Raw genomic sequence first — 288,358 nt, forward strand, 5'->3', positions numbered from 1 at the left:
AAAGTCATTCGGTTAGCACAGATCATGGTCGGATAACACCTTATCAGAGCACATTCGCTCATCACTTTTTTATTCAATTGTAATTTTTATTGAATACTTTTTTTATTTTTTACATGGAAAATTATTCACAATAATTTATAGGTTGTCAACCGATATTGTTCTATAATAATACTTTAACATTCGGGTAAACATTTTCAAGTATATAAAGTGCAAAAGCTCACGAACGAACAAACATATAGACTCAGACAAAAGAGGCCTAGACTAGCTTACGACTTAGTTATATCCATCTCATAGAGGTCATATATGCAACATGGCCCAAAAGGAATCCCAAGGTGAAATGTCTCCACAGTATTGTCATTAAGGGCTGCCCGGTATTCAAAGTTCCTGATATCCTTGATGCGAGAATATAGATCTAGTTAGGAAGGTGGAGAGGTTTACTTCCAATGGTAGTCAATCAAACAGTGTGCTGCTGTTAACATACGTAAAAGCAGTCTAATGGATCTCTTGGATATGGACTCAAGGAAAATATTTCATAGAAAGAGTCGAGGATCTAGAAGGGCATCTACTGCAGAAACTTGCTTAGTGAGGAGCTGGGCTATCACCCAGAACGGTTTAATCAAAGGGAAATCCCAAAAAATGTGAAAAATAGAACCTCTAGACAGGACACAATGCCAGCAAAGGGAAGGAATAGATGGGCCCATTTTATGTAAAAATTCAGGCATATGGTACCAGAGATGAAGGATTTTGTACTTATTTTCTTTGTATGAAATACAAGATGCAGTCTTGGTGGCTCTGGTCCAAATGGATCGCCCGCCAGGGCAGTGGGGTTACTCGGTACCGGGCCAGTATCTCAGAGGGATGTCACAGTAGCGGTGACCCGATCCGTGGCCGTGGGCGTCCATGCAAAAGGGGGAAACATGGCTGAATAAAGTTTATACATGGATGATACATGATGCCACCTGTGGTGCTCGGCAATGAAGGGGTTAAGCCGATGCTGCAGGCGGATCGTCTGGGACAGATGGTATAAGGCAGCAAGATGTAATAGCTCCCCACAGGTAGAGTTGTAGTCCCAAGGCAGTGGGAATAGGTGTTGAGGAAGAGGGTGCAGTGTTAGGAACAGAGATGTAGCAGAGCAGAAGGGGTTGCAGGAAGAAGGCAATGACACAACAGGGTGCAGTTTCCTTTACCTTTACTTTGCTTTGTAAGTGCAGTCCAGGATCCAGATTATAGATGGAACAGGAGTTGGCCAGCCTGCAAGCAACTCAGGAATCTCTCTATGCAGATGAGTTGTGTAGTCTCCTTTCTAGCGCTTATCTGAGGTACTTGCAGTACTGAGTTACACTGAAGTTCCCCTTGCTTGCTCTCTTTTAGAACCCCCTCGTATGGCAGACAGCTGTAGCCACCTTCTTCTGGCTCACACGTTGCTGTTGTGCCTCCAAGTCTTATGTGGGAACAGAGCATTTACAGCCTCCTGCTCCTCCGGTTTCTGCTGCAGGAACATCAGCATCCGTACAACCTCGGAGACCGGACTCCGGACCATGCGCTATGCTAGAAGTGAGCCTGAACCCCGCTCAATCCTGCAGCTCTTCTTCTCCCATCCATACACTTCGCCCTCCTCACACAATCTAACTAACTTCCCCTTCCTGGCACCCAGAGAGCAGCTCCTCCCCCAGTTTTGGTTCAGAGCTCCCTCTGCTGGCCTGGAGTTGGAGCTGTGCTGTGTGTTGTATTTACCTGACAGACACCCATTATTCCTCCAAGCATGACATCACACTCCCTAGGAGGAAGGTAATGCCACTGTGGCGACCATACTCCCAGGGGCGCCACATTCCCCCCTAGTGCAATTCAGTACTCCCGGACTGAAGAAAACATGCAAACATATTAACAAATGAACAATTGTAACTGTTACAAGATTTCAAAAATGAAAAATTACAAAAACCAAAGCTCAAAAATAGTCCTGATGACGATTAGTCCATGCGTCAATGTCCATGGTCCATTTCCTGAGCAGTTGGTAACTATATACAAGGATTGTTTTGTCCACACATAGTCATGTGGCCGAATTGTCCATCAAAAACAAACCGAGATTGCTCAAAAGATTCTTACAGAGTCTCTGTAGGCACATAAGCTTGAAAAGTTGAATATTTACATTTTACCATTTACATTAACTTATATACGAAATCTTATGGGTGGTATACCTTGGGTACTACGGACAGACCTACGTAGCACTGGTGTTGTTGGGGACCTTACTGGATACCTTACGTTAACTACTACTGGTGTAGTGTGTGTTGTACTTGGTACACTACTGGTGGTTCTGCGTAGCACAGGGATACTAGATTTCCTAGGACCACTTATACTCACTGTGGGCATGACAGATTCACCACTGGCAGGGTGAGAATTCTCTTGTTCCACTGCTGGTGTGGCATCCGCTTCCAGTACTTGCTGATTTTCAGGGTGGTCTTGAGTCACTTCTTCTTGCACTACCAGTTGGGGAAAGGTCAAAACTGGCACCACTATGGCTTGATTCGCTCTAGTCCAATTTGCAGGGAATTCTCCATGTACAGTGCTGACCTTTTCTTCTTCTTCCTATATGGGCTGAAGGTTGTTTTGCTCTTCCATTCTGTCCTTTAGTTGGTCAGGGCACAGTTTCAGATGATCCCTCGATACTGCTGATGAGGTTTCTCCTCCATCCTTACTGATAAGGCACACTTTGGTGTTGTCATAGTTTGATGGTAGGACGGTGTAGGGTTCAGCTTCCCATTGGTCATCCAATTTATGCATTCTTCTTTTCCTCTTTAGGACTTGTTCTCCTGGTGACAAGGGAACTGCAGATGCATGTTGATTGTAGTTCTTCTCCTGTTTTTGTCTCGCCTGAGCTAGACTCTTTTCTACACACTCTTGTACTCTACGGTACTGCTGCCGCCACTCTGTATCCCAGTCAGCATCTGCTGATGTCACCTTAGGTGTAAGGACTCCCATATCCAAATCAATAGGCAGCTTGCCAGGCCTCGCTCTCATTAGGTAGGCTGGAGTGCAGTTGGTGGATTTCACAGGAATGTGATTGTAGAGGTATACCAAATCTGGCAACTTCTCTGGCCACAGATTCCTCTCTTCCAAAGGCAAGGTCTTCAGTAGATCCATCACCACCTGATTCATCTTTTCACTCCATTGGTCTGTGGATGGTACGGTGTTGTCCTGATCTTCTTGCAACCGTACAAGTTACAGAATCCCTGGAACACTTCTGCCTCAAAGGCTGGACCTTGATCTGTAAGCACTCGCTTGGGATATCCGTGTGGTCGACAAAAGTGCTGTTGGAATGCTCTGGCTGCTGTCCTGGCTGTTTGATCCTTGACAGGCACGACTACCAGGAATCTCTAGTAGTGGTCAACGACGGTAAGGGCATAAACGTAGCCTGAACGGCTTGGGACCAGCTTCACATGGTCCAGGGTGACCAACTCAAGTGGTTGTTTGGTTATTATTGGCTGCAAAGGAGATCGCTGGCTGTTACGGTCCTTCCTGCGCAGGTTGCATTGTCCATACTCCCGGCACCAATTTTCAATGGCCTTCCTCATACCAGCCCAGGAGAATCTCTCTTGGAGCAAGGCCTCCAACTTCTTCCATCCGAAGTGTCCAGCTCCATTGTGGTATGCTTCCAAGACCATTGATGTCTCCCCCTTTGAGACTACCACCTGCCAGACCAACTCATGAGTGCGGGCATTAATACTCCTCCGACACAGCTTTCCCTCATAGATGAACAGCCTGCCTTTTTCCTTCCACAACTGCTGGGCTTCTTCAGGAGCATCTGGAATTGGGCGTGAGTCATCTTGTGACAGTAGCTCCTTTATCAGGTGGACTGCAGGGTTGTTATCCTGCATTTCTGCCCAGTCATGATGAGGCAATGGATTTAGGGTGGCCTCTTTCACGATAGATCGTCTGTTTCTCACTCCTTGGGCACGTTGGGCCGCAATTGGCCGGTGGAAGGCAGGTAACTCTATTTCTTCGAGTGCCTCAGGGTCTTCTCCTGCATCTGGCAGATTGGGCATTCTGGAAAGCGCATAGGCATTGGCATTCTTGTGCCCCGCTCGGTACTTGATGGTGAATTCATAGTTAGACAGCCGGGCCATCCATCGCTGCTCTAGTGCGCCTAGTTTTGCAGTTTCCAAGTGAGTCAACGGGTTGTTGTCCATGAAAATGGTAAACTTGGCTGAAGCTAGGTAATGCTTGAATCGTTCAGTCACAGCCCAGACTATGGCGGGGAACTCCAGTTTGAAGGAACTGTAGTTGTCAGGGTTCCTTTCAGTGGGACGAAGCTTCCTGCTGGCGTAGGAAATCACTCTTTCTTTGCCATTCTGTACCTGTGACAGTACTGCTCCCAGTCCCACGTTGCTGGCATCAGTATACAGAACAAATGGTTGGTCATAATCTGGGTAGGCCAGAACTTCATCTCTTTTGAGAGCCATCTTCAGTCGAGTGAAGGACCTCTCCAGTTCCTCATTCCATTCAAATGTAGGACTCTTCTTCCTGGCTTTCTTGGGCTGGCCCACCAGAAGATTTTATATAGGTGTGACTATCTCAGTGAAGCCTTTGATTAACCTTCGGTAGTAGCCTACCAACCTGAGGAATTGACGTACCTCATGGAAGTTGCTGGGCTTCTGCCAGTCCCGGATGACAGTGACTTTGTCAGGATCCGGTGCCACACCTTCTGCACTCACTACATGACCGAGGTACTGTACCTTGGGCTTCAGGAGGTGGCATTTGGATGGCTTCACTTTCAGGCCAAAGTTGGACAAGGCTTCAAACACCTCAGCCAGGTGCTCCAGATGATCTTCATAAGTCTTGGAGAAAACAATGACATCATCAAGGTACAACAGAACTGTCTCTAAGTTCTTGTGTCCAAGACAGCACTCCATTAGCCGTTGAAATGTCCCTGGTGCGGTGCAGAGCCCAAACGGCATGTAGTTGAACTCGCAGAGACCCCTTGGTGTGGTAAACGCTGTTTTCTTCTTATTCTGCCTCTGCCACGAGAACCTGCCAATACCCACTAGTGAGATCTAAGGTGGAAAAATAGTTAGCAGTTTTAAGTGCAGCTAATAACTCTTCAATTCTGGGTAATGGGTAGGCATCATTATGTGTAATACTGTTAATTTTTATGCAATCAACACACATTCTCATGGTACCATCTTTCTTTTTCACAAAGACTATTGGAGCTGCCCAGGGGCTACAACTGTCTCTGATCACCCCAGCTTCCTTCATTTCCCGCAACATACTTTTGGCACATTGATATCGTGTTTGGGGTATAGGCCGGTACCTTTCTTTAATGGGTGGATGATCTCCAGTGGGGATATGGTGTTGAACCCCTTTCGCCTTCCCAAAGTCTAGAGGGTGTTTACTGAATACTCCTGAGCCACTCGGTAAATCCCATTCTTTTGGTATGAAGGGGTGGAGTCATTTCCCACATACAGCTGCTGACACCACTCCTCCAGCTGCTTTACAGAGCCATTGTCCTCCACCTGGTCGGATGAGACCAAGGGCTCTGCTGCCTGTATTGCATTGTTACTGACAGTAAACAGCTTAGCAACTGTGGCATACCGAGGTATTGTGGCCTCCTCTTCCCCACAATTCAAGAGGCGTACAGGTACTCTCCCTTTGCGAACATCAACTACCCCTCTGGCTGTCAGGACAGTGGGCCTGCTATCAGAGTACACTGGCTCTACCAAGGCTTGGTAATCTTTTCCTCTGAGTTCTATGGCTGCCCAACACCAAATTAACATTTCACATCTGGGGGGTATCGCAATGGGGAAAGAATCACTCACTCTGACGCTGCCAATTTCTCTGCCAGACAATTCTACCTGCTGTCTTTGCATCAGGGCCTTGATCTCTTTCTGCAGGACTCGTTGTTCACTGGAACCAGCAGTCTTGGCTACCTGTTGCAACAAAACAATAACCTCGGCAAGACAATTTTCAATCACATTAGTACCTAAGGTCATCATTGGGTTACATTCTCGTCGATCAATGTCTACAACTATCAGACCTTGAGATTTTAACTCTACTCGCCCCACTTTAATGGTAATCTCTTTACATCCTACTTGCGGCAAAGTCTGACCATTGCTGGGAACTATTGTCAGTTCATCACTTGGGCTGCGAGTAAGATCAGAGTCAGCCCAATACCGCTAGTAAAGGATATATGGCATAGTTGTCACCTGAGAGCCAGTGTCCAGCAAAGCGTTGATGGGGATACCGTCAATCACCACTGGGAGGACTGGTCGCCCTCCAACATACTTGGCTCGCCAGTTCTTTGGGCCTTGTGGTCCTACTCCTGGGGGTTGGCCCTCTGCCCCAGGGGTTGCTCATTTAAATAACAGAATCTTGCTATGTGGCCTGCCTTGTGGCAGTGACGACAGATGGGACGTCTGTCTTGGTCATAGCGATCGTTGTCTCTCCTTCGGAGTGGTGGGATCCTCTTCTTCCATAGCCACGGGACATCCTCTGGACTGGAGGCCAACTGGATCTTCTCCTTTAAGGACACCTGCATGGACTGCACAGTTTTGGCAAGTGCAGCCATATTTTTGGTCAGCTCTTGCACCTGAAGGCGCAGTTCTGTAGATGGATCATTATCCAGAGTCTGTGCGTCAGAATTCACAGGGCTTAGAGGGAAAGATGCTGCTCCTTGTTGGTATGTGATTGCTGGGCGCCTAGGGGGCGCTGGACGGCTGACATTTGGTTCATGCAGCACCCGGATAGCCCTGTCTTTAAAGTCTGCAAAGTCTAGATCAGGGTTCTGTAGGGCTATGATGCGCAGCTGTGCTCTGTGGGTACTGGATAGGAGTCCCTCAATAAATTGCTCCTTTAACAGCCTGTCTCCATCTTTCACACTGTCTGGGTCAATCTTCTTTATGGATCGCAGTGCCTCCTGCAGGTTAAGAGCATAGTCCCGTATACTGTCCTGCACTCTCTGCTTACACCCAAAGAATCTCATTTTTATGTCAGCTGCAGTGAAGGTGTCAAAGGTGCTTCTTAGCTTAGCCAGAATCTTTTTAACAGTCTCTTTATCAGTGTCCTGCCAGGCTTTTACTTCTCTTTGCGCTGCACCTGTTAGCAGCCCAATACGGATGTTCAATTTTTGGTTTTCAGACAGAGGATACACTTCAAACAAACTGCACAGTCTCTCTTTGAATTCACTCAGGGTATGTGACTCCCCTGAGTACTGCGGTAGCCAGGCTGTTCCCGGTATATAGTGCATGGACAGCGGCATTATGGGGACTGCTGCGGTGTGCGCTTGTTCCTGCTGCGCTCTGGAGGCGGCGCTGGCCGCTGGATTCTGCGGTGCCAGTGGAGCTGCAGCTGCGCTTGCCCCTGCATCTTGCGGTGCTGTGGGGGGTGCGGTGGCATTCACTGCTGCATATTCTCTTGCCTCAGACATTCTCTTCCCCCCCTAGTTAACGTTGACCAGGACCTGTGTTGCGCTGGCTTACCGGTCGCCGCTCCGCAGGCTGATCGGGGGACACCGGGACTGCAGGCCTCTGCTCCTCACTTCCCGCGCGCTGGTCTCTTCCCGCGCAGCACATCACTTTTCGCGCTCTCTGGCAGGCTCCGCCCACGACGGGCCGCCCCTTTGACTTCCCGCGCACCAAGCGGCGGGCAATGGCAAATGCCAATAAGTCCACGGCACAGAACACAGTCTCTGGCACACAGAACCCGGTGGCACCAGGCTTCGTAGATCCTGTTTGTGACTCCAAAATGGATCACCCGCCAGGCAAGTGGGGTTACTCGGTACCGGGCCGGTATCTCAGAGGGATATGTCACAGTAGCGGTGACCCGGTCCGTGGCCCTGGGCATCCATGCAAAAGGGGAAAACGTGGCTGATTAAAGCTTATGGATGCATGATACGTGACGCCACCTGTGGTGCTCGGCAATGAAGGGGTTAACCTGACGCTGCAGGCAGATCCTCTGGGACAGATGGTATAAGGCAGCAAGATGTAATAGCTCCCCACAGATGGAGCTGTAATCCCAGGGCATTGGGAATAGGTGTTGAGGAAGAGGGTACAGTGTTAGGCACAGAGATGTAGCAGTGCTGAAGGGGTTGCAGGAAGAAGGCAATGACACAACAGGGTGCAGTTTCCTTTACCTTTTACTTTGCTTTGTAAGTGCAGTCCAGGATCCAGATTATAGATGGAACAGGAGTTGGCCAGCCTGGAAGCAACTCAGGAATCTCTCTATGCAGATGGGTTGTGTAGTCTCCTTTCTAGCGCTTATCTGAGGTACTTGCAGTACTGAGTTACACTGAAGTTCCCCTTGCTTGCTCTCTTTTAGAACCCCCTCGTATGGCAGACAGCTGTAGCCACCTTCTTCTGGCTCACACATTGCTGTTGTGCCTCCGAGTCTTATGTGGGGACAGAGCATTTACAGCCTCCTGCTCCTCCGGTTTCTGCTGCAGGAACATAAGCATTCATACAACCTCGGAGACCGGACTCCGGACCATGCGCTACGCTAGAAGTGAGCCTGAACCCCGCTCAATCCTCCAGCTCTTCTTTTCCCGTCCACACACTTCGCCCTCCTCACACAAACTAACTAACTTCCCCTTCCTGGCTCCCAGAGAGCAGCTCCTCCCCCAGTTTTGGTTCAGAGCTGCCTCTGCTGGCCTGGAGTGGGAACTGTGCTGTGTGTTGTATTTACTTGACAGAGAGACCCTTGATTTGCGCTCTGTGGCAGGCTCTGCCCACGAAGGCGTGTTCCAGGAATTCTTTAACTTGTATGGTTGTAAGAAGATCCGGACAACGCCGTACCACCCACAGACCAATGGTATGTGTGAGATGATGAACCAGGTAGTGATTGACCTACTGAAGACTTTGCCCTTGGAGGAGAGAAATCTGTGGCCAGAGAAGGTGCCAGATCTGGTGGACCTCTACAACCATATTCCAGTGAATTCCACCAACTGTACCCCAGCCTACCTAATGAGAGCAAGACCTGGTAAACTGCCTATTGATTTGGACATGGGAGTCCTTACGCCTGAAGTAACGTCACCAGATGCTGACTGGGATACAGAAAGACAACAACAGTACAGAAGACTTCAAGAATGTGTGGAAAAGAGTCTAGCTCAGGCAAGACAAAAGCAGTAGAAGCTTTACAATCAAAATGCTCCTGCCGTTCCTTTGTCGCCTGGAGAACAAGTCTTAAAAAGGAAAAGAAGATTGCACAAATTGGATGATCAATGGGAAGGTGAACCTTACACCATTCTGCCCTCAAACTTTGATAATACCAAGGTATGTCATATTAGCAAAGATGGAGGAGAAACCTCAGCAGCAATATCAAGAGATCATCTGAAGCTGTGTCCTGACTTGTTAAAGGAAAGAGTGGAAGAACCAGATAACATCCTACCCATAGAGGGAGAAGAGAAGGTCAGCACAATACTTGGAGAATTCCCTGTGAATTGGACTAAAGTAAATGATGCTATAGTGGTGCCAGTGTTGACATTTCCCCAATTGGTAGCACAGGAAGAAGTGACTCAAGAAAATCCTGAAGATCAGGAAAATCTTGCAGCAGATGCCACTCCAGCAGTGGAGCCAGAGAACCCTCGCCCTGCCAGTGGTGAACCTGTTGTTCCCCTGGTGAGTCCAAGAGTTCCTAGACAATCTAGTATCCCTGTGCTACATAGAACCACCAGTAGTGTATCCAGTGCATTACACACTACACCAGTATTACGCAGGTCTACCCGTACCACGCAGGGTGTACCACCCCTTAGATTCCGCATATAAAGTAATATGACTGCTAAGATGTATGTATATTTGTAACTGTTCTCAAGTTTTGTGCCTACAGGTAACCTGTAAGAGTTTCCTTTGGAATTTGCCAGTTTTGTTTTATGGACATTTTACCACAGGACTTCTGTGGTCACCAACTTGTATATAGTTCACCATTTGCCCAGGAATGGACCATGGACATTGATGCTTGGACTTATCATCATAGGACCATTTTTGAAGCACTTGGTTTTTGTAACTTTTTCATTTTCAAATCTTGTACAATTATAATTGTTCACTTTTTTAACTATTTATATGTTTTTCATGTTTTGCTCAGCCCAGGAGTGCTGACTTGCACTAGGGGGGAATGTGGCGCCCCAGGAGTATGGTCGCCACAGTGGCTTTGCCTTCCTCCAGGGGAGGGTATTGCCAGGCTTGGAGACAATGACGGGTCTCTCTCGCAGTCAATCTATGCATGCAACGCAGTTCCACTCCAGGCCAGCAGGGGGAACTCTGAACTGGGATTAAGGGGAGGAGTGCTCTCTGAGGGTCAAGAGGAAGGAGTGGTTAGTTAGTCTGCAGAGGGTGAAGTGTGCAGACGTGTGGAAGGATCGCTGAGATAGAGCTGAGGGGAAGAGCTCATCTCCCGTAAGAGCGCATGAACTGGAGCCTGGTCTCCACAGCTGTATGGACACTAGGGTGACCGGATCTCATATGGGGGATAAAAAATGTCAGAATCTTGTTCGTCTGGACCCCACAAAACGATTCCCTTTTCCAGATATTGAGAGAGCCAAAATTTGAGCTCGATCAAACGATATTAACCCGTGCCACTCGTCTCTCAAAGTTTGAAAAAATCCAAATTGAGGTATTTTAAGATTTAGGTATTTTGCATAGTCTGTTAGACTATAAAGAATGTGACAACAACATTGCAGAAATAGCCCTGACCAAATTTTCGAACCATTTGTGGTATTTAAATGCAGAGTTGGTGGGATTATCGTTTTTTGATCCCACCATTACAATGAAAAGTTGTTAATGGCTAATAAATTGCTCAGTAGCACAGATGAACCATCAGAGCACGCTAACCTACATGAGTTGATAATTTTACATAGTTATCTAATCTATTCTAGAGCTTTTGTTAAAGTAGTTTTTGAAACGTCAGAATATAATGCTCAGCATTTGCTTACAACTTGCAGGACATATTGCTTTTGTTCTTCATCTTTTGTCAGAAGGTCGTTAAAGTCGGTTACTTCCTACCTCTTTTAATTTTTCTTTCCTAACTTTTGGATTTACAACCCTAGTGTGCTCTGATGGTTCATCTGTGCTACTGAGCAATTTATTAGCCATTAACAACTTTTCATTGTCTGTAATGGTGGGATCAAAAAACAATAATCCCACCAACTCTGCATTCAAATACCACAAATGGTTCGAAAATTTGGTCAGGGCTATTTCTGCAATGTTGTTGTCACATTCTTTATAGTCTAACAGACTATGCAAAATACCTAAATCTTAAAATACCTCAATTTGGATTTTTTCAAACTTTGAGCGACGAGCGGCACGGGTTAACGTCGTTTGATCGAGCTCAAATTTTGGCTATCTCAATATCTGGAAAGGGGAATCGTTTTGTGGGGTCCAGACGGACAAAATTCCGACATCGATTTTTTGCGGTCACCCTAATGGACACTGATGGTCCTACAGCAGACATCAGAGGAGTAGAAGGCTGTAAATGCAATACTCCCATCTAAGACTTTAGGGCACAACAGCAACACGGATAGTGACCCGGGACTTAGGAGTGAGGAGTCCCTGGAACGGGCTACAGTTGTCTGCCGTACAAGTAGAGTTCTTGGGAACATCTGACAGGAGGAACTTCAGAGTAACTCAGTACTGGAGATCCCTCAAGTAAGCACTAGGAAGGAGACTGCACAGCCCATCTGCTGAGAGAGAATTCCTGAGTTGCTTCTAGGCTAGCCTGCTCCGGTACCATCTGTAACCAGGACCCTGGACTGCATTTATCAAGTAAAGGTACAGAAATTGCACCCCGCTGTGCCTTTGTCTGCTTCCTACCTTTCCGGCACCGCTACATCCCCGTGCCAACCACATCTACACTGCCCTGGGACTACAGCTTCACCTGTGGGGAGCTTTTACATCTTTGCTGCACCATACCATCAGTCCCAGCGGATCTACATGCAGCGTCGGCTTAACACCTCCCTCGCCGAGCACCACAGGTGGCGTCACAAACTATTAATCTAACTACATTCCACCATTCACATTTTCCTATTACTTGGGTGCCCAGGGCCACGGTCCGGGTCACTGCTGCTGTGACACATTTCGCTGATACCGGCCCGGTACCGAGTACCCCACAGCCCTGGGAGGGCGACCCAAAAGAGTGTTCCTAGGAACTCTTGTTGTCTGGTAATCGGCCACTGTTAAAAGTCTGGCAACCACCCAATGAATAAACCAAATGTCCATTCGTCAGGTGGTATGACTTTTAAGCTTGCACATCGACATGTGCTGCCGAGAACAATGGCACACTATGTGCACAGAACAATCTGTTACTGATCATTCTGTGTGCATCGGAAATGTGATCGGCATATCTAAACAGGCTACCAAATGACGGCCGATAAGATCAGCAGATAAAGGCTGCCATCGACCTGTGTAAACAAGCCGTTATATAAAGAATCAAAGAAGTTATCCAATTTAGATAAAATTATGAACAAAATGGTGTTGAAAGGTGGATATTCACTTTAAGATCTATTTTTTTTTTTAATAAAAAGGTTAGGAGATCTGTAGCTTAATTACGTTTCTTTGTTTCCCCAACCACGGACTGATCTTGTTCATCCACTTTTCATTGGCAGGTGTCACTGGCAAGGGTGGGACCAGTTTCTCTATTTAATCTGTAGGTACTATACTTCTTCCTAAATTATAATGCTCCAACCACATAATGCCAACTAAACACCTACTCACCCTAAGCAAATTTCTAAAGGAAGAGTAACTAGAGGTAGATCCCTACAGATAGAGAACAGAACCATCTGGAGACACCGCAAATAAACTGCTTATCACAATTATAGTCCAAAGAACAAAGTCTTGATTCTGAGAATCTTGTAAAAAATGTTTCTAGGAGTACAAATAGTTTTCAAGATGTAAAGAAACCGCCAAGCAAAATAAGTCACTGTTGATAAGTCAATGTTGATGTAAGTGTTGGAGACAAGTGGTGGAATGTATATGGAGTGACATGTCACTGTGATTACAGTCTGGAACCATGTGGAGAGTGAAGAAAGCAATGTCAGCTTACTCCGGACAGGAAAGCAAAAAAGCCATCACAAATCCATCAGAAGACCACGGCACTTAAGGATTTCTGCACTTCACCTTCATTTTAACCATTTTTGGAGGGATGGCAACCTATTTTGCGGGGCTTAGAAATATGTGGGACCAGACATGTCCATCACCCTCCTCCAATTGAAAAACAGGTTTTCCATGTCCAGGGTTTTTCAACTGCTAGAAGCTGATGGACAGGACTGATCAAATCCTCCTTTGCCAATGCTCAATCTGAGATCAGGAAAATTCCCAAAAAATCATATAACCAATACAAGTGTTGAAATCTAGATAAGGTGGCCAACCACTTTAAATGATTAAAGATTTAAGGGCTTGTTCATCAAACAGTTTTTGGTGCAATTCTGGAGTAAAATAGTCACATTAAGGCTATGTGCACACGTAGTTTTTTGGTGTGCGGATTTTGTAGCGAAAACCGCAGGTGAATCCACAGGACAAAAGTCCTGCGGTTTATCTGCGGTTTTACACCTCATAACGGATGAGGTGTAAAACTGCAGCGTTTCTGCACCAAACAATTGACATGCTGCGGATTGTAAAACGCAGCAAAACCGCGCGGAAAAATCTGCAGCATGTGCACAGCTTTTTTTTTATTTCCATAGGAAATAAAGGTACTGTACAATGCAGCAGAATCTGCTGCAGACCCGCAGGTGCAGAAACGCTGCGGAACCGCAGCAGAATCCGCACCGTGTGCACATACCCTAAGGCTATGTGCACACGCTGCAGATTCACCTGCGTTTTTTTCCACGGGGAACCGCAGGTAAAACAGCAGGTAAAGTGACCTGCGGTTTTCCTGCGGTTTGGTCTGCGGTTTTGCCCTGCGGTTTCACACCTCTACTATGTTAAAGGTGTGAAACCGCTGCAGACACCGCCCAAACAATTGACATGCAAAACCGCGTTGAAAAAACCGCACCGTCAGCACAGCGTTTTTGAAAACCCATAGGATTTCACTGTACTGTACTTGGTCTGCAGAAATGCTGCGTTTCCGCAGAGCCGGAAATGCAGCAGAATCCGCACCGTGTGCACATAGCCTAATTTCTGCACATCTCGTAGTCATGCAAAATTGTAACGGGCTTTGGCATTTTTATGCCAGTCCCCGTCAGCCCCGACATTTTGTTGAAAAGTGGATGAAGTTTATCTGGAGGAGGCATGGTCAATTGCAAATAGTAAATTCAGCATAAGAATATTATGACAGAAATGTACTCGTCTGCTCAATCGGGAGAGCAGATGCCTCTGGAGTTGGTTTATGTCCTGGGAGAATCTTACTCCCCTCAATATGTATAATAGGAGGAAAGTTAGTACACCCCTCTGCTCATCAAATCAGGGGTGCACAACCTGTGGTTTCTGTGCAACCCTCGACCATATGGACAGAAAAATGCTTGTCTGATAGGTTACCTAAATGTGAGCAGCCACACACAGAAAAGAGTAGTGGCAGCCGCTGAGGAGCCAGGACTGGCAGGTACTAATGGTGCCCAATGTAAACATCTCTGGATGCCTCACACATCAGGAGAATGGGGTCTCTTAATCCGACTGACTCCAGAAAGCAGACAGGTGGCCTCCTTGTCTGTGACTCGCTCCTCGGTAGTTTAAGGGAGTTCTGAATCATTAGACAATAAGCTGTGACCTTAGCCTAATGGACATCAGTTGTCTCCGACGGACCCCACTGACTTTCATGGTGTCTGTTAACATAAAGTCATTTCAACATTGCTATTCTTTGGGCTTATTTTATGGAATTGGCAACAAAGGCTCCTAAGGAAAAGTGAACACAACCCTACCTGCCAGGTCATAGCGCTAGTGCTGAAACACATAATCAAGCAGTGGTAAAAAGCTGACGTTTGATTCCCGCTGTAAATAAAACCGTCTAAGGTTTCCATTGAATTGATTGTGAAATATTTCCAGTAACACCCACAAAGCAAATAAGGTACAACAGAAATAATATAACCGGTAAACGTTGTGTCACGAATTGGAGAAGTTGCATGCGGTCCCTGGGAGGCATCTAGTTTTGCAGCTCAGCCTCATCCTGTGTCAAATACACACGTGGTCAAAATTGTTGGTACCCCTCGTTTAATGACAGAAAACCCCACAATGGTCACAGAAATAACTTGAATCTGACAAAAGTAAAAATAAATAAAAAATTTATGAAAATGAACAAATGAAAGTCAGACATTGCTTTTCAACCATGCTTCCACAGAATTTAAAAAAAAAAATAAAACTCATGAAATAGGCCTGGACAGAAATGATGGTACCCCTGAAAATTATGTGACAAAAGGGACATGTTAAATCAAGATGTGTCCACTAATTGGCATCACAGGTGTCTACAATCATGGAATCAGTGAGTGGCCTGTATAGAGGGCTACAGATACTCACTGTGCTGTTTAGTGACATGGTGTGTATCACACTAATATGGACCAGAGGAAGCGAAGGAAAGAGTTGTCTCAGGAGATTAGAAAGAAAATTACAGACAAACATGTTAAAGGTAAAAGTTTTAAGACCATCTCCAAGCAGCTTGATTTTCCTGTGACTACAGTTGCACATATTATTCAGAAATTTAAGCTCCATGGGACTGTAGCCAATCTCCCTGGACATGGCCGCAGAAGGAAAATTGATGACAAATCAAAGAGACGGATAATACGAATGGTAACAAAAGAGCCCAGAAAAACTTCTAAACAGATTAAAGGTGAACTTCAAGCTCAAGGAACATCAGTGTCAGATCGCACCATCCGTCGTTGTATGAGCCAAAGTGGACTTCATGGGAGGCGACAAAGGAGGACACCATTGTTGGAAAAAATCATAGAAAAGTCATACTGGAATTTGCCAAACTGCATCTTGACAAGCCACAAAGCTTCTGGGAGAATGTCCTATGGACAGATGAGACAAAAATTGAACTGTTTGGCAAAGCACATCAGCTCTATGTTCACTGACAGAAAAATGAAGCATATCAAGAAAAGAACACTATCCCCACTGTGAAACATGAAGGAGGCGCTGTTATGTTCCGGGGCTGCTTTGCTGCATCTGGCACAGAGTGTCTAGAATCTGTGCAGGATAAAATGAAATCTCAAGACTATCAAGGGATTCTAGAAAGAAATGTGCTGCCCAGTGTCAGAAAGCTTGGTCTCAGTCGCAGTTCATGGGTCTTGCAACAGGATAATGACCCAAAACACACAGCTAAAAACACCCAAGAATGGCTAACAGGAAAACATTGGACTATTCTGAAGTGGCCTTCTATGAGCTCTGACCTAAATCCTGTTGAGCATCTTTGGAAAGAGCTGAAACATGCCGCCTGGAAAGGCAACCTTCAAACAACTGAAGCAGTTTGCTCTTGAGGAGTGGGCCAAAATACCTGTCGAGAGGATTGCAGTGATTGCCTCAAAAGGTTGTGCAACAAAATATTAAGTTAAGGATACCATCATTTCTGTCCAGGCCTATTTCATGAGTTTTATTATTTTTTTTTAATTCTGTGGAAGCATGGATGAAAAGCAATGTCTGACTTTCATTTGTTCATTTTCATAGATTTTGGATTTATTATTACTTTTGTCAGATTTAAAGTATTTCTGTCACCACTGTGTGTTTTTCTGTCATTAAACGAGAGGTACCAACAATTTTGACCACGTGTGTAAGAAAAAAAATCAGTTCAAATGTCCATGGATTCAGGAGGTATTCAATGCACGGATCCTTGGGGCCGGGAGCAGACAATTTGAGAAACGGCTGGTGAGATCCAGCACCGGACACATAAGAAAACAATTCATTATTGGATCAACAGTAAAAACCAGGAATGTGACGGCCGTCTGCGAATCTGGGCTGCAGTAGGAACAGCACCCCGAGTAACCCCGAGACCCTTAACCCTATACAAGGATCTGGAATTGTTGCAAGGCTCAGGGGGTAGCTGTCTAGAGGAGCAGTGGACCAGAGCAGGACGGCCGCCAAGGGGTCAAAACTAAAACCCGTAATCAAGGTCAGGAGGCAGGAGTCGGAGGCCGGAGGGCAGCAGAGGTACGAAAACAGCAGGCACAAGAAGAATCAAAAATCCAGGCCAAGGTCAGTAAAACCAGGAGGGCAGCTAGGTACAGAATCAGCAGGCAGCAGAAGGGTCAGGAATCCAAGCGAAGGTCAGCGTCAAAAAATCGGAAGAGAGGCAGAGGTACAAAAACGGCAGGCAATAGAATGATCAGAAATCCAGGCTGAGGTCAGAGTTTAACTATAGCAAATTACACAGTAGTACGCAGGGGAACCAAGAATATATCCGGCGGCTTGCAAGACCAGTCCCAAGGTATTTGAGGGATCAAGTCATCCCTCACAGGTTCCTGGACTGATGATGTAATTAGGACCACCCCCAGGAACAGGCCAGATGGAGATGCAGTAAGCCCTACATGACTGACAGAGGGGCAGAGCCTGCGCCCACCAGATGCCTGCGCAGGAGCCTCTTCTCTGTCACCACCCTCACCCTGGGGCGAACCACGGCGCCTCCCAGTGGCCAAGGCAGGAACAGCCATCCTCTAGTCCGACGGCGACGTGACGGTCCGGCACCTCCAGTGGCCGAGACCGGAACAGCAGGCCCCGAGTCTGGCGGCAACGTGTCAGTCTGGTGCCTCCTAGTGGACGAAGCCGGAACAGCGGGCCCTGAGTCTGGCGGCGACGTGCCAGTCCGGCGCCTCCTAGTGGCCGAAGCCGGAACAGCAGGCCCTGAGTCTGACAGCGACGTGACAAGGAATAAGGCTACTTTCAGACTTGCGTTAGGAGGCACAGTGCAGGGCCGCCACTAAGCTGCGCCCCCGGCTGTGCCTCCTCCTGTCAGCTCCTCCTCTGGGCGCATGACGCTGCATGCGACCAGCGTACCCTATATTTAGCGTTGGGTACGCTGGCCGTGCGCTGGTATGTTTTTGCCGGCGCATGCGCCATTTTTGCGCTGCGCCAAGCGCACAAAAATGCAACAGGGTGCGTTTGGCGCACGTCGGCGCAGCGCAAAAAGGGCGGCAAAAACACACCAACGTACCCAACCGGTCGCATGCAGCATCATGCGCCTAGAGGAGGAGCTGACTGAAGGAGGCGCGGCTGGGGGCGGAGCTTAGCGGCAGCCCTGCGCCTCCTGACGCAAGTCTGGAAGTAGCCTAAAACAAGCGAAATGCAACACGTAACACCTTATATGTTTTGGATGTGATGTCCTTTCTCATAGGTTATCTGTTTCAGAAGTATATATAATAATATTTAATAAATACTTGAATTGCACATAAAATAACAATTCTGGAGCATTTTTTCTTAAAACTCTACACTGTGCTGTTCCTCCGTTATTCCTCCTAGAAATGTATCGAAACATTGACAGTTTGGTGTTACCATCCCCCATGTAAAAGGTGCACGTTCCTGCACAGTGTAGGGCAGGGGTGGGGAACTGCTGGCTGCTTAGGGCCCTCTGTGACCTTTTATCTGGGCAGATTCTCGGGGACCGCAGTACTTGGGCAGGCAGCTGTATTTTGCCGCCGCCGGCCCATTAATTTCCTCTTGCTCTGTGAGCACACGCACGCAGTGTTCAGTACTGAGCATTGAGGAACACGCAGTGAAAGATTATGTCCTGACACCAGTGCCAGCGTAAGGACGTACTTTGTGGGTAGACTTAGCGCCCAATTTGTATGGCCCCCGAAGGATGGTATAAATCTCCGCATAGCACTTGGCAGAAAATGATTCCCCAAGATTCCGTGGTCTAGAGCCACGTTCCCACCCCTGGTCTAGCACCACGTCCGCACCCCTGGTCTAGGGCCACTTCCCACACCCCTGGTCTAGTAACATATCCCACACCTCTGGTCTAGGACCACGTCCCACACCCCTGGTCTAGGGCCACGTTCCCACCCCTGGTCTAGTAACATATCCCACACCTCTGGTCTAGGACCACGTCCCACACCCCTGGTCTAGGGCCACGTTCCCACCCCTGGTCTAGTAACATATCCCACACCTCTGGTCTAGGACCACGTCCCACACCCCTGGTCTAGAGCCACGTTCCCACCCCTGGTCTAGTAACATATCCCACACCTCTGGTCTAGGACCACGTCCCACACCCCTGGTCTAGAGCCACGTTCCCACCCCTGGTCTAGCACCACGTCCGCACCCCTGGTCTAGGGCCACGTCCCACACCCCTGGTCTAGTAACATATCCCACACCTCTGGTCTAGGACCACGTCCCACACCCCTGGTCTAGGGCCACGTTCCCACCCCTGGTCTAGTAACATATCCCACACCTCTGGTCTAGGACCACGTCCCACACCCCTGGTCTAGGGCCACGTTCCCACCCCTGGTCTAGTAACATATCCCACACCTCTGGTCTAGGACCACGTCCCACACCCCTGGTCTAGAGCCACGTTCCCACCCCTGGTCTAGTAACATATCCCACACCTCTGGTCTAGGACCACGTCCCACACCCCTGGTCTAGGGCCACGTTCCCACCCCTGGTCTAGTAACATATCCCACACCTCTGGTCTAGGACCACGTCCCACACCCCTGGTCTAGAGCCACGTTCCCACCCCTGGTCTAGTAACATATCCCACACCTCTGGTCTAGGACCATGTCCCAAACCTCTGGTCTTGGGCCACGTGCCACACCCTTGGTCTAGCACCATGTCCCACACCTCTGGTCTGGTAACACATCCCACACCTCTGGTCTAGGGCCACATCCCACACATGTCAAAACGATGCATCTTTCTGTAGGTGTTTGCATCAAAATTTGAATTAGCAATCTGCTCTGACTGTTGTGTTTTTGCTTCATTTTTGATGCATTTTCCACCCTTTTCATGTGTTTTTGGTGCAAATTTGATGTAATCTATTTTTTTTCTATTTAAATTCACAAATATTGGGATTCTGCAAAATGCAATTGCATTATTTTACATGTATCTTTTTAGGTTGATCGCGTACAGGCTGCGTGGTGATGTCATGACTACTGCACATGGAACCGCTGCAGCCCATCACTGGGATCAGCGTATGTAGACAGCACGAGCTGTGCAGGACATTAATTAACCAATCATTGTCGGTGGACGTGCAGCTTTCCCAGCCGCACGTCACACAGCGCTGTCCAGCATGCCCTGCTCATCAGATGACGCAGTGACATCACACAGTGGGGCGGTCACTAGATGTGACGTCACTCTTATGTCAGCGTACAAAGACCCCGTCAGAAGGACGTGCCCTGTCTCTCCCAGCACCTGTCACCTAGTGAGATCCATCACATACATGTCATAAGGGTCAGGGCCTCCTGACCTGTACACACGAGGCTCCAGGATGCGTTATATGTGCCCAATGTGTGCTTGGGATCGCAGCTGATACTAAGCCAGGTGAACATGGGAGAGTGTGTGCTTGGGTGAAAAGAAGCGGCTTCTTAATGTCCGTGATGTCAGCCTGTGAGTGGGTGTGGGCTCCGTCCTGAGTGACCGTGGATGTGCCAGGCCGGGATTACACGCGGACTGCTCGCTTCACATTCCTGCTCCATTTCTGACCTCTAATAACCTCGGCCCCGCCCCGCATGACGTCAGGCCCCCAAACGCGCCACTTTCCCGCAGCCAATCAGCACGTCGCGCTCTCTGTCCTCAATGGCAGAAGAAAAAGGCAGTAAGGGGCGGAGCAATGCCGCACCTCCGGCCGCTGATTGGCTGCAGGAGTCGTGGTCGCTGCGTCGCTGTCTGCTGTACGTGTACACGCGGCGGTGACACCGGCTGCGGCGAGCACCTTGTGCGTGCGTCTCCTACGTACAGCAGCGGCCGGAGGAGCCGGTGCTCCCATCCCCGGGGTGAGTGATCGGCGTTACCGCGGCGATCGTTACCAAGGGAACCATTACTCCTTGCGCCTCAGAGGTAACTGGCGGTCAGTGCGGTGCTCCCTCCCTCTCCTGTCTGAGCGCACATTGCGTTATTCATCATGTCGGCAGTGTCTGATACCGCGCTGTACAGGGGGAGACTGTGCGGAGGCGATCGGAGCCGTGTGTGTCACCCGTCTGTACGTGCAGGTGCCCTGAGCCTGACGGAGAGACCCGAGGAGGCCGGGAAGCTGCTATATACCGTCTATATACCGTCTGTCCAGTCCGTCAATAATCTGCGTCACTGAGGACTCATATTGTGATAGTGTGTGTGTATACACCTCCTGGTGTATTGTGTGCGTGCGCGCCACACACTAGCGGCTATCAATAACGTTCTTCCTGGGTGTCTGCTGCACTGATTGCACATGGGCACAAAAATCATCAAGATCTGCTGCTGGCAGCTCCTTTATAATTGCCGACCAATGCTGTCCTAGATGTGTGCGATGGGAGACAAGCGGAGGCCATGGTGACGGGCGGCAGGGAGTGGTTGTGTTGCCCTGGGACACTTTGGAAAGTGTTCAGGTCAACATGGCGCTCAGACTCAATACTGAATAAATGTAGATGTTTTAAAAACTCATTTCTGTTTTTTTTTCATCATGAGTATAACCTTACCACATCCGTCCATCTGGTGACTTCCATAATTCTACGACCTACATATAAACCTCCAGCTCAGGTCTGCAGGGTGACATCAATGGGAGAAATCCCAGAGCTGAAAGCTGTCAGTGCTCTGTAATATACCATATATAGCTATTAACCTGTGTTCACACCGCTGGGTTATCAATGCGTGACACTAATGCCAGACTGGTATTTGTAGTTCTGCTGCTGATTTTGGTTGATATGCCGCAGATCCGCACTTGGCTGACTCTCTGCTATTGTGCGGGTAACTCCACAGTAAGTGCCTTTTTCCTTTCTCTGTGAGATCTACGGCAGATGGATTTAAGTGGATTTTGGTGCAGCATGCAGTGAAGTTGTGTTGTCATCTATCCTTACTGATCTGCTCCTAGCTGCCATCTGAATAATGCACAGTATTCATCAAACCTAGTTTAATTGGAGAAGATCCAGTATAACCTGTGTTTTCATCACTTTAATCCTCTGCTCTTTCTGAAAAATATTTAGAATTGAGAGTCCTCAGTGGTTGATCCCATCTTTTCACTTAGCCATTAAAAGGTAACAAATTGCAAGCTTTCGAGACTACTCAGGTCTCTTCATCAGGCTAGACTAATACAAAATCTGAAGAGTCACATATTTATGCACAACACAGTACAGAAAAAATGCAATAGATAAGACAAGTGACGTGAAGCAGAACTATCACTGTGGGAGAGGGAGAAACATAAATATTGGACCAGTTCATAGATAAGGAGTCCGGATGTTTTATAGTCCTCTGATTGGGGTCTCCTAATGTGTTGTGTTGCCCCCACAAGGTCTTAGGAGCAAATTCCTTAATTGATGTAAAAAGACATAAATCCATGTGACACATTCATTCCAGCATTGAGCGTGTCTAATGTCGTCATGAGCTTGTACTCACAGACTCTTCTCTCTCTCTCTGAGATGTGAAGTTACTTTTCAATACCAGTAATTTCATATCCATGGTGCCATAATCAGGCATACAAAAATGTTTTGCCACAGGTAGATCCATTCTTTTTTTCCTCTTATTGTGTGACGATGAGAATTCATCCTTGTTCTAAGCTTTTGCCCGGTCTCCCCCACATACAGACCCCCAGTTGGACATTTAGTACAAATAATTAAGTACACCACATTAGATGTGATGCAGCTGAACGTACCTGGGATCTTGTAGTCCTGATGTGAGTTGGGGATCTTTATCTTGTCTGTGGTCATTATAGATGGACAGGTTTTACATTTCTGGTTGCAAGGAACGGTTCCTGCAGCTGTTGGAGAGGACAGGGAGCTTCTGGTCGCCTCAAAAAGACCTCTTTGAATCAGGGCTACCATCCAAGAACAATTGAAAACCAAATTACAAGAGCCACCAGAATATCAAGGAATCATCTCCTACATTACAAAGCTAAAGAAGAAAATAACTGGGTGCCTCTAGTAGTCACCTACAACCCAAATCTGGGAGTGCTAAGGGGAGCTGCACGGAAATTACAACCTTTACTACAAAAAGATGCCCGATTAAAATCCATTTTTCCAGACCCCCCACTGCTGTGCTTTCGGCAGCCCCCAAATCTAAGAAGCATCATTGTCAGAAGCTCCCTGTCCTCTCCAACAGCTGGAGGAACCTTTCCTTGCAGCCAGAAAAAATGTAAAACCTGTCCATTTATAATGACCACGGACAAGATAAAGATCCCCAACTCACATCAGGACTACAAGATCCCAGGTACTTTCAGCTGCATCACATCTAATGTGGTGTACTTAATTATTTGTACTAAACGTCCAACTGGGGGTCTATATGTCGGGGAGACAGGGCAAAAGCTTAGAACAAGGATGAATGCTCATCGTCACACAATAAGAGAAAAAAGAATGGATCTACCTGTGGCCATACATTTTTGTATGCCTGATCACAATACCATAGACATGAAATTACTGGTATTGAAATGTAACCACATCTCAGAGAGAGAGAGAGAACAGTGTGCGTACAAGCTCATGATGACCTTTGACACTCTCAATGCAGGAATGAATGTGTTGCATGGATTTTTGTCTTTTTACATCAATTAAAGGGGTTGTCCGGGATTTTCACATAATCTCAGTACATATCTGGGCTGCAGAATTATGACAATAAGTAATTTACTTTCTGTCACTAGTTTGCACTGTTTTCTAGATATTCTGAACAGAACGTCCAAGGGGGGTGTGTTATTGTGTTATGGCATTGAAATGAGAACTAGTCGTAACCTCCTACTCTACTCCAAACACGCCCTCTTTAGCAACAACCCCACCCTCCATAGCTACAGGCCCTCCCCATCCACATGAAGAAGCCATCATCACACAGTAACAAATTCTTCCCCTCCAGCAGCCTCAGTGCAGAGAGCTGCTCCTCCCCCAGACACACACTGAACAGTGATCTATGGAAAGTGAAACCAGTGAGGAGGAGGGAAAATCGTCCTGTATTCTGGGACATTCCATGATTACAACACACTCATTATCAGTAATTCCTTCCCTCACTGTCCCAGGCTGCTGGCAGCAGTGAGAACAGACTGTGTGATGGCCAGTGATGGGGGTCTGCAGCTTCTAATCTGCACAGGGGATGGCAGTCACTGATGTAATCTGTTGTGTGACAAAGCCTCTGCTGTGTGAATGAGACAGCTCTGTGTCACTGATGTCTTCACACAGCAGCAGATTTGGTGCAGTGTATGTGCGAAGCGCCACCAAACTCCCAGCAAGCTCCAGTGACTAGCATCACCCACTGCCCACTCATTGGCTGGCAGTAAACTGCACCAGCACTCATCTTTATCATCATTCCAGCATTGGAAAGAACACAGCAGTGATCCTGTATTTGTGAAAGCAGCACAATACATACATACACCCCCCAACACACTGTTACAGCTGCTGATTGGACAGGCTGCTCCCATCAGTATTTGTGTCATTAGAGACACAGTGCTCACACATACACTGCACCAAATCTGCTGCTGTGTGAAGACATCAGTGACACAGAGCTGTCTCATTCACACAGCAGAGGCTTTGTCACAGAACAGATTACATCAGTGACTGCCATCCCCTGTGCATATTAGAAGCTGCAGACCCCCATCACTGGCCATTACACAGTCTGTTCTCACTGCTGCCAGCAGCCTGGGACAGTGGGGGAAGGAATTACTGTTAATGAGTTATGTGTTGCAATCATGGAGTGGCCCATTTTCCCTCCTCACTAGTTTCACTTTCCATAGATCACTGTTCAGTGTGTGTCTGGGGGAGGAGCAGCTCTCTGCTCGCTGCACTGAGGCTGCTGGAGGGGGAGAATTTGTTACTGTGTGATGAGGGCTTCTTCATGTGGACGGGGAGGGCCTGTAGCTATGGAGGGTGGGGTTGTTGCTATAGAGGAGGGCATGTTTGGAGTAGAGTAGGAGGTTACGACTAGTTCTCATTTCAATGCCAGAACACCCCCCCCCCCCCCCCTTGGACGTTCTGTTCAGAAAATCTAGAAAACCGTGCAAACTAGTGACAGAAAGTAAATTACTTATTGTCAGAATTCTGCAGCCCAGATATGTACTGAGATTGTGAAAAGCCCGGACAACCCCTTTAAGGAATTTGCTCTTATGACCTTGTGGGGGCATCACAACACATTAGGAGACCCCAATCAGAGGACAATAAAACATCCAGATTCCTTATCTATGAACTGGTCCAATAGTTAGGCTATGTGCACAAGGTGCGGATCCTCCCGCGGATTTTGACCTGCATTTTTCTTGCGGATTTCTTCCTTTTTTTTGAGGTTTTACTGCTGTTTTTGTGCGGTTTCCCACTGTGGTTTTCCACCTGCAGATTTGTAGAATGGAGCAGGTGGAAAACTGCAGCAAAACCGCACAAAAAAAGTGACATGCTGCTTTTTTTTTCCCCGCGGAAAAATCCACAGCATGTGCACAGCGGTTTTTTTTTTACATAAGCTATAATGGTACTTGTGGTGTAGTGACCATTATTTCTGCTAGGGGGCGCTGTGTGGGTGTCCCAGGATGGGCCTACAGGCATATCCATTGTGGTAATGGGTATAGGATGCTGAATGACCGCTATGTATCCCAAGGTAGGTGGCCTTAAGATGCAGGCTCGAGTATTGATCAGCAGAGGTACTGCTGACGTTTCCGTTACAATGTGTCAGGGAAGCCTGTGTGTGGATGTGTGTAATAGGACCTTTAGTGAGGTCATAGCCATGTGATCACCTGTGGGTGTGGTTATGGACCATATAAGGTACCTGAGGTCTGGTCACATGAGCGCATGGATCTGACTGGGCCATGTGGAAGGTCCCGGCAGGCCTAGGTGGAGGAAGGTGGGCTACCTTGCTGAAGACCACGTGCTGATGCTGCTGACCCGGTGAGGCCTATGTATGCTGGCTGTATGTGAGGAGAGATAAGCCTCCTGCTTTTTGCTGAGGCTCCAGGACTGAGCCTGAAGTAATGGCCTTTTTTATGCTTGCTTTCGCCTGAGCTAAAGGCTATTCCTGTGTCTGGCTGCAGATAGAGCTCTGCTATGGACATTGCCCTGGCCTGTGTGTGAACAGGGCCTGAGGGAACACAGCCCAGCTAAGGACTGTTTTTGTTGCTTTTGACTGCTGTGAAGGCTGGAAACCGTGTTTTGTTACTGTGAAGTTTATGGAGCAAATAAACCGAAAGGACTCGTTTTAACTCTGAATGTGCCAGTGTTTACCTCCAAGACCTGCAAAGTGGGTAATCCCCGTCCACTCACATGGTGGAACGCTACATACTGTACATCACCTGCAGTTCTGCTGCGGATCCGCAGTAGAAACCGCACCGTGTGCACAGACCCTTATGTTTTTCCCTCTCCCATAATGATAGTTCTGCTTCACGTCACTTGTCTTATCTATTGCATTTTTTCTGTGCTGTGTATTATTCTATGCCTGATGAAGAGACCTGAGCAGTCTCGAAAGCTTGCAATGTGTTACCATCTTTTCAGTTAGCCATTAAAAGGTATCAACTACTGAGGACTCTCAATCCTGAATATTTTTCTATCTACTGGCTAACACGGTACAAAGATATACATCTTCCCTGCTCTTTCTGGGATTTTTGGTCCAGTGGGCGGTCCTGTCAGTGGCTGACTGCATTCTATGTATAATTCTGGGTACAGATAGCTGTCAGTCACTGATAGGACTGCCCACTAGACTAGAAAGAGCAGAGGATTAAATGATGAAAATACAGGTTATACTGATTCTTTTCTCACACCATAGATCAATCTGCTCCGCTCCTCGTGCTCTAACATGGTGCCCGCAGAGGGGATGGCATTTACATGGTGACAGGTCCCATTTAAGCTGCACATCCTCCTTATTTAGCTGTCCGCCAAGCACTGGTACCGCTATCTCTCAGACTCCCAATACACACAAACATCTGGCTCAGCCGAGCCTTCACAGGTTTTCTATGGCAGAGGAGATTGCCGTTATCGGACCCCTCTGGCAGCATCTTATCCCCCATGTAAACACAAGGATTTGGCTTTTCTGCTCAGCTGTCCATCTTCTTTCCTTGACATCCTCTATCAGTGAAAATACGACTCACCCTCAGAAATGGTGTCTAGTCGTACGATATTGATGTCCATGTACGGTTACGTCTTTGATCTTGTTCACGTTTTATACTTGGAAGCATTTACATGTCTTATCTGTTACAGTTTTGAGTCCAGTAGGAAAAATTGTGCCAGTGACACCATAACAGATCTGTGAAAGATCAGTCGTTGTCAGATGCAGCTTTGGGTGACACTTTGTGCCAAAGAACAGATTTACATCAGATCAATAAAAGCCTGGATCACAGCTGATCAATATGTCTCTCAATGATGGCGCTGTCATCCAGAGTGACAACCTTGCCTGACCAGCCATGACAGAAAAGTCATTTAGAAAGGGGTAATGGTTCATACATGGCTGGCGTCAAGGGGTTGTGCCTCAAATAAGAATTATGCAATGATGGGAAATGCTAGTAAATAATAAAAGCGTTCTCTGTTTAAGCCCCCGACAAACTGGCACCACCAGTTTTTGTGATGTCCCATACCCTGTGGCAGTCACCTTTTGGTCCTGCAGTGTCAGCACTGGCTCTCTCAGGGATTACATCACAGTATGTCACGCAAGCACTGCCACCCATCCACGGTGGCTTCACTGTCCCTGCCTTACGATGAAGCGGACATTAAGAGGAAGTCCGAGCTTCTGCTGGCCACTCGCTTCTTTCTAGTTGTCTGATACATCTGTGGGAGAGGAGCGTAAAACCAGCGCTGATTGGGCTCAGGGATCATGTGCCATAGCAATGTTGTGCGATCCCAATCCTCGGAGGGCCGGCACCAGCACCGGAGGTGAGTAGAGGTGGTGTTATTTGACTGGGGGCAAACATGCTGACTGAGACTTGGTTTTCAGAGTAGAGGACAACAACCCCTTTAATGTACGGTGTTGGCGCCAGCTGTTTAATTGCAGTGAACGGTTACGTCGCTGTAAGTCGTAGGAAGTTGGGATGGGAATGGAAGGTGGTCACGTCTGACATCATTGGGTTTCCCCCTATTAACCCCTTCACGACCTTTGACGCCACGTAGGCGTCATGAAAAGTCGTGCCAGAACGACCCATGACGCCTATGTAGCGTCATGACTTTAAAGCCCCCCTGCGGGTCGGGTGACCTAGGTCACTGAAAGGTCACCCGACCCGCAGATACAGGGGGCTTTGTTCTTCGCCACAGGGGGCGTGGCTTCGCCCCCACGTGGCTACGATCGCTCTGATTGGCTGTTAAAAGTGAAACAGCCAATCAGAGCGATAGTAATATTTCATCAATGAAAATTGATGAAATATTACAATCCAGCCATGGCCGATGCTGCTGTAGCATCGGACATGGCTGGAGACACCGATTCCACCACTGGCGATGGCCCCCCCCCCCCCCCGCAACTGAATGACAGCGGCGATCTGCCGCCGCTGTCATCATCTGCCCCCCTCCCATTCCCTCTGCTCCCCGCCAGCTTCCAATAACCCCCTCACCCCATCTCACCTCCCCCGGCACCTTCTAAGTCCCCCTGTCGCTCCCGGTGTCCGGCGGGTCCGGTTCATGGGCGCCGCCATCTTGAAAATGGCGGGCGCATGCGCAGTGCGCCCGCCCGAATCTGCCGGCTGCAGATTCCATTCTTTCAATTTGATCACTCTCACAGTGATCAAAATGAAAGAAAAAGTAAATAAACCCCCCGACTATCACCCCCATAGGTAGGCACAACTAATAAAGTAAAGAAAATATTTTTATTTTTATTTTTCCATGAGGGTTAGGGTTAGGGTTGGAATTAGGGTTAGGGTTGGAATTAGGGTTAGGGTTGGAATTAGGGTTAGGGTTGGAATTAGGGTTAGCGTTGGAATTAGGGTTAGGCTTGTGGTTAGGGATGTGTTAGGGTTAGGGCTGTGGTTATGGGTGTGTTGGGGTTAGGGTTGGAGTTAGAATTGAGGGGTTTCCACTGTTTAGGCACATCAGGGGGTCTCCAAACGCGACATGGTGCAACCATTGATTCCAGCCAATTTTGCGTTCAAAAAGTCAAACGGTGCACCCTCCCTTCCAAGCCCTGACATGTGCCCAAACAGTGGTTTACCCCAACATATGGGGTATCAGCGTACTCAGGAAAAATTGCACAACAACTTTTGGGGACTAATTTCCCGTGTTACCCTTGGGAAAATAAAAAATTGGGGGCTAAAAAATTATTTTTGTGGAAAAAAATGATTTTTTCATTTTCACGTCTCTGCATTATAAACTTCTGTGAAGCACTTGGGGGTTCAAAGTGCTCACAACACATCTTACATACGTTCCTTGGAAGGTCTAGTTTCCAAAATGGGGTCACTTGTGGGGGGTTTCCACTGTTTAGGCACATCAGGGGCTCTGCAAACGTAATTACGACCGCAGACTATTTCATCAACGTCTGCATTTCAAAACGTCACTACTTCCATTCCGAGCCCTGACGTGTGCCCAAACAATGGTTCCCCCCCACATATGGGGTACCAGCGTACTCAGGACAAACTGGACAACAACTTTTGGGGTCCAATTTCTCCTGTTACCCTTGTGAAAATAAAAAATTGAGAGCTAAAAAATAATTTTTTGAGGAAAAAAAAAATTATTTTTTATTTTCATGGCTCTGCGTTATAATCTTCTGTGACGCACTTGGGGGTTCAGTGTGCTCACCACACATTTAGGCAACTTCCTTATGTGGTCTAGTTTCCAAAATGGGGTCACTTGTGGGGGGTTTCCACAGTTTAGGTACATCAAGGGCTCTGCAAATGTAACATGATGCCCTCAGACCATGCCATCAAAGTCAGCATTTCAAAATGTCACTACTTCCCTTCCGAGCCCTGACGTGTGCCCAAACAGTGGTTCCCCCCCACATATGGGGTACCAGCGTACTCAGGACAAACTGCACAACAACTTTTGGGGTCCAATTCATCCTGTTACTGTTGTGAAAAAAAATTGCGGGCTAAAAATCTTTTTTTTTTTGAGGAAAAAAAATGATTTTTTATTTTCACGGCTCTGCGTTATAAACTTCTGTGAAGCACTTGGGGGTTCAAGGTGCTCACCACACATCTAGATAAGTTCCTTGGGGGGTCTAGTTTCCAAAATGAGGTCACATGCCAGGGGTCTCTACTGTTTAGGCACACAGGGGCTCTGCAAATGTAACATGACACCCTCAGATTATGCCATCAAAGTCAGCATTTCAAAATGTCACTACCTCCCTGCTGAGCCCCGACGTGTGCCCAAACAGTTGTCCCCCCCACATATGGGGTACCAGTGTACTCAGGACTAACTGTACAACAACTTTTGGGGTCCAATTTATCCTGGTACCCCTGTGAAAATAAAAAATTGCGGACTAAAAATATTTTTTTAAGAAAAAAAAATATATTTTTTATTTTCACGGCTCTGCTTATAAACTTCTGTGAAGCACCTGGGGGTTCAAAGTGCTCACTATGCATCTAGATAAGTTCCTTAGGGGGTCTAGTTTCCATACTGGGGTCATTTGTGGGGGAGCTCCAAAGTTTAGGCACACAGGGGCTCTCCAAACACGACATGGTGTCCGCTAACGATTGGAGCTAATTTTCATTTCAAAAAGTCAAATGGCACTCCTTCCCTTCTGAGCCCTGCCGTGCGCCCAAACAGTGGTTCCCCCCCACATATGGGGTACCAGCGTACTCAGGACAAACTGGACAACAACTTTTGTGGTCCAATTTCTCCTGTTACCCATGTGAAAATAAAAAAATAGCGTGCTAAAAAATCTTTTTTGAGGAAAAAAAATGATTTTTTATTTTCACTGCTCTACGTTATAAACTTTTGTGAAGCACTTGGGGGTTCAAAGTGCTCCCTACACATCTAGATAAGTTCCTTAAGGGGTCTAGTTTCCAAAATGGTGTCACTTGTGGGGGAGCTCCAATGTTTAGGTACACAGGGGCTCTCCAAACGCGACATGGTGTCCGATAACGATTGGAGCGAATTTTCCATTCAAAAAGTCAAATAGCGCTCCTTCACTTACGGACCCTGCCGTGCGCCCAAAGAGTGGTTTATGACCACATATAAGGTATCTGTGCACTCAGGAGAAATTGCCCAACACATTTTAGGATCCATTTTATCCTGTTGCCCATGTGAAAATGAAAAAACTGAGACCAAAAGAAAATTTTTGTGAAAAAAAAAGTACTTTTTTTTTTTACCGATCAATTTGTGAAGCACCTGGGGGGTTCAAAGTGATCACTATGCATGTAGATAAGTTCCTTGGGGGGTCTAGTTTCCAAAATGGGGTCACTTGTGGGGAAGCTCCAGTGCTTAGGCGCACAGCGACTCTCCAAACGTGACATGGCAAGCGCTAAATATTCCAGCATATTTTCCATTCAAAAAGTCAAATGTGCTCCTTCCCTTCCGAGCCCTGCCGTGCGCCCAAACAGTGGTTTATGACCACATATGAGGTATCAGTGTACTCAGGAGAAATTGCCCAACAAATTTTAGGATCCATTTTATCCTGTAGCCCATGTGAAAATGAAAAAAATTAATGATAAAATAAAATTTGTGGTGCAAAAAATAAAATGTCCATTTTTTCCTTCCACGTTGCTTTAGTTCCTGTGAAGCACCTGAAGGGTTAATAATCTCCTAGAATGTAGTTTTGAGTAGCTTGAGGGGTGCAGTTTTTAGAATGGTGTCACTTTTGGGTATTTTCTGCCATATAGACCCCTCAAAGTGACTTCAAATGTGAGGTGGTCCCTAAAAAAAATGGTTTTGTAAATATTGTTGTAAAAATGAGAAATCGCTGGTCAACTTTTAACCCTTATAACTTCCTAACAAAAAAAAAAATTGTTTCCAAAATTGTGCTGATGTAAAGTAGACATGTGGGAAATGTTATTTAGTAACTATTTTGTGTCACATCACTCTCTGGTTTAACAGAATAAAAATTCAAAATTTGAAATTTTCAAAATTTTCGCCAAATTTCTGTTTTTTTCACAAATAAAAGCAAAAATTATCGACCTAAGTTTACCACTAACATGAAGCCCAATATGTCACGAAAAAACAATCTCAGAATCGCTAAGATGCGTTGAAGTGTTCCAGAGTTATTACCTCATAAAGGGACACTGGTCAGAATTGCAAAAAATGGCCAGGTCATTAAGGTCAAAATAGGCTGGGTCATGAAGGGGTTAAGGGTACTAATTGTATGAAAAAATGTTACAATATATTTTAAAAATGTGAAAAAATATATACCGTAACAAGTTTTTTAAATCTCCCTTTTTCCATCTAGAAAATAGCAGAATATATAACATATAATTATTTTTCTAATTCAGACACTCCAGAAGAAAATGTCTTTATAATGGGGGGTAGGGTGTCCTGCCTGGGTTCCGACAGATCGCGGCCATCTATTCGATTATCATGGCGTCTTCAGTGGAGACGTTTCCCTGCTTCCTTCTCTTGTTCAGGCCGCTGCTAAGCTTCAGGGTCTATTATGAGAAAACACGATGGCCGAGGCCTATAAATAGTGGCGCTGTGCACGTGTGGCATGTGATGGAAACACTGCGCTGATCGCTGGATGCCTTCGTTGGTGGCAGCCGCATTGCTGACTGTCGACCTGTAGTGTCACACCTCGTGTATCTGCATTAACCTAGATATTACTCGCTGCTCAGGTGACCGTAAGAATTGTCCTCTGTCACCTTATAGTGTTGACGCGACTCTGCACCTAGAAATAAATGATCACATTTGCCAGTCATCTATTCCTCAGTGATTTAGTCTGTAGCTTACAGCGCACGATTATCAGGAACAAGCTTTCCAAGGATCCCTGGTTTGCTGATAATGTTGAAGTTTAACGTCATAGTGCGTACTGAGCGGTGACTGAAAGCCAGAGGCGGCCGGGAGGAATGAAACTCCTCTCACAGTAGCCGGGCTTTTAGTGCAGCAGCCGCTCGTCTTTATAACGCTATACCTCACAGATTATCCCCATATCTGGAGGTTAAGGCCGGGTGCCCACGATCCGGAACTAGCAGCGCTTTGGATGCAGTGTGAGAGAAATTGTCGCGCTGCATCTCAGTCTCTGCGGGTGATCCGCAGGCGACTATGTACGCATAGTGGACATGGGATTTCTAGATATCCCGTCCACTATGCTGTATCAGCTGGCAGCTGCGCGTTTGATGCTGCCTAAATACGCAGAGTCAAACCCGCAGCGGTTCCTGACTGTTTTTGATCAAAAATAGCCTTAAAACCCATCCCACCGTCGACAACGTGACTCTGATCGGGACGGTCCCACACCATCTAATATTAAAAAACCTTACCATGTGTCAAAGTTGACTTCTGTGTGTGAATAAGGGCAGACAAAAGGACTGGGCCCAGCCAGTAGACACCAGTCAGGGGAAGCTTTTAAATGTAATTTAAAGCTCAGGAGAGGGAGGCCACACCCTGACTTTCAAGGAATGCAAAAATACAAAGAAAAACACGAAAATTTGAGCTTGATTTGAGTTGGTATACATGCAGCACATAAATGCATGTTCACTTCAGCCATAAAAGATACAAGACCTACAAGAAACAAAATGGGTAAAAAGCAAAAATGCATTTAAATAACAGAGTTCTTAGTAATACTGATACTACTGAGATTTGAAATTGATCAAAAACAGTATTACTAAGAACTTGGTTATTTAAATGCACTTTTGCTTTTAACTTATTTAGTTACAGCAAGGTTTTTACTCCTTTTGTTTCTTGTAGATATAAGTCTCCTCTGTCTTCTTTTTTGCAAGCTAAACATTCCCAAATCCTGTAATCGGTCCTCATAGGACATGGTTTGCAGACCGGTCACCATTCTGTGTTGTTGTCTTTTTTTAAAATGTGGTGCCCAAAACTGGACACAGTATTCCAGATGAGGTCTGACCAAAGAGGAGTAGAGGGAAATAATGACTTCACGTGATCTAGACTGTATGCTTATGTTAATACATACCAGAATTGCATTTGCCTTTTTTGCTGCTGCATCACACTGTTGACTCATGTTCCGTCTGTGATCTATTAGTATACCCAAGTCTTTTTCACATGTGCTGTTGCTTAGCCCTATTCCTCCCATTCTGTATATGCTTTTTTCATTTTTATTGCCCAGATGTAGTACTTTGTGTTTTTTTTCCTGTTAAAAACCATTCTATTAGTTGCTGCCCACTGCTCCAGTTTATTTATATCTTTTTGAATCCTCTCTCTCTCTTCTCTAGTATTAGCTATCCCTCCTATCTTTGTGTCATCAGCAAATCTAATCAGTTTATCCTCAATTCCTTCATCTAAATCATTGATAAAGAATTTAAACAATACAGGGCCCAGGACAGAACCCTGTGGTACCCCACTTGAGACATTAATGGTGTGGGCTTCTCTGTACCGCATGTCACACTGGATCCCGGCCTTCTTTCTGCCATTGATTAACTCCTCTGTCCAGGCGACTTTGATCCATCTGTATTCTTGGCATCTCTTCTACAGTACAGACTGGCTATAGTCCAAAAAAGGAAGATGTCTGATGGGAACTGCTCCTTTTTTTAAATCTACTGTAGATATTAAGCATCCCGAAATATAACTGTATGAATCCCACTGGCCAGAAGAAAGGGCCTGTAAGTATACAGTAAATTGTAATTGTGTATGGTAAGACATGGGATTAATGAGTTAGGTGATTTTTAGATCCACACAAAGTCTCCATGGCTTCGCTGCTCCTGAAATCAGAGCCGTAATGTTATCTGATTTGGTATTGCAGCGTCAGGCATTGACTCTGTATATTCAAGAGATGACATGTTAGCATTAGGCTAGTTTCACATTAGCATTTGAGTTCGCAGCATATTATCCGCATGCAAAAACGCATGTTTACGCACATAATCTTACACATGATGGAGAAAAAAACGCTGCGTGTGCATGCATTTGTATGGGTTTTTGCGCATGCGTTAGATATGACACCAGACAAAAATGGGCGTGTCTCATGGGATTTCAATTTACATTTTGAATAACATATGCAAGTCCTTGTGTACCAATGCGTTCCCATAGACAGTAATGCGTTTTTGATGCACTCGTGCATGCCTGCGCATATTTGATGCCTCAAAAAATACAACATGTTGCGTTCGGCGGACACCGCCATACACCGCTAAGCGATGCATGCGTACGCAAAAGCATGCAAATGCATGTCACTGCATACACCATGTCAAATATATGTACGCATGCGGATCAGTCGCTGCTCACACAGACGCAAATCTGAAACCAGCCTCCTTAGAAGGGTGTCCAGCATCATCCGACCGAACTCATTTTCACAGTGGGAGTGAGCAGTGCCGATGACGTTCCGGCCCCACACAACAGCTCAGATGCATGGGGTGATCGGCGGGTATCGTGCCCGTCTCTTATTCTAATGAACAGGACACATGAATGGTGCTTGCATATGGTGCCTGCTTCTTGGTAGGTGTCTTGGGTCGTAATGTCACACCTTAGAAGCAAGCGCACTGGATAACTTCTTGGAAAATATAGTGTACGGCAAAAGGTCCTTGTGCCATTTTTTTTCCTGGTATGGATTTCTTTGGTCAACTACAGGTTTAATGCACCCAAAAAACGCTCAGAGAAAAGAAAAAAAATGTGCAACGTTATTCAAAGCAGCTTCTGGAAAAAAATGACCCCCAAAAAGCAGCATTTCCTTTTAGAAAACTCATTTTGACTCCAATAGTTCCATGTGAACTTAGGCTTACATAGACCTGTAATATGTCCTGGATGTTGTCAGATACATCAGAGCTGATCACATTCATTTACAGCATCCTGGGCCCGGTAAATGAGAATTTATACCCTTGTACCAAGATAAGTAAGTTGACACTGTCAGGTTTCCAGATCTCGCCTGTGTTGGTCGGTCGGGGTTATGTATCACCAGATTGAGTTAGTGTATGATTGTGTGCACTGTAAAAGTATGAATTTCCTAGATTTGTATCCACACCATATACATATAAACTTTAGAGAGTTTTTGCCACATATTACATTTGACATGGCATAAAAATGCTGATTGGTTGGGACCCCACAATGGTAATGTCATTTGTTCATACATTGCCCTTTTTGCAAAAATTGTGTGGTGAGGTTTTAGGGGTCTTGATATCTATTTTTTTTTTTTTTTTTTCCCTCAAAATGCTACATGCGATATTCTACTGCTGATTTTCCACACTGAGTGATACTGGAAAAAATTGCGGCCTGCAATACTTGGGTCCATTTTATGGACTAGAATAATGGATACAAGTCACAGAAACTCTTGCAATGCAGGCAAGCATACGGAGCCAGTGACATCCACAATTTGCCATCCTGATTGGCCCGATTTCCAATATGGTCGCGTGAGTCCAGCCTCAGGTCAGCTATACACAGCATACGGAGCCAGTGACATCCACAATTTGCCATCTTTTTGGCCCGATTTCCAATATGGTCGCGTGAGCCCAGCCTCAGGCCAGCTATACACAGAAGCGCTCCTTCGCTCATTAAAAGTGCCACTGCCAGACAGACATGACAGCTTATGTTTCAGCGACAATACAATTGGCAGTCTAAAATCAGACATACTGGGTCAATATTTTCCCTGATGTTAAATTACCCGGAGCTCCCATACCCATTAGACCAAGAGTGTCACACACATGGTCCGGGGGCCGCATGTGGCCTTTGAGGCAATCCTCTGCAGGGCACTTGAGTGCACTTGGGTAGAGATGGGCGAACCACCTACTGTTCGGGCACGTACACTAAGCACAGACTTCACCAGGAAGTCTGTTACTGTTCGGGTTCGTCTCACTGAATATTGGGTGTTTGTAGCGCTGATTTCTGATTGGCGATAAATACATCACCCCTGGTCAGGCAACCACTTCCCACGTTGTCAAAAGACAGCGTGAGCACGCAGATCTGATTGGAGGTATAAAGTTTACCTCTGGTCACTGGTGTCAGCTGATGGGACTACTGCTCCCATCAGCTGCCGCTTGCTGCTGCTAATAAATGAGAGCCGGAGCAGCTGATGGGAGTATTCATCAGCCTGTGCCTGGGCTGTAAATCTGGTGTTCGTTCCCCTGTATTGTTGATAACCAGCCAGGCAAAATTCACAGCTAGGCGCTGCAACCCTCAGCTGTCAGCAAGGCTGGTTATCAAGAATAGAGGGGTCCCCACGCCACATTTTTTAATTATTTAATTAAAAAAAAAAAGTAGTGGGATCCTCTACATATTTGACAACCAGCCAAGATAAAGCAGACAGCTGGGGGAGTTCACTGCAGCTCAAATTCACCACAGTGAAATTCTCCCGGTGAACTTGCCTCTGTACCGTGAGACTTTCTTGTCGGACAGGTGAGGGATATTGTTGTTTTTATTTTGTTTTATTTCAGAAAATGAGGGATTTGATTGGTGTATCTAATAGATGTGCCTTTTCTGGGTGGCTGCTATTTTTAGGCTGGTGGGGCTACATCCATGGCCCCAGCTGTCTGCTTTAGCTTGGCTGGTTGTTAAAAATGGGGGGGAACATCCATGCCATTTTTTAAATGATTTATTTAAATGATTCAAAAATACAGCGTGGAGACTCCTTTATTCTTGATAACCAGCCTTGCTGTCAGCTGAGGGTTGCAGCTTCCAGCTGTGAGTTTTGCCTGGCTGGTTATCAAAAATTACAGGGGAGCAGAAACTGTGTTTTGTAAATTATTTACAGCGCTGTCGCCGGCTGATGAATACTACCATCAGCCGCCACCTGCCCTTGCTCTTATTAGTGTCAGCAGGCGTAGGCTAATGGGAGCAGTAATCCCATCATCCAACACCAAGGACCGGAGGTAAACTTTATAGTTATAGGTCTGTCTGACCGACGGTGATGATTTTACCACCGATCAGAAGCGGTGTTTGCCGCTCTATCATGCACCTGACAGCAAGGCAAACACTGGATGTTCTGGCTCCCCATTCAAGTGAATGGGGTTCGGGTAGAGGAAAAGCCTCTAGTGAAGCAAGTCACCCGCTTTCATTTACCGTATAACAGTTACTGACTTCTCTAGCAAACCAGAAAATCTGCTTCTCACCAGAATTGTAGAGTCATGGTGGCCATACACTCTGGTTCATAAAAGGGTCAACTGCGGGAAATCCCCTGCTTAATATCCATATTCTCCAATTGTGGAGATATCTGATATCCGCTCTCCTTCCCAGCGCCATGGCTAGATAAGAGGTTGGATCTTTTTCCCAAATGTGAAGAAATTTCAAAAAATATGGAGATTGCAGTCTGCCGCCCTTATGGATTGGGGTTTCTGAATGCGAAGTCTCCTATTATCTCTCCCATAAAAAAGGCATTTTATGTACTTGTGTGCATAGATCTCATTAACTAATAACCTTTGTAATATTACATAGGTAAGCTGTGGCTTGGCCACTTGGCCACGATGATGAATCTTGTATGTGATGCCTTTGTTTCCTGTCTGGGTGAAGGGCTGTGCAGTGATTTCTGCTCTTGCAGACAACCGTCTGCTTTAGATGATGAAGTCTTGGCTGAGGCAGAGTATAAATTAGATTTTCCAGCTTCACATGGCTGTTACTTCATTGCTCCTCATTCTGTCTTCCAGATTCTTAAGGTATGTGCACACGTAGCGGATTCGGCTGCGGACCCGCAGCGGATTTGTTCCTGCGGATCCGCAGCTGTTTTCCATGCGGTGTACAGTACCTTAAGGGTGTGTGCACACGTTGTGGTTTCTGCTGTGGATCCGCAGCAGATTTGGCCCTGCAGATCCGCAGCAGTTTCTGCTGCCGTGCCATTATAACCTATGTACATCAAAAACCGCAGTGCACACGGTGTGGATTTTTCCGCGTGGATTTGCTGCGGTTTTAAATCCGCAGCATGTCACTTCTTTGTGCGGATTCCGCTGCAGTTTGGCACCTGCTCCATGACAGGTGTCAAACCGCAGGGGAAAACCGCAGATAAACCGCAGTTCTTCTGACCTGCGGATTTAGACAAATCCGCTCGGAAGATTCCGCAGCAGAATCCGCAACGTGTGCACACACCCTAATGTCTGGGTCTGTGGACAGCACACACGCGATCTGGGCTGCATCTGTGTGATGAGTGTATAATTTTTGCCCACCTCACCTGGTGGTTCTGTTCATGAGATCCACAGCTCTTTATTTTTTTAGCACCATCATTACTTCCTAGGATTTTATGGAAGAAAGTCTCGCTCAGTGTACAGAAATATATGCATCTCCATGCACAGTGGTTAGGTGGGAATGGGAAAAACTAAAGGACCCCCCCCAAGTGCTAAACCTTTATGGTGGCAACTTCAGTCTTAGGATGAGAGGGTTGTAGCAGAAAGCCATGGGAGTGAGGTGCAGGTCCTCATTGGGGGGGGGGGGGGATTGGCTTATTACTGGATTTTGGAACCTAAGGGTATGTGCACACGCTGCGAATTGGGGTGCGGATTTGGCCGCGCGGATTTTGTAAAATCCACAGATAAATCTGCAGGTCAAAAGACCTGTGGTTTTACCTGCGGATTAGCCTGCGGTTTTGCCCTGCGGTTTTTCATCTCCACAATGGAGGAGATGGCAAACTGCAGCGGAATCCGCAGAAAGAATTGACATGTCAATTCTTTCTGCGGTTTAGAAACCGTAGGAAAACCGCGCGGAAAAATCTGCACCGTCTGCACTGCGGTTTTTAATATCCATAGGATATTATGGTACTGTACACCGCAGCTAAAACTGCTGCGGATCCGCAGCGGCCAAATCCGCTGCGGAACTGCAGCAGAATCTGCAGCGTGTGCACACAGCCTAAGGCCACATTCACACGTTCAGTATTTGCGTTTTTTACCTCAGTATTTGTAAGCCAATACCAGGAGTGGGTGATGAATACAGGAGTGGTGACTTTTTTTTCTACTTTTCCTCTGATTGTTCCCCTCCTGGGTTTGGCTTACAAATACTGAGGTAAAATACTGACCAAATACTGAACGTGTGACCATGGCCTAAGAAGTTACCTACCACTACTGCCATTATGTATTGGATAAAGCCTGGATCTGGACTAGTGTAACGGCAGGAATCTAATCTCTGGCCGGGCCTCACTCTTTGATCTTATTACCAGATTGCTGTTCATGTCTCTATTACAGGAGTTTCCTGGAACTAATAGTATTTTTGTAATGTGCCTTATGAATTCTATATCATTCCTGAGCCACCATTCTTGTTATGAGTCTTGTGACGCTCAGTCCCCTCTTCTGACGACATGCATGTGCAGCACGTGATTGGGCATGGGATGGTTTTGGGGTTTTTTTTGCCCCTGTGCTAGGACAATGTGTGTCCTATATGGTTTTTGTCCTACCTGTACAATGTATATTCGTGAGACATTTCACTTTAAGGCCGGGGTCATACTAACCGACGCAAAATACGGTCAGTATTTTACAGGCGTAATACGGATGAATGACCCCTAAACAGTGCTCCGTATGTCATCCGTAATCAAGGTGTGGTCGCGTATTTTGCGCATGTAAGCATCCGTATGTAATCCGTAGGGCATCCGTATGGCGAGATTTTCTCGTCACCTTGCAAAATGGACATATAATGGAGCCCTATGACAGGTTTTATAACACAAACCAAAGAATAGATATAGACACATATATATATATATATATATATATATATATATGTGTCTATATCTATTCTTTGGTTTGTGTTATAAAACCTGTCATAGGGCTCCATTATATGTCCATTTTGCAAGGTGACGAGAAAATCTCGTCAAATGTATATATATATGTATTCTATGTGTCTATATCTATTCTTTCGTTTCTTTATTAAAACTGTCAGTGTGAGTTTACTGTATAGCGCACTGAATTGCCGGCTTTGCTAAAAGACACCGGGTGCGTATTTCTCGCAAGTCACATGTGTGGTCCGTGTGTAATCCGTATTTTTTGCGCACCCATAGACCTGCATTGGCGTATTACGGCCGTAGTACGCTCACAATTGCAGCATGCTGCGATTGGCACGGAGCGTAGAATACGGATGAGAAATATACGCCTGGTGCGAGTGACCCCATAGAGAATCATTGGTCCGTGTCTAATGCGTGCTTTTAGCGCCTCTCACTCGGCCGTATTCCTCACCAGTGTGACCCCGGCCTGACACATCAGCCAGTAATGGGCTCTTGCATTAGTCTCACTTGGCACCATGCAGTGCAGATATAAGGCCTCATTCAGACGTCTGTTTTTCACATGACGGTGATTTTCTTGGCTACGACACATGCCAATTAAAGTCTATGGTGCTTTTCACATGTCCTTGTTTTATTGCAGACAGTCGTACCATTTTTTGCATACGTCACAAACGACTGAACGTGACGCAACCATGATTATAAACCCGCAAGGGATTGTCCACATTTTGCGCTTGTTTTAGAATGGGTTAAATTTACGTTGCCATCTGTCCCAAGTGTGATCCTGCGTTTACATGAAGCATGGATTAAAGGAAGCTAAAATCGGTGTCTGCTTGTGTTCAGATCTCTTCTTTATCATTTCCCTCCCTATACATTGCAAGGGTATTGGAGGATGGAGGTGCAGGATCCTATATATGCAGACCATTGAGTCATCATTTACATGCAGGACACCCAAGGGCCAACGTAGGCGCTAATATCGAATGTCTGAAGATGTATATACGTGTAGAGAATGAGCCATTAGGATAGTACGAGTCTGACATGTGCTGCCGTATCCCGACTACTCGGATCAGCTGGATGTGATCCTGGAGCAGGTTACTAATAAAATCCCAGTGAATAATTCCTTCAAGCGACTCACGTGGGTCCTGCCTAAAAATATTTGGGGTGTTGTATAATCATTCAGTCTAGCGCTCCCTTTTCCTGTTCGGTGAATTGGAAGTAATCTTCTTAGCAGCTCTTCATTTACAGATATCGTTCACACATAAGAGGTGTAGAAGAATTTTGGAGTTGGTGATGGTGTGCTTGTCAGTGTACATTACATTAATAACCTGCTACTTCTCAGGCTGACATTTGATGACTGTAATAGTATAACTCGCTGGTTATGTCCAGGATGTGGGGTTACAGAACCAATGGAGTTGCTCACTGCTGCTCTACTCCACAACTTGAAAATGGGGCAAGTTGGATCAAGAGTCAGGATGTCCTGCCCTTAGATTCAGCACCATACTGAACCTGGACAGGGGTGCAATGCTACAGCTCATCTAATTTATGGAGCAGTGGCATTCCTTATGCCAGAAATCTTACTCCAGTCACTGAGTGGAGTAAGATTTTTGCCCAGATGTGCACCTATTAATGTTCGCCAGTTTTGATGAATTGAGCCTATCTCTTTATTAGGCCAGCTTCAGATTAGCGTATTGTTGATGCAAATCGTGGCCAGACCGTGAGTCTAATTATCCAAACTGACAGCTCTGTAGACCTCTGTGGAACTGTCTGTTCAGGCTGGTACTGAATTCTGTAGTATTCGTGCAGAAATGTACCCATAAGCCTGGGGGGCCACATGGCGACTTTGGCTGCGACACCTGTCATGAGACCCAAATTTGCTGGATGTCGCTGTTACATCGTGCCATAATACAAGTGATCGGGGTCACACTGCAACCCTGAGGGTATTGCAGTCATGACGAACAAGTCACAAAAAATCTGATGCAGTTGATATTCTTCCAGCTTGCTTGTTGCCCTCGGGGTCGCAATGAGACCCCCTTTCACTTGTACTGGACTGAGTAGCAGCTATGATGCCTTGTGAACTTTGGCCGCAACACCTGTCACATGATGAAAGTCGCTGTGTACCCCCAGCCTAAAGCCAAAATGATACACTGGCCGCAGCTGAGCAGTCCACGATATTGGCGACCATTCCTTTCTAATGTATCAGCATTGATGCTGTGCCAAGACACTTATCAAGTCCAGGCCAATTCTGCCAGTCTTCCCTGAAAGAGCCTGATTCCCAGAGTTGTGTTCTGTCCCGGGCCTATAAGCTCCGTGACCTGCCGCTTCTGACCTGTAAATTCTCCACTCTACAGGTACATGTGCCATATGGGCAGGGACGGGCGTTCACCTGCTGCAATGACTATGCAGAAAGAGTTTACAAAGCGGCAGAGAACGAGAGCCCGGGGATTATGTACAGTTACGACTTTACAGCTGGAGTATTGCCAGCGGGGTTTTTTTTTTCCCCTTCCATGAGATTATACAAAAATACATCAACAATCCCAGTAGTGAATCATTTAGTGTCTGCCGATCATATGATCTAGCTGGCTGTCCTCCCTGATGGCCCTGTCCATACATCTATAGTGAGTGTCGGACCTGACGGTGGAGAAGGGGCGTCAGCGGTGAGCGGCCTTCAGTCATTGCTTTGCCTTCACATTGAATAATCTTTCCTGACTGTACAGACTCATTTCTAGTCTAAAATACCAGTAAGTGATTTCCTGCTAATGTCTGCTTGGTTTACAAGAAGAGCAGGAGCAGAAAAATCAATATTCACAGCATCCGGGGGCCGGGTTATGAAAGGTTTCTACATGCAGAAGGTTTCTCAGTGATAAATATGGTACATTTTACATTTCAAGCTTTTTTTCTTAGCTCTTCTTGGAAACATTTCTAGCTGTTTTTTTTTGGTTTTGTTACTTTATTATATTTTGAAACTTCTGGGGAACATTTTTCAAGCCTAAGGTTCTGCGCGCACAGCACGGACGTCCCATACAATGACCCTAATGCACAGCAAAGACGAAGCAACACTGCTGTGCACGGTCCCCATCTTCTGTGACAGCCATTCACCGCTTCCGGGTTTGGAAATGGAGAAGTGATGATCATTGTGGGAAACTGTCCTCTCTCCGTACGTCATAGGATACGGTACAAAACTCTAGAATGATGGCAAAACCACCAGTGAAGCCACTTCAGGAAAATGACTGCTGGAATTTTCCTTAAAGGGAACCTGTCACCAGAAAAAAACACTATTAAGGCCTCTTTCACACATCAGTTTTTTGCCATCAGTCAAACTGTTAAACGGATCCTGTGCAGATTGCAAAAAACTCATGCATCGGATCTGTTTTTTTGACAGATTTGTCCCAGCAGCTTGTAATTAAAGGAATAGAATTCTAGAGAGAGAATTTTTTGTGCCAGAATGGAAAAAACAGCCGTAAGGGTTAAAATAAAGAGAAATTATTCCGGGCATGCTCAGTTTTAAAAGACGGAATCCGTCGCTGGATTCCGTTTTTTTGACGGACAGCGACGGATCCTGCGCCCATAGGCTTCCATTATAGCAAACGACGGATGGCGCTGGATCCGTCGCTGTCCGACTTTTCGATATACACAAAAAACTTTACTTTGTCCATCGTCTCCGGCCGACGGACAAAGATTTTCCGATGGATCTGTTGGATGACGGATGACACGTGTGGCCATCCGTCACAATCCGTCGCTAATACAAGTCTAAAGAAAGAGTCGAAAGAGGCCTACCTGCCTGGCGCATGCACGTAGTAAAACGCTGCAGGAAGAAGATGAACTTTATTCTCTCCGTCAGCATTTAGTTTCCGTCACAGGGGCGGTGCCGGTTCAGTCACCGCTCTGTGCATTGGCAGCGGCCCCCTAGCCCTGACTGACACTAGCATTGGGGCACAGCTGTCAGTCAGGGTCGGGGATACAGCACTGTATACATAGAGTGGTGACTGAAATGAAAACGCTACGGGTGTGTGTAAGTGCAGGCATCGGGCATAATAAAGCTATTAACCTGCAGATTAACCCCATACCTGCTACAGGGTAATAGCATTTATTTTTTTTGTTGACGAGTTCCCTTTAAGCAGCTTTGCCTGGGAAATCTCTTTGGATGTGCCGACATTTAAAGGACACTGTATGCCCTAGCCAAATAAGACTAATGAGAGCGTGCTAAAAAAGCCAATCCCGGAACCTTCTACTTTTTGATGAGGAGGAAAAAAAAACAAAACTTGCAGCCCATACATAAAATTCACGCTTAAGATGTCGATTTGTCTTTTTGGACATGAGAAGACGTGCATGAAAAAGCGGACCCTGAATGAGGACCTAAGAGGCACATAATAACCATCTTGGCACATTTTGGCTGGATTGGAAATGTGCCCTTGCTATGGATGGGTGTAGCTTTGATCTACAGTTCCTGGTGCCAGATCAATGGTGGCGCTGCCCCCTGTGTAACGATGCCCACTTTTCCAGTGGCAGGAGGAGCACAAACTCGTAACTTTGGCGCTTAAATTTCTAACTTTTTCTATGCCAGAAAAATGTCACAAAGCCAATAATCCGCCCCTGTGTATGTGAACTCTTCATTATATCCTACAGACTGTAAAGTAACATCTGGCCTCCAAAATTACTATGACACACTGCGGGCAGGGTGGGCGGTAATCATATGTGTCTATTATGCTACATGTGGTCCTTTTCATGGTCTCCCATTGAAAATGGATAGTAACGTTTTCAAGAACTGCTGCTTGCTGATTGTTTCTAAATACGGTAATTCACAAAGATATAGAGATGAGGTTTCCTGGTAATTTAATCTCCTGTTGGGGGTTGACCAATGGTTGCGGTATTTTATTTTTTTTGTTTCCTCCTCCCACCTTATAAAGCCTCATGTTAGTTCCAGGCAATGTTAACCATGTAGCTGATCTATATATTGTGCTGCAGTGAAAACGGATGAGCACATAAGACTGTAATCTGCTTGGGTCACCTAAGGTCACGACTTTGCACCTTCCTTATAGTTTTGAGGTCTGTGTGTGATCTCTAGGGGGGAAGGGGGAACAGATGGGCGTTTTTGGCTATTTGTGGTAGCTTTGCTCTGAATTCCTGTACACATATGTGAAGGTCTCCTTGTTCAGAAGAGTAGATATTGGGTTTGCGTTCTCTGTGCCGCTCCTACATATGTATATGGGGGTCGTTACTTTTCATATGTGGCTCTGTGTAATGAGCATATTTTTGCTGGTGTGGTCATTAGTGATTACTTTTTACAACTACACGTTCAGAATTCTTATATATACGGTAATTAATTTTCTTTTCATATTTTGATTATACAGTTGTGGCCAAAAGTATTGACACACCTGCAATTCTGTCAGATAATACTCATTTTCTTCCTGAAAATGATTGCAAACACAAATTCTTTGGTATTATTATCTTCATTTAATTTGTCTTAAATGAAAAAACACAAAAGAGAATGAAGCAAAAAGCAAAACATTGATCATTTCACACAAAACTCCAAAAATGGGCCAGACAAAAGTATTGGCACCCTTAAGCCAAAATAACTGCGACCAACTGCTTCCGGTAACCATCAATGAGTTTCTTACAATGCTCTGCTGGAATTTTAGACCATTCTTCTTTGGCAAACTGCTCCAGGTTCCTGATATTTGAAGGGTGCCTTCACCAAACTGCCATATTTAGATCTCTCAACAGGTGTTCTATGGGATTCAGGTCTGGACTCATTGCTGGCCACCTTACAAGTCTCCAGTGCTTTCTCTCAAACCATTTTCTAGTGCTTTTTGAAGTGTGTTTTGGGTCATTGTCCTGCTGGAAGACCCATGAGCTCTGAGAGAGACCCAGCTTTCTCACACTGGACCCTACATTATGCTGCAAAATTTGTTGGTAGTCTTCTGACTTCATAATGTCATGCACACGGTCAAGCAGTCCAGTGCCAGAGGCAGCAAAGCAACCCCAAAACATCAGGGAACCTCCGCCATGTTTGACTGTAGGGACCGTGTTCTTTTCTTTGAATGCCTCTTTTTTTCTCCTGTAAACTCTGTTGATGCCTTTGCCCAAAAAGCTCTACTTTTGTCTCATCTGACCAGAGAACATTCTTCCAAAGCGTTTTAGGCTTTTTCAGGTAAGTTTTGGCAAACTCCAGCCTGGCTTTTTTATGTCTCGGGGTAAGAAGTGGGTTCTTCCTGGGTCTCCTACCATACAGTCTCTTTTCATTCAGATGCCGACGGATAGTACGGGTTGACACTGTTGTACCCTCGGACTGCAGGGCAGCTTGAACTTGTTTGGATGTTAGTCGAGGTTCATTAACCAACATCCGCACAATCTTGCGTTGAAATCTCTTGTCAATTTTTCTTTTCCGTCCACATCTAGGGAGGTTAGCCACAGTGCTATGGGCTTTAAACTTCTTGATGACACTGCGCACGGTAGTCACTGGAACATTTAGGTCTTTGGAGATGGACTTGTAGCCTTGAGATTGCTCATGCTTCCTCACAGACAGTTCTTTGATCTTCTTTCTTTTCTCCATGCTCAATGTGGTACACACAAGGACACAGGACAGAGGTTGAGTCAACTTTAATCCATGTCAACTGGCTGCAAGTGTGATTTAGTTATTGCCAACACCTGTTAGGTGCCACAGGTAAGTTGCAGGTGCTGTTAATTACACAAATTAGAGAAGCACCACATGATTTTTCGAACAGTGCCAATACTTTTGTCCACCCTCTTTTTTTATGTTTGGTGTGGAATTATATCCAATTTGGTTTTAGAACAATTCTTTTTGTGTTTTTTCATTTAAGACAAATTAAATGAAGATAATACCAAAGAATTTGTGTTTGCAATCATTTTCAGGAAGAAACTGAGTATTGTCTGACAGAATTGCAGGGGTGTCAATACTTTTGGCCACAACTGTATATTTTATATTTTCCAAATCCTGAAGTGGAAGAAATGCTCAAAAAGATCCTCATATGAACAGCAAAGTGGTTTAACACTGAAATCAATAGGAAGAGTCTCACAAATGCTTCTTAGGTGATTTCTGTATTGTGGTTTGTTTTTTTTAAGGCTACTTTCACACATCAGTTTTTTGCCGTCAGGCATGATCCGGCTTTTTTTAGAAAAAACGGATCCGGCATAAATTTTGGAGAACTGTAGAAACGGATCCGTTTTTTTGCTGCATCCGTCTCTGTTCCTGGAGGCTGGCCAATTGGATCTGAGCATGCGCAGACTTAAAAAAACCGGATCCGGTTGCTGGATCCGTCTTTTTCTGGATCCGGCGCATTCCGGCGCCCATAGACTTTCATTGTAGCAAAAAGCTGGAAGCGCCGGATCCGGCGCTTCCGGCTTTTTCGCCGGAGACAAAAAACGTTACAGTAGACGTTTTTTCAAGACGCCGGAATGAGACAAGTTGCCGGATCCGGCAAAAAACGGATGAAACGCAATGCCATCCGGCACGATCCGGCGCTAATGCAAGTCAATGGGGAAAAAACGGATCCGGCATTGCATTTTGCCGGATCCGTTTTTTCCAAAAAAAAGCCGGATCGCGCCTGAAGGCAAAAAACTGATGTGTGAAAGAGGCCTAATAGAGCAAAACCACTCTTGGAAAAAAAAACCCTTCAGCAGGAGCCCTTGTGCAAGTATGTTAGCAGCACAGCTGAATAGAGAACCTATAAACCTGACCTTCCTTTTTGCTACTTGAGAATCTGGAGCATTACATTAAACTCTCAAAATGGCAAGGAAAAAAAAAAGAACTTTAATGTGAAACTCGACAGTATTCTTCTTAGAAATGAAGGCTATTCCATGTGAGAAATTGCCAAGAAACTGAAGATTTCCTACTGCAGTGTGTATACTACTCCCTTCAGAGGAGAGCACAAACAGGCTCTAACCAGAGTAGAAAGAGAAGTGGGCGGCCCCGCTGCACAACTGAGCAACAAGACAAGTACATTAGAGTCTGTAGATTGAGAATCGACGTCTCAAAGGTCCTCAACTGGCAGCTTCATTAAATATTACACGCAAAATGCCAGTGTTAACTTCTACAGTGAAGAGGCACCTCCGGGACACTGGCCTTCAGCCCAGAGTGGCAAAGAAAAAGCCATATCTGAGACTGGCTAATAAAAGGAAAAGATTAATATGGGCAAAAGAACACAGACATTGGACAGAGGAAGATTGGAAAAAAGTGTTATGGATAGACTTATCCAAGTTTGAGGTGTTTGGATCACACAGAAGAACATTTGTGAGACGCAGAACAACTGAAAAGATGCTGGAAGACTGCCCGTCTGTCAAGCATGGTGGAGGTAATGTGATGGTCTGGGGTTGCTTTGGTGCTGGTAAAGTGGGAGATTTGTACAAGGTAAAAGTGATTTTGAATAAGGAAGGCTATCACTCCATTTTTCAACGCCATGCCATACCCTGTGGACAGCGCTTGATTGGAGCCAATTTCATCCTACAACAGGACAATGACCCAAAGCACACCTCCAAATTATGCAAGAACTATTTAGGGAAGAAGCAGGCAGCTGGTATTCTATCTGTAATGGAGTGGCCAGCGCAGTCACCAGATCGCAAAAAGTGCCCATCAAGCCAAGCCAACTTGTGGAAGGGGCTTCTGGAAGCATGGGGTGAAATTTCTCCAGATTACCTCAGCAAATTAACTGCTAGAATGCCAAAGGTCTGCAATGCTGGAATTGCTGCAGAGAGAGCATTCTTTGATGAAAGCAAAGTTTGAAGGAGAAAATTATTTCAAATAAAAATCTTTTTTTCGAATCTTGTCAATGTCTGGACTAGATTCTCAATTCATTTGGCAGCTCACTTGATTAATAAAAGTATAAGTTTTCATGGAAAACACAAAATTGTCTGGATGACCCCAAACTTTTGAATGGTAGTGTACATAATTAGAACAGATTACAAAATATCACATTTTAACAGAAACCATACTGGTGTGCAGAGTCTTAATGCGATTGCGATGTGGGTACAGAGGACTTCTAGAGCTGAACTCTAAAATGTTAATGTCAGGATTATATAGCTATTCTGACATGGATTTTCAAAGTAAGTACACCATTCTAATTTGTTTTGAGAAATCTGTTGACAGGTTTTCCTACCATCGTTAGGATATGCTAGAACTTTATGTCCAGTGAGGATCCGAAGGCTGAACCTAGGAGATCATCAGTGCTTGTTTCCCTTTTCCTCGGTGCTACTTTCTGACCTACAGTGTCAGGCAATAGAGCCGAGCCCTGGTGCGTTACCACCGTCACACGTTTCCACTTTAGGCCTAGTTTTCTTATATGTCTTACTTGTAGTTGTATGTAATGCTTGTGAAATGTCCAAAGTTTCCTCATCCGCAGCCTTACCATTACTGCCTCCCTCCTTGGCCTTGGTCCAGGCTTCTGGGCCCTCGTGCTCACTGCTCTGTGCCCCCCATTGTAATGTGCAGGTTATAACATAATGCATGTAACTCAGGGCTGTACATCGCCGTCATTTCTTGCTCTGCCATGTATGCAGCCCTGCACAGCATCTCCCATACATCCTGCACTGCTTCCAGGCTGCGGTCTGTTACACAAGGAGCCGCCGGCCTCTACTCATTGCTTCTGCCACTGTACAGAAACGTATGGGAAGCAGAGTCCTACACAAGTGCTTCCTGTCTGATTGCTCATGTCGCCATACACCATGACATACTGCGTCCTCCTGCATGTGTACTGCTCTCTGGACCAGTGCCGTAGCGAGGGTTGCCCCAAGATCTAAATAAAACAGGGGCTACAGATTTTGCACTCCACCCTCAGCCCCATTTCAAATGTTGCTTTATCTTGCAGGGGCGCAGTGGGTGCCCGACCTGCAAGTTATAAGTAATGCTGCACTGTGTTTACCCACAGCTCGGATGAGGGCGATGGTAATAAAATGGTTACATTAAAAACAAACCCAAGGAAGAATGTGTAACCTTATTTTTTAAATTTTATGTCTTAGCGAGTTATGTGGGGTTGGGGTTGAGATATACTTGACTCTTTCTTGCTCGCCCTCTTTCTCTTTCTCTCTTGCTCGCTCGCCCTTTTTCTCTCTTGCTCGCTCGCCTGCCCTCTCTCGCTCGCCCTCTTTCTTTCTCTCTTGCTCACTCGCCCTCTTTCTTTCCCTCTCGCTCTCTTTCTTTTTCTCTCACTCACCCTCTTTCTTTCTGTCTTGGTCGCCCTCTTTTTCTCTCTTGCTCGCGCTCCCTCTTTCTCTCGCTTGTCCTCTTTTTCTGTCTTGTTCGCCATTTTTTTCTCGCTCGCTCGCCTGCTTTCTTGCTCGCTCTTTCTGATTCGCTCTTTTTCACTCTCGCTCGTCCTTTCTTTCTCTTCCTCTTGCATGACGTCTTTCTTTCTGTCCCTCTTTCTCTCTCTACCTCTTGCTCGCCCTCTCAGTCACTCTTTTCTCTCGCTCGCCCTTTTTCTTGCTCGCCCTCCCTTTTTCTTGCTCGCCCTCTTGCTCGCTCGCTTTCTTGCTCTCTTTCTTGCTCGCTCGCTTTCTTGCTCTTACTTGCTCGCTCACTCTCTTTCTTGCTCGCTCTTTATCTCTCACTTTTTGTCTCTACCTCTTGCTCGCCCTCTCATTCACCTTTTCTCTTGGCCTCCCTTTCTCTTGCTCGCCCTCTTTCTCTCTCTTGCTCACTCTTTCTTTCTCTATCGCTCGCCCTCTTGTATTCCCTCTTTCTCTTGCTCATGCTCTTTCTTTCTCTGTCCCTCTTGCTCGCTCTCTCGCTCACCCTCTTTCTCTCTCTACCTCTTGCTCGCCCTCTCATTCTCTCTTTTCTCTCGCTCATCCTTTCTTTCTCGCTCGCCCTCTTTCTCGCCCTCTTTCTCTTCCTCTTGCATGCCGTCTTTCTCTTTCTTTATCTGTCCCTCTTGCTTTAACTCTTGCTCTCATTCGCTCTCCTTTTCCTCCGCTCGCCCTCTTTCTTTCCCGCTCGCCCTCTTTCTTTCCCGCTCGCCCTCTTTCTTTCCCGCTCGCCCTCTTTCTTTCCCGCTCGCCCTCTTTCTTTCCCGCTCGCCCTCTTTCTTTCTCGCTCGCCCTCTTTCTTTCTCGCTCGCCCTCTTTCTTTCTCGCTCGCCCTCTTTCTTTCTCGCTCGCCCTCTTTCTTTCTCGCTCTCCCACTTTCTCGCTCGCCCTCTTTCTTTTTCTCGCTCGCCCTCTTTCTTTCTCGCTCACCCTCTTTCTTTCTCGCTCGCTTGCTTTCCTGCTTTCTCGCCCTCTTGCTTGCTCGCTCGCTCTTTCTTTCCTGCTAGCTCGCTCGTTCTCTTTCTTGCTCGCTCGCTTGCTCTCTTTCTTGCTCGCCCTCTTTCGCTCGCCCTCTTTCTCTCTCTACCTCTTGCTCTCTCTACCTCTTGCTCGCCCTCTCATTCACTCTCCTTTTCTCTCGGCCTCCCTTTCTCTTGCTCGCCCTCTTTCTCTCTCTTGCTCACTCTTTCATTCTCTGTCGCTCTCCCTTTCTTTCTCTATCGCTCGCACTCTTGTACTCCCTCTTTCTCTTGCTCACGCTCTTTCTTTCTCTGTCCCTCTTGCTCGCCCCCTCACGCTCGCCCTCTGTTTCTCGCTCTCTCGCTCACCCTCTTTCTTTTTTTCGCTCTACATCAAACATCTGGACTGTATGTTTGTTTTTTGTTTTTTTTTATCTATGTACAGTACAGATTGATCTCCATGCTCTATTATTTTTCTTCCTTTTTTTTTAAACATTTTGTATTCAGAAACATAGTAGTTTGTACAGCCCAAATGAGCACAGAAAGGAATTAATGCGCTTCTAAAATGTATTTGGTCCATAGGCGTCTATGTACTGTATATAGCTGGCGTGTGCATACAGTTGTGTGAATCCCACTAAATTTAGACTGAACTCTACCCTCATAACACCCCCACCCCCCCCCCCCCCGTTATCTGTCATGTTGCTGCCACCTAATGGTTGATCCCCGTAATGCATTTCAGACATTGAGTTTGCACATTGTGTCATAAAAGTTGCCTGTAAATATAGCTTCCCCAGATTTTGTTCACATCTGCATTAGTATCTCTATATTTCCAGAAATATTAGTAGAGCAGCAGTGTTGGAGCACGTGTGGGCAGGACACCATCACCACCCAACGGATCTCAATGTAATGGGGTCTGTTGGACTCCGCCATTGTGTGTGGAGTATTACCTGCGCTACTGACATGAGACGCTGCGCTATCTACTCCAGTATACATAATAATCCGTGATGCAGGCTTCAGTGGTGTACCTGTTGTATCAATGATATATAGCTCCTAATATATCACTTCTAGAGGGTTCTCTGGTGCAAAGCGAAGCTTTGCTACTTTGCCCTGGGGACTGGATATGTAAAACATGACAGACTTGGTCATATTTGCCTAATTGGATCCACCTGGATCCAGCGCAGGGAGTTCTGTGATCTGCACAGAAACAGGAAGCGGTGCCTTCACCAGCAACAGCTGTGGCCTCTGATTGGCTGCAGCGGTCAGGTGAGTTGAGTCGCATGTTATTGGATGTTTTTGATGACATGCTGGTCAGGCTTCTGACCTCTGCTGCCAATCACAGGCCGCAGCAGTCCGGCGGCTGATGAAATTGTGACAGCGCCTCCTGTTTCTGTGCAGATCAAGGAGCTGCTGACGGAGTTTGATATATTTTACATATCTAGTCTACTGGGCAAAGACGGTTTTGCCTGGACAACCCCTTATGTGTACATGGCATCTTTTAAATGTACTTAGTTTTTACAGGAGCGCCGTCTTTGATGCCTTTTGTGGCGTCCTTGATACCGTTTAGTTTGTAAATTTCATATTGGAGGCAGTGGAGACCACCAGAAGAAAGGTCTGGTCACTTATTTTAGCCGCTCCACGGCTTTCAGATATGTTAATCTGACAAGTAAGACCCTACAATTTAGGAATAGTTTGAAATAGGGGGTGGAGGCGCTCTTCTTCTTAGTGATCAGACCCGTGGTTTCTAAAATCAGTAGCCAGGATGCCATAGGTCTATTAATACATCAGAGGAATTTGAATGTTAATAGTTCGGCTCTAAGTGAGAATATTGCAAATTGCTCCAAACAACAAGTCCCTGTGATCAGCCCTGTGGGGCGGAAGTATAATTAGATGAGGAGACGGGTAATTCTGGTCCTTCGTCACACCGCCAAATCCTCCAGAAAATGTGCTGGAGACTATTGATGTCCTGTGTCCAAGCAGCTGCATTGTTCTAGTATTGCTACAACTTCCTAAAATATATATAAAAAAAAAGGCTAAAAATGGCTTTTTTTTTTTGGTCTTTCTGCCGTTTTGCCCCAATACAGCATGATCTCTCACCCTGAAGCTGTCGGCTGTGATGGTTCGTCTCTGGAGTTGCGCGTTTCTGTCTGATCAGCTGTTACTCGCTGGATTTTGCATACATTTGCCCTCGGGTAGCAGGCTTATGGCCTCAGGTCTATTATCTTACATCGTTTGCCATGTGTAATCTTCTTTACCACGGCTAATTTTATGTATTTGTTTTTTTTATTTGCAGGTAAATTTCTCTTCTTCCCCAGCAGCGCTCTTCCCTCCCTCGATTTCAAAATGCAGATAAAAGAGGACATAAATCCTGTGCTGCGGTACATCCTCCATTTTTTTATGTGGTTCTATGGAGTGATCACATTTGTGCCTTGGTTCTTACTTTCCGGTGCCAGGGAAAGGCAGAGGAGAGCGACGCGGGTAAAAGCCAAGCCCCTAAATGACTCTGACCCCAGCAGCCCATTCCGCTCGGTGGACAGCTTCAGCAGCCTGGCGTCCTCTCTGTACCCGGGCTGTGACACCCTGGACAAGGTCTTTAGGCACGCCACACAGCTGTTTGGAACCAAGGGTTGTCTGGGGACTAGAGAAGTGCTCAGTGAGGAGGACGAAATCCAGCCCAATGGAAAGGTCTTCAAAAAGGTGAGTCAAGATGGCTGGTTTTGGTATATTACGTATCTACAAATTTTTTTTTTATTTTGATAATACTTATTTTCTTTCAAAAACGGTCAATTCATTCCAAAAGTTCCATTTTAAAGAGGAACTAAACTTTTTTAAATGTAGTCAGGCTCTGTTCACATGTCGGCTTATCTTTTCCTTTTGTCTGTTCCGTTTAGAACAATCACCCTGTGTTTTTTATCCTTTTCTTTTTTTCCAGTTTTCTGGACTTCATGTTTTAGTGTCAGTTTTTCAATCTTTGTAGCATCCATATTTCTTGTATAAAGCTTAAAAATGTCTTAGCTTCTCCTACCCCAATAACTTCTTATCAACATGGTACACCGTATGTCTGCTCCCTCGCTTTAATGCAGGCTCAGGAGCTGTACCCGCATCTTTGCCAGCATAATATTCAGCCATCATCTACCTCTAACAGACGCACGTGAAGCAGAGACAGCGGTTGTTAACCTGTTAAATGTCACCGTCGCTACCTGACAGCAACATTTACAGCCTGCATCTTTATGTCACTCTGTCCTGACCACCAATTGGCGTGATCACGGGGCAACAATAGGTTGAGATGACAATTGGGGGTGACAAATGGCGACAGAAGCGGAAAAAAAATATTTTCAATTTTTTTTTCTACAATTTTAATTAAAGAAAAAAACGTTTTCATGTTTGGTATCTGTGTGATTGTACTGACTCGGAGAATCATAGTGACGGGTTATTTTACTGTATAATGAACACTGTAACTAAAACAATGAAAGCAATTGCAGAGTTCCACTTTATACGCTATTTTGTCACACTTGTAATTTTTTTTCCTGCTTTCCAGTAAATCAGCTGATACAATGGATGGTGGCATTCAGAAGTACAACTCATCTCGCGGGAAGAAAAAAAAAAATCTCGGCAGCAGCAATAAGCTGGTAGCAGAGCTGTGCAGGAGGGCGAACGCCGCCCACGCAGGTGACGTCATTGGTCTCTGCCGGGTATCACGACTTCTTTGCTGCCGGCTTGTCACTATTCAGCTCAGCAGAGAGCAGACCGGACGCTGCGCTCATCACAAAGGGCAGGGGCTGCGGCAGTGACATCAGCCTCTGACCCCCTGCTCTGGTGACCCTTTGTTTCAGTATCCCAGCATGCACTGGGAATACTCAAACAAGTCGCCATCAGACAGGAAGTAGAGAAAAAAAATGCAAAAGTAGTTGAATAATGTAATTGGGGAACGGTAGGGAATTTTTAAAGCAAGAATATTACAAAATAGCTTAGATTATGGAACTAAATAGCCAGGGAGGGATTTACGAAGAAAATGCTTTGCATTCGGACCACCCCTTTAAGCATTAACATATGGGCAGAACACTGCTGACCTCTGTGCTGTCAGTTCCTTTTCACCGGCCATTGCTTGCATTGGTCAGATCCACAACACGGATCACAAGTCTCTTTCTTTTATTTTTTTGCGTGCAATCAGTCTATTGAATAAAGGACATGTAAAAAAAAAAGCGCACTCATTGTAGTGGATCCGTCATCTATCTGCAAAACAGCTAGCACACATAGACCCTGACGTGTGAGAGCCCCCTTACTCTAAATGATTAATGGGGTCTTTGGCACAATATGCTGCCCACCTTTACCCATGCCGTAGCGGCTGGTGCTGGAAGGGTGCTGATGACCTGCTGTACCACCATCTGAAGCTGAGGGAGACGTTGCTGTATGGCGGGGGCCACACGAATATATAATCCTTCAGGGCTGCATCTAGAAAACGCGGGACGATTTTTTTCCTCACTTATCATCCGCGATCGATCTGTTTTACGGCAGCAGCTATTAATGATGTACAGGGCCATTTAGCGTGTCCTATCTTACAGAATGCAATGTATCCGTAATAATCGCATGCTGTACCGTCTCCGTATGGGATCTGATTTTTTTTTTTTTTCTTCCTCACACCCATGGACTTGAATTGTTGAGTCTCCTCTGATTTACAGAGAAAACTAGTTCATGCTCCGATTTTTTTTTTTTTTTTTTTTTTTTTTTTTACACTCAGACTTGCTCAGTGACAAAAATGTCTCCTCTGCACGACCCTATTGAATAACATTGGCCGGAGAGCGATCTGTTTTTTTAACTGATGGCACTGGGACAGAAAATAAGGTTGTGTGCACGAGCCCTATGTCTTTGTGCACACGTTTTACGTATTTGCTGGAGACATTTCTGTATAAAAAACACGTGTTTTTGCCATTCATTAGAGTGGGTGAACGATGCTGCAGTAATGCTGGAACACTGCAGGTAGGAAACTGCTTTCAAAATTAAATGAAAAAATAGCCGCATGTGCAGGAGATTTCAGAACTCTCATTGGTTTTGCTGGAACAGTAAAATGCTGCATTTTTTTTTTTTACAGAAAAGTGACGTTTGCACATACGGTACTTTAGGGGCATGTTCCCACAATCTCTTTAAAATTTTCCTTAGCAAGCCACATAAGGAGAATGCCGGTGGTCTTTTTCCTTCCCCCCGAACCTGTTTTCATCTTCATGACCGGGCAAAATTTTACAATTCTGACCAGTGTCACTTTATGTGGTAATAACTCTGGAGCACTTCAACGGATCTCACTGATTCTGAGGTTTGTTTTTTTTTTTTTTCATGATATGTATGAGAATATGGGTGGTGTCACAGAATTTTATACCATTGGGCAATGAAGAAAAAACATAATTATATTTTTTACCACAAAAATTTTGTTTTAGCCCCAGATTTTACATTTTCACATGGCGAAACAATCACTGACCTCAGGGAGACCAGTCAAAGAAAACACTGCGGCAGCCGGCAAAGGCGCTCAATCAGTGAAATCCTAGGTTCAATGCTCCCTGGGAAATACGAATATGCAAATAAAGTCCGTGGAGCTCGTAAAGAGCTGGATATTGACTTAAAGGGCCACTTATTATGGTGGTAATGGTGGTTTCCCTTGGCTGGGTCCTTCCCTGGAGGAAGATCTGGCTAGTCCCGTGTTTGAGACTCTTAAATGAGGCTCCACGGACTTTATTTGCATATTCACATTTTCACATGGGTAAAAATGGCACCAAAATTTGGCCCACAATTTCTGCTGTAGCGCAGATTTTCCTAGAATTGTATAAGGAGTCCGCAAACTATGTCCTGAAATGCTAGAAGAGCAGAATCCCCCCCTCAAGTGACCACATTTTGGAAATTTTGAGAATTTATCTACAGGTGTACAGTAGTGAGTATTTTGACTCCATGGCTGTTTTTCTGAAACAAGGAGCAGTGGATGTTGCAGAGTGAAAATTGCAATCTGCTATTGTAGTGCCCAGTACGTTGTGGTGCCCAGCTCATGCTTCTGGAGACAAGCACCTGTAAACATCGCTACAGAAGTTCCAAATGTGGATGCTAAATGTGGATTAGGCACACTGGCCTGAAAAGGGAGGGAGGCATTTGGATAAGGGAGCGCAGAATATGCTGAATTCCTTTTGGGGGGGGGGGTGATGAGCCATGTCACTTTTCCAGAGCCATGATTCAACCAGTAACATGGAAGTCTCCTTTATTACCGATAACAGATGTCGGACCAGAGCGGGTATTTGCTTTTTCGTGGATTGATTTGAAACTTTTGTTGGGAAGATTTTACACAACATTTTGGATCACATCTATCCTGCGCTCTATGCTGAGCACTCACTTTGGGGTTTTCATTTAAATCTCCGAATAACATGTTTCAGATGAAACCCCCACGAGATCCATTCACTATAATGAAGCAGCAGAGTTACTCTGGACTCAGTCTGGCCTCTGGTCAGCGGTGTCCTTTTCAGAGGTTCTGTGGCAGACCGCGCTTTTATGCAATCCTAAAAAGTCTGACACCGCTGGATCACAGGTGTCCACAGTGCCTCCATCTGCCTCATTATAGAGAATCTTCAGCAGGGGTTCTGTCTGAATTGCGTATTTCAGAGATTTACATGGAAACCCTGGTGTAAGCGCTCCGCGCAGAGCCCAGGATAAATGTGCGCTGAGGCTTACTGTGATCTTTGGGAGGCAAAATGAAAAAATCAACAGCAGGTGAAGAATTGGTTTTATTTTTTTTTTTTTTTTACGCCGTTCCTCGTGCAGTATAAGTGATTAGACGACTTTATGCTTTAGGTCGGTGCGATTATAGCAATACCAGATTTAGATTGGGTTTTTATGTTTCACAGCTGCCTGTCACACACTAAAAGACGCTTTTTATTGCAAAAAATAGGCTTTGCATCACCATATTTTAAGAGCTATAATTTTTCCATATTTCGGCCCACAGAGTCATGTTATGGCTTCTTTTTTGTGGACGAGTTAACGTTTTTATTGGAACCATTTTCAGGCAATTAGTGTGTGGATGAAGGACCACCACATCTGTGGAAACTGTTTGGGTAAGAATACAAGGACAGAACAATGGAAAGGACACCATTGTAGGCATTTACTACAGGCCACCTGTGCAAGCTGAAGATATGGATGAACTCTTTATGCATCAAATGGCCAAGTTCTCCCAAAAATATGACATAGTTGTCATGGGAGATTTCAACTATCCAGACATTTGTTGGGAATCTCTCTCAGGCAAAACTAACAGGTCAAGGAAATTCTTATCCTCTCTTGCTGACAACTTTATCTTCCAAAAGGTAGGGGAGAAAACAAGGGGAACTGCTACCTTGGATCTAATCCTTATAAACAGGGAGGAAATGGTTGAGGAGGTAAAAGTGGCTGGGACCCTAGGAGGTAGCGACCATGCTATTTTAGAATTTTGGATAACTAGAGGAGGAAGACCTGTGAAGACTCAGACGTCAAGGTTAGATTTCAGAAAGGCAGATTTTAAGGGATTCAGAAAGAGAATTGGAGGGATCCAATGGCTGGATATCCTTAAAGACAAAAATGTCCAGGAAGGATGGGAAATCTTGAAAAATGAAATTCTCAAAGCACAATTGTTAACAATTCCGAAAAGAGGGAAGAATAGGAAGCATTTAAGGAAGCCAGGATGGATGAACACAGAACTTAAGCACATGCTAAAAAGGAAGAAAGAAATGTTTATAAAATGGAAAGAGGGAGGCATATCTAAAGAAGAATATAATGCTGTCTGCAGAACCTGCAGGGCACAAATCAGATTTTCTAAAGCTGACAATGAATTGAGGCTTGCAAGAGATGTCAAAAGCAATAATAAAGGATTTTGGGGATATGTCAAAAGTAAAAGAAAAGTCAAAGATGCTATAGGATTTTTACAGGATGAAAATGATGAAATGGTAAGACAGGATGTTGAGAAGGCCGAACTTTTAAATTCCTATTTTGCATCTGTTTTCTCTCAGAAAGGAAATGTGACATCAACTGTTCTTCACTGTCCTATTAAGGGAATAGAAGAATCCAGGATATCTATAAACAGAAAGATAGTGAGGAAACACTTAGCTAACCTAAATGAATTCAAGTCTCCAGGTCCAGATGAATTACACCCCAGAGTACTGAAGGAGATAGCAGAAGAAATTTTTGAACCCCTCTCCATAATATTTGAAAATTCTTGGAGAACAGGAGAAGTCCCGGAAGACTGGAGAAGAGCAAATGTTGTTCCTATCTTCAAAAAGGGGAAGAAGGTGGACCCAAGCAACTATAGGCCGGTGAGTCTGACTTCTATACCAGGAAAGATCTTTGAACAAATTATTAAACAACATGTATGTCAGTACCTGGATAAGAATGAAGTGATTAAACAGAGTCAGCATGGGTTTGTAACTAATAAGTCATGTCAGACTAACTTAATTTCCTTCTATGACGGAATCACTGATTGGGTGGATCAAGGAAATGCTGTAGATATAGTATATCTTGACTTCAGCAAAGCATTTGACAAAGTATCTCATACAATCCTTATTGAAAAAATGACTAAGTATGGAATGGACAAGGCAACTGTTAGGTGGATTCATAACTGGCTTAGTGATCGGACCAAAAGAGTGGTCGTAAATGGCAGCACATCCAGTTGGAAGAATGTCTCAAGTGGGGTACCACAGGGCTCTGTCCTGGGCCCTTTATTGTTCAACATCTTTATCAACGATTTAGATGAAGGAATTGAGGGTAAACTGATTAAATTTGCTGATGACACAAAGCTAGGAGGGATAGCTAATACTAGAGAAGAGAGAGAGAGGATTCAAAAAGATATAAATAAACTGGAGAAGTGGGCAGCAACTAACAGAATGGTTTTTAACGGAAAAATGCAAAGTACTACATCTGGGCAATAAAAATGAAAAAAGCATATACAGAATGGGAGGAATAGGCCTAAGCAACAGCACATGTGAAAAAGACTTGGGTATACTAATAGATCACAAACTGAATATGAGTCAACAGTGTGATGCAGCAGCAAAAAAAGCAAATGCAATTCTAGGATGTATTAACAGAAGCATACAGTCTAGATCACGTGAAGTCATTATTTCCCTCTACTCTTTGGTCAGACCTCATCTGGAATATTGTGTCCAGTTTTGGGCACCACATTTTAAAAAAGACATCAACAAACTGGAGCAAGTTCAGAAAAGAGCAACCAGAATGGTGACCGGTCTGCAAACCCTGTCTTATGAGGAAAGGTTGCAGGATTTGGGATTGTTTAGTTTGCAAAAGAGAAGACTGAGAGGAGACTTAATAGCTGTCTACAAATATCTCAAGGGCTGTCACATTGTAGAAGGATCATCTTTATTCTCATTTGCACAAGGAAAGACTAGAAGCAATGGGATGAAACTGAATGGGAGGAGACACAGATTAGATATTAGAAAAAACTTTTTGACAGTTAGAGTGATCAATGAGTGGAACAAGCTGCCACGAGAAGTGGTGAGTTCTCCTTCAATGGATGTCTTCAAACAGAGGCTGGACAGACATCTGACTGGGATGATTTAGCGAATCCTGCTTTGAGCAGGGGGTTGGACCAGATGGCCCAGGAGGTCCCTTCCAACTCTACGATTCTATGATTCTATGATTCTATCCCTGTCATGGCCAGCCCAATCTCCAGACCTGAACCCCATTGAAAACCTCTGGAATGTAATCAAGAGGGAGATGGATAGTCACAAGCCATCAAACAAAGAACTGCTTAAACTTTTGTACCAGGAGTGTCATAAGGACACCAAAAGTGAAAGACTGGTGGAAAGCATGCCAAGACGCATGAAAGCTGTGATTAAAAATCATGGTTATACCACAAAATATTGATTTCTGAACTCTTCCTGAGTTAAAACATTAGTATTGTTATTTCTACATGATTATAAACTTGTTTTCTTAGCATTATTTGAGGTCTGCAAGCACTGCATTTTTTTGTTATTTCGACCATTTCTCATTTTCTGAAAATAAATACAAAATTTAGTGTCTGGAAATTCAAAGACATGTTTTCAGTAGTTTATATAATAAAAGAGCAATTTACATTTTACTCAAAAATATACCTATAAAGAGAAAAAAATCAGACAAACTGAAAATTTTGCAGTGGTCTCTTAATTTTTGCCAGAGCTGTATATTTTATTATTTTGTCCTTTATGGGACTTTTACTTTCAGCAGTCTGATTGCTGCTATAATGCATTGCAACTGTCAGTTCTGCTCTCACATAAGCCTCTTAGACCATGCTCTGCTAGAGCCTGGTGACCCGGATGTCGGCATGACATGAAAATGAAAAAATGTCTTTTAGTGTGTGACAGCAGCCAAACATAAAAACCAGGTATAAATCTGTAATCTCACCAACCCAAAGAATAAAGTCATCTAATCACTTATACCGCACGATGAACGGCGTAAAAAATAAATAAAACCTATTCTTCACGTGCTGTTGACTTTTTCACTCTGCCTCCCAAAGATCGCAGTAAGGCTTGGCGCACATTTATTCTGCGCTGAGCGCTTACACCGGGGTTTCCGCGTAAATCTCTGAAATACATTATTCAGACGGTACACCTGACGGAAAATCGAGGCAGATGGGGGCACTGTGGTCCCGTCTGACCTGTGATCCAGCGGTTCCCTCTTTTTAGGAGTGCTTAATAGTGCCGTTGAGCACAGTTTTCTGCAACTCTGGAAAAAAGACACTGCTAAACAGAGGCCAGAAGGAGTCCAGAGTAACTCTGCTGCCTCATTATAGTGAATGGATCTCTCGCTGGTTTCATCTGAATTACTTGCATTTTTAGATGGAAACCCCAAAGTAAGTGCACAGCGTAGAGTTCCAGATAAATGTGATCCCAAATGTTATGTAAAATCTTCCCAATAAAAGCAAAATGGCTCCTTGCCCCCCAAAAGAATTTCAGAAAATTCTTTGCTCCCAAATCTAAATGCCATCTCCCTTCTGAGCCCCACAGTGTACCTAAACCACATTTAGCGTCCCCATGTTTGGCATTTCTGTAGCGATGAGAGGCCGCCTAATTTACAGGTGCATGAGCTGGGCACAATGTATGGTCACTACAATGACAGTTTGCAATTTTCACTCTGCAACATCCACTGCTGCTAGTTCCTGGAAAACAACCATGAAGTCAAAATCATCACGACACCTGTAGAAAAATTCCCAAAGTGGTATAATTTTCAAAATATGGTCACTTGAAGGGGGATTCTGCTCTTCTACTACTGATCGACTCTGTGTATGGAGTCTGCTAACTATTACAGAAATTCTGCATTCCAGGATGCCTCCTGTACAACAGTCATGCTTAGCCATACGGCGAGACTTGGGAGGGCCAATTTGCCAATAGCGCTTCATCCCTTCAAAGTCTCGTTGTGTGGCTAAGCAGTACTGTGCAGCCACATATGGGGTATTGCCACATTCAGCAGAAATTTTGGAATACATTTTGGTGCAATTTTTACCCATTTCCCTGTGTGAAAATGTGAAATCTGGGGCCAAAACAAAATTTTGGTGGTTAAAAAGGTACAGTATATATTCGAGTATAGGCCGAGGCCCCCTAATTTTGCCATGGAAAACTGGGTAAGCTTATTGACTCGAGTATAACCCGGGTGTGCATTGTCCCCTCATCCCTGTCCTGCGCTGTGTGGCTCTACCCCCTACCAGTATGCATAGCTCGGCTCCCCTGTCCCATCCTTCTATGTATGGCTCAGCTCCTTGTCCTCCTCCGTCCTCCTCAGTGCTCCCTCATCCTCCTCCATCCTCTTCAGTGCTCCCCCGTCGTCCTCCGTGCTCCCCCCGTCGTCCTCCGTGCTCTCCCCGTCGTCCTCCGTGCTCCCCCCGTCGTCCTCCGTGCTTCCCCCCGTCGTCCTCCGTGCTTCCCCCCCGTCGTCCTCCGTGCTTCCCCCCCCGTCGTCCTCCGTGCTTCCCCCCCCGTCGTCCTCCGTGCTTCCCCCCCGTCGTCCTCCGTGCTTCCCCCCCGTCGTCCTCCGTGCTTCCCCCCGTCGTCCTCCGTGCTTCCCCCCGTCGTCCTCCGTGCTTCCCCCCCGTCGTCCTCCGTGCTTCCCCCCGTCGTCCTCCGTGCTTCCCCCCGTCGTCCTCCGTGCTTCCCCCCGTCGTCCTCCGTGCTTCCCCCCGTCGTCCTCCGTGCTTCCCCCCGTCGTCCTCCGTGCTTCCCCCCGTCGTCCTCCGTGCTTCCTCCCGTCCTCCTCCGTGCTTCCCCCCGTCCTCCTCCGTCCTTCCCCCGGCCTCCCTGCTCCCCCCGTCCTGCTCCGTGCTTCCCCGTCCTGCTCCGTGCTTCCCATGTCCTCTCCTGTCATTCTCACCCCTGTCGCTGCACGTCCCTGCGTCTCAGTTGTCCCGGCTTCCTGCAGCTCTCCTGTGCTGAGCGGTCATGTGGTACCACTCATTAAGGTCATGAATATGGATGTCATGCCTATGGGAGTGGAGTCGCGTCCATATTCATTAGCTTAATGAGCAGTACCATGTGACCGCTCCACACAGGAAGAAGGTGCCGGCCCTGGGACAACTGAGGTTGCAGAGACGTTCAGAGATGGCACAGGAGGGTGAGCATGATGTCCCAGCCACCGGCTCCTGCCACCGCTCCCCTCCCCCATTGGTTTCTGCTCAATGACTTGTGTATAAGCAGAGGGGGCATTTTCAGCTCCAAAAAATGTGCTGAAAAACTCGGCTTATACATGAGTATATACGGTAATTATGTTTTTCTTCACCGCCCAATGGTATAAAATTCTGTGACTCACCTGTGGTGTCAATATGATCCCTGCACCCCTAGCTGAATTCAATGAGAGCTGCAGTTTGTAAAATGGGGTCTCTTATGGAGGGATTCTGATGTTCTGGCACCTCAGGGGCTTTTTCCAATGTGACATGGCACCCTCAAACCAGACCAGCAAAATGTGAAGTCCAATATGGCGCTTCTTCCTTTCTGAACTTTACATTGTGCCTCAAAATTAGTTTTCGACCAAAATATCTGTGTACTCCGGAGTAATTGCACAACAAATTTTGGGGTCCTTTTTCTTCTGCTATCCTTGTGAAAATAAAAAATTGGCGCTAAAATAACATTTTTGTGGGAAAAACTACATACAATAACAAATTATATTGTGGGAAAAATGAGATTTTATTATTTTTTTGATTTTCACTTCTCTGCGTTATAAACTTCTGTGAAGCAGCTAGTGGTTCACGATGATCACCACACATCTAGATAAGTTCCTTGTGGGGTGTAGATTCCAAAATGATGTCTCTTGTGGGGCTTTTCCACTGTTTAGGCACATCAGGGGCTCTTGAAACGGGACATGACACCGGCAGACCATTGCATCAAAGTCCCGTGTTCCAAAATGTCACTCCTTTTCTGAGCCCTGCCGTGAGCCTAAACAGTATTTTACCCCCACACATGGGGTATCGGCGTACTCAGGAGAAATTGCACAACAAATTGTATGGAGCAATTTCTCCTGTTACCCTTGTGAAATTGCAAAATTTGGGGCTAAAATCACTTTTTTTAGTTTCATGGCTCAACATTCTAAACGTCTGTGAAGCACTTGGGGTTCAAAGTGTTCACCGCACATCTATATAAGTTGACTGAGGGGTCTAGTTTCTGATGTTGTCAATTTTGGGGGGTTCCAATGTTTAGGCACATCAGAGGCTCTCCAAACATGACATGGTGTCCTCTAATAATTCCAGCAAATTTTGCCTTCAGAAAGTCAAATGGGTTTCAGCGTACTCAGGAAAAAATGGACCCCAAAATTTGTTGTAGAATTTTTCCTGTTACCCTTGCAAAAATTACAAATGTTGGGTCTAAAGTTAAATTTTTGTGACAAAAAAAGTTAAATGTTCATTTTTTTTCATTCCAAAAATTCCTGTGAAGCACCTGAAGGGTTAATAAACTTCTTGAATGTGGTTTTGAGCACCTTGAGGGGTACAGTTTTTAGAATGGTGTCACTTTTGGGTATTTTCTGCCATATAGGCCCCTCAAAGTGACTTCAAATGTGAGGAGGTCCCTAAAAAAAAAAAATGGGTTTTGTAAATTTTGTTGGAAAAATGAGAAACCGCTGGTCAACTTTTGACCCTTATAACGTCATAAAACATTTTCTCTACAAAAATGATGCAAATGTAAAGTATACATGTGAGAAATGTTATTTCTTAACTATTTTATGTGACTTTTGAAAATTGCTAAATTTCCGATGTGTGACAGCTCACCAGCGATCACATAGCGACTTACTAGCGATCCTGACACCTTGATATCGGTGTCGGGATCGCTGGTAAGTCGCTTAGTGTGACGGGGCCTTAAATGCTAAAACTGACCCACCATTATGATTCTCCAGGTCATTACGAGTTCATAGACACCAAACATGTCTAGGTTCTTTTTTATCTAAGTGGTGAAAAAAAATTCCAAAGTTTGCTTAAAAAAAAAATAAATAAATTTTTTTTTTTCCATTTTCCAATACCCGTAGCGTCTCCATTTTTCGTGATCTGGGGTTGGATGAGGGCTTATTTTTTGCATGCCGAGCTGATGTTTTTGTCGATACCATTTATTTACAGATATGATCTTTTGATTGCCTGTTATTGCATTTTAATGCAATGTCACAGCTACCAAAAAAACGTAATTCTGGTGTTTTGATTTTTTTTTCCCCGCTACACCAATTAGCGATCAGGTTAATGCTTTTTTTTATTTATAGATCGGGCGATTCTGAATGTGGCGATACCAAATATGTGTGTGTTTTGATTTTTTTTTTTTTTTTTTATTTTGAAAGAGGCGAAAGGGGATGATTTAAACTTTTATATTTTTTAAAACATTTTTTTTTTTTAATTTTGGCATGCTTCAATAGCCTCCATGGGAGGTTAGAAGCTGCCATAGCGCGATCGGCTCTGCTACATATAGGCAATGAGCAGATCACCTGTATGTAGCAGAATTACTGCATTGCTATGAGCGCCATCCACCGGGTGGCGCTCATAGCAATCTGGCATCAATAACCATAGAGGTGTCCAGGAGGCCTCTGATTGTTATGCCAACGTATCCCTAACCCCCCAATCACGTGATGGGGGTCACTGATGTGCGTAGTTCTGGCCCGGCGGCCGGAAGCTCTAGTTAAATGCCGCGGTCAGCATTTGACAGGGGCATTTAACTAGTTAATAGGCGCGGGCGGATCGCGATTCCACCTGCGCCTATTGCGGGCACATGTCAGCTGTTCAAAACAGCTGACATGTCCCGGCTTTGATGCGGGCTCGCCGCTGGAGCCCTCATCAAAGCGGGGGATCTGACCTTGGACGTACTATCCCGTCCAAGGCCAGAAAGGGGTTAAAACCTTTTATGCATTTCTATAGGCCTCGTTGAGAGTTTGCAGGGCAAAAACGCACAGAGAATTGACATGCTGCAGATTATTTTCAGAAATCTCTTGCACACACCTTGTTTTTTGTCCTCCGTATTTTGTGCAATGCCTTCATTTTTGCCTACTGCAGCTTGTCCCTTTTTCTTTCAGCGTTTTTTCAGCATTTTTTCAGTTTGTTTAACCTATTGAAAGCAATGGGTGCTGCAAAAAACACTGAAAAAAATGCTGCAAAAACGCAGGTATTCGTTTTTTCTGCGTTTTTTGTGCCAAAACCTGATGAAGTAGAAGCAGATTTTTTTATGCACTAAACTTTATCAGCATGCAGAAGAGTCCAATGTCCCATGACAAAAACACAGCAAAAACTAAGCAAAACCTGCTTTTTTAGGCGAGTTTCTTACTGTCAAGAGAACAGTTTTTACCTTAAAAAAAAAAAACGCATCAAAAACAAGGTGTGAACATAGCCTAAGGGATTTCCACTATGTTGAACCCTTTTACATCCCTAGCTTTTCTTTGAAAGGATCCCTGTGAGGAACAGTTCCACCTCAACCTCCGATATTGTCCTCTAGAGATATCTGTCTGCAGGGAAGTCGGATGGTGGCTGCTCCAACACAACAGGCTCTATAGGGATGCATTCCGCGTTTTCAGGAGGAGGGTCCTTGTATCACCAGATGAGAAGGGTGGTCTGTAATCTAATGGGGATAATGAAGGACGCGGCTGGAAGTAAGACCACTCCGGGGTGAGCGCCTCATGTGGTCCACTAACACATGGCTTCATTACTCATCGTATTCCATGTGCTTCCCCGAGATAATGGATATAAATAGTGGTGGTCTAGCTAAAATACCTTCCCTGTGCCCATATTGTGGGCTATTGCCAAAGACGGGACAGAAGTCGCTTAATGAATCCTGTTAAGTCACGGGGGAAACTCGTCAAGATGATATGGGACCTCTTCTTTCCCCTTGAACCATGAAAGGGGATTTCAACACTGAGCCAAGTTTAGCTATCGCGTAACTAATTTTCATATATATGTTATTGTATATTAGTGCTATACTTAGGGGTGCCACATCGATACTTTTGGGTGCCAACTCTTGCAGGCAGGAGGCTGAGATGAGGGCTTTTACAGGGCCTGTATAGAAATAGTTTTTTTTCTCTCTCTCTGCAACCACATTCACCTGTGTGTCCTTATATACTAATTCTATACTAAAGAATTGGATCACATTTATCCTTAAGATTTTTTGGTCACAGCCATTACTTTATGTGATCATATATCACTTTAGTTATTACGGGGCTTTTAGTTTATTTGGTTTTAATGATAAAAACCATAAAGAGTTCTATTTTAATTTTGGGCACTTTTTCTGGCATCCTGTTTGAGTTTCGTTACCTATAGTATTTTGTTGTCTATTAGTCCAAAATACTAATAATACCACATAAAAGAGATACATACCTTCACACCATGACCAGACCATACATTACCACCACATAGTGACCAAATAATACTACATTCAGGGGACAAATATCTCCACACCATGACCAGACCACATATTACCACCACATAATGACCAAACAATAGCTCATACAGGGGACACATACCACCACAAAATGACCATACCACACATTACCACCACATATTGACCGAATAATACCTAATACAGGGGACAAACACCCACACAGTGTGACCAGACCACGTATTGCCACCACATAGTGACCAAATAATACCTCATACAAGGAACAAAAACCACCACACACTGACCAGACCACACATTGCCACCACATAGTGTCCAAATAATACCACCATACTGATCATTATTGCAAAAACCACAATACTCCCACAAATATTCTCACCAGTGACATTATACACAGTAACTATGCAGATAGTGTAAGTGTGCAGGTAATGCGAATGACCACAAATTAAGTTTTTCAGCTTCTCTTTTTTCCTTCGTCCAGCTCAGGTCGCTATTAATTATGTGTGCAAGTGCTCATTACTCAAGTCTGTCTAGCGTGCTGAGGTATGCGCCGAGTATTACGGGTGCTCGAGTGACATGTTCGAGTCCCCATGCCACATTCTCCACTTTCCCCCTCTTCTGCACTGCGCTAAATGAAGAAGTGCCAAAGTGCCACCCTTTTGCCCCGCACAGTAACTGTATCCTAAAAAATAATATATTGCAGCATTAATGTGACCCCCTCACAGTATGTGCCCTCCTGTGGCCCATATGGTATTAATATGGGTCGCCCTCCCAGGGCCGTGGGGTACTCGGTCCCGGTCCGGTGTCGGTGGGATGTGTCACAGCGGCGGTGACCCGGACCGTGGCCCTGGGCGCCCAAGTAATAGGAAGATGTGAATGGTGGAATGTAGTTAGATGAATAGTTCGTGACGCCACCTGTGGTGTTCGGCAAGGGAGGTGTTAAGCCGACGCTGCATGCAGATCCTCCGGGACAGATGGTGTGGTGCAGCAATGATGGTATAGCCCTCCACAGGCAGGGCTGTTGTCCCAGGACAGTGTAGATGTGGAGACACTTAGGTGATGTAGTGTACGGCGCAGGGGATGTAGCAGTGCCAAGCGGACGGACGCAGGAAGGAATGGAGGACACCAGGGCATGTAGTTCCAAATCTTTACTCAGTCTGTAGTGCCCGCTTCTGTGCCGTGTCCTTCGGGTCAGGGACTCAGTCAACCACCAGGGAAGATGGAATGCTCCCTTCCACACCCCGCCAACTTATGTGCCTTTCCTCAACGTCTCCTCTATAGCGCCTTTAAGTGTGAAGATCTCCAGTACCTTGTTACACTGGAGTTCCTCCTGACAGATGTACCCAAGAACTCTACTTGCACGGCAGACAGCTGTAGCCTGCTTCGGGGACTCTCTATTCCTAAGTCCCGGCTCTCTATCCGTGTTGCTGTTGTGCCTCAAGTCTTAGATGGGAGTAGTGCATTTACAGCCCACTACTCCACCGGTGTCTGCTGCAGAACCATTAGTGTTCATACAACCTCTGGGACCGGGCCCCGGCCTTGCGCTTAGAACTTCTAGGCAGGGTTCTTCCTCTAACCCACATCCTCTAACCCACATCCTCTGTGTTCCCTTTTACTCCTACGTTCCGTACTTGGCTTTCCCTCCTATGGAAGCTCAGGCTTCAGTTCAATGCCTTTCTCCTTCTTTCCTTTCCCGTGCCAGCTGGCTCAGGTCACTGAGGCAGCTGCAGCACTCCTTCCTCCATCCCTCTTCCAGGGATCCCCACTCCTCTCCGAGTGGCTTCCTCTCTCAGCCTCACTGACTGACCTGTAATCCTAAACCATCCCGCTCTTTTATGTATTCTAAACTCCACCCACCTCCCAGCACATCCATTGTTCCAAGCAGGGAACCACCAAAGGTGCTCTGCTTCTCTCTAAGCAAGGAGCCGCAATGTGGTTGTGCAGAACTACTCTGTTGTGTGGGGTGCGAGTGTTGGAGCGTGGAAAGGAGTTCCCACCTTACCTGGATGGTGGGGCACCACACTTTAGGAGAAGGTGCAGTACCTCTGTGGCGACTGAGCCTCAGGGGCGCCACAAATACATATGTCGCCTTTTAAACGGTAGTACATTCTTTTGTGCCCCCATACAGTAGTAATGTCCTCTCTCCATGACACCCTTATACATGTAACGTACACATTTTCTGCCCTCATACAGTAAAAGCATCCACTTGTTATGTGTCGTTACATTTGGAACGTTTCATATTATGGCCCCATAAATAAATCATTAATAATGTATAGATCCACAAGGAGGGACATTTGGCCCCATACAGTAATTGGCCCCATACAGTAATGTCCCCTCGCGCTCTTAACGTCCCCTCATAAAAATGTTATTTAAAAAAAAAAACAGAAAAAAACAAAAAGCATTCCTCTCACTTGTGTCCCCACTCCCAAGACAAGCAGCTTCTTCCCCCTTTTGGTGCGGATGATGCAATGATGTTGTTACACCCGCTGCGGCTGAGTCTGATACGCTGGTGGTGTGGGGCAGGGAGCTAGTGGCTTTCTGCTCCGCAGGACTTTTCAGCTAGATGTGTGTCCAAGTATGCATATCGAGCTGAAAATAGTCTTGGAACTGGCGGCCACCCTCTACTCCGAGTCCGGAGGCCTACTCTGCGACGCTTAGGGGCCCACCAGGTGATTTCCCCCATCCTCCAGTGGACCAGTTCTAGCCTGACATTAGTATGTGGGTATTATGAGCTTATTATAGATGATGAGACCCTCTGAGCTGTATTTTGCCAATTTAAATCACCATGAACACTTACCTGTCAAACTAAATGTAGAAGTAAGAGGTACACAAAACAAATGCTGGGCGAGCCATTTCACGTGTGGCCAGCAGATGGCAGTGTGTGTACAGGTTAGAATAAGTTACACAGCAGAATAAACTGATTTTAGACCTTTTTAATCCAAGCACCAGCAAACAGTAGTTAGTATTAGTGGCTCCCCCCCCCAGGATGGGGCAGTCAGCACTGTACAGTCATTACTAACTGCAGATTACAATGTCTCATGTTGTATCTACATTCATGAAGAATTAGCTGTGACCTGATGAGTGTTCTGCTAATGGCTGGCTGGGAAGTTTCGTAGCTGTGGATGATGCTGCCAGTAATATGTGTTTGTTGCTCACTTGGTTTTGTATGCAGTTTATGCTAAATGCTGGGAGTTGTAGTTCTTGGACTCCAGAGCCTGCAGAGCACTTTGGTATAGTTTGTATTCCAGCTTCTCTGCTGTCCGGCATGTGACTGGTGCTGACGTGCACTGGGACAACTCCTCAGGGAACAGAGCGCACGCTGGAGCCTGAGCTCATCCCCTGCTCCGGTCATTAGGGAACAGAGTGACAGCCGTGTTCACGAAATAATCACCGACGAGGAATTGTGCGCACGTGCCGGTTACTTCCACCACTAACGTCACAGATCGCCATCGTGCACATGGAAAGCATTATGGAAAGGTTAGATAGGGAGCAGTATCGCCCTAAATCAGAGCACTAACCCGGGCCTGCTGCAACTCGTTTTCCAGCATTGGATTCTTTCTGTAAAGAATCCTGCACATGTCCATATAGAACATCTACGCGAAAAACCGCTGCCAGTGTCATCCGTGTTGTGTATCAGTGTGTCATCCATGTGTCCGTTTTTACCATCAGTGTGTGATCCGTGTGTCACTTTTTACCATCAGTGTATGGTCCGTGTGTCCGTTTTTACACTCAGTGTGTCATCCATGTGTCCGTTTTTACCATCAGTGTTCAGTGTGTCATTCGTATGTCTGTTTTTACCATCAGTGTATGGTCCGTGTGTCCGTTTTTACACTGTGTGTCATCCATGTGTCCGTTTTTACCATCAGTGTTCAGTGTGTCATTCGTATGTCTGTTTTTACCATCAGTGTATGGTCCGTGTGTCCGTTTTTACACTCAGTGTGTCATCCATGTGTCCGTTTTTACACTCAGTGTGTCATCCATGTGTCCGTTTTTACACTCAGTGTCATCCATGTGTCCGTTTTTACCATCAGTGTGTGATCCGTGTGTCACTTTTTACCATCAGTGTATGGTCCGTGTATCCGTTTTTACACTCAGTGTGTCATCCATGTGTCCGTTTTTACACTCAGTGTGTCATCCATGTGTCCGTTTTTACCATCAGTGTTCAGTGTGTCATCCGTAGGTCTGTTTTTACCATCAGTGTATGGTCCGTGTGTCCGTTTTTACACTCAGTGTGTCATCCATGTGTCCGTTTTTACCATCAGTGTGTGATCCGTGTGTCACTTTTTACCATCAGTGTATGGTCCGTGTATCCGTTTTTACACTCAGTGTGTCATCCATGTGTCCGTTTTTACACTCAGTGTGTCATCCATGTGTCCGTTTTTACCATCAGTGTTCAGTGTGTCATCCGTAGGTCTGTTTTTACCATCAGTGTATGGTCCGTGTGTCCGTTTTTACACTCAGTGTGTCATCCATGTGTCCGTTTTTACACTCAGTGTGTCATCCGTGTGTCCGTTTTTACCATCAGTGTATGGTCCGTGTGTCCGTTTTTACCCTCAGTGTGTCATCCATGTGTCCGTTTTTACCCTCAGTGTTCAGTGTGTCATCCGTGTGTCCGTTTTTACACTCAGTGTGTCATCCATGTGTCCGTTTTTACACTCAGTGTGTCATCCGTGTGTCCGTTTTTACACTCAGTGTGTCATCCATGTGTCCGTTTTTACACTCAGTGTGTCATCCGTGTGTCCGTTTTTACCATCAGTGTATGGTCCGTGTGTCCGTTTTTACCCTCAGTGTGTCATCCATGTGTCCGTTTTTACCCTCAGTGTTCAGTGTGTCATCTGTGTGTCCATTTTTACCATCAGTGTATGGTCCGTGTGTCCGTTTTTACCCTCAGTGTGTCATCCATGTGTCCGTTTTTACCCTCAGTGTTCAGTGTGTCATCCGTGTGTCCGTTTTTACCATCAGTGTATGGTCCGTGTGTCCGTTTTTACACTCAGTGTGTCGTCCGTGTGTCCGTTTTTACCATCAGTGTGTCGTCCGTGTGTCCGTTTTTACCATCAGTGTGTCGTCCGTGTGTCCGTTTTTACCATCAGTGTGTGATCCGTGTGTCCGTTTTTACACTCAGTGTGTGATCCGTGTGTCCGTTTTTACCATCAGTGTATGATCCGTGTGGCCGTTTTTACCATCAGCGTGACATCCATGTGTCCGTTTTTACCCTCAGTGTATGATCCGTGTGTCCGTTTTTACCATCAGTGTGTCATCCATGTGTCCGTTTTTACCCTCAGTGTATGATCCATGTGTCCGTTTTTACCCTCAGTGTGTCATCCATGTGTCCGTTTTTACCCTCAGTGTATGGTCCGTGTGTCCGTTTTTACCCTCAGTGTTCGGTGTGTCATCCATGTGTCCGTTTTTACCATCAGTGTATGGTCCGTGTGTCCGTTTTTACACTCAGTGTGTCATCCGTGTGTCCGTTTTTACCATCAGTGTGTCATCCATGTGTCCGTTTTTACCCTTAGTGTTCAGTGTGTCATCCATTAGTCCGTTTTTACCATCCACGTAATCCATGTGTCCGTTTTTACCCTCAGTGTGTCATCCGTTTATAGGTCTGTATTTCTGGACGACCATGTGCGTAAGGCATGACGGCCCCATAGGAGTCTGTGTATGAGTCCGTCATATAACTGGCAGCTGTGTGACGTGTGCATGAAGGCCCCCCCCCCCCCCCGCCCGTACACACTAGATCAAAGTCGTCCGAACCGGACAATATGCGAGGCATTAACACACTAATCTGTATGGGGGTCTCCCAAATCTCCCGCGACCGATGATATCAGGGAAGAGAAGGATCCGGCATGTTGGATTTCCAAGGGCCGATCCTTTTGTTCTCCAGATGTGGCCACCATTGCGGAGATGGCGGCCGTCCTATCCGATGTGTTTGGGGTGTTTAGACTGTAAGCGATAGGTGCAGCCCCCTCACTCTGCATTAGTCCTATAGCAGGTGTGCAGTCAGCATGGCGTCCCCACTAATGCCCACGTGCTCTGTGCCTTCCTGTCATTCTCAGGTAATCCTCGGACAGTACACCTGGATCTCGTATGAAGAGACCTATTCGGCAGCATCTAACTTCGGCCGTGGACTTTCTACACTTGGCCAGAAACCCAGGTCGAATATCGCCATATTTTGCGAGACCCGAGCGGAGTGGATAATCTCAGCGCAGGCATGCTTCATGTCCAATTTCCCACGTGAGTAATACTCCGCAGTCAGGGGGGAATTGGCTGCTCGTCTGGTAATGTAATCCTCGTCTTGTAAGCCTGCGCAGACATTATGTTTAATGGCCTCTTCTGTGCTGGGCTTTGTTGTCCTCTGCCATTATTACATCTGGTTTATGTTATAATCTTGCATCATGTAACGTTCCAGTATTGTCCTCATACATCACAATGGAGGAATGTAATTTTTCTGTGCTGCTCCATTTACCCTTTTGCACCAATTTTGCTAAATTGCCGCAATTATTGTTTGATTGAAGTTCATGTTGTGATGCCAGGTGACAGCAGATTCCCAACTGGAGCCATCTTGTTCTACACATCCTGTGTACTGCGAGGCCGTCGGATCCGACATGGTTTTGCCGGGGAAATCCACATGTGGAATCCTTGTGGTTTTCAGATCTGAAACTGTTTTGGAAAAGTTTTTCTTAATGTTTTATTGAAGCAGATTTTGGGATTGTTCAGACAGTTTACGTGAAAAGCGGAGATTCTTCTCCAAAATCCACAGAAAAAATGCTTCACATACTGATTGAATAAGTTTCCTGTGGATTTCAAAGGGGGAAAAATGTCTCAAGTCTGCATGAAGCGCCATTCTTGAGGCATTTACAATAGTATTAAAAAAATGCTCCAAATTTTACAAATCAATATATTGAAGGAGAAAATATAACTCCTGCACTAAAATCACATCCAAAGACTTAACTTTTCTTTGTGGAGCACCTTTTATATGGATTTCTCAGAAAGAAGTGGCCTTGGGTATGTTGGCGCTGAGCTTTTTGTCATAGATTTTGAAGCAGATCTTCCCCCAAATCTAGATCAAAGAGTATTGACAGAGTATTTAAAGCTTTTTTATGTGGATTTTAAAGGGGATCCTTTGATCTTCTTGTTGATGAATATTGGCCCCCGATATATCATGAAGCTAGTCTTGATGGGAGGGCGGAGTGGAGTGCAAGGCTCCTGGTTCATTAATTGGCACACACCTCTTAATGAATCAGTCGTGGTATGAATTGTCCACAAACCTTACTCCAGTCAGGGATTGGAGTAAGCTTCATGGTGTTCAGTATCAATTTGACAAGCAGGGGTTGGCATGCACTTGTCACCCTCCAGCTCCACGCATTTTGTCAGTGTTGTGCAAAAATGGCATGAAAAAGCCAAACGTTGTGGTCCGGGACCCTCTATAATCATGTGGCGGGGTGCTCGGTACACACTGCAGATATCAGGGGTCTGTCCTTCATCTGACACAACACGTTCTTTTCACACCGCTAATCATTGATAATGTTGGGACCCTACAAGGATTAGAGATCCTCTTTTACAATGTCGCCTCACCCCTCTATGTGACGTCGCCATTGACAGAACGCCGCTGGCCTGGATCGTGGACTTTCCAAGCTTTTATGAGTTTCCACAAATCAACTTGATGACTTTAATCTCTGCAGTTGGGTAAGATGTTTTCCGAAACGTCTTCTGCTTATCACCATTGTACTCTCGTTCCCAATGATTTTTACCCGAATCCGTGCGGTCCGGTGCTTTCCCTCAGCGTGAGTCACATCCAGTAAGCAGACATTTGCACGCTGACACGTGGGTGCGATGATTTTCCGTCACTTTCCCCTTATCGTATATTGAACAGTTCCCCACCGTCTGCTTCCACTGTCCTAATAATGAGTATGGGACCCCGGAATATCCCATCCCCCCTCCGGCCTGTGACATGACAGCTCTACAGATAATGTAAATAACCGTAGTCCCCTCGTCACCCCGGCTGAAGCTTTCCCACCGTGTTGGACAATGACAAGGGTCGGCAGCAGGATGTGAGGGGGAGCGCGCAGAGCGGGGCACACGGCTCTTGAAACGTGCGCTCTCTCACTCCTGGCTTCTTCCCCTGACACAGCAACTGTCTGCATAGAACATGGTGCAAGCTGGGATTTTCTAACTTGTCATGTCCGCCGTCTGGCCGATCTTTGTACATTTAATAGCTTGCGTTTAAGGAAAAATGCATAAAATGCTCAATCTAAGCAGAATGTACAAAAAATAAAGTAGCATTATAAATCCTCTGCTGGTCTATTGGCTGCAGGTTGTGTGCCCCTATTTTTTGCTTAATTCGCTTTAAAGGGTTTGTCTTCTTTCATAGTAAAATCTCCAAAGGGTTAAAATAGCGATTAATGCTAATAAACGACTGCCACTTTAGCGCTGCCTCTCCGCCACTTTCTGTTAGCATTTGTTGACAGGCTGCAGCAGTGACGTCAATGTCACGCTGGAGCCAATCACTGGGCTCAACGTCTCATTCATCTACCACCGATTGACTGCTGAGCTCAGTCACTGGCTACAGTGGTCACATGCCGTAAACGTGACATCACCGCTGCAGTGGGCCAGACGGTCTCGCGCCATCAACCCCCTGTGGCATCGCCACTGGACCCAGTGATTGGCTCCAGTGGTCACATACGGTAAATGTGACATTACAGCTGCAGCTAATTGGTGGGCTCAGTAATCACAAACAGCTTCACCACCGAGCTTCGTGATTGGCTGCAGTGGTCACAGGATGTAGACGTGACGGCACTGCGGCACCCATGTCACCAAAAGACAACGAGGAGCAGCAAGGATCCGGCGCTGACGGGCATTTGGTGAATAATCTTGATTTTATTTTGACCTGGATCATGGGAGATCTGCTATGAATGAGCCATGTAAGGGTCTGTTCACACTGCATTAGTTCTTGATTAGTGGTGGGCGAACGCCTTATCCGAGCATGCTCGGGTGTTAGCCGAGTATTTGGGCGCTCTCGTATATTATGTTCGAGTCCCTTGGCTAGGGAGTTGCTCTATACTACAGAATAGAAGTCAAAGGGAAGGTTAAAACAGCACCCAAGCATGTTTTTAAGTGTTTCTTCAGTGTCAACGGAATAAAATGTTGGAAAAGTGTCCGGGAAAAAAACAAAAACTTGGGAAAAAAAAAATGAAAAATGCTTCAAGATTACAAAACTCCAGAGAAAAGAGCGATTCCCGAAGCATCTTCTGCTTGAGGAATGGACATTTTTGGCCTCTAGTAAGAGACAGTGTGAACAAGCACTAATACCTGGTGGATCAGACAAGCGTCATTCTGACTTGTGATTCACTTGCATTAACCCTATTTAGATTTGTATTGACTCCCTGCATGTAATGGAGCAGAGCGTTGTGTCCGACTGCACAGTAGTACCGGATTCTCACACACTATGTTGCAGTAAAATCTGATTTTGGCTTCTTTGGGAAAATAAGTCCAGGCTTTACGGGCAATTTCCAGTAGCGTAAACCCAATGCACAAATTGCTGATACTCCACTTTCACTTACATTATATGGCTTCTCCATGGCTGAGTTAGTTCTATTCCTGTAGTGCACTTTTCCCAAATGTGATATTCATCATAAGAATAATTACAATTCTAGAAACCCATGATAGCTACACATTGATGGTGCCACAAGACAGCAACCAATTATAATCACTGCTGCAAAACCATCCAGCAAATCAGGAGACTGCCTTTACATGTTGAAGAAAGGGTTCTTCACAGTAACAGTAGTCACATTTTGTACCCAAAGGGTTGTCATGTCTCGTTGAAAGAGTTGTAATTAATTATCTGATTGCCAAGTGGGTACCTGAAGGAAACGTTTGTCTTTGCCCCTTGCTTTTTTTTTTTTTTTTTGGGGGGGGGGGGGGGGGGGGGCTTTAGTGATAATTTGTGTAAGCTGAAAATGCAACTATTGCCTGGAGTGGAGACGACACTTTGATCTCTGCTGATCTGGGGGATTTTTTGCATGCATGCCATCCGTGTCATGCCCACCCTGCCCAAGAACCTGTGTAGGAAGTGACTAAGTGGTAAATCAGCATGTGCCTCTCCCTACAGAGGTTCCACTATAACCACTGCCCTGGCCTGAGGGTATAGGCTGGCCGCAGGATGGCCCACCAGAAAATGCCCAGCAGTGACCACCTAGGAAGACTTTAGGGCTTAAATGGGCACCTCCGCTCCCCAAGCATTGTAGCTTATGTAGTGTCACCTCCACCAGACCCATCGCAACACTGAGGCCTGGCCATGATTGTCAGTGTACAACGGCGGACAGTGGAGATTTTGGGAGATCTTATGATACATTTTATTTTCATTCATGATGTGTTGTTACTACGTATGAAGCTTTTTGGGGATTTGTCACCGGGCACCATATATTTTTGTACTTGGCGTCAGAGGCTTTTCGGATGAAGGGAAAATGCGACTGTTTGCTAACGTTTTATAGAAGAAGCCTTGTGGATAAAGCACACGGTCAGTACGTGTGGGGGGGTTTTATTACCTGGCGCATGTGAACAGGCAGCAGGACGTGGAGGCCCTGTTTTCTCCCCAGTAATCCTGACTTTTTCACATGGCTCTGAAGGCTCAGCGCTGTTGGTGTGTGTATCACTCGGTGTCCATGAACTCCAGCAGGACTGTCATCATCGAGTGCATGAAAGCTTCTCCGCACTCGTGCTGACAAGTGAGGGCTCTACAGAGCGCAGCTCTGGCTTCTTCCAGCTGCTTTCTCTTCTTTCCTCATGACGTTAGTCCGAGGTTTTGGCAACTCTACAAGATTCTCATATGATTTTTCTGGGCCTGGAAAAATTTCTATAATCAGTCAGAAGTAGGTCTCTCGACCATTGTTAGTCTTAAAAGCATTTATCTTATGTGTTCCAGTAGTGTTGGACTGGGATGAGAAAGGCCCACTAGTAACTTGGAGTTTGGGGGAGGCACTTTTCACCTGCATACAAATATTACACTACCTCCACAATCACAAATTTACCCTTATCTCTATAGAATAAAAAACTAGGTAGTTTGGCTAATGAGTGCTAAGATGCTGCTTTTTTCTGTGCTGAGTGAATTAAGTGAATTATTCCAAGGAGTGCCTATACAATGGGGTTGGGGGATCAGATCTGTACAGGGGCCCACTGAGGAATTCCCCTGTTCCCCTATAGGCTGCCAGTCCGAGCCTGTGTTCCAGCCATATTTCCAGTGCAGAAGTCATCAGCTTGTTGCAGAACTTCTACCATTTTTGTCATAGCAAAAAAAAAAATCAATTTCTCCTCTCAGTTGCTGACTGCTGCGGCTCTGACTGGTGGTACCACCAGTGATCCCTAAGTCAAGGCTCTGGAACCCCTGAGAAGACTCCTATACATGGAGAGAGGAAGTGCAGATGATTAGCCTCCGCTCCATTCATTATTAATAAGGCTGATGGAAAAAATGGAATACAGTTCTCATCTTGCTCCTGCAGTCCCATAGACAATGAATGGAGCAGAGGTTGAACATGTGCACCTCATTTTCATTCAAGAGTCCCAGTCTCCCAATTGCTTGAGGTCCCAGAGATAAAGGTAGGTTGGTAACTTGGTGATAACCTTTTAATTGAGTCTCTGACCTGAAAGCAGTGGTTTTGAAAGTTCTGCCAAGTGCCCCATATACTATACTATCAAAATAATTGTGCTTGAGGATATACAGCTGTGGTAAAAATTAAGAGAAAAACTCCACAGTTTTATAAAAATCAGCTTCTCTACATGTCTGACAGCCATTCCATTCCAGTGTCAGTTGAATTCCAACCAGAGTACACCTCATTTTACTTAATGTGCTTCTGATTAGGTGATCACCTGAACCAAATCTTCTTTAACGAAGGAAAGTATAAAAACCCTGCTGTGGTGTTCACGATCCTCTTGCAATAGGACAAGCTGGATGGCAAAACAAGTGCTAGTAATATCCCAAAAGTAATAGGAATGAAAAAATAACTTTTATCCATGCCAAAGGAGTTGAAAAAAAAAGTCTTGAGTGAGGAAAAGAAGGGCTCAATTCTGGCTTTACTAGCAGAGGGATACAGTGAGCGTCATGTTGTCTCCATCTTTAAAATTTCTAAGATGGTAGTCCATTACAACAAGATCAAGCAGCAGACATTGGGGACAACAAAGCTACAGACCGGCAGAGGGCGAAAACGATTCACCACCGACCAGGATGACCGTCATCTTATTTGAATTTCACTCAGCAACAGCAGGATGACATCAAGTGACCTAGAAAAGGAATGGCATATGGCAGCTGGGGTGAAGTGCATGGCAAGAACAGTTCGTAACAGGCTCCTAGAGGCAGGACTCAAGTCATGTAAAGCTAGAAAAAAAGCCTTTCATTAATGAGAAGCAAAGGAGAGCCAGGCTGAAGTTTGCCAAAGACCATAAGGATTGGACCATAGAGGACTGGAGTAAGGTCATCTTCTCTGATTAGTCTAATTTTCAGCTTTGCCCAACACCTGGTCGTCTAATGATTAGACGGAGACCTGGAGAGGAGTACAAGCCAGTGTCTTGCACCCACTGTGAAATTTGGTGGAGGATCGGTGATGATCTGAGGATGCTTCAGCAAGGCTGAAATTGGGCAGGTTAATCTTTGTGAAGGACGTATGAATCAAGCCGCATACAAGGTTATACTGGAAAAACAGTTGATTCCTTCTGCTCAGGCAATGTTCCCCAACTCTGAGGACTGTTTTTTCCAGCAGGATAATGTGCCATGCCACACAGGTAGGTCAATTATTGTGTGGATGAAGGACCACCACATCAAATCCTTGTCATGGACAGCCCAATCTCCAGACCTGAACCCCATTGAAAACCTCTGGAATGTAATCAAGAGGGAGATGGATAGTCACAAGCCATCAAACCAAGAAGAACTGCTTACATTTTTGTACCAGGAGTGGGATAAGGTCACCCAAAAGCAGTGTGAAAGACTGGTGGAAAGCATGCCAAGATGCATGAAAGCTGTGATTAAAAATCATGGTTATTTCACAAAATATTGATTTCTGAACTCTTCCTGAGTTTAAACATTAGTATTGTTGTTTCTAAATGATTATGAACTTGTTTTCTTAGCATTATTTGAGGTCTGCAAGTACTGCATTATTTTGTTATTTTGACCATTTCTCATTTTCTGAAAATAAAAAATTTAGTGCTTGGAAATTCGGAGACATGTTGTCAGTAGTTTATAGAATAAAAGAGCAATTTACATTTTACTTAAAAATATACCTATAAAGAGAAAAATCAGATAAGATTAACATTTTGCAGTGGCCTCTTAATTTTTGCCAGACCTGTACATAGAGGGCGTTACTACAAAATGATTGGGCCCATAGTAAGACCCCAAAATTAAGACCCAGACAAGACTCGAAAATAGTAGCAAACCCAGACCTTTAATTCAAACACCATACTAGACCCTTATTATTAATTTAGACCACAGACCAAACGTCTGTGGGTTTTTTTCACATCCAAAGTCAAACCCCCTAACTTTAGGCTGTATTTACACATGTATTTTTTTTTTTTTATTATTGGGCAGCGCCATAGAGTAGCATGTATGTGTTCACACATTTGTTAAAATCATGGATTCAGCAGTGAAATCCTTATGACTCTGAGCAGGTAGTATTCCCATCCAACTTTGCATATCAAACTCTGCCATTAAAGTCTATGGGAAGCCTTCGGTTTGCACCTGTATCTAACACATCTGTTGCTTAGTGATGACATGAATTAAAACGTGGCCTTCCAGGGGTCTTTTTATTGGCAACAAGCACTTCTCTTCAGTGGGGAAAAAAATAGAGCCAAAAAAACAGAAGCAGCTAAGGATGTAACTATGATGACACCTGAGAAAAAAATAAGTCTTTTTCCTCTAAAATGGTAACAATAACAAACATGTGTGAATGCAGCCTTAATCAGACCTCAGAAAAATAAAACATATTCGAACCATACATTGGACACCAGTTTTTATGCACGGTCTGTAGTTTACTGCGCAAAATCCTGGTGGCAGGTTCACTTTAAAGAACTATTCCCATTTTGTACATTGTACCAAAGCTAGGCAGGGCTTAATTAGATATATCTGACTCGTTTTGATTAAGAACCAGGAAATTGGTTCATCTTGTGTCAGTCTGCTGAATGAAGCAGAGAGGAGTGTGTTGAAGCTGGTGAGTGACCAGCCAAAATGTGAGCTGTAGCTGGGAGGGACAAACTAGGGTCTCTGTCTGAATGGAGACTGCATGGGTCAGCTGGGAAAGCTGAGCAGTCTGTGTACTGGAGCTGTAGAGTAATGTGTGAAAGCTGCTGGCGCTCGGGTTGAAGGGGATACCGAGACTGGTGTGATTGTACCTCCTCTGTGTATAAAGTTCGCTGTAATCTGTTCAGGTGAGCCCGCACTGACATATATGTACCTGCTAAATGAACTGTTTATTTGCTGTTATCCCTTTGTGACCAAGAGAGGCTGTTTTGGTTTTGAATCCTTTGGAGTCTTACGAAAGCAAAAAAACTACACGTTTGGACCAAAACCGCATTGTATTTGTGAACGCTGCCTAATGCCTTCTTGGGGGTGAATCCCTACAATATTTAGGGCACATCTGCACAATATGCTATAAATGTTTAGTAGATGTGGCTCCCAGATGTGGGACCTGCATTTGTCTCATGAACTGGGCCACATGCATGTAGCTGTCAATGGTCAGATGATTGCAAGTTTCATACAAATGACTGGACTGAGCTGTGCACATGTATGGGGATTCTGACCATGTGTCCACTGAGGGCGGTGCACATTTCAGGCCCCTGTTCTCTAAATAGATGTGCGATCTCCAGGTGCCATGCATTCACGGTATATATTATGGGTATGCCATGTATGTCCATGATCTCTACATCTAGACTTGCTGGAGTCTGGAGTGTGAAGGGTGCAGGACACATTCGCAGTCGCTCAGCCATAGATGCAGGCTTTCCCTGCCTTTCACTGTTTATGTAACACGGGTCACTGCAGTGAGTGAAGACATCTTGTGGGAACCGTCCCCGCCACTCGCTGGTCCCACTCACTAACAAGGAGGAGGCCGTGAAAGCTTCATACGTGTGTGTTCGCCTTGGCCCTTATGTTATAAGATGTCTTGTAATGGCAGTAGGAATGATTGATGCATTTGAATAGTACTGATACTTTTGCATCTGTAAACATGTACATAAAATGTTAGATGCACGCTAATACTTTAATATAGAAGACCTGTTCAGTATGTGCTCTTCTCCTACTATAGTAATATACTTCTTTCGCATTCACCATGTCACGTTTGCAAGTTCTCAGATCGGTGTACAGGCCGTCCTAGTCTTAACCACTTCAGTCATCTTGGGTCAAACAAAGTTCCTTAAAAAAACCAAAAAATTTGAATCGTCATCAACTCATACGTTTGAATTAATTTATGTTTTTCATGTCTTCTGATGAAATGATGGCACATCTCCCAATGTTGAAAGGTTTTTTTTTTTAATCAGAACTCATGGAACATTGTAAGAAGGAGGCCGTGGGGGTCATCATCATCCAATTTCCCGTGGCCGATCACTTCTTGCTCTGATTTACTTTTCAGCTTGGGGTATGCGCACACAACGTCTTTTTTGAGTGGGCACACTCCGTAATCCGCCTGAAAAAGCCCTAATGAAATGCTAAAAAGAAGAATGAACATAAGCACTGTAATGGAAAACAACTCGCCATTAGTGTTGAGCATTCCGATACTGCAATATCGGGTATCGGCCGATATTCGCGGTATCGGAATTCCGATACTGAGTTCCGATACTTTTAGTATATCGAATACCGGAATCGGAAGTTCCCATAATGCAATGGGCCAGTTAGATTTTATTCAGCCAATGAGGATCCTAAGAAGTGTGGCCACATCCTGTTAGAGCATGTTAGCATTGTAACTACTGACATGGCTGTGATTGGCTGCTGAAATGATGTCATGATGCGCATGTTAGGCATGTAACTACTGGCATGGCTGTGATTGGCTGCTGAAATGATGTCATGATGCACTATAAAAGCCGCCACCTCCATTTTGGGTTCACTCTGCTGTGAATTCAGTTAGGGATAGGACGCTGCTGTTCTGAGGGACAGTGTGACCTAGCGATTTTTCTATTTTTTGCTTTACCCAGGCTACTTTATCAACCGCTGTAGCTTTCTTTTGCCTTGCAGCGCTGTTCACGGTTGTCTGCGAGGTCTCTGTGTGTGAGTGCAGCTCACGCTGTAGTGGGTTCTGCAGCCACCTCCGGTTGTAGTCCGCTCAGTGTGCGTCACTGCCTCATACATTGTCCTTTTCTGCATTAGTGCTGCTCATTTTTCCAGATTTCTCCTATTAGTGTGGTTCCATCCGTATCCAGCTAGACTATTTGCAAACACTATATAGGAGTAGAAAGAGGAGCCTTTCTGCTGGATTGTGCCCTGCAGCCCCAGCCAGATTAGTATTAGCCTATTTTTTGGAGCCTCATCTATTGCATTGTAGGTTACCTTCCTGCATTGTAATAGCTACAAAAAGTTTGTGATACTATCGCTTTTACATCTTTGGGCACATCCAGTGTCTTTTTGTGAAAAAAAAAAAAAAAAAGTTAATAAAGTTCACCAAACACTACACTTTACAGTTGTGTAGGCCACATTAGCTCATATTAAAGTCTAGTCCACACTTTATAAAATTAGTGTTTCTTATATCTGTTAGCAGCTATTCAGGAATAAGCACACTAAGCCCTTAGTACTTTTCTGCCTATCTTTATCAGTCTACCAAGATAAAGAAGGCAGGGAGTAAGGCACGTGGTCGTGGGGATTCTGTGCCTGCTGCGGGCACCAGCGACTCAGCATCCCCCAGTTTTCCCAGGGAACAGTCCTTTATGCGCAGCTTTGTAGGAGCTCGCCGTACACCACTTCTGCGGGACGAACAAATTGAAGCCGTTGTCGGATGGATGGCAGCTAACGTATCGACTTCAATTAGTTCCAGATCCTCTCAGGTCCAGAGCACTGAAGAGCACCAACCTGTCTCTTCACCACCTGCCAAATTGCCCAGGCAGTCAGAGAGCCCTGGACAGGAGCCATCTCTACTTCTGTTCTCTGAATCTGTTGGCTTGGAAAGAGGGGGCCAGCCAAGCAGCATTCGAGAATTTGAAGAAGAGGTAGTATGCAGTAATGCGCAACAGCTTTGTCTCTCTGAATCTGAAGAGGCGGGTGGGCCAGTGCCTATGGTCAGCACCCCTCAGTACGCATCTGATGATGAGACTCAGGTGCCACTTTCTGGTGCGTACTGTGCTGTCGAGACTACCCAGGAGAAGCAGTCGTTTGAAGAGGGTAGTGTAGATGATGAGGTCCTTGACCCATCATGGCGTGAGGTACAGGAAGGTGGTGGGAGCAGCTCTGAGGAAGAGATTTCCCGAAAGGCCAAAAAAGGAGGGAGATGGAGGGGGCAGACACGGTTGCCTGTAGCCTCCACTTCGGCACCCATTAGGAGCATGCCTCTTCCAAAACCCAAAACGGGCGCTCCCAAAACTTGCAGTGCCTGGTCCTTTTTTGACACAGTTGCAGATGACATTTGCTTTGTCAAATGCAAGCTGTGTAATCAGAAAGTGAAAAGTGTCAGCAACATCAATACCACAAATATGTGGAAACATGTGCGGACCAAGCATGTGGTGGAGTTACAAAGACACACTGAAGACCTAGGCCAACCTACAGCGCCACCTACCACCTCTTCAGCTCGTGTTGTAGCCTCTTCCTCCATCTCACACACAGCTGATTCGGCTTCCTCACAGGATCGCCATGGAAGAACCTTTGGCACTGTTGTACAGAAACACATTGTCATTCCACCCACAACACCATGTTCCCTGTCATCCTCACACTCCCAGGCCAGTTTACAGCCATCGGTAGCACAAGCATGGGAGAAAAGGCGCCCATACTCGGCAAACGACCCCCGGCACAGGCTCTGAATGCTGGCATTGCAAAACTACTGTCCCTTGAAATGCTCTAATTTAGGCTGGTGTAGACTGACACCTTCCATAACTTCATGGCATTTGCAGTCCCACAATACAACGTGCCCAGCCGCTTTTATTTCAGCAGGCAAGCTGTTCCTGCCCTGCAAAAGCATGTGGAGGGAAAAATTAAACACGCGCTTCTAAACGCCGTCAGTAGCAAGGTCCACCTGACCACCGATGCGTGGACCAGTAACCATGGACAGGGACGATATCTTTCCCTCACTGCCCATTGGGTAAATGTTGTGGTGCCGGGTACGGATCTTGAGAGTAGCGCTGTACGTGTTCTGCCAACTCCAAGGATTGCAGGAATCCAGTCTGTACACATTGACTCCTCCTCATACTCCAGTTCCTCTGAATCAGCGCTGCAGGAGCCGTCACAGTCTACCTCCACATGGACCCGTGAACGCTTACCTGTTAAGACCGATATGAGCACAGCCGTGGCCAAACGTCAGCAGGCCGTATTGAAATTAATTTCTTTTGGGGAATCGAAGCCACACAGCGCAGCTCTGGAATGCCATCAAGCAGGAGAGCGACATGTGGTTTGTGCCAGCGAATCTCCAGCTGGCATGGTAGTGTGTGGCAATGGCCGAAATCTGGTGGCAGCTCTGGGCCTAGGCAACCTCACTCACATCTCATGTCTGACACATGTGCTCAACTTGGTCGTGCAGAGTTTTTTGATAGACTATCCGGATCTTGATGCACTGCTGCACAAGGTCCGCATAGAGTGCGCTCACTTGCGGCGTTCCAGCATGGCAAGATCGCGCATTGCAGCACTGCAGCGCCGATTCCGCCTTCCGGAACATTGCATCATATGTGACCTACCCACCAGGTGGAATTCAACGTTACATATGTTGGAGAGGTTGTGTGAGCAGCAGGCAGCAGTAATAAAGTACCAGCTGCATCAGGCGCAAACAAGTCGCACTGCGCGCCGTTCACACTTCACCACCACTGAGTGGGTCTCTATGAAGGACATCTGCCACGTTTTGCGAGCCTTCGATGATTCCACTCGGATGGCGAGTGCAGATGATGCACTAGTCAGCTGTTATGAATGGGTCACCGAGGAGGGAAAAACCTAAACATGCTAAGCCCAGAAAAACCAGAGAGGTTGGTAACTATGCAGATTGCAGATCCCTGATCCTAACCACACAACTAGCAGCAGCCGTGGACCGTACCTACAATGAACCTAGACGCCTCGTCACGGCCGGAGGACTAAATAAGCCTAAAGCAAGAAAAGGGGAAAACTAACTGCCCCAGAGCAGACCCCCAAAGGAATAGACAGCCCCCACACATGTATTGACGGTGAAACGAGGAAAACACAAACACAGGCAGGAAAATTGGCTGAGCAAACGATGGGGCCCAAACTAACTAGAAAGGAGAGGAAAGGAAAGACACTGTCTGCAATCTGCCCAAAACCCTGCACTTCTGATAACAAAATTAACCCTGAAGTCACTAGACTTCTCCCACTATATCAGCACTCTGAAATATTCTGAGACAGAGCAAAAAGAGGCCAATCTAATAAGGGACAAAAAGCAAATTGGCAAATACAGATAAATAAGAGTGGAAATTCAGCACAGTACCAGCCGGGGCTGGCTGACCACACAAAAAACTGAATAGAACAACAAAATCAAGTGTGAACATTAGCAGAGAAACTTAGCTTGAGCTGACTGGAACAGAGCTGAGAACCAAGACCTGACAAGCAGAAGGAATCACCAGCACCATAGTAGGGCGTCGGCTGTCTTAAATCCAATCTGAGATTCCTGAGGTCCAATCGTCATCCTCATTATCAGGTGGCAGATCTCTACTGATTAAATCAGCCTCACTACCTCCTGTTACCACCAGAGGGAGCCTGGAAGGAGAACTCACAACTGGACCAGAAAATGAACTCACAACAGTACCCCCCCTTGAGGAGGGGTCACCGAACCCTCATCCACACCACCAGGCCGATCAGGATGGGCCCGGTGAAGAGCACGAACCAATCTATTGGCATGAATATCAGAGGCAGAGACCCAAGAATTATCCTCCTGGCCATAACCCTTCCATTTGACCAATTACTGGAGTCTCCGTCTAACCAAACGAGAATCCAATATTTTCTCTACCCCATATTCCATATTGCCTTCAACCAACACAGGGTCAGGAGGTGCTGCCATAGGAACCACTGGCTCAACAAACCTCTTCAACAGAGATTTGTGAAATACGTTATGGATCTTGAACGTAACTGGAAGAGCCAATCGAAAAGAAACAGGATTAAGAATCTCCAAAATCTTATAAGGTCCAATAAATCTTGGCTTAAATTTTGGAGATGCACCCTTCATAGGAATATTCTTAGACGACAACCAAACCATATCACCCACTTTAAACCGGGGACCAATGGTCCTATGCCGGTTGGAAAATCGCTGGGCCTTTTCCTGAGAGAGTGACAACTTATCCACCACTTGGTCCCATATCTGCTGCATTCTCTCAACCACAATGTCCACACCTGGGCAGCACGAAGATTCCACTTGCCCTGAAGAGAATCGAGGATGAAACCCAAAATTACAGAAAAAGGGTGACATCAAAGTGGCAGAACTAGCTCTATTGTTCAGCGCGAATTCGGCCAAGGGCAAAAATGAGACCCAATCATCCTGATCAGCAGATATAAAGCATCTTAAATAAGACTCCAAGGTCTGGTTTGTTCTCTCAGTCTGTCCATTGGTCTGGGGATGAAACGCGGAGGAGAAGGATAACTGAATTCCCAGACTGGAACAAAAGGCTTTCCAGAATCTGGAAACAAACTGAACTCCTCTGTCGGACACAATGTTCTCAGGAATCCCATGTAACCGAACCACCTGTTGTAAAAACAAGGGCACCAACTCAGCGGAAGATGGCAACTTTGGGAGTGGTACAAGATGGACCATCTTCGAAAATCTATCACAAATCACCCAGATAACAGTCATTCTCTGAGAGACAGGAAGATCAGAAATAAAATCCATTGAGATATGGGTCCATGGCCTCTTGGGCACCGGCAAGGGCATCAGCAACCCACTAGAACGAGAACAGGGTTTAGACTGAGAACAAGTCCCACAGGACTGTACAAAATTCCTGACATCACGAGATAAGGCAGGCCATCAAAAGGACCGACTCACCAAATCTCTGGTACCAAAAATACCTGGATGACCAGCCAATGCGGAGCAATGAATTTCAGACATCACTCTTTCTCCACTGGTCAGGAACATACAATTTTCCCATAGGGCAACGCTCAGGTTTATCCTCCTGAAATTCCTCCAGGGCGCGTCTCAAATCGGGCGAAATGGCAGAAAGAACTACCCCCTCACCTAGGATGGTAGTAGACTGGGTCACTTTAAGAGAATCGGCAAAGAAACTCCTAGAAAGGGCGTCTGCCTTAACATTCTTAGTGCCCGGAAGAAAAGAGACCACAAAATTAAAACGCGTGAAAAACAAGGCCCATCTAGCCTGTCTAGGATTCAAGCGTTTGGCCGACTCCAGATAAATCAAATTCTTGTGATCGGTGAGGACCACAACTTGATGTCTAGCTCCCTCCAACCAATGTCTCCACTCCTCAAATGCACATTTCATGGCCAACAATTCCCGATTCCCCACGTCATAGTTACGTTCAGATGGGGAGAACTTTCGAGAAAAGAAGGCACAGGGATTCATCTTAGAAGTCAGTGTCTTTTTGGGACAAAACAGCTCCTGCACCAATCTCAGAAGCATCTACCTCCACCTGAAATGGAAGTGAGACATCAGGTTGCCGTAAAACCGGAGCTGAAGTAAATCTCCGCTTAAGCTCCTGAAATGCTGAGACAGCCTCAGGAGACCAATTCAGCAAATTAGCGCCCTTCTTGGTCAGATCAGTCAGTGGTTTGACAATACCAGAAAAATTACCTATAAATTTACAATAGAAATTAGCAAAACCCAAAAACTTCTGGAAGGCCTTCAAAGAAGTAGGCTGAACCCAATCATAAATGGCCTGTACCTTGGCCGGGTCCATTTCAATAGTCGATGGAGACAAGATAAATCCCAAAAATGAAATCCTCTGTACACCAAAGAGGCATTTCGATCCCTTAACAAACAGGGAATTCTCCCTCAAAATCCGGAACACAGTCCGGACGTGTTCCACATGAGAATCCCAATCACTAGAAACGATCAAAATATCATCCAGATAGATGATCAAAAACTTATCCACAAAGTCACGGAAAATATCATTCATAAAGGACTGCAAGACAGACGGGGCATTAGTGAGCCCAAAAGGCATCACCAGGTACTCAAAATGTCCCTCCGGAGTATTAAACGCCGTCTTCCATTCATCCCCGTGCTTGATGCGAATAAGATTATATGCCCCCCTGAGGTCAAGCTTAGTAAACCAGCAGACACTCTTAACTCTGAAGAATAAATCAGACATCAGAGGTAACGGGTACTGATATTTAACCGTCATCTTGTTAAGGGAATGATAATCAATACACGGTCTTAATGAACCATCTTTCTTGGCCACAAAAAAACCCCCCAGCACCTAAAGGTGACGAGGATGGTCTAATATGACCCTTCTCCAATGACTCCTTAATATAGGATCGCATAGCATCATGTTCGGGTACTGATAAGTTGAAAAGCCGACCCTTGGGAAATTTACACCCAGGCATCAACTCAATTGCACAGTCATAACTCCTATGAGGAGGCAAAGATGCAGACTTACTCTCACTAAATACATCAGAAAAATCGGCCAGATAATTAGGAATATCATGAGACTGAGGAGAGGTGGAGAAAACGGGAGCATCCCTAAGAACACACTGACAACCCCAACTCACCACAGACCCACATTTCCAATCCAAAACTGGATTATGAGTTTGCAACCAGGGAAAACCCAGAACAATAGTATTATGCAAATTATGCAGCACCAAAAATTTACAATTTTCTTGGTGGTCTGGGATAACTCGCATTATCACCTGGGTGCAAAACTGAGGTTTATTCTCCACCAAAGGAGTAGCATCAATACCCCTCAAAGGAATAGGCGTCTGCAGAGGCGTCATGGAAAAACCACAACGTTTAGCAAAGTCCAAATCCATCAGATTCAACGTTGCTCCTGAATCCACAAAAGTCTTAGTGGAAAACGTGGATAAGGAGCAGATCAGAGTAATTGCCAAAAGGAACTTAGGTTGTACACTGCCCACAGCAAATGTGTATGCAAAACGTTTCTCTCGTTTAGGGCAGACAGAAATAGTATGAGAGGCATCTCCACAGAAAAAACAGCTTATTACGCCTTCTAAACTCCTGACGTTGCGCCCTAGACAAAACCCCATGACATTGCATAGGTTCAGACGTTTGTTCAAAAGGTGGCAGCGCCTCCCGTGTAGTTTTACGTTCACGTAAACACCGATCAACTTGAATGGCTAATGACATGGAATCATCCAGACCAGAGGGAACAGGAAATCCCACCAGAACATCTTTTACGGTCTCTGATAAACCCTTCCGAAAGAAAGCTGCCAAAGCACTATCATTCCATGTAGTAAGGACCGCCCACTTTCGGAATTTTTGACAGTATAACTGCAGAATCCTGACCCTGGTTTAATGCCAACAGGGTTCTCTCAGCTTGATCAACAGCATTAGGTTCATCATACAGCAAAACCAAGGCTTGAAAAAATGCATCCACATTAGTCAGAATAGGATTTTCAGGTGTCAGAGAAAAAGCCCAATCCTGGGGATCGCCGCGCAGCAAGGAGATGACAATTTTAACCTTCTGCGCAGAGCTCCCCGATGAGTTAGGCTTCAAGGCAAGAAATAATTTACAATTATTCTTAGAATTCATCAATTTAGACCGATCCCCAGAAAACACATCAGGAGTAGGGATCTTAGGTTCAGCAGCATGTGACTGAATGAGGTAGGTGGAAATTCCCCGCACTTCAGCAGCAAGTTGCTCCACACAATCAGACAATTGCTCAATCTCCATTAGGGAAAAAAAAATCCTCCTACGGCCCCAGAGAAAAAGATAAAAAAAATACATATAAAAAAAAAATCCTGACACTTTTTTTTTTAAACAACTTTTTCCTGCTTTTGAGTACCCTAGAATCTGTGGTATGGCTGGTGATTCTGTAATGAATGGGTCACCGAGGAGGAAAAGACATAAACATGCTAAGCCCAGAAAAACCAGAGAGGTTGGTAACTATGCAGATCCCTGATCCTAACCACACAACTAGCAGCAGCCGTGGAGCATACCTACGATGAACCTAGATGCCTCGTCACGGCCGGTGGACTAAATAAGCCTAAAGCAAGAAAAGGGGAAAACTAACTGCCCCAGAGCAGACCCCAAAGGAATAGACAGCCCCTACACATGTATTGACGGTGAAACAAGATGAAAACACAAACACAGGCAGGAAAATAGGCTGAGCAAACGATGGGGCCCAAACTAACTAGAAAGGAGAGGAAAGGAAAGACACTGTCTGTAATCTGCCCAAAACCCTGCAAAATAATGTCCAACACTTCTGATAGCAAAATTAACCCTGAAGTCACTAGACTTCTCCCACTATATCAGCACTCTGAAATATTCTGAGACAGAGCAAAAAGAGGCCAATCTAATAAGGGACAAAAAGCAAATTGGCAAATACAGATAAATAAGAGTGGAAATTCAGCACAGTACCAGCCGGGGCTGGCTGACCACACAAAAAGCTGAATACAACAACAAAGCTGAATACAACAACAAAATCAAGTGTGAACATTAGCAGAGAAACTTAGCTTGAGCTGACTGGAACAGAACTGAGAACCAAGACCTGACAAGCAGAAGGAATCACCAGCACCAGAGTAGGGCGTTGGCTGTCTTAAATCCAATCTGAGATTCCTGAGGTCCAATCGTCATCCTCATTATCAGGTGGCAGATCTCTACTGATTAAATAAGCCTCACTACCTCCTGTTACCGCCAGAGGGAGCCTGGAAGGAGAACTCACAACTGGACCAGAAAATGAACTCCCAACAGTCAGCATGACTATCCCCCTTATCTGCCTGCTTGAAAAAACACTGCAAGCACTAAGGGAGGAGGTTGTGGAAGAGATGGAGGATGAGGAGTCACAAATGCCATCTGCTTCTCGACAGTCTGCGCAACATGGTTCCTCACAAAGGCCTAGGCAGGGGACACTTTGTGAGGAGGAGTCAATGGAGGAGGAAGACATCTGTCCAGAGGAGGGAGGTACACAATGCTCTAGTAGTCAGTATGTAGAGCGAGGGTGGGGTGATGCAGAGCAGGCAGAGATGACGCCTCAAGCAAGGGACAGCGTTTCTTGGGCAGTTGGCAGTCTGCAGCACATGGTTGATTTCATGCTGCCGGGCCTGAGAAACGACCACCGCATCGCCCATATTCTCAACACGGATGATTATTGGGTGTACACCCTCCTAGATCCTCGCTACCGGGACAACTTACAAAGCCTCATAACACCGTTGAACCGGGAGCGTGAAATGTGGGAGTACCAAGACACACTGGTGCATTCCATCATGTTTTCCATTCCACCGGAGAGCAGTGCTGCTAGTGCTTTACAAAGCAGCTCAGTGCGTCGAGGCAGTGGAGGAAGCTCTGCACAAAGAGGGAGCAGAATGAGCGCCTCAGCACAAGGCAAGACCAGTATGGCCCAAATGTGGCAAAGTTGTGTGTCCCCGCCACAAATGTCTACACCATCACAGACGGCTCCAGTCAGCAGGAGGCAACGTTTCCGTCAGATAGTGACAGACTACATGTCTTGCCCTCTCAGTGTTCTCCCACACGGCTCTTCCCCCTTCAAGTTTTGGGTCTCTAAGCTGGATACATGGCCAGAGCTTAGCCAGTATGCATTGGAGGTGCTGGCTTGCCCTGCTGCTAGTATATTATCGGAACGCGTCTTTAGTGCCGCAGGTGGTGTACTAACAGACCGTCGCATGCGACTATCCTCCGATAGTGTTGACCGGCTTACTTTTCTGAAAATGAACAAGGCCTGGATCTCGCAGGAATTTGCCAGTCCTCTTCCAGATTAAATAATTGGTTGGCAACAGTATCCAGGTCTCCTGTTGTGTTCATGTTTCTACCACCTGAACTGTAATCCCTGGGCTCCAACATCGCCAGTTGCTGCTCATAAATGCCGTCTGCACAGTCAACACATGCTCCAGTGTTATTGGGCTTCAGTAATGTCAGCTGATCCCCTGCTGTGTGTCCGGCAATTTCTCCTGCTCTGTCCACATTCACACTACTACAGATATTAAACTTGCTCCAATTAGGCCTCTGGCTGCACTCCGTTTCTACTGTAATCCCTGGGCTCCAACACCGCCAGTTGCTGCTCAGAAGTGTCTTTGGCACGGGTACTCCCTCCTGCCCAGCCTGGTTCCAGCACGCCAGCTGTTTCCGGGTAGTGTCAACGTCACTTTGCCTCCAATACGTTGTACTGTCGTGTTGAAGTCGGGTTAGCCGACTCTATGGTGCCTGCAGTTTAGGTGCTTCCTATGTGGACTGCGGGATCTGGCAATGAAGGCTGGTTCCGTAGTGCCAATAGGACAAGCTCCCCCTGTAGGACTGTGGGTTTCAGTAACTCCGGCTGGCTCGCGGCCTTGCAACTTTTTTTTTCATGTGTACCTTCTGCTGCCTATCTGAGTTCCAGTACCATTAGCTGGTTCTTTGGAAGTCAATCTTGAATACGTCCCCCTGGGTTCCAGTAACGTCAGCTGATTCCAGGCAGAGCCTTTGGCTTAGGTGCCTCCTTCTTGGTATCCGAGTTCCACCAACGTCTGTTGGTCCTTGGTAGTGCTTTCTGGCACAGGTACCTCCTGCTTAGTAACCGGTTTCCAGTACCATCAGCTTGTCCTCTTTAGTTCCATTGGCTCTTGTACCTTCGGCTACCCATCTAGGTTCCAGTACGTCAGCTGGTTCTCAGCAGTTCCTCAGCCTTCTTGTACCTTCTGCTACATTTCCAAGTTCAAGCTTTTTGAAATGGTTGTTGGTAATCACTCTGGATCTCCCTGACGACGACCCTGAAGACCACCCCGAAGAAGACGACGACTCTGGAGACGACAACGCTGAAGACTACCCCGAAGAAGACCAAGAAGATGACCCTGAAGGAGAAAGTGTGGGAGGAGTAAAAAAGAAGGTGAAGAGCATGGAAGTAGTGAAACACAAATATCTGACAAAATATAAAAAAGCTTAACATAGTCAATATCTTTGTAACTCCGAACGTCTTAAATTGATTCCGGCTATTCCGTTTGGGCTAATCCTCTATGCCTTTAATGTCTCCTCCACCTCCCCCAATACATTCTGCATTATTCTTAGTTGTTTTCCTTCATGTAGAATTAACCTACAAGGAAAGTAAGGGTTTATTTTCATTCCGATATTTGTGTCCCATTGACTTGCATTGGTTTCCGGTATCGGAAATGGCGATATCCCATATTTTTGTGGTATCGGTCCGATCCGATATTTCCCGATATCGGAAGGTATCGCTCAACACTACTTGCCATACATTTGTTCAGTCTTTTCAGCTTCTTTTTTTTTTTTTTTTTTTTTTTTAAACCCCTTCATGTTATCAAAGCCGGGAAGCGGTTAAAGGAAGTGACCTGACCGTTCTTAAGGCGGCTAATTATTTTTTACTTAAAGGGGAAAAAAATGCCACCACAAAGCCACTGCAAAAAAAAGCCCCATACCCTAACAAGTCTCCATAACATACCCTTATAGGAAATCTGTCTGTAGAATCAACCCTCCTAAGCCGTCTATATGGGCATGTAGGTCATGGCAAGCTGAATAAAATGATACCTTGCCATCTGTGATCCGATGTCTTGTTCCAGATATATCCACGGTTTTCTTAATATTTAAATGAGGTGTTAAGATCTATAGGCCGGACATAGCTCCCCCTGAGAATCTGCCTACAGGGCTTATTGTAAATGAAAGGGGGAGTTACCAGTGTGAGACATGTAATGACTGTCAGTCTGCTCTCTTGATTTACATGTCTCACTCTAATAATGCTCTTTTTAATTTAAAATTAGCTCTGGAGGCAGGTTCTCAGGGAGATCAGTGTCTGGCCCATAGATCTTAACAGTTCGTTTACATATTAATAGAAATGTGGATTCCTTGGAAATAAGACATCGAATTGCAGATATCAAGGAATCATTTTATTTAGCTTCCTATGTCCTACATGCCCGTATAGACGGCGTAGGACGGTTGATTCTACTGACTGATGCCCTTTAATTGTGATAATGCATCCAGCTTCTGATCTGAATTCATGGCCCATCGATAATACATTTCCTTGTGGTTTGGGACCCACGCTAACTTTCACCCAAATAATCATAAATTTAAAGGGGACCTGTCACCATGAAAATGGCATCCAATCTGCAGGCATCATGTTATAGAGCAGGAGGAGCTGAGTAGATTGATATGAAGTTTTGTGCAAAAAAATTCAGTATAACGTGTTTTATTCATTTTAATCTTCTGTTTTTTTTCTGGGAGTTTTGGTCCAGTGGGTGGTCCTATCAGTGACTGACAGCTACCTCTATATACTGATTTATATAAAGGAAGCTATCAGTCACTGACAGGACCGCCCACTGGACCAAAAATCCAAAAAAGAGCAGAAGTTTAATGAATTAAAGTACAGGTTATACAGAATCTTTTCTCATAAAGCTATATATTAACCTACTCTGCTCCTCCTGCTCTGTAACATGGTGCCTGCAGATTGGACGGCATTTTCATGGTGACAGGTTCTCTTTAAAAATTGCAGCTGTTGGTACGAGAGCTCAAACTGTTAGCAAGTGATGATTGTAAGGGTTGAACAGCGATCAATTTAGTAAAACCATTGTGGCCATAATTTCTGAATACCAGGCTGCTCAGAACTGTTCTATGAGGAGATTAGCCTAAGCCCTGTCAAAATTAATTGGCCCACTTTCTAAGGTGGTGGCTCCTTTTTTTTTTTTCTTCTTCTATACTTTGGCTAAGTTTTTTAGACAGGTTTAATTACCTTAGGATCTAAAAGAATAACCTTGCACCCTACAATTGGCACACTTTTGGCCCAAATGTTTATGGAGCGCAGCAGACACATAATTTGCATTTGTGTCACTTTTTTGCCCTAGTTGAATGGCCAAAAGTAAGACGACTCAAGGCCCCATACAAACTAGAGTAACGGCAGACGAACCCGCTGATATTGGTAAGATTGGACAACAGTCTAGTGAGTATAGAGGCCCCCCCGATTCTCCCCGACATATGATGTTGGGGGAGATAAGGATCTGACATGTCTGATTTCTGACTGCCAATCCTCTGTCAGATAAGCTGCCATCAAAGGAGTCTGACCGCGGCTCTCGCATAGAGAGCAAACCAGCAGTCGGCAGAGGAGGAGCGCTCGCCTGTGTATGGAGGAGTCGGGCCAGATGGCTATCGGCTGAACCATTGTTTGGCCATCAGCATAGTCCTCAGTAGGATCAAGTGTGAACTTGTATGAGGAGGTGCCAGTGCTATCACACAGTGTGTACCACCATGCCGCTTCCTGAGACTGCCTCGGCTAAGTGTACGCTGCATACCGTAATTATTACTAAAAAATGTGGGCAAATGCTTCTGGGAACTGGCAAGCACAGAGATGCACGTGGTCTTCCCAGGGCTTTGTTAGGTTCTCTTCACATATACATTGGAGGCTTCTGCAATTATGTTGGATTTAATGAAGAAAATAGAAAGGGAGCTGATTGCAGGACCTCAAGGACCAAATTAAAAGTCGGTGGGGCTTTTGTTTTGTTTTTCTACTTCTAGATACAGATGTGAATTCAGCCTTACAAATACTAACCACGGTGATCGTCCTAGCCCCAGATGGGGCATGTTTTCCATTGATAACCGAGAGCTGAGGGAAGATGGTGTCTCACCACATCACTTCCCACAATGTAAAACCAGGAAAGGACTGTGTGTACTTCTGCTGTTTCATTCTCTCCCACACCAATCTGTAGCTCCCAGGCAGAAGTGCAGCTGCTGTCCCCTTGTGTCTTCCTCTCCGTGGGGGAGAAAGAACAGACTCAGAACAGTCTTGCTTTCAATTGGTGAGAGGGCGCATAAAAGGCCTTCAGCTTTTCCTCCATGCTTGGAAATTCAAGCAGCTGGTCCGCATTAGCTTAAATATGTTCCAGCACAGTGTTCAGTCCATGGCCTGACGCCCCATTCCCAAGGTTTTACAAGAAAAGGTTAAAATAGAACACTTTCTAATGGATTTGACCGAATCGGAAATAAAAAATTATGAGCTTATCTAGTCGACCGTACATGTTTTCGGATTTCTATCCCCCCCCCCCCCCCCCCCCCATCCTTCTCGGATAAATAGCTAATTAAACTAACACTTTTATCATGTATAAAAAGTTGCCCAAAGCGCTACATTCAGTTAACACTATTCCCAATAGAAAGGCATAATATGTCAACTCATAAATATGTCAGAGACCGCCAGATGACCTGGGAAGCAGGTGAGCATGAGCTGCGGGAATCGCTAAGGTAAGTATTACCTCTCTTAATTCTATGCTATCCTGAGCATGGGACTACAAAATTATCCTGGAAAACCCAAGATTTATACTATAGCTAAAAAAGAAACCTCCATTTATACAAAACTTATACTTGTTCATATGGGATCTATCAATAAGGCCTCATACTATACCTAAAAGCAAGGATTTGACTCCAAAATCTGCTTCAAATGGGGTTTAGACTTTTGGGGGCCATTATTGAGGATCTTATTGAGGGGGATTCAACCTGATCATGCTGACTACATTGAATTCACGTTTGGCTGCCAACTACATGTCATGTAATACATTTGAACCAATTTTTCTGAAAACATTGAGCTGAAACAAAAGTTTCTCATGTGTGAACAAGGCCTAAAAGATGTCTATATTTGAGAAGTGCCTGCACCTGACTGTAGAAAATATCAATGTCTTCATTTGTTTTGTTTTTTTCAGTTGTGACATTATATGCAACACTTGGTGGTTCTGCGATTGCACATGGACTTAATGAAACTGAAGTCACCCACATAATTACCAGCAAAGAACTCCTGCAGACCAAATTGAAGGTAATGATTTTGCCATGTGAAGATGTTACACTTGATAGACTGTGCATGAGTGTCACAGATGGAAAAACAATACAGTCTTATAGCAGCCACCAGTAAGTGATTTACTGACATTTCACTGTAACACCATTACTTCTTACTAGATTGACTCTCTGGCTCTTAAGTTGATCATACACATTAGCTAGCTGTCAAACCAAATTATTATTTGGCTGACCTCAATCTGTTCTGACTCCCCTATAGACAGGGAACACTCAGCTTGACCTGGCATACCCATGTCTTCTAAAGGAGAGCCTGTTATGAATGAGACACCGTAGGAGGCAAAAACAGAAATACTAGCTAAGTCCAGAGAAGTTGGCAGCTATCGGATTGCAGACCCCTGAACCTAAGAACAACAACTAGCAGCAGCCGTGGGGGGTTCCTACGGTGCCCTAGACCCCTCGATCACAGCCGGAGAACTACATAGCCTAAAGACAGAAAGGGAAATCTAAACTTCCCCAGAGCAGACCCCAAAGCAATAGGCAGCCCCCAACATATAATGACGGTGAAGCAAGATGAAAAAACACTCACACAGATAGAAAGATAGGCTGAGCAAATGATGGGGCCCAAGCTAACTAAATAGGACAGAATAGAAAAGCTGCTGTCTGCAATCCGCCAAAACCCTCTCAAAAACAAGAGCCAACAGACTGATAGGGAAAAAAGCCCTGAAGACGCTAGGCTTCAAAAAGACTATATCAGTACTCAGGTATTATCTGAAGACAGAGCAAAAAGGAATTCAGCTCACCCAGCAGGGAAAGGCAGAAATCCAAAAAAACAAGGCAAACCAAAACAGAAATGCAAAGAGTAGAGCAGAAAACTTAGCTTTTGAGGAGCAGGAATCACCCGCAAGGCAGAAGGGCGTCGGCTGCCTTATATCCAGTCAGCAATCCCAGTCACCCAGTCATCATCATTCTGCTCAGGTGCTTTGTAATCAGCCTCACTACCCTCCTTCACCAGAAGAGGGAGTTCATCAGACCTCAATGGTGAAGGGGAAAATGAACTCACAACAGTACCTCCCCCTTGAGGAGGGGTCACCGAACCCTCATCCACGCCACCAGGGCGATTAGGGTGAGCCCGATGAAAGGCACGCACCAATCTTTTGGCATGAATATCAGAGGCAGAGACCCAGAAATTATCCTCCTGACCATCACCCTTCCACTTAACCAATTATTGGAGTCTCCGTCTAGCCAGACGGGAATCCAGTATCTTCTCTACCTCATATTCCATGTTACCTTCAACTAATACAGGGTCCGGAGGTGCCACCCCAGGAACAACTGGTTCAACAAACCTCTTCAACAAGGACTTATGGAACACATTATGAATTTGAAATGTGACAGGAAGAGCCAAACGAAAAGAGACCGGATCAATAATCTCCAAAATCTTGTAAGGTCCAATAAATCTAGGTTTAAACTTAGGAGAAGCCACCTTCATAGCGATATTTTTTGATGACAACCAAACCATATCACCAACCTTAAACTGGGGACCAATGGTCCTATGTCGGTTGGAAAGCCGCTGGGCCTTTTCCTGGGAGAGAGAGAACTTATCCACCACTTGGTCCCAGATCCGGTGCATTCTCTCCACCACAGTGTCAACACCTGGGCAGGCAGAAGGCTCCACCTGCCCTGAAGAAAATCGAGGATGAAACCCAAAGTTACAAAAGAAAGGTGACATCAAAGTGGCAGAACTAGCTCTATTATTTAAAGCAAATTTGGCCAAGGGCAAAAATGAAACCCAATCATCCTGATCAGCGGAAATAAAACCTCTCAAATACGACTCCAAGGTCTGGTTTGTTCTCTCCGTCTGCCCATTGGTCTGAGGGTGAAAAGCAGAGGAGAAGGACAACTGAATTCCCAGCTTGGAACAGAAAGTCCTCCAAAATCTAGACACAAATTGAACTCCTCTGTCAGATACAATGTTCTCATGAAGCCCGTGCAAGCGAACCACCTGTTGCAAAAACAGGGGCACCAACTCAGAGGAAGATGGCAACTTAGGGAGTGGTACAAGATGAACCATCTTAGAGAACCTATCACAAATCACCCAAATAACAGTCATTATCTGAGAGACAGGCATATCAGAGATGAAATCCATTGAAATATGGGTCCATGGCCTCCTGGGGACCGGCAAAGGCATCAACAACCCACTAGAGCGAGAACAAGGTTTAGACCGGGAGCAAGTCCCACAGGACTGCACAAAATTCCTGACATCACGAGACAAGGCGGGCCACCAAAAAGACCGACTCACCAGATCTCTAGTACCAAAAATACCTGGATGACCAGCCAATGCAGAGCAATGAACTTCAGACATCACTCTCTTCTTCCACTGGTCAGGAACATACAACTTTCCACTGGGACAACGCTCAGGTTTGTCCTCCTGGAACTCTTCCAGAGCACGTCTCAATTCGGGCGAGATGGCAGAAAAAACTACCCCTTCGCCTAAGATGGTAGCAGGCTTGGTCACCACAGGAGAATCAGCAAAGAAGCTCCTAGAGAGGGCGTCTGCCCTGACATTCTTAGTGCCAGGAAGAAAAGAGACCACAAAATCAAAACGTGTAGAAAACAAGGCCCACCTAGCCTGTCTAGGGTTCAAGCGTTTGGCCGACTCCAGGTAAATCAAATTCTTGTGGTCAGTGAGGACCACGACTTTGTGTTTAGCTCCCTCCAACCAATGTCTCCACTCAAATGCCCATTTCATGGCTAACAGTTCCCGATTCCCCACATCATAGTTACGTTCAGATGGAGAGAACTTTCGGGAAAAGAAAGCACAGGGATTCATTTTAGATGTTACAGGATCCTTTTGGGACAAAACAGCTCCTGCACCAATCTCAGAAGCGTCCACCTCTACCTGGAACGGGAGTGAGACATCAGGTTGCCGCAAAACCGGGGCAGAAGTGAATCTTCGCTTCAGCTCCTGAAAGGAAGAAACAGCCTCCGGAGACCAATTCAACACATCAGCACCCTTTTTAGTCAGATCAGTCAATGGCTTGGCAATACTAGAAAATTTTGCTATAAATTTCCGATAAAAATTAGCAAAACCCAAAAACTTCTGGAGGGCCTTCAAAGAAGTGGGCTGAACCCAATCATAAATAGCCTGTACCTTGGCCGGGTCCATTTCAATAGTTGACGGAGACAAAATAAATCCCAAAAATGAAATCCTCTGTACCCCAAAAAGGCATTTCGATCCTTTGACATACAGGGAATTCTCCCTCAAGATCCGGAACACAGTCCGAACATGTTCCACATGAGAATCCCAATCTTTGGAGAAGATCAAAATATCATCCAGATAGATAATCAAAAATGTATCCACAAAGTCTCGGAAAATGTCGTTCATGAAGCACTGGAAGACAGAAAAGGGGCATTAGTGAGCCCAAAAGGCATCACCAGGTACTCAAAATGTCCCTCCGGAGTATTAAATGCCGTCTTCCATTCATCCCCATGCTTAATGCGGATAAGATTATACGCCCCCCTGAGGTCAAGCTTGGTAAACCAGCAAGCACCTTTAACTCTGGAGAATAGATCTGAAATCAGGGGTAACGGATACTGATTTTTAATAGTAATTTTGTTGAGGGCACGATAATCAATACAAGGCCTTAATGAACCATCCTTTTTGTCCACGAAAAAAAAACGGGCACCTAAGGGTGAAGAGGATGGTCTAATATGACCCTTCTCCAACGCCACCTTAGTATAGGATCGCATAGCCTCGTGCTCGGGTACAGATAAATTGAAGAGCCGACCCTTAGGAAATTTACACCCCGGGATCAGTTCAATTGTCATAACTCCTATGAGGAGGCAAAGATGCAGACTCATTCTCACTAAATACATCATAAAAGTCCGCCAAATAGTCAGGAACATCATGCGACTGAGGAGAGGTGGAAAAAACCAGAGCCTCACTAAGGGCACACCGACAAACCCCAACTCACCACAGACACAGATTTCCAATCCAAAACTGGATTATGAAATTGCAACCAGGGAAACCCCAGAACAATGGTATCATGCAAATTATGCAACACCAAAAATCTACAATTTTCTTGATGTCTGGGGTGACCCGCATTACCACCTGGGTCCAAAACTGAGGTTTATTTTTCGCCAAAGGAGTAGCATCAATCCCCCTCAAAGGGATAGGCGTCCGCAGAGGTGTCATCGGAAATCCACAACGTTTAGCAAAATCCAAGTCCATTAGATTCAGGGCTGCTCCCGAATCCACAAAAGCCTTGGCGGAAAATGTGGACAGGGAGCAGATCAGAGTAATTGCCAGAAGAAACTTAGGTTGAACACCACCCACAGAAAACGTGTGTGCAAAACGTTTCTCTCATTTAGGACAGACAGAAATAATATGCGAGGCATCTCCACAAAAAAACACAGCTTATTACGCCTTCTGAACTCCTAACGTTGCTCCCTGGACAAAACTCTATCACATTGCATAGGTTCAGACACTTGTTCAACAGGTGGCAACACCTTTCGTGCAGTCCTGCGTTCACGTAAACGCCGATCAACCTGAATGGCTAATGACATAGAATCGTCAAGACCAGAGGGAACAGGAAATCCCACCATAGTATCTTTTACGGCTTCTGACAAACCCTTCCGAAAGAGAGCTGCCAAGGCATTATCATTCCAGGTAGTAAGGACCGGCCACTTTCAGAATTTTTGACAGTACAATTCTGCAGAATCTCGACCCTGGCTCAATGCCAACAGGGTCTTTTCAGCCTGATCAATAGCATTAGGTTCGTCATACAACAACCCCAAGGCTTGAAAAAATGCGTTCACATTAGTCAGAATAGGATCATCTGGTTTCAAAGAAAACGCCCAATCCTGGGGATCGCCACGCAGCAAAGAGATGACAATTTTAACCTGCTGCGCGGAGCTCCCTGACGAGTTAGGCTTCAAGGCAAAAAATAATTTACAATTTTTGAAATTCAAAAATTTAGACCGATCCCCAAAAAACACATCAGGAGTAGGGATCTTTGGTTCAGCAGCATGTGAATGAGCAAGGTAGGCGGAAATTCCCCGCACTTCCGCAGCGAGCTGCTCCACACGATCAGACAATTGCTTTATCTCCATTGAAAGAAAAAAAATTCCCCCTACGGCCTCAGAGATATAGAGGAAAAAATATACACACTTTTTTTTAACAATTCTTTCCTGCTATTGAGTACCCTAGGATCTGCGGTACGGCGGGTGATTGTTATGAATGAGTCACCGTAGGAGGCAAAAACAGAAATACTAGCTAAGTCCAGAAAACCAGAGAAGTTGGCAGCTATCGGATTGCAGACCCCTGAACCTAACAACAACAACTAGCAGTAGCCGTGGGGGGTTCCTACGGTGCCCTAGACCCCTCGTTCACAGCCGGAGAACTACATAGCCTAAAGACAGAAAGGGAAATCTAAACTGCCCCAGAGCAGACCCCAAAGCAATAGGCAGCCCCCAACATATAATGACGGTGAAGCAAGATGAAAAAACATTCACACAGATAGAAAGATAGGCTGAGCAAATGATGGGGCCCAAGCTAACTAAATAGGACAGAATAGAAAAGCTGCTGTCTGCAATCCGCCAAAACCCTCTCAAAAACAAGAGCCAACAGACTGATAGGGAAAAAAGCCCTGAAGACGCTAGGCTTCAAAAAGACTATATCAGTACTCAGTTATTATCTGAAGACAGAGCAAAAAGGAATTCAGCTCACCCAGCAGGGAAAGGCAGAAATCCAGAAAAACAAGGCAAAACAAAAACAAAACACAAATGCAAAAAGTAGAGCAGAAAACTTAGCTTTTGAGGAGCAGGAATCAGACTGGTCTCCAGGAATCCCTCAGAGTAATCACCCGCAAGGCAGAAGGGCGTCGGCTGCCTTATATCCAGTCAGCAATCCCAGTCACCCAGTCATCATCATTCTGCTCAGGTGCTTTGTAATTCACCAGAAGAGGGAGTTCATCAGACCTCAATGGTGAAGGGGAAAATGAACTCATAACAAGAGCCACTGCCAGAATCTGCCAGAGGCTTTAGTCCTTGCTGAATTCAATAACCTCATCCTTAAGTTCTCTGACTTAAACGGAATCTGTTACCCTTTTTTTCGCCTATCAGCTGCCGGCACCAACATCAGGGGCTTATCTACAGCATTCTGTATTGCTGTAGAAAAGCCCCCCGATGTAACCTGAAAGAAGAAAAATGAGTTAGGTTATACTTACCCAGGGGTGGTTTGGGTCCGGTTTTGGTCCGATGGGGGTCACGGTCCAGCGCCTCCCTTCTTCTAACGGTAACGTCCTCTTCTTTTCTTCCTGTCGTGGCTCCTGTGCAGGCGCACTGCTCTGCCCTGTTGAGGGCAGAGCAGAGTCTTGCAGTGCGCAGGCACCGGGAGAGGTCCGGCGCCTGCGCACTGCAGTATTCTGCTCTGCCCTCCACAGGGCACCTGCGCAGGAGCCACAACAGGCAGCAAAGATGAGGACGTCACCGTTAGAAGATGGGAGGCGCCGGACCGCAACACCCATCGGACCAAGACCGGACCGCCCCCGATGAGTATAATCTAACTCCTTTTTCTTCTCTTTCAGGTTACATCAAGGGCTTATCTTCAGCATTACAGAATGCTGTAGATAAACCACTGATGTCGGTGCTGGCAGCTGATAGGCGAAAAAAAATGTGACAGATTCCATTTTATCTTTAGCTTTGCTGAATGTTATGCAGGTTGCAAGGTAAGTGGGAACAGAGCCCAGCTAGTTTATGCCAAGATGGCATAAGTGTCTCTACAGTATTTTTCTCTTAATTAGACATGTGGGGTATTCCAGAACGGCTGACAAGTTAGGTGGGGCTTACTTCTTTAGGAAGCCAAATAAATAGGTAGATGGCAGAATATGTCTAGCTCCTTACTGTCCAGTTAGCATTTTCAGACTCCCTAAATAGTTAATTGTAGCACCTTATTCCTATTTAATATTGATGGCGTTATTTTCTGTCTCCAGGTTGAATTGTCCATATTCAGCATTTGCTCAGTATGGCTGCATTTTAATTAAAGTAAACATAAGTGTTCTCAGTATCCTGAGTGCCCAGACCTGAAGGTGCTTCCTTGTATATCCGAGTCCTGTGGGGCTGAACATTTGCCAGTTTTGGCAGCCCATATATACAAATTTATCTTGTTGCTGTGGCCAGGATATTCTCAGCCTCCTGGTTGTATTGTATGTATATATTGGCAGCTTACCAGTGCAAACAACAGAATCTTGTATAAGAACAACTAGATAAGTTTTAGGTTAGAAGGCTTGAAGTGTTCTTCTCAGTAGGAAGCTCATCCGTCTGCTCTCCTGACATGCCTGCTTTACTAAATGCTTCATTTCCTTGGAATAACGATTCTGGAAAATCTCTCCATAGCGTTCTGCATTGTGCTGTTCCCCTTTTATTCCGCATATAAATATGTCAATAAATGACTAATGCCTGTAAAATGTTTCTACTGGTGGGGAACCCCTAATGACATCAAAGAAACTTTCGCTGGGGGAGGTTTTGTATGCTATAAATATTGACCAGTTGTATGGTTTGGCTTAGGTGTATTGCTTTGTAAAGAATCAGATAACTAAAATCAGTTTGCTTCCCTATTGTATCTATCCTTGTTTTTTTAACAGAGAACCAACCACTCTCCAGCAGTCCCTTCGAGGATGAATGGAGTGGAGACAGAATATACACCCCTCCGCTCCATTCATGATGGGACTGCAGAGCCCCCTATCTTGAGATCACTTGAGTTCCAGCAGTTGGGCCCCTCTGCAATCAGCATTTTTTTTGTTTTTAATGGAATAACTAATGAACCCCAGATTTCCTGAGAGCCTTGGTTAGGAAATGATTCTGACTCTGTCAATCTCTGCACACATTTCCAGTAGGAGTAACAGAGGAAACTCACAATGTGAAAGTTCCAAGATGCTCCAGTATTCTTAGGATACTTGCATACGCTGCGGAATGCTCTGCCGATTTGTCCGCGTGGATTTAGTAAAATCCGCAGGTAAATCCGGAGGTCAGAAGACCAGCGGATTAGCCTGCGGTTTTGCCCTGCGGTTTATCATCTCTACAATGGAGCAGATGGCAAACCGCAGCGGAATCCGCAGAAAGAATTGACATGTCATTTCTTTCTGCAGTTTTGAAACCACAGCAAATCCGTGCGGAAAATTCCGCACCGTTTGCACTGCGGTTTCCATTTTCCATTCATTTTAATGGTACTGTACAACGCAGTTGATTCTGCTGTGTTTCCACAGCGTGTGCACACACCCTAACACTTATGTGTTATACTATATTCACACATTCCATTTTTACAGCATATTTTTCTGCCTTTTTTAATGCAAATTAAAAGCTGATTTTTACATTTCCAAACAAAACCTAAGATAAAAACAAAATGAGAAAATACCCTGCAGTAAATCAATAAATAACAATAGTGCATGAAAATAACATAGGGTACCTAGTTAACACAATTTTGATTAAAAAAAAAAGAATAAGAGGCAGCAACACGTGGTGAATGGAACCACAAATCTCACGACAATTCGGAATACCAGCAATTGAGAAAATCATAAAACATAACTTTTAATATAATCAGATAAAAGCTACCACAAGATGTAGTGAAGATAAATCCACTAGATCTATATGTCACAGACTATATCAAAAAGTCTCCGTATAAATCCCAAAACGGACTACAAAACGTATATACATGTGACTATTCCCAGTCACAAAATTTGAAAAGACTGGACGAAAAATGGTCCAAAAAAAAAAAAAAGAGCCATCCCACTACGTCAAGGTGACCGTAATCGGGATGGTTCTAACCTCTAGTATTAAAACCTTACCATATGTCAAGTGATGTAAATGTGAATAAAGGCAGAGCAGGACTGGGGCCCCATCTAACAACACACTATTATTTGCACAGAGTGGAAAAAACCTGAAATAAGAACCTAAGGTGCTCGACACTTATTGACATTTACGTCACTTGACATATGGTAAGGTTTTAATACTAGAGGCTAGGACCGGCCCGAATAGGGTCACCGTGATGTGGTGGAATGGCTTTTATGTTTTTATGATCAAAATTATGTTAACTAAGTAGCCTATGTTATGTTCATGCACCATAGCTCTTTATTAACTGCAGATATTTGCTCATTTTGTTTTTATCTTAGGTTTTGTCTGCTCAGTGGCCAGTGTGAACATGCGCATACATGTTACGTGCTTACCAACTTATATTCCTGTTCATCTCTAGATTTTTTGTTAACTTTTGCTGGTACTGTAAAGACAAGCAGTGAGATTTCAGAAATCTCATGCACACACATGATTTTTTTTCCTGACTGAATTGGAAATATTCTGTTTTTATTTTATTTTTTTTTCTTTGTTTTTTTTTAATCTTCAGCATATACATCCTTTCAGCATTTTTGCATCATAAAAAGCCATGAGGCAGTGCAAAAAAATGCAACATGTAGTGTAGACAGATGACTGATATAATTTGCACCAAAAAAGCAGCAATACCTGCCTTTTGTAAGCAGCTTCTTTACTGCCAAGAGAACTGGTTTTACCTGCAGAAAAAAATGCTGCAACAACACAACGTGTGAACATGGCCTTAACCTGTGCCGCTTGATTTCTCAGTCTGCTCATCCTTCCCCGCTGAGCACAGCGCTAGGGCAGTGAAATCATTTAGGCATCTGGCTTTGGCACCAGACTTATGGGATTTTGTTATCCAAGTACTATGGTATTGACTGATTACTAATGCAATGATTTCTCTTTTTCTTGTAGAGCATCCTTCCCCAAGTGCCATTGTTACGGCATATCATCATCGTGGATGGCAGCAGCACTACCACAGAGTACCCCAATAATATCACCGTGCACAGTATGACGTCAGTGCAGACTCTGGGGGCCAGGCAGGGTGAGTGGGTCACATTGGTGTGTATGGAGTAAAATATATGTAAGGAGGGATTCGCTGTGCATGTTTCCTGCAGATTGTTCAAGCATTATGCGCTACAGATTACAAATCCTATCCACATGCTGCAGACCATTTCCCACATGGAGCGACAACCGTGCCCAGGATTTTCTGATTGCAGCATGCTCATTCTGTAGCGGCAAGGCAGCAAAGTTCATCACTTTTTATGTTGCAGAGATAAAATCTGCAGTGAATTTGCAACAATATCTGTGAAGTGTCCACCGCTTGTGAGCCTACAATTGTCCTATAGGCGTAGATCGTCTTCCATTTTATTCTCGTTTTTTCCTGACGCACCGTTTCCCTTTGTGAACAAGTCTGTAGTGCCAACCCCTTGTTCTGATGCGTCATCCTGCACTTTTCTACGTGAAGATTAGTCTGCTCCGCGTTGTTCTGAAATCTTGTATGCATGTATATATTGTGTATGTGCTGCTCTTCTGTCCTGTCCCAGTAACCTGCAGCCTTCTGTCTATTACATGTCCCTAATGGTGACTCAGAAGCTTTAGGACATCCCGATGCTCGGCATCCTCACACCCAGAGGGAAATCAAGGATCCTCCAATGTATGATTAACTGGGTACATCCCACCCATCCCCCCCGCTATGTATGCTGATGGAGGATTCTCTTTCCATGTGAACAGATGCTGCAGTCTCAGGACCCAAACATCTGGCACAGACTATACAAACATGATCCAGTCCTTCATGTCTTTCTTTCCCAGCACCAACTGGTGCCTGACACGCTTCCAGCACATGTTCGCTCCTCGGATGCTGCACTGATGTCGCGATCATCACTCTCATCCTTTATTATACTGGAGATGAGGTTTCATTCTGTAGTTCTTGTACTTATTTAGTTCTTCATGTGGTTTTTATGGCTGGTTCCTAGATCAGCAACAAAAATTTGTTTAAATTGTACACAGTGTAGACAATTGCTATAATAAATCTGCCAAGGATAATGAAAAATTACTGTATCATGGGAACTAGAGGCGTAGCTAGGGTTTTGGTTCTGGGGGGCGAAACTTCTAAGTGGGCCCCTAACTAGGTAACTTTGATTACAACTCAGTAACGCCCCCTAAGAGTGGAGTTAGAAGCTGACTGCGCTGTTACTGAAAATAATCCCTATATAAAGACCAATATTGATGTTACCGCCATATGGTCAGTGGTAAATACCAGTCCTACAAAACATATAAGTGATTACTGCACAGTTATAGTTGGTGTCTTACCGCTGACGATCTTTCTGACCCAGACCGACATGACAACTCCTCCAGCCAGGACTCGGCTACAGAGAATACAACGACACGTTTCACTTCTCATATTCCAGCTCCATCACCGTCTATCTCCAACCTGCACAAACCCCTCATCCTGCTGATACCCCAATGCTGAGCCGCTGCTGCCGTATGTGTCCCTATTACTTCACCTGATACCCCAATGCTGAGCCGCTGCTGCCGTGTGTCCCAATTACTGCACCTGATACCCCAATGCTGAGACGCTGCTGCTGTATGTGTCCCTATTACTGCACCTGATGCCCCAATGTTGCGACGCTGCTGCCGTATGTGTCCCTATTACTGCACCTGATACCCCAATGCTGAGACGCTGCTGCCGTATGTGTCCCTATTACTGCACCTGATGCCCCAATGCTGAGATGCTGCTGCCGTTTGTGTCCCTATTACTGCACCTGATACCCCCTATACACACACGGCTCCGCTCCGTACACCTTGTACACATGCGGCTCCGCTCTGTACACGCTGTACAGATGCGGCTCTGCTCCGTACACGCTGTACACACGCGGCTCTGCTCCGTACACGCTGTACACACGCGGCTCTGCTCCGTACACGCTGTACACACGCGGTTCTGCTCCGTACACGCTGTACACACGCGGCTCTGCTCCGTACACGCTGTACACACGCGGCTCTGCTCCGTACACGCTGTACACACGCGGCTCTGCTCCGTACACGCTGTACACACGCGGCTCTGCTCCGTACACGCTGTACACACGCGGCTCTGCTCCGTACACGCTGTACACACGCGGCTCTGCTCCGTACACGCTGTACACACGCGGCTCTGCTCCGTACACGCTGTACACACGCGGCTCTGCTCCGTACACGCTGTACACACGCGGCTCTGCTCCGTACACGCGGCTCCGTTCCGTACACCCCGTACACAGTCTCACACGGCTCTGCTCCGTGCACCTTGTACACACGCGGCTCTGCTCCGTGCACCTTGTACACACGCGGCTCTGCTCCGTGCACCTTGTACACACGCGGCTCTGCTCCGTGCACCTTGTACACATGGAGGTCTGCTCCGTGCACCTTGTACACACGCTGGTCTGCTCCGTGCACCTTGTACACACGCTGGTCTGCTCCGTGCACCTTGTACACACGCTGGTCTGCTCCGTGCACCTTGTACACACTCGGGTCTGCTCCGTGCACCTTGTGCACATGCGACTCTGCTCCGTACACGCTGTACACACGCGGCTCTGCTCCGTACACGCTGTACACACGCGGCTCTGCTCCGTGCACCTTGTAGACACGCGGCTCTGCTCCGTGCACCTTGTAGACACGCGGCTTTGCTCCGTGCACCTTGTAGACACGCAGCTTTGCTCCGTGCACCTTGTACACATGCGGCTCGGCACCATGAACCTTGTACACACGCAGCCCTGCTCCGTACACGCTGTACACACGCGGCTCTGCTCCGTACACGCTGTACACACGCAACTTTACTCCGTGCACCTTGTACACACGCAGCTCGGCTCCGTGAACCTTGTACACACGCAGCTCGGCTCTGTGAACCTTGTACACATGCAGCTCTGCTCCGTACACACACGACTCCGCTCCGTACACCTTGTGCACAAACGGCTCCGCTGTGTACACCTTGTACACAAACAGCTCCGCTCGGCTCCTCCGTACACCTCATACATGCATATCTCTGCTCCGTACACCTTCTACACACACGGCTCCGCTCCTCCGTACACCTCATACATGCATATCTCTGCTCCGTACACCTTCTACACACACGGCTCCGCTCTGTACACCTCATACACACACAGCTCTCTACATCCACCCTGTAAACCCCTCCTGACCACATACAGAAACTTCACCTCATCCAGCCAGCACCATGACAACCAGCACAGCAGAGTCCTGCAGCCACTGAAGCCCCTGATCATGTGACCCCTGACTCCGCCCCTCCTGTGACCGCATCACAGGTCCTGTGCGCACAGAATAGCTCAGGATGACATTGCTGGCTGAGAGGTGGGGGCCCACTGCTGGCACCGGGGCCCCCCACCGCCTTCTCAGGGGCCCATAGCGGCAGGGCAGCAGAGTAGGGAGATCGATTCTCCCTTCTCTGCCGCAGAATAATAGTGTAGTGTAGCTCCGGTAAGCCCCTTGGCTCCAAACTACACCGTAAAATTTTCTACATATTTTGTCATATAAACATGACAGAAGTCACCATCTTTTCTTCCACAGCAAACAAGCAACAACCGTCGCCACTACCGTATGATATCGCAGTCATCATGTACACCAGTGGCTCCACTGGGCTGCCCAAAGGAGTGATGATCTCTCACAGTAACATCATAGCTGGCATAACTGGGATGGCACAGCGGATACCAAATCTGGGGTATGTTCTGATCTTGGGAACACGTGTACATCCATGGAGTTAAAGTGGTTTTCCAATGAATGAAAGTTAATTTTAATCAATACATTTTGGAATAATAATAATTTCCACAATTGGATGTGTTAAAAAAAATATTCCTGTGCTGAGATAATCTTATAAATGTGCCCCTGCTGTGCACTGTATAATATCTGTGTCTGACCATACAGGGACAGGGACATGATCTGATCATACCACAGCTCCTGGGCAGGGGAGGAAGCAAAGGAGAGAAAACAGACAGGATAGCATGGGATTGCAAATTCTTTCTTTGAGGTAAAATATTTTTTAAAAACAGGCAGTGAAATATTTTACCTCATTAAAAGAATCAGTTGCGATCCGGTGCTGTCCTGTCTGTATTCTCTTTTGCTTTCTCCTCTGCCCAGGAGCTGTGCTATGATCAGATCACGTCCCTGTACGGTCAGACACAGTCATTACACAGTACACAGCAGGGGCACATTTATAAGATTGTATTTTCCCTTTAGGTACCTGTCGTGGGTAATGTTACCTGGTTCTGATCTCCATTAGAGCTTTGTGCTTGTGCGTTGAATCCAGTGTCCTCTTTTTTGCAGAGAGACGGACACGTACATTGGCTACTTACCTTTGGCCCATGTGTTGGAGCTAAGTGCGGAGTTGGTGTGTATCTCCCGTGGCTGCCGTGTCGGCTATTCTTCGCCACAGACGCTCTCTGATCAGGTAAGTAAGGGGGGGATGGAGGAAGGGAGTCATTTTTAGTTCTTTAATCACTATGTACAGTAAATGTAAAACTGGACAACCACTTGTAAGCGAGCTTCCCTAGGAATCAACTGATCGCTAAGGGGCCAGCTGCCCCAGTAATCCCCTGTTGTAGGTTAGGAAAGCTATAGAAAGCCCTCCATGTCCCATGCTGTTTGTATAAATCTGTGTGACCTTGTGATGGATGCTACGTCTGAGGCGCTGGAGCTGCTCCTATAACATCTAGGCCTGTGTAATGGTTGACCTTCCACGCCTTGTGGAAAGGGGCAGTTTCGCATTATTGTGCACTGCTTGTCTTTTTAGTCCCCTTAAGGGTAAGTTCACACTGGGCCTTTTTGCTGCTTTTTTTTCTGGAGCAAAACCTGATTTCTTGGCAGGAACGAAGCTGCGGCAAAAGCGCAGGTTTAGGCTATGTGCCCACATTGCGTTTTAATCCGGACACTCAAAACCGGACTCCTTCCCAGAAATCGCGCGTTTTTTCCGCGCGATTTTACCGAGATTATGTTCGCGATTTTCGCTTGCGATATTCAAGCGATTTGAAGCATCGCTTGGAAAGTGATTGACAGGTTCTTCACACTCGTCAAACATAGTGTTTGACAAGTGTGACCAGGTTTTTACTATTGAGGCCGCCTGTATATTTACCTTCCGACGTCCCGCGCAGTCTCAGTGACGCTCCCGTTCCCAGCGATGCCTTGCGAGACCTGTGACGACGCGTTGCTATAGTGATCTCACGAGACCGCTAGAGTCACGCGAGACTACGTCATCACAGGACCTTGCCGCAAGGCATTACTGGGAACGCTGTGGCCCGGGAAGGCTGCGCGTGACGCCGGAAGGTAAATATACCCCGATTTTTTTTTTTTTTTTTTATAATTCTTTTTTTTTACAGGGGTATGGTACCCAGGGCCTGGAGGACAGTCTCCTCTCCTCCACACCGTGGGTACCAACCGCACATGAGATGCTTAACTTCCCGCATGGTGGGCATAGCCACATGCAGGAAGTAAGCGGTTCTCATGCATTCCTATGGGTGCGGAATCGCGGCAATTCTTTGCGATTCCGCAAAAAAGAATGAGCATGCTGCGTTTTTTTCCGCGATGCGATTCCGCCGCGGAAAAAAGCGCAGCATTAGCACCGCATGTGCGGAATGCCATAGGAATGCATGGGGTGCGTTCTGTACGAGTTTTTTAAAAGTTTTCGCGCCAAAAATCGCGGCAAAAAACGCTTAAAAATCGCATTGTGGCCACAGCCTTAGATGCGTTTTTGGTGCGGTTTTTTGTGTCTATGTCCATGACTTTTTTGCCACTGCAAATAATGATACCTGCATTTTTGCAGCGTTTTTTCTACACCCATTCAAGCCAATGGTTGAAAAATGCTGAAAGAAGTGACATGCTGTATGTCCAAAAAACACAGCAAAGCACAAAATCCTGATCACACAAAAAACCAATGTGTGTGCATGAGATTTCTGAAATATCCTAGGCTTTGCTGGTACTGTATAAAGCAGCTGAAAATTAGCATAAAGAAACGCAGCGAAAACACCCAGTGTGAACATACCCTTAAAGTGTTCCTGTTCACACTTGCTTTATTCTTTTCAGGTGTCAGGTCTTTTTTTATAATCAGCTATTGGAGATGGTGACTGCCTCCTTATCTGACAGAGTACTCCTGCCCTTTAAAATGTGTAGGCTTATAGCCCAGGAGAGGCATGTTTGATAAATACTAAGTTTAGGGTAACAACATAGAAAGGTACGCCTTGTCGCGGCTGGTGGGCTCTCATGAATTGGCAATTTGTGCACTAAGCGCCTTAATTTTATAAGTATATTCTATATAGCAGTAATGCAGGTTACATCTCCTATATTCAGTCTTTGCATACATCTCAGTCCTCAAAGAGGCTGCTGTATTCTTTTGGTAACTTTTTATGCAGTTTAAAAGGGGTTGTCCACTATTGGAAAACCCTTTAATAGATCTGCAGTGCAAAACAAAATCAACTCAAAACTTGCTTCTTGGATTCTGATGTCTGTTCTGTGTAATAAACAATGTCACATCACCGTTGCAGTGACTCAATGGCCAATGACTCAATCGAACTCATTTTTCTTCTCTTTCAGGTAACATCGGGGGCTTATCTACAGAATGCAGTAGATAAGCCCCTGATGCCCGTGGCCGCAGCTGATAGGCAAAAAAATTGATGACAGATTCCCTTTAAAGAAGTTGTCCACTACTTTAACATTCATGACCTATCCTTAGGAAGTCATCTGTGTCTGATCGGTGGTGGTGCAACACCCAGCAAAACTACCGACCAGCTGTGTCGGCCAGAACTGACCAGTTACAGAGCTGCAGAGCTCCATTTACTGTATAGCTGCTGTCGCCGGGTACTGCAGATCTGTCCCCTGTTCCATCAGTATGGGGCAGATGTGCATTACCCGGCCATGGCCACTGTACAGTAGATGGAGCTTTGCTGTGCAGCTCCATAATGGGTCAGTTCTGGTGAACACCGGGTGTCGCACCCTCACCGATCAAACATTGATGACCTATCCTAGGGAAAGGCCATCAGTGTTAAAGTAGTGAACATCCTCTTTAAGATTATAATGTTTTCCACTGCGTATCTATTAACAAGGCACTGTCCACTATTGTACAACCCCTTTAATTCTATGTCTACGCTGTAAATGGCCTCTAAAGTTGGGCATGTGACTATAGACGTATGTACCTGCATTATGTGTGTGTGTCGCAGTATTCTGCCTTTACAATGTGTATTTCTCCTTCCCCCATGACGGCACCACGGAGAGAGGGGATCTGCCCCACGGGGACAGGAAACCTACCAATAAAAAGGCGGTACCTCTCTCCCGCATCAGTTGGTTTCCTGTCCCCACAAGGGAACCTACAGACTTCCCGGATGCCGGGGCCGACCAGTCTGAAAATGGCAGCGGGAGCCCCCTGCCCCAGCTGGGGCGGTTACCCAAGGCGCCACCGCTAGGGTCAGTGGGCCTCCAGGGTGTGCGGGGGGGAGAGACGGCAGCAGGATTTTTTTTTTTTTTTTGAAACTTGCCTCGCTTTGTTTAAAAGCGCTCAGTGGACATAGTGCAGCCTGTCACCTGGAGCCATGAGCACCGAGCCAAAAGAGCAGCAGCTGCTGGATGTGTTCTCTGACACAGGACACCAGCAGCAGCCACGAAAGTCACCGCAGCAGCACCGTAAGAAGGAGACGAAGGAGCAGTCGCAACGACACGGCAGCAGCAGCCGTTCGGAGTCCCGACACAGCAAGAAGTCCGGGGGGCAGGGGTCCCAAAGGACAAGCCGCGTGCAGATCCGGGGCCCACGTCTGATTCGGTATCCTTCTTCGGGCTGGTGGGTAAGTGGACTACATTAACGTATGTGCTGTAATTAGGGCCTGTCCTCCTTCTCTTATAGGGGAAGAAGTGTACACAGAAGTCCAACCACAAGGTTTGCCCACTTTGTAAGGAGGAACTCCCCACGGCATGGGAAAAAAGGCTCTGTCAGTCCTGTATTGAACATACAATATGCAAGGAATCCCCAGGGTTCGCTGATGACCTTAGGGCCATAATCGCCCACCAGGTAGAGAAAACCGTCAAACCCCTCAGGGGAAAAGCAAAAAGCATAAGAAACCCAAAAGAAAGGAACCCGAGTCAGAGCCTAGCGAAAAGGATAGCGGGTCTTCTTCATCAGACACAGATAGCCCGTCGTCCGGCTCCTCGTCGTCTGAGGAGGAAGGTCGCAGCTGCTTCCCTATAGAAGAGACAGATAGCGTAATAAAGGCTATCAGAACCACTATGGGCCTAGTAGACACCAGGCCTAAGAGGACCATCCAGGATGCTATGTTTAGCGGGTTGGAGCAGAAGAAAAGTAGGTCATTTCCCATGAATGATAAAATCCAGGCGCTCATACAGAGGGTATGGAAAAGGCCAGAGAAGAAGGGCCTCCTAGCACCGAAAAGGAAATACCCCTTTGAGGAGCCAAGCTGTTCGTTTTGGGACAAGGCACCGAAAGTAGATGTAGCCATAGCGAAGGCCTCGAAAAAATTATCTCTGCCGTTCGAGGACATGGGGATGCTGAAAGACCCTATGGATAAAAAAGCGGATACATTCCTAAAAGGAGCCTGGGAGGCAGCTTGAGGTGGACTAAAACCCGCTATAGCTGCCACTTGCACAGCCAGAGCCCTGATGGTGTGGCTGGACCAGCTGGACGACCAACTAAGGAACAAAACGCCAAGAGGAGCAATCCTGGACTCCGTCCCGCTAATGAGAGGAGCAGCAGCATTTCTAGCAGACGCATCCGCGGATTCAATCAGATTGACAGCCAGAGCAGCCTCATTCTCAAACGCAGCACGAAGGGCCCTATGGCTCAAGTGCTGGACGGGAGACCTGCAAACAAAAACAAAGTTGTGCTCCATCCCCTGTGAAGGGGAATTCCTTTTCGGGCCTACACTGGACGATATACTCGAGAAAGCAGTGGACAAAAAGAAATCTTTCCCTAACCCATCCAATTTCCCCTTCAAACGCTTTCGGAGCAGGAAATTTATCCAGAGGAAGCCGCCTAAAAACTCCCAGGACAAGTGGGAAGATAGAAGAGGCAAAGGGAAGGGGTTCATGTTCTGGAAACCGGCTGACGAGAAGCAACCCCAATGAACGTGTCTCCCAGGTAGGGGGAAGATTGAGCCTCTTCTTCTCGGCCTGGGAAAAGATATCAGACAGTTCATGGATCCTAAGCATTATAGAAACAGGTCTCAAGTTCAAATTCCACACATTACCCAAACCCTCTTTCGTAGTGACCCCACAGAGGCAGTCGATAGAAGAGCAAGTTGCAGTACAACAGGATATTCAGACCCTGGTGGAGAAAGCAGTGTTACATGTAGTTCCCCACCAAGAAAAAGGAGAAGGCTTCTATTCCCCTATCTTCTTGCAGAAGAAACCAGATGGGACGTTCAGGACGATAGTAAACCTGAAAAGGTTAAACAAATGCCTAGTGATTCCTGTATTCAAGATGGAGACAATAAAATCCGCGGTAAAGATATTGTTTCCAGCTTGTTACATGGCTGTACTCGACTTAAAAGACGCGTACTGTCATGTCCCTATACACACGGACTACCGCCGGTTTCTCAGAATAGCAGTCACGATAGGGAGAGAAATAAAGCATTACCAAGTCAAAGCCCTCCCATTCTGGCTGGCCATTGCCCCAAGAGTATTCACGAAAATCATATCGGAGGTTATGGCACATTTGAGAGAACAGGACGCCCTAATAGTCCCATACTTGGACGACTTCCTAGTAGTAGGCAACTCCCCGAGCCATTGCAGAAACCAGTTGAACCAGACTATGGAATCTCTGTCCAACCGAGGTTGGCTGTTGAACCTATCGAAATCTCGGCTAATTCCGAGCCAGGTGCAAGAATATTTGGGCATAACCATAGATTCCATCAGGCAGGAGTGCCGCCTCCCCGAAGGGAAATGGCTACACATAGAGCCGCTAGCAACAGGAGCAATAACACGGACACTAATGACACTCAGGAAGGCCGTGTCCTTGCTCGGCTCAATGACAGCCTGCCTACCAGCGGTCCAGTGGGTCCAAGCGCATACAAGAGATCTCCAGTGGGAGATACTAGAGGCAGAAATTTCTCTTCACGGGAATTTAGAAGGGCAGTTAAACATCTCACCCGTAACAGCTCGCTCTCTACAGTGGTGGACGGAACCATCCAACCTAGCCAGGGGGGTTCCTTGGGTGATACCGGTCTTGCAGATCCTTACTACAGACGCAAGCCCCAGGGGGTGGGGGGCTCACTGGGACAACCAAGTAGCACAAGGAGTCTGGACAGAGGACGAAAAGACAGCCTCCTTGAATATGAAGGAGCTATTAGCGGTGAAGCGCGCCCTCCTATATTTTCTAAACTCCCTCAGGGCCCACCACGTAAGAGTGTTCTCGGACAACAGCACGGTAGTTGCTTACTTAAATCAACAGGGGGGGCACAAGATCCCGTACCCTTATGGACGTGACAAAGTCAATTTTCCACTTGGCAGAAGGGAACCTAGGCTCACTAACGGCATTACACATAAAAGGGTCAGACAACGTGATGGCGGATTTTTTAAGTCGCACACAAGTGAGACAGGGCGAATGGGAGCTGAACCAGAAAGTTTTCATTCAGATCACACAGCTATGGGGAAAACCCAACATAGACCTATTCGCCAACAAAACGAATCGGAAAGTGAAAACATTCTGCTCCATAGACCCATCCGGGGAACCGTTAGCCCTGGACGCCCTTATGATCCCCTGGCACTTTCCCCTTGCATATGCGTTCCCACCAATAGCCTTGATTCCGTCAGTTCTGAGGAAGATTTGGGAGGACAAAGCGAGGGTAATACTAATAGCCCCCTTCTGGCCGAGAAGGACGTGGTTCTCGTGGCTGAGGAGAATGTCCATCTCCGATCCTTGGGTCCTCCCGGATATCCCGAACTTACTCTCCCAGGGCCCAGTACTGCACCCTCAGGCGGAGAATCTACACATGACGGCCTGGAATTTGAAAGGGATCTATTAATCAAAAGAGGCTTCGCACAAAATTTAGTATCCACACTACTGAAAAGCAGGAAGCCGATAACCACTAAACAGTACGAGAGGGTCTGGAGAAAGTTCCTTTCAGTATCAAAGGCTAGTCCAAAGGGGAAGGTACCCATATCAAACATCTTAGAGTTCCTACAAAGGGGTTTAGGGCAAGGCCTAGCTACCAGCACAAGGTTCAAGTGGCAGCCCTGGGGGCCCTATACAACTGTGACTTGGCGGGGAATCGTTGGGTGTCCAGGTTAATTAAGGCAGCCGGTAGATCCAGGCCCGTGTCTTCCCTAAACACCCCTCCCTGGGATCTAAACTTAGTACTCTCAGCCCTGACCAAGCCTCCCTTTGAGCCTTTGCAGAAAGCACCGCTGAAATTAATATCTCTGAAGACCTCCCTCCTGGTAGCCCTCACATCAGCCCGTAGAATTAGCGACATCCTGGTCCTGTCAGCCTTTCCTCCATTCACACAGATTCTGGACGACAGGGTGATACTTAGAACAGACCCAGCCTATCTGCCGAAGGTAGCATCCCGATTCCACAGAACCCAGGAAATCTCTCTCCCTTCATTTCGCCCCAATCCCAAAAGCAAGGGAGAAGAGACCTTGCACACATTAGATGTTAGGAGATGCCTAGTGGAATACTTAGCGGCAGCCAGGGAGTGTAGGAAGGATGGGGCTATTTTTGTCTGCTTCCAGGAGCCAAAGAAAGGTCGAAAGGCATCAAAGAGCATGCTGGCGAGGTGGATAAGGGACGCCATCACCTTGTCGTACTCGTCAGAAGGCGCGGACATCCCAGGCAGAATAACGGCCCATTCCACAAGAGTGGTGTCAACTTCCTGGGCAGAGAGAGCAGGCGTCTCTCTATTGAGCAGATATGAAGAGCCGCTACTTGGTTCTCTCCTTCAACTTTCTTTAACCACTATCGGCTGGACCTAGCACTTCCTCAGATCTAACCTTTGGTAGAAGGGTACTGGAGGCAGTGGTCCCCCCCAATAGATAGTCTCTGCAATTCTCTCCGTGGTGCCATCATGGGGGAAGGAGAAAATCGGAGTTACTTACCGATAACGGTATTTCTCCGATCCCATGACGGCACCCGTATATTCCCTCCCTACACGCGTGGGGTGCGCACTTATTGTAAATACAGTGAAAAAGTCACGTGGTGTCTCCTCTACGCAGTTTAATAATTATAGAAATTCCTTTTTTCTTAGTGTGTTGTGTTAGTATTAGGCTGAAGTTCCATTAATGCTCTGTAAAACAACTGATGCGGGAGAGAGGTACCGCCTTTTTATTGGTAGGTTTCCTGTCCCCGTGGGGTGGATCCCCTCTCTCCGTGGTGCCGTCATGGAATCTGAGAAATACCGTTATCGGTAAGTAACTACGATTTTTCCTCTTACTCTGCTGTAGCTGCATAGCTAGTCATTCCTGTAATGATTTGTGTGCACTAGTTCATTTGCAGCGTACGTTGTACTTATCTGTGTCGCACCAGTGCAATAATCCAGGGCTCTGCCGATGCTCATGATATAGGATTGTATATATTAGCTGCTAATGTAGAACAGATGTTGATGATGAGCGCGTCGCAGTGACGCAAACTATGTACTGGTCTCTGTGTAGGCTTCCTCTGTACTCGGCACCGATGAGCCTGATGTACACAACTGAATTTGTATCCCTAAAAATAAATAAAAATATCTTTTTTACATCTTATAGTCCACCAAAATCAAGAAAGGAAGCAAAGGCGATGCCTCCGAGCTGCAGCCGACACTAATGGCCGCTGTCCCTGTAAGTGACTTTAGTGCTGTGTCCCTTGTACTCATTCCTGTAAGTAAACTGCCCTGACGTTAGGACATTGTGTGAAGACGTCCAGGTACAAATATTTACTCTGAATTCCTGCAAGCGGCAGAGATGAGTGATTGAACAGGAGTGAGCTCATCAGATGTCTTCTGACCCTTCTGACGTCATACATTGGGACATGGAGGATGTCTCATCACCTGGCAGCGAGCACCAAATGCTCTGTTCTCTGTTACCAAAATACACACATTCCAGCCTAAAATCACCTAACCGTAATTCTGCCGGTTAGGAGACACACTGACTCTAATGCAATCCCCCTTTGTGTACAAGGACTTCTGTTTCTCGTCTGCCTTTTATAGCACCTTTAAAAATCCTGTTTTTTTATTTTTTTTTCTTATTTCCTACATCCTTGTTAAAAAAAAAAAAGAAAATTGAAAAGCTATAGAGAGGATAATAAAAGCTGCTAAATGGGAACAAGAGTATAAATCTTATCAGTTTTAGGAAATATTGATTCGACGCCGAGGCCATGTTCAGATTGTCTGCTCTGCACTGAAGTCCCCCCCCCCCCCCAAGTACATCATAAGGCTAGTAACCCAGGTATTAGGAAACCCCTTTTTCTAGGTGGAAGGAGACATTTGTACAGACTGTGGGGAAGGCTGTGGATTTTCTATATGCAGTATGATCTTTGTCATGCTGAGTCGTTAGAGAATTTTGTCTAAAAAGTCACATTTTGTAAGAGGTAAAAACGTGCTGCCAAATCCACAGCAAAATTTATGCCATGTCCAAATGTGTAATAAAAAGTGCCAATAAGGGGATAGTGTGATATATTGTCATTTTTCTGGCCTATGTAAAGTTGTTATAGTTTAAGATTTGCATGAAAAAAAATTAAAAAATATACAGTGGCATGCAAAAGTTTGGGCACCCCTGGTCAAAGTTACTGTTATTGTGAACAGTTATGCAAGCTGAAGATGAAATTATCTCTAAAAGGGCTAAAGATAAAGATGGGTTACTTTGTATTTTAGTCCGGAAAAAAAACACTTTTTTTTTTTTTTTTTTTCATTTTAAGATTGCATTGCAAAAGTTTGGACACCCTTGGAGATTTGTGTGCTCAGAAAACTTTGCCCAAGGTTTAAGACCTTAATTAGCCTGTTAGGGTTATGGCTTCTTCACTATCATAGGAAAGGCCAGGTGATGCTAATTTCCCAGCTTTACAAAAATCCCAGCCGCCTCTAACCATGTGTCAAAAAACAGCAGTCATGGGTTCTTCTTAACACTCCGAAAATGAAAATGGTGGAGGCCAACAAAGCAGAAGAAGGCTATACGAAGATAGCAAAACCTTTTCAAGTTGCCCTTTCCTCAGTTTGAAATGTAACTAAGAAATGGCAGTTAACAGGAAAAGTGGAGGTCAACATAAGGTCTGGAAGACCAAGCAAAATTTCAGTGAGAGCTTCACATAGGATTGCTAGAGATGCAAATCAGAACACCCACTTGACTGCAAAAGACCTTCAGAATGATTTAGCAGCAGACTCTAGAGTTGTGGTACATTGTTCTGCTGTTCAGAGACACCTGCACAAATATGGCGTTCATGGGAAAGTCATCAATCCTCGTCATAAAATTCAGTGTCAGAAGTATGCAAAAGAACATCTAAATAATCCTGATGCATTTTGAAAACAAGTCCTGTGGACCAATGAGGCTAAAATAGAACTATTTGGCCACAATGATAAAAGGTATGTGTGGAGAGAAAAGGGCACAGAATTTCAGGAACAGAACATCTCGCCTACCATTAAGCATGGGGGTGGATTAGTCATGCTTTGGGGATGTGTTGCAGCCAATGGCACCCCGTACATTTCACGAGTAGAGGGAAGAAATGGATTCAATGAAATTTCAACAAATTCTTGATGCAAATATATATCTATATATCTCTATTAATCTATATCTCTATCTATATCTCTATCTATCTATATCTCTATCTATTTCTATCTATTTATCTATCTCTCTATAAATAAAAAAAAAATATATATATATATATATAGATCTATCTGCAAGATTTCAGAATTTAACACATCAACCACCTAGAGCAAGAGCCAGTCACCATTACAGAAGCAGACGTCCAACAGCGGGTCAAGAACATGAAGTGCTGGGCAGCACCTGGCCCAGACATGATCTACACCTACTGGCTAAAGAAATTAACAGCAGTACATGAACGCATGGCAAAGCAGATGAACCAGCCGCTAGAAGCAGGCCTCCACCCAGATTGGCTAATACAAGGAAGACCAGTGCTGATCTTTTAGGATCCTCACAAAGGAACAGTTCCATCCAACTACCACCCAATAACCTGCCTTACGACAACATGGAAACTCCTGTCAGGCATCATAGCCACCAAGCTACAGAACCATATGAACCAGTACATTATGCCAGCTCAGAAAGGCATTGGGACCAACACCAGAGGCTCTAAGCACCAACTCCTAGTAGATAGAGCAGTTGCTCAAGACTCAAGATCCATACACACCAATCTCAGCAAAGACTGCATTGAATACAGGAAAGCCTATGACTCAATGCCACACACATGGATCTATGAATGCTTGGCTCTCTACATTGTCAACAGGAAATTAAGAACCTTCCTCAGAAAATCAATGGGGCTATGGAGAACAACATTGGAAGTCAACTCAAGACAACTAGCACAAGTGGCCATAAAATGTGGCATATACCAAGGTAATGCACTGTCCCCAATGCTGTTAGGCATAGGCTTGAACCCCCTCAGTCAGATAATTACAGAATCTGGCTATGGATACAAGTTCAAGAGTGGAAGCACCATCAGCCACCTCCTCTACATGGATGACATCAAGCTGTATGCAAAAAATGAACATGACATCAATTCACTGATCCACCTTACAAGGATCTACAGCGAAGACTTTGGGATGTCCTTCGGACTGGAGAAGTGGGGCTGGTTGGTAATAGAGAGGCAGGGTGGTCAAGGCCAATGGAGTGGAATTACCAGCAGGACACATAGCAGATATACAGACATGATACAAGTAGCTCAGCATCTCACAGGGATATGGTAACCATGAGGAGGAGGCAAGAAAAGCCGCAACATCCAAATACCATCAAAAGGGTAAGACAGGTCCTGAAGAACCAGCACAACGGGAAGAATAAAATCTGTGCCATCAATACATATGCCCTGCCAGTTATCAGATACCCTGCTGGCATAGTGTGCTGGCCAAAAGAAGAGATGGAAGCTGCAGATGTGAACACACGAAAGCTCCTCACAATGCATAGATGTCTCCGCCCTATGTCTAACACCCAAAGATTGTATACCAACAGAAAGGAGGGTGGTCGAGGCTTGATAAGCATCCAAGTCACCATCACGGATGAAACAAGGAGTATCCAGGAATACATCAGAAAAATGTCACCAAAAGGTGAGATGCTGAGAGAAAGCCTAAGGCTGCAACAACAACAGATCTGGAAGGAAGAACAGGAGCATGAAGCGCCATGGCAAGACAAGCCACTGCATGGGATGAACCATCAACAGATAATGGAGGTGGCTGTCATGGAGAAATCCTACTAATGGCTGGAGAAAGCTGGACTCCGAGACAGCACAGAGGCACTAATCATAGCAGCAAAAGAGCAAGCACTAAGTACCATATCCATAGAAGCAGGAATCTACCACACAATACAAGACCAAGGTGCAGACTATGCAAAGAAACCTCATAAACCGTCAAACACATAGTGGCAGGATGCAAAATGCAAGCAGGAACAGCGTATACTGAACACCACAACCAAGTAGCGGGAACTGTATACAGGAACATCTGCACAGCATATGGAATAAGTCCCCCTAAGTCCAGGTGGGAGACCCCAGAAAAAATGGTGGAGAATGAAAGGGCTAAAATCCTGTGGGACTTCAAGATCCAGATGAATAAGCAGTTGTTGGCTAACCAACCAGACATTGTGATAGTAGACAAGGATCAGAGGACACCAATGATAATAGATGTGGCAGTGCCAAGTGACAGCAACATCAGGAAGAAGGAATATGAGAAGCTGGAGAAATACCAGGGCCTCAAAGGATAACTGGCGAAGATGTGGAAGGTGAAGGCAACAGCGATTCCAGTGGTGATAGGAGCACTTGGAGCAGTGACCCCCAAGTTGGAGGAATGGCTACAACAGATCCCAGGAGCAACATCTGAGCTCTCTGTCCAGAAAAGTGCAATGTTGAGAACAACTAAGATCCTGCGCAGAACCCTCAAACTCCCAGGCATCTGGTAGAGGACCCGAGAATGAGAAAGGACAACAAAGATCACCTCCAATGGGGGTGAGAAGGAACTTTTTTCCTGTATGCATGTATGTGTATATATATGTGTATATATGTGTGTATGTATGTATATGTATATATGTATGTGTGTGTGTGTGTGTGTGTGTGTGTGTGTGTATATATATATATATATATATATATATATATATATATATATATATATAGATAGTCTTTCTAGGCCTCTTGGAGCTCATTTAATCTTCAGCTTGCTTCACAATAACAGGAATTTTGACCAGGGGTGCCCAAACTTTTACATGCTACTATAATATTTATAGCAATTATTATAGTTATTAGAGCTACATTTTCATTATTCCTTTGCTTCTATCTCAGCATTGCTCACGTCTTATTTACCTTAACTGGTTAAAGAAGTAGAATGTTTGTTTTTTGTGTTGAGTACCACATTGTCTTTTTAGGAAATCATGGACCGCATCTATAAGAACGTCATGAGTAAAGTGGCCACCATGAGTCCTGTTCAGAAAGGTCTGTTCTCCCTTGCATACAACTATAAAATGAAGCAGATCATGAGAGGTTACAGCACTCCGCTGTGTGATAGGTGAGAGTTCCTCCTCAATATTCCTTCTTTTTCTGTTTTTTTTTCAACCCTTTCCGCATACTCTTTGTTATAGAATCCATAGGGAAATCGCAACAGGGAGGATGACCCCTGGGTAAAGTGTAACTGCACTATAAAAGGAACCTTTTAGTGCCCCCACTGATCTAACGTGTTAGCTCCCTGTAAAGCAGATTGACTCCGTACCTTTGTTTTTTCAGTCCTTTATTCCATTTCGGAGTAATCACTTTTCCAATTTCAATATTGATGAGCCACAAGTGCAGGGGGCCTGTCCGAGCACTTACAGTTCTTCCTGTCTCCCTTTTTCACACCTGTCCGCTGGTTACTGAATGACAGGACACTCTTTTACGAGTGATCTGCCTTCCTGGCTGGAGATCTCGCACCGGTATCATCATTTCCTAGGGCGGCACACGCGTTCTCAATGCTGATGGTGTTTTGATGGCATACGCTGTCCCAGGGACTGACTGCACTTGCTCATGATATCCGACAGTGAAGGCAGGTCACCCAGACAAGTGACCTGTCATTCAGTGACTGGTGGACAACGGTTGGCGGGAAGAGAGGGGTGGAGAGTTGTAAGTGCAGGGCCAGCATCCCTGTACTTGTGGTTCATTTCAGCCTCTGAGGTGAGCACCGCTGGTCTCTATGACATGTCATAAAGTTTCTGAATGTTCACTTCCAATTTAAAAGCCAGTAATCCAAGTCACACTTGAGCCGCTCTCTACGTGTTGGGTATCTGGATTGTGCGTGAGGAAACCTCGTCTCCTGCAGACATGTCTATCTGTCTCTGCTCATTCTTGGTATGATATTGTGTTTTCGCATAAAAAAACATGGTGCACTGATATCTGAAAATTTTGCTTTGGCATCCAAATTTGGCGCAATCTCCATACTTTTGATCCCCTTGTTAGTGGCTGCATAGCCTATATGGATTCTAGTCTACCGGCCAATGTGAGTGTGATAAAATCAGTAGGTTTCATTTTCTCTATAAATGGTGTCGTTACGCTGACAAGGGATCTGTATAACCAGTAGGATCTAAATGACCTTAGTAAGGTGAATATAGCTAAGCTGGGAAAAATGAGGCCACCGAGAGGCGCAGTATGGCGTGACTTTGTAAGCAGAGCTCCAAGAAGTCATCATTTAGGGAAGAGCAGCGTCTCGGCCTGGATCTCTTAATGGCTTAGTGTTAAGTCTAGAGTTGACAAGATGGAGTGACTGTAGTCCTCTGCAGTTCCGTGTGTGTTTTCCTCTTTCTTCTAAAAATCCCCAATGTAATGGCCTTTCCCAGCTGTTGTCTGGCAGAATTCAGTTCAGGCAAAGAATGACCCTGCTGGGTAAATGACCCTTCTCCAGAGTACGGGTCGGCTAAATCCTATGTTATCTGTCTACAGAAGTGCAAGCATATTTGTTATTTCCTGAGCTGTATAACGCATTTACTCATGCATAGAAGACCTCCTTAACTTAGTGTATTGGTACTGGACGGTTAGTGCGAGTACCTAAAATAAAGGATCCTTTGACTGATCATCTGCTAATAATATTTTGCAATCTTTCCGTCTCTACAGGATTGTATTTCGGAAAGTGAGGAAGTTACTAGGCGGAAAGATGAGGGTCCTGCTTTCTGGTGGGGCACCTCTTTCCGCTACCACCCAACGCTTCATGAACATCTGCTTTTGCTGCCCAGTTGGTCAAGGGTATGGCCTTACCGAGACGTGCGGTGCCGGCACAATCACAGAGAGTGAGTGTGGACTTGAGTCATAACGAACAGGTTTTCATTTAATGGAGGGGTTCTCTCACTTTTGGGTAGACGGTACATCCTTGCATTACAGATAGTTCATTCATTTTATTGGGAACTGTGTACTACTGCATTTCTCTAGTGGTGGAGCTGCAAGCAAGTAAACTCCTGCTCTTCAGCCCCAGGAGCTTATTTTTTTTTTTAAAGTCATTATTAAAAGCAGGGCTGTGGAGTCGGTAAGCCAAACCTGCGACTCCGACTCCTCAATTTCCCTTACACCGACTCCAACTCCGACTCCGACTCCGACTCCCACACATATTGCTTATATTTAAGTGAAAAATTTATTGTAGTACAATGTGAACCTCAGACATTTAATCATTTTTATGATCCAATAATCAAGATATTTAGATAGAACAGAATATATATTGGTGTACTACCCGGTTTTCATTCTTTTTGGTACAGATACGATATGGATAGACAGATATGGATAAATGGATATATAGATAGAGCAGATTTCTAATCTGCTCTTGCTATTGAAAACATTATCTATGAGCTCAAAAACCTTTCAGGTGATGCAGTTTTTTTTAAAAAGATGATCAGCTTTTGCAGCTGAAAAACGTATCCTCAAAAAACACAGGAAAAATGCTGTGTGTGAATGTAGCCTTAGATCAGGAATATAACAGCCATTTATAGGACATTTCATAACTTTCCCAAACTCCTATGAAAAAATATTCAGCACATCCTGCATTGAACTACTGTACCCAATTTATTATATATTTTAGGAGTCGGAGTCGGTCCATTTTATACCGACTCCAACTCCGACTCCGACTCCACCAAAATGAGCACCGACTCCGACTCCACGACTCCGACTCCACAGCCCTGATTAAAAGTATTCTGAAAAGCGATGAGCGAACGGGCCGGGACAAGGTGTTATCCAAGCATGCTCAGGTGCTAACCAAGTGTCTTCGGCATGCTCAAAAAATACGTTCTAGTCCCCGCGGCAGCATGTCTCGTGGCTGTTCGACAGCTACGACACATACTTGGATTGACTAACAAACAAGCAATCTCTGCATGTGCTGTGGCTGTCGAACAGCCACGGGGACTCAAACTTATTTTTCGAGCACACCGAAGACACTCTGTTAGCACCTGAGCATGCTCAGATAACACCTTATCGAGCACATTCGCTCATAAGTATAAGTGGACAGCTATAGCGCCCTCCTCCTTGTGGGTTTGGTCTGTATCCCTACTTGATTATACAGTATAAAGGGAAATGATGGACAGCAGCACTCAATTGTTAAATAGAAAAAATATATATTAAAGGGGTTGTCCAGGCTTGGGACAAAAGTCACTCTGACTGCAGATTGCTGAATCATGACAGCGGTTTGGTTCGAACTCTTGTTGTGAGCCGGTGGTCCTGTGGCTGCATGTATGTGATTTTCATACTTATGGTCACATGTGGACCAGGTGTGTCTGTCTTCTCTCAATAGAACTATGGCTTGTGATTGTAAATATGCAAAATACATACATGCCACCCTATGTCCAGCTACTGGCATATGGGGTTGGTGACAGAGCTTGCACCATATGATTCTGCAGTCACATACAGTAAATGCAGAATTTTGTTCGAAGCCTGGAGAATCCTTTTAACCAGATAACATCATTTAGGCTAAGCATGGCCTCTTTTTGCTAAGCATGGCCTCTTTTTGCTAAGCATGGCCTCTTTTTGCTAAGCATGGCCTCTTTTTGCTAAGCATGGCCTCTTTTGGCTAAGCATGGCCTCTTTTGGCTAAGCATGGCCTCTTTTGGCTAAGCATGGCCTCTTTTGGCTAAGCATGGCCTCTTTTGGCTATGCATGGCCTCTTTTTGCTAAGCATGGCCTCTTTTTGCTAAGCATGGCCTCTTTTTGCTAAGCATGGCCTCTTTTTGCTAAGCATGGCCTCTTTTTGCTAAGCATGGCCTCTTTTTGCTAAGCATGGCCTCTTTTTGCTAAGCATGGCCTCTTTTTGCTAAGCATGGCCTCTTTTTGCTAAGCATGGCCTCTTTTTGCTAAGCATGGCCTCTTTTTGCTAAGCATGGCCTCTTTTTGCTAAGCATGGCCTCTTTTTGCTAAGCATGGCCTCTTTTTGCTAAGCATGGCCTCTTTTGGCTAAGCATGGCCTCTTTTGGCTAAGCATGGCCTCTTTTGGCTAAGCATGGCCTCTTTTGGCTAAGCATGGCCTCTTTTGGCTAAGCATGGCCTCTTTTGGCTAAGCATGGCCTCTTTTGGCTAAGCATGGCCTCTTTTGGCTAAGCATGGCCTCTTTTGGCTAAGCATGGCCTCTTTTGGCTAAGCATGGCCTCTTTTGGCTAAGCATGGCCTCTTTTGGCTAAGCATGGCCTCTTTTGGCTAGGCATGGCCTCTTTTGGCTAGGCATGGCCTCTTTTGGCTAGGCATGGCCTCTTTTGGCTAGGCATGGCCTCTTTTGGCTAGGCATGGCCTCTTTTAAGCTATGTGAGTGCTGCTCTGCATGATTTGGTTTTATAGTCATTGGTTTATCACTAAGGGAATGCGCTCATTACATTTTCTTTAAATGTTTAAAAGAGTTTTCATTCGAGTTTAATGAAGTTCTAATGTGTGGGTACAAATGATACAAAAGCATTAATTTTTGGATATTGCTTATTTTTCAGTGTGCGACTACAGTACGGGCAGAGTGGGAGCACCTTTAGTCTGCTGTGAGATAAAACTTAAGAACTGGGATGAAGGTGATTTAAGCCACATAGAATTTATATTTCTAGAAAAGTGTAAATGACATAAAAAAAAAAACCCCTGAAAGATTTCCATCCTAACTGAAATGTTTTTTCCAAGTTTAATGATCTCCAGTAATAAGACAACAAATGGTTCTCATTGTGTGAAGTTACTCTAAAGAGGATCTGCCACCAGGTTTCTCAATAGAATTTGCATACATTATTAAATAAATCTTAGAAGAGTGTTGTACTTACTTTGAAAATCAATGTCAGAATGGCTGAATAATCCTTCTTGAAAGTTTTCCTGTCTGTTATGAAACTTTGAATTTTATGAGCCAAGCTAATCTTAATATCAGATTTCTGACAAGTATTTTCAAAATAAATCCACCAGTCTCATCGGGTCTAAGAGATCTATTTAATCTACTATTTTATAATCCGGCTCATTTACCGTATTTGGTTTTGCTGTGATCTCTTGTGCTTTGTACTAACAGGAGGCCTAGCTCCCCTTTCTGATCTAAGTATTTCTTAGCTTCCCATGGATGGGTGTCTCAGTTGGGGCCCTGTTTTGCTCTGCCTTTATTCACATTCACAAAGTTTTAATACTGGAGACATGTTAGGATCGTCCCGATGGGTACACCTTGTCTTGGTGGGATAGCTTTTATGCTTTTTTTGATCAATATAGTGTTATCTAAGCGCCTTATGCTATTTACATGAACTGTTACCTTTTCCTTGGTGTAGTGTTTATTATCATTTTATTTTTTTTCTTAATATTTAGTAATCCATACAGTTTGTATTGTGAAATCACATGATGAATATGCTTTAAAAAAAAATCTGCAAAAATGCTAAATAAATTTGATAAGTTTTGTCGTTTTTTTGTCCTAATTTGCATTGCACAATATGAAATCTGTGATATCTGCAACATAATTGATATTCCAGCTATTTTGTGGATCTTCCCTGCAGCATGAACATGGGATTTTGAGAAATCTCATTCACAACACTGCTGCAGTAATATGTGATAGATATTTTGCTCCCAAAATTGCAATGGAAAATGCAATACATATCCTTCCTCGAGGGAACGTAATAGACATGACCTGTCGTGAGGTTGTCCTGATTGCGGCTGAAAAAACAATTTGAAATATTAGTATCTTTAATACTTAAAGAAATACTCTAGGTGTTTTGCCTGACCTGTTAGTTTTAGTATGGCTTTGCCACTAAATCTCATCCTTACACTCAAATGCCAGTGTATATACCGTATATATATATTTATAGAGACCACTGCACAGTTTTATAAAAATCAGCTTCTCTACATGTCTGGCAGCCATTCCATTCTAGTGTCAGTTGAATTCCAAACAGAGTACACCTCCTTCCACTTAATGTGTTTCTGATTAGGTGATCACCTGAACTAAGTCTGCTGTGGTGTTCACAATCCTCTTGCAATAGGACAAGCTGGATGGCTAAACAAGTGCTAGTAATATCCCAAAACTAATAGGAATGAAAAAAAAACTTTTAGCCATGCCAAAGGAGTTGAAAAGAAAAGTCTTGAGTGAGGAAAAGAAGGGCTCAATTCTGGCTTTACTAGCAGAGGGATACAGTGAGCGTCATGTTGCCTCCATCCTTAAAATTTCTAAGCCGGCAGTCCATTACAACAAGGTCAAGCAGCAGACATTGGGGACAACAAAGCTACAGACTGGCAGAGAGCAACACAGTACCACCAACAGTGTGTGCCAACCTTGTGAAGACTTACAGAAAACGTTGACCTCTGTAATTGCCAACAAAGGATATATAACGAAATATTGAGATTAACTTTTGTTAATGACCAAATACTTATTTTCCACGATAATTTGCAAAATAAATCTTGCAAAAATCAGACAAGGTGATTTCTGAATTTGTTTTCTCATTTTGACTCTCATAGTTGTGGTCTACCTATGATGTCAATTACAGGCCTCGCTCATCTTTTTAAGTGGGAGAACTTGCACAATCGGTGGCTGACTAAATACTTTTTTCCACACTCTATATATATTTTTTCCATGAGACTTTCTGCTTTTAATGTCCTTAATGCCGTTTCCCACGATAGGATGTAATAAGTGTTCCCTTTAGGTGATTAATCTCAGTAGGAGCTACTAAATGCATATTCCCATTGCTATCATGTTTCCTAATTTCTTACTCCGTGTTGAGCATAAAAGTTAGTTTTTCCTTTTCACCATCCTAATGTACAACTCATTTCATCAATTAGGCGGCTACTTCAACACTGACAAACCTTGTCCCAGGGGAGAGATTCTCATCGGTGGCCCCAATGTGACCATGGGATACTACAAAAACCAGCAGAAGACCAAGGAAGACTTTCTAGTGGACAAAAATGGCCAGCGCTGGTTCTGCACTGGGGATATCGGAGAATTCCACTCTGACGGCTGCCTAAAAATAATTGGTAAGTGTTAACCAGTGAGTCAAACATTCTTCTATATTTCATTTTAACATGAAGCTAACAAGTTCATTTTTGCCAAAAAATCGTCTCTTTTTTTCGTCCCTGCAAGCTTTATGGTTCCAGTGCTGCAGAGATATTCGGGTCCCACTCCTGGTTGCCTCTGGAACTTTCTCCTATGCCCTGCCCAGGAGCTTCTGGGTGGGCATATATTGTAAAAGGGGGTGATGAGATTTGTTTCATCGCTTAGGATCTGTAGTCGGTTCTTAGATTCTTCATGTAGGGGGCATGGGTATTTCCTTTTGTGTCACCCAATAAAAACTCCAAAATGTCAATTTCTGAAGCACAAATATATATATATTTTTTAAACCTTTTGTCAGCATTTTTCGTTTGATAACATTGGGCAGTTTTCATATACAGTAGTGTTCAAAATGATAGCAGTCCAACATGACTAACCAGACTAATCACTGTTTTTGGTATAAATTATATTGCCACATGTCAATTTACCAGTTGATGGAGTAGATTTGTGTATTAGAATAATTCATTGAAAGGGGGGTGTTCAAAATAATAGCAGTGTGGAGATCAATTAGTGAGGTCAAATCATTCTGTGAAGAAACAGGTGTGAATCAGGTGGCCATTATTTAATCCCTTTACCCCCGAGGGTGGTGTGCATGTTAATGACCGGGCCAATTTTAACATTGTGACCACTGTCCCTTTATGAGGTAATAACTCTGGAACGCTTCCATGGATCCTGGTGATTCTGACTTTGTTTTCTCGTGAAATATTTTATTTCATGTTAGTGGTAAAATTTCTTTGATTTGACTTGCATTTATTTGTGAAAAAATGGAAATTTGGCGAAAATTTTGAAAATTTCGCAATTTTTCAACTTTGAATTTTCATGCCCTTAAATCACAGAAATATGTCACATAAAATACTTAAGTAACATTTCCCACATGTTTTACTTTACATCAGCACAATTTTGTAACCAAATTTTTTTTTTTTGTTAGGAAGTTATAAGGGTTAAAATTTGACCAGCGATTTCTCTTTTTTACAACACCATTTTTTATAGGGACCACATCACATTTGAAGTGACTTTGAGGGGTCTATATGATACAAAATACCCAAAAGTGACAGCATTCTAAAAACTGCACCCCTGAAGGTGCTCAAACCCACATTCAAGAAGTTTATTAACCCTTCATGTGCTTCACAGGAATTTTTGGAATGTTTAACCCCTTAGTGACGGAGCCAAATTGTTGAAATCTGACCAGTGTCACTTTATGTGGTAATAACTGTGGAACGCTTCAACAAATCCCAGGGATTTTGAGGTTGTTTTTTCATGACACATCGTACTTTATGATAACGATAAATTTAGGTCAATATGTTTTGTTTTTATTTATAAAAAAAATCAGAAATTTGAGAAAAATGTTAAAAAATTAGCAATTTTCAAACTTTTAATGCTTATCCCTTTAATCCAGATTGTCATACCACACAAAAACATTCATAAATAATATTTCCCACATGCCTGCTTTACATCAGCACCATTTGTAAAATGTTCTTTTATTTTGTTAGCATTTTAGGAGGTTTAAAAATGTAGCAGTAATTTTTCATTTTATCAAGGAAATTTACAACATTTTTTTTTTAGGGACCCCTAACCAGGTTTGAATTGACTTTGGGGGTCCTATATATTGGAAAACCCCCAAAAGTTATGCCTTTTTAAAAGCTGCACCCCCTGACATATTGAAAACTGCTGTCAGGTAGTTTATTAACCCTTCAGTTCATTTTCAGCAATTAATGCAAAGTGGCATGACAGAAATGAATAAGTGTATTTCTCCATCGCTTCATTGGGGGACACAGGAACCATGGGGTGTATGCTGCTGCCACTAGGGGGCTGACACTATGCACATAAAAAAGTTAGCTCCTCCTCTGCAGTATACACCCCACCAACTGGGGTGCCAGAGTGCTGATATAGTGGGTGAAGTCTAGTGACTTCAGGGTTTTTTTGCTATCAGAAGTGTTGGACATTTTTACAGGGTTTTTTGGCGTGATTGCAGACAGTATCTTTCCTTTCCTGTCCTTTCTAGTTAGTGTGGGCCCCATCGTTTGCTTAGCCTATTTTCCTACCTGTGTTTGTGCTTTCATCTTGTTTCACCGTCAATACATGTGTGGGTTCTGTCTATTCCTTTGGGGTCTGCTCTGGGGCAGTTTAGATTTCCCCTTTTCTTGCTTTAGGCTTATTTAGGCTGTGACGAGGCGTCTAGAATCATCGTAGGTACGCTCCACGGCTGCTGTTAGTTGTGTGGTTAGGATCAGGGGTCTGCAATCCACGTAGTTACCAACCACTCTGGTTTTCTGTGACGTAGCTTGGTTTTGTTTTCCTCCTCGGTGACCCAATCATAACACGTGTCCAGGCGACCCAGACCGATCCTAGCCCCATCTCCTACCCACTCGCCCACCAGAGCCTGTCGGTCAATGGAGACACGGACGTCCACAAGGAAGTCTTTTTCACGTGGACGTCCTGATTCTTCCCCGGGATAAGAGGTACCTCATCTCTTCCTCAAGTACCCCTTTAGGAGAAGACTACGGAAGGCAAATATACCCTCCCCAACTAACTCAGACTGGGCCCTTAGTAGTTCTTCCCCCCACTGCGGTGGAAAGGAGCACAGGAAAATACGTGTAGGGCTTCCTGTTTCTACTGTGCGGCTCATCCTCCTCTTCCTGGGGTCGAGCTGGGGCTTACCGCCGCGATTTTGCGTTTCCAGTGAGGCCTCTGCGCCGCCCCGCCCCCTCCGGCGGCCGCCGGCTCTAATCCAGGCCCCAGCTTCTATTCCTGCCCGTCCTACGCCCCCCACAGCTCCATTCAGAGACTGGAGATGGCGCATGGCCCCGCCCACTCCTCCCAATCCTCCTATAGGAGTTTGACAGCGCCATCTTTGTACCCCTGAAAGAGCGGTTCGCTCCCCCCTTTCCAAACCCACAGTGAGCTAATGACCGCCCACTGCTTCAGGAGGGAGCGTTTTTCCTCAGGCTGCCGCCATTTTTCCTCAGCCTGTGAGCCGGTCGCCTTTTCCTGCCTGTAGGACTCGCAGACCCAAGCAAGTTACGCAGCCCCATAGCTGGAAGTCTCTTCAGGACACCGGTTCTGTGAGTAGCTCTGCAGACTAACACCCTCCTCAGCTCTGTGTCCCCTAACCGTCTGGCACTGTTAGTGGGTTAGCTCACCATGTCTAATTCTAAACCTCTTCATTCTCGCTCTCCTACCACCTCCTCTTCCTCTACGGTAGTTAGTCACTGTGCATGTTCTTCTTGTAACTGCAAATATCCATCAGGTCAGTTCTCTCCCCTCTGTCAGGACTGCAGGAGCCCCCTGTTGTCCCAAGCGAGAGTGAGGCCCCTATCCCTGGGTGGGCTTCCTCTCTGTCACAATCTGTGGCAGATCTCACCAGGGTGTCTCAGACCCTGGTGTCCATACTCGATAAGTGGCTCCTGCAGGACCCAGCAGGTCACAGGAAGCTCCGTCTGAGCCTGCCAATATTAGCCGCAAAAGATCCAGACAGGAGCACCAGTCCGGTTCCTCTTCCCTGTTAGCGTGGGTGGTCAGGAGCCGGAATCTCCAGGAGTGGACCCTCTGGACTGTGGCACCGAGGGGCCCCGGGCGAGCTGCCAGGTGGAACCGACCCCTATACAGGGACCGTTAGGAGGAGGCCCAGGGGTTCGAGTACCAAGGTAGCCGGTACCGAGAGGGGCGGCTCAGGATGGACGAGTAGGACAGTAAGACTGAAGTGTAGATGACAAAACAGGGCTGGCACACAGGAGACAGGAATGGAGTAAGACTATAGACTGGAACATGGAGGAACTGAAGTGTAGATAACAGGACAGAGTTGGAACACAGGAGGCAGGAATAAAGGAAGACGGAAGGACTGGAGCAGGATGGAACTGGAATACCGGAGGCAGGACTGGAGTAGGACGGCAGGACTGGAACAGGATGGAACAGGAACACCGGAGGCAGGACTGGAGTAGGACGGCAGGACTGGAACAGGATTGAACAGGAACACCGGAGGCAGGACTGGAGTAGGACGGCAGGACTGGAACAGGATTGAACAGGAACACCGGAGGCAGGACTGGAACAGGATGGAACAGGAACACCGGAGGCAGGACTGGAGCAGGATGGATCAGGAACACCAGAGGCAGGAGACGGAGGAAACAGGAACACTGGAGCAGGACTGAGAATAACTGTTAGCGAACACGGAAGACAGGCTGCGAGGCTGCTGCAGGAAACACTGAGGACGGCACCGAGAGACTGTAGAGAGCACAGGAGGAAGCAGGGCCCAGCGTGCAAGGTAACACAACGATCAGGCGCCTCCCTCAGGGGGAAGCGGCCTGATATAACCCCGTCTGGTCTGCCATTGGTCCGAAGGTGCTTCCGGGTCAGGGCACAGCCGGAGCACAAGAAGCAGCAGGGAGGCGCGGCCTATGGCGCATGCGCATTGCATGCAGGGATGGTGTCGGCCGCGAGCCCTTCAGAGGTGACCGCCGTGGCCGTCGGGTGGAGAGAGGCTGCGGCGTGGGAGCGGAGGCCGGGTGAGTATGACGGAGCGGTGTAACATTCCCGTTCCGTCTCGACCCATAGCCCGCTCCAGCGGCCCTCTTCCCGATCTTCCTCTCCTGAGCCAGGCGAAACTTTTTCAGATGCGCCCCTGAGGATGCTTTGGAACTGGACTCGGACCAAATCGCTGACATGAAGGATATGGTCCAGAGCCTCATTGGAGCGATCAGCCAAACCTTCAATATCAAAGATTCATCCGCGGAACCCGCAGATCAGGGGGTTTCGTTCAGACGGTCTAAACCTCCTTCCAAGGTCTTCGCTCCTCATTCGGAATTCCAGAAACTTCTGACCAGGGAAAGAGAAAATCCAACCAGGCGCTTTCAAAGAGGAAAACGCCTTGGCGTATTATATCCTTTCTCGCCGGAGCTCACCGAAGACTGGTCAACTTCTCCTTCCGTGGATCCGCCGTTTTCCAGACTATCTCACAACACGGTCCTTCCGATTTCTGGTGGAGCATCCTTGGGAGATCCTAATGACAGAATCATAGAATCCTTTGCGAAGTCGGCTTTCGAAGCCGCAGCATCTGCTCTAAGCCGGACTTTTGCTTCTACTTGGGTTTCAAAGGACATAGCCAAATGGGCTAAGGATCTCCGTCAGGGCATTCTGGCCGGAGCCCAGCCAGAGCAGCTGGCAGGATCTCGCCGACCAGATTTCTCACGCAGGCGAATATTTGGTCTCTGCCTCCCTAGATGCCACGTCTTGCGAAGCCCAGGCATCTAACAACGTAGTGGCAATTCGGCACACAGTTTGGCTCAAGGCCTAGTAGGCGGACTTGTCATCAAAGAAGTCCCTCACCAGCCTACCTTTTCAGGGATCGCGTCTCTTCGGCGACAGACTGGACCAGATTATTAAGGACGCCACTGGGGGCACAAGCTCCCTTCTTCCCCAGTCCAAACCTCGTCGGCCTCCTCCGAAACATCAGTTTCGGGCTCGTCGTTTCACAACAACGGAGGCGCCTTCCCAACAGCAGAGACCACAAGCGCGCCAAGAGAGGAAAAGAGTTTCCTTTAGGCCCACTCCTTCCTGGCGCTCCCATTCCTCCCAAATTAGATCCACCAGGTCCACACCTGGAAGATCTTCCTCTGCATGACTATTATCAGAATCCCGGCGCATCCCTCCGGCTAGGGGGCCGCCTTCTTGCCTTCAGGGATGTCTGGCTCGCCTCGCTGGAAGACGCCTGGGTCAGAGAAGTTGTATCCTCAGGATACAAGATAGAATTTGTTTCGCGCCCTCGGGATCATTTCTTCGAATCTCGACCTCCGAAATACCCTGCCTTGGTTCCAGGTTTCTTCGCAGCCATCTCCTCTCTCCTCAGTTCGGGGGTGATTGTTCTCGTACCAGAAGAGGAGCGCTTTACAGATTTCTACTCCAACCTGTTTGCAGTGCCGAAAAAAGGCGGTACGGTTCGGCCCATTCTGGATCTAAAATTACTGAACAAAAGGGTCCATCTGCGACATTTCAGGATGGAGTCCCTTCGTTCAGTAATCGCTTCCATGGAGGCACAGGAATTTCTGTGCTCCATAGACATTCAGGACGCCTATCTACATGTCCCCATCTTCCCGGGACATCAGAGATTCCTGCGCTTCGCGATACATCAGTTTGTCGCCCTGCCTTTCGGTCTCGCTACCGCTCCCAGGGTTTTTACAAAAATCATGGCAGCGTTGATGGCCATCTTGAGGATCAGAGGTCTCGTGCTCTTTCCGTACCTCGACGACATCCTCATGAAAGCTCCGTCCTTGCCCCAGGCTCACAAAAGTCTGAACATCGTTTGCGACACCCCTTTCCTGTTTTGGGTGGATCTTCAACAGAAAGAAGTTCTGCCTGGTCCCAACACAACGTCTTGTGTTCCTAGGCATACTTTTCGACACCCATCAAGCAAGAGTTTTCCTTCCCAAGGAGAAGAGAGTAACTCTTCGGTGGGAGATTCGCTTGCTTCAGGCCCCCCGGCTCACTTCTCTTCGATCAGCCATGACGGTCCTAGGGAGGATTGTGGCTACGTCGGAAGCGATTCCCTTCTCCCAATTTCATTCAAGACCACTTCAGCAGGCCATTCTGTCGCAGTGGGACAGATCTGTCTCCTCCCTGGATCGCCCAATTCGACTCCCCTTTCGGGTCAAGCTGTCCCTCAATTGGTGGCTAACATCACCTCTCATCTCCCAAGGCCGGTCCTTCCTTCCGGTACATTGGCAAGTGGTGACGACGGACGCCAGCCTCCTCGGCTGGGGCACGGTGTTTCGACATCTGACCGTCCAGGGTCGTTGGTCGACGCAGGAGGTTACTCTCCCGATCAACGTCCCAGAGATACGGGCAATTTTTCTGTCCCTACTTCATTGAGACAAACTGCTCACGGGTCTGCCAGTTTGGATTCAGACGGACAATGCCACAGCATCATCGTCAACCTTCTCGCGGACGGTCCCTGTAGGCTTCCAGACAGACCAGATCTGCTGTCCCAGGGTCCGATTTGCCACCCCAATTCTCAGTCGCTCAATTTGATAGCGTGGCCATTGAGACCTCAGTTCTGAAGGGGTCAGGCTTTTCAGATCACGTTATTCACACCATGATCCGTGCTAGGAAGCCATCGTCTTCTAGAATATACTATCGAACATGGAAGGCCTATTTTGGTTGGTGCGAGTCCAGTGACATTCCGCCTATGTCATTTTCACTTCCTTCGGTTCTGGCATTCCTCCAGGCGGATCTGGACGCTGGTCTTGCCCTTAGTTCTCTAAAGGGTCAAGTTTCGGCACTTTCCATTCTTTTCCAAAAAAGGTTATTCTCTCGACCGCAGGTCAGAACTTCTCTGCAGGGGGCAGCGCATGCAACACCGCCGTATTGAGCTCCCATGGATCCCTGGGATCTCAATCTAGTCCTAGAAGCCCTACAAGGTCCACCCTTTGAGCCCCTCAGGGAAGTCTCTCTATCTTTTCTTTCCTGGAACGTGGCCTTTCTTGTGGCCATTACTTCCATCCGGCGCGTCTCGGAATTGGCGGCCCTTTCTTGTCGACCCCCTTTCTTGGTGATTCACCAGGATAAGGTGGTACTGCGGCCTCCGCCTTCCTTCCTCCCCAAGGTGATGTCTACTTTCCACCTGAATGAAGACATCGTTCTACCTTCATTTTGCCCGGCTCCAATTCATCCCCGGGAACGCTCTTTGAACAAGTTAGACCTGGTCAGGGCAACGAGGGTCTATTTGGCTAGAATGGATGTGTTCCGGAAGACGGACTCCCTTTTCGTCATTCCAGAGGGTGCACGAAATGGCCTACCGGCCTCCAAGGCGACTACTGCTCGCTGGATTAAATCGGTAATCTTGGAGGCTTACCGGGGTCAAGAACAGAGTGCCACCTCCTGGGGTTAAGGCTCACTCCACCCGGGCAGTGGGCGGTGCACCACAGGGCTTCCACGCTGCAGCTTTGTAAGGCTGCAACCTGGTCTTCTGTTCACACGTTTGCAAAGTTTTACAGGGTCCAGACCTACGCTTCAGCGGATGCCAGCCTAGGAAGAAGGATCTTGCAGGCAGCGGTGGTGAGTCCGCTGACCTGATGGAAGTTTGCTTTTCCCTCCCAGGGACTGCTTTGGGACGTCCCATGGTTACTGTGTCCCCCAATGAAGCAATGGAGAAAACAGGATTTTGGTTGCTTACCGTAAAATCTGTTTCTTGGAGCCTTCATTGCGGGACACAGCACCCTCCCATGTTCACAACTTCGGTTTTTGTTCTGTGCATTATAGTTACAGTGAGTTTTCTGTCTGTTCTCTATTCATTTGCTTCTCCTACTGCTTTCTCACTAGCTGATTAATCAAGCGCCTGTCGGTGGGGTGTATACTGCGGAGGAGGAGCTAACTTTTTTATGTGCATAGTGTCAGCCTCCTAGTGGCAGCAGCATACACCCCATGGTTCCTGTGTCCCCCAATGAGGGCTCTGAGAAACAGATTTTATGGTAAGCAACCAAAATCCTGTTTTTTACCACCTAAATGCCGCTAACTTCTGAACAGGTTACAACAGCCGTCAGACTCTAAGGCCGCTATTTGGTTATAAATTGCCATAGCAAACATCAGGACCACACAATCATGATCTCAGGGTGCCAGTGGGGATAAAGAGGAAGCCCCAACACTCTGTTAACAATTTATATGATGATGTCACTATTAACAGCAGCATCTAAGGGGTTAAAATGATTTGGACAGTGCAAACACTGATCGTGGCTGATGCAGCAATTTGTCAGCTATAGTGTACAGCCGACAGCTGCTGGATGGTCACCTGTATGGGGATGCTATTCTCTTATATCTCACGTCAGTTAAAAGATGTATTGGCGGTCATTAAGGGGTTAAAAAAACGAACATTTTAGCTTTTTTTCACTAAAAATTTATTTCAGATCCAATTTTTTTATTTTACCAAGAGTATCAGGAGAAATTGGACGCCAAAAGTTGTTGTGCAATTTCTCCTGAATGCGCCGATACCCCATATGTGGGGGAAAACCACTGTTTGGGCGCATGGCAGAGCTTGGAAGGGAAAGAGCGCCGGTTTAGTTTTTCAACGCAAAATTGGCTGGAATTAAGATTGAACACCATGTCGCATTTGGAGAGCCTCTAATGTGCCTAAACAGTGGAAAACCCCCCCACACGTGACACCATTTTGGAAACTAGACCCCCTAAGGAACTTATCTAGATGTGTGGTGAGCACTTTGAAACCTCAAGTGCTTCACAGAAGTTTATAATGTAGAACCGTAAAAATAAAAAATCATATTTTTTCCATAAAAATGATCTTTTTGCCCCCAGTTTATTTTCAGGAGAAATTGGACCCCAAATGTTGTTGTGCAATATGTCCTGAGTATGCTGATAAACCATATGTGGGGGGTAAACCACTGTTTGGGCACATGGCAGAGCTCAGAAGGGAAGGAGCACCAGATTTTACTGTTATGGTTTGCAGTTGCCATGACCCACTGGGAGAGCCCATGAGGTGCCAAAACAGCAGAACCCCCCCCCCCATAAGTGACCCCATTTTACAAACTACACCTCTCAATGAATTCATCTAGGGGTGCAGTGAATATATTGACACCATGGGTGTGTCACAGAATTTTATACCATTGGGCAGTGAGGACAAAATAACTACATTTTTACCACCAAAATTTTGTTTTAGCCAAAAATTTTACATTTTCACAAAAGTGGGTAAAAATGGCAACAAAATTTGTCCCACAATTTCTACTGAACGTTGCAATACCCCAAGTGTGGCTGTACAGTGCTACTTGGCCATGTGGAGAGACTCGGGAGGAACGGAGCACTATTTGCCTATTCAAGTGAATGGGTTTGTGCACATGTCAGTGTGTTTCCACGGACCGTGTGTCTGTGGGTGAAACACGCCGACATGTCCGTTACACTGCTCTTATCATTCTCCCCTGCTCTGTCTGCGATTGACGCAAGCAGGAGAGAATGATGAGAGTTACATTTACGTAATAAAAGAGACATCAGGCGGTGGCTGATGGGACTATTACTCCCATCAGCTGCCGCCTACTGTCTCTTATTACTTAAATGCTTGTGCCGATTGCCGGCAGAGCAGGGGAGAATGAGAGCCGTGTTCAGCACCCGGCATCGGGGAACAGCCTTACTGTAACGCTTCTTCCCTGGCCCCCGACCTTGTGGTACTGATGCGGCACACGCATGCCACACGTGTGCCACAAGTATTGCACACACGGACACTGACATCTCCGGTACCAGAAATGTCAGGACATGTGAAAGAGGCCTTATAGCGGGTTTTTATGTTTGGCTGCTGTCACACGCTAAAGGAAGCTTTTTATTGCAAAAAATAGTTTTTGCATCACCACATTTTGAGAGCTATAATTTTGATATATTTTGGCCCACAGAGTCATGTGAGGTGACGTTTTTATTGGTACCATTTTCGGGCACATGACATTTTTTGTTCGCTTTCTATTCTGATTTTTGGGAGACAAAATGAGCATGCGAATGAGAATGCTGTTCAGTGTGTGGTAAACTTGATAAGGCAGATTTACTCTTTGAGTCAGTACGATTACAGCGATACCTCATTTATATATTTTTTTTATTTTGACGCTTTTATATAATAAAAACAATTTTATAGAAAAAATAATTATTTTTTGCATCGCTTTATTCTGACAGCTATAACTTTTTATTTTTTTCACTCTTGGAGCTGTATTGCGGTTCCTTCTTTGCGGGACAAGATGTTGTTTTCAGCGGTACCATGTTTATTTATATCTGTCTTTTTGATCGCGTGTTATTCCACTTTTTGTTCGGCAGTATGATGATAAAGCATTGTTTTTTGCCTTGTTTTTTTTTAATGGAGTTCACCAACAGGGTTAACTAGTGGGGCAGTTTTATAGTTCAGGTCGTTGCAGATGTGGCGATGCCAAATACGTGTACTTTTATTGTTTAGATTTTCTTTTTAATTGAAGTATTTATTTAGTGATTAGAAAATATATTGATTTTTATTATTATTATTATTTTTTATATTTTTAGTTATTTTTATTTTACTTTTCCCAATTTTTACACTTTGTCCCACTATGGGACAATCATTTTTTTGTATGCTGATCGCTTCTATAGTATGCAGATGAAGCAGCATCTTAATGCCATAGAAGCTGTCAGTGCTGCACTGACACATGGAGACTTGCTATTCATGCACTGCGCATGATCAACAAGTTCCCAAGCTCTGGTGAGCCGGATGCCGTCAAGACGACATCCGCTCACCATGGCAATGATTGGGACGCCGCGGGGTCTCCGATCTAAAGCCAGAGGGGCTGTCAGCCCTCCGCCGCCTCCAGAGACGCTGCAAACTTGTTTGATCGCAGCATTTTGGGGATTAAAGTGCCGGGTGTCAGCTGTGAAAATCGGCTGACACCCGGCCACGATCCCCCCGTGAGCGTGGCCGATCGCGATGATGTACTATCCCTTCCATGGACAAATTGTGCCGGGTCACATGGACGAGATAGTACGTCGGATGTCATAAAGGGGTTAAGGGTGAAGCCAGGACATGCTGTACTTGCATTTCTCTTTGAAAGCCTGAGAAATGTGGGTCGTTCGAGACATTGTTCAGAAGAGCAGCATACTTTGATTAAAAAGTTGACTGGAGAGGGTAAAACTTATAAAGAAGTGCAGATAATGATCAACTGTTCAGCTAAAATGATCTCCATTGCTTCAAAATGGAAAGCCAAACCAGAGAGGCGTGGAAGAAAACTGAAGACTATCATTGGAATGGAAGGAATAATAGCCAGCATGGCAAAGGCTCAGCCAATGATCAGCTCCAGGATGATCAAAGACCGTCTCTAGGTACCAGCAAGTAGTGCGATAGTTAGGCTATGTGCACACGTTGCGGATTCCGCTGCGGTTTTTTCCGCGCGGAAACGCAGGTAAAACCGCAAGTATAGTGACCTGCGGTTTTGCCCTGCGGTTTCACACCTCTACTATGGTAGAGGTATGAAACCACTGCGGAAACCGCACAAACAATTGACATGCTGCGGTTTGTAAACCGCAGCAAAACCGCGCGGAAAAAACCGCACCGTCAGCACAGCGTTTTTGAAACCCCATAGGGTTTCATTGTACTGTACATGGTCAGCGGAACTGCTGTGTTTCCGCAGGGGCAAAACCGCTGCGGAAACGCAGCAGAATCCGCACCGTGTGCACACAGCCTTAGAAGACGCCTGTGTGACGCTAATCTCTTAGCAAGAAGTCCCTGCATAGTCCCACTGTTTATTAAAAAAAAAAAGACATGTACTGAAGAGGATACAATTTGGCAAAGAACACATTAATTAGCCTGAAGAGAAATGGAGAATCATTTTGTGGACTGATGAAAGTAAAATTGTTCTTTTTGGGTCCGAGGTCCGCAGACAGTTCGTCAGACGACCCCCAAACTCTGCATTCAAGCCGCAGTACACTCTGAAGACAGTGAGGCATGGTGGTGCAAGCATCATGATATGGGCATGTATCTCTTACTATGGAGCTGGACCTATTTACTGTATACCAGGGATCATGGACCAGTTTACATATATTATCATACTTGAAGAGGTCATGTTGCCTTACAATGAAGTGGTTATGCCCTTGAAATGGGTGTGTCAACAAGACAATGACCCTAAAACACACCAGTAAACAAGCAAAATCTTGGTTCAAGTCCGACAAAATTGTGGTTACAGAGTGTCCAGCCCAATCCCCGGAGCTTAATCCGATCGAACACTTGTGGGGTGACATAAGAAATGCCGTTTCTGAGGCAAAGCTAACAATTGCCAAAAAATTGTGGGATGTGATCCAAGCATCTTTGGCTGGAATAACAGCTGACAGGGGCCAGAAGTTGGTTGATTCTATGCAGCAGATATGTGAAGAAGTTCTAAAAAACTGTGGGCATACAACTAATTATTAGGTTAGTGATTCACGGGAATGATAAATCCACAAAAAATGGTACAAATTGTGAGTTTGTAAAGACAAATGCAGACGACACTGTTTTTTTTTAGAACAGTCCAATGTTCATTTTTTGTTATTTTCTATAAAGTAGTTAAAAATTATATCCATTTCTCTTCATGTTTTGAATTAGGACAGTGTGCAATGTTCCCAATGCTGGAAATAAAAACTGGTATAAAGATTGTGTGATTAACTCATGTCCTTGAACACACCGCTATTATTTTGAACACTACTGTAGATGCAAAGATGGGTAATTTGCCATTTATCGTTACTAGCAATACAATATCTTTTTTTTCTGTTGGGGTACTAGTTGGTAAATTAGGCATATATTGAATGATTTCTTACGATTGGCCAATATTATTCCCGCGCTTTGCTACAAGTCCATCTTTTCCGATTGCCTATAAAAGACAGGTCATAGTGATGGGTCAGTCTGATCCATCCGTCTGAATGACCAAAAATAGCCCTGTGCTCCCAGCCTTTCAAACTGCATTTTGCAGTGTCCTCTTTTCTTATGAGCGGGGAAATTTCCTGGTGTATAGGTCTGTCTAATCCATACTGTCGGGCCAGTATGCAGTGGTGCATTTTGCAGCGAAAGCCCTTGCAAATAAGTATACAACTCAATAATCACCATATCTTATTTGGAGATATTAACACAGGAGCCCATGGTTCATTTACTTAACATGTGCCTTTGACAGACACCTCATGCAGCTGAAATCGCACATAAGCAATCTGTCCTAAATATGACATTCTGCCTGCATCCTTAGACTGGACAGGTGACGGACACTTGGCCGGTTTATATGAAGTCTGCCTGTTACTCTTAGGCTGCGTGCACACGCTGCGGTTTCCGCAGCGGTTTTGGCCGCTGCGGACCCGCAGCAGTTTTAGCTGCGGTGTACAGTACCATTCAAATGAATGGGAAAAAAAAAACGCTGTGCCGACGCTGCGGAAAAATCTGCTCGGATTTGCTGCGGTTTTGAATCCGCAGAAAGAATTGCATGTCAATTCTTTCTGCGGAAACTGCTGCGGGTTCCTATCTCCACCATTGTGCAGATAGTGAATCCGCATGACCAAACCGCAGGCAAAACCGCAGATAATCCGCAGGTCTTTGGACCTGCGGATTATCTGCGGTTTTTGCAAAATCCGTGCGGATTAATCCGCAGCGGATTCCGCAGCGTGTGCACGTACCCTTATACTACCATTGTATACTCAGATACAACACCTTAGATTATAGGTTGATCTCAAAGGACTTGTTTTTTTTCAAGATTAAATCTAAGAAAGTACTATTAAATGGAATTTGTCAACAGGTTTTGCTGTTTTTTGCTTTTGTAATCTGATTGCAGCATGATGTAGCGGCAGAGACCATGATTTTAGAGATTCTTGACTTACTAGGCTGTGAGTTGTAGTTTCAATAATATCCGTAATTTATCAGCAGGAGATATCACTGCAAGACTAGGTGTCTCGTGCCTCCTGGTCCATCCACACCCTCACCACTGATTGGGAACTTTCTGTAAATATACAGTGTCCACAGAAAGCTGCTAATCAGTGGAATGGATGGGGTTATACAGGGCTCTGCATTCTGAGCTCTGCTAGATCTGCTGCAGAGAACCCAGTAAACTAAGTGATACATCACTGCAATTGGGGTCCCTGTCCCTACATCATGCTGATTCAGATTACATAAACCTGCTGATAGATTCCCTTGAATATTTCTGAAATATGATAGATGCGACAATGTGATTGTGCCATTTATGTATACTCCTATTAGGGCAAATGTCTGACCAGCTGATCAGCGAGATTCCTCAGCCAGACACCATGGGATAATTTGAGAACCTCCCCAACTTCATTTCAAGTAGACATGAGGGTTTGACAAGCCCTTTTATAGTCTTTTTAGAATGTAGCACACTTGTGGAAATGGATATAAAGGGATTTTCCGAGCTCTAGACAAATCCCTGCTGTCACTCTGACTGTAAATTGTCAATGTGACGATTCCCTTGTATTTTCAACCCGAGTGGAGACTAGATTCTATTCCGCTTCTCTCTATTTTCTATTGAAGACCTCTCTAAATGCTAAGTAGAGGTTCTGTGTTGCGAATTATATGAAATCTCCTACTTTACGACTCCCTTTTTCTCAATGAGGTGATTCTCTCTTGTTTTTAGCATGAGATGGTAAACCCACATAAATATATGTGAATATACGGTGAAACTATTAAGGTACCAGATTCCACAGTTTCTATCCAGTACTCTCTCTAACTCCTGTAAGTTTTCCAGTAGTCCGTGTACTAAAGAAGCCAATTGTAGATTTCCTGTAATCTCCTCTTAGCACTTATTTGTAGCTGCTCTGTAATCACTAATTAGACCGGATGCAACTAACAGAATGGTCCATTTAACACACTGACCCATTTGTGAACACGTGGGTATCCACTCCGGTTGGTGATGGTGCCGTGGCCGTACACAGTGTAGTGACCTGCAGAATGCAGTAGAGGCTGTGGGCATCTCTATGGGAGCTGGGATTTCCTGGAGACGCTGCTTCTTGATAAAGCCCTGGGCTTATTTCTCTTATTCCAATTTCTGTGCTAAATGTTCTGTTGTTTTGTACTTTTAGAGAGAATGCTGGGGTCTGTGTTTCAGGCACTCATCTCTTGTCCTCTTGTTATCATTACTTGGGCTCTGTTCACATCTGCATTGGAAGCAATGTTTGGCACCTTTTTCACAGATTTAATCATAGTTGCACGGAGAACATAGCATCTCACATGCTTCCATTTTACGCTACAAAAATATGGACACCTTGGCAATGTCTAAGATGGGGTCCAGACGGCAGTGTTTCAATGTCTGCATACGGACATCTTTGCCCGGACTGCATGTGGGGGCCTCCTGGACCTGAACTTACAACCTCTTATATTCCTATTAGGCTGCAAGTTCTGGTCAGCCCCAGGCATTGAGGTCAGTTTACGGACTGTAAAATACCGCCATCTAGAGCCAGTAGTGTCCATCCAATAACGACTGAGATAATAAGTTGAGAAGCCATGACATAAGTGTGAACAGAGCTTCAATATGATGCCTTCATGAGCGAGGCTTGTAGATGAAGGTCTAATGGCCCCATCACACTTCGCGATATCTCTTAAGCGACACCGATTTGCTGACGCAACAGCGACATCATCAGCGATGTCGCTGTGTGTGACATGCAGCGGCGATGTGGCCCCCGCTGCGATGTCGCTGATCGCGCTCGAACGTCCTGGGCCGTTTTTTGATCGTTGGCGTCCCGCTGGTGCTCCTGAATCGCTGAGTTTGACACCCTTTAAATGATGAGCGACTTCGTTGGCAACTCAAATCTCTGCGGCGCAGGCGAGACTAGGTTGAATCGTTAAAACACTACATGCTGTGTGACAAGGTCGTTATACAGATCGCTGATCTCTGCTGCGTCGTTTAGGAGATCTGCCTGTTTGGCAGCTAACTAGCGACCATGTAACGACGCACAAACGATCTTTGCCAGGTCGTGTCGTTGTCGTAATCGCTGGTGCGTCGCTTAGTGTGACGGGGCCTTAATGTTATCAAATATGTTCTCCAGACAGGAAAAAAGATCTGGTAAAGCTTCAAGCAGGAGAATATGTTTCCTTGGGTAAAGTGGAGGCGGCTTTAAAGAATCTCCCCATCGTGGACAACATTTGTGCATATGCGAACAGGTGAGATCATCTCTTTATCAAAAATGACTCATGGTTTTTTACGGAGACTGGACTGAGGCCCGCTTTCTGGGATTACTTGTCAAGGTAGAGACCGAAATTATAGTAGGAAATTACTCATACTCATGTTAGATGCTGACTGCAAACTGATCTGTAGAAGTCGATAGAGGACAATATATTTTCATAATGGGTAGTAAATGCTATGGCCCCGATTCATCAGTGATGAGGAGATGTGTTGTAGTGAGAAGCTCAAGATTCACTAACAGGCAAACACTACTTAATGAATCCGGTGCGTTTAAAAAGTGGTGTGTGCATCCATGGTCCAACACAAATCTTACTCCAGTCAGGGACTGCAGTAAGATTTGTGGCATAAGGCCGGTGTCACACTTGCCACTGCAATGCGAGAAACTCGCACGAGTCTCACATCTCAATTCCTGGCAGTACTCGGGACCGGCCTAAGGTCATGAGTCAGATGAGCTGTAGCGTCACGCTCCGTTCCGCCACTGATCCTGCCCCAACGACACTCGTTTTGGCGGAACTGAATGAAACTGCTGTGAAAATGCCAAACGTTGCAACATTTTTTCGCAGCTTTGCCTTTTTTTGTGACATAGTGTTTTACTCCAGAATATAGGCATAATGGCTTTATGAATTTGGGCCTTACTTTATTGGCCCTGCTTCTTATCCCAAAAGCATTTCTTGAAGGGCGAAATATGTGACTTTATTCGGGTTAGTTGACTTATGGCTCTAAAAGGGTTATTCTGGTGCCACTCAGTTTAGCATTGAGTGGAGCACAAACCTGGTGACCTGACATCTACAGATAACTGCTGTCATAACATGTCCTCATTATAGCATTCATAGTAAGGCCATAAGATGGGGCGCCCCCCACAGGTACACTCACCAAGCCTTTGTGCGTCCATAGGATGCTGCGTTCACTTTCATAGAACTTCACTGTTTCTGCCATCATGTTATTTAAATATTTAAATTTTTGTAAATAGCAAAAATGTATAGATGAGATTGGAAATAAAATACTGGAGAAGTCAAGGCCTCATAGTTACATAGTAACAGGGACAACCATGGTATGTATGATTGGGCACAGCTGTGTAATAGATCTGTGTGTCTGATCCGTAATACAGTGCTCCCCATGTCGTGTTATAGGTAGGGCTGTGGAGTTGGAGTTGTGGAGTCGGAGGCTTGGCTTGCTGACTCCATAGCCCTGGTTATAGGCCCCTATCGTACGGCTGTGCGTCTTCAGTATTATACAGAGGAACATGGAAGTTTTTCTCCCCTTCCAGATTCTGTATAAATCTGATGTTTTGTCTTCCAGATGTATTTTTGGCTTCTATAGGAAAGCGCAGTGCTGTACTGTCCTATGGATAGAGCTTTCATTTGGGAGCAGAACCGTACATGTGTGAAGTCCATGGATTTCCCATATAGAACTGTGGGTCTCACACGGCATAGTTCTTTGAGTCATTGTTTTCTCCTCGCCTCCCATCCTGGTGGAAGAGTCATCTTTTCCATTAATTTAATAACATCTGAAATGTTTCCAAGTGGTAATGCTCTAGGATGGTGTTGCGAATGTTCTCCTGGTATTGCGTCATCCTTTTCTTCTCCTGCATACAGATGAGTAATTTCCTTTCAATAGAATAGACGTCTTCCATGGTGTTTACTTCTGCAGAAATCTATGCTGGTAAATGGCATCGTGTGAGGAATGACAATAAAATGTATTCTTCTCCGCTGGCCATTTCTGCTAATAAATAGGTTTTTGGCCCTTGATCCTATATGTCTGTAGGTCCGATGACCTCTGATTGGAGCAGGAGTGTTAGTACGCAAGCATATTACTCCTCTAATCAACATCTTAAAGAAAAACTAAGCTAAAATTAAGAAATCAAGAAATGTAGGTGCCTCTTTCTTTGTTAGACTGCAGTGTTTTCTGTACAGACCTTGAATTTCCAGCTGCCGATCATCATCTACCTCCGCATCATCTGTGGGGGAGTCGGGAGGCCCCAATACCAAAGATGGTCAGTCCGAAATCTGTGGGTTTGGTCAAGTTTCTTATAATATTTGTTATATGTTTATTGGAAAACAATAAAATGTATTCTAAAGGAACACGGATCCTTAAAAACTTCTATGATAGTGGGATCGTTCCTCATAAAAGGTTATTCCTTCTGGTACTCGTGGCTAAAGGGCCACATACACATTAGATGAAAGAAGGCCAAACTTCCTGACCACCCGAAGTGTTTGGGGCATCATGACTTTTCCCCAATGTATGATGTCAGGGGAGATGATGATCGGCATATTGGAATTTTTTTTGCCCTTTTTTGTGTGTTTTAGGAGACACAGGAGCTGCTAAGCAGCGTCCATCTCCCTTCTGTCCATTGAAAACACATGGGATTGGGGCGCTCGTTTATGATGTAGTGAGGAGAATGGTCAATTAAACGAACTTTCGGCTGACTGCTGCCATCTTTACTGTGATGTTTTGTTAATGTAGAGCCTACAGACACTGAGCCATATACTCCATCTTGCTACAGTGCTTGTAGCGCCAACATCTATCTCCCCACACTCGAAACCCCAGACAGGAGTGCTCAGTCAGCATTCATGTGTTTTCATTTGGAAGAAAGCTGATGCCAGTCACCTCTGCCAGTGACTTTTTTTCTTGTGCGAACGAAAGGATCGGGATTTTCCATTTAATCTGTCAGACACCTTTTCCCTGACAGGTGACAGACAGGAGGTGCCCATACACATCAGAGGGTTGGCTGGCCTTGACTAATGATTTGGCTGAATTATATCTACTGATGTGTGCGTCATGGAGACTGACCATACACAAAAATGATCTTGTTTCTGGTTTGGTATCCAGTATATGAAACTTTAGGGGGTGTTCATCACCACGTGCAGCATTTATGGTTTACCCATCACGGTGAAGTTTTGGTAAATGAGAAATTAAGCTTGGCGATCCTATGGTACCAGTTTCCCAACATTTGTTGCTTGCTTTCTGTTCCAGCGATCAGTCATATGTGATTGGCTTTGTGGTGCCAAACCAAAAGGAGCTAATAAAGCTAGCAGAGAAGAAAGGAGTGCCGGGAAGCTTCGAGTCTCTGTGCAATAATCCAGTAATGGAGAGGGAAGTGCTGAGAGTCTTGGCTGAATCTCCTGCTGCAGGTATGTGACTGATGGATGGGAGAAGAATTAACCTCCTGGTAACGTAGAAGGATATTTGTGGGGCACTGGTGGAATTACTACAATATTAGATCTCCATGCTTTGTATCTAGGGTCTGACTTCTAGCTCCATAGCATTTTCTGCATCTCCGTACGACCACTTGACATCATCCCACTGAAGAAGGGCCACGTACACGCGACACATAGATGCCACATCTCTAGGAGAGTACTATGGGGGAGGCACACAGCCACTGTTCTATGAATACCACTGAGGCCTGTGTCACACCTCGTTTTTGTGGTGTATGTAACATATTTATTTGCACTGTGAAAAAAATATTTCAATGGATAGGTTTGTGTTTAAATAGGAAATAATGGGGAAATGTGTGGAATGGATATTTAGTTGACATGTTTGTGCACATATGTGTTTTATAGGATGCAAAAGAACAGTCTACTGCCCTTTTTTATCCGTATAAAAAAACGCATCCAATTTTGCTTTTAAACATTGCAGTCTATGACCAGATGCAACGTATATGATAAAAAAGTGGATTTACTTGCTTTAAAAGGCATCAGTTTTCCAACAAATCAATATACAATATAAAACAAATGTGGCTATTAAAAGATTCTAAAAATGTGGTGAGAAACAGGCCTCTACAGTGTTTTTAATGGGTTTTTTTCCGTTCCATTTAATGCCTTGATGTAATGATACAAATATTGCATGACAATCTTGTAAAATGTTGGAGGTACGTGTAACTCAGTATTTCTCCACAATATTCCTCTGTTACTTTCCCATTAAATAAACTGAAGTTTTCAGCTCTTTGACCATTGAGAAGTTTACGGTTAACCAATGCTAACTAAGGCTTTTATTTTCAGGCACCCTTGAAAAGTTTGAGGTCCCTGCTAAGATCCGCCTGGTTTCTGAGCCTTGGACTCCCGAGACAGGATTGGTGACAGATGCCTTCAAGCTGAAACGCAAGGAGCTTAAAAGTCATTACCAGGAAGATATTGAGAGGATGTATGGCGGGAAATAAAACCGGGGAACCTTTGTGTAATACCGCTCTCTTGACAACCTATGTTCTTGGAACAAACAGTTACTTCTAGACCTTGCTGCAATAGAGTGAACTTAGAGCCAGCTGCAACAAGACCTGGGATCAATGGAAAAGCTTGAATGTCACCTACCGTAAATCAAAATGTACATACAAAACACAGGAAAAACACCAAACAAATAGGGATTGTTCTTTTTTTTTGTGGTCACTAGACCAAGTACATAACAGATCTGATTCTCCACCCAGAAGATGGGCCATGTAGTTGGATGAATGTTTTTATTTTTTTGGTGACTACATGAGCTTACATGGTCTCTGCCCGCGACGCCGTGGATCTCTACAAGATCATAAGTCTCTAGTGTTGAACCTTTGTATGATAAGAACATATTTATGTAATATGGTGTAGGTATACATGGGTGTGTATATATTTTATATATATATAGATATGTTATTGTTATAGTTTTTTTAAGGTGGATTATTTAAAGCGGCAGTTCAATACATTCATATTTTCCTATTAAATTTCTCCCTGTAAAGTATTTCCCATGTGTTCTCCGGTCAGCAGATGTGCTTATTTGTTTGCACAGGGTACCTGAAGCTGGCGGACAAGGAGCTTCTAGGGTGGCTGCGTCACTGAGCCGGACCTTTGTGTAGAAGACCAATTTTTTTTAGAATATTGATAAGTTATTAATTTTAAACCCAAACTTGCCGAATAATTGTTTAGTGCAATATCTTATTCATAGATAGCTAACGAAACTGCTCTGTAGGCGATCTTCCTAAATATTAGTCTGAATTGATGTGTTGGTGCATTAGTACATTTTCTTCTGGTGACCATTCTCAACCAGCAAAAAACTGTTCGTCCATTACTTATCTTTAAAGTTTCCATCCAGTGATCTACTTATAAACCTCATATTCCTTCAATAGCTACTTCTCCCATTGAGATGGGCTAGCATGGGGTCTCAGTGATGAGGGGAGTCATGGGCACTAGCTTGGGGTCTCAGTGATGAGGGGAGTCATGGGCACTAGCATGGGGTCTCAGCGATGAGGGGAGTCATGGGCACACATCTTTGGTTGCTGCTCCTCTCCTTGAATGATTCCTCCATGCGCATACATTAGATTGCGGAAATCATCAGGTTCAGGTGACTTTGCTCTTTTGTGTATGGTTATCATAAGAATATGCACTTCATTGTGTAAATTTCCAATCTAAAGGAAAAATATAAAAATACTGATCTATGCTGTTGGATACTGCATTCATGTCAATATGGGGTAGAGTAGGAATTACATGATTGAATGCAGCTCTTTTGTGCTGAGAGAAGGAGTGAGATCTACATAAAATGAGTTGAATATCTTGGCTATACTGAGAAGTTTTCTGTGTATCTGTAGTGTCTAGTAAAGTCCTGTGATCACAGCAGCATAGGCACTGATTCACTTGAACAGTCTGTAGTGTTAGAGGGGTGTGACGATAGGAGGTAACGAACAAGGGATTGGTGGCATGTAGAATGAGAGTTAGCAGCTTTGTAGAAGTGGTGACCAGTGACCGGACTTCACTCACTGTGACAATGTAGATATTGATCTCTTCTTATTAGTGAATGAAGAGGGTTTAAGTATTAGTGACTGTGCTTAGAAAGGAATTACCTTACACAAGGTACTAGTCCTGATGCTCTGGGAGCACTGCAAATTTGCATTTTTCACTGGGGGTACGTTTCTAATGTCCATTATGATTGCTACAAATAGTAGTGCTAACATAGTTCAGATACGCCATCCTTTTAGTGCTGATGTAATGACCTTCCAACCTGCTGTTAGTAAAGGTGTTGTTCTAGAGGTTGTACTTAGGCTGGGTTCAAATGGCCGCTGTTAGATCGGCCAGTGACGTTCACAGCTCGTCTGCATCGCAGACTGGTGCAGGCACTGCCTACTATTTCACGCACTCGCATGTGTGTACTTACACATTGGATATTATTGGTTAGTGTGCTGTCTGTAGCGCACACTGACCGATAAATACACTTGTCTGAACGAGCCTTACCTCGTGGCCCAGTATTTTTGCTTTTCCATTTTCCTCTTTCTGTTACACTACATATAGTGGATGTCAGGCCTCAGCCGCATGGGCTTCCGCTTCAAATAATTCAGTTTAATGTTCTAGTCCAGTCCTGCTTTGTACAGAACTTGTAAAATGCGTCACAGAATCTTTGTACCAGAATCTTAGAAAAAGGATCCTAAAGCTTTTTAATTTATTACCGTGTTCTAGGGCGTTCTCCTCCAGCCCTGTGTGAACAAGGATCGAGTGCTTAATGTGATATGATTGTGTCTGCAAAATAGTCTTTTCCATCAGATGGACTAAGATAAAACCCGTCCAAGTCCAATACTCCTTCACCAAACCCGTACGGCCTTCTACATGTTCCCCATATTTTCAGTGCTGCGGGATTTTCCTCGGCTGTATGCACGAGGCGTTATTTCTATAGATCTGTTACTTTATCTGTCTTTGTCATTGATTGCTATCATAGTAAAACAACGTTTACTTACATATGGGTGAAATGCAGCTGTTTTCCGGCACAATCAGTGATATCACATCAGTTCACTAGTAACTCTTTGCTCTCCTGATGTCACTAGTTCCTGTTTAGTTATAGGGTGCACGTTGCATCCAATATGTGTTCATGACGGGTCTAATATATGTAGTCCAGAGATGAGAACAATCACTTTCCCATTGAGTCAACTTGTGTTTTCTTCCTTTCTCACAGTTAGACTTTTGGCTGTATCCTTCCCATGCTGGAAAGATCCATGTTTTCCAAGATTACGCACCGCTTGTACATCCATTTATTCAATCTTTATTGTATCAAGCCAAAAAACTGTTACATTACATGTAGAAATTAATTGAATGACGATATGAGAATAGTGACCAGAACAAAGGTTTTTATGAGCTAATGCCACTATATACAATACCCCCGTTTGTATATCTTTTTATCCATTTTTCTTTTTTAATGTTCTCCATGACTGGACGTCATAAGGTTAGATGTTCCCGTGGCAGAAAGCTCTGTTGCACATCTGACGCGCCCCATAGGCCGTGGGATACTCGGTACCGGGCCGGTCGTCTTAAAGGGATGTGTCACAGTGGCAGTGACCCGGTCCATGGCCCCATGCGGTCATGTAAAAGGGGAGTATTGATTAGGGATAAAGTTTATGTAGTGATTTGTGATGCCAGTTGAAGTGTTCGACTGTAGAATAGCCAGCACTGCAGATAATCCCTGGGGGAGTAGATGGTGATGGCAGTGCAGTTGTTTAACCCTCTCCAACCAGGGCTGACCCCCAGAGATTGTGATGGAAGTAGAAGGCACGGAGTAATGAGGCAGCAGACAAGGAAAGTCACTTTATCATTTACTGTAGTTCAGGTGCAGTTCAGATGAGATATTACAACTCTCACCAGGTTACAGTCTGCTCTGCAGAATGGGAGTTATCCTTCACTCTGCTGTGACTCGGTGTAAGCTTCCTGCTATTCTAATCCCATCTGGGATCAAGGCTTCCCGGAGTCTAGAACTTTCAGTATAGCCACTACTCACAGTGTATTCCTCATCTGGCAACTTGCAGCTTGGATCCTGTGTGAAGCCCTAGTTCCTTCTTGCACAATCCTTCACTGATTCTAGTTTGCTGCAGTTTTCCCGGGGAAAACACTCTGCTGTTGGTTGTATAAACCCACACAGTCTCTCAGCTTACCACCCTGCTCTGAAAGCCTGGATGGCCTAGGGGCTGACTCCATGATTCTTCTAAGCTTTACTCCTGGAGGGAGCACATGTCATGGCCTCCAAGAGCGTTCTCCATCATCTTCCATCTTCTTCTTCACTGAAAACAGCAACTTGACTCCTCACCCTCCCAGTTAGGGTATGTTTGCAAAGCTCTAAGCTTCAGACAAGTAAGGGAGTGAGGTAAATTGTGTGTGTGTGTTGTGGTCTCTAGCAGAGAAAGCATAACTCCCATTGCTCACAAAACACATACAAAACAGTACATATTTAACCCTTTTGTGGCGGCAAATACACAGGGCGCCACACATCCACAAGTCTAGATGTGCAGATTTTGTGGCAGATTTCACTTGCAGTAAAAATTCTGCATCAGAAACTGACATGCTGACGATTCAAATATCCGCATCGGAGATCTGTTACTGTACAGGAGAATTGTGCAGCACTTGTTAATATCCACAAGACTGTTACTGTGATCTGTTGTGGATTTTTCATGTACAAATCCATAAAAGAGTGGCTTTCTAAAGCTGCAACACTTGAAATGTCCCCAACAGCATAAAGAAACAAATCCATAAAGTAGAGCAGCTACCCATGAAGACTCACGTGGAGGGTCCTGGACCTGAGGATCATTCAGTTCTGGTTTATTGACGTCCCTTAACGTACAGGTATACATCACTGCACGTATACTGGATGATTTTGAAGCGGGTTGGTAATTCTGTATCCCACCCTGTGGAGAAGTGAGTCCAGCCAGGACAGCATGACTTCTGAGGAAACCTTGTACCGCCAACTCGACTCTTTACTTGGTGGCACATGCTGCTTTTTTACACCATTACTTGTTTCCTTTACTCTACATTTCAGAAAATGGGATTTTTGTAAACCTGTTTCCATTGTGTGGTAGATATTTATGGGCTGAAAATCTGATTGCATATTTTCTTTTAGAGGAGTTCTCCCATTTGTGAACAAGGCCCTGCCAGGAATGCTGAGATGGCCGAGCACGCATTGCTCTCCCTACATATTTGTAAGTTTGTTTCATAAAAAAAAAAACTCAACGATTCATGGAAGTGAATGGAAAGAGCTGTACACGTCCGGCCAACTCTTCATTCCCAGTGGCAAACATCAAGGCCCGTTCTTGATGGTAGGTTCCATCTACTGAATATTTAGTGCATATCCCCACATGGGTTACCCCCTTAAGGTCTTATTCACATATGGATTTCCACCAAAACTCTTCATTAAAATTACAGTACATTTCCCAGCATGAAAAATCCACACAGATTTGAGGGCATGCAGCTGATCCTCCCATTTACAGCTTGCCTTTTAAAGGATTTTTTCCTTTCAAACCGTGGACTTAGTGCCACTGAGTGCATGTTGTCTTGGACCACTTTCACATAGCATTGGTATTTGCAACCCTAATCCAGTAATGGAGCATAAATAGTTAAAATGTATCATGGGAACGTGCCCATTTTCCATGTTCTTACCTGATTATTGCCACGTGATGCCAAAAGGAACCACTAAGGACCACGACTAATGAGGAAACCCCCAATATACCCGTTGTCCTTAATGCAGCAAGTGTCCTGTGGTAGGTGATAGTTTCCCCAATGTTGGCTTTTGTGTTCTTCTTAAACATTCTTCTCGTCCCTGTAGAGAATCCTATATGTGTTCTTCCATCTCTCCTAGGTTGTGGGGTCTAGTCCTCTGCTGTGAATGCTAGGAGTGCTTTTTGTGTGTTCATAATGTATTTTGCTGTTGTATTTTGTGTCTTAAAAGCAATCCAAAGGACATCCACGATGAAAATAGAGTAGTTTAAAGAAACCTTTAATGCCAAGTGTGAATGAATGTTCAGCCACTGCAGACCAGGTATATGACGACGTTATGGCTAGCTTATTACCATCCTCTTATAATATGTAAAAAGCATGGCCTTCATCACTCCTATCACTTTACATTATAAACTGAGAGGATGTATACAAGGATTTGTAGTATGTGGGCAGATGCAATTGAAAGGGGTTATCCAGGAATAGGAAAAAAGGACATTATCATTTATTTATTTATTTTTTTTTAGAAGAAATGGTGCCACTCTTGTGCATGGTCTTTATCTGGTATTGCAGCTTAACCCTCTCATTTTTCCAGTATAAGATGCAATACTAGACACAACCTATAGACTTATCATGGTGCCACGTCTTTTAAAAAAAACAAACTTTTTTTTTTTTTTTTTTTTGTTTAATCCTCGGCATCCCTTTATAGTATTTAGCTCATTTAATCAATGTAAATGTTATGAAACTTTGGACCTGTGTATGTAATCAAACTCCAGTGAAATCCCAGGAAAGTTTACATTTTCTAATGTGATTGGCACAAGCCCAAATATTGCTCCCCTGATCTCCACATTAATAGGTATCCCACCTCTCCTTGGATCACAGCTCTCCTTGTTCAGTGCCTCTCCAATAGAGCAAATTATTTTGCCAGTGCACCCGTATATATATATATATATATATATATATATATTCTTGGTTCTGTATATTCTATTCTATTATGAATATCTTATGCTTCTATGAAGCCGATCCATTATCCTGGCTGACAAATGACATTCAGGGTGGCGTTTTTATAAGACAGGGGTCATGGAGTGATGTCTTTCTATGAAACCAATAAATCTTTTTATATCAAACACCTTCTTCCTAACTACTTGTATGTAATCCGTTCCAACCCTTTGCTCTAGCCTCTTGTTTTTAGCAGAGCCCGCCTGCTGCCTGATTTCATAGCTTTTGTTACAATGGAAGGACAGGGAGGCGCTGGCTCTTGCGAGACACCGAGGCAAATGTCCCTTTTGGATAAAGTTGTTTATTTATTGGTTAATCTAAATGGTTTGCGGTTTTCAAATAAATGATGTGAATTAATGTTAATTGTCTCGTGGTCGTCTTATTTGTTTCAACGTGGACTTTTTTTATAGCCATATGGAACACTTTGTATCCTACAGAACATTAATGTTTCCAACTCTATTGTTACTTCTTGGCTTTGTTACAGCCCTGGGGGTAGAGCTGTCATGTCTTGTACTTGTTGTTTTTTTTTTTTTTGGTTTTTTTTTTTTTGTCATTTTCATCTCTGGACATTTATAGTCAAATTATTACAAATGTTAAAAGGGTTTCTTAAAGGGAATCTCTCACCATTTTTTTGCTACCTAAACTTAAGGTACTGTCACACTTAGCGATGCACCAGCGATCCCGACCAGCGATATGACCCGGTCAGGATCGCTGGTGCATCGCTAAGTGGTCGCTAGTGAGATGCCACACAGGCAGATCTCTCCAGCGACATAGCAGGGGTCGGGGGTCGCTACTTACCTGTCAGACGAGGCGATCCTGACGTCCTCCCGCCCGCGTCGCTCGTCGGCGCCACAGGAAGCCCAGCAGGAAGCTGACGAGAACCGGCCCAGGCCGTTCTCACGCAATCAGCGATAACCAGCGGGCGAGCAGTCGGAGGTAATCATCAGACATAGCAATATCGCTAGCAATATCGCTGCTGCGTCACAACATCAGTGACATTATAGCGATATTGCTAGCGATATCGCTTAGTGTGACAGGCCCTTAAGAGCAGCATAATGTAGGAGCTGATCCCCGCGTTGTCTCTTACTTTTCTGCTTAGTGTAGTTTTGGGAAAAAAGCAAAACAATGTTTTATTAGCCGGAGATTATCACTACAGGACTAGGTGTCTGGTGCCTCCAAGTCCTCCTGCTGTGTGTGACTCCGCCCTTCCACTAATTAGCAGCTCTCTGTCAATATACAGTGTACACAGAACGCTGCCAATCAGAGGTGTGGACATGGTTATACGCAGATCAGCATTTAGAGCCCTAAGTAATAAAGTGTTTTAATCTCGGCACCTACCTCATGCTGCTCTCAGATGTGATAGCAAAAACCAGGAAATCTGTCAGCGGGAATCCACCCCTCCAAACTATTCAGATTTGCAGGTAGCTTTTTAAAGACAAATCAAGCAACACTCTTATCTGGACAGTCTCTTCCTCCATTACTGAGAGATCGGCATTTGAATAGATATGCAAATGAGTCTCAATTGCTATCGGCACTTGGAAGATCTTCACAAGCCTTTGTCACTTAAACTCTATTCCCTGCCCAGCACTGCCTCCTCTTGTTTGACCAACCACTGCTGTGATGTGCGACTTTAAACTCGGGAAATAATATTTTGCATTTTTTTAATGTTTGTTAAATTACATGTTGGTGTTAAAGGGAATCTGTCTGTAGGATCAACCCTGCTAAGTCGTCTATATCGGCATGTAGGTCATAGGAAGCTAAATAAAATGTTATCTTGATATCTGGGTTCCATTGTCTTATTCCAGAGAAATCCATGTTTTTCTTCTATGTACATGAGGTGCTCAGGACTATGCTCCAGATGATGATCAGCATCAGAAACTGCCTCTATAACTACTTATTATGAAGGGGGGTTAGCAGCGTTGACCCTACTGACAGATTCCCTTCAAGAGTTCAAATCGTCCAGCAAAAAGATAAGTTAACAAAGGCTCATGGGTGGAGATGCAAAAGACGAAAGTGAAAAAAATGGCTTTATTCTAAAGTGCCTGATATTGTGTATTGTGTTGAAGCATGGACTCCATAAGACCTCTACAGATGAACTATGGTATCTGGCTCAAACATGTTAGCAGCAGATTCTTTACGTCCCAAGGTTGGATCCTAATGGATCCGGCTCCATTCAGCACATTCCTCCATTGCCCAGTTGGATTAAGGCGAGTCAATTTTGAAGCTGAGTTAACACCTTAAAGTTGTTGCCATGTTTTTCAATCCCATTTTTGCAGTGTGGCAAGGGGCATTCTCCTGCTAAAAGAGGCCACTGCCAGTACATATACTTCTGCCATGAAGGGGTGTACTGTACTTGGTCTGTGTTATTGTTTAGGTATGTGGTACGTGTTTGGCTGGTTTTTGTAAGCACAGCAAAGCTGTCATTTTTTTTTTCCTTACTTTGTGTGCACATTGCGGCTAGCCAGGAAATACCCACAATGTACTGACACAACGGCTTGTGTCATTGGCTGCTGAAATCACGTGTCTCTCTCCATATAAATAGCGGACATCTTGTTTTAGCGCCATTTTGACACTGTAGCAGCGCAGAGAGGCTGCTCCTGACGTTGCCACTGTTAACAGCAAGATTTTAGTTAGGCGGTTGTATATCAGTCAGATAATGTAGGTAGATAGTGTCCAGTGTGGCTGTAAACTTTACCTTCCGGAATTTTTTTATTTTTTTTGGGGGTGGGGGGCATTACTGAGGTTCTCAGACAAAGCCGGCAGGTCACATCTCCTAGAAGTTTGTTGTGCACTGCTTCTATTGTGCTCCATGCATGAGCATAGCACTCTAATATTTTTTCCGTAGGCAAATGTGAAAAAACCTGCTGTATCCCACATTTTAGCTAGTTAGCGAGGTGGTTATATGTCAGTCAGATACTGTAGGTAGCTAGTGTCCAGTGTAGCTGTTAAATTTACCTTCCAGCACTTTTTTCTTTTTGGACATTACTTAGGTGTAAAGACAAATCAAACAGGACACGTGTTGTGCTCTGCCTCTATTGTGATCCTTGCATGAGTATAGCATTCTAATTCACATGTAGCTAGTGAAAACATATTAAACAGCCTGCTGTATCCCACATTGCCATTTTGTGGCGGTGATATGAAGCTGTCTGCAGACCTAAGGCACGTTAAAAAAAATTATAATTTTTCAGTTGCAAAAAGTTAGACAACCCTCTGTATCACACTTTGTCATTTGTTTGGGTTGAAATTAAGGTGTAGAGGCCTGATCCAGAAGCTACAAACAGATTCTTCTGTTATTAACATCATACAGTAAGGGACCTGACTTGAAAAAAAATCTTTTTTCTGTGACTAACACGATACAGCACGCCATATTTGAACTTGGAATTTATGGCCGCTGAAATTCAGCTGTTTGCAGAGGTGGTGCAGAGTTTAAAATCTAATTTTTGGTTGTTATTACTGTGCTCCTACCAAACTATCAGAGCAACATGACTGGGAAAAAGCGAGGCCGTGGTGGAAGGGGAGTTAGACTTAAGCCCCCGTCACACACAGCGATCTCGCTAGCGAGATCGCTGCTGAGTCACAAGTTTTGTGACGTAACAGCAATCACCATCGAGATCGCTGTGTGTGACAGCTATCAGCGACCGCCCCCCCCTGCCGGTTATCGCTGATCGTTCATGAAAGGTTAGGACTTTTTTTGGGTCGTTGGTCTCCCGCTGGCCAGTACGCATCGCTGCGTGTGACAGGCGGGAGAGCAACGACCAGAGATCAGCTAGCTGGTAAACAAGGTAAACGTCTGGTTTCTAAGCAGCGTGCGGTGCTTAGAAACCCAATGTGTACCTTAGTTACCAGCACGCTGATGCAGGGAGCTGGTAACCAAGGTACACATCGGGTTTCTAAGTGCCGCACGCCGCTTAGAAACCCGATGTGTACCTTGGTTACCAGCTCCCTGCATCAGCACGCTGGTAACTAACGTACACAGCGACGTTCCCGCTCGGCGTCGCTGGTGCTGATCGCTGGTGAAGCTGACTGTTTGACAGCTCACCAGCGATCATGTAGTGATACACCAGCGATCCTGACAAGTTCATATCTTCGGGATCGCTGGTGAGTCGCTATGTGTGTCGGGGCCCTTAGTGTTCAAGTTGTATGTGCGGTAGGTGGTAATGCTTGTGAAAGCACTAGTGAAGCAACGTCACATCCTATGCAAAGACAATTGACAACTTGTGTTACTGGATAGGCTACACCACTACCTTTCTTTGACAGACGCACAGCGGTACACCTTGTCGATGATGCCCAGAAAGAGCATGGACTGGAGTGGATGGCAAGTGCAGTTTCAAGTGGCCTCTCCTCCTCTTCAACATCACACCCTGTACATTTCACAGATGTGGTACCCAAATTCCCCTCCTTCCCCCCGCGTCCCAAGTATCCGAACGTTCAGCTGACTGTACGGAACTACAGATGGGTGAGTCTCAAGAGCTGTTCACACATTCTATGTCATATTCATCAGAAGTGTACTCGAAAGCTTGCAGAGCCAAGAGGAGGAAATCTGCAGTGATGCCAAAATTTTTTTTAGCTTGGATCCGGGTCAGGAAACATTACGGTCCGAACAGCATCTTGGGCTGGGCACCACATTAGATATGCACGATGAAGATGACCGGGTGCTACGCTGTGCCAAGAAGTAGATGTGTGTAAGGAAAAGAACAGAAGCGCAAGACCCAGTGCAGACTCAGCCGAAATTTAAAATACAAAAAGCTTTATTGAACATAAATAACCGACAGACAAAACGACATACAATATAAAAACACAATTAAAATAACATGCAAAGGCAGATCAGACCTGACATATTAGGTAGATATAAAATTGACAATCATGGGTTCAAATAGTAATGGGTACAAATAGTAGTGGTTAACATACCACTGAGTGGACACCGCACATAACAGCATGGGCAAGGAAATAGATCTAATCAAAATTGTATATCGTGCATCACATATATAAACATCCTACAAAAAATCCTCACATGTGAGTAAACTGGCATAAGGTAATCTAATTTAATCCACAATCAAATGCCAAAGAGGATGATATAATAGACTTCCTGTCGCTGGTGCACAGCAGCGCCATCTTTTTGGTGGATGAAGTGAATAACTTCCTACAGAGCATGCTCAGTATTACACTTCCTGTCGCTGGTGCACAGCAGCGCCATCTTTTTGGTGGATGAAGTGAATAACTTCCTACAGAGCATGCTCAGTAACTCAGACTTAGTTTCACTTTCCATTTGATTGGAAGCACCAGGGAAACGCTGCACACAGCTGCTGGCGTGACCCAGTGTGACTGTAAATGCACGTACATAGGTATAAAAGAGGACTGGACACAGACAATGACTACTTCTCTGACGAAGCTGTCTGAGGAACAGCGACACGAGTCGGACCAGACGGACCTGAGGGTATGATATACACATGGGGCCTCTGTGTTAATTTCTATTGGATTTTTTTTGTTTTTTTTATGTATTAATGTATCATCTACCTAAGGGTCCTATGTGATGGGAACTGCATGTAACATGCATGATTTACCGCGGTGTGGACACATGTGCATAGCTAGGGGGCATGTCATATAGAGATTTTGCACTTTATCCATCTGTTCAGTAGCTATAGTTTATATAGCCTGGTCTATTATATCACCCTTTTTGGCATTTGATTGTGGATTAAATTAGACTACATTATGCCAGTTTACTCACATGTGAGGATTTTTTGTAGGATGTTTATATATGTGATGCACGATATACAATTTTGACTAGATCTATTTCCTTGCCCATGCTGTTATGTGCGGTGTCCACTCAGTGGTATGTTAACCACTACTATTTGTACCCATGATTGTCAATTTTATATCTACCTAATATGTCAGGTCTGATCTGCCTTTGCATGTTGTTATTTTAATTGTGTTTTTATATTGTATGTCTTTTTGTCTGTCGGGCATTTGTTCAATAAAGCTTTTTGTATTTTTCATTTCGGCTGAGTGTGCACTGGGTCCTGCGCTTCTGCTCTTTTCCTTACACACATCTACTTCTTGGCACAGCGTAGCACCCGGTCATCTTCATCGTGCATATCTAATGTGGTGCCCACCGTGTTTTTTGTATTGAGGAATGTGATAACCCGATCGAGTCACGCTGACTGAGAGGCCCCCTTCAGCTGTAACAGAAGTGGACATGCCTGCTGTTTTTCAGCTATCTCAGAGAACAACCACACCACAAGTTTCTCAATCCACAGTAACATCTCCACCTGCACCTCTCTCACGGTCCAGCAGTTTGTCCGCTTCACCATACTCAGCCCTCTCACAGCACTGCAGCCAGCCCATGGTTCCGCAGTTGTGGTCACGGAAAAGATTGTTTCCTCCTACGCATGACAAAGTTAAGAGCTTGCACTCCATCATCTCTAATTTGCTGGCCATGGAAATGCTGCCTTTCCGCATGGTGGTACCAGCGGTTTCCAAAAGATGATGGCCGTCTCAGTCCCCCAGTAAGAGTTGCCATTACTTTTCTAAGAAAGGTGTGCCTGCGCTACATCAGCATGTAGCAGACAACATCATCGTTTCCTTGACAAAATCTCTGTCCACAGACACTTGGACGACTAAGCATGTCCAAGGGCATTACATCTTGCTGACTGGGCACTGGGTGACTCTGGTGGCTGTGGGGACAGGCCCTGCTCTACAAGTCTTGGAATCCCCAAGGCTTGCAGGCCAAACCGCTACATTTAACACTTCCTTCTCTGTCTCCTCTAGGGCCTCTGCCTTCACGAGACACGTGTTCCAACAGTGCATAGCGAACACCCACCACCACCGTACTGCGCAGTCAGGGCTCCCTGAAATCAGGAAGTCTTAAAATTGATATGCCTTGGAGATCGCAGTCATACAGCTGAAAAGTTGTGGACAGCTCTCCAGGCTGAATTTGATCAGTGGCTATCTCTGCTGAGCCTGCATCCAGGGAAGTGGTGTCTGATATGTGAAGCTGATGGCGGCCCTACGACAAGGCAAGCTCACACATGTGCCTTGCATGGCGCTCACGTCCTCAACCTGGTGGTACAGCATTTTCTCAGCCACTATCCTGGGCTGGGTGACGTGCTCCAGAAAGCACGTAAGCTGTGTGCTCATTTCCGCTTTTTGCATCCCTCTGGTCATTGACTTGCATCGATACAGAAGTCTTTGTCCATGCCATTTATCAGGTTGATATGTGATGTGCCAACACGGTGGAATTCCACTCTGCACATGTTGCAGCGTCTATGGCAGCAGCAACGAGCCCTGACACAGTATGTCATGTTGTATAGCCTGGGCCAACGCAGTACAGAGGTGTTGCATATCACGTTTACAGAGTGGGCACAGAGTAAGGACCTCTGCACCTTTTGTGCACAGTTTTGAAATGGCTACTAAGATGGTTAGCGCTGAGGATGCTGTCATCAGCATGACTATTCCGGTCATTTATATGCTGGAGCAGACTTTGAATAGCTTGGGGGAGAAGATGTTCCCAGAAGAAGAGGAGGCTGCGGAAGGGATAAAATTGTCTCGAAGTTCAAGACAGTCGTCACACAGGCAGGTGCCAGGGGAGGGTGGATTACTGAGATCGAGGTGGGCTGGTAATGATAACAAACTGTTATCGAAAGTGCAAGATCCAAGGAAAACAAATGGAAGAGGTGATGGGCGAGCAACTGTCAGATGAAGAGGATAATCCTCCCCTCTCTGTTGTTCGGGGTTGTTACCCAGCCACCAACACAGCATGGGCTCAGCCCTCATGGTAGAGCCTGACATATGAGTGCCTTCTTGCTGCACTATCTGCAACATGATCCCCGTATAGTAATGATTAGGAATAATGCTGACTACTGGGTTGCCACTTTATTAGATCCGCGTTATAAAACCAAATTTTGCCAGTTGATTCCTGCACTAGAAAGGGACCTGTGATTGCTGGAGTATCAAAACACTCTTTCATACAACCTTAGAGAGCTTTTCCCCAAGACATCAGTGAAGCACACAGTTCGTATCACAGCTGTAGACTTCCAACCTCCAGCCCGTCAATTCGTCAACGCCAAAACATTAGCTGCAGCAGTGGTGGAAGAAGCAATTTCTGTGAGTCCTTTGACACTTTTTATAGACCAACTCGTACACCAGCACAACAGAGTCCAAGCCTTACATGTGGTGAATGAATGGAGAGGATGGTGCAGGAGTATCTAGAACTAAATATCAATAACATCAGGGAGGGTTTGGACCCCTTCACATTTTGGTATTCCAAAATAGATGAGTGGCCTGAGCTCGCCTCACATGCCTTGGAGGTTTTATCGAGTCCGGGAGCCAGCGTTCTCTTAGAACGTGCCTTTGGCGCTGCTGGTGGTGTCCTGATGGATAAGCGCATCCGGCTGTCCCCTGAAAGTGTTGACCGCCTAACTTTCATTAAGACGAACAAGTCTTGGATCTCTAAGGACTTTTGTACGCCAATCGCAGACTGTACAGACTAGGTGATATTGCATTTTTTTTAGTGTGATGCATTAATGTCACATAACTGCACTCGGTGATATTTTTAGTGTCGCTTCTGTGGCTGCTGCTGATGTTAACAAAATGTGTGGAAATGTAAACAGTCATGGTTTGTCTGCATCTGCTGCGTTAGCTGTAGTGGAAAATGTGTCGGTCCCAATTATACTATTTCTATTCTCGGGAAAGTTATTCCACTTCGGTTGTGTCAGGCCCTCATTTTTTTCTAAATGAGAACACTCCAAGTCGGGTGTCCATGTGCTGGACTGGGTGTAGTGAAAGACCTGTCAGTCCCTATTCTATTTCTATTATGTTGACATTGATGCCACTTTGGTGGTGTCTGCCAATAATTTTTGGAAACATTAACACTCCTGGTTGGGTGTCCATCTGCTGGATTGGGTGTAGTGAAAGACCTGTCGGTCCCTATTCTACTGTGGTGAAATTGATGCCACTTTGGTGTCTGCCAATAATTTTGGGAAATGTCAACACTCCTGGTTAGGTCTCCTTCATGCGCATTTCCTGTAGCAGTATGCCTCCGAGACAGTCAGGCCTCCACTTCCTTGTACTCAACTACCCGTGTTATTATCCTTAAATTTTTCTGACAATGGTAGTCTAGAAAACTGATATTTGTGCCACCTGAGTGTGACTCAGTATGAAAGCAGGTAGAGGTGTTGCATGTCATATCAGGACTCCCAGCAAAGGGGCCCTACACCGATCCCTCACCCACCTCGTCTTACTGTGACGTTCACTGAGAAGCTTTAAATTCTGTCCCAGACCCCCGATACCTCATGCCTGGCTGATTGCTGCAGTTTCATGCTACAATTTGTACTGTGGGTGAATTGAGACCACTTTCCTGGTGTCTGGTGTCTGTCCCTCATTTGATGTGTTTTGGCAGAATTTGGAGCTGATCTAAGGTGTTGCGCATGCGGTTTTTTTTGCCTCCCATTGACGTGAATGGTGTTCGGTAATGTTCGGCAAATATTTAACAAATTGGCGAATATTGCAAATGTAATCCGAATCGAACATTGAAATATTCGCTCATTTCTACTTTTAAGTACCATGCTCAGTTGTATCTTTTGAAGTATAGATTTGGAGTGGATGCTTTTGAAATTGGCATTGGGTCAAAGTTTAACAAAATTCCTGAATATATTTATTGTGCTGTTACATAAAAACAAAAATTGTTTTCCCTTGAATCCTAACACACTATTTTCTGGGGAATCAGTAATTATCCTATAATTGGCTGGGAGTCTTGGGTCTCCATCTCTCCGAATGACATCACAAAGAGCTATGAATTATTTTGCTTTTAGAAACGCTCCCTTGTGAATAGCCCGTGAGAGGACAGAGCTGTAATCCAATATAAACATTAACTCTTGTCCTACCAAGTGATTACACACGTGTTTGATTGTAAAGTACAACACAATTTCCAAAAACGATGAGATGTCGTGTAAAATGTAAAGAAAACAAGAACACAATGATTAGGAAATCTTTTATAGCAGTATATTATTCACAATAGAACACAGATGAGAAGGCGATAGATAGTGTTTTTTTTTTTTTTTTTTGCTTTAAGATGAAATGGAAAAAATATGGCTTGCCCCAGCCCACTCTTAACTCTCTGATATGGAATGGTTTTACAATCCTCCTTCAAATGAATTATTGGGCCCAATGAATCAAATTCAAACTCAAATGAGCTTTATTGGCAAGACTGTTGTGAGTTCATTTTCCCCTTCACTACTGAGGCCCGATGAACTCCCTCTTCTGGTAAAGAAAGGTAGTGAGCCTGATTATCAAGCACCTGAGCCTAATGATGATTCCTGGCTGAGTGGAGTGACTGACTGGATATAAGGCCGCCGACGCCCTTCTGCCCTGCGGGTGATTTCTCTGTGGGATCCTTGGAGACCAGTCTGAATTCCTGCTCTTCTAAAGCTAAGTTTTCTGCTCTGCCTTTTGCATTTGTGCTTTGACTTTGTTTTGCTTTGTTTTTCTGGATTTCTGCCATTCCCTGCTGGGGTGAGCTGAATTCCTTTAGCTCTGTCTTCAGAAAGTACCTGAGTGCTGATATAGCTTTTGAAGCCTAGCTGCTTCAGGGTCTTTTTCCATATCAGCCTGTTGGCTTATGTCTTTGATAGGGTTTTGGCAGATTGCAGACAGCAACCTTCCTTTCCTGTCCTGTTTAGTTAGTTTGGGCCCCATCGTTTGCTCAGCCTATCTTTCTGTCTGTGTGAGTGTTTTTTCATCTTACTTCACCGTCATTATATGTTGGGGGCTGCCTTTTACTTTGGGGTCTGCTCTGGGGCAGTTTAGATTTCCTTTTCTGTCTTTAGGCTATTTAGCTCTCCGGCTGTGATCGAGGGGTCTAGGGCACAGTAGGAACTCCCCACGGCTACTCCTAGTTGTGTTGATAGGTTCAGGGGTCTGCAATCTGATAGTTGCCAACTTCTCTGGTTTTCTGGACGTAGCTTCTATTTTTGTGTCTGCCTCCTACGGTGACTCTTTCATAACACAAGACTAAGTACATGTTAGCATTGCCAAAGCAAATGATAAAAATAGGGGGACAGGGGTAGAGAGGCATATAGAGGTCCAGGATATATCAGGCTCCTTTTAGAGGATATAGGCCTGTCCAGGGTGGTGTATAAGAGTCCATGATGTATCAGGCTCTTTAGTCGGGGGATAGGGACGTGTTCAGGGTGGGGTATAGAGGTCCATGACATATCAGGCTCCTCTTAGTCTGGGGATGGGGCCTCACTAGAAACATTTGGAGGAATTGTTCCAAAAATGCAAGTTATTATCCACAAACTTTCCTCTTACTTCCTTCTTATCCCACCCAAATATCCCTGAAAGCTTGACTCCCTCAATAACAGGAATATGGGCTCACATTGGCCCGTTCAATTTTGTAGACAAAACTAACTATTAAACAAGGACTTTGCTTACTTATGATTAGAACAAATCTAAATTAGCTGTTCCTGTGCTCCCTTTATTCCAATACATTAAGATCAAGTATTTACCTCATCCCTATTTCACAGCTTACACGTTTCTATCCCAACACCCTTTGAGAGACTTTGGAGAAATGGTCCCTCAACAAAGGGCTTAATCTCTGATGACTATAATACTATACAAAACCCCAAATGGAAATTCCTTGGCTAGGCATCCATATACTGTATGCTCAAATGGGAAAGTCATTTGTGTTGAACCCTAAGCGTTTCGGCATCTTGTATCACTTATAAAGAGAATCAACACAAGGTCCTCCACTTCTGGCACCACACTCCTGAGATTCTACATAAATTAGATCCATCCTATTTCCCACTTGTGTAGGAGATATACCTTGTTTACAAGATCTATATTCCACCTATTCTGGGACTGCTCCCTGATTATACCGTTCTGGACAAATGGACAAATGTACAAACTTTGATTAAACAGGTCTTTGATCTAGACCGATCACTAGATCCTCAACATTTTTACTCAATATTTTCCCATAGAATATATCCAAAAGAACCGTTAGACTTCTCCTACACATGTTGACGGCTGCAATGCTTCTCATTGTAAACTAACCTCCCCCCGTCTATATATTACTTATACACTAAGATCAAAGATATCAGAAATTTCAAATATCGCACTGCTCTGAATAATGAAACGGTCGAGAGATTCAACCACATTTGGCCAACGTGGAACACCTTCCGGGTACTTCTGAATATTTAGGAACTTTATTCACTAAGTCATGTATCCCCTCTCACCCTTCAATGTCTAACACCTTTACTCATCCCATTAACCCTCTGTCTTTTTTTTTTTGTCATGTTTTATTTTATAGTTTTATTATATACAGTGGGGAAAAAAAGTATTTAGTCAGTCAGCAATAGTGCAAGTTCCACCACTTAAAAAGATGAGAGGCGTCTGTAATTTACATCATAGGTAGACCTCAACTATGGGAGACAAACTGAGAAAAAAAAATCCAGAAAATCACATTGTCTGTTTTTTTTTTCATTTGATTTGCATATTATGGTGGAAAATAAGTATTTGGTCAGAAACAAACAAACAAGATTTCTGGCTCTCACAGACCTGTAACTTCTTCTTTAAGAGTCTCCTCTTTCCTCCACTCATTACCTGTAGTAATGGCACCTGTTTAAACTTGTTATCAGTATAAAAAGACACCTGTGCACACCCTCAAACAGTCTGACTCCAAACTCCACTATGGTGAAGACCAAAGAGCTGTCAAAGGACACCAGAAACAAAATTGTAGCCCTGCACCAGGCTGGGAAGACTGAATCTGCAATAGCCAACCAGCTTGGAGTGAAGAAATCAACTGTGGGAGCAATAATTAGAAAATGGAAGACATACAAGACCACTGATAATCTCCCTCGATCTGGTGCTCCACGCAAAATCCCACCCCGTGGGGTCAGAATGATCACAAAAACGGTGAACAAAAATCCCAGAACCACGCGGGGGGACCTAGTGAATGAACTGCAGAGAGCTGGGACCAATGTAACAAGGCCTACCATAAGTAACACACTACGCCACCATGGACTCAGATCCTGCAGTGCCAGACGTGTCCCACTGCTTAAGCCTGTACATGTCCGGGCCCGTCTGAAGTTTCCTAGAGAGCATTTGGATGATCCAGAGGAGTTTTGGGAGAATGTCCTATGGTCTGATGAAACAAAACTGGAACTGTTTGGTAGAAACACAACTTGTCATGTTTGGAGGAAAAAGAATACTGAGTTGCATCCATCAAACACCATACCTACTGTAAAGCATGGTGGTGGAAACATCATGCTTTGGGGCTGTTTCTCTGCAAAGGGGCCAGGACGACTGATCCGGGTACATGAAAGAATGAATGGGGCCATGTATCGTGAGATTTTGAGTGCAAACCTCCTTCCATCAGCAAGGGCATTGATGATGAAACATGGCTGGGTCTTTCAACATGACAATGATCCAAAGCACACCGCCAGGGCAACGAAGAAGTGGCTTCGTAAGAAGCATTTCAAGGTCCTGGAGTGGCCTAGCCAGTCTCCAGATCTCAACCCTATAGAAAACCTTTGGAGGGAGTTGAAAGTCCGTGATGCCAAGCGAAAAGCCAAAAACATCACTGCTCTAGAGGAGATCTGCATGGAGGAATGGGCCAACATACCAACAACAGTGTGTGGCAACCTTGTGAAGACTTACAGAAAACGTTTGACCTCTGTCATTGCCAACAAAGGATATATCACAAAGTATTGAGATGAAATTTTGTTTCTGACCAAATACTTATTTTCCACCATAATATGCAAATAAAATGAAAAAAAAACAGACAATGTGATTTTCTGGATTTTTTTTTTCTCGGTTTGTCTCCCATAGTTGAGGTCTACCTATGATGTAAATTACAGACGCCTCTCATCTTTTTAAGTGGTGGAACTTGCACTATTGCTGACTGACTAAATACTTTTTTTCCCCACTGTATATACAGTACAGACCAAAAGTTTGGACACACCTTCTCATTCAAAGAGTTTTCTTTATTTTCATGACTATGAAAATGGTAGATTCACTCTGAAGGCATCAAAACTATGAATTAACACATGTGGAATTATATAATTAACAAAAAAGTGTGAAACAACTGAAAATGTCTTATATTCTAGGTTCTTCAAAGTAGCCACCTTTTGCTTCGATTACTGCTTTGCACACTCTTGGCATTCTCTTGATGAGCTTCAAGAGGTAGTCACCGGAAATGGTCTTCCAACAGTCTTGAAGGAGTTCCCAGAGATGTTTAGCACTTGTTGGCCCTTTTGCCTTCACTCTGCGGTCCAGCTCACCCTAAACCATCTTGGTTGGGTTCATGTGTGGTGACTGTGGAGGCCAGGTCATCTGGGGTACCACTCCATCACTCTCCTTCTTGGTCAAATAGCCCTTACACAGCCTGGAGGTGTGTTTGTGGTCATTGTCCTGTTGAAAAATAAATGATGGTCCATCTAAATGCAAACCAGATGGAATAGCATGGCGCTGCAAGATGCTGTGGTAGCCAAGCTGCTTCAGTATACCTTCAATTTTGAATAAATCCCCAACAGTGTCATCAGCAAAGCACCATCACACCTCCTCCTCCATGCTTCTCGGTGGGAACCAGGCATGTAGAGTCCATCCCGTCACCTTTTCTGCGTCGCACAAAGACATGGTTGGAACCAAAGATCTCAAATTTGGATTCATCAGACCAAAGCACAGATTTCCACTGGTCTAATGTCCATTCTGTGTGTTCTTTAACCCAGACAAGTCTCTTCTGCTTGTTGCCTGTCTTTAGCAGTGGTTTTCTAGCAGCTATTTTACCATGAAGGCCTGCTGCACAAAGTTTCCTCTTAAGGCCGGGGTCACACTGGCAAGGAATACGGCCGAGTGAGAGGCGCTAAAAGCATGCATTAGACACGGACCAATGATTCTCTATGGGGTCACTCGCACCAGGCGTATATTTCTCATCCGTATTCTACGGTCCGTGCCAATCGCAGCATGCTGCGATTGTCAGCGTACTACGGCCGTAGTACGCCAATGCAAGTCTATGGGTGTGCAAAAAATACGGATTACACACGGACCACACATGTGACTTGCGAGAAATACGCACCAGGTGTCTTTTAGCAAAGCCGGCAATTCAGTGCGCTATACAGTATACTCACACTGACAGTTTTAATAAAGAAATGAAAGAATAGATATATACACATATATATATATATGCATTCTATGTGTCTATATGTAATTTTTGGTTTCTGTAATAAAACCTGTCATAGGGCTCCATTATATGTCCATTTTGCAAGCCTGCGAGAAAATCTCGCCATATGGATTACATACGGATGCTCACATGCGCAAAATACGCGACCACACCTTGCTTACGGATGACCTACGGAGCACTATTTAGGGTCATTCATCCGTATTTCGCCTGTAAACTACGGACCGTATTTTGCGCAGGTTAGTGTGACCCTGGCCTAACAGTTGTTGTAGAGATGTCTGCTGCTAGAACTCTGTGTGGCATTGACCTGGTCTCTAATCTGAGATGCTGTTAACCTGCAATTTCTGAGGCTGGTGACTCGGATGAACTTATCCTCCGCAGCAGAGGTGACTCTTGGTCTTCCTTTCCTGGGGTGGTTCTCATGTGAGCCCGTTTCTTTGTAGCGCTTGATGGTTTTTGCCACTGCACTTGGGGACACTTTCAAAATTTTCTCAATTTTTCAGACTGACTGACCTTCATTACTTAAAGTAATGATGGCCACTCGTTTTTCTTTACTTTACTGTAGCTGCTTTTTTCTTGACATAATACAAATTCTAACAGTCTATTCAGTAGAACTATAAAAAAGGGGGAGACAGAAGCGCACAATAGGGTCTTATCCAATGATATAAACGTTTCAACAGATATGGATCCACTCACCTGGTTCAGTTGTGTGAAACACAACAACCATAAGCACAAATGGGTAGGATCCGATGAACTGCAGCAATCAGCCGGTCACTAGAATTGCATATATAGGAAGGAGAGAAGTCCGGCTTTCAGGATCGCGCTGTTCCAGTCCAAAGTTCACAAGGAGTTAATCCAAGGACCAAGCAGTGATTATAACTATCTTTTTATTCCATAAACTCTACGCGTTTCGTGTACACACTGTACACTTCCTCAGGAGCAAAGTTACACTGGCATCACATTCCATTCTCCTTATATACTAACTCCCCCAGGAAGTGAGGTAGGTGCTCATTGCACTTAAAAAAAAAAAAAAAAAAAAAAAAAAAAAATTCACACATAACTATCAACATAATGTAAAATCACAAAAATCACTAAAATTCATCTATAAAACACACTTATATAAAAACACACATATGTAAAACTTCACACTAGAAAAAATGTAAAACATTATAATAAAATTATGATTATACTCAATAAAAGTCTAAAATTCTTGGTACATCATATCAATTAGCAGAACAACATTCACAAATCTCTTATATAACTGCACTTATATTTTCCTTTCAGTATTAACCCTTCATTCAACATATTATACTTTTACTTTCCTTATATTTCAGGCAGATGATCATATATTAATTAATGTATGTACTCCTATGCGGATTCGATCCTGCACAGCAGACCCATGCTCTGCACTCAAGAAACTTTTCTGTTCTCTCAGCCAAAGGCTCCACATCTCCAGAGCTGTCAGTTCCTTTTCAAGGCACCAGCCAACTATTCCAGTCATAGTAAAATACCGCCGATAGTATCTCTTTATATGTTAGCGATGTGATCATTCCCTTGCTGTAATGTTATAGCATGGACATCACACAATTATCAGATGCCAATACTACTCTAATCCTTAGCAGACAAATATGCAGAGCACCAAAATTATTTAAAGATGTCAGATATTTCATTTAAACCGTATGGTTGCAGAGTCTGCAACCTGTGAATCCAGTAAATTTCCTTTCTCATCAGAATGACACTCCTGTTCACAGTGTCTTCTGAAACATAATCAATTGGGGCCACTTTAATACATGGTTTCTTCCCATGTTTTATAGTGCAATGTTTTGATACTCCATGGAACATAAAACCTTCAATTATATTGTGTCTGTGCGAATTCATGCGGTTATGCAGTTCTTGTGTGGTTTTACCCACATACTGTAAACCACATTCGCATTCTATCAGATATATCACAAAACTACTTTTACAATTCAGGGAAAACTTTATATCAAACACCTTATTATTCTGAATTGATCTGAATGTGGTCATATTATGCATAATCATGCCACAACACAGACACCGAGCGGTATTACATTTAAAGACTCCTGTTTTTTTGCACTGTTCATCCCTAATTTTTTCTTTTTTCAGGCGACTGGGGGCCAGTATATTTCTAAGAGTAGAGGATCTTTTAAAGGTTAGTCCTGGTTTATTTGGTAGCATACTCCCCAACACTGGATCATTAAGAAGAACAGACCAATGATCCTGTAAAATATTCCTAATTTTTTTATTTTGTTTAGTAAAATTAGTTAAAAAGTTTAAGGAGAAACTATCATTCTCTTTTTCTTTTTTCTTAGGATTTACTAGGTCCATCTGTTCCAAACCTGCGCACTCATTATATGCTTTTTCTAGCAGTTTTTTTGGGTAGTTTTTCTCAATAAACCTATTTTTCAATTCCTTGGCTTGTAATACAAAATCTGACTCTAAGCTACAATTTTTCTTAATCCTTTTATACTGGTTCTTCGGGACATTGATTAACCATTTATAATAATGGCCACTATTAAAATCTAACAGACTATTTGCATCACACTTCTTAAAAAAAAGTTTTAGTAAAAATCTTCCCTTCTGAATGGAAAATGGTCAGATCCAAATAATCTATACTCTCCATATTATATACCCATGAAAAGGTGAGACCCCAATCATTCCTCTGAATGCTCTCCAGAAATTGTTCTATGTTATTACATTTATTATCAAAGACTATCATAAGGTCATCTATGTACCGTTTAAAAAATATAATATGCTCTGAAAAAATGGAATTTTCTATATAAATGAATTAAAAAATGGCCATAAATAGGTTAGCGAAAGTTGGCGCTACTTTCGAACCCATTGCGGTACCGACTTGTTGGTGATATAGTTTTCCCTGAAAGTCAAAAAAGTTATTGTGCAGTATAAACTTCATGCTATCCATTAAAAAGGCTTTCTGATTCAATGGTAAACGGGCATCTTCTTTCACATATCTCCCAAAACAATACAATCCTAGATCATGTCTAATATTTGAATAGAGGGATGCAACATCTATGGTCAGAAACATGTATGAATCTTTCCACACTATATCCTTCATCAAATGAATCAGCTGGGCAGAATCCCTAAGAAAAGTTTTCACAGACATCACATGGAAATACATAATATTATCTACATACGCTGCCAATCCTGACGTGAGAGAACCTATGCCAGAAATGATGGGCCTCCCTGGGGGGTGGTTTTGATCCTTATGAATCTTAGGAAGATGATAGAAAAAAGCTCTAGGGGGATTTTTCATAGTCAGAAAATTATATTCATTTTTATTTAAAATCCCCTCCCTTTTTCCAGTTGCAATTAATTTATATTCAGTTACCGCACTCTTATAAATATCCATTGTGACCACTTTATATGTACTCTCATCATTTAATATTCTATATGCCTCTTTCAAATATTCCTTCCTATCTTGGATTACAACTCCCCCCCCCTTATCAGCTGGTCTAATAACCACCTCTGTGTTCTCTTTCAGACTTTTAACAGCCTCCCTTTCTGCTTTAGTCATATTTCTTTCATTTTTATAATCTGCAGGATTTATATTCTCAAAATCCTTCAGTACTAAATCAGAAAATGTTTTTAAATGGTGTCCCTGGTTCTGTATCGGGTAAAAATTAGATTTATTCCTCAATGTAGTGTGTAATATTTCATTTTCAGTATGCTGTAATGAAACTTCCTCATCTAAAGACACTTTTTTACTATCCTGTATCAGGAAGTGCCTTTTTACCGTTAATTTTCTGATAAAAGTTTGCAAATCAATAAAAAGATCCAGTTCCTGTGAATTCGTGACAGGACAAAAGGATAATCCTTTTTGCAACACAGAAATTTCTGCTGTATTTAATATGATAGATGATAAATTAAAAATATTATTTATTATTTTGTTTTCTGGTGTCGGTATCTTTATTCTATTTTGTTGCGTTTGCCCCCCTCTGCAGCCTCTGTAACACTTTTTTTCTTTTTCTTGGCTGGTTTGAAAAAAAGTGCGTTATTACATTCTGCTGGTTTTTTCCCTTCACTAAAAAAGACGGTATATCATCTTGAAAGGATTGTTTCTTCTTTTGTTCACTACTGTTAAATTTTGGAAGAAAAGGGACCAAACTGCTCTGATTTTTAGAGTTATCAATAATACACATTTTGTTCAACTCTTGTGAGTTGTCACATACAATGGACTCCTTCTCTGCAACTGCAATATCTGTCGCTCCCACAATTAAATTATCATCCAACCCCACTTGGGGGAGAATATAAATATTTTGTCTATGATCATCAATTTTATCCAGGAGATTGCTCTTCATGTTATCATCTGAAAAATTAATCATATCCGGGGGTTCAATCCTCATAGGAGTCATAGGAGGTGGCAAGCTTTTATTTCCATCTTTCCTATTCACCTGTTTTTTATCCTGATTTTTCCCACTTCTCTTTATTGCATCTATTTGTTCTATTATTTTCTTAATCTGCATCTGTGAGTCTATAACTTCCCCAGTAACATTAGTATTATTGGTGGTATTTATATCAACTATTTTTACTAGTGCACCCAAATCATTATTTCTTGAATTATCCGTCGCATCCATTTTGTCATTGTCACTAATGATCCGTGGTTCGCTTATTTCAGCTATCATATCATTAATATTTTCATTTCCATTTTTATTTTCATTTTCATCCTTATTAGTGTAATTTTCAGTAATCACTGTTTCACATAAACCCGTCTGTTTTACTTGTGCATCAATGTTTTTGGGGACCTCACTTACTATAGTTTCAAAAGAAGGTTTTTGTGTAATCTTCAAATTAGTCTTTGTAAAATTTGGAGTATTTTCACTATAAAAAATTTTTTTATTTCCATTTCTGGGTGTACGTGTAGGCACCATAGGAATTTGAGGGGTGTTTTTCTGTATATTCCCATCTCCCTTATTCACATTCATTATATTGTTCTTCCCACAATCCAGTGTGTTTTTATCAATACTATTCGCTTTCTTATAATCATCTCTATCTCTATATAGTTTGCGTGCCTTTCTCTTAATTATTTCTTGTTCAGCTTGTAAGAGCCTAGATGTAATAGCTGTGTTAATCCTATTAAATTCCGGGTGTGTCCCAAAATGAAGGAGTTCTAATGATAAATTAGAAATCCTTTCTACTAATGTCTCTGCCAAAGACGTTCTTTTTTTAAAAAGTAGTTGCAGTAAACCCTGCATGCATTTAAATAAAACCTCATTCCATTCAGAACAAAAACTTAAATCATGTGGAAAAGGGGACGAATGATTAACCCTCAATCCCCTTGGGCATAAATTCTCATCTAAATATATAGAGAGAAACCTAGCATCAGTGTAAAAATGCAATTCATCCTTCAGAAAATCTTCTAACTGATTGAACAGTTTTTTCATTTTAGCCGTGTCTTCCCCTGTAAAGGGTGTCGTATCATCCACATTAATAGTCTTATTTGCTCCAGTCCCAATAGTCTGTACAATAAGTCGTTCCCAGGAAGAAAGGCGATGAGGAAAATATTCCATATTTCTGCCCTAGTGCAGCTATCCAAAGAGGAAATTCAATTTCCAATGTGAACTATAAAAAAGGGGGAGACAGAAGCGCACAATAGGGTCTTATCCAATGATATAAACGTTTCAACAGATATGGATCCACTCACCTGGTTCAGTTGTGTGAAACACAACAACCATAAGCACAAATGGGTAGGATCCGATGAACTGCAGCAATCAGCCGGTCACTAGAATTGCATATATAGGAAGGAGAGAAGTCCGGCTTTCAGGATCGCGCTGTTCCAGTCCAAAGTTCACAAGGAGTTAATCCAAGGACCAAGCAGTGATTATAACTATCTTTTTATTCCATAAACTCTACGCGTTTCGTGTACACACTGTACACTTCCTCAGGAGCAAAGTTACACTGGCATCACATTCCATTCTCCTTATATACTAACTCCCCCAGGAAGTGAGGTAGGTGCTCATTGCACTTAAAAAAAAAAAAAAAAAAAAAATTCACACATAACTATCAACATAATGTAAAATCACAAAAATCACTAAAATTCATCTATAAAACACACTTATATAAAAACACACATATGTAAAACTTCACACTAGAAAAAATGTAAAACATTATAATAAAATTATGATTATACTCAATAAAAGTCTAAAATTCTTGGTACATCATATCAATTAGCAGAACAACATTCACAAATCTCTTATATAACTGCACTTATATTTTCCTTTCAGTATTAACCCTTCATTCAACATATTATACTTTTACTTTCCTTATATTTCAGGCAGATGATCATATATTAATTAATGTATGTACTCCTATGCGGATTCGATCCTGCACAGCAGACCCATGCTCTGCACTCAAGAAACTTTTCTGTTCTCTCAGCCAAAGGCTCCACATCTCCAGAGCTGTCAGTTCCTTTTCAAGGCACCAGCCAACTATTCCAGTCATAGTAAAATACCGCCGATAGTATCTCTTTATATGTTAGCGATATGATCATTCCCTTGCTGTAATGTTATAGCATGGACATCACACAATTATCAGATGCCAATACTACTCTAATCCTTAGCAGACAAATATGCAGAGCACCAAAATTATTTAAAGATGTCAGATATTTCATTTAAACCGTATGGTTGCAGAGTCTGCAACCTGTGAATCCAGTAAATTTCCTTTCTCATCAGAATGACACTCCTGTTCACAGTGTCTTCTGAAACATAATCAATTGGGGCCACTTTAATACATGGTTTCTTCCCATGTTTTATAGTGCAATGTTTTGATACTCCATGGAACATAAAACCTTCAATTATATTGTGTCTGTGCGAATTCATGTGGGGGAGTTAGTATATAAGGAGAATGGAATGTGATGCCAGTGTAACTTTGCTCCTGAGGAAGTGTACAGTGTGTACACGAAACGCGTAGAGTTTATGGAATAAAAAGAAAGTTATAATCACTGCTTGGTCCTTGGATTAACTCCTTGTGAACTTTGAACTGGAACAGCGCGATCCTGAAAGCCAGACTTCTCTCCTTCCTATATATGCAATTCTAGTGACCGGCTGATTGCTGCAGTTCATCGGATCCTACCCATTTGTGCTTATGGTTGTTGTGTTTCACACAACTGAACCAGGTGAGTGGATCCATATCTGTTGAAACGTTTATATCATTGGATAAGACCCTATTGTGCGCTTCTGTCTCCCCCTTTTTTATAGTTCACATTGGAAATTGAATTTCCTCTTTGGATAGCTGCACTAGGGCAGAAATATGGAATATTTTCCTCATCGCCTTTCTTCCTGGGAACGACTTATTGTACAGACTATTGGGACTGGAGCAAATAAGACTATTAATGTGGATGATACGACACCCTTTACAGGGGAAGACACGGCTAAAATGAAAAAACTGTTCAATCAGTTAGAAGATTTTCTGAAGGATGAATTGCATTTTTACACTGATGCTAGGTTTCTCTCTATATATTTAGATGAGAATTTATGCCCAAGGGGATTGAGGGTTAATCATTCGTCCCCTTTTCCACATGATTTAAGTTTTTGTTCTGAATGGAATGAGGTTTTATTTAAATGCATGCAGGGTTTACTGCAACTACTTTTTAAAAAAAGAACATCTTTGGCAGAGACATTAGTAGAAAGGATTTCTAATTTATCATTAGAACTCCTTCATTTTGGGACACACCCGGAATTTAATAGGATTAACACAGCTATTACATCTAGGCTCTTACAAGCTGAACAAGAAATAATTAAGAGAAAGGCACGCAAACTATATAGAGATAGAGATGATTATGAGAAAGCGAATAGTATTGATAAAAACACACTGGATTGTGGGAAGAACAATATAATGAATGTGAATAAGGGAGATGGGAATATACAGAAAAACACCCCTCAAATTCCTATGGTGCCTACACGTACACCCAGAAATGGAAATAAAAAATTTTTTTATAGTGAAAATACTCCAAATTTTACAAAGACTAATTTGAAGATTACACAAAAACCTTCTTTTGAAACTATAGTAAGTGAGGTCCCCAAAAACATTGATGCACAAGTAAAACAGACGGGTTTATGTGAAACAGTGATTACTGAAAATTACACTAATAAGGATGAAAATGAAAATAAAAATGGAAATGAAAATATTAATGATATGATAGCTGAAATAAGCGAACCACGGATCATTAGTGACAATGACAAAATGGATGTCACGGATAATTCAAGAAATAATGATTTGGGTGCACTAGTAAAAATAGTTGATATAAATACCACCAATAATACTAATGTTACTGGGGAAGTTATAGACTCACAGATGCAGATTAAGAAAATAATAGAACAAATAGATGCAATAAAGAGAAGTGGGAAAAATCAGGATAAAAAACAGGTGAATAGGAAAGATGGAAATAAAAGCTTGCCACCTCCTATGACTCCTATGAGGATTGAACCCCCGGATATGATTAATTTTTCAGATGATAACATGAAGAGCAATCTCCTGGATAAAATTGATGATCATAGACAAAATATTTATATTCTCCCCCAAGTGGGGTTGGATGATAATTTAATTGTGGGAGCGACAGATATTGCAGTTGCAGAGAAGGAGTCCATTGTATGAGACAACTCACAAGAGTTGAACAAAATGTGTATCATTGATAACTCTAAAAATCAGAGCAGTTTGGTCCCTTTTCTTCCAAAATTTAACAGTAGTGAACAAAAGAAGAAACAATCCTTTCAAGATGATATACCGTCTTTTTTAGTGAAGGGAAAAAACCAGCAGAATGTAATAACGCACTTTTTTTCAAACCAGCCAAGAAAAAGAAAAAGTGTTACAGAGGCTGCAGAGGGGGGCAAACGCAACAAAATAGAATAAAGATACCGACACCAGAAAACAAAATAATAAATAATATTTTTAATTTATCATCTATCATATTAAATACAGCAGAAATTTCTGTGTTGCAAAAAGGATTATCCTTTTGTCCTGTCACAAATTCACAGGAACTGGATCTTTTTATTGATTTGCAAACTTTTATCAGAAAATTAACGGTAAAAAGGCACTTCCTGATACAGGATAGTAAAAAAGTGTCTTTAGATGAGGAAGTTTCATTACAGCATACTGAAAATGGAATATTACACACTACATTGAGGAATAAATCTAATTTTTACCCGATACAGAACCAGGGACACCATTTAAAAACATTTTCTGATTTAGTACTGAAGGATTTTGAGAATATAAATCCTGCAGATTATAAAAATGAAAGAAATATGACTAAAGCAGAAAGGGAGGCTGTTAAAAGTCTGAAAGAGAACACAGAGGTGGTTATTAGACCAGCTGATAAGGGGGGGGGAGTTGTAATCCAAGATAGGAACTTGGAAGGAATATTTGAAAGAGGCATATAGAATATTAAATGATGAGAATACATATAAAGTGGTCACAATGGATATTTATAAGAGTGCGGTAACTGAATATAATAAATTAATTGCAACTGGAAAAAAGGAGGGGATTTTAAATAAAAATGAATATAATTTTCTGACTATGAAAAATCCCCCTAGAGCTTTTTTCTATCATCTTCCTAAGATTCATAAGGATCAAAACCACCCCCCAGGGAGGCCCATCATTTCTGGCATAGGTTCTCTCACGTCAGGATTGGCAGCGTATGTAGATAATATTATGTATTTCCATGTGATGTCTGTGAAAACTTTTCTTAGGGATTCTGCCCAGCTGATTCATTTGATGAAGGATATAGTGTGGAAAGATTCATACATGTTTCTGACCATAGATGTTGCATCCCTCTATTCAAATATTAGACATGATCTAGGATTGTATTGTTTTGGGAGATATGTGAAAGAAGATGCCCGTTTACCATTGAATCAGAAAGCCTTTTTAATGGATAGCATGAAGTTTATACTGCACAATAACTTTTTTGACTTTCAGGGAAAACTATATCACCAACAAGTCGGTACCGCAATGGGTTCGAAAGTAGCGCCAACTTTCGCTAACCTATTTATGGCCATTTTTTAATTCATTTATATAGAAAATTCCATTTTTTCAGAGCATATTATATTTTTTAAACGGTACATAGATGACCTTATGATAGTCTTTGATAATAAATGTAATAACATAGAACAATTTCTGGAGAGCATTCAGAGGAATGATTGGGGTCTCACCTTTTCATGGGTATATAATATGGAGAGTATAGATTATTTGGATCTGACCATTTTCCATTCAGAAGGGAAGATTTTTACTAAAACTTTTTTTAAGAAGTGTGATGCAAATAGTCTGTTAGATTTTAATAGTGGCCATTATTATAAATGGTTAATCAATGTCCCGAAGAACCAGTATAAAAGGATTAAGAAAAATTGTAGTTTAGAGTCAGATTTTGTATTACAAGCCAAGGAATTGAAAAATAGGTTTATTGAGAAAAACTACCCAAAAAAACTGCTAGAAAAAGCATATGAGTGCGCAGGTTTGGAACAGATGGACCTAGTAAATCCTAAGAAAAAAGAAAACGAGAATGATAGTTTCTCCTTAAACTTTTTAACTAATTTTACTAAACAAAATAAAAAAATTAGGAATATTTTACAGGATCATTGGTCTGTTCTTCTTAATGATCCAGTGTTGGGGAGTATGCTACCAAATAAACCAGGACTAACCTTTAAAAGATCCTCTACTCTTAGAAATATACTGGCCCCCAGTCGCCTGAAAAAAGAAAAAAATTAGGGATGAACAGTGCAAAAAAACAGGAGTCTTTAAATGTAATACCGCTCGGTGTCTGTGTTGTGGCATGATTATGCATAATATGACCACATTCAGATCAATTCAGAATAATAAGGTGTTTGATATAAAGTTTTCCCTGAATTGTAAAAGTAGTTTTGTGATATATCTGATAGAATGCGAATGTGGTTTACAGTATGTGGGTAAAACCACACAAGAACTGCATAACCGCATGAATTCGCACAGACACAATATAATTGAAGGTTTTATGTTCCATGGAGTATCAAAACATTGCACTATAAAACATGGGAAGAAACCATGTATTAAAGTGGCCACAATTGATTATGTTTCAGAAGACACTGTGAACAGGAGTGTCATTCTGATGAGAAAGGAAATTTACTGGATTCACAGGTTGCAGACTCTGCAACCATACGGTTTAAATGAAATATCTGACATCTTTAAATAATTTTGGTGCTCTGCATATTTGTCTGCTAAGGATTAGAGTAGTATTGGCATCTGATAATTGTGTGATGTCCATGCTATAACATTACAGCAAGGGAATGATCATATCGCTAACATATAAAGAGATTCAATCGGCGGCATTTTACTATGATTGGAATAGTTGGCTGGTGCCTTGAAAAGGAACTGACAGCTCTGGAGATGTGGAGCCTTTGGCTGAGAGAACAGAAAAGTTTCTTGAGTGCAGAGCATGGGTCTGCTGTGCAGGATCGAATCCGCATAGGAGTACATACATTAATTAATATATGATCATCTGCCTGAAATATAAGGAAAGTAAAAGTATAATATGTTGAATGAAGGGTTAATACTGAAAGGAAAATATAAGTGCAGTTATATAAGAGATTTGTGAATGTTGTTCTGCTAATTGATATGATGTACCAAGAATTTTAGACTTTTATTGAGTATAATCATAATTTTATTATAATGTTTTACATTTTTTGGTGTTTTCCCCTCAAGCTTTAAACATGCCTCCATCACACCTATCCTCAAAAAGCCCTCTCTTGACCCATCCTCTGTATCTAGCTATCGCCCTATATCACTTCTCCCATACGCCTCCAAGCTACTGGAACAACACGTCTACCTTGAACTGTCCTCCCATCTCTCTTCTTGCTCCCTCTTCGACCGCTTACAATCTGGCTTCCGGTCACACCACTCCACTGAAACTGCCCTTACTAAGGTCACCAATGACCTCTTAACTGCCAAGAGCAAGCGACACTACTCTGTCCTCCTCCTCCTGGACCTGTCGGCTGCCTTTGACACAGTGGACCATTCCCTATTATTACAGACCCTCTCATCCCTCGGCATCACAGACTTGGCCCTCTCCTGGATCTCATCATACCTAACAGACCGGACATTCAGCGTCTCCCACTCACACACCACCTCCTCACCTCGCCCCCTATCTGTCGGAGTCCCACAAGGTTCAGTCCTAGGGCCCCTGCTGTTCTCTATTTACACCTTTGGCCTGGGACAGCTCATAGAATCTCATGGCTTTCAGTATCATCTTTATGCTGATGACACACAGATCTACATCTCTGGACCAGATATCACCTCCCTACTAACCAGAATCCCTCAATGTCTGTCCACTATTTCATCCTTCTTCTCCACTAGATATCTGAAACTCAACATGGACAAAACAGAATTCATCATCTTTCCCCCATCTCACGTGACCCCCCCCTACGAACCTATCAATTACAGTAAATGACTGCCCACTCTCCCCAGTCCCACAAGCCCGCTGCCTCGGAGTAATCCTTGATGCTGATCTCTCCTTCAAACCACATATCCAAACCCTTTCCACTTCCTGCCGACTTCAACTCAAAAATATTTCACGCATCCGTTCATTCCTCACCCAAGAATCTGCAAAAACCCTAGTCCATGCCCTCATCATCTCTCGCCTTGACTACTGCAACCTCATGCTCTGCGGCCTCCCCTCAAACACTCTCGCACCCCTCCAATCTATTCTAAACTCTGCTGCCCGACTAATCCACCTGTCCCCCCGCTATTCCCCAGCTTCTCCCCTCTGTCAATCCCTTCACTGGCTCCCAATTGCCCAGAGACTCCATTACAAAACCCTAACCATGACATACAAAGCCATCCACAACTTGTCTCCTCCATACATCTGTGACCTCGTCTCCCGGTACTTTCCTGCACGCAACCTCCGATCCTCACAAGATCTCCTTCTCTACTCCCCTCTTATCTCCTCTTCCCACAATCGCATACAAGATTTCTCTCGCGCATCACCCCTACTCTGGAACTCTCTACCACAACATATCAGACTCTCACCTACCATCGAAACCTTCAAAAAGAGCCTGAAGACCCACCTCTTCCGACAAGCCTATAACCTGCAGTAACCACCGATCGACCAAACCGCTGCACGACCAGCTCTACCCTCGCCTACTGTATTATCACCCATCCCTTGAAGATTGTGAGCCCTCGCGGGCAGGGTCCTCTCTCCTCCTGTACCAGTTATGACTTGTATTGTTTAAGATTATTGTACTTGTTTTTATGTATACCCCCCTCACATGTAAAGCGCCATGGAATAAATGGCGCTATAACAATAAATAATAATAATAATAATAATAATAATTTTTTCTAGTGTGAAGTTTTACATATGTGTGTTTTTATATAAGTGTGTTTTATAGATGAATTTTAGTGATTTTTGTGATTTTACATTATGTTGATAGTTATGTGTGAATTTTTTTTTTTTTTTAAGTGCAATGAGCACCTACCTCACTTCCTGGGGGAGTTAGTATATAAGGAGAATGGAATGTGATGCCAGTGTAACTTTGCTCCTGAGGAAGTGTACAGTGTGTACACAAAACGCGTAGAGTTTATGGAATAAAAAGATAGTTATAATCACTGCTTGGTCCTTGGATTAACTCCTTGTGAACTTTGGACTGGAACAGCGCGAACCTGAAAGCCGGACTTCTCTCCTTCCTATATATGCTATTCAGTAGGACTATCACCTGTGTATCCACCAGACTTCTGCACAACACAACTGATGGTCCCGACCCCATTTTTAAGGCAAGAAATCCCACTTATTAAACCTGACAGGGCACACCTGTGAAGTGAAAACCATTTCCGGTGACTACCTCTTGAAGCTCATCAAAAGAATGCCAAGGGTGTGCAAAGCAGAAATCAAAGCAAAAGGTGGCTACTTTGAAGAACCTAGAATATAAGACATACAGTATTTTCAGTTGTTTCGCACTTTTTTGTTAACTATATAATTCCACATGTGTTAATTCATAGTTTTGATGCCTTCAGAGTGAATCTACCATTTTCATAGTCATGAAGATAAAGAAAACTCTTTGAATGAGAAGGTGTGTCCAAACTTTTGGTCTGTGTGTGTGTATATATAATATTTGAATATCACTACAATATGTTACATCAATACCACAAGGCTGATTTACGGTTTTCATTGTAATCTGTTAATCCATATTCCTTTTTTCAAGTCTGTTTCTTATGAAATATGAAAATCTTTCAATAAAAATTGCATTTATTAAAAAACACAAAGTCCTTAAGCTAAGTGCCCACGTTGCAGAAATGCTGCGGAAATGTCCACAGCATCTCCGCAACTCCCTGCCGCTGGTAAAATGCATGCGGAATTCGCATGCATTTTCCCGTAAAACACAAGCATTTTGCAAGCATTTTTAGTTTGCAGAATGCTTGTGCTTTTCCAAACGATTTGAAGCATCACTTGGAAAAGTGATTGACAGGTTGGTCACACTTGTCAAGCATAGTGCAGCATCAAGAGTAAAAGATAGTATTTTAAAAATAAAGAAAAATAAAAAATAGGGATATACTTACCTTCTGTTGACCCCCGAAATCCTCCAGCCACGCTGCCAGCATCTTCCGTTCCCAGGGATGCCTTGCGACAATGACCTCTGATGACGTAGAGGTCATTCGCGCAATTAATCACTGGGAACAGAAGATGCTAGCAGCGCGGCTGAGAGGCGGGAGGATTCCGGGGGCTGACAGAAGGTAAGTATATCCCTATTTTTTATTTTAATTCTATTTTTTACAGAGATATGGTACCCAGGGCATGAACGAGAGTCTCCTCTCCTCCAGACCCTGGGTACCATCCGCACATGAAGAGCTCACTTTACGCATGGTGGGCATAGCCACATGCGTAAAGTGAGCGTTTCAATGCAATCCTATGGTGGCGGAATCGCCGCAATTACGCAGAAATAATGAACATGCTGCGGATTTTACCGCTATGCGATTCCGCAGCGGAAAAATCTGCAGCATGGGCACAGCAATTGCGGAATCCCATAGGATTGCATTGGGATGCGTTTTCTTAGCGTTTTTTAAGCGTTTCCGCTGCGGAAACGCATAGAAAAATGCAACGTGGGTACAAAGCCTTAGAGTAAACAAAGAGAACCAAATGAAACATGAGGCAAAAAAAGTTGAACCAGTGCCATGTGTACCATTGTGAAGCATCCCCTCTTCACTTTGCAACATTTCGTAAATGACTGGGATCCGAGGAGACCAATTGCTGGAGTTTTGGGAGAGGAATGTCCCATTATTGTCTGATGTAAGATTCTAGTTGCGCTACAGTCCCGGGTCTTTGCTGGATTTTTCATTTCATAATGCATCAAGTGTTTTATACTGGTGAAAAGTCTGGGCTGCAGGCGGCCGGTTCATTACCTGAGGTCTTCTTCTGTGAAGCCATGTTGTTGTGACGGATGCAGTACGCAGTTTAGCATTGTTCTGCTGAAATATACAAGGCCTTTCTATTGATGCCTTTTAGTACTAAGTGACGCATTTTCATGGATCAAATGGGATGAGTGCAGCAGCAGTATCGCGAGTTCAGCAAAAATACAAGAAAATTTATATTTTAAAAAACATTTGAGAAATTTTTTTTTTTTTTGGACAGTTCAATACATAATGTATGAAAAGAACATAATAGTGAAGTTTGAGTTTCCACTGCACCCATTATAATCTAAATGAACCCTACTGGGGTCACCATACTGAAGCTTTCTCCTCCTAGAAACTTTTAAGACAACCCAACATTTCAGCTTCTGTTATTTGTATCACAACACCTTAAATGTTTAGTAATCACCAGAGCTGTATTAACAAAAGATTTAGACATTTGATAGCCAGTTTTGTTATGGCAGGTCATTCAGCAAATGTACCCAATCAGTTTTGCTACAGAAGGAAGAACAGACCGGAGGTCGGTAACCATGTGCCAGTCCAGGCAGTTCATTCTTCCACTGACAAATCTTTAGACTTCTATTCCAGCAGTTGTAACTGTGAGAAAAGAACATACGATAAACGTTCCTTTTTTCAGCACATCTAGAATAAAAATATACTCAAACATCTCACAATTTTTTTTTATAATTTTCAAAAAACTGCTATGTAATGTTTTTGTTTTTTTTTTCCCTCATTACAATATGTGTATATATGAGTATTGCTGGAATATATTATCCGAATGGTAATACATTAGGGGCGCCTCTCTAAGGACATGGAAACCTTGTAGGAGAATCATCAAACGCATCTACATCTCACATCACAATATCTTCTATCATGAAACTTAAAGACGTTGTCCACTACTTTTACATTGATGTCCTATCCATGGGATAGGTCATCAATGTCTGATTATGAAAAGAGGAGGATGAATGACCTCATGGAGATCAACATCCGACACTGCGGAGACACCATCACGTGTTTCTCAACGCAGTGATTCTAGAGCACTGCTCCCATCCCTTATGGGAAATATGTAAAACATGCAAATATATAAGCCGCGGAGACACCATCACATGTTTCTCAACACAGGCAGTGACTAGCCAGGTCTTTCACCGGGAAGGAACAACCACGGGAAGGGCAGTCTCCAATGAAGGAAACCACCTATGCCAAAACATGGTATCCATCCACAGACAGCTGTTTCGGGGTATTGCCCCTCATCAGTGTGGAGTAGGAAACTGGCTAGTAGGAGCAATGCCTAGTAGCAGACCATGAAAAGAGGAGGATGAATGACCTCATGGAGATCAACATCCGACACTGCGGAGACACCATGATGTGTTTCTCAACGCAGTGATTCTAGAGCACTGCTCCCATCCCTTATGGGAAATATGTAAAACATGCAAATATATAAGCCGCGGAGACACCATCACATGTTTCTCAACGCAGGCAGTGACTAGCCAGGTCTTTCACCGGGAATGTCTGATTGTCTGGGGTGTCTGACAGCCGCCACCCCGGCTGATCAGCTGTTATCGCTGTCGGCGGCAGCTGACCGGAATTACTGACTTGGTACTAGTGATGAGTAACCAGGCTCAGTAATGCTTGTTACTCGCCTGAATATCGCTGTATTCGGCGAGTGCCGAGCATTTCCACTGTTATTTGGCGGGAGCACGGGTCCCCTAACCTGCATGTTTGGCACTCTTTAGAGAGCCAATCAACATACAGGGATTGTCTGCCATGCACTGTAATGCTGCAGATATCTTTGTTGCAGTATTACAGTGATTGGCTAGCCACACAGCATCATCAGGTCTATAAGAGACCTGCCGCTGCCCTGCTCGTCACAGTCACGTCCGGAATCAGATGCATGGAGAGCTGTTGCCAAGATAGGGTCAGATTTTAGGGTTTATAAGTTAGTGTGGGTATACTATCATAGAATCCACAAATCCAGCTAAACCAACGGTCCTAAGGACTTATTAAGGGGTATATAGATTGCAGTGCTAGGTAGGCAGGGGAGTGTATGCAGCTATATACATATCAGTGCAAGGCATGCAGGCACTGTATGTCGGTTTATAGATATATCATTGCATACATCAAGAGGGTCCATTACTGTCTGCTGCTGCTGCCTATTACATACCTCTCTGGCAAAAATTAAGAGAGCACAGCAAAATATTCAGTTTCTGATTTTTCTCTTTATAGGTATATTTTTCGCCCTCTGCCGGTCTGTAGCTTTGTTGTCCCCAATGTCTGCTGCTTGACCTTGTTGTAATGGACTGCAGTCTTATAAATTTTAATGATGGAAGCAACAAGACGCTCACTGTATCCCTCTGCTAGTAAAGCCAGAAATGACCCCTTCTTTTCCTCACTCAAGACTTTTCTTTTCAACTCCTTTGACATGGTTAAAAGTTATTTTTTTTCATTCCTATTACTTTTGGGATATTACTAGCACTTGTTTTGTCATCCAGCTTGTCCTATTGCAAGAGGATTGTGAACATCACAGCAGGATTTTTTATACTTTCCTTTGTTAAGTAAGATTTGGTTTAGGTGATCACCTAATCAGAAGCACGTTAAGCAGAATGAGGTGTACTCTGGTTGGAATTCAACTGACACTGGAATGGAAAGCCTGTCAGACATGGAGAGAAGCTGATTTTTATAAAACTGTGCCGTGCTCTCTTAATTTTTGCCAGAGCTGTAAATGGAGCTGTGGTCGATCAAGCGCACTATGGCGCCATTCACATGTGACTCTTCAAATGGCTCCTTTAAGAGGAGTGTTGAGGGGTACGACAAAGTATAGCAAAATTCACAGATCGGAGGTGGGGAGTGTTATAGTATGTGGGTTGGTGAGGTTCGTGTGGCAGGGCTGCTTTTTTTTTTTTTTTATCCCAGTCTGGCCCTGCTATATACTTAGCCATGTGTGAGGATTAGCATTAAAGAGGTTATCAGGGACTATTTTATATTGTTTACTATGGGACAAAGAACTGACAGGCAGGTAGCTGCTAACTACCTGCCCTGTTCTGCCTGGTGCCGACCTCTGCCGGCTCAGAGTGGTCACAGACCGCTCCTGACAGTGATTCTGCGGCTTCCGCTTACGTCTCATCAACTGAGGAACTGCTTCTCTTCCGCTCTGCTGATGAAGCATGACTGACGATGTAATGCTGTTGGACAGCTGGCAGATCAACTGTGGAAAGCCGGCTGTCAATCAGCATGACGTCGGCAGTCACACCACATCAACAGAGAAGCCCAGAAGAGGAAGATCTGCTCTGATGACCCAAAGCAGCAGAATCACCGACAGGAGCGGCCAGTGACTGCTCTGAGATGGTGTCATGTAGAACAGGCAGACAGTTAGTAACTACTTGCCTGTCATTTGTTAGGCCCATAGTAAAAAAAAAAAAAAAATCCCAGAAATCTTTTTAATGGTCTTACATTGCATCCCTTGAATTTTGGAATGTCCACTGTTACTACACCTTTTCGCTTGCTTTAGAGTCCTTGACGAGAATGATGCAAACCATAAGAAAAGAAAGGTTTTGTTAAGTATCAATTGAGAAGTGTATTGCATCATAAGCAGCTGATAAGTTTGGAGCCTGGTTTACTCCCTGGGGACTCTTATTGAGGTAAAGGTACTGTCTTGTGGGTGACATTTCTAGCATATCCACAGAATGTACCATAAATGTCTGATAGATGCATGTCTCCCCTCTATCTATGGGACTGGGGTCATATATCATATTATCATAATACCCTTTAGTGCATATGACCTAGGAATACACACATTGAGGTACTTTTGGAGGATGTATTACAGCTCATACATGATAACCAGGATTAAGAAAGGCACATTATTGAGCCAAAATGTTGCACACTATGTGGTGGTAAAAAATCCACACTTTTTCAATTTTTAAAGACCCCGGTGCTGTTGTTTTTTTTTCATATTTTTTGGACAACTCACACATAGGGTATTGATGCATCTGTGAATCCATAGGTTTGTGTATTGAGTCTTGTGGGGAATTGGATTACGTCAGGTGCTGTCTCAATGGAGTTATCATACATGTTTTATGCAGAAAGCTGATATCTAGGTATTTGGTCTAGCCAACTCCTCCTGTAGAACAGAGTATATTGCTAAAGTAAATGTTATTATTAGATCAGAAAAAGCGGAATGAAACAATAGCACAGCTAACAGAAAATGTGAGGTGATTTGGGTGATAAATGTGTCTGCTCTCCATTCAAGATTTCTTAAGAGATAGGTAATGAGAAATTCTTTGGGAGGCAGCTTTTTAGATAAACCATCCAACTTTTCATAAGAAAGCAGCTCTCTTCGTTAGCATATGTGTTAGAGTAAAAAGCCATGTCATGTCTAGGATCAAAGAACATCCGAAATCCATTAAAATAGAAAATCCACAGTATTCCAAGTTAGATAAAAAACAAACAAACTATGTTTATTCACCAAGGTACATGAAATGGTTCAACATTACTTGTCTGTGATAAGCAATACTGACAATGCCTGGAAATGGCTGAAATGTAGAATGGGGGCTGTTTTGTTTTCAGGGGTGCAATGCTTGAACAGTTTGTTCAGCCAAGTTACGTACGTTTTTTAGACTGCATTTTCGGTGTCTATTCTGCTGGGAGTGTTTCTGATGTATACCTTTAATGAAGCCTATAATAGTCATACCCCACTGTATACATTTTTTACTGAATGTCACTATATGGAACAGCATGGTACACAGATCTAAGATTGGAGGGATGGTGCTAGTCTAGGACGTAAGTATAAAGTTTGTGTTTTTTTTCCATTTTATTATATGCACCCCGGGTCAATTGACATGGGATTTGTTCTGTTGTGGACAAACCCTTCTCTGTAGCTAAGTGGCTACAGCCATGCCTTGAAAACAACCTTAGCATTATCCTATTGTCAGGCAGGTAACGTTCTCCTGGCATTTCCCCAACCCAAATAAAGGAGCGAGGTTCCTTACTCTACAGGACACGTTTCCACTGCTCCAATAACACCATCTTTTACACCACTCTATCCACCATTTGGCACCAGGGCCGGACTGGGACAAAAAAGCAGCCCTGCCACACAAACCCCAGCAGCCCAAATACTAGAACACTCCCCCCACACCCGATCAGTGGATTTTGCTATACTTTGTGATGCCCTTCAACACTCCTCTTAAAGGCATTATTTGAAGTGCCATGTGTGAATGCCGCCACAGTGTGCATGATCGACCTCTTTAGAGCGCCGGTTCTCGGGATCATGGGGGTCCCAGTGGTCGGACTGCAGGGACTACATAGGTCTTGGGATAGGGGATAACTTGGCATAATCCATTTAAATGGACTTTCCAATATATACACCATATTTTTCAGACTATAAGATGCACCTAGGTTTTAGAGGAGGAAATTAGGGGGGAAATAAAAATGAAGCAATAAATGTGGTAAATTCTGTACTTAATATTCCCTATCCTGGTAAATATGGTCCCCTCATCCCCATCCTGATGCACATGGCTCCTCATCCCTATCCTGGTAGGCATGGCTCCCTCATCCCTAGCCTGGTAAATATGGTCCCCTCATCCCCATCCTAATACACATGGCCCCACATCCCTAACCTGGTATGCATGGCTCCCTCATCCCTATCCTGGTATGCATGGCTCCCTCCTCCCCATCATGGCATGCATGCCTCCTCATCCCCATCATGGTATACATTGCCTCCTCATCCCCATCATGGTATACATTGCCTCCTCATCCCTATCCTGGCAGGAAAGATCGCCCTCATCCCTATACTGGTATGCAGGGCCCCTTCCCTATTCTGGTATGCAGGGCCCCATCTTGTCCTAGTATAAATGGCTCCTCATCCATATCCTGGTAGGAATGGTCCACCTCATCCTTATCCTGGCAGGAATCACCCTCATCCTCATCCTGTTATGCATGGCCCTATCCTTATCCTGTTATGATTGGTCCCATCCTCTCTTTATCCTGGTATGTATGGCCCCATCAGAAAAGATTAAAAAACCCAAAACATTACACTTACCTTTCCAGCGCTCTCTCGCAGCATCCTGCTCCGCTGCCAGCAGCTGCTTTATGTTTGTAAGCAGCACATGGCAGGGACGTCATGCGCTGCTTTCAAGCTGAAGTGCAGCTGCCGGAATACTCAGTGCTCTCTGCACGCCAGGACTGTTCATCGCAGAGATCATTCATTGCTCTTCAGTAGCGCACACAGTCTCAGCTGGAGCCTTCTTGCTGGTGCCAGTGGTCACATGTGCCGATACTTGAGATATTCATTTCTTAAGTATCAGCACATGTGACCGCCAACCGGAGCAGGAAGGCTCCGGCTGATACTGCGTGCTACTGAAGAACAATGAATACTCAGAGCTCTATGCGCAAACAGTCCCTGCGTGCAGAACACAGTATTCCGGCAGCTGCCCTTCGGCTTGTAAGCAGCACATTACTACATCCCTGCCATGCACTGCTTACAAACAAAGCAGCTGCTGGCAATGGAGAAGGACGCTGCAAGGGAGTGCCGGGAAGGTAAGTGTAATGTTTTTTTTTAAAACTTTTCTGATTGAGCCATGCATTCCAGGATATGGAAAGGATGGGACCAATCATATCAGGATAAGGATGGGACCAATCATATCAGGATGCTAAAAAGAAATTAATATTCATTGCCCTGCACGCCCATGGGGGTGGAATGCAGTGAACATTCATTTCTCTTTAGCAGCACAGGAGTTAGCCACAGCCACTGGCTCCTGCCTCTTTGACCTACTGCTCCGCTGATGTCGCTCCCCCACCACAGCCAGAGCCGATTCATCTAGACTATAAGACGCACCCCCCATGTTCCTTCACATTTTGGGAGGAAAAAACTGCGTCATAGTTCGAAAAACACAGCATTTTTTTCCATAGAATTCCTGAAAATAAACCAATATTAACCCTCCCAAAGACCAATGTCGCCTCTCCAACAACAGGACAGGAGGGGAACTGTGCAGTTTATATATACAGGACAGGAGGAGTGGTACTGTGCAGTGTATATATACAGAAAAGTGGTACTGAGCAGCAGGGCTGCCACTAGGAATTTTGGGGCCCCATACTGGCAAAGTTTTCGGGCCCCCTTGAGACTCCACCCCAGATCCGCCTCCACCCTTCGACCCTTCCACAGTCCCACCGCTCACTCTTGGAAAAATCAACTTCACCACCACATCCTCATCAATCAGATATTAACCCCTTCCCGACCAATGACGCCACATAGGCGTCATGAAAACCTGTGCCATTATGACCAGTGACGCCTATGTGACGTCATGACTTTAAAGCTCCCCCCGCAGGTCGGGTAACCAGGGTCACTGAAAGGTCACCCGACCCGCAGATACAGGGGGCTTTGTACTTCACCACAGGGGGGTGGCTTCGCCCCCACGTGGCTACGATCGCTCTGATTGGCTGTTAAAAGTGAAACAGCCAATCAGAGTAATAGTAATATTTCATCAATGAAATTTAATGAAATATTACCATCCAGCCATGGCCGATGCTGCAATAGCATCGGACATGACTGGAGACCGTGATCCAACCCCCCCACCGACTGACAGCGGCGATGTGCCGCCGCCACCTACTGACGGCGGCGATCGGCCGCCGCCGTCAGTATTTGCTCCCCCTCCGCTTCCTGCTGCCTTCTGATCGCCCCCTATAGTCCCCCCGGTACCTCATGAGTCCCGGTACCTCCCGGTGTCCCGCCGTCATCTCTCCATGGGCGCCGCCATCTTACAAAATGGCGGGCGTATGCGCAGTGCGCCCATGAATCTGGCAGCTGGCGGATTCATTCATTCATTTTACAGGTACACTTTGATTACTGTGATAAACTATCACAGTGATCAAAATACAAAAAAGTAAATAAAGCCCCCCTTTATCACCCCATAGCTAGGGACACATAATAAAGAAAATATATTTATTTTTATTTTTCCTTTAGGGTTAGGGTTGCAATTAGGGTTAAGATTATAGTTAGGGGTGTGTTGGGGTTGGGATTAGGGTTAGACTTGTGGTTAGGGTTATGGTTGGGATTAGGGTTGAGTTAGAATTGAGAGGGTTTCCACTATTTAGGCACACCAGGGGGTCTCCAAACGCGACATGGTGCCACCATTGATTCCAGCCAATTTTGCGTCCAAAAAGTCAAACAGTGCTCCCTCCCTTCCGAGCCCCAACATGTATCCAAACAGTGGTTTACCCCAACATATGGGGTATCTGCGTACTCAGGAAAAATTGCACAACATCTTTGGGGGTCTAATTTCTTCTGATACCCTTGAGAAAATAAAAAATTGGGGGCTAAAAAATGATATTTGTGGAAAAAAATGATTTTGTATTTTCACGGCTCTGCGTTATAAACTTCTGTGAAGCACTTGAGGGTTCAAAGAGGTCACCACACATCTAGATAAGCTCCTTAGGGAGTCTAGTTTCCAAAATGGTGTGACTTGTGGAGGTTTCCACTGTTTAGGCACATCAGGGGCTCTGCAAACGCAACATGATGTCCGATCTTAATTCCAGCCAATTCTGCGTTGAAAAAGTCAAACTGCACTCTTTCCCTTCTGAGCTCTACCGTGCACCCAAACAGAGGTTTACCCCCACATATTGGGTATCGGCCTACTCAGGACAAATTGCACAACAACTTTTAGGGTCCAATTCCTTTTGCTACCCTTGATAAAATAAAAAATTGGGGACAAAAAGATCATTTTTGTGAAAAAAAAAATGATTTTTTATTTTTACAGCTCTACGTTATAAACTTCTGTGAAGCACTTTGGGGTTCAAAGAGCTCACAACATATCTAGATAAGTTCCATAGGGGGGGTCTAGTTTTCAAAATGGTGTCACTTGTGGGGGGTTTCCACTGTTTAGGCACATCAGAGGCTCTGCAAATGTAACATGACGCCCGCAGACCATTCCATCAAGTCGGCATTTCAAAACGTCACTACTTCACTTCCGAGCCCCGACGTGTGTCCAAACAGTGGTCCCCCCCATATATGGGGTACCAGCATTCTCAGGACAAACTGGACAACAACTTTTGTGGTCCAATTTTTCCTGTTACATTTGTGAAAATAAAAAATTGGGGGCTAAATAATCATTTTTTGAGGGAAAAAAATTTTTTTTTATTTTCACGGCTCGGTGTTATCAACTTCTGTGAAGCCCTTGGGGGTTCAAAGTGCTCACCACACATCTAGATAAGTTCCTTGGGGGGTCTAGTTTCCAAAATGGGGTCACTTGTGGGGGTACTCCATTGTTTAGGCACACAGGGGCTCTCCAAACACAACATGGTGTCCGCTAACGATTGGAGTTAATTTTCCATTCAAAAGTCAAATGGCACTCCTTCCCTTCTGGGCCCTGCCGTGCACCCAAATAGTGGTTTATGACCACATATGAGGTATTGGTGTACTCAGGAGAAATTGCCCAACAAATTTTAGGATCCATTTTATCCTTTTACCCATGTGAAAATGAAGAAATTGAGGCTAAAAGAAAACTTTTGTGAAAAAAAAAGGACTTTTTTTACAGATCAATTTGTGAAGCACCTGAGGGTTCAAAGTGCTAACTATGCATCTAGATAAGTTCCCTGGGGGGTCTAGTTTCCAAAATGGGGTCACTTGTGGGGGAGCTCCATTGTTTAGGCTCACAGGGGCTCTCCAAATGCGACATGGCAACCGCTAACAATTGGAGCTAATTGTCCATTCAAAAAGTCAAATGGTGGTCCTTCCCTTCCACGCCCTGCTGTGCGCACAAACAGTGGTTTATGACCACATATGAGGCATTGGTGTACTCAGGAGAAATTGCCCAACAAATTTTAGGATCCATTTTATCCTGTTGCCCATGTGAAAGTGAAAATGAAAAAATTGATGCGAAAAAAAATTTTTGTTGGAAAAATTAAAATGTCCATTTTTTTCCTTCCACGTTGCTTTAGTTCTTGTGAAGCACCTGAAGGGTTAATAATCTTCTTGAATGTAGTTTTGAGTAGCTTGAGGGGTGCAGTTCTTAGAATGGTGTCACTTTTGGGTATTTTCTGCCATATAGACCCCTCAAAGTGACTTCAAATGTGAGGTGGTCCCTAAAAAAATGGTTTTGTAAATTTTGTTGTAAAAATGAGAAATCGCTGGTCAAATTTTAACCCTTATAACTTCCTAACAAAAAAAAAACTTTGTTTCCAAAATTGTGCTGATGTAAAGTAGACATGTGGTAAATGTTATTTATTAACTATTTTGGGTCACATAACTCTCTGGTTTTACAGAAGAAAAATTCAAAATTTGAAAATTGCGAAATTTGCAAAATTTTTGCCAAATTTCCATTTTTTTCACAAATAAACGTAAAAATTATCGACCTAAATTTACCACTATCATGAAGCCCAATATGTCACGAAAAAACAGTCTCAGAATCGCTAGGATGCGCTGAAGCGTTCCTGAGTTATTTCCTCATAAAGGGACACTGGTCAGATTTGCAAAATATGGCCTGATCATTAAGGTCAAAATAGGCTTGGTCATGAAGGGGTTAACAGTTCCCATCAAACACCAGATCACATTCATAACCAGCAGCTTTTGTTCTGGCCAAAAGAATTTTTAAGCCGCCACCACGACACGGTAGGCTTTTTGGCCGGATTCTCCTCTAGCCTAGAAAATATAAATATATTTTATGTAATTTTCATATCATGACCAAACCACATATTACCACCACATGGTGACTGAATACTACAATACTGATCATTAATTAAAAAAAGAAAAAACACTACTAAGTGACATTATACACAGGAACTCTGTATTTACTGTCAGTGTACAGGTAATACAGTGATCACCAGTGACATTATACACAAGCTCTGTACATAGTATACAGTATCAGTGTACAGGTAATACAGTGATCACTGACAACATTATACACAGGAGCTCTGTATATAGTGTACAGGTAAATACAGTGATCACCAGTAACATTATACACAGGAACTCTGTATACAGTGTCAGTGTACAGATAATATAGTGATCACTGGTGACATTATACACAGGAGCTCTGTACAAAGTGTATAGTGTAATTGTACAGGTAACACACTGACTCACCAGGGACGTCTCTAGCTGAAGGCCTTTATCTTTGCTTTTCTTTTTCATGCAGCGCAGTCCGCCATCACTTCTTCCAGTCAGGACTCATCTCTGCATAAAATAACAGTTACCTAGAGGACAGATTCCAGAGCACATTCCCCTCTTTTTTCCCTTTCTTCTACACTACACATCTAAATACAGATATGCAGCCACCATTAATACATAATTGGTTATTATGCAATCCACCATTCCAAATATAAATTATATTACGCCACTGAGCCCCTTCTAGCTATGCATAGCCACTTTACCCACCTAATAAATGTATAAAATAGCACCTGTACTCTTTCCCCCAGTTCATAACCAGTCACTGCATACTCAACGCCCCCCACTATGTACCTCCCACTCCCCTGACTCACTATAATTGCATGCATGGCTCCTCATCCCCATCATGGTATGCATGCCTCCTCATCCCTGGCCTGGTGTGCATGGCCTCCTCATCCCTATCCTGGCAGGAATGATCGCCCTCATCCCTATACTGGTATGCAGGGCCCCTTCTCTATTCTGGTATGCCGGGCCCCATCTTGTCCTAGTATAAATGGCTCCTCATCCATAACCTGACGAAGCTGCTGGACGCAGCGACACGCGTTGGGCGTTGTGGACAGTGTGATTTCTGGGTAATTATATGTGATTGTATATTGCTTGTTTTTTCTTTCCATCTGAACAGCACGAGAGTAAAACTTGGGCATCATGGTTTAACCCTATATACTTGAATGGGGAGCATTCCTTTATTATTAGCTGTCAGTATTTTTCAGCTTTGATACATTGCTACTTTTTGTGAGTGTGCCTATTATCTGGGCATTATGGATTAACCCTATGGAATATTTACAAGATGTTATTAAATTTTTACAAGAAAAGGTGGATGTTGTGTGTGCAAAAATCAAAAGTTACATCAAAGAGGAGGAGTGGTATGCGTTTTTTGTAGTAATCAAGGGGAGAATTGATAAAATGCGTACTGAACTAGAGGATAATAAACAAAAAAAGTGGATCCGGGATTCTGAAGATTATAGAACAGGAAATATCTATAACTGGCAGAAAGACAATTTAAAATGGAGGAGAAGAGGTCATTGGACTAATATGACGTATACAAGACAGTTGATGGATAAAAATAATATAATTAACCATAAGTTTATTCCTAGCAGAAATAGATCACCCTCCTCAAGGAAAAGGTCAAAAAAGGAGAGGAGGTAGGCTACAATGGAAAAGAGAAAAAAGAGAAAAGAAGCGGAAAACAGAAGAATTACAGCCAATCACCGAAACCAGTGACACGATCCAACCATCAGAACTAGTGATCAATTTATCTAAAAAGGTATTGACTGACTCACAATTGTCACTACTGAATAAGGGTCCCTCTTTCTGTATGAATACGCATGTCGATTGGCTTGACTGTAAAGTTGACTTGAATAGGTTTTTTAGAGCAATTAATTTGAAGGAATGGTTTAATAATAAGAGTAAATATATGATAAGTCAGGAGGCTGAATTATGTATAGCAAAAATGGATTTGAAAAAGAAAAGTCTATTTGTACCTCCAAATAGCTCTGCAGCAATAGAAACATTTGTTGAGGCAGTTACACGAGATATTGAATCACTGCGGTCAAAAAAATGGAGTGTTTCACTAGACCAAATTTGAGAACAGAGGAAGTTAAAGCAATGAATGAATTAATCCATGATGAAACTATTATAAAAAGGGCAGATAAGGGCAGAGCCCTGGTGATCATGGATAAAGAAAATTATGTGGCTGAAATAATGAGACAGATAAGTGATCAAGATGTATACAGGAAATTCTCAGGATCCTAAGTTCCAGATCATTAGAAATATTGGGAATATTGTGAAACCTGCTTTATAGCAAGGATTGATTGACAAAGAAACATTTGATTTTCTGATACATATTACTCCAACGACACCTATACTTTATACTCTGCCGAAAGTGCACAAGTCCATGCAAGACCCTCCAGGGCGCCCCATTGTGGCAGGGACTGATTCAGTGCTTAGTCATATTGGGATTGGCTAGTATCATTTGATGTAACATCTGTGTATACATTGCTACTTTTTGTGAGTGTGCCTATTATCTGGGCATTATGGATTAACCCTATTTAGTCCAATAAGGAGCACTCCTTTATTATTAGCTGCTAGTACTATCCAGCTCTGATATACAGTATTTCTATCTTTGTGAGTGCACCCATTGCACACAGGGTCAGACTGGGGTACCTAGGGCCCACCAGGGTAATTGACTCTAGGGGCCCACCCTATGGCTACCATAAACGGTATTATTACTTGTTCATTTGTCGACATCTCTCACGTGTGCCTTTTAGCAAACTATACAGTGTGCAAAAGACCTGTAATGTGCACTGCACAATATCAAAGTTTTTTGTTTTTATTAAATGGAAGAAACGCAAATGACTGTCAATCTTCCTTGTCTGTGGCTCCATGCAAGGTTTCGCCTTGTGAGCTAAGGATGACTCTGAGAAATTTCAGCAATCAGCCAAGAACTACATGGAAGGACCTGGTCAATGACCTGAAGAGAGCTGGGACCACAGTCTCAAAAATCACCGTTAGTAACACACTACACCGTCATGGATTAAAATCCTGCACGGCATGCAAGTTCCCCCTGCGCACACCAGCACATGTCCAGACCCATTTGAAGGAGGCATGGGAGAAGGTAAGGTAGACAGATGAGACCAAAATAGAATGTTTTGGTATAAACTCCCCTCGCATTTGGAAGAAGAAAAAGGATGAGTACAACTCCAAGAACACCATCCCAACTGTGATGCATGGTGGGGGACTCATCATACTTTGGGGGTGCTTTTCTGTAAAGGGGACAGTACGACTGCATCATATTGAAGGGAGGATGGATGGGGTCGTATAACGCAATATTTTGGCCAATAACCTCATTCCCTTAGCAAGTGCAATAAAGATGGGTAGTACCTAGATCTTCCAGCATGACAATGACCCAACACACACAGCCAGGGCAACTAAGGAGTGTCTAAGTAAGAAGCATTTCTAGGTCCTGGAGTGGCCTAGCCAGTCTCCAGAGCTGAACCCAATAGAAATTCTTTGGAGGGAGCTGAAATTCCATTTTGCCCAACGACAGCCCTGAAAAATCTGAAGATCTGTATCTTCCATCTATCTTCATCTTTCTCTGGATCTATGAAGCCAGAGCTGTCAATCAAATTAGAGGGGAGAGGTGGAACATAAATAAATAAGAAATCCTATACCATCAGCCTCAGGGGAAATTTCTGAATCTTTCTTATTGGCGTTGTGCCGTAATCATAAAATGAGAATGTGAGGATGGAAGAAAGGAGCGCAATTAGAAAGTAACTTGTGTTAGTATTCTTTAGTAACTAGGCACGCAAATAAAGGGACTCTCCCATCCCAGATTTTTGGTACATAAACTGGCTATGTCATAATATTCTATTTACTTGGGATCCGAGTGTTGAGAGTCCGAAAAATCACTCCCTATTAAACTGAATAGTCAATGTGGATAGTTGAGTCCTGTCCTGAATTGCACAGACAACCCACTGATTTTAACTAGAATTGTGTAATTCCTATGTTTCCCTGTGATGACGCATCAGAGAAATTGAAGACTTTCATCCAAGGTTTCCAACAGATTACTTCTCATCACTGGGGTTGTAAAGGGGAATTTTAATCACAATAAGGCAACAAGGCTTGAACAGACAGTTTAGATATAGCAGTAAGCTAGCAATTGCTTGTACTTGTGACAATCTGCTGGCAAACACCTCAGCAGCACTTTCTTCACACAGACATAATCTGTTTGCCTCCTTCACAGTGGCTCACAGGTTGTATTGCAGTGCAAGGAAACGAACAGTCCCTGCACTGCAATACACTTCATAGAATCGTAGAGTTGGAAGGGACCTCCTGGGCCATCTGGTCCAACCCCCTGCTCAAAGCAGGATTCGCTAAATCATCCCAGTCAGATGTCTGTCCAGCCTCTGTTTGAAGACTTCCATTGAAGGAGAACTCAGCACTTCTCGTGGCAGCTTGTTCCACTCATTGATCACTAACTGTCAAAAAGTTTTTTCTAATATCTAAACTGTGTCTCCTCCCATTCAGTTTCATCCCATTGCTTCTAGTCTTTCCTTGTGCAAATGAGAATAAAGTTGATCCTTCTACAATGTGACAGCCCTTTAGATATTTGTAGACTGCTATTAAGTCTCCTCTCAGTCTTCTCTTTTGCAAACTAAACAATCCCAGATCCTGCAACCTTTCCTCATAAGACAGGGTTTGCAGGCCATTCACCATTCTGGTTGCTCTTTTCTGAAGTTGCTCCAGTTTGTTGATGTCTTTTTTAAAATGTGGTGCCCAAAACTGGACACAATATTCCAGATGAGGTCTGACCAAAGAGGAGTAGAGGGAAATAGTGACTTCACGTGATCTAGACTGTATGCTTCTGTTAATACATCCTAGAATTGCATTTGCCTTTTTTGCTGCTGCATCACACTGTTGACTCATATTCAGTCTGTGATCTATTAGTATACCCAAGTCTTTTTCACATGTGCTGTTGCTTAGGCCTATTCCTCCCATTCTGTATATGCTTTTTTCATTTTTATTGCCCAGATGTAGTACATTGCATTTTTCCCCTGGAGATTCAGTACAGAAGAAGTCCTGCTTATTTACTCAGAGTCCCATTAAGGGTAACTTGTCACCTTGAGAAACTGTATTTATCTGCAGATATGGGGTTAATCTGCAGGTAAATGGGGTTTAAAGCCTGGTTAACTGGCTTAATGGAAAAGCATTAGCTACAGCAAGAAAATTAAGTTTTATTCTCCTTGCCACAACTTACTTCCAGAATGGGGGGCTCCAAGTGCCGGCGGCAGTGTAGGGTATTGAGGTGAGTTTCTCGCATTACACACGCAAGTGTGACCCTGCCCTATAAATCAGTATAGTGTGTATATAATTTATATAGTGTATATATATGTGATTTGTGTATACACACAGAAATAAGATAAATGGATCTCTTGGCAACAAATGCCATGAAGAACATGGGGAGCTCCTGTCACCATCACAACACAGGAGTGAGGGAAGACATTGTGATATCATCAACTAGAGGGCAGCTGTGTGGAGCAGAGAGAGCGCAGCTGTGGGGGGCAGAGAGGGGGCAGCTGTGGGGGGGCAGAGAGAGGGCAGCTGTGGGGGGGCAGCTGTGTTGGGCAGAGAGTGCAGCTCTGTGGGGGGGCGCAGAGAGAGTGCAGCTGTGCGGGGCAAACAGGAAAACCAGCTTTTGTTGATGTGGAGGACAGGAGTCAGGATAGAGCCATAATCGGGGAGCTCCATTACTCACTTCAGGCCAGCACTGTGTTCCTCTGGAGCCTCCCCTCCCCCTCCTGATCATGAAGACCTCAGAGCTTAGCTGCCAGCAGTGCAGGAGGGGAGCCAGCAGACACCTTCTCTTCCATTAGCACCTTCATCACTCCTAGCTTCAGCAGTGACCTGAGCATCGCGCCCCTGCACTGTTAAAGGGCCAGCTGCAGTGCGCACAATCCTGGCTCCCATGGCACTTTGCACTTTAAAAGCCCCCCCCCCCCCCATGTACGTGACCCCCTGGGCTTCCTGGCCCAGCCTGCCACTGTCCTGAGCGCTGTGCGAGTCCCTGCACTTTTAAAGGGCCCACGGCTACAAATATAAATGCATGCATTATATTTTTTTTCCCCCCTCTCTCCTCAGCTGGGGCCTACCGGGGATTTCCCCGGTACCCCGCCAGGCCAGACCGAGCCTGATTGCACATGTTTTCTTCTCCTGCTGAGTAGTGATTTATCACTTTCACGTATAACCCTTTATTCATTTGAGCATAAATTTGCATTTCATCATGACTATGCATCCACTAGTCTGCATGTCTTTTCACTTGTTTTTAATAATGTCTTATTGTGCACATTTGCCTGTTTGGTATATGTATGTCTAATAAAAGCCTTTTTTGATACTGATTCATGCTGTGAGTGCACGTTTTTCTGTACTTCTTTTCTACTTTTCATTTGCCTCCTCATCCCCATCATGGTATGTATGCCTCCTCATCCCCATCATGGTATGTATGCCTCCTCATCAGCCCCAATTCAATGTCATGTCTTCTCACTCCCACCCTCTATTCATTATCAACAGCTCTACCCCCACATTCAATATATCAATTACTCCCCTACCCTCAAAATTCATTATTTGCTCTCTCCCCACTCCCTACCTTCAATTCAATTGCTGTTCCTCTTCCCTCACTCAATTCATCATTTGCAGTCTCCCGTCCCCTCCCCTCACTTAATCATGTGCAGTCCCCCTTTAACCCCCTCCCCACATCATCTGTGCAGTCCCCCTTTAACCCCCTCCCCACATTATATGTGCAGTCCCCCTTTAACCCCCTCCCCACATTATATGTGCAGTCCCCCTTTAACCCCCTCCCCACATTATATGTGCAGTCCCCCTTTAACCCCCTCCCCACATTATATGTGCAGTCCCCCTTTAACCCCATCCCCACATTATATGTGCAGTCCCTTTTTAACCCCATCCCCACATTACCATGTGCAGTCCCCTTTTAACCCCATCCCCACATTACCATGTGCAGTCCCCTTTTAACCCCATCCCCACATTACCATGTGCAGTCCCCTTTTAACCCCATCCCCACATTACCATGTGCAGTCCCCTTTTAACCCCATCCCCACATTACCATGTGCAGTCCCCTTTTAACCCCATCCCCACATTACCATGTGCAGTCCCCTTTAACCCCATCCCCACATCATCATGTGCAGTCCCCCTTTAACCCCCCACATCATCTATGCAGTCCCCTTTTAACCCCCCCACATCATCTATGCAGTCCCCCTTTAACCCCATCCCCACAACATCATGTGCAGTCCCCCTTTAACCCCATCCCCACAACATCATGTGCAGTCCCCCTATAACCCCCTCCCCACAACATCATGTGCAGTCCCCATATAACCCCCTCCCCACGTCATCATGTGCTGTCCCCTTTTAACCCCCTCTCCACATCATTATGTGCAGTTCCCTATAACCCCTCACATCATCTGTGCAGTCCCCCTATAACCCCCACCCCACAGCATATGTGCAGTCCCCCTTTAACCCCATGCCCATATCATCATGTGCAGTCCCCCTTTAACCCCATCCCCACATCATGTGAAGTCCCCCTTTAACCCCCATATCATATGTGCAGTACTCCTTTAACCCCATCCCCCACATCATCATGTGCAGTCCCCCTTTAACCCCCTCCCCACATCATCATGTGCCGTCTCCCTTTAACTCCATTCCCATGTCATCATGCGCAGTCCCCCTATAACCCCCACATAATCATGTGCAGTCCCCCTATAACCCCCCCACATAATCATGTGCAGTCCCCCTATAACCCCCCCACATAATCATGTGCAGTCCCCCTATAACGCCATCATCATGTGCTGTCCCCCTTTAACCCCATCCCCACATCATCATGTGCTGTCCCCCTTTAACCCCATCCCCACATCATCATGTGCTGTCCCCCTTTAACCCCATCATCATGTGCTGTCCCCCTTTAACCCCATCCCCACATTACCATGTGCAGTCCCCTTTTAACCCCATCCCCACATTACCATGTGCAGTCCCCTTTTAACCCCATCCCCACATTACCATGTGCAGTCCCCTTTTAACCCCATCCCCACATTACCATGTGCAGTCCCCTTTTAACCCCATCCCCACATTACCATGTGCAGTCCCCTTTTAACCCCATCCCCACATTACCATGTGCAGTCCCCTTTTAACCCCATCCCCACAACATCATGTGCAGTCCCCCTATAGCCCCCTCCCCACAACATCATGTGCAGTCCCCCTATAACCCCCTCCCCACGTCATCATGTGCTGTCCCCTTTTAACCCCCTCCACATCATTATGTGCAGTTCCCTATAACCCCCCACATCATCTGTGCAGTCCCCCTATAACCCCCACCCCACAGCATATGTGCAGTCCCCCTTTAACCCCATCCCCACATCATGTGCAGTCCACCTTTAACCCCATACCCACTTCATCATGGGCAGTCCCCCTTTAACCCCATCCCCACATCATGTGAAGTCCCCCTTTAACCCCCCATATCATATGTGCAGTACTCCTTTAACCCCATCCCCACATCATCATGTGCAGTCCCCTTTAACCCCCTCCCCACATCATCATGTGCTGTCCCCCTTTAACCCCATTCCCATGTCATCATGCGCAGTCCCCCTATAACCCCCCCACATAATCATGTGCAGTCCCCCTTTTAACCCCATCCCCACATCATCATGTGCTGTCCCCCTTTAACCCCATCCCCACATCATCATGTTCTGTCCCCCTTTAACCCCATCCCCACATCATCATGTTCTGTCCCCCTTTAACCCCATCCCCACATCATCATGTTCTGTCCCCTATAACCCCCCACATCATCTGTGCAGTCCCCTTTTAACCCCCTCCCCACATCATATGTGCAGTCCCCTTTTAACCCCATCCCCACATTACCATGTGCAGTCCCTTTTTAACCCCATCCCCACATTACCATGTGCAGTCCCCTTTAACCCCATCCCCACATCATCTGTGCAGTCCCCTTTTAACCCCCCCACATCATCTGTGCAGTCCCCCTTTAACCCCATTCCCACATCATGTGCAGTCCCCCTATAACCCCCTCCCCACATCATCATGTGCAGTCCCCCTATAACCCCATGCCCATATCATCATCATGTGCTGTCCCCCTTTAACCCCATACCCACATCATCATGTGCAGTCCCCCTTTAGCCGCATCCCCACATCATCATGTGCAGTCCCCTATAACCCCCCACATCATCTGTACAGTCCCCCTTTAACCCCCTCCCCACATCATATGTGCAGTCCCCTTTTAACCCCATCCCCACATTATCATGTGCAGTCCCCTTTTAACCCCATCCCCACATTACCATGAGCAGTCCCCTTTAACCCCATCCCCACAGCATATGTGCTGTCCCCCTTTAACCCCATGCCCATATCATGTGCAGTCCCCCTTTAACCCCCATCCCCACATCATGTGCAGTCCCCCTTTAACCCCCTCCCCACATCATGTGCCGTACCCCTTTAACCCCATTCCCACGTCATGCGCAGTCCCCCTTTAACCCCATCATCATGCGCAGTCCCCCTATAACCCCCCCCACATAATCATGTGCAGTCCCCCTTTAACACCCCCTCCCCACATCGTCATGTTCACACTGCACCCAGGGTTGGAGCCGCAGGTGGCATCATCCATCAATCACTGCATCTAGTAAAGTTTTCCTAAACTTGTTTCTGGCCTGGAGTGCGGTAGCCAAGAGCAGACTCACTTGGAGCTGGCTGCTGAATGCTGACATTGGCCGGGCTGGCAGGACTCCCTCGCAGCACAGTGATGTGCAGTGTGAGCTGAGCAGCACAAGTCCCAGCAGCAGCAGGAGCTCTGCTGCCAGCCGCACCATCCTCTGGGTCCAGGGAGGCTGGCTGGGTGGAGAAGCCGCCACCACTACCACCGGCTTTTCAAACGTCTGCACAGGCCCTGGGGTCAGAATTCAAAGAAATTAGCGAATCAAAACAGAGGAGTAAGGCAAACAGTCGGTCAGCATAAAATGAAAATACAGCACTGACCGCACAGAGGCAAACTCACACAAAACAGAGCAGATCTTCAACTGGCAGAGACAAGAGACAGACAGCCAGCTAAATAGCCTGGGAATCAATACGAACAGAAGACACCTGTTAGAAGTCCAGCATGCCCTGGCCCTGATTGGGCAGCTGGACTGTCACTCACCACACTGACAGCTCAGCATGCCCAAGCCTCAGATTGGATGGCTGAGCTGCCACTCACACTGAGATGAGGAATCGTGACAGCCTTGCTCTGGTTCTCATAGACACATTGAGAACTTGTGACGTAACTTCTGACTTCCGGCCAGTCAGAAGTTGGGGTCACAAGATGGTGCTGTGGAACCTGTGCTGAAAAATGGTGAAGATGTTGGTGGGTGAGTATAACACCATGGCAAGGACGTTATATTAGAAGCACCACTCCAGCACTGAAGAAAAAAGGTGGAGTGGTGCTTTACCCTGGAGATATAGGGTTATTATAAAAATAATATTCTAAAGCTGTTCGGACACTGCACTAAAATCCTGACTACTGTGAGATGAACTTTATTCCTCCCGGCAGCTGCCACCTTTCAGTCACAGAGGCGTAGCTTCGGTCACCGCTTGGTGCATAGTGAACGGTCGCTGTAACCACTACGCCCGACACTGACTGACAGCCATCTCTGCAGCATCAGTGCACAGGTTATGGCAGCTTTATAATGCTATTAATTTGGTTATTAACCCAATATCTGCAAGTTAATATCGTATGAGGATAAGACAGGTTCACTTTATACTTGCAGCAATCTGCAGTTATTGTTTTTCTATTTGGTTTGCTCCTGGTGCACATTTGTGGACATATTCTCTGACACCTGACTGAGCTAAATATACTACCATGCCTCTGAATTAGCTTTGAACTGATTACCTGTTTTCACCATAGACTGTTAACCATTTCTTTGCCTTCATATTCTGCCTCTGATTTGAACCCACCTACTCTTTTGACTCCTGATTGTGTCAAAAAGGCCAAGCTAAGACAGCCATAGTAAAACATGTGCCAGTTATGTCTGCAAATTGCAGACGATACTGGCTCTGTGTGCGGTTCCGTGTGATCGCCCACATAGAGGGCAAGTGCATAAGCTCAGTAGCGTAGCTACCGGGATGAAGAGTAGGCGGTTGCTCTTGGCTCTGCACTCTGAGGGGCCCACATGGAGCTACTCTACTGTTAACTGTATGGGTGTGCACAGTGTGCTCATAAAGTTAAACTGTGGCAGAGCAGTGAGACTTGATCTCCATGCACTGCCACCCAGCCGCTACTGGTTCCAGTGCCAGCACCGGGCCCCCCGCCCGTCAATACAGTTGAAAGCAATGATGAGAAAGGGAGTGTCATGCTTCCTCTGTCATCATTCCCCCTCTCCCATCATTCCCCCTCTGTGTCTGACATAACTGACAGAGGGCTCAATGACGTCATTATTTGGCACTTGCTGTCCTGAGACGTGCAGGCGCTTGGAGCAGCGGGAGAACGAGGAGGAAATGTGAGTATTGTATTTATTTATGTATTTTTATTTTTTATGGGGAGTGCATTATACTGTATGGAGGCCTTTGGGAAGTGCAATATACTATATAGAGGCCTATGGAGAGTGCATTGTACTATATAAAGTCTGCCTATGGGGAGTGCGTTATACTATAGAGTCTCCCTAAGGGGAGTGCATTATACTATAGAGTCTGCCTATGGGGAGTGCATTATACTGTAGTCTGCCTATGGAGAGTCCATTATACTATATAGAGTCTGCCTATTGGGAGTGCATTATACTATAGAGTCTGCCTATGGTAAGGGCATTATACTATAGAGGCTGCCTATGGGGAGTGCATTATACTATATAGAGGCAGCCTATGGGAATTGCATTATTCTATATAGAGTCTGCCTATGGAGAGTTCATTATACTATATAGAGTCTACCTATTGGCAGTGCATTATATTACAAAGAGTCTTCCTATGGGGGTGGCTTATACTTTATAGAGTCTGGGGGAGACTTGGGACATTATTGTTAAGTGGGCACTTATTGTTAAAGTGAACTCAGGCTATTCTGACTGTCAAAGGGGCACATAGAGAGGGCATTATTACTTTCTAGGGGCAAAATGTGGGCACTGTTTTCTAGTGCACTTGCACAGGGCATTAATATATTCTAGAGGTTTGTTTTACCATTTAGACAGCACACAGAACCAAACAGCAGATACAGCAATACGACACATACGGTAGCAGTGGCTCAGCGTTGGGGTATCAGTAGGATGATGAGTATGCGAAGGTTGGGGATAGATGGTGACAGTGCCTGAAATATGAGACGTCAAATGTATCTTTGTAATCTTTGCAGCCGAGTTCTGTAAGTCACTAATTGTAACTGTACAGTAATCTATTACATGTTTCATAGGACTGGTATCTACCACTATATGGTCATCATATGGAGGTAATATCAATGTTGGTCTTTGTATAGAGATTATTTTCAGTAACAGCATGGTCATTGTAAATTAAATTGTAAGTTGTAAATTAACTGGTTAGGAGCCCACTCAGAACTTTTGACTCCCCTGAACCAAAACCCTAGCTACGCCTATGCAGAAGCTGACTGCTATTTACATGTATTTAGCCTGATCCGTAAATCAGACCAAAGTAGTGCATGCTGAGATTTTTGGCTATACACCTGTGGCAATGGAACTGAATGAAAACCCTGAATTCAAAGAGATGTGTCCTAATACCTTTGTCCATATAGTGTATTTCAGCATAATTACTAAAATCATCAACATGTTGGCTGTAGCTAGACAATCATTTTCCATATAATTCTATTGTATGGATAATATACACTCACTGGCCACTTTATTAGGTACACCATGCTAGTAACGGGTTGGACCCCCTTTTGCCTTCAGAACTGCCTCAATTCTTCGTGGCAGAGATTCAACAAGGTGCTGGAAGCATTCCTCAGAGATTTTGGACCATATTGACATGATGGCATCACACAGTTGGCGCAGATTTGTCGGCTGCACATCCCTGATGCGAATCTCCCGTTCCACCACATCCCAAAGATGCTCTATTGGATTGAGATCTGGTGACTGAGGAGGCCATTTGAGTACAATGAACTCATTGTCATGTTCAAGAAACCAATCTGAGATGATTCGAGCTTTATGACATGGCGCATTATCCTGCTGAAAGTAGCCATCAGATGTTGGGTACATTGTGGTCATAAAGGGATGGACATGGTCTGCAACAATACTCAGGTAGGCTGTGGTGTTGCAACGATGCTCAATTGGTACCAAGGGGCCCAAAGAGTGCCAAGAAAAAATTCCCCACACCATGACACCACCACCACCAGCCTGAACCGTTGATACAAGGCAGGATGGATCCATGCTTTCATGTTGTTTACGCCAAATTCTGACCCTACCATCCGAATGTCGCAGCAGAAATCGAGACTCATCAGACCAGGCTACGTTTTTCCAATCTTCTACTGTCCAATTTCGATGAGCTTGTGCAAATTGTAGCCTCAGTTTCCTGTTCTTAGCTGAGAGGAGTGGTACCCGGTGTGGTCTTCTGCTGCTGTAGCCCATCTGCCTCAAAGTTCGACGCACTGTGCGTTCAGAGATGCTCTTCTGCCTACCTTGGTTGTAACGGGTGGCAATTTGAGTCACTGTTGCCTTTCTATCAGCTCGAACCAGTCTGCCCATTCTCCTCTGACCTCTGGCATCAACAAGGCATTTCCGGCCACAGAACTGCCGCTCACTGGATTTTTTTTCTTTTTCGGACCATTCTCTGTAAACCCTAGAGATGGTTGTGCGTGAAAATCCCAGTAGATCAGCAGTTTCTGAAATACTCAGACCAGCCCTTCTGGCACCAACAATCATGCCACGTTCAAAGGCACTCAAATCACCTTTCTTCCCCATGCTGATGCTCGGTTTGAACTGCAGGAGATTGTCTTGACCATGTCTACATGCCTAAATGCACTGAGTTGCCGCCATGTGATTGGCTGATTAGAAATTAAGTCTTAACACACAGTTGGACAGGTGTACCTAATAAAGTGGCCAGTGAGTGTAGGTGGACAACCTTAGAATGTACCGTATATCTTCACAACCACAAAACAGATTTTATTCCATATTAGTACATTCACATATTATAAAAATGTCATCTGGCTGGGACCTCCCAGGAAGCGTGTGGCATCTCCTCTCTACTAACTTTCTAAGTTTTCAGATTTTAACACTGAGCATTAAGTGTTTAAGCTTTTACAATCACATTTAGAATTTTGGATTTATTTTTAAACTTTTAATTTTTATGGCCTTTATTTAAGAGAACATGACAGCTGATACTTGCTGCACAATCCACAGGCAGCGTATATCAGCCCTGACTGTATGAACTCAGCCAGGTATGTTTTACTGCAGCGGCAGACTAGTCGGACAGGCAGGTCCCCGGTGGCTTCTCATGCCCTGGAGTGACAGGTTTCTCTCTACATGTACTTATACCTGTCACTCCAGGGCAGTAGGTGGAAAGAACGTGACAGAGACCCGCCTGTGGGACTAGTCTCTAGTGCAGCTCGGTCCCTGTCGACTTTTAAAGTACGTTTTTCTCTGTAACTCTACAGTGTTTCAGAGTGAAGCATACCTGACTGTGTTCATACAGAAAGTGCCTGATACCTGCTGCTCATTTTACATTTTATTACCATACTGTGTACATTATAACACTGCTGTGACATAACTATGTTACAATGCCTAACTGTAATACAGTGAAGGGAGACTAAGTGCAACATGAAGCGATAAGGGAAAGGGAACCAAACACTAGGGAAGGGGAGAGTGTAGACCCCTAGACAGATCTAGTGTCACCTTGTGTGCCCTATCGTCCCTATTTAGGTTCCACACCTATTGCCGAGCAAGATACCTAATCCCTCCCTGACCCTGGAGATAAGCCCTACACCGGGAAGGACAGGATGAGCGCTAGTCAATCTCCACTACTGATAGAGACAGAAGGGATACACAAACCAGGAGGAACACTTATCGTTAGCAGACTCAGAGAGAAATAAAGATGTCCCCCAGCAACACTGTGGGGAAGGTGACTTGATGGACAGACTTGACTGGAAGTAGGAGGGGACGATGTGTGCACTATAGACAGAGATTGGCAATGACAGAAAGGTAACAGCAGGGAAAGACTGAAAAGGGAGTGCAGTACCGAAATTTGACCACAAGATGGCAGGGGGGAGTGTAGTTCAGGACTTAACATCAGCTTACAGCTATAGAAACTACTTAGTCAAGGGGGGCGGGGAGATAGGAACCCAGGAGGGAAATTCCCAGTGAGAGAGGGGATAAATAGGAGAGGACAGGGTTCCAGGTGAGGTTAGTCCCAGGAGGAGCTCAGCAGAGGAAGACTCAGGACAGAAGACAGAGAACGGTGAAGAGCTTGACCAGGGGACTGACAGGAGAAGACAGTCAGGGGGGTGGCCCTGACATGACGTACCGCAGGACAGACGAGGCCCCGGGGGTACCGATTGGACGACGACCTCGGGCAGGTGAAGCGCTGGCGGTAGATTGGTCTTGGACAGTCCCAGCGAAAGATCCGCGAGGAACGTCATAACGACTAAAGGAAAGGTGAAAGGTACCCGGGCCTGGAAACGGAGAGCTGTAAAGGAACTGCGGTGCATGGCTATGGTTGTCAGGAGGACGGCCAATAAACCCGGATCTGTTACAACTGAATTCTGCCTCTGTCTCGTCTTTGCATCGTCCGCTCGTGGTAAGCAGAGGACCACCCCCCAATCCCGGCCCCTACCACAACACCAAGGAGGAAGATAGCCGACTGCAATAGCTCCAAGCCGCAACAGGGAACTAGAAATGGAAATATCAACCGCAATTTCTAGCAACAAGCTGGGGGTTATAAACATTCCCGTCCAGGTGTGTCAACTAGAGCTGGGGAAGGTTGCCACCGAGTCCTAATATCAGAAGAACTAGGAAGGAGTCTGCAAAGCCAACCACTGAGACCTTCTGCAGCTAGATGCAGTGCGACATTCTGCAGCCTCTGACACACCTGTGACACTAACCTTTGACATCACCATGTAATAAATAACACTTTCCTATGACTTTACAGGGTTTTTATTATCCATGTAATTTTTTTTCCAATTTTTTTACATCACTTTGTGTATCATCTCTGCTTTGTTACACACTGTGATCCTGAACACTGTGCTGTGACATCACTATGTGCAATAACCCCTTCCTATAACTTCATATTTTGTATTGAGCTCAGGATGAAATATTTCATTGTGTGCGCTAAACAGGTTCTCTTCCATGGTAATAATTATAAGATGTATAGGATGCAAAGGTAGAAGGTACCTGCCGGCTCTTGCATTGGGGGCTCGGGCTTTATTCGCCATTAGGCACTGGAGGGTCATAGAATCCTAGAATGGTAGCGTTGGAAGGGACATCCAGGGTCATCATGTCCAACCCCCTGCTCAATGCAGGATTCACTAAACCATCTCACACAGATGTCTGTCCAGCCTCTGCCTAGTGGGCAGGTTGCAGAGAGAATTGTCAAATATGGCGCTCAACGCCATCACCATTGCCCCAACTTCCTTAATGTGATCTCCTTCCTTGCCTGAATCACTAATAGGGTATGTCAGCACAGAGAGCCGAGACCACCGCCCCTGCCAGGAACTTCTAGTTACCCCTCTGTTAGCTGCCTGCTGTCATTTTTGGCGTGCTACTGTCAGTAGAGTTTCTTATTTTATAGAACCTTTCTTTAGCATAATTAAGCTTTATACAAGAATGTGAAGATAAGCACTGAACTGACAAAAGGCTGCTTAATAAGCTCTCATCGTAATATACTGCGACATTATCTTGTGTTCCCTCCTCTCCGATAATAAGACAGTAAATATTTGTGACTAAACACAACGTCTGTATATACTTTGAAGGATCCGTCATACGGCACCTTAACCTCAGCCTGATAAGGAGACGTGTGCATTGTTCTAGCTGCCTCCAGCCTGGACTCATCTGGCCTTTTGTGTTGAATACAGCTCACATTTTCCATGACAGCGGTTGTGTTCCTTAAGATATAGCCACAAGCCAGGGAGATATAAATAAACCGGGTGTCTGGATCTGTTCCCTATAATACTCCAGTGTGAAGCGTCAAATTCACAAAAGGCCAAAACACTGGAAATTTCACAAAATTAAACAAACGAGACTTATCATTTGTAATGTTATCACGTCAGCATCCAAGCTGCTGGAGAAATGTTCTAGGAGAATGACCATACATACTACAAAATTACAAATACACAAGAATATTATTATTTCCTGCTGGCTGACAACAGATTGTACATAGTTTGTACTTTTGGATATGGGTATATAGGTTGTTGGGTCATATTAATGTAAAGTGGTGCGGGGCGATTGCCGTGGGCCAGGTACTCATCTCTGGCCCCGCGACATGTTACATGAAAGTGGGTGTCCTGGCTGGGTGTGTGGACTTGTGCTGTGAGGGCGCTACACCGGTGTAGGCCGCATTTAACCGATGTTGCTGGTTTACTATTTTTTATTATAATAATTTAGAGTCAATAATTATCTAAAAACCAAAGAACTCCAATTGGAAATTTGTTTCCACTGTTTTTTTAATCCCATTAGTTGAAAGTTTCCCTCCAGTTTACTTCAATGATTTTATACCAGACTGGGCAAAGTCACTTTCTATAAAACATATCATGGATACATTTCTTGGATATGAATATATGTGTACTGTGCACAACGAGTTTAATAAATTAAAAGATGATGAATTGATTTTCCATTATATAATCTGTTTGAAATACAGTATATGGACTATAAAGTGCAAGTCATTTTCTAACCAGAAAAACTACTTAAAGTTGTTAAACAGAGTAGACGATACTCTACGATCCTTATCTGTGATGTACATGTGTTATATATACAGGATATATTACTGTTATAATGTACATTCACTTCTGTGTAGCTGCACTTCTTCTCTGTAGCTTGTATTGACCATTATACACAGTTGTCTGGTGATGAACACTTTAGGGCAGTTTATTCTTCATTCCTTCTGGACAGAGTCCGAGTAGCCCACCAGAGCACTTATAGGGTCATTCAATGGGCTCCAGATGTCCCTCAATATTTGGCATTTACAGCATGTCAACTTATGAATCTCCAAAACTAAGGCAGTAATAAGTCTTACCAAAAAAAAGGAAGTATACGCCAAGTTCAAATAAATCTCAATCCATCTTTATTCAAAACACCAATAATAAGATAAAATAATGAAGATACAGGTGCAAATTAAGGACTACAGACCACAGGTAGCTTATTCACACATCATTAAAGTCATAAAAACTTGTATACTCTATTATTAGGCATCCTCTGTTAGAGATAATATATATATGTATGACCAATCAATGGTCTAAAAAACCTAAAATAGTTTCCACAAGTATAAAATTGCATAGGTGTTACAAAAATCACATAATAAAGTGCACTAGTGCAAAAATATATATATATGGCACTGCTTATAGGTTATATTAGGGTAGTACAAAAATAGACTTTCAATAAATCACAATAACTGTTAATCCGAAAAATGCAGATAATACAAAGTGCTAGTGGTAATGCCAGCAGTCTTGGTAAATATATAAATATATCAACTGTACTACCACTAATAATAGTACCCTAATTCCCTTAATAAAGTGCACTAGTGCAGAACTAGGCTATTAAATATATACCTAGTGTAAATATAAAAAAAAATATAGTACTGCTAAATTAATATAGTACAGGAATGGACTTTCAATATATCACAATAATAGTTAATTCGCAAAGTGCAGATAGTGCATGGCAATCTTGATAGATATATGAAGATTTAGCCCATTAAATATATAAAGTTAGGAGAGTAACACCTGGGGGAAATACGTATTTCCCCCATAGAAGAAGCTAAACGCGCGTCGGGGCACAAGGACTACTCCCAGGTCAGGTATCATTCACCAGGTGCTCTTGGGTCGCCCTCACACCCAGGGCTGTGGGGTACTCGGTATCAGGCCGGTGTCAGGGGAATGTGTCACAGCAGCAGTGACCCGGTCCATGGCCCTGGGCGCCCAATGTCAATGGTGGTTTGTAGTTAATGAAATAGAATAGTTTGTGACGCCACCTGTGGTGTTTGGCAAGCAAGATGTTAAGCCAACTCTGCGTGCAGATCCTCTGGGGCTGATGGTGTGTTGCAGCATAGATGGTATAGCTCTCCACAGGTGAAGCTGTAGCCCCAGGGCAGTGTGTAGATGCAGGTAGTGTAAAGGATGATACCTAGATGTAGCGGTGCTGATAGGTGTTGGCGCACAATGACTGGAAGACACCAGGGCTTGCAGTTTCAATGCTTTACTCACAGTTCTTGGTAACCACTGGTGCCCGCTTCCATGCCGTGTCCTCCGGGGCAGAGACTCAATCAACCTCCCGGGCAAGTTAGGCTTCTCCTCTCCAACACTCCACCAACATGTACCTTTCCTGAATGAATCCTCTATTGCGCCTTTTAGTGTGAAGAGCTCCAGTACCGTGGTTACTCTGAAGTTCCTCCTGTCAGATGTTCCTAACAACTCTACTTGTATGACAGACAGCTGTAGCCTGATCAGGGACCTCCTGGATCCTGGCTCTCTATCCGTGTTGCTGTTGTGTCCCAAGTCTTAGATGGGAGTAGTGCATTTACAGCCAACTACTCCACCGGTGTCTGCTGCAGAACCATAAGTGTCCATACAACCTCGGGGACCGGGCTCCGGCCTTGCGCTGAGAACCTATAGGCAGGGTTCCTCTTCCAACCCACAACTCCTCTCTGTTCTCCTACTCCTTCATTCCGCGCTGTTCCTTCTCTCTCTTATGGAAGCTTAGGTTGCAGTTCTACGTCTTTCTCCTTCTGTTCTATTTCCCGTGCCAGCTGACTCAGATCACAGAGACAGCTGCAGCACTCCTTCCTCTCCTAGGGAGATCGTTCCACTAAGACCAGTCCTCAGCCTCTCCTGACTGACTGCCTTCCTCCGCCTTGAGCTCCCCTTAGGCTGACCTCCTGTCAGCCTGCTCTCAGCCTCTCCTCCAGACTGAACTGAACTGAACTCTAAACCTTCCCACTCTTTTATATCTAACTCCACCCACCTCCCAGCACATCTCGTGTTACGAAGCAAGGACCCACGAAAGGTGCTCTGCTATCCTCTAAGCATGGAGCCGCAATGTGATCAGTGCTGAACTATCCTGTGTGTGGGATGCAGGTGTTGGAGTGAGGAAAGGAGTTCCCAACTTACCTACGCGGTGTGGCACTTCACCTTAGGAGAAGGTGCAGTACCTCTGTGGCGACTGAGCCTCAGGGGCGCCACACTCTGGTTCTGACGCCAGGCTGACGTGATGATGTGGGATATTAGGGGTTGTAGTCCGATGGCTCTGGCTGATGGGATGATGTGGGATATTAGGGGGAGTAGTCCAATGGCTCTGGCTGACGGGATGATATAGTAGTCCGGTAGCTTTGACGGGATGATGTGGGATATTAGTAGTCCGGTGGCTCTGGCTGACGGGACGATCTGGGATACTAGGGGTAGTAGTCTGGTAGCTCTGGCTGACGGGATGATGTGGGATATTATAGTGAATGTGGCTATGCGGAGCTGGTGGGGCTATACACTCAGCTTTATATATATACACTGTAGATATAACCATTATAATTTGTTATAACTAACCGTAGTTAGTTACTATGCCCGGGCAGCGCCGGGCTCTTCAGCTAGTAGTATATAACATAGCCCACATAGTATATAACACAGCCCACAAAGTATATAACATAGCCCACATCCCCCCAAGAACGGCCCCACAGTCCAGTACTCACTGATATGTGTATGTGTGTGTGTATATATATATATATATATATATATATATATATATGCATATATAAAAACACAATCCTCACCTCTCCTCGTGCCCGCGCTGCTCCTGACTGGCTCCTGTCTCAGTGGCTGCACTGCCCAGCACACAGTGAGTGCGGGATGACATCATCGCGCACCAGCAGTGTCAGAGGCAGAGGGGAATGATGGGAGAGGGAGCGTCAGCTGATGCTCCCTCATCCATCATTGCTTTGAACTATAACGGCAGACGCAGGTATAGTTCAATGCGGTGGTGGGGGGAGTTGGCACTGGCGGCAGGCGGGCCCCCCTGCCACACGGGCTCCATAGCATCTGCGTGATGTGCTGCTAGCTGGGGGACCCTGAGGGAGTGGGGGCCCTAGGCAGCTGCCTGGTGTGCCTGCCCCTAACGTCGGCCCTGCTAAGCTACCTTGGTGTTCCCTGGAGCCTCTAAAAGTGAGGTCAGGCTTGTGTAGTAGGCAGCTGCAGTACCAGGCTCTGCCCAGGAGTGCTACCTGGCAGCTGCCTACCACACAAGCCTGTCAGGTGCGTTGACACTAATTAGGACTATGTCTTTGTTCAGACAAGTAAGTTCTGGAACCTCTACAGAACGGTTACTGAGATGGATATGGGCTCAGTTCAGACACACTGGGCTAGGATACTGGGTCAGAGTTTGGCCACACACGGATTGGGGGACAATGTTCAGGCCCTGGCCGCTCACAGACTAAGGGATGAGATTCAGGCATTGGCCACTCCGGGATCAGGGTACGTCAGATACAGGACTGGCCACACCGGGACCAGCGGACTATGGATTCATGACTGGCAACACTGGGACCAGGGGACTACGGATACAGGAAGGCCCACACTGGGACCAGGATACATGTTCAGGACACTGGATGCACCGGGACTAGGGGACCTCACAGCTCACTAGCAGTACAACTTACTAACTAATGATTCTACACATTGATCAGCGACAACGTAGGGGAGAGGGAATCCTTTATGCAGGATGTCTCGCTACAATTGGCTGGGAGCCATCTTGCAGGTGTATTGATTATACTTAGGCTTCTTTTACACTTACTGTGTTTTTGCGTCCCATTTTTGTGGCCCCAATAGATTTCTATGGGGCCGCAATAATTCCATGGAACGCTGTGCGCCATATGGCCGTATTTACGGTCATGAAAAAAGATCGCGCCTGCTCGATCTTTATCACGGTTTACGGACATGGCCCCCATTGAAACTCAATTGGGCCACAAAAACAGAGGAAGTTTGTTTTTGCGGTGCACCGTGACGTCCGGTTTTGCAGGACGCCGTTTTTTTTCCCCAATACTGTTTCCACAGTATTGGAAACCTGAAAAACGGCGATCCACAAGTTTTTTGCGGTCTCTTATTGCGGCAGACCATGAAAATTGCGGTGATACGGCACGCAATAAGGGGACGCAAAAAACCCAGTAAATGTAAAAGAAGCCTAAATGCCTCTCAGCTACAAACTGAGGGCATTTAGTATATGTGCACGCTGCCCCTTTAAGAACAGGTGAGCATGCACACATGTGTACAGGGCACGCTGCCGGGACTGTGGCACGCACACAGGAATCAGGAGCACAGCGAGGACTCTGCCGAGACGGTTGGAAAGAGAAGGGGACCTCATGCAGGGGTGCTGGCAGCAGTGCTACAATCAACACTTGAATATAGGCAGAAATTGGACTTAATAAAACCAGACACCCTCTATAAAGAACTGTTCCAGATTTCTCTACCCTCTTAACTCCCTTTGATGTGTCCTCTGGCGCTGAGACTACATCTTTTCCAGCACATGTCAGCTGTTTTGAACAGCTGACATGTGCCTCTAACAGCCACGGGTGGAATCGCGATCCACCCGCAGCTGTTAACTAGTTAAATGTCGCTGTCAATCTCTGACATCGGCATTTAACACGCGCTTCCGGAAATTTCATCCACGGGCGCCCGTGTTGCGTGACCGCGGATTACCGATGGGTTGGCATAGCAACCAGAGGTCTCCAGCAGACCTTTATAGTTGTCACTGCTGGTTGCTATGAGCGCCTCCCGGTGATTGGCGCTCATAGCAAGTGAGCAATTCTGCTACATACAGGCGATCTGATCATTGGCTGTATGTAGTTGATCGGGTTATGGCAGCTTCTAGTCTCCCATGGAGACTATTGAAGCATGCCAAAAGTAAAAAAAAAGTTTTTAAAAATATAAAAGAAATAAAAAAAAATAGAAGTTCAAATCACCCCCCTTTCGCCCCATTCAAAATAAAACAATACAAAAAAATCAAACATTCACATATTTGGCACTGCCGCATTCAGAATCGCTCGATCAATCAATAAAAAAAGGATTAACCTGATCGCTAAACGGCGTAATGAGAAAAAAAGTAAAAATGCCAGAATTAAGTTTCTCTGGATGTTGCAACATTGCATTAAATGGATTAATGGGCGATCAAAAAATCGTATCTGCACCACAATGGTATCAATAAAAACGTCAGCTCGGCACACAAAAAATAAGCCCTCACCCAACCCGAAACACGGGTTTTCGATCGCAAAAAAATGGAGAGGCTATGTGTATTGGAAAATAGAGCTTTTTTTTTTTTTTAGCAAACTTTGGAGTTTTTTTTCACCGCTTAGATGAAAAATTAACCTATACATGTTTGGTGTCTATGAACTCGAAATGACCTGGAGAATCATAATGGCAGGTCATTTTCAGCAATTAGTGAACATAGTAAAAAAAAAAAAAAAAAAAAAACCGTTGTGTAGTTGTACTTTTTTTTGCAATTTCACTGCACTTGGAATTTTTTTCCTATTTTCCAGTACACTATATGTTAAAACCAATGGTGTCGTTCAGAAGTACAACTCGTCTTGCAAAACATAAGCCCTCACATGGCCATATTGACCGAAAAATAAAAAAGTTATGGCTCTGGGAAGAAGGGGAGCAGTGCCGGGTATTGAGGCGAGAAACTCGCGAGAGTTTTTCGCATTGCAGTTGCAAGTGTGACCCCGGCCCAAATCTGAAAGTGTTCCACGCTTGAATTCAGTACTGTCTTCACCCTTAGTTATGAGGATAACCCCGTATAGCAATTTGCTTTTGGCTTCATTTACTGTCCTAATTTTTATCAGAAGTAGAAGTTTCTCATTCCTTTTCTTTTCTTCTGTTCTCCCCCTTGTGGCTGTCACAAGTTCAGTGGGATGTTCTGCGTGTCTTCAAGCACAAGCCTCCATCCTCCTCCTTCTACCCCATGTCACGCAGACGTCCACAGCTGGCTATATATGTCCCTGCAGCACCCAAAGACACCAGAGCATCAGGTGGAAATCAGTTTCAGCTTTCCAGGGATACAGAGAGCAAGAACTGCACTTCTCATTGAATTTGCTCTTCAAGTGCTTCTCACACGTAAGTCCATAACATACGATATCCCACAATATTTATCCCTGTGTGCGCAATGGTAGCTGGGAGATCATATATTTCCGGGATATAATCTATTTCATATAACACTGTTTATGAAGTCACTATTATGTATTTATAGCTCACCACTACACAAAGATGTATATGTATGTGTATATATATATATATATGTGTGTGTGTGTGTGTATATATATATATATATATATATATATATATATATACGTGTTTTGCAACGTAAGGCAAAAAATAATATAATAAACATATTCCAGAGCACTTTGCAGTTCAAACATAACCTACAGCATAGACAATGCCGGATGGGTCGATTTTAGGTTCGCACAAATACATTGTTCGCAGTCTATTTTCCCTATATGCATATGGAATCTCATATAGATGGGAATCAAAGAATGGGATGTATAATGTATGAAAATCTTGTGTATCCCACCACTCATACCTTGTACGGGAGTGTACTATGTAGAAATGACCCAAAGTTTGCTAACCTTAAAATGAGTTATGCTATAAGGATCATTAATGCGAGCTGTCATTGTCTTCTTCAATCAGATTTTTAAACAGTAGTGATGGTAGAGAAGTACATCATATGGTTGTAGTGCTGGTGATCTATGAATTGTAATGTGGCAAGGGGAAAGACTTATGGACCCTTTGTTGCCAAGATTCCCTTTTCAGAATTTTTAGCAGCAAAAGACATGGGAGTCTGAAAAGATTTAAAGGAAACCTGTCATGTGTAAAATGTGCGGCCAGGCTGGAGATGATTATACATTTTTGTGGGAAAAGTTTCTGTAAAATTTGTATTATATTCATTGAAATCCCTGATGTTTATATGGGCGGTCCTACTAGTGATTGACAGTCTTCCCTGTATGACTGTGTGTGCAGAGATAGCTGTCAATCACTAGTAGGCCCGCCCATTGGACTCCTATACATACAAACAGCGGGGATTTCAATGAATAAAATACAAGTCTTACTGAATCTTTTCCAGCAATTCTATATATCATTCTTCTCAGCTTCTCCTTCTCTATACCGTGCTGTCCACAGATCGGACTGCATGTACGCCAGATGACGGGTGCCCAATAAAGTGCATCTCCAAAAATGTAAAAGTCTTCATAGGAATTTCCTTGATAGGAAAGTGACACTTTACAATACCATACACTATGGGATGACATGACAGAATCTATTTATTTAGTATAATGACTGAGTGATCCCTAATCATATAATACAGGGGGTTAGTTACAGTTATTGTATTACATAAGATTTATCATAACTCGATGCAGCGTCTGACAACAAAGAGTCACTGACAACTGCTCACTAACCACACGAGTCACCACTTCCTACAGAGGAAAATGCCATCATCATCCATGAGAACAACTCTTTCCACACGGAATATACTGAGCATGACATGAAGTATTCAAAGTAATGCCAAAATATAACGTGACTGTGATGAAGGAGCGGCCGCCATCTTAGATGTGGGGCCACATATCTGAGCTTGGCATCCATTTTGGTCTAAGTTCAGAAATTACAGGCAGCTAAAGGCTTCTATACCCCCAGGCGCTGTGTACTTAGTGAATACAAGCAGGATTTAGTGTTCCAATGCTAAATAGCCAGGGCATTGGTGTGATAATGAGGATAGGCCCAAAACAGAGCTTCAAAGCCCAGGTATGGAGCCGTGCCAGCAGGGGGCCAGATAAAGCCTGAGGGCTTCAATTAGAATGTGCCTGCTAGCAGACGCAGGAATATGCATCCTTTGTGTGTCCCAGACACTGTGGCTCCATCCTATGAACACGAATTATGAACTCATCTTTCGAGTTATGGACACATGAAAATATCCGAGTGACCCTGAGGGAATTGTGCATCTGGCAGTGTGACTCCCGAGTCGATGAGAGCACTGATTCCTGAGATATAGAGATTGTCCTCTACAGTAACCCAATAGGGCCATGTTTGCACTCCACATGACCGGCAAAGCAAACCGCATTCACTGGTACCTCTCATGTTCTGATTCGATCATGCTGTAGAAAGTTATCCCCTTTCTTAGATATTGGAAATAAGTTCTGCAAAGAGCTAAAGGGTGGAGATTATTATCCCACCCTCTGACACAGGGGGAGGAACCCAACGTGTTTAAGGGCTGGCAGCCCCTGGCATTCAGTCATTCACAATGAAGATGCAGACGATGATGATCTAAGAAGGACCTGGGGACAGACCTGCCGAGGGGAGCAGCGGCCCATGCTTTGGGGGTCTGTCCAGCAACTAAGATTATTGTACCTGTGGACTGCAGAGCTCCCCGGCAACCGCATGCACCCTACAATACAATCTGGTAAATTGACCTCCAGCTTAATATCTCTAAGCCTTGTACCCTATTGTTATATCTTTTCTCTGACTGCAAATTTACTGTATATTTCTGTAATTATCTAGTGCGCCCTTAAGGCAATTAAACTATAAACTTAATCTTGGGCTGATGCTTTTACTCTGATCACGAATCTTAGAACCCCCAGCGGGTAACAGGGCCTCCTCCCCGGCGACCATTTGCTCTAGGTGCAGTTCCCTTACTGACCTGAGAGACAAAGGGGGGGCGCCGGAGAGCTGTGCCTGTGTAGTTACGTCACGGTGGTGACGTGGGAGGAACGGGTCCGTGTGTGTGTTCCTCCACAGTGACCAATCACTATAGAGAATAGGGGATCTTTCTGACACCGTGTAAAAGAAAACGCTGTCTTTGTTGTCCATAGCAACCAATCGCAGCACAGCTCTCATTCCAACTTCTGCTCTTGAAAAATAAAAGCAGCGCTGTGATTGGTTACTAAGGGAAAATTTTTCTTGTAGACAATTTTTAGAAATTTGTCCCTTTGTGGTGTATTTAGATGAAAAGAATCTAACCAGATTTACATATGTAAAAAAGGCTAGCAAAAGTTGTCAGATGGCACATAATAAATAATAATAATACATTTTATTTTTATAGCGCCGACATATTCCGCAGCACTTTACATTTCAGAGGGGATTTGTACAGACAATAGACATTACAGCATAACAAAAATCACATACAGTAGATTATAACAAATAACAAGAGGAGTGAGGGCCCTGCTCGCAAGCTTACAGTCTATGAGACTGGCACATACTGTTGTGTGATGGTAATATCGTCAGTGTCCTTATCAGGGTCAGGCCATGAAGTGGACGCTACAGTGTATCAATAAGGAAAAGTTTAAGATGTGCCTGGCATAATATAAATTAAAGGGTGCATTTGTATGTTTGTATGTCAATAAACTTTATGCCAGGCTATTTGCGCTCCCGTAGGTGTAGGATCCAAGGCTTCATATTATCCAAAAACGGTTTTTAATATTTCTCAAGAAAAAGCACATACAACGCATTTCGACAGTATAAAATGTCTTTCTCAGGTATATTGTTCATATACATTTGCGACATTTGCGTAGTGCTAAACAATTACAATGCCCATAATGGTCATTTCCCAGGTCGTTTTAGTGTTTTGTTATCTCAGGGTCATAGCTATGGCAGATATCAGCTTTACGTGCCACGCGGGGCTCAGGGCTCCAAAAATCCCATTTGGCACCATGTTTATACACAAGACTGAAGCAGTGAACTAAACATTTGCCCCATGTGGTGGAAAGCCTAGCTATAGCCCTGGATGATCCAACACCCAAGATAACACCATAATGATTTCCATGCCAGGACATTTACCAACCCATCTTGTGATTTTAATGAGAAATGAATCCCAAATGTAATATGAGCTTGGTTCAGAGTTATTCTTCATCTGTATGTGGTGTTATATTTTGGAAATATTTATGATTTTTTTCTACATGCAGATCTAAACTGATAAACTGAATTCCTGCTTCAATGTTGAGGATGGAAGAAATGGTTAATGGGACCATAACAGGCAAAGACATGAGCCTGTATCAGGAACCACCAAGACAAGTAAGCAGCGGGAAGGATAACAACGAGTATCTCTACGTTCTGATCGTCATGTCCTTCTACGGAATATTTCTGACGGGCATCATGTTTGTCTACATGCGATCAAAAAAGAAGGAGAAAGAATCCAAACTTTTACTACTTTATCAGGATGAGGAGAAGCTTTGGACAGAGACCAGGAAGAGGACTTCTTCTCTTTCCTCATCCAAGCCACCCCAGCAGAGCACTGTGCTCACAGTCCTTCAGGACAGTTTTGGGCCCAGCCGATTCTGCACAGACTATAATGTAGTAGACAGTAGCCTGAGCTCGGAATCATCCTCTTCTGAAGTTCACTTGACCATCCAAGAAGAGGCTCCAGAGGTTCTCGTTCAAGAAAAAGCAGATGAAGAACAATCTGAGGACACCAAACAGATTTCCTAGCGATGTACTAAAGAGACTGCAGGAACCTATAGCATCTCTCCTTATGAGACAATAGTCTTGTGTTTAGGGTCTCGATGCCTAACGAGCTCCTTTTAGAGAAAGGAAGTACTAATGTTATAGTTGGGGTATGTAAAAAAGGTCCGCTGTGTTTAGAGGGATAGCATGGTCTTCCTTTCACATGCAGTGAACTGAAAGGTATCATAGGCTTTACCATTCACATGGGCCCTAGAAAGAAAGAGCTGGCCCTGTACTTTTGGCAGTCTAGCATGGGTTGAAACAAATTGACTGATAATAAAGCAAGACCAGAATGACCAGATCTTTCACTTTTATCATACTATAGTGGCAAGAAATGATACAAGTCTCTATTAATAATCTATATGTTGTAGAAACACGTCTACAGAAGACCAGAGGTTGCTATAATTTGTAGATTAGATGTCAGGGTATTAGAAGATTGTAAATTAAAGAAATAGGTTTTTATATTTACTAGTGTTAGGTAACAAATTTGGTTTCTTTATCTCGGGACACAATATATGCTGATGTATAGCACTTTTTGATAAATAATATTTATACATTTTCTAGTATATGAAGTATTTCTAGAGAATTGAACGATTCAGGTGGTTGGATCCTCCTTTTATTAGCTAAGGGATTTACTAACAGAGGGTAGGGGGCTTGATTTACGGACCCCATTCCAATACCAAAGCATGTATTGCTGAAAAATGTAACTAGGGGTTGACCAAAGGAGATAATCATAAGAAGGGTTCATGCCATTTCAGACTGAGAACTGTACAATTTATGAACAAAACTTGAATGCTGTAGATTTTTATTCACTCATTTAGTATGTTTTTCCAATGATCTGTAGGGCATTTACCTGACCAAAATCCCCATAGTGAACTAAATTAAGAAAATAAAAAAGAGAAAAATCCCCCCGCAAAACAGAAATTCCATATTTTCAATTTGTCATTCATTTTGTCACTCGGTCCTCGAGATCCATTAGTAGGTCACATAGGACCAAGTTTAACCATTTCTATGCTACACTTTACTGGGTCTGAGCTGCAGTACCAGATATATCCATGGACAGAAGAGGCGCTGTTTGTAGAGGAAGAGCAAACATTTTTTCAAACGCTGTAAACCCTTTATACGGTGGTTTTACACAGCACAGTTTTTTTTGAAAAATGCATCTGGAGTTTTTGTTGCAGATTTTTTTAGCCAAAGTCAGAAGTAGATTCATGAGGAATGTGAAATATATGGGAAAGACTTCTACTTCTTGACAAATTATCTTCTGGCTCAAAAAAAAACTGCAGTGGTGTTGTTGAAAAGGTTTTGTGCAAGAAACCATCTTAAAGGGAATCTATCACCAGGTTTTTTGCTATGTAATCTGAGAACATCATTAGGTAGGGGGTGAGACACTGATTTCAGGGATGTGTCACTTACTAGGATGTTTGCTGTTTCAATACAAAAAAGATTTTAGCAGCAGGAGATTATCAGTGCCTGACTAGATGCCCCCATACCTCCTGGTCTAACGACACACCCAAAACTGATTAACAGCTTACTGTCAATATGCAATGTACATAGAAAGCTGTTAATCAGTGGTATGAGCGGGGCCAGCCTTCTGGGCACTGCTACATCTACAGCAGTGAAAATGCTGATTCTGTCACAATTGCTGCAACCAGTAAACTAAATTTTACAGATTGCAAACTTGCGAGCAAGGCCCTTACTCTTCCTGTAACTGTTGAAGTATGTGTTACTTTGTAATGTCTTTATTGTCTGTATAAGTCCTGCTTAATTGTAAAGTGCTGCAGAATATGTTGGCGCTATATAAATAGAATTATTATTATTATTATTATTATTACTATGTGATGCATCGCTGGAATCAGGATCTCTTTCTCCACACTATGCTGCTCTCAGATGAGGCAGCATAAACCCGCTGACAGATTCTCTTTAACAGTTGCAACACTAGCAATTCTTTTGCATAGGTCCCATAATTTAGACATGATGGGACAAAATGGCAAAGAACATCGACTAGAATAACTGCATTTACCTAGAATATATGACTACAGACAGATATTTTCTGTGATGCTTCTAGTATTTAATATTTCAATTTACGCCAGACTAAATATTGTACTGCGCAGGATCCTCTACTATTACTCACTTTGCGTCCTTTGATTGTATCATGTTACACTTAGGCCTCTTTCACACTTCAGTTATTTGCATCAGTTAAAATCCGCCAAAAAGGCAGACAAGCGGATCCATTCTCAACTGATGTGAACGGATGGCACAGGATCCGTTTTTAGACGGATCCTGAAAATGATGAAATTTAAAGGAACCGCTGGCGAGAGAGAGATTTTTTTTTTTGTCTGGCACCCAGACAGATTTTGGGGTTAATTCAGTGTCTGGAGGATCCGCTGGCCACAAAAACGTTGCAAGCTCCGTTTGGAAATGTTTGAGGATGTTGACGGACACTAACATTGTGGCGGATCCTCAAAAAAACGGATGCAACGCACAGCAATCAGTCAGGATCCGCCAATAATGAAAGTCAATGGGGAAAAAAAACGGATCCGCAAAGAAAAATGGCGGATCCGTTTTTTTCAAAATTGGCGGATCTTGACTGATTGTCAAAAACGGAAGTGTGAAAGTGGTAATGGTTTGGTAAGCAATTTTGATTTTGTTATGCTGTCTAAATTAAAGATAGAATAAAAATTGACAGTGTTTATTTGTGGTCCTTGACTCCAAGCATACCCTTTCCGCACACACAAGGATGGCACATTAACGCACTCAGACTCAACTGAGCTGAACCCAAATAAATTTACCCAACGTAAAGAGTACTCACCACCAATATAGGACTGTCCCATTCATTTAATAAAAAAAAAGTCAGCAGCTCGTTTGGTGATTTTTCTAAATATCACGTAATAACAAAATGGCTTTTAAGTGCCCCAACATCCCCTCAAAGGGTCCAACTTTCTAATAAAAATCAAGCCCAAGATTCTCAATTGTGAGCCATCTTGCAAGAACTATTTTTTTGCACATAGCGAGCACCTTCATGTACTTTACTAATTTGTTACTGAATGGTAACTCTCTCTAATAATATTACCATCAGTGACAGGTTAGTGCAGGACTTAGGGCAAAGCGAGACATCTTGCAAGTTTTCACTCTATCACTGTGAGTGAAGGTGGGATCCTCCTCTGGATGCCGGAACCCCATAACCTGGAAGTTTGAGCACGACTTTTGCTAGACAGGTTCTTTTTGGGGACATTAGGAGCACTTATGAGAGGGTATGTTGCTACATGATGAAAAAAAATGCTAAGTTTTGATAGATACAGTGTAAGGTAGAATAATGTAGTGATACAGTTTCTCCATGATGGCAACACTGACTGGATAGTGGAGGATATATGCATACTGGTTATACAACAATCTGATACAGAACTTGGAAAACACAATTCAATATGATATAGTAATGTACTAATGGGTAATTGAGTGGCCCTGGCTTGATAGATAGTTTCTTATAGTACCTACAGCAGGAATTGCTTCTGCCAATGGACACTGCCCTACAGCTATGTTCAGGAAAATTAACATGGCACACCTCACAGTCTATCACACTATGAACAGTCCACAGTTTCTCAGTAATGTAATGCACTCCTGGTGCAAGCCATAGTCTTTCTATTTGTCAAAGGTCACCATATGGCTCATTGGAAGGACCACAGTCTTCTTCCCTTTCTCAAACCATGGCAGAGCCTGGTAATACAGGCCACAGCTGCCACCACTGTCACAGACTACAGTACCATTTAGCATACCTCCCAACTTTTGAAGAAGGGAAAGAGGGACAAAGGCTGCGGCCACGATCCCGACCACACCCATTTCACAACTAGTCACACATGTCCCTGCCCCAACCACACCCATTTAGCACTGCTGGTCACACTGACTAGTACTGAGGGCACAGTGGCTGGCCTTATGGGAACAGTGGCTGGTACTGAGGAAAAGAAAAAGAACAGATAGAGGGAAAAAAGAAAACAGAGAGAGAGAAAGAAAGGAGAGAGAAAGAAAGAACAGAGAGAGAAAGAAAGAACAGAGAGAAAGATCAGAGAGAGAAACAAACAAACAAAGAAAAAAGAAAGAAGGGAAAGAAAGAACAGAGAAAGAAAGAAACAGAAAGAAAGATAACAGAAAGAAAGAAATAGGGGATAGAAAAAAGAACAGACAGGGAGAAAGTAAGAAAGATGGGAAAGAAAGAACAGAGAGAGAAAGAAACAAAGAGGGGAAAGAAAGAAGGAACAGAGAGAGAGAAAGAAAGAGGGGAAAGAACAGAGAGATAGAGAGAGAAAGAAGGAAAGAGAACAGAGAGAAAGAAAGAGGCTACAGAAAAAAGAACAGAGAGAGAGAAAAAAAGGGGAAAGAAAGAACAGATAGTGAGAGAGAAAGAAAGGTGGCAATGAAAGAACAGAGAGAGAAAGAAAGAGGGGAAATAAAGAACAGAGAGAAAGAACAGAAAGAAAGAGGGGAAAGAAAGAGATCAGAGAGCGAAAGATAGAAAGAAAGAACAGAGAGAAGGAAAGGAAGAACAGAGAGAGAGAAAGAAAGAATATAGAGAGAAAGATTAGAGAAAGAAAGAGGGGAGAGAAAGAAAGAAAATAGAGAGAAAGACTAGAGAAAGAGGGGAAAGAAAGAAAAAGAACTGAGAGAGAAGAAAGAGTGGACAGAAAAAAGTACAGAGAGAGAGAAAAAAAAAGAAAGGGGAAAGAACAGAGAGAGAGAAAGAGGGGAAAGAAATAAAGAACAGAGAGAAGGAAAGAAAGAGAGAGAGAGAAAGAAAGAAGGAGGGGAAAGAAAGAACAGAGAGAGAAAGAACAGAGAGAGAGAGGGGAAAGAAAGAAAGAGAAAGAAAGGCACATGGGAAAGAAAGAAAGAACAGAGAGAGAAAAAGAAATAGAAAGAACAGAGAGAGGTAAAGAGAGGAAAGAAAGAACAGCGAGAAAGAGGGGAAAGGAAGAACAGAGAGAGAAAGAAAGAAAAAAAGGAGAAAGAGAGAGAAAGAACAGAGAGAAAGAAACAGAGGGAAAGAAAGAAAGATTCTGTAAAGATACTATAGCAGTTCGGCTCCCATTGTAGTGCCAACCTGAGCCTCCCAGTGCAGGATATATCATGATCCTCTCACATGGCCGACATCCCCGATTCCAAGGCGATTCCGCTGTCTGCGCTGTCGGAGGACACAGTGATGGATCTGAAGCATTCCCTGAAGTGCCTCCATGGTTCATCACAATCTCCTCCCGAAATTACCTAATTTCCTGTCAGCTTCAAGCACGTCACTTCCGGTGGAACGTCACGTTCGAATTTTAAAGTGCTTCTCGGGACTCCGCCATGTACTCCTGTGTCCATGGCAAAAGTAAGCTCCCGGCCAGGGCAGACTCTCTCAAAATCGGGACTGTATCTGGGACGGTTGGTAGGTATGAATGCTCCCCACCTTACACCTTGTACACGCAAGGCTCCGCACACCTCATACACACACGGTTCCGCTTTGTATGCCTCGCACACACATGGCTCCACGCCGTAAACCTCATACACATGCTGCTCTGCTCCGTACACCTTGTACACACGCGGTCACACACTGTACACACATGGCTCCACTCTGTAATCCTTGCACACATGCGGCTTTGCTCCATACACCTCGCACATACGCGGTTCTGCTCCGTACACCTCGTACACCCGCAGTTCCACTTCATACACCTCGTACACATCTCCGCTCCGTACACCACATACACGCACGGCTCTGCTCCTACACACATGGCTCTGCTCCGTACACCTCATACACATCTCCGCTCCGTACACCTCGTACACGCGCGGCTCTGCTCCTACACTTTGAACATGCGTGACTCCGCTCCGTACACCTCATACACGCGCGGCTCTGCTCCGTACACCTTGTACACACACAGCTCCACTCCATACACCTCGTACACGTCTCCACTCCATACACCTCAAACATGCACGGTTCCGCTCCATACACCTCATACACACACGGCTCCGCTCCATACATCTCGTACACATCTCTGCTCCGTACACCTCGTACACTCGCGGCTCCGCTTCCTACACCTCGTACATGTGGGACTGTCCTGCCAGATTCGGAACGGCTGGGAGGTATGCATTTAGTATTTCAGGTCACAGCCCTTTTTCAGTGATCCAGGCAACACTAAAATCCACACAAGCAGCTGCAAGGAAGGAAGGCCGACACAACAAATAATACAGGTCTTGTTAGGACACAACTCTCTGTCCCAGGGGTCACAATTTTTGTCAAATTCTTTGTTTTCATATTCTTCTGGTAGCCATCAGGGAGTTGCCTGTAACCACTTACTAACTCCTGAGACACATTCCCTAGAGCCCCTTCCTTCAGAAGACCCAAATAATTGGCAGTCCAGATTAGGCCTCAGGACATTTGTAAGAGAGTGGGGGACTTTAGTCACCTTTTTTTTTTTTTTTTAGAAATTCTTTATTTATGAATGTTATTACAGAAATAGTAACAGCATACAAGTCAATATAATTAACATTCAGTTTTCTTTATAAGGAGGGAAGTTCAGGGTAAGGGTTTGGGAAGAAAGGGAGGGGAAAAAACGGGGAAAAGGTAAGATTAGGTTGAGAGAGGGAAAATTGTGGAAGGTAGTCCCGTCAGACAGTAGCCTCTATCTTTTTATTTACAATATCGGAGAATAAAGTGTATACAAACATATAAAGCATAAACAATGTATATTAAGAGAGTTCTTTGCATTAAAGCATCATGGCATTTTGGTACATGAACTATTGGTGCCATCTTTTTTGTAGCTTATCTTGTTTACAGTAGGTCAACTGAGTTTTTTTCGAGAGAAAAAATGCTATTGGCTTTGTTTATCCATTCTGAGAGGGAAGGTGGGTCACTATCTTTCCAATGCCTAGCAATAAGAATTTTGGCTGCGCTAAGTAGGTGGGAACTTACAATATAATCACTTACATGTTTGTATTGGGGTCGAACATTGAGGATTTTTTTGGGTGTCAAAGGGGGCAATGTTCGAAAAACATTTTTTATATGACCATGTATCATTTTCCAGAAAGTGGCAATTTTAGTGCATTCATACCAAATATGGGAACGTGTACCTAGTGACAAATTACATCTCCAGCAATTAGATGAGTAAGACTTATCAATCCTATAAAGAGTATCTTGGGTTTTATACCAACGAGAAACAACCTTATAGTTAAATTCTTGATATCTCGTTGAGGGCAAGATGGAATGAGTCTCTTTCCAAAGCCTAGAAATTTCCTCTGGTGTCAGTGGAATATTCAATTCTTTCTCCCATTTACTTATAAAGTTAGGAGGTTCTCCTGAATTGCATAGTATTTTATAAATTTTTGATATTATTTTCTTGCTCATCTTTGAACTAAAAAAATATCCTGCGTCAATTTATCAGTAGGGTTGTTAGAGATATTAGGAATGTGAATTCTAACTGTTTCTTTTATTATTTCAAGTTCTGTTTCTGTCATTTTAACGCCATTAAATATAATCTTAAGTTCGTTAGTAGAGATTTCCTAGAGTTTTGACTTTGTTTTTAATAGCTCTATATCTATTCGGGATCAGGTGTAGCAATGGGGTATGTGTACAGATATTTGGAACAAAATTGTATTTTTTGTTAGTCTTGTTCCAGAGTGTTATTGATAGTTTGGTTAAAGGGTTTACAATTTCAGAGTATTTAATTTTATTATATGGTGTTGGCCAGAGATAATGGTTAATATTTTTATTTAAGAAATCAAGTTCAATGTCGACTCATAATTTCCTAGGGGGAAAGATTCTTACCTCCTTGATTCTAGCCTTGTGTGAGGCAAGTCTGTACTTTTCAAAATCCGGCAGACCAAGCCCTCCTTTGCATTTCCTTTTTATTAGTGTTGAGTGTTTGATCCTACTACTTTTGTTTTGCCAAATAAATTTAGATATCAGAGTTTTACTTTTTTGAAAGAAGGATTGTGGGATGTCAATAGGTAGGACTTGAAGGAAATAAAGTAATTTGGGTAAAATGACCATCTTTATGATGTTGATTCTGCCGAACCAAGAAATGGGCAACTCTTTCCATGAGGAAAGATCACGTTCCAGGTTGCGAATTAAGATTATATAAGGAGGGAATGGAGTGCCTAAATATGTGATATGAGAACAGTTATTTTTTAATGTAGATTTTGTAGATAGAAGATTCCAGTTTTTTTTATCAACATTAAGGTTTAACATGTCTGATTTAGAAAAAATTATCTTAAAATTTGAAACTAGGCCAAATTTGCACATTTCTTCAATTAGTGGGTTGATAGATTGCCAGGGGTCTATAAGGTAGAAAAGAACAACGTCTGCAAATGCCGCTATTTTATGCTCTTTGTCACCGCAACTTACGCCTCGTATTTTGGGATTTTGTCTAATTTCTTGTAGAAAGACTAGAACAAACAGAAGTGGGGAGAGAGGGCACCCCTGTCTTGTTCCGTTCTCCATCCCAAAACTGGAGGGCAAGTCATTATTGATTTTCAATCGGGCCGTTGGGTGAGAGTATAGAGCCAAAATTTTCCCAATAAAGAATTCAGGGAAGCCAAATTTTGTCAATGTTTTTTCCATAAACTCCCAATCAATTCCGTCAAATGCCTTTTCGGCATCAGTTGACAGAAGAGCAGTTTGAATATTTTTACATTTTGTAAAATAGACTATATTCAGGGTTTTAATAACATTATCTTTGGCCTCCCTGCCCCCCACAAAGCCCACCTGATCGAGATTGATCAGATCCGACAAGAGGTTCTGTACCCTTCCGGCCAAAATCCTTGCATACAACTTAATATCGTTATTAATCAATGAAATTGGCCTATATCTGCCACAAAGGGTTGGGCCTTTACCCTCTTTTGGGATAAGAGCAATGTGGGCAGAACGTGCCTCTGTTTTGAATGGATTTGCTCTGGATATATTGTTGAAATATTTCAATAGGTGCGGGGAGAGTTCATCTTTGAAAATTTTGTAGTACTCCGTAGAGTATCCATCTGGACCTGGGCTTTTCCATTTAGGGCCTGAATTAATGACAGATTCCAGCTCATACAATGTAATTGGGTTATCCAGGGTTTTGTATTTGTTGGGACGTTAGCTTAGGTAGGTCTATAGTTTTTAGGTAGTTATTGATGAGTTCAGATTTCTTTTTTGGGGATGCAGAGTCCTCCTTTGTTTTTAAATTGTAGAGGTTTGAGTAAAATGAGCTGAAAATTTTTGCTATATCTTCTGTTTTGTAGTGTATTTGGTCTCGTGGGTCTTTGATCTTTTGTATATATGTTGAGTTTATTTTTTTTTAAACCAGGTTCTCCAGATTTTTACCGCATTTATTTGCCTGAGTGTATATTTTAAATCTAGAGTACTGCAAGTACTTCTCAGATTCTTGTCTCAGCAATTCTCTGAGTTCTGCTCTTTGTCTAAAAAGATCTTTTTTCTAGCGATGCCTCCTGGGTTGTTTTATGTTTCTCCTCTAAGTCTTTAATTTGAGACAATAAGGATGCTGTGAGTTTCTCTTTCTCTTTTTTTTTTTTTCCTAGAGCCCAGTTCTATAAAAAAAAAAACCTCTGAGCACTGCTCTGGGTGCCTCCCAAACGTTGCAATCAGAAATATCGCTACAGTTTTCTAAGAAAAATTGTCTAGTATTCTCCCTTACAAGCTTCTGAGTTAGCTTCATATAATAAATTATTGTTCAATTTCCAATTAAAGGCGCATTTTTTTACGTTATTTAGGGTGATTTTAGTCACCGTTTTACCCAGTGGTATTTCTATTGTGTTGGGACAGAATTTCTTCCACCGGAATGATATACTGCATATATTTATCCTGATTCACCACCATATGAAGTGTTATGTAGTTGACAATGTTGCTCATTTGTGACCAGTAGAAGCGTCACTGCAGCGCGAAACGGCTGTCGTCCATTCCACTCCTGCTCCCATTCTCCTGACGCCGGTGTTTTAAAGTATTGGAATAAAGAAGTTTTTAACAGGTGAGTGCCATCCGTTTCTTTAAATTTTTGTATCTATTGTGGCTATTTTCTTTGGAGTGGCACCTCGGTTCATGGAGCACTTACTGCTGTATATATGTCTGCAGTATCACTTCACGCAATACCTGTACATTGAGTGGGCTTCCCCGCTGTGGAGACTTATACTTTGTTGGAGAATTGCTATTTTTTGCTCATTCTGTCTCCCAAAAATTGGAATAGAAAGCGATCAAAATATGTCATATACCCGAAAATTGTACCAATAAAAAGATCAGCTCATCCCACAAAAAACAAGACCTCACGTGACTCTATGGGCCAAAATTTGGAAATATTATAGCTCTCAAAATACGGTGATGCAAAAACTATTTTTTTTTCAATAAAAAGCATCTTTTAGCATGTGACAGTTGCCAAACATAAAAACCCGCTATAAAGGCCTCTTTCACACGTCCTGATATTTACGGTACTGGAGATGTCAGTGTCCATGTGTGTAATACGTGTGGCAACCGTGTGCTGCATCAGTACCACACGGACGGGCGCCAGGGAAGAAGCGCTGCAGTAAATGCTTTTCCCCTGTGCTGGGTGCTGAATACGGCTCTCATCATTCTCCCCTGCTCTGCCGGCGATCGGTGCGAGCAGGGAAAAGTGATGAGCGTTAGGGGGTTTTACACATAGCGATATCGCTAGCAATATTGCTAAACCGTCACCGATTTTGTGACGTTATAGCGATATTGCTAGCGATATCGCTATGTGTGATACTTACCTCCGACCGGCTCCCCCTCTGTCTGTCATTGATCGCGCGAGATCGGGCGGCTCCATTTCTCGCCGGGTGCTTCCTGCTGGCGCCGACGAGCGACGTGTGGAGGCGGGCGGGAGGACGTCAGCATCGCCTCGTCTGAAAGGTAAGTATCGTCGTCTATATCGCTGCTGCATCGCTGTGAGATCTGCCTGTGTGGCAGCTCACTAGCGATCATTTAGCGATGCACCAGCGATCCTGATCGGGTCGTATCGTGGTCGGGATCGCTGGTGCATCTCTAAATGTAAAAGGGCCTTTACATTTAAGTGATAAAAGAGACAGTAGGTAGGCGGCTGATGGGACTATTGCTCCCATCAGCCTACCCCTGCTGCTGCTAATAACAGTGACAGCAGGAGCAGCTGATGGGGGTAATTCATCAGCCACCGCCTGTGCTATAAATAAATAAATGAAAAAATGGCGTGGGTTCCCCTGTATTTTCTATAACCAGCCAGGCAAAACTCACAGCTGGGGGCTGCAATCCTATGGGATGGAGGATAGGTATGATGGGTATGTGGGCGCGGGACTATGGGATGGAGGATATGTATGAAGATTATATGGGCACGGGACTATGGGATAGAGGATGTGTGATGGGTATATGGGGGGCACTGGACTATGGGATAGAGGATGTATGATGGGTATATGGGCACGGGACTATGGGATAGAGGATGTGTGATGGGTACATGGGCACTGGACTATGGGATAGAGGATGTGTGATGGGTATATGGGCACTGGACTATGGGATGATGTGTGATGGGTATATGGGCACTGGACTATGGGATGGAGGATTTGTGGTGGTATATGGGCACGGGACTATGGGATGAAGGATTTGTATGATGGTATATAGGCACTGGACTATGAGATAGAGGATGTGTGATGGGTATATGGGCACAGGCCTATGGGATGGAGGATATTAATTATGGGTATATGGGCACTGGACGATGGGATAGATGATATGTATGATGGGTATATGGGCACGGAACTATGGGATGGAGGATATGTGATGGGTATATGGGCACTGGACTATGGGATGATGTGTGATGGGTATATGGGCACTGAACTATGAGATGGAGGATATGTATGATGGGTATATGGACATGGGACTATGGGATGGAGGATATGTATGATGGGTATATGGTCACTGGACTATGGGATGATGTGTGATGGGTATATGGGGACTGAACTATGGGATGGAGGATGTGTGATGGGTATATGGGCACGGGACTATGGGATGAAGGATTTGTATGATGGTATATTGGCACTGGACTATGGGATAGAGGATATATATGATGGGTATATGGACATGGGACTATGGGATGGAGAATATGTATGATGGGTATACGGGCACTGGACTATGGGATGGAGGATATGTATGATGGGTATATGGGCACGGATCTATGGGCTGGAGGATATATGATGGGTTTATGGGCACAGGATTCTGGGATGAAGGATATGTTTGATGGGAATATGGGCACGGGACTATGGGATGGAGGGTAAGTATGATGGGTATATGGGCACAGGACTATGGGATGGAGGATGTGTGATGGGTATATGGGCACAGGACTATGGGATGGGGGTAAGTATGATGAGTATATGGGCACTGGACTATGTATGTAATAAAGGAGACTATGTAAGATATATACATGTATGTGGATATATACATACTATATATATATATATATATATATATATATATTTCTTTGTCGCCATAAAAGGAGGGGGGCCCAGACACATTTCTTGCACAGGGCCCTGAGCTGTCAGTGTCCGCTCCTGCTCCATACAGTATTACGGGCACCGCATAGTGCTCTATACAGAATATTGAGCCGCATATAATGCTCCATGCAGTTTTTTGGGTACCATATATACAGAATAATGAGCCCCATATAATGCTCCAGTATATGCTGGGCCCCAGATAATTCTCCAATATATGCTGGGCCCCAGATAATGCTCCAATATATACTGGGCCCCAGATAATGCTCCAATATATGCTGGGCCCCGGATAATGCTCCAGTAAATGCTGGGCCCCATATAATGCTCCTGTATATAATGGGCCCCATATAATGCTCCAGAATATGCTGAGCCCCATATAATGCTCCAGAATATGCTGGGCCCCATATAATGCTCCAGTATATGTTGGGCCCCATATAATGCTCCACTATATAATGGGCCCCATATAATGCTCCAGTATATGATGGGCACCATATAATGCTCCAGTATATGATAGATCCATTTATTGCCTCAGTATATGCTGTGCCCCATATAATGCTCCAGAATATAATGGGCCCAATATATTGCTCCAAAAATTAAAAAAACAAACAAATGAAATTCCTCTCCTCGCTGGCTGCTGCTCTGCTACAGATTCCTCAGCGTTGCCGTCTTCCATCTCTCTGAACTGTGACTGCTCAAAGGGCGCACACTAGTGTCGTCATCGCGCCCTCTGACCAGAAACATCAGAGTCAAGAGATGCGGAAGACACCGCAGCAGAGAAACAGGGAGAGGTAATTATTGCATGTACCGGGGTCCTGACTCCTGAGTAAATGGGAGGCCCACTTGCAGGCGCTGGTACTGGGCTTCCATAGCGCGCTGGTATCCCTGATGGTGAATGGGCCCCCCACCTACTCAGGGCCCTGGCACTTGCCCAGGTATTGACGCCAGCCCTGCATAAGAGTTTGGACATACATGAAGTTTTGACACTGCGTAACTCTTGCAGAGCTATTGTGACCCAGATAAATTTTGATGAAAGTTGCTTCAACTGTGCCAAAAAATAAAATAATACTCCGCTCAGCTGCCTCAGATTTTCGTTATACAAATCTCCGCATCTACAGAGCTTCATAATACACGCCTCAGTTCCTACCAACCTCTGTTAAAGAGGTTCTGCAGCAGCTGAGGTCTGTACAGTTTAGCAATAATGTACCACCTACAACTATAAATTATGAAAAACATGGTGGCCTCACTGCTCTGATTTCACAATGAAATTCTTAGGCTCTGTGACATTAGTCACTTCTTACGGCCAAGTCGTGAGTCGGAGTGGTCAAGGAGTCCAAGGTCAGAAGCAAGGAGGGTACATCATAGACAGAAGGAAGAGTCAAATGCGTATTCAGGTAACGTTCCGAGGTCAGAGTACCGGGAGGTTAACGGATCAGAACTGAAGGGGTTAAACAGGCAGATGGTCAGAACGAAGTCCAAAGTCAGGCAACAGATCGAGCAAACAGAACACAAGGCATAAGAGAGCACAGAGCACAAACCTCACAAGATGAATGTACGTCTGGCAGTGGTCTGGGAGAAACTGCTCAGTTAAGTAGGCATTGCAATTACCTGGGATAGTGAACACCTGAGACAGCTGACGCCTCCCAGTCACAGATTGGCTAGTCGAGCTGTCAATCAGCACATTGACAGCTCAGCACGCCCCTGTACCAGATTGCATGGCCATATTGTCCAGCAAAGTGCTGACAACTTCAGGGCGCCCCTGTACCAGATTGGATGGCCAAGCTGTTAGTAACTGCATCCCAGAAACCCTGACACGTTAGGGATACGAAGGGATGGAGGAAGCTTTAATCTAAATGCCACAGGGATGACCTCCTCTAGGATTTCACATGGACCAATAAACTTTGGACCCAACTTCGCTGATGGCACTTTAAGTTTAATGTTCCTAGATGACATCCAAACCTTATGCCCAATCTTAAAAACAGGACCCACCAAACGTCTTCTATTGGCCTTTCTTTTTGGCGAATCTGAGCAGTCCCAATATTCTTCTAAACCTCCCTCCAGATATCTCCAAGTCTCTGTACGGCGACTTCCACCCCAGGGCATTCAGAACTAATCCTAGAAAATTCACCAAAATGGGGAGGAAAACCATAATTACAGAAGAAAGGTGAGGTTCCGGTAGATTGATTTACTTGACAGTTAAAAGCAAACTCAGCTACAGGTAAAAACAAAGACCAGTCCTCCTGTCGCGCTGCCACAAAACACATTAAAATTTGTTCCAAAGATTGCTTTGTCCTCTTAGTCTGACCATTGGTTTCAGGGTGATAAGCAGATGAAAATGACAAGTCAATCCAAGCTCTCCAAAATTTAGAGACAAATTGTACTCCCCTATCAGACACAATGTTCAGAGGGATCCCATATAGCCTTACAATATGAGAAATAAACAACCTGGAGAGTGTCTCTGCATTAGGTAATCCTGACAAAGGAACAAAATGAGCTTGTTTGCTGAATCGATCAACTACCACCCAAATAGCAGTTTTCCCAACCGACAGAGGCAAATCTGTAATGAAATCCATGGATACATGCGTCCATGGTCTTTCAGGAATAGGATTTGGCGTGTGCACAGACTTCACAAGTAGATACAAAATCTTTAATATCATTATGCATGGACGGCCAACAAAAGTCTAGCAACAGCTTTCCTCGTGGCAGTAACCCCAGGATGACCACTTAAAATGGAATCATGAAATTCCTGTAACACCCGCAATCTTAGGTACACAGGCACAAATAATTTGAACTCTGGGGAAGTGGAAGGAGCCAATCACTGGATTTTACGAATCTCCTCTTCCAATTCCGAGGTTACCATAGACACCAGAATACCCTGAGGAATAATAGAGGATGGGGGTTCTGGAGGAGAAATGGAATCTTGACTAAGAGATAAAACATCAGCTTTCAAATTCTTAGACCCAGGCCTGAAAGTAATATAAAAATTAAATCGAGAGAAAAGCAAGGACCATCTGGCCTGTCTAGGAGTTAACCTTTTAGCCGATTCAATGTAAGCTAAATTCTTGTGATACGTGATCACCGTAACTGGATGAACCGCCCCCTCCAAAAAATGTCTCCATTCCTCAAAGGCCAATTTGATAGCAAGTAATTCCCGATTACCCACATCATAATTTTTCTCTGCTGGTGAAAATTTTTTAGAAAGAAAAGCACATGGACGCAGGTTAGTCAGAGTTTTGGACCCCTGAGATAAGACTGCCCCCACCCTGATCTCCGAAGCATCCACCTCTACAATGAATGGTTCTAGAAGGGGGCTGGGGAAGGGCACAGCCTAGGGGAAGCCCCCCATGACTGCTATGGGCGGGAAGTTTGAACTAGTGTTGTGCCAGTTTGAAATGGTTGGCCGGGACGGGGGCCGGGGGAGGGGTTTAAGGTGGGGGCAGCCTGTATTAGGGAAAAAAGTGCGGGAAAAACCGCACTCACCAGCCAGGAGCAGAGGAGAGAAGTCCCACCTGAATCGATGGACGACGAGCAGCAACTTTTCGCCAGACTGCAGGATGTGGCCAGGTCCAGGAGGGGAGGATGGCTACAGACCCAGCTTTCCTCCCTCCTCAGCGCTGCGGAGCAGGGAACCAGCCGGGGTGGAAGGAGGATCCGTCCCCCCGAAAGGCTGTCACCGGAGGTGTCAGCCCGCAGCAGGCGGCGGCTGCGGAGCCCCTCCAGGGACCCTGCGGGCGGCGCAACAGTTGGGGCTGCATCCCCTCCCTGCGCCCGTCCCGGCAGGAATCCGCCCAGCCGGCTGGTCAGCACGGGCGGCAAGTGTGGGGGAGCAGGACAGGAACAGCAGGCCGGACCGGAAGTGACGTCGCGGGCAGGAGCCGAAGAGTCACGCAGCAGGGGGGAGTGTGAAGTCCGCGGCAGGCCCTCACAGCGGCGAGGCCGGCGCCGGCCGGCGCCGGGCAACACAGCGGCGGGAGGCAGGATCGAGGGCGCCCCCGGGGATGAGGACCGCTCGGGGGCGTCTGCCAGCCAGGGCGCCAGACGTGGCGCGGCGGGCAGGAGGGGGCGTTGCGGCAGCGCCCTGCCTGGCCCCACCGTCAGCAGAAGGACCGGAGGTGAGGCGGGCGGGAGGGTGCCGGATGCTGCCGCCCTGCCTTCCCCCATTGCAGTCCATAGCGTGAGAGCGGCGGTCGGGAGGGGGCAGCACGAGGACGCCCTGCCTGGTCCCAGCAGCATGTGGAGCCCCGACCGATCGGCGGACAGGAGGGGGCTCAGCGGGGACGCCCTGCCTGGTCCCAGCAGCACGTGTAGCCCGGACCGGTCGACGGGCGGGAGGCGACTTAGCGCGGTCGCCCTGCCTGGCCCCTATCCAGCAGACGAGGCACCAGGCACCTGGGGGCATTTATCCGGGAGTCGCCCGGAGGGTGCTACGGACCGGCCAGTCGGGCATGGGTCCAGGGACTGTCACGGGTCCCGCTCAAGGGGGAGTTCTCGGGAGCGGCGGGTATCGAATGCTCGGGTCCCCCTGGTGACGAGGAGGCCAGGGGCGCGGGCCTGGAGCAGCGGTGCCTGCATCAGGATCATCGAGGACGTCAGGATTCCGGATTTCCAGCTGGCGGGGACACAGCACCCGCGCAGCTATGTGAGTATGGCTCCATGTCGTGTTTGTCGCCCGCAGGGGCTGTATTGCAGGATGATGGGGGCAGGCAGGGAGATGGTAGGGAGCGGATGGGGCGTAGTGGGCCTAGCGGGGCTGAGGTGCCGGGGCTAAGGGACATTTTGGCGAACATGTCGCAAATATTGAGGAGACTGGAGGGGGGGGGTAATTGGGGAGGCAGCTCCGTCCCCAGCGGGGGCATGGATAGTGGGTCGCGGTTCGGGCACAGAGTCGGGTGGTGACGTGTTACGCGCGGTAGAATGCGATGAAGGAGCTGCGGCAGGAGTATCTGTTTCAGTGCAGACGGAAACGGATAAGGGGGATAGGATAAAACTGGACGATAGGGCTAAGGGAGAGGTTTATGTGTGCTTTGAGGGGCCGCTGGGGGCCCATTTAAAGAAAGAAGTGAAGGAGAAGATTTGGCGGGACGAGTATGTGGAGATATTTTCATTGCTGCCGTTGGAAAAGTTTAACCTGGATAAGGGGAAGAAGGACGATAGTAAAAAAGAGGAGGAAGAAAAGAGGAGGTGGCGTCTGATCCCGCAGACTTTTGTGAATTGGATGCAGGCATTCGCTATTTTGGCTAGTGTCATAGGGGAGAAGTCTCCGGATAATTGTTCTGGCCTTTTTTGTTATTTAGATGCTATCGGGGAGGCGCATCGTATTTATGGGGGCCAGGCGTGGCTGCGATACGACGAGCAGTTTAGGCAGAGGAAGGCGGTACGGCCGGAGATAAAGTGGGATCAAAAGGATATCGGGCTGTGGCTGAAGGTGATGGCCCCAGTGAGGTATGGGCAGTCCTTTCACGGGAGCGGGGGCAGCAGCAGTCAGCAAGCAGGTCAGGGTAGCAGTGCTCAGGCAACCCAGGGAGGAAGAGAGAAGTCGGGAGCGTGCTGGCAATTTAATGACGGGCAGTGCAAGTACGGGGCGGGCTGCAAGTTCAAGCATGTGTGCTCCCACTGCAACGGTAGCTCACACGGCGCTTCCAAATGTTTTAAGAAAGGGAAAGGAAAGCCAAATGTGGGTGCCGGTCAAGGGGGAGAGCCCGGTGAGGGTTCAAGAGATGGCCCCCTTTCTAAGTAGGTACCCGGCTCGGGCAGAGGCCAGCGTGCTTTTGAATGGTTTTGTTGACGGTTTCAGGATTCCACCTCCTGGCCATGTAGTTCCTTTTTCTGTTAAAAATTTGCGGTCGGCAATAATGCATGCGGAGGTAGTAGATGAGAAGTTAAAAAAGGAAGTGGATTTGGGCAGGATGGCCGGTCCGTTCCCCACGGCTCCTGTTGCGGGCGTGATTGTTTCCCCGTTGGGGGTTGTGCCTAAGAGGGAGCCGAATAAGTTTCGTTTGATTCAGCATTTGTCTTATCCAAAAGGCTTGTCAGTTAATGACGGTATCGATAGGGAGTTGTGTTCTGTGGAGTATACCTCTTTTGATACGGCGGTTAAGTGGGTGCGACGTTATGGGTCAGGGGCTTTGTTGGCAAAGACAGACATTGAGTCCGCTTTTCGGTTACTACCGGTTCATGCAGATAGTATCCCGCTGCTGGGATGTTTTTGGAGGGAGAATTTCTACCTCGATAGGTGTTTGCCGATGGGTTGCGCAATTTCTTGTTCCTTGTTTGAGACGTTTAGCACTTTTCTGGAGTGGGTGGTAAGGGATGTTACAGGAATGCAGTCGATCATTCATTATTTGGATGATTTTCTTTTTATTGGCCCCCCGGATTCGCCGTTGTGTAGGAACGCGTTGGCAGGCATGGTTTGGGTGGCGGAGCATTTTGGGGTGCCGCTGGCATCTGAGAAGACGGAAGGCCCTAAGGCTGTTATAAGTTTTTTGGGCATAGTTGTCGATTCGGAGAGGATGGAGTGTCGGTTACCAGAGGACAAGTTGGCATTGTTGAAACAGGAGGTAGACAGGATTTCGAAGTTGCGCAAAGTGACCCTCAAGGAATTACAATCCCTATTGGGGAGATTGAACTTTGCCTGCGGGATCATGCCTATGGGTCGAATTTTTTCTCGTCGTTTGGCTAGCGCGACGGCGGGAGTGAAGGCTCCGCACCATTACGTTCGCTTGACGAAGGAGCATAGGGACGATTTGATGGTTTGGCAGCGGTTTTTGCGGAATTACAATGGGCGGTCGCTGATGCAGGAGGAGACATTGAGCAATTTTGATTTTGAAATATTTACGGATGCAGCAGGCGGCTTTGGTTACGGCGCCTACTGTAAGGGTAGGTGGAGTGTGGGGCGGTGGCCTCAGGCGTGGAAGTTGTTGGGCCTTACCAAAAACTTGGCACTATTGGAGCTGTTTCCTATCGTGGTAGCTGTTTTGGTGTGGGGTCCCATGTTCGAAAATAGGAGAGTGCGCTTTCATTGCGACAACGCGAGTGTTGTAGCGGTCATTAACAGTTTGTCGGCCTCCTCTCCCCCCGTAGTTAGATTGGTTAGGGTTTTGGTTCTTCGCTGTCTGGATTTGAACGCAGGGATTTCTGCAGTGCATGTGCCCGGGGTTACGAATTCAATAGCAGACTCTTTGTCTCGTTTTCAGTGGGGCCGTTTTCGAGAATTGGCGCCAGGAGCAGATGCCACGGGCGTGGAATGCCCTTCCTTTCTGTGGAAGGTGATTACGGAAGAGCAGGAAGACTGATTCGGGAATCCTTATCGCAGCAGACGTGGTCGGCCTACGATTCTTCGTGGCGAGTATGGCAGAGTTGGTTGGCAGAGTGGGGTGGGGTCGAAAGTGATGAGGATAGGATGTTGGCGGTATTGTTTTTAATTGGGAAGGCAGCTGACAGCGGTTGGTCTGCTGCTAAGGTAAACAAGTTTGTAGCGGGTTTAGCTTTCGGTTTCAAGTTGCAAGGGGTGGGGGACGTTGCGAAGAGCTTCTTAGTGAGTCAGGCGTTAAAAGGGTTTCGGAGGGGTAACAAAGCCGGGGACAAACGAAGGCCTATTTCGTTTAGTACGTTGGAAGGCTTAGGCAGAGTCCTTGGGGGTATTTGCACGTCAGTTTTTGAGTTGGCCCTGTTTCGGCTGGCTTTTTCTTTGGCCTTTTTTGGGGCAATGCGCATTGGCGAGGTGGTGTCAGGCAGCAGGGTTTCGGCGGGAGGGGTGTTGGCAGAAGATGTGGAATTTTGGGCGGGGGGCATTGTTTTTTGGATTCGGCGTTCAAAAACTGATCAACAGGGTAGGGGCAGACGGGTAGTTTTGGGGCGAGTTGATGGGGCATTAATGTGCCCTCGTGGCTGTTTGGAAGCATATTGGGGCGTATGGGCGGGTAGGACGGGTCCTCTCTTGTGCCATGTGGACGGCACCTATTTGTCTCGGTTCCAGTTCATTGCGGTTTTGAAGAAGGGATTGGTAGAGTTGGGCCTTCCCCAGGACATGTATGGGTCTCATTCATTTAGAATTGGTGCTGCGACCGAAGCAGACAGCCTTGGGTTGGGGGCTGATGCGATTAGGAGAATTGGCAGGTGGCAGTCGGATCGGTATTTACTGTATGTTCGGCGTTAGCTGCGTGGTTTGCATGTCCTCGATGTGTTTTTCCTATATTCTGTTGTGTTTTTTCCAGGTGGCGACCCCTTTCTTGCCTGGATATTCGTACACTCTTACGTTTATTGGGGTGCGCTACGAGCCGACGCGAGGCCAGATGGTAGGCAATTGGGCTTTGGGAGGGAGCAGGTGCTGGTCCGTTGGTTGGGTTTCCGAGGAATGGTATGGAGCAGGGTGCTCCTGGAGTTAACCAAGTCCGCTCGCTTGGATAGAACCCCCGACATTATTGTTTTCCATGTGGGGGGCAATGATTTAGGGGTCAGGCCGGTGAGAGAACTAATTAGGGACATACGTTCCGATTTTTTGAGGTTGTGGACATCGTTCCCGAACGTGGTGACGGTATGGTCAGATGTGGTATCCAGACAGAGGTGGAGGCAAGCGAGATCGTTGAAAGGGATTAACAGGGCTAGGGTGAAATTGAATCGCGCGGTGTCGGCGTTTGTGTCCAGGAATGGGGGCATTAGTGTTCGTCACTTTGAATTGGAGACAGGTGCCGGTAATTTTTGGTTGGCCGATGGGGTTCATTTAAATTCTATTGGTATTGATTTATGGGCACTGTCAATACAGGAGGGGATCGAGAGGGCCTTGGTGGTTTTGGGGCACTCACGAGCCTGAGGTGGTCAGGGCTGTTCGTGGTTGGCGGGGGGTGGGGTTCTTGGAGTTGACGGTGATTGGTCGGGGAAGGATTCGGAAGTAACATTCCCGACAGTTTAAAATGGTATGGGGGATCTGGCTTTTGGGTATGGGCTCTGGACGGGGTTTTACCTCGGGAGCTTTGGTGGTTGGTCTCCCAGAAGGGGAGTTACGGTGCCCTCGAGCTGGGCTGGACGGCTGGGGGTAACATGGTGGAAATAAGTTTATAGCCAGATCTTTCTAGCTCCAAGAACCCTCCCCTCATAATTTTGAATTATTTAATGTTTTGAATTATTTAATGTTTATTGTTAATGTTTGTTAATAAAATTGGCCGCTGTGGCCAAAATTATCCAAAGAATTTAAATTGTACCGTGTCTTATTCTCAGGAGAAAGGAAAGAGGGGGATGATAGGAGGCGGTGAGGTATCGAGGAGAAGGTAAAACTGAAGTCGCCATATGCGGTCAAGAAGGGGGCTGGGGAAGGGCACAGCCTAGGGGAAGCCCCCCATGACTGCTATGGGCGGGAAGTTTGAACTAGTGTTGTGCCAGTTTGAAATTGTTGGCCGGGACGCGGGCCGGGGGAGGGGTTTAAGGTGGGGGCAGCCTGTATTAGGGAAAAAAGTGCGGGAAAAACCGCACTCACCAGCCAGGAGCAGAGGAGAGAAGTCCCACCCACCCTCCCTGTTTTGGGTAGCATGTTGGGGGCTGCTAGGGGATGTACGTTTTAAAAAAAAAAAAAAAAGAAAAAGGTGATCGGTATATAGATTCTTGTCAGGGTCTATACGAGGCGTCGTTGTTGCTGTTGTCACAGTGGCTGTGGGGCGGGGGGTGGGGTTCTTGGAGTTGACGGTGATTGGTCGGGGAAGGATTCGGAAGTAACATTCCCGACAGTTTAAAATGGTATGGGGGGATCTGGCTTTTGGGTATGGGCTCTGGACGGGGTTTTACCTCGGGAGCTATGGTGGTTGGTCTCCCAGAAGGGGAGTTACGGTGCCCTCGAGCTGGGCTGGACGGCTGGGGGTAACATGGTGGAAATAAGTTTATAGCCAGATCTTTCTAGCTCCAAGAACCCTCCCCTCATAATTTTGAATTATTTAATGTTTATTGTTAATGTTTGTTAATAAAATTGGCCGCTGTGGCCAAAATTATCCAAAGAATTTAAATTGTACCGTGTCTTATTCTCAGGAGAAAGGAAAGAGGGGGATGATAGGAGGCGGTGAGGTATCGAGGAGAAGGTAAAACTGAAGTCGCCATATGCGGTCATGAAGATCAGGCTAGATCAGGCTACACTCAAATTAAGCCTCTGGAATTGTTTTTATTCACTTTTTATAATTTATGTGTGTTTGTGTTTTGTTGTAATAGTGGACGTTTTTTCAGCATTGAATCTCCTGTCTTCATGTATACCATCATGAATATCCCTCAGGATGCTGTCCCATCTACTGACCAAGAAGTGGCTTTATTAATAATTATGACTAACATCTTATGATTGTATCAGCAAATTATCATTGATCATTGTATTATAATATTACTTCATTAGTAATTGTTTTATTTATTGTTTTCAATGATTGATGTTATTATAATTTGTTGTATTGTTATTTGCTACATATGATTGATGTTATTATAATTTGTCATATTGCTATTTGCTACATAGATTCTATGATAATCCACATTTTCCTTTATGCCAAATTCCTTTTTGTGAGGTTTTTTATTTTGCCCTTTATGTTGTCCATAAATAGAATGGCGATTTGGTGTTTCAATGCGGTATTGCTTGGAGCATTATCCTTCTCTTTTGTGGGTAGCGCATGCATGCGGTGCTTCCTCTTGCCTGCGTTCCAAGTGGCATCTGTACGGAGCGATGTGTTCCATTGACGTCAGAGGGGAACACTTGTTTCCAAAATGCACTGTTCCTGTGATACCGGATGTGACGTGCTTGGTGGTGGAGACCCTGCCCCCATGCGCACGGTGGACGCGGCTGGATGGATTTCCTCCTACTGCTACCATTGGTTGTTTTTGATGAGAGAGGGAATTTAAACAGCAAGATACACACATAAGACATTTCCCCCCGAGGAGGAGGCATAGAAACACGCGTTGGAGTAGTTGCGCTTCGACTTGGCACGCCCACCATGGGTATGAGGCGGTTTTTCTGATTGTTTACATGCACATGTGGCACTTTACAAAATTATTTATGTTATATCTGTTTGGCATATTGCTCTGGATACACATGGGATGTTTTTGCCCAATCTTTACAAATTATTTGATATTCCTTCTGACATCTCTTTGCTTTTATTGCCAAATATTATATACCGTTTTTGATCCCATTTCCAGATAAGGAGTTTTTTGACACACAATAAGTGTACATTTAGTACTTGTTCAGATAATTAATATTGGATTTGATATCATACTGTATATTGATTGGTGTGTTTAGATTCTTCCCTCCTGGGTATTATTGGACTGCCTTCCTTTGCTTCAGGGTTATATTGCTACTCACCTGTCCATTTTTTATTTGAATATTTTTTGCATGGATATTATAATATTGTCTTTTTTGTATTTGTGGTTAAATAAAGATATTTTCAATATATTTTTTGGAATTAATAAGGTTTTTGTTTTTTTTACTGAGGATATACTATTGGATATATCCATACGATTCATTAGGATGTTTAACCTTTCTGAAGTCCTTATGCATCACATGTAGATCAGAATTGGTGCTGACATAAAACACTCTTTTAATCTTTCTAAAACCCTGATAGCACCCGATGACCAAACCTTGAGATTTTCCCCCTTGCGTATAAGGTAAGTAAGTGGTTTAGCAATCTGGGAAAACCCCTTGATAAATTTTCTGTAATAGTTGGCGAATCCCAGAAAATTCTGCAAAGCCTTAAGATCACGAGGTTGTACCCAATCAATTAAGGCCTGCATCTTCCCAGGGTCCATATTAAACCCTTCTGCTGACAAGATAAATCCCAAGAAAGAGATTTCTGGCACAGAAAAAAACACATTTTTCTCTAATTTAACAAACAGAGAGTTCTCCCTCAGCCTCTGTAACACAACACAAACATGTACCTTGTGAGTGTCCAAGTCTGACGAGAAAATTAAAATGCCATCGAGGCAAATCACAGCAAATCTTCCATTGCAATCAGAGAAAATAACATTCATAAAATTTTAAAACACAGCAAGTGCATTAGATAATCCAAAAGGCATGACAAGGTTTTCAAATAGACTCTCAGACGTTAAAAACGCAGTTTTCCACTCTTCACCCTTCCGGATGTGTATCAAATTGTAAGCCCCTCTAAGATCAAGTTTAGAAAAAATCCTGGCCCTCAGAAGCTGATTGTATAGGGATGAGTGGAAATGGGTAAGTATTTTTAACCGTGATCTTGTTTAGTTCTCAGAAATCAAGGCAAAGGTGGAGACCCCCATCTTTCTTTTTAACAAAGAAAAATCCAGCAGCTATAGGGGAGGAGGAAGGATGGATATGACCCTTCCGTAAACTTTAATTAACATATTCTATCATGGCGGCTCGTTCAGGCACCGACAAATTGTAATGGTGAGCTTTTGGCAACTTGGAGCTAGGAATAAGATCAATATCACAATCATAGGGACAATGGGGAGGTAGTATCTCCGCCTTTTATTTCGAGAACACATCTCCAAAGTCCTTCAGGTACCCCGGAAGACCCTCCAGACTAGCGGAGCATATTTGTACATTTTTTAGACATGTTTTGTAACACTTGGGGCCCCATTTCACAATCTCCTTCTGACACCAATCAATAACTGGATTGTGAATCTGCAGATATGGAAAACCCAGTTCCAATCCAGCAGGTAAATTATCCAACACAAAACAGGAGATGGATTCAGAGTGAAGAGCTCCCACTTGGAGAGTGAAATCCACCGTTGCTCTCTCGACCACATTGTGAGGTAACCGTCTTTTGACAAGGGCAATAACTTGAATGGGTCTTTCTAATCTAACTGTCCCTAAACTTCAAAACCAGTCCCGAATCAATACAGTTAGCAGCAGACCCACAGTCAATCAATACCAATGGTGATAACACCTAGTTCTCAAAGGAAATCATCGAATTTATCAGTACTTTATCAGAGGAAGAAAAAAGTACCTGGGAGTCTGAGTGAGAGCAGCATCGTTCCATAGAACTTCTGTGGACCACTGCCGGAAATCAGTACAGTAGTCCTCAGCTGTGCGACCCCCCTGTGCCAGGTTCATGATCTTAGCCTCCGCGACCTGGATTCTGTCGGGTTCGTCATATATCAGACCTAAACTGTCAAAAAAGGCATCGACGGAAAACCGTTCTGGGGCTTGTGGGGATAAAGAAATTGCCCAGGTCTGAGGACCTCTTCGCAATAGTGACATGATTATTCCCATCCGCTGGAACTCCACCCTTGACAACCGGGGATGCAGGGTAAAAAATAACTTACAGCTCTCCCTGAAAACCCTAAACTGGTCTTTCTCTCCTGAAAATTTATCAGGGAGGGATATAAGAGGTTCAGGAGAGACCAACTGTACATCAGAGGGTACTGATGTCACAGCCACTGCCGGCAGTGGGAGGCTATGGGAGGTCTCCATAAAGTTATTTATCTGACCCTGCTACTGATATTGTGAAGACTCCAGACTCTGGCAATCCTTTGCCAGATCCTGAGTCATCTGCATCAAATTCGCCACCTGGTCACAAAGCGTGTGAACAGGATCCATACTGGCGAAAAAGAAAAACGTGGCCAGACGTAATGTGACACTAGTCACTTCTCACGGCCAAGTCGTGAGTCGGAGTGGTCAAGGAGTCCAAGGTCAGAAGCCAGGAGGGTATGTCATAAACAGAAGGAAGAGACAAAAGTGTATACAGGCAGCATTCCGAGGTCAGAGTACTGGGAAATTAACATCCTCTTCATCTGCAAAAGAGGTAAAAAAACATGCAACAATATTCTTTACCTTTCCGCAAAGATGCTTTTAATCCATTTGTCTCACTATGGGTCTAGCTCTGCTACATGTAGATGGCAGGCTGAATGGATGCAGGATGCAACTGTACAGCCTGTCATCCAGCAGACACTGAGCACCGTGTGCTGAGTTTCTCCCTGTGGACTGCTATTCCCTGTCTGAGGGCACCGCGAGCACGAGAAAGTTCTCCTGCTCGCGATGCCGTCAGATCCTGCAAGCTCATGGCCAATGAACTCACTTCACCTATGTGACGTCGTTTAGGTACGACCATTGGGAACTGCACGGATCGGAAGAATGGGGAAGTTTTATTCCTAACAGGACACTAATCTCCATTTTAAAATGGAGCTGCAGGTGGGATATCTGACCGCAGCACCATTCATTCTCTGTGGGGCTTCCAGAAAAAAACAGGGCAGCACTCGCAGCCACTGAGAGAATGAATGGATCAGTGGTCAAGTTGCACATACCACTCCAGTCTAATGGAGATAAAAGCTCCATGCTCTGCTGATTGGGTCCCAGCAGTCAGACCCCCACCAAGCAATGCGTTATCAATTATCCTGTTCCAATTATTTAATCTTTGCCAATAAAGAATCTTCTCCTAATTAATATCAAAGAGAACAAATGACTATATCAAGACCAATAATACCACATACAAGGGAGAAATACCACCGCACCATGACCAGACCACATATTTCCAGCATATAGCGACCAAATAATATCAAATACAAGGGACAAATACTGACACACCATGACCAGAACACATATTTCTACCACATAGTGACCGAATAATACGACATACACGGGGCAAATACCACCACACCATGACCAGATCAAATATTACCATCACATAGTGACCAAATAATACCACATACAAGGAACAAATACCACCACACCATAACCAGATCACATATTACTATCACATAGTGACCGAATAATACCACATTACCATGAGCAGATCACATATTACTAGCAAAAAGCGACAAAATAATGCCACATACAAATAGAGAAATACCGCCACACTGTGACTGGACTACATATTCTACCACATAGTGACCAAATAATAACCACACTATGACTGAACTACATATTCCACCACATAGTGACTAAATAATAACACATACTGTACAAAGGAGAAATACCATCACACCATGACTGGACCACATAGTGACCAAATATCACATACAAGGGAAAAATATCGCCACATGGTGACCAGACCACAAATTACCACCCAATAATGACCGAATACTACAATACTGATCATGAATGCAAACCACAATGCTAACAACACTGTTATTACCATTATACATGACATTATACACAAGAGCTCTGTGTATAGCATACAGTATATAGTGTGAGTGTACAGGAAACACAGTGATCACCAGTGACATTATACACAGGAGCTCTGTGTATAGTGTATAGTGTACAGGTATTGCAGTCGTCACCAGTGACATTATACACAGGAGCTCTGTATACAGTATATAGTGTGTGTACATGACTCTCAAGTGGCACCTCTAGGTTAAACACTTTATCTTTGCTTTTCTTCTTCATCTGGCACAGACCACCATCACTTCTTCCATCCAGGACTCATCTCCAGAAAATAACACACAGTCATCAATAGCTGATCGTTTCTAGAGCACATTTCCCACTTTTTCCCCAACTTCTAAACTACGCCAGATGAAGAAAAAGAGGAACGTAGTGCCGCCCTGCACAGTATAAGGACCCCACTTTTGTTCCCCACAATCGAAACAGTTTTCTAAAAAGTAAAATATACTACAGTAGCAATAATGTTCCCAATTGACCCTAAAGTAATTATGTTCCCCATTTGCCACAATAAAGTAATAATGTATGTTCATTATTCTGTCCCCCAAAGAGTAATTAAGTCCCTCATGCTGGATCCCTTTATTTAATAATGTGCTCCAGCCTGGCTTCATCTATCCCTTGTCCATCCTGGCCCTCCATGTCCCTTGTCCAGTCTGGCCCCCATATCGCTTTTCCAGCCTGGCCCCTGAAGTCCCCCGTCCAGCCAGCCCTCCATGTCCATTGTCCATCCTGGCCCCAACATGTCCAGCCTAGTCTCCATATGTGCATTCTGGCCTCAATATGTCCCTTGTCATGACATTTCAGATTTTAAAACCATTTTTCAAGCTGGTGTTATAAAGTATTCTAATTTACTGAGAAAATTAATTTTGGGTTTTCATTGGCTGTAAGTCGTAATCGTCAACATTTACAGAAATAAACACTTGAAATAGATCACTCTGTTTGTAATGACTCTATATAATATATGAGTTTCACTTTTTGCATTGAAGAACTGAAATAAATTAACTTTTTGATGATATTCTATTTTAGTGAGAAGTACTTGTAAATACTGTATATATATATAGGCAGCACTCCGATTAATTGTGAAAAAAGTGGCGGACTCTTTATTAGCCCATGTGGCAATCTTTCGGATCCATAACAGAACATTTCTCTACTATGGAACTATGTATCTGTATATATACACTGCTCTGTCCTGGGTGGAATTATATCACTACTAGGACAGGTTCACACAACAGTATAACAAAATCGGTTTGATTTTCATCCAGAATAGTGGGATGATTTTCTTTTCACTTGCCATCCTTGTGCAGTCAGTTTTTTTTTTCAGCAGTTATTGCAGTTCGAAATATGGTGAGTTAGGCCTACAGGAGATTGATTCTCCTGTCCTGTATATATATACACTGCACAGTACCACATCTCCTGTCCTGTATATACACACTGTGCAGTATCACTTCTCCTGTCCTGTGTATACACTGCCCAGTACCACTTCTCCTGTCCTGTATATATACACTGCACAGTACCACTTCTCCTGACCTGTATACAGTATATACACTGCACAGCACCTCTTTGTCTGTCCTGTATACTGTATATATACACTGTGCAGTACCACTTCTCCTGTCCTGAATATACACTGCACAGTACCACTTGTCCTGTATATATACTCTGCACAGTACCCCTCCTCCTGTCCTGTATATACTGTTATGAGCTCATTTTCTGCTCCACCAGCTGGGAGTTCTCCTTCCGTTCTCACTCTGGTGGTGACAGGAGGTAGTGAGGTTGGTTTAATTGGTAATGGTCTGCCACCTGACGAGGAGGATAATGATTGGATCTCTGGAGTATCAGACTGGATATAAGACAGCCGACGCCCTATCCAGTTGCTGGTGATTCAGTCTGCTTCTCAGGTCTTGGACTTCAGCTCTGCTCTAGTCTTCTCAAGTTAAGTTTGTTCACACTTGCTCTTGTTGGTCAACTCAGTTTTTTTCCAGCCCGGCTGGGCTGTGCTGAACTTCCACTCTTATTTATCTGTATTTGCCAATTTGCCTTTTTGTCCTTTATTAGATTGGCCTCTTTTTTGCTCTGTCTCAGAATATTTCAGAGTGCTGATATAGTGGGAGAAGTCTAGTGACTTCAGGGTTAGTTTTGTTATCAGAAGTGCTGGACATTATTTTGGGTAGGGTTTTTTGGCAGATTGCAGACAGTATCTTTCCTTTCCTGTCCTTTCAAGTTAGTTTGGCCCCATCGTTTGCTCAACCTATTTTTCTGCCTTTGTTTGTGCTTTCATCTTGCTTCACCGTCAATACATGTGGGGGGCTGTCTTTCCTTCGGGGTCTGCTCTGGGGGAGTTAGTTTTCCTCTTTTCTTACTTTAGGCTTATTTAGCTCTCCGGTTGTGACGAGGCGTCCAGGACCATCGTAGGCACGCTCCACGACTGCTGCTAGTTGTGTGTTAAGATCAGGGATCTGGAATCTGTATAGTTACCAACCTCTCTGGTTTTCTGAGACTTAGCGTGTGTTGCTTTTTTTCTCCTCGGTGACCCATTCATAACAATATACATTTTATAGTACCACTTCTCTTGTCCTGTTGTCGGAAAGGCGACATTGGACTTTGGGAGGGTTAGTATTGGTTTATTATTGTCAATATTCCTATGGGAAAATAAAAATAAATATTAGAAAACCCGTTTAAATGAATTAACCCAAGTAATCCCCTATCCTGAGAACTTTCCAGTCACTGGGGGCATGACCTCTGGGACTCCCATGATTCTGAGAATCGGAGCTCTAAAAGGCACCGTGTAAATTGAGCTGCGGTCGATCACGTGCACTGTGACACCATTCACATGTGGCTCTTCAAACAATTCCTTTAAGAAGAATGTAAAGGGATATGAAAAAGTATAGCAAAATTCACTGATCAGGGGTGGGGAGTGTAATAGTATGTGGGCTGGTGGGGTTTCTGTGGCAGGGCTGCTTTTTTGTCCCAGTTTGGCCCTGAAGGATTTTCCGTGGTCAGTGCCGGGAATGGCGGTTATGTGACCGCGAATATAGAATATGCATACTTGCGGGCACAATCCAACTGGATGGACATGGCCTCGCTCAATGCAAGTGTTTTGAGCGAGGCCGGAAACATTTTTGTCAGATTGTGGCTGGGAGTATGGATATCGCTTACTTGTGGTAACGTAACCGCCGTTCCCATGCGATGTGAGGTTTCACAAGTCTGCAGTCACATAGATTGTCTGTAGACTTGTAGTTTTACATCAGGCAACCCCTTTAAGTCTGTCTTGGATGGGCTGCCACAGAATTACTGCCTATTCTCTGCATGCAGTTAGAGGTGTTCATCCAAGTTTATGTGCACTTCGCAAAGTCACAAGTTTCTCTAAAATTGGGTAAAGCCAACACTTGAGCGTCTTCACTTCCAAATAAAATTTTATAGAGATATGCAGCACCTGCTAGGGCCGGGGGTACTCTGTACCGGGCCGGTCAAGTGTCCAGGGGATGTCACGGCGGTAATGACCCGGTCAGTAGCCCTGGGCGTGCAATGTAAATAAATAAGGAGGAAAGTTTGTAGGGTATTAATTCGTGACACCACCCGTGGTGTTCGGCAATGGTAATATGGCCGACACTACGGTTCAGATCCACTGGGGCAGTTGGTGATGCAGCAGAGTTGGTACAGCTCTCCACGGATAGAGCTAGGCCCCAGGGCAGTTATAGTTCTTACAAGGGATAGTGACGTTGGGGTGCAGGACTGAAGGAATAATGAATAACTGCAGACACATGCACTGTAGTTTCTTTTACCTTTACTTGATGGTTTGGAATGCAGACCAGAGCACTGCTAACAGATGGAAATGGAGTTCCGGACAGCCTGTACTCAAACCTCTGTTCCTTATGGTCCCTGTACTTGCCCGTATGGCAGGCAGCTTGAGCCTATTGCAGGTGTCGCTGCTTTGCGGCGGCTCTGATATGCTGTTGTGCCCCGAGTGTTTGATGGGCCGGGGGACCTGCAGCTCCCTGCCCTCTGGATTTAGCTGCTGGGACTGTTGTACCCATGCAGCGACGGACTCTGGCATCCGGTTCTAGAGCTCTGTTCTGAGGTGAGCTTGGTCACAGCTCCACTCCCCAGCTTTTCCTAGACTTCTCTCTTCCTCTATAACTCTTAGTCTAGGGACGAGCTCTTTACTCTTCCAGTCCCCACCACTGACTGCCTAACCCCACCTCCAGGCCAGACTAACAGGGAAGCTCCCCTAAAACCGGGTTTTGAGCTCCCCCTTCTGGTCTGGAGTCAGGAAAAGTGTTGAATGCTGATGTTTCCTGACCAGGGAACTCCTCCTTGCTTCCAGGCATGACATCACCCCCTGTGAGGGAGGCAATGCCACAGTGGCAACCGGACTTCTGGGGTGCCACAGATACACACACAAAAATAAAGACAGTGGACTGATTAGTGATGAGTGAGTATACTTGTTGCTCGGGTTTTCCCAAGTATGCTCGGGTGACCTCCGAGTATTTTGGCGTGCTTGGAGATTTAGTTTCTGTCGACGCAGCTGGATGATTTGCGGCTGCTGGACAGCCTGAATACATGTGAGGAATGCCTGTTTGTTAGGGAATTCTCACATGTATTCAGGATGACCAGCAGCCACAAATTATGCAGCTGATGCGACGAAAACTAAATCTCCGAGCACGCCAAAATACTCGGAGGCCACCCGAGCATGCTTGAGAAAACCCGAGCAATGAGTATACTCGCTCATCACTAGTACTGATTCATCAAGCAGTTTATACCAGGTTTCTGGCATAAAACGTACTGAAATGTTGAAAAATTTGCTCACCTTGAAGTTGCACGAACATTTTGCGACTCTGCATTTTTTGCTAGTACTGACCAGCACCACAACTTTAAGAAAAGTGGTCTGAGCTCAGCCAGGAGAGGACATGGCTGACTTGCTCAACAGATTTATCATACCAATACTTTTTGGTTATAACAGTGGTGCAAATTACTACTCTTAATTAGAGATGAGCGAATTTGTTCGTTTTTTGTCCCCAAATCTGATTTTGACATATTCGAGCCATATTCGACCACTATTTGTGCCAAATGTATGTTTGATGATTGGTTCCGAACATATTCGGTAATTTCTACTCCCATTGACTCTAATGACGTTCAGCTGTGTTCAACGAATATTGCAAAAAACAATATTCCATTCTGATCATATTCGGAACCGAATCCAAACAAATTCTCTCATCTCTACTCTTAATGAATATGGTGAATGTGGTGCACATTTCATCAAGACTGGCATACAAGACTGGCATACAAGAAAAACATTCTTGATGAATTTGGCCCAGTGTCTATAAAGATTACAAAGTTTTGTTCCATGTTTCCAGATACAACCAGTACGAAAGAACAGTTTTTCTTTAAACCCTATCTTGGCATTGTACATAAACCACAAACAATATATTTATAACATGGTAAAATAGCTACAAAGATGCAATCTCCTGATCCAAATCCAAATGTCTTGGGCTAAAGCTTAAAAGCTGCTGTTTTATCTCAAGAAATGGAAAGTTTCTCTTCCCCCAGAACGCAGATTACAAAGCATCTAGAACACCATCCAGAGTTGCCAAAGAAAATACTTGTCTGGAATGTCATGTTCACAGACAGAAGCAGAGAAGAACCTACATGATACAAGGAAGTTCTACTTGTGGGGTCTACCAGGAAAATCGATTTAGAAGCTTTTGGAGTTTAGATATTATTTTGGTCTCATATAAAATTTAACAATAGCAGCAATGTTATCAGATTTGTTGGAGAAAATGGAAATATATAAAAATATAAAATTGAAGAATGAATTTCTTATCTGTATAAAGACCCCATATATATCTACAATGCCGTCATCAGGGCAGTAATGCCCTGACTGGCGTATGGGGCCCGATGAACAGAGGGGGCCCGCATCAGGCCCCGTCTCATCAGCTCACCGGGCCCTAGCGGCAGGATTATGGCGGTGCAGTAACTGAACCTGCAGCCAATCGGAGGCTGGCAGCTGATATCAGTGTGCACGTCACCAGTGTATGATATCATTGTCATTCGCCGGCGAGTGCACGCTCAAACTGCATGGAGGGAGCATCGTCGCAGGAATGCGACCAGGTAAGGAGAAAGGTTTTTTTATTTTAACTGAAAGCGGCATGGGGGCAGGATGGGAGAAATTGGGGCATGATGGATACAGATGGGGACGGATGGGAGACATGATTGCAGAATGGGAGACACGGGGCAGGATGGAGACAGATGGGGCAGGATGGGAGACATGGGGGCAGGATGGGAGTCACAGGGGCAGGATGGAAGACACAGGGGGCAGGATAGGAGAAACAGGGGGAGGATGGAGACAGGGCAGGAATATGGGGCAGAATGGAGACACAGGGGGCAGGACCATGGGGCAGGATGGAGACAGATGAGGCAGGATCATGGGCAGGATGGATACAATGGAGATAGATGGGCCAGGATCATGGGGAGGGATCATGGGTCAGATGGGGCAGGATCATGGGACAGATGGGGGAGGATGGAACATCACATGGGGGCAGAATGGGAGAACATATGGCTCAGGCGAGGAATGAGACACACAGGGGGCCAGGATGGGGGATATTATTAATAAAAGGGCTAATTAAGGGATATTATTACTCCAGTGATGTATTTATTTTATTTTTGAGGATACTGTTTTAAATTGAGGAGGCGGTCTTGTTACTATGCAGAACGACACCATGTCGCCTTTTTTCTTCATCTGGTATAGTTTAGAAGTTGGGAAAAAAATTAAGTAATGTGTTCTGCAAGTGGTGCTCTAGATAACTGTGTAATTTCCTGCAGAGACGAGCCCTGGCTTGATGAAGATGAAAAGCAAAGATGAAGGACTTCACCTAGAGACATCACTGGTGAGTCAGTGTGTTACCTGTACACTGACACTATACACTGTATACTATATACAGCTGTCCTGTGTACAATGTCACCAGTGATCACTGTATTACCTTTTCACTGCCACTATATACAGAGCTCCTGTGTATAATGTCATTGATCACAGTATAGCTTGTACAATATATACAGCACTTGTGTGTATAATGTCACTGTTGATCACTGTATTACCTGTACACTGATACTGTATACAGAGCTCCTGTGTATTATGTCACCGGTGATCACTGTATTACCTTTACACTATACACTATATACAGAGCTCCTGTGTATAATGTCACCAGTGATAACTGTATTACCTGTACACATATACTGCATACTAAGTATTGATCTCCTGTAAATAATGACACTTATAGTGATATTAGTATTGCATTTTTTTTTATTAATGATCAATATTGTAGTATTCAGTCACTATGTGGTGGTAATATGTTGTATGGCCATGGTGTGGCGGTATTTGTTCACTGTATGTGCTATTATTTGGTCACTATCTGGTGGTAATATGTAGTCTTGTCATAGTGTCATGGTATTTGTTCCTTGTATGTTGCATTATTAGTCGCCATGTGGTGGTAATATGTGATCTGGACATGGTGTGGCGGTATTTGCTCCTTCTATGTCATATTATAGGACTCTATGTGGTGGTAATATGGTGTCTGGTCATGTAGCGGTAGTATTTGTCCCTTGTATGTGATAGTATTGGTCATTTTAAAAATTGAAAAATAAAAAAAATATACCCAAATTGTATTGGATATTTTAACAAATGATTAATAGCTTAGAGTAGAGTAGGGCTCAGGCAAAAGTCTACCTTGTCGTGCTGGCAGCTTAAAAAATCTTTTGGCCAAAACAAAAGCTGCTGGCTATATGTGTGATCTGGTGACGGGAACTGTTAATGAGTGATAGGTGAGAAGTTGAGTTTTTCCAAAAGAGAGCAGTGGGGCTGTGGACAGTTTGAGGGGTGGAGCCTCAGCGGAGTCTCAAGGGGGCCCCAAAAATATTGCCAGTATGGGTCCCCGAAATTCCTAGTGGCAGCCCTGTATATCTGTATACATACAGTATGTATATCTATTTATGTACAGTATAAGATGGATAGATATGCAGAAGAGCTAAAGCCTGTCACTCCAGATTTACCCCCCCGCTCAGCGCCATCTCCTCCTGCTCGACTGACTGCTCCTCTGCCTGAAGTCACACAGAACAGATGTTAGTCTCATCTGGAGAGGTGGATCCTCTGGACCACAGATCCAGGTGGGCACATAGACTCTGGGCATTGATGCAGCAAGCAGGATGGCATGTCAGAAGTGAAGACTTGGCACATTTGGGAATTTCAGCAGCATGCATGAAGTGGAACCCAAGAGAGATAGAAGTAAGTTGAAGTATGGTATGCACAAAAGGTGGAGAACACCAAAAAGAAGTCTGGAGGCTCAATCTTAAGGCACAGGTACAGGTGCTTCTCACAAACTTAGAATATCATCAAAAAGTTCATTTATTTCAGTTCTTCAATACAAAAAGTGAAACTCATATACAGTGCCATGCGAAAGTATTCGGATCCCTGGAACTTTTCAACCTTTTCCCACATATCATGCTTCAAACATAAAGATACCAAATGTAAATTTTTGGTGAAGAATCAACAACAAGTGGGACACAATTGTGAAGTTGAACGAAATCTATTGGTTAGTTTGTTTTTGTGGAAATTCAAAACCGGAAAAGTGGGGAGTGCAATATTATTCAGCACAAGCCGTCTACCATGAAATTTTAGAGCACTTCATACTTCCCTCTGCCGACAAGCTTTTTGGACTTGGTACCTGTCCACACTGTCAAAAGTACTGTAAAGGAGTGAAATAATACTACTCCCTTACTCTGCCTCCCTTAGTAGTTCTTAATGTTTTATGGTGTAGAGTAATTGCTGCTACCGTGTATTTATAGTAATCCGGTGGTACTGCTACATGTCGTCATGTGTTACCACCCAGAATCAATGGTATTGCCACACTTTTATATGTGTTACCATTTCCTGTAAATGTGTTGTGTTCCATTGTACAATACTATATTTTAGATAGGGAAAGTGTAGTGCACCCTTTGGACACTAGAGGGGGCACTATAGTACATAGAGTTCTTAGCAAGATAGGGTTAAGTGTAGGAGGGGCTGCCGGAAGGTATGTCTAGGCTAGAAGGAAGTTAGTTCAGACCGGGCCAGGGCGCCCAAAGTGTCCACATGGGCTATAGGCCCAGGATGGCTCGGCAGCAACGCAATGTTATTTAGTGAAAGTCCCAGTTATCCACAGTTATTAGACATTAGTACAGTGAGCCAGAACAGCAGATAATATGTGGCGACTCATTGCCTGGGCAGAAGCTCTTAGGACCAGAGTCGGATGGGCTGAAGCACAACCAGAAACAGGGAGTGAGGAACAGAAGGATGCTGTAGCTTCACAGGGAGCAGTACAGATGGGTCAGATGCTTTTCCAGAGGCAACTATACCAGGTGGCTGATGATCATGAGTCTGGGGTGAAACAGGCAGAAGGAATTGTCATCATGGCAAGGAAACTTCCAGGCGGAAGTAGTCTAAGATGGTCCGGTCAGGGTACGTGCTGTGTGGAATTGCCAGCAAAGTAGGGAAAGCTGTAAAGAAGGATGTGTTATACATGATGTGTCAACTGTGGATATGTTGTGTGAAGTTGCTAGTAAAGAAGCTGTGCAAGTTATCATGGACTATGTCTCAGTTACTGGGAGTCACCTCGGAGTGGGGCTATCGTCGCTTGGGAAGTGCCCAGAGGGACCCGAACCTGGAGATGCAGGTATGCCGAATAGTGGACTTTACTTTTTTGTGAGGGATGGCCTTGACACCGATGCTTTAGCGTCCATGGCCATGTCTATAGTCCTGGCCAACCCTCATATTTGGCGTAGTCGGCAGGATGCAACTACCTTGCATGGCGGGGAAACCGCAAAGAAAAGAGTTAATGATGTTGTGTGTGCGACTACTGTGCCTCTGAAAGATGACAAGGAAAAGGAGCAAGTGGTTGCTGTATTTAGAGAATTGAAAGAAGAAGATTCTGTGACAACATCGTACTTGACTACCAAGTTGGATTTGGCTTATTTTGTGAGAAAGTCTGACATCATTATTGTGACTAAGATGGCGGTTGTGGAATTGGCAGGAAATGGCGATGAAAAAGGAGAGAACAACAAGGTCCTCACCCTATGTGAGCGATACTACATGGTTTTGGCACCAAAGTTCACTTGTCAATGTCCCCTGGTTTTCCCCTGGCAGGTGCGGATGAGGAGAAGAAGACCCTGCCGCCCCCTACAGAACAACAGCAAATGGGAGGAGTTGTTGGTGGCGCCCCCACCTAAAAATGGGTGGCACACAGTAGAGAGATTGGAGTACAGTGCAAACAACATCACTCACCTCAGAAACCCGGTGAACTGGAGAAGCGTGAACCAGAACGCCTTCTTCCGGAGATGGAATATCAGTGGTGAACGGAGCCTTCCCCGGCGGAGTCTGGGCATTTGCTATATTCGGCGCCATCGCGGAGGGACATGGAGACTTCTCGCCAAGAGCCGGAACCAAGTTGCTGGGAGTTGGAAATCGGAGGAACAGAAGTATTGAGCGCCCCAGAGGGACCCGTGCTGGAAGCTAGGCCGGAAACGGTATTACATCTCTGGGAACAGAAGAAGATAATCGCCGCGGGACTGGTGTGTGCAGAATGCTATATCGAGAGGTGGTAAGTGCACCTGGGCTCCTGTCCCAGTGGGATCGGCCCGTTCTCCTATTGAATGAATCAGAAAGTGGTCCTCTAGACCAGTCGTATAACCACCGGGTATGGGGGACCGGATCTGTGGCCAGTAGTAGTGCAAAGCTGGACGGTTCTTGTTCTGCCAAAGTGGCAGGGAACCGGCTCCCGTCCACATCACAGTTTTACGCTGGGACTACTACACCTGGGCAGTTTCTGGACTCTGCGGCTGCAGAGTCCTCTTCAGCCCATGCCAGGGCATGCAAAACGAAGGATGCACGGAAAGCGTGCCGCTGAAAAGTTGTGCAAGATTCCTTTTTGTTTAATGTTTAGTTGAGATTAAGCACTCCGGAAGGTATCATTTAGAATCATAGAATCGTAGAGTTGGAAGGGACCTCCTGGGCCATCTGGTCCAACCCCCCTGCTCAAAGCAGGATTCGCTAAATCATCCCAGACAGATGTCTGTCCAGCCTCTGTTTGAAGACTTCTATTGAAGGAGAACTCCACACTAGAGATGAGCGACTTTGCCTTTTTTCGGGTCGAGTCGGGTTTCATGAAACCCGATTTTCGCAAAAGTCGGGTCGAACGAAATCGGACGATTATCGTGAAAAGTCGAAGGCCGACTGAAACACGAAACCCAATGCAAGTCAATGGGGAAGAAAAGTCGGCAGTGAGTGGAGGACAGGAAACACACCTACAGTGCCCATTTTAATGCCAAAAACATCAATTCTTATTACTTAAGCTTGTCAACCTTAATTTACTTTATAGTAATAGTTAGGCATTGAAAACTGGGAGTTATGTGGCTAAAGTTGTGGGGGGGTAGGGCTGGCTCCAGATTTTTGAGGGCCCAGGGCCAAAGAGTGTCTATGGGCTCCTTTAACACATGCCACAATTCATGATCCTCTGATACGGCAGAGAAATAGCGGTATAGTACAATGAAAAATACTTAACTTCTTACATCACATGACTGATATCCATTTTAACTTCTCCAATAGCTCCAAAAACGGACAGTATATTACTCCATACAGTATTATGGCCACTGCATAGTGCACTATGCAGAGTAATGAGGCCCATATATTTCGCCATACAGAATCATTGGTCCCATATAATGGTCCATACAGTATATGATGAGCTCCACATAATGCTACATTATATGTTGGTCCCCATGGATGAAGCTCCACTGTCTTATGGGCCCAAGTAATGCTCCATATATAATGGGCCCCATTTCTAATGCTCCAGTGTATAATGAGCCCTGTAAATGCTGCTCCAGTGTCTGATGTCCACCTTTAGAATGCTCCAGTGTATGGTGGGCCCCATATATCATTCTCCAGAGTATAGTGCTCCCCAAAAATTGCTGTCCCAACCTTTAAAACAATGAAATAAGTCTCCTCGCTAGGGAATCCCTGTACTAGTCTGGACTCCTCGTCGTCCCCATCTTTCATCTCTCTGCACTTGGACTGTTTAGGCAGAGGGCGTACAGACGTGATGTCATCGCGCTCTCTGACCAGAATGTCACTGTCAGGAAACGCGGAAGACATCACGGCGGTGGAGCAGGGAGAGGTAAGTATTTAAACTTTGCAAGTGCTGTGATCCTGAGCAAGCAGGGGGGGCCCGCTCGTTGGCGACGGCACTGGCACAGAGCCCCTCATAGTACAGCGGTGTGTCTGACGGCAGGTGGGCCCTCCCGGTTGGGGGTGGGGGTGGGGTGGGGGTGGGCCCTGGGCCCTCCCCTCCCACCGCACCCCTCCCCTCCCACCGGCAGAGACACTTTTGCGTACTATGAGGGGCCCTGTGCCAGTGCCGTCACCCATTAGTATGCCCCCCCACCTGCTCAAGGAACCTGCACTTTCATCTGCATCTTCCTCTTTGTCACCGTGTAAGGTGGTATAGTATGCGGGAAGGGGAACCTGAGTTTCATCAGGGTCAGATTCTGGCTGTGTAGAGTGCGAGGGGAATGTAGTGGTCTAGGTCAATGTACCAGCAGAATCATCTAGCAGTGGCTGGGCATCAGTGCACTTGTGGCGCCCCCAGGAGTACGGTCGCCACAGTGGCATTACCTTCCTCCTAGGGAGTGTGATGTCATGCTTGGGAGCAACGAAGGATCTCTCTAGCAGTTAAACCAACACACAACACAGTTCCCACTCCAGGCCAGCAGGGAGAGCTCTGAACCTGACTGCTGAGGAGCTGCTCTCTGTGGTCGGGAGGACGGAAGTTAAGGCAGTCTGTGAAGGGAAGGGGATGTGTGTGGATGTGAGAAGGGGAGCTGGAGGATGAGCAGAATTAAGCCTCACTCCTAGCTGGAGCGCATGGTCTGGATTCCGGTCTCCAAGTTTGTAGGGACACTGACGATCCTGCAGCAGAAACCGGAGGAAGTAGCAGCTGTAAATGCTCTGTTCCCAACTAAGGCTCGGAGGCCCCAGCAGCAACATGTGTGAGCCAGAAAGAAAAGGCTACGGCTGCCTGCCATACGAGAAAGTTTCAAAAGAGAGTCAACAGGGGGAACTTCAGTGAACTCAGTACTGCGAGTACCTCAGATAAGCGCTAGAACGGAGGCCACACTACCTATCTGCAGAGACAGAATTCCTAATTTGCTTCCAGGCTGACCAACTCCTTCTCCATCTGTACTCTGGGTCCTGTACGGCGCTTGCCAAGTACAGGTAAAGGAACTGCACGACTGTGTCTGTCATCATTCTCCTGCGCCTGGCACACGGCTCTGCTACATCCTGCACTGCACACCATCTACCAACTCTTTCATCTGCCCTGTGACTACGGCCCTACCTGTGCAGGGCTTCTACATCTTAGCTGTACCACAACATCTGTCCCAGAGAAGCGACACTGCAGCGCTGGTCAATCTGATCAGAAACCACAGGTGGCGTCATGAATCATTCACCTATAAACGTTATTCACCCCTTTGCATGGACGCCCATGCCCACGGACCGGGTCACCACCACCGTGACATATCCCTGTGAGACACTGGCCTGGTACCGATTAACCCCACTGCCCTGGCTGGCCACCCACACTCGATGTCAGATTCATCTTGGACTGGGGAATTCACGATTTGACTTGATAACCCAGGCATGGTATGTGAAAAGAGCTCCATGGAGTAATCTGTAGTGTGGCCTGCCGCATCCTTCACTTTTGGTAGGGGTGAAGGACACAAGGAAAGGTGTTGTTCCTGACCAGGAGCCTCCACTGACAACTCAGTGCTTTTATTTTTTTAAACTTCAGAAGAGGAGGCGATAGAGCTGGAGGCTGTGTCAGCAATGTAAGCCAAAACTTGTTCCTGAAGCTCCGGCTTTAAAAGCGGTTTACCTACTCCCAGAAAAGGGAGCCTTCAAGGCCGTTGGAGCCAGACGATGACACAGGCTCAACACCTCCTGCCTTAGGTGCTATTGTGCTTTTGCCACTACCAGCAGATGCACCACCACCCCCACCACCATCAGTACCAGCTGGCAACCCCCGCCCACTTCCACGGCCTCTTCCACCATACTTCCTCATTTTTGGAAAAATGTACCCAAAATACCACCAGCTATATGGTACTGTAAAACAAGGTACAAGGTGTTTATAGTATTGGGGAGAATTTGAATCTCCCTAGAGATTTAAGGAGGCTGATCTATTATCTCAGGCCCACTATAGATTACACCTCAATTTAACAGGCTGAAATTGGCTGGTGTATGACAAAGTACAAGGTGTGTATATAATATTGGGGAGAATTGGAAGCTCCCTAGAGATTTTAGGAGGCTGAACTATTATCTCAGGCCCACTATAGATTACACCTCAATTTAACAGGCTGAAATTGTCTGGTGTATGACAAAGTACAAGGTGTGTATATAGTATTGGGGAGAACTTGAATCTCCCTAGAGATTTTAGGAGGCTGAACTATTATCTCAGGCCCACTATAGATTACACCTCAATTTAACAGACTGAAATTGGCTGGTGTATGAAAAAGTACAAGGTGGTATATAGTATTGGGGAGAATTTGAATCTCCCTAGAGATTTTAGGAGGCTGAACTATTATCTCAGGCCCAATATAGATTACACCTCAATTTAACAGGCTGAAATTGGCTGGTGTATGTCACTATTAGGTCCGAATACCTGCAGACCAGAGAAAAGTGCAGTGTAGAAAAAAATATAAAAATTAGAGAATAATAACTTACAAAGTATGCTGTGAATAACCTCGCCTGGTCACCTGGAATAGACGCCCAGCCCCAACGTGCGTTTCGGCGCTAAGCCTTCATCAGGCCTGTTGTATTTAAATTTGCACAGCACTTTATTTATTTATATGTATGATGCACTTTATATAAATATAATATATTGAATTATCACATATAACATTATTTAAATATTTTTCACATTTTTTCCACTATTATATATAAAAGGGTATGTCCTATATCTGGGTAGTATTGACCCTATAAACTATATCTTTTCAGCATATGTCTACAGACATGATTTATTTTAATAAAATCTGTTTTTAAAATATTATTTTGTTGTAACAATAAACATTGTATTTAATTGGGACCTATGGTCGTTACGTGGTTCTTTCTGTGTTGCTGTAACTAAAGGAAAGAGAAGAATGCTGGTACCTTCCATCCTTTGGTGTCTACCATCCTCTCAAACCCAATCAAATCAGAGTGGTGTTTGACTCCAGTGCTCAGTATGAAGGTATTTCTCTCAACAACCTGCTCCTCACGGGACATAACCTGAACAACAGTCTCATAGGAGTACTGGTACGCTTCAGACAAGAACCCGTTGCAGTAATGGCCGACATCCAACAAATGATTCACTGTTTCATCATGAGGGAAGACAGTAGAAACTACCTCAGGTTCCTATGGCACAAGGACGATGACATCCGCAATGAGGTAATAGGTTATTGGATGAAGGTACACGTCTTTGGCAACAGTCCCTCACCTGGTGTGGCAATCTATGGACTGAGATGGACAGCCCAACAAGTTGAGACAGTGTATGGATCGGATGCTCGTTTATTTGTGTAAAGGAACTTCTACATTCATGACAGACTTGTCTTTGCCCAGAAGTGAAGAAGCAATTGATCTGCTGTCCAGAACACAGGGAATGCTGTCTGCAGCAAACCTCAGACTGCACAAGATTACCTCCAACAATCAGGAGGTAATGAAAGCATTCCCATCCGCAGACCATGCAAAAAGCCTGAAGGACCTTGATCTGGGTTCTGATATTCTTCCAATGCAACGTAGACTTGGTCTGTTGTGGACATTAAACAGGACACATTCACATTCCAGGTATCGGCCTGCGATAAGCCTTTCACCAAATGAGGAGTCTTATCCGTGGTCAACAGCATTTACGATCCCCTTGGATTTATAGCACCCATCACTATCCAAGGCAAGAAACTGTTGAGACAGTTAACCGCCGAGAACACAGATTGGGACACTCTGCTACCATCCCAGAAGCAACAAGGGTGGGAAACATGGAAGAAATCTTTAAAGATCTTAGAATATCTTCAAGTCCCACGTTGTTAGACCTTAACGTCCCTTTCAACTGCCGTCCAAAAATAGGTCCACATATTTTCTGATGCATCTACAGAGGCTATAGCTGCAGTGCCCTATCTGAAAGCCTCAGAATCCAGCAACAGGGTACATTGTGGGTTCATCCTGGGTAAGGCAACACTAACCCTGAAACCCGCACATTCCATGCCAAGGCTTGAACTTTGCTCTGCCGTACTGGCAATAGAAATTTCAGAAATTATAAGGGATGAATTAGACATGGCTACTGACTCATTTATATTCTACACAGACAGCAGAGTAGTGCTTGGTTACATATACAATCAAACAAAACAATTCTACGTCTATGTCAGCAATAGTGTAGAACGAATCAGAGCATTTTCTACTCCCGAGCAGTGGCATCACATCCCCACTGATCTGAACCCGGCCAACAGAGGAACAAGACTTACAGCTGCGTCTAAACTCAATGACAACACGTGGCTGTCGCCTCCAAGATTCCTGTACAAAGACCCTTGTTCAAAGGACATCAGCAACACTTATGAGCTAGTAGAACCAGAATCTGACAAGGAAGTCAGACCAACCATCTCTACTCACTACACTTCTGTGATACCAAAACAAAAACTAAGGTCTCATCGGTTTGAACGCTTTTCAAGCTGGTCGTCCGTCGTGCGGGCTGTAGCTCGTCTTCTTCACATCGCCCATTGTTTTAGCAACAACAAATCATCAGAGTGCCATGGCTGGCACATGTGTAAAGGACACCCTACTGTTGCCAACATTGAACATGCAGAACAGATCATCATTGGGTGTGTCCAACAAAAAGATTATTGTCACGAAATCGACAGCATCAGAAGAGGTACCAGCTTATGCAAAAACAGCACATTACTTGAACTGAATCCAGTGGTCGATCATCATAAACTACTAAGAGTAGGTGGTCGTATATGGAAATCCAAATAATGCAGTAAGGAGCAGAATCCTATCATAATTCCTGGTTGACATCACATTGCTACTCTATTGGTTCGCCACTATGATGAACGAGTGCAACATCAAGGAAGACAGCTCACCGAAGATGCCACTAGATCAGCCGGTTTATAGATTGTGGGAATGAAGAGATGTGTTGGAAGCACCGACATCAACAAATGGCAAATCTTCCAGTTGATCGGTTAATTACAGACCAGCCATTCTCATATGTCGGGGTAGATGCTTTTGGTACATGGTCGGTTGTTACAAGAAGGACCGTGGCGGAGCCGTAAGCAGTAAATGATGGGCGTGCTGTTCACCTTTCTTAGCATCCGTGCAGTGAGGTGATCGAATCTATGGACTCTTATAGCTTCATCAACGCTCTCAGAATATTCTATTCCATCCGGGGACTAGTTAAACAACTCAGGTCTGACTGCAGAACTAATTTCATAGGATCCTGCAAAGAACTTCAGCTTGATCGTTTCTTGACCGACAATGGGTGCGCTTGGGTGTTAGAAGTTAGGTTTTGCTGTCTGCCATTTGTGATGGCTCTGGAGCAGCTCTAGGGCAGCACGGTGGCTCAGTGGATAGCACTGCAGCCTGGCAGCGCCGGAGTCCTGGGTTCGAATCCCACCAAGGACAACATCTGCAAGGTGTTTGTATGTTCTCCCCATGTTTGCGTGGGTTTCCTCTGGGCACTCTGGTTTCCTCCCACATTCCAAAGACATACTGATAGGGGATTTAGATTGTGAGCCCCATTCAGGGACAGTGATGATAATGTATGCAAAACTGTAAAGCGCTGCGGAATATGTTAGTGCTATATAAAAATAAAGATTATTATTATTATGGAGTGGAGCAGAGCCGGGTGTACGGAGCGGAGCTAGAGGTGGACAAGGTGTATGGAGCGGAGCCGGAAGTGTACGAGGTGTATGGAGCGGAGGTGTGTACAAGGTCTACGGAGCGGAGCCGCGTGTGCACGAGGTGTACAGAGCGGAGCCATGTGTGTATGAGGTGTACGGAGCAGAGCCGTGTGTACGGAGCGGAGCCGTGTGTGTACAAGGTGTATGGAACAGAGCCCTGTGTGTACAAAGTGTACGGATCTGAGCCTTGTGTTTACGGAGCGGAGCAGATCCGGGTGTGTACGGAATGAAGCCACGTGTGTGCGGGGTGTACGGAGTGTGTACGAGGTGTATGGAGCAAAGCCGCATGTGTACAAGGTTTACGGAGTGGAGCCGTGTGTACAAGGTGTACGGAGCAGAGTCGCATGTGTACGAGTTTTGCGGAGCCATGTGTGCGTGAGATGTGCAGAGCCGTGTGTGTACGAGGCATACAAAGCTGAACCGTGTGTGCATGAGGCGTGCGGATTTTGCTATAGAATCTTTATAGAATATTTCTTTCTCTCTCTGTTCTTTCTTCTTTCTCTCTCTAATCTTTCTTTTTTCTTTCTCTCTCTGTTCTTTCTTTCTTTCTCTCTGTTCTTTCTTTCGTTCCCCTCTTCCTTTCTCTCTCTCTGTTCTATCTTTCTCTCTCTAATCTTTCTTTATTTCTCTCTCTGTTCTTTCTTTCCCCTCTTTCTTTCTTTCTGTTCTTTCTTTCTCTCTCTCTCTTTTTCTTTCCTCTCTTACTCTCTCTCTGTTCTTTATTTCTTTCTTTCCCATCTTTCTTTCTCTCTCTCTGTTTTTTCTTTCTTTGTCCACTCTTTCTTTCTCTCTCTGTTCTTTCTTTCTTTCTCTCTGTTCTTTCTTTATTTCTTTCCCCTCTTTCTCTCTGTTCTTTCTTTCTCTTTCTTTCTTCCCCCTCTTTCTTTCTTTCTTTCTTTCTTTTGCTTTATTCTTTCTCTCTCTATTCTTTCTTTCTCTCTGTTCTCTTTCTTTCCCTCTTTCTTTCTCTCTCGCTGTTCTCTCTCTCCTTCTTTCTCTCTCTCTGTTCTTTCTTTATTTCTTTCTTTCTTTCTCTCTATGTTCTTTCTTTCCCCTCTTTCTTTTTTTCTCTCTGTCTGTTCTTTTTTTTGTCCCCTCTTTCTTTCTCTCTCTGTTCTTTCTTTATTTCTCTCTCTGTTTTCTCTCTCTGTTCTTTCTTTCTTTTCCTCAGTACCAACCACTGTGCCCAAAATGGCTGATGTATAAACACTGTACACTGTATATACATCAGCCTCAAGTCAGCACCTATCTATACGTAAGCCTCAGCAACAGTATATATGTAAGCCTCAGCACCAGTATATACATCAGCACCTGTATAATACACAGGTGCTGGGGCTGATGTATATACAGGTGCTGGCGGGGGTGATGTATATACTGGTGCTGACTTGAGGCTGATGTATATATGGGCTGTATGTATATACATCACTGATGAGCCTCTAGTCAGCACCTATATATACACCAGCCCTAGCACCTGTATATACATCAGCCCCAGCACCTGTATATACATCAGCCCCAGCACCCATATATACATCAGCCCCAGCACCCATATATACACCAGCTCTAGCACCCATATACACATCAGCCCCCCGCTCCATATTACATCAGCCTCAGCAACTGTTTATACATCAGCCCCAGCACTTGTATATGCATCAGCCCCAGCACCTGTATATACATCAGCCCCAGCACCTGTATATACATCAGCCCCAGCACCCGTATATACACCAGCCCCAGCACCTGTATATACATCAGCCCCAGCACCTGTATATACATCAGCCCCAGCACCCGTATATACACCAGCCCCAGCACCTGTGTATACATCAGCCCCAGCACCCGTATATACATCAGCCCCAGCACCCATATATACACCAGCCCCAGCACCTGTATATACATCAGCCCCAGCACCAGCCCCAGCACCCGTATATACATATGTATATACAATAGTCTCAATGTGATATATATTCAGCAGTATGTAACATAATATAGTATAATACTGTCAATTATAATGTAGAGTTGTGTGTATATAGTGTAGAGCTGTTCATATAGTATGTTGCTGTGTATATAGTGTGGAATCCACACTATATAAACTGGCCCATCTTTACACTATACAATATATACACAGCTCCACTCTATATTCCTTACCACAGTATATATTGTGGAGCTGTGTACATTGTGTATACTACTCCTGTCCTGTATACATGGTGTAAATATAAGTATCTGCTCTAAGTGTGTGTATCTATGAAAATAAAAATCGCTCCGATGAATTGTGCAAAGTGGTGGACTCTTTACTAGCCCATGTGACAAAGTTTTGGATCTATAACAGATCATTTCTCTGCTATGGAATTGAAATATTACCACACTTGCTGAACAGCCCAGCATTGCCTGGGCATAGTAACCAACTGTGGTAAGTTATAACAAATTATAATGATTATATTGCACATAAAAACATTTCACATCATATATTCAACACTACAGATTTGCAACACAAATTAACTAAACGATTACCCAAGTATTGATAGTATTTTATTTTTAACTCATTCAAGAGCCTTTTGATAAACAACATTACAAATCAGATGGAATGAGTGGAATTCTTGGAATGAAAATGTCCTGTGCTTTGGCACATCCTGTTTCTGAGCTGTGTATCTAACCCTATCTTGTGTGATAATGTCTGCTGAGCTGTGTACCTAATCCTCTCCTGTGTGATACTTTCTGCTCAGCCGTGTATCTAATCCTATCATGTGTTACTGACTGCTCAGCCATGTATCTAATCCTATCCTGTGTGATACTGACTGCTGAGCAGTGTATCTAATCCTATCCTGTGTGATACCGTTTGCTGAGCCGTGTATCTAACCTTATGCTGTGTGATACTGCCTGCTGAGCCGTGTACCTAATCCTATCATGTGTGTTACTGACTGCTCAGCCGTGTATCTAATCCTATCCTGTGTGATACTGACTGCTGAGCTGTGTATCTAATCCTATCCTGTGTGATACTAACTGCTGAGCCGTGTATCTAGTCCTAATCTGTGTGATACTGTCTGCTGAGCCATGTATCTAATACTATTCTGTGTGATACTGTGTGCTGAGCTGTGTATCTAATCCAATCCTGTGTGATACTGACTGCTGAGCCATGTGTCTAATCCTCTCCTGTGTGATACTGACTGCTGAGCTGTGTATCTAATCCTATCCTGTGTGATACTGACTGCTGAGCCGTGTATCTAATCCTATCCTGTGTGATACTGGGCTCCCCCTGCAGTCTGTGTCAGAGGGTGGTCTGTGTTGGCACGGTAATAAATTGTGTTATTTCCAGCTTTACAGAAGGACGATAACACCATAGAAATGATAAGAATAGGCAAAATTGTTTGGTGAATTGGAACGCGCGGGGTTAAAATTTCGTCTCACAATATAGCCTACGACGCTCTTGGGGTCCAGACGTGGGACTGTGCAAAATTTTGTGGCTGTAGCTGCGATGGTGCAGATGCCAATCCCGGACATACACATATACAAACATACAAACACACACACATTGAGCATAAATATATTAGATGGGCTAATAAAGAGTCCTCCACTTTTCTCTTATTTAATCGTTTAATCAGTGTGCTGATTATTTTCTTTTTATAACTGCCTTTGATTTAAGGGTGTGTGTCCTAAAATCATTTCACCCACTGCTTAATATTTGGTGGTGCTCAATTATGACACATATCAAGGCTGACATCACCACCCGGCAAAAGTGGGCAAGTGCCGTCAGGGACTTAGTATGCTATGGGGCTCGTAAGTAGGGGCTCCGGTGCCAGAGCTGACACAGTTGAAAACAATGATGAGTGAGGGAGCCATCTGCTGATGCTCCCTCTCTCATCATTCCCCCTCTGCGTCTGAGCTTTGTGACATATTAGTGCAGAGGGTGCAATGACATTACTACAGTGAATCGTCTGTGCCAAGCAGTGCAGAGGATCAGAATACACTGAGGAGACCAGAGCAGTGGGGACAGGGAGAAGTATTATATGGGGCCCATTGTACTGTATGAAGTAATATATGGGGCCCATTATACTGTTTAAAGTAATATATGGGGCCCATTATACTGTTTGAAGTAATATACAGTATGAGAGCCCATTATACTGTATGGCCCATTATATGGGGCCCATAAAACTGTATGCAGTAATGTATGGGGCCCATAATAGTGTATGGAGCATTATATGGGCTCATTGTACTGTATGGAGGAATATGTGGGGTCCATTGTACTGTATGGAGCAATATATGGGGCCATTATACTGTATGGAGCATTATGTGTTGCTCATAATACTGTATGGAGGACTATGTGGTGCCCATAATACTGTATGGAGGACTATGTGATGCCCATAATACTGTATGTAGGACTATGTTGTGCCCATAATACTGTATGAAGGACTATGTTGTGCCCATAATACTGTATGGAGGACTATGTGATGCCCATAATACTGTATGTAGGACTATGTTGTGCCCATAATACTGTATGGAGAACTATGTGGTGCCCACAATACTCTATGGAGGACTATATGGTGCCCATAATACTGTATGGAGGTCTGTGATGTGCCTATAATACTTTATTGAGGACTATGTGGGGCCCATAATACTGTATGGAGGACTGTATGATGCCTATAATACTGTATAGAGGACTATATGGTGCCCATAATACTGTAAAGAGGACTATGTGGTACCAATAACAATGTATGGAGGACTAAGTGGTGCACATAATACTGTATGGAGGGTTATCCAAATTTGGATATTCTCCCCTATCTTTTGGATAGGGGATGACTTTCTGTTTGTTGTGGATCTAACCGCTGGGACCCCCATGATCCTAGGAAACGTAGCTTTGAAGTGCACCATGCAAATGGATCTGTGGTCCAATCATACGCACTGTGATGCCATTAACATGTGGCTCTTTAAATAACTCCTTTAATAGAGTGATGAGGGGACGACAAAGTATAACAAAAATTCACTGATCGGGGCTGATGAGTGTTATAGTTTGTGGGCTGGTGGGGTTTGTGTGGCAGGGCTGCTTTTTTGTCCCAGTCCGGCCCTGGAGGAGGAGCATACCGTCATACACCCTTAACTGTAAATTAAAAAAAAAAACTTGAACTTTCATCTGGATTGTTTTGGTTGGTGGAAGTGTTTGTATGTTGCATCTTCCCCAATCTGAAGATAGGTTCTCCTATGGACTTGAACTATCCAACCATTGAGGACTTCACGCCAGCAACCAAGTATTAGACTTACAACTGTTACAGTTTATTTTCGCATGTTGTGTTTTCTTTCTTGTCTTCCAGGTTTCTAGGACATTGGTGAACATCATCGTAACACTTCGTGTCAAGTTGGATCATCATGAAATCTAAAGATTTCAGATGGGGAGTGTCATGTCCCACGATTTAGAATCATACAGACAGTATTGTATTTAATTATATTGTTTTTGTCATTGCTGTGTATAGATCTGTCCTTTTTAGAGGTTGTCTCCTCCCCCCTCGCATGTGACGCTCATTTCTGTAACCCCTCCCTTCTTCTCCATCTTTGAGTCCATCTCCATCTTGGAGACACACGTTTTATACAGCTCTGTATAAGGAAAGTCTCTTTTTACCTACTATAACTGTGCATTATGCAAGGATTCAGCTGAGAATAAACCGTCTACTGGACTCTTCAAACGTGTTATTTTCCGGTCGAGTTAAGCTACTTTCACACTTCAGTTTTTCAACGTCACTTGAAATCCGGCAAAGATGAAAAAAACTGGATCCGTTTCCGTTTGAGAAAAATGGATGCACCGGATCCTTTTTTTTGATGGATCCGTTTTCAGTTACCAATGTCTGAAACTTAAAGTAATAGGACCCTGGAAAGGGGGGGGAGAGAGAGAGATTTTTCGCCGCTTCCAGGGTTAATATTCATGGCAGAGACAATCTTCCAGGCATGCGCTGTTTAAAAAAAGGTCCGACACAGGAAAAAATCGTTAAATGGCACGTTTTTTCAAGACGCCGCACCGTCACTTTTTGCCGTATCCGGCAAAAGCCGGACACGCCGCGTGTCTATGCGGCGCAATGCGGCACCAATGTAACTCAATGGGGAAAAAACGGATGGTAGCCTTAACCTACCTGCGGACATCATTAAATGTGAGTAATGGTAAACAGAAGCCATGGGATGGCAGTCTAAGCGCCCAACACTGGCAGTTTAGCCATGGAGGCAGAATACGGACTTGTACAGTTTTATAGATCCATTCAGACATCCCTGGAAATCATGGATCTGAGAATGAGATCCGTGAGGGCCAGAGAATGTCCTGTTCTGATTCGATTTTGAGGATAAGAATAGGACATGCTCAATGCGTCTGTAAAAACGAGCAGCACACTAACGCTACACACGGATACAGGAATGTAGCCTTATATGTGTATCGCACAGTCCCTTAGTATATAGTAGACTCACTTATTATGTATAGCACAGTATCTTAGTATATAGTGGACTCACTTATCATGTATAGTGCTGTTCTTACTTACCTAGTTTCCTGTTTTATTATGTATAACATGTGTGTGGGTATATATATATATATATATATATATATATATATATCTGTAGCTTTGTCGCTATAAATGGAGGGGGCCCCAGACTCATTTCTTGCACAGGGGCCCCAAGCAGTCAGTGTCAGTGTAGCATATCTTATTACATAGACCATTTGTTGCCTAATGCACAGGATCCATTTATAGTTACATTCATAATAGAACTTCCATAGAGGTGCACGAGTTTTTTTAACAATACCTTTATACACCGCTGATTTTACAGTGTCATGCCACCTTAGTTACAGCTTCTTTTTAATTGTTGCACAGTATACTGCATTTTTAGGTTTAAATGAAGGTCTACTTTTTATTCAACATTAATTCAATCATTTTGAATGAAAGAGGCACAACAATAACATATGGTAGTCTTTTCATTAAGCTGCTGTTGTTGTGATATTGATTTTTTGACCAAAGATGGTTCAAGTAGAGTAATGGAAATAAAAGGTTCATATCCTGTCTGACTTACTGAAATAAAACAGGTTCTGTGCACATTTATACATTTCATTCTCCTACATACCAAGGACAAGCTAGTACATTTTGCAGATTTACAATGGAATATTACCGGGAACATTGCCAAATTTGTCCTCTGCTCCCCATCTAGGCAGCTTATTACAGTTCTCATCTCATTAGGATGTTATGAATAAATGCTAATAAACTTAAGATAATTGGCAGTTGTAGAAAAACAATGAATTTATTGGTGTTTGATGGGTAATCTAAAATAACGGCACAGGGATCGTACTGTTGGGCCACATTTTTACTATCTGAATGTTTTGCTCCCAAAAAAGTTCTCAACGTAATTTTCTACTTTATTTACTTCATTGTGATGTTGATTGCTTACCCACTTCGTAAACTACTATTACTGTTTACTGTACTCAAGGATGGACCAAGATGACATTATGTGTACAATGAAGTATAGAGCGCACTGCTCACCAAGTGAAGGGCGTACTGCACCATTTGCTGAGTCTTGAGTCAGTTCTTCCTATGATGGTGCAGTGGAGTCCATCTCGTCCCTGTAGGGACCCGGCCTTCTTGATATCATGGCTCATAGTGCAGCATATTATCTTTCAATTTTTTTGTTACCTGATACTGCAAGAGAGCATCACACTTTTAACAGTGCAAACCCATTATAAAGATGTCTGTCTGTCTATTTTACACAGTACTGTGCAAAATATTCTAAGCAGGTATTCATTTTGTATTTGCTAATTGATAAAAAAAAAAGTATTAACACTTCTATTTTTGAAAGCATTCCTACGTTGTAACATTTTTCCCACTCCTGCTGAAAGCTTTTGCCCAATACTACAGTACTATTCATATATGTACAGAATATAGTAGCGTTCAAAATAATAGCAGTCCAATATGACTAAGCAGATTAATCTCTGCTTTTGTTATAAATTATATGACCACATGTCAAGCAATTTACCAGTTGGTGCAGTAGATCCTAAGAAAACCAACAGACTCCGCATTCATGATCTGCATGTTTTGATTCTGTGTATTAGAATAATTAATTGGATCAGTTAGTGATCTCACTCATTCTGTGAAGAAACAGGTGTGAATCAAGTGGCCCTTACTTAAGGGTGAAGCAGACGCTGCTGTTTTTTAAAACGTTCATTTTTTGTTATTTTCTGTAAATTAGTTAAAAATTATTCACGTCCCTTCATGTTTTGAAAGAGAAAACTTTGCAATGTTCCAAAATGCATGGAAATAAAAACTATTATAAAGATTTTGTGATCAACTCATGTTTTTGAACACACTGCTATCATTGTGGACACTACTATATATATATATATATATTTTTTTTTTTGCAAGGATTCATGCTCTCAGGTCGGTAGCCTTCACAAAGGCAATGTGGCTGAGTCCACACATGTGTAGGTTTCTTGCATCCAAAAAACTCTGTGGGATTCAAAACCAAAAACAGCCTATTCTGGGCACAAAGGTATAACGGCAAATAAAAGAGTTTATTCAGTAGACACATACTGTATAGGCCATTGTGGGCTCCTACAAGTTACAATCCTTTTTCCCAGAGCAAAAAGAGAAGGATCCCACCAGTTTACAGACACCCTTTCAGCCCCAGCTCCAGATGCTCACAGCAGGGCTGCCACCAGGAATTTCAGGGCCTCATAATGGCAAAATTTTCTGGCCCCCTTGAGACTCTGCCCAGGCTCCACCCCAGCTCCACCTCCACCCCTCGAGCCTTCCACAGTCCCACCATCCACTCTTGGAAACTCCACTTCTGCACCGCGTCCTCACCAATCACACATTAACAGTTCCCATTGAACACCATATAACACATAGACATCAGCTTTTGTTTTAGCTAAAAGATTTTTTCTGCCTTCCACCACAACAAGGTAGACTCTTTTGGCCAGGCCCTACTCTATTCTACTCTAACCTATGAAACATTTCTTAAAACATCCAATGCTCTTTTTAAGTATATTTTTAATTTATATTTCTTTATGTGAATGTGTCGCAAACATTATTTAAAAAGACAAATAATAGTCATACAAAGGACAAATACCGTGACACCATTACCAGACCACATAATATCACTACATAGTGACTGAATAATAAAACATACAAGGAACAAATACCACCACACCATGACCAGGCAACATATTACCACCACATAATGACCGAATAATACCACATACAGGGGAGAAAAACTGTCACACTGTGAGCAGGCCACATATTACCACAACTTAATGACCGAATAATACTGTATACAAGGGAGAAATACTGAAACACTGTGACCAGGCCATATATTGCCACAACATAATGACCGACTAATACCACATACAAGGAGCAAGTACTTCCACACCATGATCAGACCACATATTACCACCACATCTTGACTGAATAATACTACATATAAGGAACAAATACCACTACACCATGTCCAATGCATATATTTCCACAACATAGTAACTGAATAATACTATATACACAGGAGAAATACCACCACACTGTGACCAGAGCACATACTACCACCACATAGTGACCAAATAATACTGTATACAAGGGACAAATAGCACCACACCATGACCAGACTGTATATTACCACCATATAATGACCGAATAATACCACATACAAGTAACAAATACTGCCACTCCATGACCAGATCACATAAAACTACCACATTGTGACCGAATACTACAATACTGATCATTAATAAGAAAAAACACAATACAAATATTACCATTATACACAGGACCTCTGTACATAGTACACAGTCAAACAAAAGAGTTCCAGCAACAAACATCCAAATCAGATGGTTGAATAGACGTTAAAATTTCATCTTTATTGCAATATCTTTAAAAACATTCTGTTAAAATTGTAGATCCAGGGGATTACGCGTTTCAAACAAAAATGTTCTTACTAATCACCACAGGTGTGTTTGTCTCAATGAAGGCTAGCAGTTGCTTTATGGAAACCTGTCAATGCTTCTTTATTAGTGATGAGCGAGTATACTCGTTACTCGAGATTTCCCGAGCATGCTTAGGTGATCTCCAAGTATTTGGATGTGCTCGGAGATTTCGTTTGTGTCTTCGCAGCTGCATGATTTGCGGCTGCTAGCCAGCCTGAATAAATGTGGGGATTGCATGTTTGTTAGGAAATCCCCACATGTATTCAGGCTGTCTAGCAGCTGCAAATCATAGAAAACAAAAAGCAAAAAACACAAATATCCTGAACTAAAAGTAAAAAATATACTGAAAATAATGCACAAAGGTAATAATAATAAGGGTATTTAGTAAACATAATTTTGATCAAAATAATGTACAAGCCATCCCGCCACGTCACGGCAACCCTTGTGGGACAGTTTTTTGTTTTTTATTCAGCTGCAAATCATGCAGCTACGGTGACAGAAACTAAATCTCCGAGCACATCCAAATACTCGGAGATCACCCGAGCATGCTTGGGAAATCTCAAGTAACGAATTTACTCTCTCATCATTATTCGCTATGTGTCACGTACTATCATGGGATGATTGAATTTCCTTTTTTTTTCTTTTTCCATTGATCTGTAAAAAATGAATGCCATATGGATGGTCCATGTGTCGTCCGTTTTTTTTCTTGCACCCATTGATTTGCATTGCTGAGTCTCCCTCCGACATACAGTTAGGTCCATCTATATTTGGACACAGACAACATTTTTCTAATTTTGGTTCTAGACATTACCACAATGAATTTTAAACAAAACAATTCAGATGCAGTTGAAGTTCAGACTTTCAGCATTCATTTGAGGGTATCCACATTAAAATTGGATGAAGGGTTTAGGAGTTTCAGCTCCTTAACATGTGCCACCCTGTTTTTAAAGGGACCAAAAGTAATTGGACAGATAAAATAATTGTAAATAAAATGTTCATTTCTAGTACTTGGTTGAAAACCCTTTGTTGGCAATGACTGCCTGAAGTCTTGAACTCATGGACATCACCAGGCGCTGTGTTTCCTCCTTTTTGATGCTCTGCCAGGCCTTCACTTCGGTGGTTTTCAGTTGCTGTTTGTTTGTGGGCCTCTCTGTCTGAAGTTTAGTCTTTAACAAGTGAAATGCATGCTCAATTGGGTTGAGATCAGGTGACTGACTTGGCCATTCAAGAATATTCCACTTCTTTGCTTTATTAAACTCCTGGGTTGCTTTGGCTTTATGTTTTGGGTCATTGTCCATCTGTAGTATGAAACGACGACCAATCAGTTTGGCTGCATTTGGCTGGATCTGAGCACACAGTATGGCTCTGAATACCTCAGAATTCATTCGGCTGTTTCTGTCCTGTGTCACATCATCAATAAACACTAGTGACCCAGTGCCACCGGCAGCCATGCATGCCCAAGCCATCACACTGCCTCTGCCATGTTTTACAGATGATGTGGTATGCTTTCGGTCATGAGCTGTACCACGCCTTCGCCATACTTTTCTCTTTCCATCATTCTCGTAGAGGTTGATGTTGGTTTCATCTGTCCAAAGAATGTTCTTCCAGAACTGTGCTGGCTTTTTTAGATGGTTTTTAGCAAAGTCCAGTCTAGCCTTTTTATTCTTGATGCTTATGAGTGGCTTGCACCGTGCAGTGAACCCTCTGTATTTACTTTCATGCAGTCTTCTCTTTATGGTAGATTTGGATATTGATATGCCTACCTCCTAGAGAGTGTTGTTCACTTGGTTGGCTGTTGTGAAGGGGTTTCTCTTCACCATGGAGACTATTCTGCGATCATCCACCACTGTTGTCTTTAGTGGGCGCCCAGGTCTTTTTGCATTGATGAGTTCACCAGTGCTTTCTTTCTCAGGATGTGCCAAACTGTAGATTTTGCCACTCCTAATGTTCTAGCAAT

General features: G+C 44.5%; 2 protein-coding genes and 1 long non-coding RNA gene across 8 annotated transcripts; 2 read left to right on the forward strand and 1 right to left on the reverse strand.

Moving 5' to 3' along the window:
• The first annotated feature begins 20,631 nt into the window (after window positions 1-20,631).
• On the forward strand, window positions 20,632-161,482 carry ACSL3 (acyl-CoA synthetase long chain family member 3). 3 transcript variants are annotated; one of them, XM_073581136.1, is made up of 15 exons: window positions 20,632-20,809; window positions 54,081-54,484; window positions 74,664-74,841; window positions 99,514-99,623; window positions 109,373-109,502; window positions 113,012-113,162; window positions 113,765-113,888; window positions 122,174-122,245; window positions 126,974-127,113; window positions 128,685-128,857; window positions 131,519-131,593; window positions 133,809-134,000; window positions 150,565-150,679; window positions 153,675-153,832; window positions 154,700-161,482. In XM_073581136.1, the coding sequence occupies exons 1-15, from the start codon at window positions 20,647-20,649 to the stop codon at window positions 154,855-154,857; spliced, it is 2,343 nt and encodes a 780-aa protein (XP_073437237.1). In that variant the 5' UTR covers window positions 20,632-20,646; the 3' UTR covers window positions 154,858-161,482. The 3 variants fall into 3 exon arrangements, with proteins under 3 accessions (XP_073437237.1, XP_073437239.1, XP_073437238.1); XM_073581138.1 differs by lacking the exon at window positions 20,632-20,809 and adding an exon at window positions 20,854-20,873; XM_073581137.1 differs by lacking the exon at window positions 20,632-20,809 and adding an exon at window positions 25,748-25,846.
• Window positions 161,483-166,370: 4,888 nt separating this feature from the next.
• On the forward strand, window positions 166,371-233,653 carry KCNE4 (potassium voltage-gated channel subfamily E regulatory subunit 4). 4 transcript variants are annotated; one of them, XM_073581139.1, is made up of 4 exons: window positions 166,371-166,553; window positions 203,922-204,088; window positions 226,369-226,579; window positions 230,410-233,653. In XM_073581139.1, the coding sequence occupies exon 4, from the start codon at window positions 230,441-230,443 to the stop codon at window positions 230,930-230,932; it is 492 nt and encodes a 163-aa protein (XP_073437240.1). In that variant the 5' UTR covers window positions 166,371-166,553; window positions 203,922-204,088; window positions 226,369-226,579; window positions 230,410-230,440; the 3' UTR covers window positions 230,933-233,653. The 4 variants fall into 4 exon arrangements, with proteins under 4 accessions (XP_073437240.1, XP_073437241.1, XP_073437242.1 ...); XM_073581140.1 differs by lacking the exons at window positions 166,371-166,553; window positions 203,922-204,088 and adding an exon at window positions 212,617-212,738; XM_073581141.1 differs by lacking the exons at window positions 166,371-166,553; window positions 203,922-204,088 and having other exon boundaries at window positions 226,172-226,579.
• On the reverse strand, window positions 201,936-212,433 carry LOC141095245 (uncharacterized). The gene is made up of 4 exons (XR_012233346.1): window positions 212,390-212,433; window positions 212,076-212,281; window positions 202,744-202,833; window positions 201,936-202,305 (listed from the first exon to the last, which is right to left on the reverse strand). It is a non-coding gene; the product is annotated as an uncharacterized lncRNA (long non-coding RNA).
• Window positions 233,654-288,358: the final 54,705 nt, after the last annotated feature.

The sequence above is a fragment of the Dendrobates tinctorius genome, unplaced genomic scaffold (assembly GCF_039654945.1).
Source record: "Dendrobates tinctorius isolate UK_male_01 unplaced genomic scaffold, ASM3965494v1 ptg000069l, whole genome shotgun sequence".
NCBI lineage: Eukaryota > Metazoa > Chordata > Amphibia > Anura > Dendrobatidae > Dendrobates > Dendrobates tinctorius.

Bases quoted from the DNA above. Each gene is read 5' to 3' on its own strand.
- ACSL3 (XM_073581136.1), top strand. From the start codon at position 20,647: ATGCCGCACCTCCGGCCGCTGATTGGCTGCAGGAGTCGTGGTCGCTGC. The intron at 122,246-126,973 runs GTAAGTGACTTT...TTGTCTTTTTAG, and splicing joins CACTAATGGCCGCTGTCCCT to GAAATCATGGACCGCATCTA. The intron at 128,858-131,518 runs GTGAGTGTGGAC...CTTATTTTTCAG, and splicing joins TGCCGGCACAATCACAGAGA to TGTGCGACTACAGTACGGGC.
- KCNE4 (XM_073581139.1), top strand. From the start codon at position 230,441: ATGTTGAGGATGGAAGAAATGGTTAATGGGACCATAACAGGCAAAGAC.